Source organism: Parus major, chromosome 3, assembly GCF_001522545.3.
Source record: "Parus major isolate Abel chromosome 3, Parus_major1.1, whole genome shotgun sequence".
NCBI lineage: Eukaryota > Metazoa > Chordata > Aves > Passeriformes > Paridae > Parus > Parus major.
In genome coordinates this window covers 100725211-101001749 of record NC_031770.1, presented here as the reverse complement: position 1 = coordinate 101001749, position 276539 = coordinate 100725211, and the positions used below count along the sequence as shown (strand labels likewise).

The following is a 276539-nucleotide window of genomic DNA, read 5'->3' as shown; positions in this document are numbered from 1 at the left end:
AAGCTTTCACACAAGCCCAGCATTCTACCAACTAAAAGGAGAGCCTGAGAAATTACCTGCTTTATTTCCATTAGAACTGTGCTTGGTTAAACATGGTCACCATATTTTTTATGTCTTTAATAGTTTGGCTGACACTTAACCAACCTGCTTCCACCTCCTATTCCGCCTTGGAAACAAGAAACCTCCATGTCCACAGACAAAATAGCCAAAATTAAGGCAGAGACAGTGAGGAAACAAAGAGTTCAGAGGCTGAGCAATTTTTCAACTTCTGCTCTGCAGATCCATGGGTTACGGAGAAGAAAAGAAACTCACTGCCCATTATTCCCATCTAGATCTTCTGAAGTTCCTGTAAAAAACTGACTAGCTACAGAAAGAAAAGGAATGTTGCAGCCAGTTTCCTCTCATTATACTCTCCCATCTAAATAACCTGCCTTGCTGATAACCTGCAGATCTTTCTGCAGGTAACCTGTAGGTTAAAAATAGGTAAACACAGTACTCCTGAGTCATGATCCCAACTCCCTGCCAATCCCTAAATTTCTAACAGCTAATAAAAATGTAAGTAGAAAAAGAAAAAGCTTATTTTTCTCAAAGAAAACCTTGTTGACAGAGACAAATAAAAATACTGGAGATCCTCTAGTGACATCTGTTTATGTCATGTTGACTCCTGGGGTTTGGTGGCTCAGGGCGAAACACTCCATGTGCCACCTTCAACAGAATTGCATTAAATTTTTCAGGGCCAGGAGGCAGACAAGATGTCCATCCAGACCTGGGTGTTGGGCATTATTTCTGTGTCAAACAGTTCCACCATAATATTGAGAATCTATTAAATATTCTTATATTGCTTTAGATTTTATCTGCTAAATGTCTAGAGATGATGGCTTTGGGTATGCAAACATGCATTGTCATCAGAGACAGGTATGCAATATTTGGTTTATAAAGTCATAAAAGCATTCACTAAAATAGAAAGAAAAAAATGCTCCTCTTCTTGCTAACATTTGGCTTATTGCTAACAATGAACAGTATAGAAAGATAACCTTGAAATGGACAATACCATCTGCAGACCCTGAAAACAAGTAAGGATAAGAATTTGTTCCCCATGAAAGCAATGACATCTCAGTATTTTTCCTTTTTTTCCATCTTCAAAATGTTTTGGCAAATTGCACATTCCCTGCTGTATCTTCTGCTGTCATCTCTTTTTCCTTGAAATTCTGTGCCAAACATGCCTCTGATGTACTGTACTTTTCAGTTTTTTAATGTGCATCATGAAGAGATAATGAAATTATTTCTTCCTGTTCACTTTTCTTCTGAAAAGAGTGCATCAGCTCAATAATTTTGTTCTTTTTTCACTCCAATATTATTTGTGCTCAACCTTGTCTTACTTTCACACCAACTACTCTGCAGTGCTGATTTTTAAACTCAGCTTCAAAGTTATAGTGCAAAAAGATGATGATCCTTGAGACAAAAGGGGTCAGTCTCTACAGCTTAGACAGTGTCTCTCCAGAATATTTTTTTCAAATTTTCAGGGCAAGAGAATATCTTCACACCAGTTTAGGTGTACAGATGAGAAACCAAAAGAGGTTTCTGTAACTCCAATGTCAAACCCTGATGCTGCAAAATAATTTTGCACATCACTAAACTGTATACATGTGAAGAAGCCTTGCAGAGATTGCCTAATTGTGTTTGTAAAATCAGTCTTTAACATAGATGTAGTAAAGTGAGAAAGAAGTACAAGTCAGAATCACAGAAAAGTTGAGGTCAGAAGGGGCTTCTGGAGATTGCTTTGTCTGATGTCCATGCTCAAAGCCAGCTGATCTCCTGCAAGGTTGGTTGTTTAATCTCCCAGATGGAGACTGCACTACCTTGCTGAGCAGTCTCAGCAGTTGCAGTATCTGACCACTTACAGAAAAAAGAGATTAAATAGAATTTTGTATATTTCAAAAGCCTTGAAGTCTGTCTCCAAGTCTTTATACCTTTCCATCAGGTATTTTGTACACATTGATAAGATCCCCCTGAGCATTCTGTTCTCCAAGCTGAACAGTCCCAGCACTGTCTCCTCATATGACAGAGGCTCCATCCCTTCACCACCTTTGTGTTTCTGCAATGCTGTCTCCAATAAGGCCATGTGTGTCTCGTCATCAGGGGCCCAGAACTGCAAGAGTCCAGATGTGTCTCACCAGTTTAGAGCACAGGGGAAAGATTGTCTGCCTTGATTTGCTCCCCTCATTCAGTTCACAGTGCTGCTGGCAGCACAGAGTGCTTCAAGAGCACATAATTGGCTCACACTCATCTTGTTGTCCACCAGAACCTCAAGGTCCTTCTTTGCAGACCTGCTTTCCAGGGAGGCAGTCCCTAGTCTAACATGGTGCATGGAGTTCTTTTCATTTCCCTCTCTTGAACTCGTTGAGTCTCTTGTCAGCGTGTTTCTCAAGCCTGCCTGATGGCAGCCCGCCCTTTTGGATATATCAAGCATTCCTCCAAGTTTTATATCAAATACAAATGATAAGCTCTGTCCCCATCATCCAGCTCCATAATAAAGATGTTTAGCAGCATTGTTCCCAGTATCCTGTCTCAGGGCAGTTGTATGCCTGCATGTATCTGTTCATACATATGCATATTTAAAATTCATATTGAAACACAAAAAGGTGCCGAAAAGATACAAGGCAACTCTATGTATCTCATCTTAGAAATCACTTTATGTGGACTGTCCTGATAAGAAGGACAGGATGCTCAGGAAATCTTCACCTCTGCCTTGGATAGATGGAATAGACAGGCACCATTCCAGGGACAAGCTTCCAATGGATGATTTCCACAAAGTCACAGTTGTGTCACACAGTCATAACTTTGAGCAGAACACAGTGCCTTTGAATTCAAGAACTAGCATCTTTTCCCTTTTTGAAAGCAGCACAACTGATGTTACAGCATGGGCCTTTTCCTGGAAGCAGGAGCAACAGTCCTCATGTGGTTCCTCAGTGGGAAGGGAACTTCACTTCCCCAGCAGACAGCCTTGTAGCACCAGTGCAGCTAAGTGTGGTCTTGTTATTTGTAGGTGGAACTAAACAACTGCATTCTAACTTGAATCCTGTTCTTAAGGTAAGGATGTTTTGATCTTAAGAATATTTACAATCACAGAAGAGATTTTCTCAGAAATTGAATTTAATATTAAAATAATCAGGGTAAAGGAAAAAGAAAATTGAAAAGGGGCTTTAGTTAACTAAATCATCTTTACTTAGAGCCCTTCCAAACTGAGTCAAATGGAACCTTAAAGCATGAAATAAATGTGTCTGTACATAGTTTCAAACACCATAATTTTTAGTTCAACAGAGTAATTTCTGGAAGTCTCTCTAACACATCCATAATCTAAAACATATCTGCTTATAGTATATGTGTTATGTAAAGGGGAAGACAGAAAAGGAAAGGGTTAAACAGGGAGTATTGTGTGCCACAAGCAAATGCAGAATAAAGAGAGAAAGTGTGGAAGGAGGTGCAGAAAGACAAGTCTGTGTCTGTCAAAACATGAGAATCAGAAATGATTAGAGTCCAAATTACAAGTCTGTCTGTCATGAAGCATGATAGATTTAAAATACAGGAGAAGGCAAATGACAGATAAAGAACAAGCTGGAAAAACTGTTGCCAAAAAAGAAATATCACAGAACAGTAGCCTGACACAGCCAATCAAATTAAGAGAGCTCTTCTTGATGGAAAATTGCTTATTGTAAATGAAGGTAAATAACTGTCTAGAGGAGCAACAGACAATGGAACTTAATGAACACTCTGAACATCACTATTTACTGTGTGAATCATTAACACTGAATCCATAGCCAACTAGATTGGGAAGAAGTTCAGAAATTGTCTGAAATGTTCTGTGCACCTGGACAAAAATTCATTTGACACAGCATAGTCCATTCATGTCTGTGAAAGACAGATTTTTTTCTGTTAATGCTCCTGAATATAGCATAATTAGCTAATATTCTTTCAATAAAATAAAATATAGGATAAATATTTTATAAGATGGGATATCCTAGAAGTTAATTTTCAGTGTGACTGGAAAGGATTCTTTCTACATATTCATATTTTATTTATGGCCTGCCTTAGAAAGCACTCAACTTGTCTTTCCTCCAGGTTTATATGTAAAATAATATTGGCTTTACAAATAAGTTTGTGGAACAAATACAGAAAAATGAGGCTGAATGTCAAAACTCTATTTCCAATTTAGACTTCCCAAACTGTCAGAATATTTGTTATTTTCCTTAAAACCTCAGCTGTTAAAAGAAAGTAAAAGAATTAAAACTTTTATTTAAAAAAGTGATTAGGCACTTTAGAGTGTGAATTGGCTGGAATTAAGAAATAAGCAACACATATTACTCAGAAAACAAAAAGAGAGGAAAAATGCAATATTAATTTAAAAACATATGTAAAAAAATAAAACCCAACAAAAGAAAAAGCAGAAAACACCAAACAAAATCAACCTTAAATGATTTTTTTTGGGGCAACTCTATTATTTTCTAAATGTCAAATTTTAATTCGGCAACACTTGACATAAAGGGCACTTCAGCAACCAGGGAGTAGGTAGAAGTTATTGCTTAAATTTTAAAGAAATATGAGTTACCTCATAAATTTGAATTTTTTCTCCAGCTTAGAATCTGAATTTGGAGGTTTCCAGATCATAGCTTTTGCTTTGCACTCACCTCTAATTTGTGTTGAAGCATAAATAAGACTGAGTGGGAGAGAGGGGTCACAGGGAAGCAAACCCACTGGGTACAATGACAAGTTTTCTATGATCTGTTTTGCTCATCAGTCAACAGCTATCTTGTGTACATATAGATTGTTGAGAAGAGGTAACAAGGTCACTCCTTGGGAACATGATGAAGAAGCTTTTAGGCAATGTGTTTAAGTGTACTTTTTCTTGCAACCTCCCTCGCCCCTGAATGTGACTGGGTGTCCAACTTTAAACCCCAAAGGATGTGTTTCTGTTCTACCTGAACTACCTGAAGTGCTGAGTATCCTTCAGAGACAGAGCTTCCAGCATTTATGTCATTTTGCTAAGTCTTTTCTACATTTGTAGCTGACAATCTGTACATAATAATATTTTTTGAGGTTATATCATAGAGTAAGCAATAAATTCCCAATCTGCCCTCAGCTAAACAAAGCTGAATAAGCCAGACTGCTTTTGCACTTACTGAAAATTAGAACAATTCAAGAGTAGCCCTATTTATCTTCATTAGTAATGGCTTTCCTCTGTCCCCGTAACTAGTTCTTCTCTAAAGCACTGGAAGAGCTGGTATCTCTAGCAGATGATTTTAAAGTTATACAGATAGTTATCTCATATTTACACACAGTATAAAATGCAATACTTGTGCCTAGAATGGCTTCAACATGCCAATCTGTAACACCTTGCACATAAGGAAATCCTTTAACAATGGAATGAAGTCCAAACTAAACAGAGCGGAATTGTTTTGAAGGATGGTTCATTTCCTACTTCTGGCTTTTTACTGTTGATTATTTAGGCACTCATTTCACTTTATAAATGGAAACTGAATCATAGTTTACCACTGGAAAATTATTGGAAATCAGAGTCCATTTGAGTCCCAGACACAGCTATTTCCTCTCTGAACAGGAAGACTATGCTCAAATGGTCCTTTTGGGAGCTCTGAATGATAAAAAACCTGTTTCTAGCCTCCTTCAAAAAGGTCTGCACAGTGTTTTCATACTTCACTTTGGAAAAAAAGTCAGGATGTTCCTCTTCAAACATGGATGCTAGAGCAGGAAAAAGGAATATACATTCTCTACTTATCTAGACATCATAAAGTCTGTTTGCAAACCTGGAATAAGGAATAAACCTGGAATAAGATAGACCCCCTAGCTTCTAGCTTCCCTCTTTATAAATCATCATTCTTTACCTATTTTCATATATATATACAAAAGAAGACTGGAAATTGCAAGTCCATGATCGTAGACACCTGTTAGAGTATTTTTGTAAAAAATTTATTGTAATATGCAATTCCTTTCAGATCATTTAAAAATTCTGAAAATTTCCAAACAATGGAAGCACTCCACCCTTTCCCTCTGTCATTAGCGTCTGTCCTTCTCTAAGAGATGAATCAAGTAGGAGAATTTTGAATTTTGTCTTAAATAAAGGTGCAGGATATTTGTGATAAATTCTAAAGACTGTGGAGAAATATTTTAAGATTCATCCAAATCTGGTAATCCCAGTGAGTCTAAGAAAGAGGCAATGGGGTTGGGTTGGGAATGCTGTGGTTCCTGATGGGATGGAGAAGGCAGTTACCAGCCATTTCACAATTGCTGCAGAGCTGCAGCTCAGACCATTCAAAACCCAGCCATGGGTCATATGCACAGAGAAGTTGTTTTCTGTCATGAGGCATGTGATCAAATAACCATCTGTGTGTCCCAGATGCCTACAGTTGTCTTGACTCCTTATGAGTGGAGAAACATGGGCACTTCTTATAACACAATTTAGTTCTTCTTCAATTAGATAACCTGAATGTTCAACTGAACCACATTTTAAAAATACTTCTTTTTTCTTTTTTTTTTCCTATACAGGGAGTATAGGTTGACTGGCTTAGACATAAACACGCACACTGAAGATCACTGTAGTTTTTGTCTACTTTAATGACAAATACTTGTCACAATACTCCAGAAACCCTTTCACAAATATTGAATAGGATAAAGTGCTCTCTCAGGTCCTTTCATTCCCAGCCAGCTGGTTCCAGCCTGCACTGTTTCAGGGGCTACTCTATCCCAGATGTGAGATTTTGCAGTTACCTTGGTTGAACTTCATGAGGTTCATGTCATCCCATTTCTCCAGCTTCTGAGGTCCCTCTGAACTGCAGCACTACTCAGCAGAACACCAACTGCTCCTCCCACACCGCTGATCTTGTCGAGGGTGCACTGCATTCCATCACCCATGTCACCAGGGAGAATGTTAAAATGGTCTCAGTATTGACCCCTGGGGAAACTGAATACCACTGGGGCTTCATGGCACTTAACAAAAAAGCATTTGAGGCTGGCCATCCAGGTAGTTTTCTGTGTACTCACAAGTCCAAACACACAGATTGTATCTTGCCCTCTTAGAAATGGAAAAGTCCCTGTTGGTCTCCTATCAGCCGCAGAGCCATCTGTCTCTTTAGAGAAGCCAGTTCTGGCTGTTCCAGTCTTCTTCTGCCTCCCATGCCTGGTCACGGCTCCCAGGAGTTCATGCTTCATTGTATCTCATCATCTCCCCTGCCCAGCTCCAGCCTTGGGCATTGGACATCCCCAGCCAGGGCTGGGGACAGACTAGGACATGTGCTTGTGGGTGGACCAGGCTCGGAGGACCTGTGGGCAGGCAGGGCTGGGCCTTGAAGAGCTGGAGACCAGCCCTGTTGTGTCATTGCTGAGCCAGGGGCTGGTGGCCAGAGTAGGCTCCTGGCCTCTGAGCAAGGTGGAAGGAACCTCTGAGGGGTGGTGGATGAGAGATATCTGCACAGGCTTCAAGAAAGGGAGCAAATCATGGCCAGGAGAGAAAACTACAGCTTTATAAGGCCATAGGGGAATGAAGATTACCATTTTCAGTGCTTCTCAGGACAGAAGGCTGGGTATACTTTGCAGATCCAAGTATTATCTATGTTAAGCCACCCTGCCATGCAGTACTTGTCCATTCATCTGGTCCTGCTGCAGCAGATCCCTCCACAGTCTGGATGGTCACAGAGGAGAGCCACAGTGAGAGCTGGTATGCTGCTCATCAGTGCTCACCTGCCCCCAAACAGCTGTCTAGGCTGCCATCACACTTTCCACACTTGCACACACCTTGGGAAGAAAAGCAAATCATTGTCGTTTCCACATCATTTTTCATTCTATTTTCTACTTATAATGCATTTCTGTAGATCAGGTATAAAGAAGCCTCTGTCAACAGTTTCCACAACATTATTCTGACAAGCACCTCAAACTAAGCAATCTGAGCAGCCATTGGCCTGATTTCCTGACCTTTATGCTTCCAAGAAAGGCTTTACATTCCTGTATGGCCAGTAGAATTCACTGCCTGGTGTAGAAATAATGGCTTTGATTAAGAGATACCAGAATGCCACAAGAATTAATAAAAAAATGCCTATACCTCATATGCCCTCAGGATAAGGCAAGAAAAATAGCTAGAAAAGAGGTCTTTAACAAGAATGATAAACCCTCTAAAGGGAGCATTGCAGCCATTGATAAAACAGAATCAGACATAATGTATATGCTATTGTCAACACAAGTTTGGTCCTCTGCATTACTGTGCAGGTTTCATACCAGAGTTAAGTTTCTTCTTAGTAGCTGGTGTGGGTTTATGTTTTGGATTTGTCATGAAACCTGTGTTGATAACACAGGAATTTTTAATTACTGTGCAGGGCTCACATGCATCAAGGCCTTCTCTGCTCCCCACCCCACCAGAGAGGAGGCTGGGGTGCCCAAGGAGTTGAGAAAGGACACAGCCAGGACAAAAACCCCAGCTGACCCAATGGATATTCCATAACATGTGGTGTCAAGCTCAGCATGTAGAGCTGGGGCAAGAGGGGGGAAGGGGGCAAGTGCAGAGGGATAAAATTTGTCTGCCCAAGTCACTGTTAAACATGAAGACTCTTCATTCCAGTGTGCTGGTTTTGCTCTACCTATAACTGTCTTTATCTCTCCCCATGAGTTTTCTTACTTTTACCCTTCAGATTCTCTCTGCCATTCCATCAGGGAAAGAGTGAGCATCTGTGTGGGACTGATCTATCTACTACTAGAGTTAAACCACCACAATTACTAATATCCTGTATTTCCACACCTTCAGCATCATGTTCAGAGATCCTGAGTGACATGGGATACTTGTTATAACATGTGCAGAAGCACTTTTATCATCTCCTTCCTCCACACCTCCAGTGTAGGAATTTGTTGTCAAATATCAAGGGGATTAGTTTCAAACGTCAAAAGCAGATGTGAAGTTATGAGCAAAGCTTTTTTTTTCTTTTTTTTAGGACATATATAAACCTGCATTTCAAAGACCTTAGATAAAGAAATATGAATCAGTTCAGACCATTCCTGTTTTGCAAAGCTGTTTAATATTCCAGACTGCTGGTCTGCAGGCGTCCAAATGGAATGCTAATTATCCACTTTCTTCCCCAGCTAAAAGCTTCACTGAGACTGACAGAAGGAAAGGCACTAGACTGTTGAACAACAATACCATGCTTTCAGTGAGAAAGACAACTATAAAATGTTTCCTGCAGCCTAATTCTTCTAGCATCAGCTGATCCTTTACTAGTCCCTACTTGACACCAGTTAATCTCTCCTCTACAGCTTACTCTTCCCCAGGGCTTTAGCTGTTATTCCTTTACTTTATGCTGGATTTAAAATGGAGGTTGGGAAGAACACATTGAGTCTCAAACGCAGCAGACTAATACATTAAAATTCCTCCTAATCTGATGAGATGTCTTTCATTCCAGTCTTCCCTTGCCCAGCAAAGGTATTTCCAAGATTGCTAGTTACCTGGAAGGTCTCCATCTTCTTTTCCTTAAATAATCCAGCTAAAATGCACAGGGAAGTTCACCCTGTAATGGCAAAGTTCACACATCTCAAACCAAAGTGACAGCAAGGGAACATAATGCATAATTCTTACTGTGCTTCCCCACCAAGAATATTTAGACTAGATTTTTGGAAGGCCAGAATATTTAGCCAAGGTTTGTCAGGACGGATAATATTACATGATACATTTGGAAATAGTCAAACTTTGAACTTCCCATATTCATAATGTATATGCATGAAAGGTTTCCTTATTCTCTAGAAAAAACATGTTAAATCTTTTGACAATTTCAATTCATTTCCCTTGGACCTTGGTAATCAAAATATATTTTTAGTATGGTTTTTGTTAATAGCTATCAATATCAACATCCTGAAAGAACACTTTTATTACATATATTATATATTAATGCCCTTGAATAACATCCAGCTTAACATATATAACAGCCTATTCATAATGACATTTTTTCTATAAAATGCTGACTTCTTTCAGACATTGAGTACAGATCAGACATTAAATATATATTCCAGGATTTATTAATAAGCTTTGTATTTGATGCTTTTGCAGATCAGTCTGTAATTAAATCAAGCACAAGTTAATAGCTCAAAGATATCTCTAATCACTGGAAAGGCAAGTTATCATAGCTCATCCTCTAAGTGATAAGTACATGAAGTAGACTCCTAGCCAGAGTATGGACCTATTGTCAGTGTTTCCCCTCTCCGGAAAAGTTAAGGATTAATTTGAAATTACCCTTTTACATCAGCGTCACTTATAAATACCGAGGCTGCAGCTTCAAGAATTGCAACACTGATACAACAGCTTGTTCTGTGAAAGCTTCTGTCTTCCTTTTTCCTCTTCTACCAGGTCCTGGCCACACACCCCTGTTTGGTTCCAATTCTCAGCTGAGAGAAGTCACCAACCTATAAAAGCCCAAAAAAAAATTCCAGAAAAAGATGGATAATTTTCTATTGGACTGTGAAATAGAGCAGTTTATGTAAGAGTTCAAAAAGTATCTTGGCCAATACAAAGGAGGACATAGGGTTATGATTCCTGGAGCAAGGAAAAAGGTAAAAAACTTCTGAGATGGAGAAGGGAATGACAGACCTGGTCTTTTGGAAAGTATACTCCATTAGGGCCACACAAGTGCCCGTGAAAACACAGGCTGAGCTTACACAGGGAAAAGTGGTTCCTCTCGGAGACTAAATCAGGCAGTTCTCTGAAGTCCAGTGTCTCTTTTCATGTTTTATTTATGTTTTCTTCTAAATTTGCATCTCTACTGAATAGGCACAGGAGAAAAGGTCTGGAGTGACCCTGGTAGAATCCAGAGCACATCCTCCTTGTCGCCCTCATCCTCACAGTTGTACAGCTCATTTCAATCTCGAGTATTTTTCTGCTTGAGTGCCTTCACTCTTCTCTTCTGAATCTTTCTGAACTCTCTGGTTCCATCAGCTGTCTGAGTTCCTAAGTACAGCAGAGGCACCCACTGATCAAAGTTTTTAAATAATCTTTCCCATACGCAGTCTACAATGCAACATAAGCATCCGTAAGGCACCTCCTCCTACCAACATTCCCACTTTCTTCCAAGTCTTTGTACTTTCAGACCCAAAGGTCTTTTTCCTCATTTGCACAGATTCAGCTCTGCTGATTCTGAAAAATAAAAATATTATTTACACTTCATTTGTATGTGCTCAGTATGAAGAATTGGAACAACAGCTGAAAACCATGTTTTGTTTCGTGGCCAATATGGCACGTGTAAAGCTTGTGGAGCAGCAGCTGAAAGCCTGTGTTTTTGGTTTTGGGACCAATTTGACATCTTTTAGCAATTTTTTTGGGCAGCAATTCAGAAGACTCTGATACTTCCCCCTCCCCAGACACCAATCTGGTATCTTTCTATCTAAGTTTTTTGACACCTTTTGTCTGTGGAAATCAATAAACAAAGTCTGAAAATAATTTTCTTTGCAAAAATAAACTGTTACGGAAATTTCTAGTATCATTTTTGGCCAATGTATGACTTTAAATCCAGGGTTTTGACTTTTCCTTGCCCATGTTATTTTATATAAATTATACTTTATCTTAAAAATTTAATTAATTTTTCTTTTGAAACATGAATCTTAAGATGGATATGTTCCAGGCACATATTTAAGTGAATAATTAGAAAAATTTTACTATAGAATTCGAAGGTTGTTGGGGCTTTTGAAAATTTTTTATAAGGCCTCAGGTATTTTTTACGTACCAGTTCTCTTTAATGTAGTTTTTATAAACCTGCTATTCATAAAAGGTGACAAACAACTACCTTATACCAGGAGTTCACTGTGAATTTAAAGCTAGTGCTTCTCATTATAATTCTCCAAGCATTTTTGGTCTCCCAGCCACGTGTAAGAGATTGGTTGTATTGCACCTTCCATTTCTAAAAGCCTTTGTCCAACAAGGAATCTAACTCTAGGGTAAGAGATATCACATGTACTTTTGCTAGCCAGGGACAGAGCTGAAAATAAGTTTAATTTTACATGGATATCAATCAGTGCTTCATATCATGATAATAATACTTCATTTTATTTGATGTATCCTATACTAAAACATAACTGAGAAGGTTGCAGGTATGATTTGAAATATTTTGCTTCCCCTAGCTTTAAGTTATTGACATGTCCTCTTCTGCATAGCTGCTCTTTGTTCTGTTTAACTGAATATCCTAAATAAAAAACTGAAAAAGAAAGGAAAATTCTTTCCAGGATTGACACTTTGCTGACAAACTTAATTTACTTCAATATAACATATTTGTGTTAAAGTAGATTTTAGACTTCATTTTTGAAAGATAATGTAAAATCCATCTTCCTGGAAAAAAAGGCCATTCCACCATCTCAAATATCTGGCAGTAGGGTACTGCAGGAAGAGCATGGACTATTATTACATTAATTTAGTTCCTACATTCATTATTTGCTATGATTATACAGAATTCTTTATAACATGTAAACATGTGATTTCCCCAGTCCAAGAAGGTTGTCCAGAAGTATCTTTGGTAAGTCTCTTGTTGAGTCTCTTGTTGTAGCACCATTTTTAGATACTGGTTACACCAATAAGTGAAATCAAATATAAGGGATATCCTGAGATAGTGTTGAATTTTGGCCTTATGAAAAAATAAATAATGCTTGAGAATGTGGTAAATGCAGAAGATACAGGAAAAAAAAATAGCAAACATCTCATTATAGTATAAGTGTTCTCTTTCTGCTTCTTCTGTGAATGTGCACAGGGTACACACTGGCACTTGTTCTTTTCCCCTTATGAGTTAAACTTTCTATCAGGTTTGAACAAATTTTACTGTTTCTGGTATGGCTCCTGAGCAAACTCCTGTGAAGCAGTAAACACAATGGCATCCCAGAGTTTGTTACCTCTCTGACAACATCTAAATTTTCTGTGCTAACTCTGAGATAGATATCAAGATCTACTTTCAAGATAAATTATTTAATTTCCTTTCATAAAACTGTTTTGGAGGCAAGATACATGAGCTGCTTTGAAAAAGGGGTTGTTTTTCTTTCCAGAGAGTTTTCACATCAACAGATCAGCCCCTGACATCTCAGGTTAAGCTATCTCAGCATAATCACTGATACTATAGGTTCGCAGAAAGCAAAAGGAGCACTGTGAAAGTTTCAGGTCAAATATTAATCTATCTGACAGGAGCATGTCTGGGAAATTTCATCTTTGGCATTCCAGTGATGCCTAAGTCCTTCCCACCTGCTGGAATGGCACTGATTTCCAAATTATAAGGTAATTTACAATTTAAAATTTGCATTTAAAAGTCTGTTTGAAGAGGTTTTATTTGTCTCTTGTAACTCTGTAAGCTTACTAGTGAGCAAGGGCTGGAAACTGAGATTTTTTTTTTACTGTTTCTTACTTTTTCCTGCTTCAGAGAAAAGCTACGTCTCAGATGCAAACTTCTAAAGTCCATAAAAGATACCATTTCTCTGTTCTGTGACTGGGAATGGATAGCACTCATTTAATTTATGTACATGGCATTTTTTTCTACGTTGGAGTAAAAAAACGACAACAATAGCTTTACTGTTCCAAAAAGCAGTTCCTTTTTAACAAAAAAATCAGGCAGAATTAGGAATATTAATACTGTGTTGCATAACAGATGCATTATGTCAAATGAGTAAAATACTTCTGCTCTGAAAAACTTTCCATGCAAAGAACACTTTAAGAATTTTTTTACTTGTTTTACTTCTGTACAATTCAAGGTAAGATTATATTATTTTTATTGTTATTTTAATTTTTATTATTTAATTGCTTCAGCTCAAAAGGATAGGTATGGTCAGCTTACAAAGCTGAAATATGTGATGGGAAGAGAAAAGATAATTTTCCTGAAACACAGAAATCCAGAGCAGATGGAGATCTCATGAACACAGTATCAGACATTTCAATAATGGTTCAATAATTCAATTCAAAAATTCAGTAATGGAAAAATGGATCAGCTACGATTGGTTCTTACAAGCATAATGGAACAGGTCTTATTCCCATGCTCCATACTCACAGATGTATGTGCAGTCCTCTGTATCGCCCTTTCAGTCTGTTTTCTATATTATCTCATCATCTTACAAGAACATTGAAAAATATATCTCCAGAATATTAGTCAGTGTAAGTTCTAATATGTGTGAAATCAATATGTAGGAAAGTCTTTGCTTAAGATATTTTTGCAAAATTCAGTTTAGAATTATTTCTTATTTAATTCATTTTACAATCTTTGAAATGCCACAGCTTTTTTGTATAAATATCCTCAATTGTTCTTCATAATTCCCAAACTTCCTCTCATTTACTTGTAACTCCATGGTACAAACTGATGATGAATTATTTGATAGTCATCACACAACATGCCATTATTAACAAAAGAACTATTCTGATCTGCTGCACCCATTTTATGTTAGTGTAAATCTGTAAACTTCAGGAAAGTTACAGAACTCATTTATGCATGAGGCCTGATCTCTTTCACCTAAATTGATTAGGAGACACCTAATTGATTAGGAGCTAATACCCTCTTACTTGATGTACTTATACATATAAACCTATATATTACTAAAAGCTCAGTTGAGCAGATATGTCAGCTGTGTTGTGTGCAAGGGCAGTCGATTTTAGTGTTAAACTAAGGATAGAATCAATTGTGGAAATAATTTGTATAAATCACATTGAATTTATCCAAGATTTCTTATTAAACATTGGCTTCAGAAGAACTGTTTCTAAAACAATATTTTATGCACTGTTCTGGAGGAAATTATGGGACTCTTCAGAAGACCAATTTGAGTAAACCCTGCCTGTTGAGAAAAATGAGATATCCTAAAAGTAAGAATTTTCTCCACTAGCTTAAAATATAAACTGGAGACTTCATCTATGCCTCAGGTAGTCATTCTCTTAGAGCTTGTCATTAGAGGGATGTAAGGGCAAGACTCACCTGGTCTAGTTTATACTGAAATTAAATGCATTAAGTGTGCCAATTTTTTTTCCCAGTAACTATGAAGGGAGTAAGGATTACTAGCTGACACATAAATATCTACATCCTAGATATCTAAAACTAGTTGCTATGTCTCCCACACTACAGATCTCAAAGAATTACCCTTGTACTCAAGCAACAAAAAGAACCCAATTTTCAGTTATTTCTAAAATTAGGGGGGAAATCATATCTACACATAGTATTTGAAACTATAATGGAAGAACAGTTAGAAGAATTGAATGTGAACAAAGCTGGACAGACAGAGAAAGAAGCACTGGTTAAAAATTTGGGATAAAATGAGATTTGTAACAAAATTTGTCAAGGCTCTATTCTGTCCCTGATTTCATTCATTTTATATAAAAACAAACTGTGCACATGATTAAGAGACTAACAGGGCCTCTCTGTGAAAACCACACTGTACTGCAGGTTCTTCATGACACAGCAAAGAGGAAATCTGTGTCACATGGGCCAACTCTGTTATCTAAGGCACTTCCATCACTGAGAACAGCAGTAAAGTCCAGGAGCTGGATTTGATGATCCTTGTCAGTCCCTTCCAGGTCCAGATATTCCGAGTTAATGCATCCATCACCGCTGTCTTTTCTATTAGTCACCTCAGAAGGACCAGAGAAGAACAAGTAGGGGATGTAATTTAATCATCACAAGTTACATTCTAAATAGAATTTTCTATAAAATAAGTCTTCATCATCTTGAAATAGCAGAAGGCAAGAAAGACCTGAATATCCTTATTCTGTCAAATAGTGTCATGTGACTCTAAGCAGCAAAAATAATCCTAGTATGCTTCAGGCAAAGTGATAGAAATAGAGACATGTTGATGCCATTATATAAGGTGCTAGAAAATTCTCCTCTGAAATACTGGATCCAGTCCATGTTCAAAGACTGTGAATTTAAACTAGAACAAACCTGGAGAATAACCTCAATACAGATCTGTAAAATAAAAGTGGAGATAATATATATGAAATATCATAAATATCTGTAAGCACACATGGTGAAAACCACCAGAGAGGAAAAAAAAAGCTATTAGGTTAATAGGTACTGTTGGCACAGTAGCAAAATGGTGTAAAGCAGTAATGAATCCTTAAACTGCAAGTTAGGAAATTTCTAATACCAGGAACAGCTTTCAACCAGAAGCAGGAGGGTGAGAAATCTTAGCCAATTTTATAATGAGTCTTGCAGCATTTATAAACAGGTTTCAGTTGCCTACAACAACAGGGAGCAGGGCTTTATGACCCACTAGGTTTTTCCAGCCTTATGCCCAAAGATGCAAAAGGCACTGCTAAAAGAAATTCTGCTTGTTCATTTAAATGGGAAGTTTTCACAAAACTTTTATAGGTATGAACACTGGTAATATGTTTACTTTCATGGTGTTAAATGACTACACTCCTTGGTCACTGTTGTTTTGACAACCTCTTATTATACTTTAACATTATTTTTAATTATACCAGTAAAATTAGTTGTTTTCATTTATAGTTGGGCTATATGTGGCTTGGGTGTCAGTGTTCTTCTTATTATTCATATATGTATTCATAATAAGACAAAAGAGAAAGGAGATAAGATTATGTTGTTGGTTTGGTTTTTTGGTTTTATTTTTGCTTGCCTTTTGGCTCTTCCTACGTTGCTGTTTGTTGAAATACGGTTTTATTCACTGCATGATAATGTTTCACCTTTGTTCCTGCGAAAAGGAACAAAGCCCTCCAAAACTGATAAACTACATTTGTAAGTATTAAACATCTGTAGTATGCCATGTAATTCATTCTGTGTGTTTTGCTTAAGGCAATTTTTGTCAACATCATTTTGCTTATTTATGTTTAATGAAGAATGAAGTTAATTTTTATTAAAATTGATAATATCAGGAAACTCATGTAGGTTATTTATTACTATAGAAGTCATTTTAACAGCCTCTTCAAAAAAACATAAGTAAAAATCCTTTAATTGCTACTGTCAATATGTTTTCCAGGTCTGGTTACAGATGTTAAGAGTAATAGCCATGAAGTGTTGTTAATTTTTTCAATATTAATGAAAATAATATAATAACAACAAATTAGTAATTAGTGATATCTATTAGCACAGTCTTATTTATACCCTACCTTCCACTTTGATTTTCTCTTTGTTTTTCTTTCCAGTTGGCTTTTGTTTCCCCGCGTGTATTCCAAATTCAGTCTATGCAGACCTGGCTTCAGGTCCCAGAAATTAAATGGTGAAAAAGGGGAAATCAGTGGAACAAACATGAGTTTAATTTATATTCATCTCATTGAGGACAAGGTCCTACACAAATAATAAAATTGTTTTAGTACTGCTCTAGAAGACTGGGCTAGCACTATGGCTGGAGTTGGAGTATGGCACTAAGTAAAATCAGGATTTTAGTAAGCAGTGGTGCATACTTCTGTGTTTGAGCAGAAAAATACCACAAGCAACATCTGCTTTCTCAGATAACTCCTATCATTCTTTCTCTGAAATAATAAAGGGTATTGAAGATTTAAAAGCTGTGGAAAAAGCAAAAAGATATTAGGTCACTTGGCCCAAATCCCAGATTAAGTCAACCACTGCCCCTAGAAGAGAACCCAGAATTCCCAGCTCTCAAGGAGCCATACCAGCCTCTGGGAAGCATCATTTCTTCAGAGTTGATTTAAAGGAAAGTAACCAAGAATAAGAACCAAGATTCCAAATTCCAGAAAGAAAAACTTTTACTTTGTCTTCTAACTCTGAGGAGGTATGCTTCAATTTTTTAATGCATTTCTAATTCCAGTTCTTAGGCAGTGAATGTTATAATACTTTTGTGTTGTTTGATTTTTAGCGAATAAAAAAGGGCCCACTATTGCAAAAAGATGAGTATTTTTTCCATTACAGGATACCAAATTGCTTTGTAGCAGTGTGCTAAAGTGTACATAAAATCTGCAAGCCATCATTAAAAGTGTGTGCAGATGTGGACTACTCAAACAGGTATGCCCATAAAAAAGGTTGCCATTTACTCACGTCCAGCTGGTCATTACTGCATCTTTGGCAGAATTTATTACTCACACTTAAATTTGCTTACAGAGATGCTCACACGAGCACTTTGTATCTTCTGAAGTAAGTGAGCTGAAATATTTTGTCTAATGGATCTTGGCAGATTCAGCTCATTAGTACTTAAGCAGAACAGGCACCAGACACATATGAGCAATGACTGTATCCAGATCAGAAAGAAATAACCTGGTTGTTGTTTCCAAGCAATATTTCTTAACAACACATTGTCACAGAATTTAATTCTTCACCAAATCTGCATGACAAGTTTAGAAATTTCAGTTAGGAGGAGGCCTGAAAGAGACCTGAAGAGGCAATCTCATCCCTTTCTATCTCCATATTTCTATGTCATTCCTGACAAGTTCTCGTCCAACTTGTTTTTCAATAACCTCCAGTGATGGAAACTTCACTGCCCAGTCAATGCATTCCAGTGCTGCACTAACCTTTCTGTTAGGAGGTTTTTCCTGTCATCTGATCTAATCTCCTTTGTGCTAATTGGAAGCCCTTGTTGTAATCATAATACATTATTCATCCCTCCTGAACTGTGCACAAAATCAGACATTAGTGCTCCAGCTGACACCTTACTGGTGCCAAATACAGCAAATATTTCAGCTGAATTAGAGATAACACTCCTATTTACTTTTTTTTTTCAGAAAGGCATAGCATTCTTGACTCTTGTCCAGTTTGTGAGCCACAGTAACTCTCAGATAGTTTTGTTTAGCCAGACATTTTTCAGTTTTTACTTACAGTGAAGAATTCTCTGTGTGTCCCTTTAGAACTGTGTCTGTTTTCTCTGTGGAAGTTTTGAAAGAGTGTGATCATCTTGACCTAATGATATAGTCTGCAATGAGCCAGAGACTGGACAGGTGACATCCTTGAAACCCTCTCAACCTGAAAAATTCTACAGTTCTCTGACTTTCTGAGATAACTTTGTACTTGAATTCTATCCTACTATATACTTAAAGGTTGTCCGTCTTGTGTCATTTGCAACTTTAATAAAATGATGTTATCGTTGCTTTTTGATTATCACAAAAAACTTTGCATAGTTTTTAATCCAGGACAGACTCTTTATTCCAAAATTGTATATATTCTTACAGATTGACTATGAACCACTGCTAAAATACTCATGAAGTGTGGTAAGTGCCACGTAACAATAGTGATTCTCCCTTCCCAACACAAGTTAGACGTAAGTGTACGAGGTCTGAAGCCCTCCCAATGACACCCTATGTTATCCAGTGGCTTCTTCTTCAGGATAGATCTGAGACTTTTACCCTCTCCCAGAAGATCTAACAGAAATACCATCCAGGTCCAGGTCTTTCACTGTCCTTCCCAGAGATGTATGATAACTCACCAGTATTATTCCCAGCATTATTACAAGTTCCTACATGGACGAACATCAGCATGGAGCAGTAGCCAGTGGTGCAGATGAGCCTCAGCAAATTCTTCATACCGTCTTGGGTTAAGAGTCCTGTCAGGGTACACAGCTCACGGAATGTCAAGGCCAGTACTCACATGCATCACTTCCACCCTCTTAGGACATACCTGCTAAATAATTGTCTTTCATAGCAAAGTTACAAATTGTCTTTTGTAACTGTACCATTGTTACAGTTCTGCACTGCATCTCACAGCCTCTTGCTTCTTTGCTACTGGAATGATAAACCACACCATGCTGGTATTATGGAGGTAGGCTCTTCCTGAACTAGAGAACATCAGACTCGAACGAGCAACCAGCTGTAGTCAACTTCAAAAACTCCTTTCCTCTTTTCCACTTCCCCTGGCTTCCTATGGAGCCGTGTTTCTTCTAATTAGACCTGACAGTCAGTGATTGCAATTAAAGCCATCCAGACTGGTGTACTGCACCTCCCGTTCTCTAAATCTCCTTGTGGAAACAATGAATGGAGTCTTGTAGATTTAAACAGTAGCTTGTTTTTTTCATGACTCAGCTGCTACAGATTGATGCAAGCTCACCAGCTCCTAGGTTTCACATCAAAATGATGGTCTTGGTCCTCAAAGTGGATCATTTCTTTGCTCCTGTACCCCAGCAGCAGAGTTCTGGGAATAAGGAAGATTTCTTTCACATTTCTGGTTTGGCTGGGAGATGAAGAACTGAAAATACATCCAAGACTTCATTTCTTAACAGCTTTTACTTGATAGAACAAGTAATTAATGAATTTTCTCTCACCTCAAAGTCCCTTTCTCCAGTTTGAACATGGTCTGTAAAAACTGAAGTAATCATTTAAAGATTTTTATTTGTTTAGGTGTAAGAGTAATGAAAGACAACTCAACTATATGAATATATAGATACACAGTTGGTAAAAAATAGGAACAGTGGTGTGGTGAAAAAGGGTCAGAGGAAAAAATAAGCAGCTTTGTTACTGTGTGTAAATCCACTCCAAAGCTCCACAGACAAATTAAGAGAAGAAACATGAGTTTTTAACTGTGCCAGTGTGGCTTTGTAGCCACTGTTCAGGTGATGTCAGGGATGCCTGTGATACTGGACTAACAGAAGATGTACCAAAGGTGTATCAAAATGGCAGAATGGGTACCTCCTTGTACATGTAATTTGGTTTTTTTTCTGTTCAGACAGCTTGTATCATTCAGCAAACACTTAATTTCTGTTTCTGCCATCAAAAATATCCCCTTGAAAGATCCCTAAGACACCAAAAAGGACAATCCACTTCTCTCCTTCCTGCACTCTCGTTAGACAATTTAATCTGGAAAAGGTGATGTGATGGTTCAGTTGTCTTCTTTTCTTTGCATCTTCTTTCCATTAGCTGAAATGACTTTACAAATGACATGAGATTGTCTTCACTGAGATTTGTTTAAGAACTTGAATGTAGGAAGCAGAATTCAAAGATTATGATCTTTAAAATTTGAAGATTTAAATCTTTTGGGAATTATATAAGTACCTGTTATTACCATAAATTATAATTTGGGACATTTTGAAACAAGTGTTCTCAAGAAAATTTGTAAAACTACTCTGAAACTTAGTAAAATTCAACTATCTGTGCATGCAGAACAATGTGTTTGTTTGCTAGGGAGGAAAAAACCACAAACAACTCTTCGCACTAGAAGGTTTTAAATTCTTGTTTTTCCTCCCTTCCTTACTAAATCCTGGATCAGCCAAACCTGTATGTGGTTTTTTTTATGTTGAGTGACAGCACTGGAAACCTAACCTCATCAACATGCTGTAAATGGTTTGAATTAATTAATTTCCTCTGGAAATCTGTTGTATCCTGCATTTCACTTTAACCCCCTATGAAGAAGGCCCAACATGGAAGTATCATTTAGCAACATAAGCACAGCTCAGCGACAACTTTGTTGTTAATGAAAAATGGTTACTGTTCCACACGGAAACCCATTGATGTCCACAGGGCCAACGCTCCTGTGAGCAAACATCTGGTCTGTGTTAGATGCTAATTCCAATTCTCAGTCAATATTTTTGGACACTGCTATTGTTGGTAATTTATTGGTATTACCTGGGTGTTCTGCAAAGCTGTTTTGATGTACGTAAAGCACTTTTATTTTGTAATAATTTATTAATATTACTTCAACTTATATTGTCATGTTGTTTGGGTTTGTAAAGACACGCATCATTAATACCTACATTCTTGTTTAATCTCCCTTTGGTTCTCTTACATGTTTCCATTTGAATAACGCTATCACTGTTCGGTTGTGTGTTTTGTGCTCAAATCAGCCAAGATGTGGTAATAAAAGTATGTGTAAAGAAGACTTCTCCACATCCAAAATAACATTATGAAACTAAGCCTCAGTAATTATAGGAGTAAAGGGACTGGAGAAAGAAATATCCAGGCTGTTGAAGTTTAAATACTTGCCCACAATGCCCATATTTGGAAGGTAGTTTCATCAACAGCTGAATGCAAACTGTTGCTGATTGTTCTGATAAATTGTTTTTGAAAAATAGTAAAATACATTTTATTCTTATTTGATAGTAAGGAAGGAGCTGCCATCTACCAGGTATTTGAAAGTAAGAGTATATTGGAGCCCATGCTAGTAATATTACAAATTATAAAAGTTAATAAGAATGTTCTGCCAGTTCAAGCAATAATGAACTTAATCAGTTAAACTGAAGAATTGCACAGCTTGAGAAAAAAGGTGTCAGCATGAAGAACCTGTTAGATCAAACAGGACCCTTAGCTAGAGCAACAAGGGAAGGAAGAACTCAGATTAAGAGTAATTACACTAGTACAATTTTCCATCTGGACATTTGGATTTTAGTGGATAAAGAGGAAAAAAAGCTCATGAAGCCAGACAAGTGGAAGCAGAGAATGGGAGCAAGAGTCAGGGAGTGGGGGCCAGAGGAAATTAGGAGTGGATATAAGAAGTTAGATGAGGGGCAAAGTAAGAAACTGAACTGTGAGTGGAGGAAGGAGTGGGACCTGGCTTGAATCTCAGGTCAGGCTGGAAACCAGGTGAGAGGAGACTTCCAGACTGGGATGAGGTTAAGCAAAGACTTTGTGAGCAGAAAGCAAGAACCAGTGTACTCTGACCCTGAGAATGGCAGGACTAAAGGGATTTAAAAGAGGTGCACTAGGGAGAAATTCCTTTCCTAATTTTAGAGGGCATTACCTTGCATCTTTAGTATTTTAATGTGGGGGGATAGTGGTGAGATATGCACTCAGATATAGTTCATCAGAAGGGGGGCTGTGGTTTGAAACACATTGTTAAGCAATGAGGAGATCTTGAACATCCTCTTTTATAAAGAATCCTTGGTTGCTATGGAGGCAGTTTCAAAAGTCCTTTGTTACAATATGTGTTTTCTGCTAATAAAAAAGAAAAAAAAAAAAAGAGGTCACACATTTTTGGCTCAAAGTTGATAACCCAGAAATAAAAAATACAAAATATATTACTGAAGGGGTAGAGAATCAGAAAGTCAGGCAAAAGCATGCTGCTCATAGGGAAAAGACATTTTGTAACTAAGGAAAGAAGAGACAGGTAGGAAACAAAGAGTGTACGTTTTAAGAATAGTTTCTACTTTTTACTGGTTATCTATTTGCAGAATGAGAACAAACTTCATGGGGAGGGGAAGGGCAAGCCTGCTCTTGCAGTCAGAAAACCAGACCTCTGCAAACTAAGGAAAGCTTCAGAAAAATCCATCTATCTGTTCCAGAGGGCATCTTTCTTACACTGCTCAGAAAGATGTCTGAACAGTTTTCAAGGAAAAGGAAGCAGGCAGTTCATCCCAGAGTGTTTCTCTTTTCTTACTCCACAGTACCAAGGGACTGTGTTTAGCATTAGTCTGCAGTTCAGACACTTGTGGCTAACAGAAAAGGAGAGCAGAAGGTGTGGGCTTGCTTTTTAAACTTCTTTTTAATGAGTTAGAAAACCCTGGTTATATGTCACCAGTGAAAAATCTGCCTTGAAAGTTTTATGATGGAGCAGCTGCACTTCTTCTGGGGAGCACTGATATCAGAGAGGACCCTGCACAGTCAGCATGAGCCAGAGAGCCTCTTGCTGAAGAGCAGGGATACTAGAGCAGGGATGGCATCCTCCAAGCCAGCCAGGGCCATTTAAACTGCCTGCACTGCAGTGAGTGCCACAGCCCCTTTGTGTGTTTGCATCCGAGGCTGGGGAGGAGGGGCACACACTGCTGTGAGAGGGGCCCATGTGGGTGGACTGGGGCTGGAAAGCATATGTGAAAAGCAGATGTGGTGTATGTTCCTGAGCAGAGCAAAGTGTGACAGCAGGGGCTTGGGAAAGAAGTCTCTGTAATGACTGTGTTAAGATATTTTAATAAAGAAGTTACCTAGTGTAAATAAATCCATATGTTTTGTAATCCATAGTCCCATTCTGCTTCAGCATCTGGCAGTGTGGGGATTTAGCAGCGATAGAATTAATGGTATAGCTTCCTATGATATTTAATGGGGAGTGGAAAACAGTTAATGGCGTATTTTAAATGACAGTTTCAAGAATAGTCTTCATTAAGGAAGGCTCACAATTAAAGGAGATTATGGTTGCCAAAAGTCAGGAAGAATTAAACTAAACAAGAACAACTTGGAAGAGGGATCCACATGCATAAGTAGTTTGTCTTTATGTACTATTATAACTAGGAAGGCTCAAAACTTGTCATAGAAGTGATTTGGGGAAGAAAATATTTTGGCTAGATTTTGTTTTCCGTTCTAGAAGTACCCATTTTATCTGACTTTTATTTAGTTTTGCCAATCTTTTTCTACCCTCTTAATTCCCTTTCCCACAACCAAGAAGCAACTTTGTCAGAAAAGAGCAAGGAATGGACATGGAACAGGTGGTGTGGGGGCTTTTTGCTAGAAAATACTGACAAAAAGTGTTTCTAATTTGCTTGGTTTGCCAGTGAACTTTTCCAGGAGAAATAAATAACCAGCTATGTCCTCAGTCTCTGGATATACTAGGTCAAGTAGCTTGTACTCAGAGTTCCTGTTTGCCTCTAGTTCTAACCCTGTAAAACCACAGAATCGTAAAATGTTAAGGGGTTGGAATGGATCTTAAAGATCAGCTGAATTTTTATTTCAAGGAAACAGGGCACAGCTTCTAGAGGAGCATTATCAAGTGACTGGTTTTTTGTGGGGCTTTTTGTGTGTTTTTTCGGTTTTTTTGTTTGTTTTTTTTTTAAGTAGATAGTTCCTTAAAACACTCACTGAAGAGACCACTGGAAAGAAAACTGAAAATTACCTCTTTTAATCATTAGGAGTCTGGCCATGAATATTCAACTCTGTTCTTTTCCCCTGACTTTTTTCTTTCTCTGGAATTGTGGTCAGTACTAGTCATCATTTTCTTAAGGTTGACCATGACTTAGATTATGTGGGATGCCTCTGGGATTGTTTTGAAAATATGCAAGTTCATAAGGAGAGTGATAGTTGCCGTAATACTTCAGCACATTCAAGGAAGCCTGTGAACCCCCTTCAAAAGGGGTGGGACAATGCCAAAGGGAATTAAATAATGCTGTCCAGAAAGTTGTTTATTATTTCTGTAGTTATCTGAATGTCCTTGGTGATGAAAGTGTTCTGCAACTTTCAGTGTTTGCTCACACATCTCTGACTTTCCTAAGGGAGGAAAATATCTACAAATTCAATACAAAGTAAAAATGTGAAATAGGAACATTCATTGCTTGCTAATCATCACTATAATAACCAGGTGTGTTCTGGGGAATTACAGTTGCCTAAGGGCTGCAGAGTTGCTCAGCTATTTCCTACTGGTTTTGCCCCTTCAGGAAAAGGAGTGTCAGGACCTTCCTCTCCCCACTGGCTGGTTTGTAGGAGGGTGGGTTTATGGAAATGACAAAAGAGAGTGAAATGTTACTCTGTTTTCATAGGTTTGCTGCCAGTAGCTATCCCTAGGGGAGACCAGCATATTGGTAGTTAGAGCTTTACCACTGCAGAGACTTCTGAATTTAAAGAAAAGCGCTTGTTCTTCCCTCAGCCAGGCACCCCGGAGGCTTCGGGGGACACGAAACAAACGTGCTACATGCTGCTACAAATTTTTACATTCATGCTAGCTTGAACTTCCCCTGAAAAAAATGCGGTCCTACAAGCTTTCTAAAAAAAGCACCTTACTCCTTATTTTATTTTTAAAAAAGCACAGCTGTCCCGGCGGCAGGAGCTAGGGAGGGATGTCGGGCTCCGCTCTGCTCCTGCGGCGGGATGCGGGGCCGGGGCTCTCCCGTGTTCCCTGGGCCCGAGGGCACCCAGGAGCAGCTCCCGGATGGATCCAAGTGACACAGGATCCTCAGTGGGCTCCCCTGTTGGGAGAGCAGTGTGCCAGCACTGCCACACACCTCCCTGCTCCAACAAATCCCCTCCACTCCCTGACACACACAGACAAACCCTTTTCCAAAGCAACCAGGGAAGCACCTGCCTTTGGGATGACTCCTGGAATGAAACCTGGCCTCTCTGGTGTTTTGCTGTATACACAGTAGTCTGAAAACAGGTCTTGCTGTCAGTTTATTTATGCTTTTCTCTTTCTGCTCTTGTGAGTAGTGATGATCTCCTGATTTGGCTTCAAAGACAGTGACGAGTGGTGAGGATACATTCACCTTCTCCCAAGATGCAGAATATTGGCCAGAACTAGTCAAGTTGCCCTGATGTCCCTGGAACATTACATTCTCTCCAGTGGTTTATTTCTGTGGGAAAATTTGTGCAGCTTGTTTACACACTCAGATCAACAGACCTGGCTGGGCATTGCAATCCCTGAATCATACTGGCAAGAATGTTTCCGTGATTATTTTGCACCCCTTTGTGCCTTGGGACATGGTCCCTAAGATCATTTAGAGAGTTTAATGGGTCCCACAATCTTCTCAGGCACTGTCAGTCTCCACTTTCTGTGCCACTTTGTCATTACAGCTTTTGGTCCCATACTGCAGATCTTCAGTAACTTCATAGGGTGGTGGAGAGGGGTTTGCAGAGACATACAGAATAAGAGCTTCCTAACTAAGCCATCTCATGCATGGTTTCCTATAGTTCATAGAATTACAGAATCAAAGAATGCTTTGGGGTTGGAAAGGACAGTAAAGATCATCTAATTCCAACCCCCTTGACACAGGCATGGATGCCAATAGTTTTTATGTTTTGGCCTTGCTGACACAGATTATACTTTCCAGTCCTGGTGTAATAAAAGTAGAAAAACAGCCAGATATGGAGTATTGGTGATACCATTAATGTGGTAAAGTAGCAGACATGCTAGAGAGACACACCATACATTGTTAATGGCTTTTAAGACATTGCCACTTCAAGAGGATTCCTCTCACCTGGGATCCTCTAAAGTCACTGTTAGCTCATTCATCACTGATGACAGATGAAGCAAAAGTTGGCCATGCTCTTAATTTAATCATCTCAGTAAGATATTTGAGTAAACATTCCTCTGAATGCTGCCTCTTCCAGGCATCTAATGAACAGCCTTTCCTTCTTCCAAAAAGTTGACAAGTACACCAATGTCCTTTCTGGCCCTGCTAGGCAGAAATGAACCATGTTCCTCAAACACAGTAATTGGAGTAATACTAGACTGTCTATTATTTTTTATGTGAACAGATTTATCTGAAGAGAATGAAAAGATACTTTCCATTGCTTCTTTTTCTCACTGCAGTGGGAAAAAAGAGAGATCAAATTTACTCCTTCTGTGCTTCTGGATCTTTTGCACAAATGTATTCTCTTAGAACATTTTTACTATTATGCCCCAGGGAGGAGTGTTAGCAGAATCCAAATATTTATATGTTTATTATTCTCTGCACATGTTAATTTTCCATTAACATCAATGGAATTTAAACGTGTGCATAGGGAAGGGAAAACAAACAGTTAATCTAAGTGGTAGAAAGGGAAACATAGGGCCCCCAGAAATCCAGTTAGCTGTGGGAAGAGGGGGAAATTATTTTCCTGAATTAATTTTATCTAATAGAAATGGAAAAGACCTGATGGACTTGGATAATTTCCCTCTGCCCTCTGCAGAAAAGGGATTGTATCTATGTTTGTCTCTCCTTGTACATTATCTACTCTTGGAGACCATCAGTGACAGTGAAGCAAATTACTTCAGAGCCTTTTCACTGTCAACTAATTACCATGAGTATCAAGAAATGTTTTCCTGATGTGCAACTTTAGAAAGAGAACTGCTTCCTCAGCTTGGAAAATACATGGCAAGTTGTTTGTGTAGTTAACTGTGACAGAGAAAGCAAAGATGTAGGACTAAGTGATCACAGAATATATCAAATGGGAAAGGACCTATAAGCTTCATCAGGATGCTCCCAGAAGGAGAAGTACCTCCTTGCACATCAGCCGGTTTCAGAGTGTCCACAGTGAAGAAGTCTGAAGCATTACAAAAAATACAGCTTTGCTTTAATTTGTGTCCCTGTGAAAGGAGATCAAGAATAAAGAAGTCCATCTCATAGTGAAAGAATATATGTTGCTAAGTTCATTGTCTCCAAAAATCCCAAATAAGCAAAGAAAAAATGAGTACTGAGTCACAGCAAGTTTGGTGTTGGTGTAAGCAGTGGAACAATCAAATCTGAGATACTTAAATGTGCTTGGATCTCTTCCCTAGAGAGAAAATTAGATGACACACAGCAGTACTTTTCCCTCCCATTCCAGCCCTTCTAACATTTCAATTGGTGACCCTTGATGTCTCATTTAAACCATGGCAAAACAGTTGAGCAGCTGGAGCACTGCAGCTGTTGGTGCCTTCCCAGCACTGTATCAGTGATGCTATCAGTGCAAACAAGCAGCCAATGGGCACCAACACACAGCACTGGGAAACTGGACACGCTGATGCAGATGGCAGACTCTGGAGTGACCATGGAAAAGATACTCCTACTCACAGAAAATATTTCTTTGTCTATTAATTGTGAACGCCTTTCAGAGCAATGAATTATTCTGTCTGGAGGCAGGCATTCCCAAAAAAAGCAGAGGTGAAGGAAGTGCATATGTCACTACCTCCATCTTTGGGAGGAGTTGTATCTTTCAGAGTTCTTACTCTGCTTCAGCAGTGGTTAGTTAGTCAGGAACATATTTTGAGCTGTGGTAAAAGCGACAAGTTTTCCTCTCTGTAAATTCAGCTAAGCACAGACCTTGGAATTTTACTATTGTGCCCAGCCACTCTATTTTTCCCATTTCATTAAATTATCAGTAACAATGTTGGGGGAACTTACAGGAAATAGGTAACTGAGACATTTCTGGAACAGTGGCTGACCTATATATTCAGAGGAATAAGAAAGCTTTGATGTCAGGTTGGGAACAGAGAAGTACATTTGACTGTTTAAGCTCAGAAGGACAGATAAAGTTGAAGAAGAGCCTTGGTGAATTAATACCATTAGGGATATTCATGATGTGATAGTGACACTTTTATTAAAGGGTGAAAAGTAATGCTTTACTTTGGAAATATAATTTTCCCTGATATTTTAACTGCTCTATCTTTGGGATGATCATTATCCTTTATTCACTTCTTAAATTCTTTTTTTTTTTCCACAATGGAACCTATTGAGATTTCTATGGTATATTTCTAAATTGTTCTTGAAGGAATGAAGCAGAATATAGTCATTCAGAACAAATGAGAACTGATAATTAAGAAGAAATACTTCAGTAATTATAAGGTGGTTCAATTAAAGTAATAAAGAGGACCAGTTGTGATTGATCCATTCAAAGTCACAGTTTATTTTTACAAACTGGATTTGATTTCTGGCTAACTGGGAACAGGCAAGTGATCTCAAGGCTGCAAGAACCAGATAAAGAATCTGAAGAATAAATTACTTGCATTCAACCTTTGCTTATTTTCAAGGGAGAGTTGTTGTTAATGTAACAGCTTTGCACCAGTATTTCACTAAGATTTCAAAAGGTTTTTTATTTTTAATGGCATGTGGAGGTTTTTTTTATTTTCACTGAGTAATTTTATTGCCTATCAATCAGATTCTATGCGTAAATATATGCAGGGAAGCAAACAAAAATCTCACAAAGATGGAAGCATGAGAAGGCAAAGGAAAATAAGTCCCTGCCAGTTCTATACTTAGAGAAGAGTTACAAGTAAGACTGATGGACACAGGCAGGCTGCTGTCAGAATTACAGAGCCTGGAGTGTTGCAAAGCCTGGAGCACTGATTATCTCATTAATGACCCAACAATTTCATAGAGTTTCAATCTCATAGATTTCAAGTATTGGTTTCTACACCTAAGGAACAAGTTGAATATAAGAAACTCAGAATGACACAAACTGGGCATTACACCATCTCATTTGCTGAATTAAGGCCACAGGTCTGGATTTTCTCCCTTCTTTATATGACGACAGAAGAGTCACAGAGCTCAGAAAGGCAGTGAGAAACCTCATACACCAAGTAAGAAGCTACTTAGAATCCTCAATTTGTGAAATTGCAGCCTGCTTTGATTTCCTTAGGCCAGCTCCAAGAGACCTCTTGGTGTATCTGAATCCAAAGATTCAAATTCATAGAATCCAAAGATACCCTGCAGAAAAATACCAAGTACCATCTAAGAAAATTGATCACAGGTACAGCTTGTCTTCAGACATTCCCAGAATAGGTGTTGCTACCCAATTTTTCTGTAACAAAAAAGGTGATTGCAGTATTCAGGCCAGAGGAAGTACAAGAACCAGGATCTGTTCTTCTCTGTTTGATGGTGTTCAAATTTATAATTTTCACCTCACTAGACTGTTTCCTTCTGGAAAGAAACAGTTCTTCTAACACTTTCTTCTAACATTCTGCAACTTTCTTGGTGAAGATTGGCCATTTTCTAGGAAAGATGGTACTCTTAGCAGAGCTGGGTTTTGCCTTAGCAAAGTAAACAATCTGGAAATGAACATCTTAAGAACTGATAAAACACCATTGCTAAGATAGAGGTCAAAAAAAGAGAAAATATGTAGAAAAAACCCCACATTTTGTGCTATCACTTTCTCTTCTGAAAGAATTTCCTTTGTATTCTCTTTATCAGTGGTAATAAACCTCCCTATATATTAATGCAGAAAGATAAATATGTTTTCATGTTTTCTCATATTTTTGAGGTCATTACTACTAAACTTGTTAAAATAATTACTGAAAATTAATTGTCAATAATAGGACTAGGGGACTATACATGTAAAGGTATTTGGGGGAATTTAATTATGTGTGACTTGTGGCATTTATATTTGTCCAGTCAATAAAAGCTGATTTTTAGACATCTTTACCTGTTACTCTTTTTAACATCCATTTCTTCTTTTATTAGAGAGGGAACATGAGAAAAAGTGATCAAACTCCATCTTCAGAAGCAGTTTTGCAGGATGATTTGTCAAGCACAATGAATGGAACATTTCATTCCTTAAGTGAAAGGAATCTTAATTGATACTTGAGAGCAATTCCTTTGACAAGAAGAGCATTTACAAAGTTCTCTTACCCAGAATATTGTTCAGTTCAGTGATGCTAAATACCAGAATGTAAATTGAATGTATTTTCTGCTGGGTCTGAGAGAGTAACAATTTCTGTACCTTGGTAGATGTGTTTAAAAACAGAAACATAAAGGAAACAACAGCTTATAGAATATGTAGAAAATATGACACTTCTGGTCCTTTCTGCCTCCAGCCTCCCACCATGCTTCAGTGTCCATACAAATTATTTCAAATACACTATTTTTTCTGTCTTTGCTATATAGAACATGATAACTCCTATATTTTATAGCATATTTGTTTTTCAGATCTTTTCTCATAATGGAGTTGGTTACAGATTTGCATCTATAGCAGGATGTAAGAAAATTATCTTTATTTTAAAATTAATTTTCTTGTAATAAAAAAGCTGAAATTGACAAGTAAGCTTCAATCAGAGAAATTAAAAATGCAAGACTTTAGAAGATGTTGAGAGACCACCCAGTCCATCCTGTTTTCTTGGAAGCATAAAAGATGAAAATTATTAAAAAACCTTGCTGATTATCCCAAAATCTTTCTCATAGCAGAAGTCAACTTTGTGGTCATGTTGCTCCTACTAATTTCTTAGCATCAGGAGCTGAGTTAGCCATCTGTCCCTTTCTCTGGGGTCACTGCCATCCTTGGCAAGGTTTCAAAACCCTTGCCAAGGTTTTTCCTATTTCTTCCCTCATTGCTTCCTCTTCAGACTTAAGGATGTAATTTGTGTGGGCCTGGCAGAGCTCTATCCACTTAAAACAGCTATAATTGCCTTCCAATATTTTGCTGCCTCTGCCCTCAGGAAATTTCCTGTGGTCCTGTTTAGAATACACCGTGTCTTGCAGCAAGTCGACCTGCTGATCGCAATTCTCGTTTTCTATCTGACCCTCTGATCCTTCTCTCACACACACTTTTTGAGCATGCTCTCAGCAGAAGTTTTCCTAGCCTTCCTTTTCACTTGTCTCCCTTTTTCATCTGTCTTTGTCATCCATAAAAAGGATTTGAGGTGTTTAGTGGAATATTTCTCTTGGTTGACAGGTTTTTTGTCTCTTTCCACTGTGTCATGAAAATGTGATGCCACAGGCAGATGGATGGTGGCAATAGAATTGTTCAGCTTGCTAATCATTGCTTTCATTATGTTATTAGCACTCTTACCCACATTGGCTCTTTAATGATAAAGAAAACAGAAAAGCAAACATTTTCAGAAGTATAGATGTGTACTTGTATACCTAATTCCCACTGCTTATCATATTTTTATCCCAATATCTGTAGTTTCTTCTTTTAATATTAGATTGAGCTAGACAGAACTGGTTTAAATCATCTTAATTTTTTACACAAAATGCAATTTTAGTTGTTATTTTTAAAGACTAAAGCAAGAAAATATGTCTAAACCAAGCTATTTTATATTAAATTAATGTTCTGCAGCAGGAGACAAAGATCATTGAAATTAGATCCTCAGGTCTATAATATTGCTGCAATTTCTCATTCATATCTGCAGTGTAGAAATGCCTGGTGAATCAGGGCAAAAAGCCAGCATGGTCTACCCTTTGCTGTCTGTTTTTTCTTCAAGCACTCCTCACACACAAGAATCTTGTGTGTGAGGACAAAATGCAGTCTTGAAACACCAAAAACCTCAAGTCAGAAAAAGCTGTTTCACCTGAGAATCCTGTTCAGCTGGGAGACATTTATCTGCCACTGGAATACTGTCACCACCTGCAGTATGCTTCTGCTCAAATTTACATATTATTATACAGAAGAGTACGAAAAAGAGCTTTCTGCACTTAAAGGGATTTTAAGATCTAAAACATATTTACCCCATTTAAAATTTACAAGTTTATTACAAATGAAACTTGGGGCTAATTAGTTACAAGAGCTCAGAGTTTTCATTCTGTTGGTTGCACCAACAGCTGCCAATTAGCCTTATATAAATTACTTTTTGCTCAGTAAATTCCATTATTCTTACTTGTAGTGAAAATGCAAAGATTCTGATGCTCTCTGCATACCAATACAATCCTAGACACCTTCCTTTTCAACTGCTAAATGATATTTAACCATCCCTTCTTAACTGAGAAAAAGAAGACATTCCCATAGATGATTAAGCTACGGAGAACATCAGTCAGAACCTAATACTTAACTAAAGTTTCTGACTTTTTGCAGTCTGGGTAAAACCTCTGGGTGAAAAACCTTTTCCTGATATCCAGCCTAAGCCTTCCTTGACTCATCTTGAATCATACATGGACACAGAAGCACACTCCTGCTGAATTACACGGCATGTATGATGTAATGTTGTTATTGTTTTACATTGGGTATGTGAAAACAGATGATACCTGTCGTGGCTGGAGTAAGGGATGTTTTTAACTGTATTGCTGACACAGAATACACACACACATAAATTGTTCAACACCTCTAAAAGTTTTATTTCAAGTGTTTCACATTGTTACAGCACTTGCATATCACATACTCTTTTTTCCTTCTCTTTTTTCTTTTTACCTTCTGTTCTGAATTATGTCACATACTGGGGCCTTTGAAGTTTTGTAGTCTACAGACACATTTAAGACATGTTTGGATACATCTAATATCTTTTTATGCTCCATATCCCATTGCAGTTGAAACTCCTTTGCTTAGAATCAGTAGAGTCCTTAGCAGACCCCATGAGACTCCCTGGTGCAAGTTGGAACTGATTTGATATTAGGGTTACCTGGGGCATTTCTTTCCTTGGTTTCAAGCCTTCCTGACAGTATACACAACACTGACATTTTTTTACAGAAATGAGGACCAGGCACTTTGGAGGGGCAGGGGCAGTGCCAGGCCAGAAAGCTGCAAAGAACCCAAGCAATTTAAGCTTCCTACTCCCACTGCTTCTTTCTTGTTGCTGCACAAACATTATCCCTTGCTCGGCAACAGCAGCGAAAGAGCAGAAGGCTGTGCAGGTAGGAGGCAGAGACTGGCTACTCAAGCAAAGCCTGTCCTCATCTGCCATCTCAGCCAGTCTGTCACTGTAGGCTACTGTTTACTTTGCCTGTGATTAAATAAGCCCTGCTGATTGGGCTTAAACTACTATTCTTCCCCAATGGAAAGGCTTTGTGAAAAATGTCACCTTTCTCACTGTAGGCTTCAATGCTTAGTATTTTCTATCAGTACTTCTAAATCACTCATAAGCATTTTAAAGACCTGTGACATCAAGGACTGCTGATTCTAAAACAGGATGAGCTTTTTAATTCAAATAATGGCAAAGTCTTATAAAATGCTTATACAACCCGACTTTATTTGACTTTCATTGTCTTTTCTACACATTTATCTCAGTCTGGGTGGTTAGTTACCCTTATAGTTCAGGAAAACTGTCACTTCAGGATAAAAAATGTATTTGCAGCTCTCCTTTCTGAACACAGAGCTGTTCTGCAGCATCCTAATACATGTACAAGAATTACACTGATGCTATAAGCCCTGTTGCCAGGATACTTTTGCAAGACGTTTTTCTTTGCTTGTCAGTTGAAAATGGTGTGAAATAGCTGTTATTTAAAGTATTTCAAACTACTGTTCACCCATAATGCTTTAAGTAGCACAATAGTTAGAAAGCATGAAGTGGAACATCAAAATCTATATTTTGTTAGAACATTAGAACAATGCTTACTATTAATATTATACCTACAAGATGATTTCAAACCCCTCAGTGAGCTGAGAGAGAGGTATGACCCCCTGAAGTAAAATCTCTTTCAAAATTCCTATGCACTAATTCTGTCTCCCACCATCTGCTTTATGGGAATGCACTTTCATATAAAAATGGAGTTGAGTCTTGTACAAAGAGGAAAGAGGATTCAGCTACAAGACCCATTATGTACCACCTATTTAAGTCAGGAGTAGATACTGCAAACCAGTTTCCCAGAAAAAATACATTTTTGAACAGAATTTCAAAATTTCTGAAGCATTCTTTACACTGAGCTCTTCAGTGAGCTGCCTGGAGTCACAGTGTTCAACATCTCAGAAACTGTTTTATCATGATGAGTCTCAAAAGCTCTGGTGCTGTCTGATATTATAAGCCAAAGTATTGAGACAGAAATTATACCTATATCCCACAGGGCACAAAGTGCTCTGTGCAAGGGACATCTATAAGGGAAAGTGAGGGACATGCCCTAGACTGAACATCACTTTCCAGTGAATTGCAAAGTGATTGCAATTCAAGGAAACTTGGCTGACAACAAAGTCTGACACTTAGACAACAACAAAACCAAAAAGGGTATAATTTCTCTGCCTAATTTACCTTCAGCACATAAGAGAGCAATCCCTGCTGCATTGGTCTCTCCTCAGTCAAAGCCTTTTTTGCCCTGTAACTGCAAGAACCTGAAGACATTATATTAGGATGGGGCAAACTGTGGGTTAAGGGAGGTATTTGGCTTTGTGTAACAGCCAAGCTTCTTTACACAGCTTTAAAACATAGATGCAAATATTCTGTGTAATCTATTACTGTCATTACCTGAAAACTCACATTTGAGCACTCCAACTAACTGAAAAGGTGTGTCTTTTTCATCTCCTTGGTGGCCTCAAAAGTAAAGAAAATCACTGCACCTTTACCTTCTGTCTGATAATTAAATTCCTGTTCTGCTGGCATAAGCCAAGTGATCCCAACTCTGCTAACATGGAGTAAAAGTGATTTGGAAACTCTCTGTAAACAAGTTATCCTTTGTATACAAGAAAATCCGGGGAGCTTGTGCACACAACTGTGTGAGAGCTAATCCACAGAATGGTGCACAAAAGGTAAGAACTAAGCAAAAAGTAAACACAAGATTAAATGGAATTCTTTTCATATTAAAACAGGATACAGTGTAAGGAGATGAATTATTGAAGTAATCCTGTCATCGCAGACAATGCAGTGATACAGTTTTTAATGTAAATTCTCATCCCAAGAGTTTTAAAGATTTGTGGATGTTTGGGGGTTCTCAGTAGTATTCCCTTAGTTGTAAAACACACTATAAAAGACAGGTCCTGCCAACCTTTGTGCTCTGTTCCAGTTTGGAGCACACAGACTGGACCTCATTTCCCTCTGAACCCTGGTAACTTTCCATCAGCAGAGGATGATCCTGATTTGTGACAAAGTTGAATGTCAACTGGAGGAGGCAAAATCTGGTGAGATTATGCACAGTATATATGCAGGACTGGAAAGAGAACCCCATCCCTTCTGTTCTGACCAGGGGTGGCCCTTGACAGTGCAAGCAATCAGCAAAATTACCAAGAACACTGAGTAAAATTCCATTTCATGAGCCCTTTTGTTTTTACACAGCATTTCCTCCACGTCTGCCAGAATTTTTTGTAATGTTATATAAAGAGAGGAGTGGAAATTGGCTTTGGAAGACACCAGGCAATCATTTCTTCACTGATATTCCTATATTTCCTTTCTGCCTAACCCATCCTGGAGATGTAACCACAAAGAAATTGTGAGACCAAGACACTTATTGGTGAAAGGGGTTGTGTGCATTTACACTTTATTTAGCAAGGACAGAATTCTGTCTGTACAACACAGTGAGAGTGAATGATCCACTGCAGGAAGCATACAGTTGCCATTTTTGTCTAAGGCAAGATCATAATATTTAATGCTAGGTTACAAATAGATCTTATAGATCTTTCCTAAATCCTTGAAAATAACAGGAGCAATTAGCATTGTACCATTTGCATGTTCCAAACCCACACTTGCTTTCTTGACAGTCAGGCTCACTCTACCTTTTTTGCACAAAGGAGGAAAAAATAAATCTGCCTTGGATTCCTTGTAGTTCCAGGTGTGCTGTCCTTTTCTCCTGTGACCCATGGCTCTGGTCACATCCTCCTGTCACAGGCAGTCATGCACAGCTCCACCAATGCATGTCCAGGAGCGATCAAGGACATCTCCTCCGTCCTCTCTTGTTTTTTTCCCAATCACAACTTCCCTTACAGTCCAATGCATATTTAATTTTGCTATGATTTATTCCTACTTAGTGTGGTAAGCACACCCATTAACGCCAAAGATTTCTGTGATTGCCTATAGATCATGAACACACTTTCAGGATGCTGTCAAAATATTTCAGCATCAGACTGTCATTGCAGATAGGAAGGCTGGCATTTTTAGCTCATCTTTCTCCCTTTTTTGTCTGTGCCCCTTGTACGAGGATTCTTTCTTTCAAATTTGCTTTTCACAGGGCATATTTCAAATACTGTTTAAAGTTGTGATCTGTGGTGCAATGTTGAGCTGGGGACCAGTCACCAGTGGCATGCTCCAGGGGAAAATACTGGGGTCAATGTAGTTTAATATTCTCATTAATGATCTGGAGGGTGGGACAGAGCATTCAGACAATAGAAATCTGGGGCAAATGCCTGATACACTCTGTGTATCACTGCAGGCTGGAGAAATGGGCAAACAGGAACACGATGAAGTTTGAGAAAAAGAAATGTGAGTCCTCCGCCTGGAGAAGAATAATCATGTTCACCAAAGTGGAGACTGACTGGAGGGAAAGCAGATTTGCAGAGAAGGACCTGGGAGCCCTGGTGAACAATAAGCTGGACATGACCCAGAAATGTGCCCTTGCACCAGAACATCTTGGATTGCATGAAGTGTTACCAGCAGGTTGAGGGGGGTGATCCTTCTCCTCTGCTCCACACTGATGAGACACACCTAGAGAGCTCTGTCCAGTTCTGAGCTCCAGACAACAAGAGAATCATGAACATATTGGAGACAGTCAGTGAAAGGCCACTGAGATACTTAAGGAACTATAGCATCTCTCCAGTGAGTAAAGTCTGGGAGAGCTGGGAATGTTCAGCCTGGAGAATGAGAGCTCTGGGGAAGTGCCATTGAGGTGTATGAATACCTGATGAGGGGAGCAAGAGGAAGGAGACAGACTCTTCTCAGTGGTGCTCAGTAGAAGGACAAGCAACAGCAGAAAGGCATTGTTTATAACTAAACATTATTAAAACCATTTTTATGATGAGGGTGGTCAAGGAGTGGAACAGATTGTCAAGAGAGATTATGAAATCTTGGTTCCTGGAGGTATGCAGAAGCCAACAGCACATGGCCCTCAGCAAACTGCTCCAGCTGACCCTGATTTGAGCAGAGAGCTTGAACTTGATCTCCAGATGTCTCTTCTCATTCCAATTCTTTTTAGTCTCCTCCTACATTACCCATCATGAGGCTTTTGCTGCCCACCAGGGGCTTCAGCTAATTTCCAGTTTTCCTCTTCATCCTGCCAGGCACAGCTACCATTGAGCACCAGCAGTGTGCTCTGTAGTACAGCACCACTCAGCATTGCAGTCACAAAGATGTGTGACAGTGGTAGCAGCCCATCAAACACCGAGGCAGATCATAAAGTGGTGTCATCTTTTAATGTCTATTTTAATAGGATTATGATTAGAAATGAGGCTGGTTATTATTCATTAGTCTCCAGAGTTTCCATTCTTTTAGAAAACACATGCTTTCCAAGCAAATTATTTCCAAAATTCACCGAAACAACTTCAGCAAGTTCAGAACAACACAGCTGCAAGATCCTAATAGGGAATTGAGAGCTGTAGAAAACTGTGGAGTTAGACACACTACTATAATCCCCAGTAGTATGGAAGATCTGATTTTGTAAAGTTCCTGTAACCTATAAATTTACTTTCCTGGTTGGCTGAAGGATAAGATCTATGTAAGGTGTCAGACAGTAATCAATTTTTTTTTATTTTTTTCCTCACAGAAATGGTAATTGGCTGACCACTGTATAGGATTCTCCTCATGCAGATCCAGACACTTGTCCTTATGTGTCTGCAGCTCAGATAAACTGCTTGCACTTCAGTGGAGGTGTCTGTTCCCTTAGGTGGAGAGAAGAACAGCAGATGTGTGTGGATTTTTTTTCTTGAAAAGCAAGCTGAACCTTGCAAAGCAAAATCAGCAATTTTATTTTTAACAGAAGTCCACAAATATCACGGGATTCTGGGAAATCCCAGAATTTCTCAACCAGTAAGAAAATATCTTTATTTAAAGTATATCATAGATCGAATGACATGAAACTCTCTCTCAAAAAAGTAACATGATTAATGGAAATGTCTGATCCTTTCTCCTTGAAGTTATTAACAAAGCAAACAATGTTTGACTAATATCTAACACATGCCAGTGTTTGAAGAGTTAATTAACAAACATGGTGCAAGGAGGAATGGTACAGGATTTAATACCACTCAGGGGCACTCACAGAGAAAATAAAACAATTCTGCCTGTTTAAGGAGACTGTATGGAATACAGGCACTGCTCATATGGATTCTTATCCAAACCCCCATCAAAAATCACATTCCTTATGCATACAGGTAATTTTTCAGGAAATTAAAGTGCTGTGTTTATATATTTATGTATTTTTGTCCTGTAAGGGTTTCTATTTTGTTTCAACATAACTCTTTTCTGTAATTATCCATATTGCCCAGGTGTTTATAATAACTATATGGAGTTCAATGGAGTGTGAGGACAAAATGGTCAGGTAAACTTCATTTTACACTTTTTAAGTCCTGCTCTATCACAGTTTCAATCTTATAAGTTTTTATTTTATCCCTCCAGCTCTCTCTTCAACATATATGTGCTTCTCTCCTGCCTCTACCATCACCTTAACTTTCACATCATGACTACTGTGGTTATCCACTGGTCAGAGAATACTCACTTTGAGTCTCAACATACCCATAGCAGGGCTTTTTGATGTTTTAAAGCTGATGGTTTTATTTTTTTCCTTTCAAAATATGCACTAAACCAGACTGGTTTTGAAAAAATACTATTTTTAAAAATGTGTGCCTTTTTTATATTTCTTAATTTTTTAAAATTAAGGAAAGCTTCTGATTGACTGGGGAATAAAACCAGAACCACGGGATTTTCATTAAAAAGACATACCTTAAATTATTTAGAAAATATTTCAGAAGTGCCTTCAAATCTTGATAGATTTATGTTCAATTTAAAAAAATAAAAAAACACTCAAATATGTATTTAAAAAATCTTAATGCATCTCAACCAATTATAGCCATTTCTCCATATGGTGAAATCACCAAAATTCCTCCTAACTACTAGCAATATTTTAAAGAAAAAATTGAAATGACATTAAGAAAATTAAATTTTCTCTACTAGAAGACTGATCTAGAAAACTGTTGTAGAAAGGGACACAGACAACTGAATTGACAAAAATGCAAGACAATCACAGTGAGTGGTTAATATGCAGTAATAGAAAGGAGGAAAAAAGAGATGCAAATGCCCTTTTGTATTTTTTTATTTTTCACTTACTTTGTTTCAAATATGTTATTGCAGCCATGCCACCTGGTAAATTGTGTAATTGAGCATCAGTTTTTCTCCTGATATGACAGAAGCTGGCATATGGAAAATACTTTCCTTCCTGACTTTGAAGAGGATGGAATGGAAAGAAGCCTCATTTTAAATGATCTTTCAAATGACCTCTTGAAAGGTTTAATTCAGTCTTTACTTAAATTCATACTCACTTTTAGTTACTCTATCAGTTACACTGTCCTGGTAAATTGAAAATTCATGGGCTACTTCAGAAGAATAATGGATTCACAGTTTGGGTTGTTTGGGGTTAGGAATGGAAGTTAAAGACCATTTAATCCTATCACCTTCTGCCCTGGGCAGGGACACCTTCCACTTGACCAGGCTGCTTAAAGCCCCCTCCCACCTTGATCCTGTTAAAATGTTCATGTTTGCATATAGCAAAACTTATTTTTGTCCCTTGACTATTAATTTCCCCATGCTCTATGTCATCTATTTCACCCTTGAATATACTCTTTGTGAATGACTTCCCATGTCTGGTTTCAATAATATCTGCCACTCTTCCTATTCACAAAATTCTTAAATTATGGAAATGTAAAACATTTAGGTAACAGCTCTTATGTTTTGAGTAGGCAGTCTAGGAAATAACAGACAAACAATTAAGTCTATTAAGCTCAAAAAAATTAGCATTTCTATAAATAGTCTTCATGGAAAGTTTAAGATTCTTTTTCAATATCATACTCATTTTATTCAAGGGAAAAGTAATGTTACTTCAGATTACCTGTGTTATAAACATTATCATATAAATTAAATATGTGTTTCTACAGAGAACACATCTGACCATAACATGGAATTTAAACTGATTCCAGTAGTGCTGCTACCAAAATAATTCACTCCAGAAATGGAAGGAAATGAGTCATAATCAAAGAGGGAACTGGAAGCAAAAATTCTTCAGATCCTGTTACTGGTGCTGATATTCTGTGTCATCTTCTGGAAATTCACTGAACTGGTTTTATTAATGATAAAGCAGAGATTATGACACCTTCTTCACAGGGGAGTTGTGAGGATGCCTATGAAGTGCTCTGTATCTCCAGGAAGAAAGTCACTGCACAAGTACAAAGTATCAAAAATTTTTTATCATTTCTACAATAAACAGCTGATCTACTTGCCTATTTCTGTAGGGCAGATGATTACTCATTCCTCCTTTACAGGATATAAAGTAGCTGCCCTGTTAAACAACAGTAAAATTTAAATGTTAGAGAGGTTTTGAAGAGTATCAATATGGAAAAGGTTGGGGGAGGGAGCAGGGAGGGGACTGCCCTTGCCATCAAAGTATATCCTTTGCACATTCCTGGCACTACATCAAGGTTAAGTTAAAAGCAGCACTTGAAGGCAGTTGCATGTGGTAGATTGTACAACAAGGCTCATTAGCCAATGGTGAGTCTCATGTAAAGGTCTTTAATGTGGTACAATGGCATTTTTCAGCCTCTTTTAAAAGGGAAAAAGTTAATAATGTGAAAGTTTTATTACTTTTATTCTTTTAAAGAAGTGCCTTTTTGTAGGGAAACATTGTGGCTAGTTAGAGCAAAAGCTCAGGGAATTTCCTTCACTCTGGGAAGAACTGCAATTATACAAGGGGAAGGGACCACAGCAGTAAACTGGCAACATACCAAGGTCTTAACCCCTGAGACAGGAGGTGGAGAAATAGGTGTTAGCAGTCTTACACAAGTCCTTAAAGCATAAACATATGGTAAATCCATTACCTAAACTACAAAGAATGGAGCCTTGCTAATAAACCTATTTACTAGGTTAAATAAATACAGAAAGTGTTTAAAAAAGGCAAGCTGCGTGACATTTTAAAATCAAACATTTTTCACTTGTCAGAATTTGTTGTTGGGAGTCTGTGAAACATGATGGCCCTTCCAACCCCATGAACATACACAGTCATGTTCTGCCCACTCGGCCCCAGCTCAGCGCTCGCTGCCACCGCACGAAACCAAGAGCATTTATTTCTGAGTTCCTCTGCCACTGCCTGCACAAACACAGTTCATCACCCAACTGCCTGCTGGCACTCATGATGAACAATAAAATGTAGGTAGGATTCAAGTGTATTTACCACCTTCTTGTCCAGCCCTGTGCTCTATGGCATGTTTGATTTTATCCAGCATAAACACCAGTCTAATTCCAGAAGTCAAAATATTGAGCATGAAAAAACCACAAATCCAGTGTCTTTAGAATGGCATGCTGCCAGAAGCTTTAGCAACAGTTCCACAGATCATTTTTGCATCACCCTTAGTACAAATATGATATTAGAGAGGTCATAAAGGGTACTAAAGCTAAGGAGAACTGTGCTTTTACTGTTACTTTACTATATAATTGCCCTTCTTCAAGATGTGGGAATGGGATATTCAGGAACACATTTTAATGCCTATCATAGTGGTTTCATGGATTTGTAGCAAAGAGGTGGCATTTATCTAAAGCCAGCTGAAGTCAGTGGGCTGATTCCCTGCCCAATCCCCTCCCTTTGAAAGCAGGTGGTGTGGTCACAGGTAGGTAGGTTTACAATCAGGTGTCTCTGAGGTGGGGTGGCTGCTCAGGGGCACTTCTCTCCTGCAGAATTCTTGTGAATTTGCACTCTCATTTACCAGCCTGTGAAAGGTACTCCTTTTCTGCTGCTGGTGTGCCATGCTTGTGGTGAAATTTGTGTTGCATCAGGTCCAAACAAAGTTTCATTTCATTCAGGAAAAAAAAAAAAAGAAAAAAGAAAAAAAGGTATTAAAATTTCACATGCCTGTGGAAATTCAGTGATATTTGGTCATAAACTTGACTGAAATCCATCTAAGTGTATAGTCAAACACAAGCCACTTGTTCTCAAGCAGTGTTTATGGATAAGGAAGCAAGGTGGGAGATCTATTACTTTTTGCCATACTCTCCATCAAATCTCCCTCTGTAAATACACAGTCAAACATTAATGATGACCCTCATCTGCTTCAGGTTCATTAATGGAGATGCCTGTGCCTGCATGGAATGCCACTGACATCTAGCATGGAGCTGTAGTGCTAGCAGAGTGGAGAGTATCAGATTTAAAAGGACTGAATTCTTATAATTTAAAAATATTTCATTACAGAAGATAGGTAAAAAGCTGCATTATAAATAGAGTGCTTCAGATTGTGTGCTTGTATTTCTGGTTTGATTTGAAAAAAAACTGTCTGTATAAAGTTGCCTTTTTAACCATTAGTTATGTGATTTTAAAGACTGGCAATATAGAAATAATTCCCTTGTGGTAATTTTATGTTAGGAGTATTCTATTCTTTAACAAATGCTGAGGGAAAATTATTTGCAATAAATAATTTTGCAATAAAAACATATCAAAGAAGAAAACAATCTATATCGATTATAAAGGTCATTCTTTAACAGTGCTGTTATTTGTGATGAACTCTTATCCAGCTGCTGATGTGACATTCTGGATTAAGTGACAACATCAATATTGCACTGCACTCAAAAAACCCCAGGCAAATAGAGAAATCAAGTGTTTTAACTAATGCCATTCCAGAACCATCTAAATATTTTACACATATGAGTACACATATGAGCACTGCATACACCAGCTGGTATTGGATAAGATATTCCTCTGCATTTTATAAGTTATTTCAATACTGCAAAACAGAGAACATATTTAGATAAAACTTTGGAGCCATTTGGTACCTCAGAAAGTTTTTATTTGATTTTCTCTCCAATTTTCTCCTTTTTTTGGCAAAATTTGCCATATTTTTAGCCATCACAGATTTTTGATGAAAAAAAAATAACAAAAGCAACTTTGAAACTGGTTACAGAATAAGGCAGATCTGTGAAGGGTGATCAGTGAACATCAGGAGTTCTAAATATGCAGATGGCATAAAATCTTCTAAAATAAAATAGTTGTGCTTGGTTTTCATAAGACAATAGTAGCTAACACAATATATCAGATGTGAATCTTGCTGATACCTGTCTGGGATGGCAGCACTGTCTTTACTGTTTTCAGATGATCCTGAGCATACTTGTAGGAACTTAGGGTGCTGATGGAAAGAGCACACAACTCCTTCTTTTTATCACCTCTCCCTACAAATGTGCACGGAGTGATAGGGACCATTTGCTCATTTAAAGCTGTCGCTTTGTTAGGCACAAAAGGATGGGAACCCTCTGGCCAAACACAGACATTTGCACCTGAGTGACTCAGGTAATAAAATAGGGTGTGAATGACCCGAAGGTTAGGAAGGGATGAATTGCTTGCTGGAAATGCCTGTCTCTGTGGACTATAAAAAGAGCCAGTGTGGGTAGCCCAGAGGTACCCAGCCACATCAGGGGCTTTGAAAGGTGCTGTGGATCTTTTTCGGAGCACGGAACAGATTGGGTTTTCCTGAAGTCTTATGGAAGCCTGAGTGTTATGAGAAATGCACCTCCTCTCTCTCAGGAGGTGATCTGTCCACAGCAAATGGATGCAGCAGAATACCCTGCTTGTCTCAAATCACTTCTGAAGCAAGCAGCAGAAGTTCCACAGGGCCGGTGCTCACAGCCCAGGAAAGCCTTGCTGGAAAAAACAGCCAAGCAAAAAATAGACCTACTCGTGTGTTTAGTTTTGAGGTTGTTTGTTGGTTGTTACAACCATGCCTGAAATCGCTGGTATTACCTCTATGAGCTGAATATCCCACACAGAAGTGCTACAAAGATTTTCTTGTCCTTATGCACAGTAAGTTGGAGCCAGATGCACACTACAAGAGCTCTCTTTCAGGCTGTGAAACCTGAAAACAGTTTAGATGAGTGATATGCAAAATCCCCACATAACCACCTGGTCACACAGGAACTTGCAGTGTACATCAGGTGTTTAAATATTGCACAATAGGAAAGTATTGGATAAAAACAGAAATACCGAGGGAATGACTGGAACCTCAGAACTTTTTTCCCACAGCAAAGTAACCTTATCCTTTGCTTGCAGAGCTAGCCCACTTCTATCTTCCTCTCCTTACATACATAAGAGGTAAAAGCCAGTCATCTCAGGGCCTCAGCAAGTTCTGCTGCCACTAAGCTCATGTGAAAGGCATGCAGCTCTCCTTCCTCTGGCTGTGCTTAAAATATCTATGAAATAGCTGCTTGCACTCTAAGAGATCTTCTTGTAAGACTTACTTTGTTGTTTTTTTTTAATTTAGCCTTCGGAGATATTTAAGTCAGAGCTGCAGGTAGGCATCAAAGCTCAAGATGAAATAGCAAATTTCACAGGTATCCCTCTTTCTTGCAATTCTTGGGTGCCTTGTCAGTAATTCCACTGCCAGCAGAACAGCTGTTTCACAGGACACTGTCCAGTTTAATGTATAATGTTTAATGTTCAATAATCCAGTGCTGGATGCTCAAACCTATTTGTCTCCTCCTATTCAATGCACTTTGAACTATGGTGTCTGAGTCTGGGTGGTCAATTATACTCCTGGAGCCAGCACCCATCAGGAGTGACAGCAATAGGCAATGGCATGCCTGAAGGGATATTCTCAGGCTGATCACTCTCTAGCTCTTTTCTTTCTCAAAGGCAAAAGTTCCATCACAGGTCCTCTGTGAGGCAAACTGGGAAACAGCAGTGAGCCTAAAGCCCACACAGACAGGACTTTGAGGAACACAAGTAGGTTGAGCAAATTCCTTCTCCATTCACCCTACTGCAGTGTGTTCCAAGCCATCACTCATCCCTTGCAGGGATGGGGGCTCCCAGCAGCACAGGGGGCTGCAGGAAAACCTCTTTCTTGTTAGGATTTTATACACAGCATTCTGAGGCACTGAGATACTCAGGGGTCCAAATGTAGATATGAACCTGTCTATTCCTGGTGTCTCAACACAAGAGTGGGTGAAGGCAAAAATCACATGCCTCATGTGTGTTTGAGGTTAACCTTAAACTCTGCACTGCAGAAGGTGTTTGTTTATTTTTTCTCAGACTGTTTTCATAAGCACTTTCTAGTTGACTACCAGAGTCTCTTTTTTTCCCAGTTTCTAAGGAAAAACTCAAAGCTCTCATCTCTTTGAATGTCGTGGTTGACAAATCGCTGGAACCATCAGCCCTTGCTGCATGTAATTTTCTGGGAAAGAAAATACAGCTTTCTAGAATAAACACTTTCAAAAGGATTTTTTGTTTATGTAGTCCACATTTTTCAAAAGGAATTATGATATCCATAAATTCAAATGTAGTTGTTTGTATGTTCTGAACAGTATATTTTCATTTTCTCAAGGCACCTAGGCTGCTATATATACTCATTTACAGTGGTACACACCAGGTACTAATGAAGCAGAAATGTTAATTTATTGTGAATTTGAGCAAAATAGCACAGGCAGAAGATCAATTAGATTGATATTTCTGGTAGATTTTTGGGGGGTTAGGATTGCTTTTATCTTTTGCAGTTACATCAGTTTAAAGTCTGATTACAAAGAAAATCTACGCTCAGTTTTCCTCCTTGTTTAACGCTGTTAGGGACAGTGAGATTAATGCACAGAGTGTAAGCATCCATTCCTTTTTTTTTTTTTCAGTGAAAAAGAATATATGTAAATCATAAAGACAGCTGATGGTAAAGCAGACTGATTAGAAAATATTTTAGATACTAAAAAAAAAATAAAAATAGTAGAGCAACAGCTACAAAGCCTTATTTCCTGCATTTCTTGCAAATAAAAACCCTGTTTTCACTGGGCATTTCAGATGTGTGAGGAATGTATTATGGAATCCTTCAAACCAAGATGACAATCATGGCTGTGGTGCCAGCTGAAGACAAGGAAGCACACTCTGCCAGTCACAGGCTGTTAGAGGCACAGCCAACCTAAGGACACACAAGTTTTCCAGTGGAGGCATTGGTTTCTAATGGGCAGAATTTACTGCTCAATTACATTGTTATGCAAGAGTGGCAAAACAGATTTAGCTGTTACTTTTTCAAAACAAATATAGCTCTACATTTTACACCTTAGTCTGCTCCTGTGCTTGATTAAACATTTATAAATAGTTCCCCCCAGCCATCCTACAAATGCTTGGGGTTCAGAGACTGTATCTGGTTCACAGCACAGGCTATTGGAATGGAACTGAAACAAAATTCAAGCAGGTTCTGTAATGGAAAATGCAGAGGAACTGAGGTCAGCAGTTTGACTTCTAGGTTCATAGTTTCATTTTATTATTCAAACATGGCACCAGATTGCTTTGTAATTCAGGCAGAAGAGACCCTTGAAATCAATTTTGATTTTATAGCCTTTCTGAAAATTTGCTGAAAACCAAATCCTGCTCCTAGGAGGAACTGAATAGGTGATGTAGCAAGAACAAATCTTAAGATTCTAACTGGTATGGAAAAGAAGGTAATAACATGTACTACTCATAGTTTTCTAACAAGAAGAAATAAAGCCATTGCATCTTCATTACCTTTTTACAAATGATCATCAATCAAAATAGCAATGATCAGGATTCCAGAGAAACTGCTGTCTTCAAAAAGAGAAGTTTGTGTTGCAATTTTACCTGTTTCAGATATTAATTGATTGTGATATCCACACAGCACAAATTATTTCCCAAGGCCTAGGCTGCCTGATTTGGCAATCAATTTTTTGGTGCTTCCTTACTAGAAATTTGGAAGAATCCATTCTTAGGGGTGTTGAACAGCTGCTGTGCCTACTGATACTAGTTTATTCAATAAAGTCTTTTTTGATTCAGAAGATGAGGTTTTTGTTCCCTTTCCTCAGAAGCTGCTCAGGAGAATAAGCACCTTCTAAACTGGACATAAGTGAATCATCCCTGACTCACAGCGATTTAGCATGAATTTAGCATGAATTTTAGCTGAATTTTAGCATGAATCCTTCTCTTGCTGTTTCAGTCTGCTAAAACTGAGTCCAAGAACTGAATGTAATAAGTTTACTACCGCACAATAAATAATATACCAGAGTTTTATGGCATAAAACAGTACTACAAATAAAATTTACTCCAAGACATGGAATTTGACATTGCAAATAAATGTAGAGTAAGTTCTTTGTGCATATTGGGACCTATGTGTATTCCTTATAAAATGCCAGCAATTAAAATGAAAAGACAACATGTGTACCAGCTTGATGGGGGTTTTTCCTACTAAGTTGAATTAAAAGAAGTAGAATGTATTTGGCAAAGAAAAGTTAACCAGCTTTAGGAGACTCTGTATCCAACTGCTAATAGATGATTTGCAATTGTTTTCTTGGCATTCCAGAAAATACATAAACAGCTTTCTGTGTAGACTAAGAGTGAAAAGGGAAATGAACATAGATTACAGCAATATGTGGAAAACTACAAATTATTTTACAAAGGGGAAAACCTTGTACCTACTCTGTTATTACCAAGGCTCAACTTCCATCTACTCTGGAAAGAAGCTTTGACTCATTAAGGATCACAGGAGCTGACTCTAGAAAGATCTGATATGATTAGGGTTTGCTATTGCAGGGCTGTTAATTAAGTGGAAGGATTTTTCCACCAGAAAGATGCTGTGCTGTAAAATTCACATTTCCAAGTCCTTTCCTGATAAATGCTCCATAAAACTTTTTCTGTCTGTGTAACAAGCAGTGATAAATTCACAAGTAAGAAAAACCTACCACCTACTGTTACAAAAGGAAAGTGGGACAGAGAGAATATGGGGTGACTGATGAAAAGAAGATGGGTGGACACGGCTGATGTTCAGTGTCCTGTTCCCACTGCCAGAAGCAGAGTATGAGATCGTGTTGGTCATCAGTCTGAACAGCATGAGATTTCTTACATTCCTATGGAATATTTCAGATGTGATTGGTAGATAGCAAGGTTTAACACAGCTAGGGATCATGTCAAGGATGAATGTGCAAAGTTTAATGAGCTGTTTGTGGTACTAAGGTTATTTGTTGTTTCAGGTTTTTTATGGAGCAATCTGTGCCTACCGAAACATGCAGACTGTGTATGAAGAAGCCTGTATTTGAGATATGGAAGATTACACTACTGGACCACCAACAATTCAAAACAGAGATTAATTTTCAGTATTTCAGTCATCTGAATGGATTATTTTATCACTCCTCTACCAGCAGTTCATGATCTCAGAAAATCTGAAGAATCTGGGAAAGAGCAATGGCAAGAGCTCTTTTAGACCTACAAGGAGCAGTTGCAAGGGAAAGCTTTCTCAGCACCTTCCTCACCAGTCCTAGTTCTGCAACAAGACCCTGAAACTCTGTTAACAAGCTCATAATTGACTCATAATCTCATTGTGATATATCAGACCTAAGTGACAGTTTCTGGAAAGAGCTGGCTGTTTGAAAAGCTTTCTCCTACAAAGTAATTCAGAGCCATTAGAGGATGATTCCAGTGGTCCCCTCACAGAGTTTGAACCCATTGCTTGAACAGAAGTCACGGAAGTCGTGAAACACTCTGAAACACTCTTGAGACAGTCTGAACACTCTGAAATGAGCTCTCCAGGTCCCAACGTGTCTCCTAATGCATCCTCTGACGTAGAAAGTCACCTACACGTGGCAGGCAATAAACACCAACAGTCACATTCCTATTTCCACTTTCCCTGTTTTTTGGCATGTTCAGCATTTGAATTCCATCTCCAATAAACAACCTTCTGCTGCTCAGGGTCACGAGAAGCAATGAGGGCCTTTGCTACAAGCTCAGTACTACATTTCAACATCTTCATGTATTTTGTTCAGATGGCAGTGCAGAAATGGATGGCATCCTACTGCACTTGATCCAATGTAACCCTTAGAGATCACGGAGATGTGGAGCCCTGGGACAGCAGTGCTATTATTGTTCACTAACAGTGCTTGAGGAAATGCAAAGTACTGGGACAGAAGTACCCTTTACCTTGACATAATACTGACTTCTTTTTGTTGAAAGCCATCTTAATTTCTCATTGAAGATATTCCAAAACCTCAAATACATTAATTGATGTCAGCAACTTACATTTTCTTTTTTTTATCTTTGTTTGAGCTTTGTTACTGGGTTTGAAGAAAATACTAGGCAAAAGAAGGGTATTTTAGAAGCAGCATTTTGTGCATAGAGTGGGCTGCTTTATATTTTATAGGTGATATGCATTCCCTCTATTAGATTTATTTGGGGGATGAGAGAATAAAAATGTATTTATTTTAAAATGATCTGTGTAGAAGCCATTTTCTTTCAGCCATAGCCATACTTATAAAAAAAGTACATTTCCTAACTGTACATTTGTTCTTTCCATATGTATGAATTCCAATAAGTACATAGGGATTATATATATATATATATCACAGTCTACAAAACTCTTTTCTGCTGAAGTTAGCATACTACTAGTCTACAAAGGAACAAAAGAGTGGAACACTTCTAAATAATTATAAAAATTAATCAGTGCAAGAGGTTAATATAATTTACACTCAAACACTCAGATAAGCTAACAAAATTATGTGTTCCTACCCCAGTATCTAGACCAACCATGATTAATAGGCTTTACCCTATTAAACCAGTCCTTACCAGTTTTATCTAGTGCTTAAAATTTTAGCTTGTCTTCTACAGTGAGTATCAAATATTTTTTCTGTGATTACTCAGTTGTAGTTATTAATTGTTTATATAATTGCAATTGTAAATGGAATGCTTCACTGATTCGGTAATTAGGGAGCCTGAATTTGAAATAATTTATTAGGTCTTAATTTATGTGCTGTGAAATCTGTTAGATCATTTGCTAGTCAGTATGTTGTCTAGAATAAAGGCATTTCTACAAAGGGATTTTAGGGTGAGGGTCACCAGTATAATCAGAAACATACTCAGTCTGGCCTCCAGCTAAAGATTATATGCTTTTAAGTGTATTTCTGTTTTGCAAAATGGCCTTTTGAAGACTTAGCCATTTCAACAAAATTCCTTTTTTCTGTGTAAAAGGAGAAAAAGCAATTATTTTGCACTGTTGTTTGACTTCCCACCACCACCACCCTGTCCCCTAGATATAGATGACCCAGCTGATCAAGTGTGAGAAGTACATAGTTCTCTGCACTGACCTATCTGAACCTCTGGAATGAAATCTTCAAAGTTAGAAGCAAAAGTTGGCATGAAGACTAAGGAGGGATTTGATTAAAGATTTGGAGTTACCCACACAATAAATTGAACCAAACTAATTTTTGTCAGGTACAAAGGCACATTTATGTTTTCCACAATGTATGGAGGGAAGTGACATCAGTTGGCTTTCAGTGCTAATTTATTGTATTCATCCAGACTCTTATTATAATAGAGGATTTGTCAGCATGTTCACTATAAAAAAAACCAGCCAGGACTGGGGCTTTTTGTTGTCAAGCTCAGCTGTTACAAATGATATTTGACTGAAGCCTCAAAGCTTTCCTGCTTGTACATGACGCTCCGAAATTGAAACCTTACACTTTGAATGTCTTTAAAAGTGTACATGTAGAGGGGCTTAAGGAAAAACATGGGGCTGCTGAATATATTGCTTTGGGCAGGATTTATCTGACAAAATATATGTGTCTATACATCAATACAGACATATGCAGCTGTCTATATCATAGACTTATGTAGATGTCCATATGTAGATGTCAGTATTTCAACTAATCACAGACTCTACATAACCAAAGAAGAGAAGTGTGATTCAATTTAATCCAAAGACATCAACTATAAAGTCAGATGTCATAGGCACATCCAAGAGTACCTGTAAGAAGGGAATTAAAGGTGACCAAGTTGCAGTAATATAAAATGAAACGAATTTCACAGGAATGACCTGTGGTTTGATGCTTTGAAGGGTTTCTTTTATCCAAGGGATTACCTGTCTAGATTTTTTTCCTCCATTGTTAATGAATTTTTGTAGTGAAGGAACAAATTTTCGAGTAATCTTACATATAAATATTTTGTCTCTGGACAAAGATGTAAATTACTATAGTTGGATCTACGACCATGGTCAAGAAATGTGCATATTCAGCTTCACTATGAAAATAAATTTAAAATAAAAAACAGGCAAAAGTCTCTGAACCTGTCACTCCTCTTATATTTTTCTTTCTAACCTAACTCTTCACATAGTTACAGTCATGACGTATTGAAACTTCCTTTACTCTATAGTGTGTATTCAGCAGAAACTCCTAATGAACAACAACTCTCCATGAATATCAATGATTCAATAAACAGAAGTGATAAGCAGATTATTTTTTCTATCAGAAGTTTTTTTCTGGAGCCTGGAGAAAGCTAAAAATAAGTGGAGTGGGTTATTAGGAAAAGGAAGAAAATGCACACATTGGAAATAGAGCAGGGTAAAACACAGAGGGAGAAACACAAGTAGTAAACATATGAAGATTAATTTTAAATAGGAAACATAAAGAATATGGAAACACATTTAACTGAATTTTATTTGTGCAATCATTTAAAATTTTCCCCAGATGCAATTCAGCTTTTGGATATATTAATAGGATCTGCTGAAACCAGTGGGATAATAATGAAGGGCAGATTTTCTCTCTTAAACTAAAGGAGATGGTTGTAGTGTCAGCACAATCTGCAACCAGTGAACTTTTCTTGTCTAGGAGCTCTAAGATTAGTTCATAAAAAGAGAAGGAAAGCACAGGAAAGACATTAATAAATACAAAGACAACTGTTCCTCATTTAAGCAGATTCCAAAATCTTGCTTTATCAGAATAACTAAAGCAAACCAGAAAAAAAAATTGTATTGGGAAGCAGTTGTCAGAAATGTCCTTTAGGAGCTTGTGATTTACAGATTGATTTTATTCCATAATTTTAAAAGTAATTCCTTAAAGATTCATCACTTGTTCTTCTGCCAATACATCTCATTTAATGTTACCATCTTTAAGAACATCTAAGGAAAGTGCACATGCACAATATCAAAAGCCAAAGTAACAGTATGGACTTCCTCAGGACCAACAAAATGCTTATCAGGAGACAAAAATCATGATTATTTCTCTTACATGCTTGCTTTTATTCCCTACTTGCCTTGCTGCTTCCTGCACTGTTACCACATTACCTGGATTCCCAAGGGTTTTCTAGCTCTCAGCCAATAATCCTCGCCAAGGAGGAGGAGGAGGGAGGGAGTGTTACATTTCTGTGAGAATCTTTGCAGTTTGTTGCCACTGAGTGAATTGGAACAATTTGGCTTTGAGGAAGTGATTTATACACACACATCCATCACATATAACCTGCTCTGCTCTGTTAACTCTCTGTTTGATCTCTGGAGGGTTCAGTAGATTAGGGAGGGTCTTCACACAGAGGTTTCATTAACAGCCAATCCTTAACCTGGCATGACTCCTGTTTGTGCATTTGGATGCTTTAAAGAGGGAAGAATAGGAGGAAAAAATTGTTAATGGGGATCATTATTTACCAGCCCAGGAAACACCAATCATGCTGTTAGAGAGAATATGCTTCCCATTTCCTTGATTTTATGTTTTAGACAGTGTAGAAAACAGATCTGAGGTTTACAATTTGAACCATTCAAAAATGGTGATCACAAGATGTGAATTCTGGCAGCACAAAGTATATCAGTAACCAAAGAGCATGAATTTAATTAAATTCATTATTTAATTACATATCCAGCCATAAGCTAGAAATTTGAGCATTACAATCCAGTTTAATGAGATAGTAAATGCAGGGCAAGCAGTTGCACTTTTAAAATATTCCAGATTGATGGGTCTCTGGTTACTGTCACCTGTTTGTCTGTTCAGAGTGGGGGGAGGAATTTGATCAAGTCAAAGAGTTGTAACTATTTTTAAACAAAGTTAAAGTCAGAATCATAGAACAATATGAACTTAGAACTATTCTTTTTATTGGTGGGGAATTTTGATATATTAGCAGCACACAGTTTTGGAAAGCATCATCCAGAGTTGCAGCAGGGAGTTTCCATGTAAGCACAGTGCACTCTCTCTGCACTCTCTTAGAGAAAAGGGATATTCTGTTAATGAAGGATTAAATTTAGTGCTTTATGATATTTTTATAAACCAAATGACTGGTTTTAAACTAGCAAAGTGCTCACCATACTTGTACAGTTAACAAACTAGTGAAAGCACATGAAAATTGCTAATTTATTGTTGAACTCAAGAACATGGAAGAAAATAGGTAAGTATCAGTAATTTTTGGGAAATATGGGGAGAAAGTTGGCTGAGCAACTGTCAGGGTTTATTAGTGGCAACCATGGCAGCAAGACAAAAATTTGACAATTATTATTAATATTTATTTCAATAAAAAAATATAAAGGTTACTGTTACATTCTGTCAATTTGAATGCTTAAATATTATCTGTCATTAGTTAATAACAGTGGTCCAATATATACTGGATTCTGCTTATCCCATGGTCTATAATCCCTCCTCCACAGATGTCCAGAAAAACAGATGTGCTCTGTAACATGCCCTGATATTTAAATGATAACAGACTATTGAGTACAAAGCTTTGGAAATTTACTCTCTTTCATATTAAGGATACAATTCAAGCCTCAGTGGCATTTGGAAATGTGGTGATAACACGAGAGAGAGAGAGAGAGAGAGAGAGAGAGAGAAACTGGAGGGAAAGACTAGATTTAGAACTTCATCAATAAAAAGCAGCAACCTTAAATGTGTAAGAATTTTATTGGTAGTCTGATGCTTTTCCTGTATTTTTTCCTGTGTTTCCTTTACCTTTCTTTACCTTTCCTTTTAAGCCTTCTCAAGAAACAGTCCCATGGTCAGTTTCCCAGAATGATCAATCTGTTTCTCATGATGGTATGAACACAGCTATAGCATTATATGATCAAAATTAAGATTCTCCTAATCCAATAGAATACAGAAAATTTTGTGTCCATCACAATGTTTTTGTTAGCATTAACAATCACGTCCTTGGATATATGTTTATTATCTATATACAGGTATCCATATCCAGATATAACACAATATATCCTTATACTCTACATAATTTTGAATTTTCTTGTTTTCTATAGCGATGAATTCCACAAGGCCAACAGCAACATTTAGAATCCCCCTTCACCTTTAACTCTACAACATTCCATCACTGTTCCTCAGATTTTTCTGTCTCACATGTTCTCTGTTGTCCTGTATTACAGTTAAATCAAAGTTTGTGTACCTGGGGCTGACACTACCAGCACACTACCTGGGACAAGAAGCTTTATCTGTTAGCACTATACAGAGTTACAAGCTGCAAGCTCATTTGATTTTTGGTGAAAGTGATTTTATTCCTATGTTAGAAGACATGGGAAGAACAAGGTTGTGATCTGTGATTTCTGTATTTAATTTATATGTCTTTTACATATTTGTGGGAGATGGAATAGCATGCAAGCAGTGGAAGATTAAAATCTTAAAAAGTGGCTTTAACAGTTTTGTAAAAGGAGTGTATATTCCCATACAGGGTCTTTCCCTGGTAATATTCTTTGAGCTCATGAAAATCACTGAATATGGTATTTATTTATCAATTTATTTGTCTGCTGTACTGAAATCAAGCTTTCCATCATGATTAACATGAACAGAAGCCTTTGGAGATTTTATTGCCAGAATAAGGAATGTCTCCTCTGATCTTTCCTGTAACAAATTTTAGATCTAGCCCCTCAGGAAACAGAAAGCACATAGTAATGAAATATTGGAGATTATTTTCATTGTGAAGTTACCAAAGCTAGATATTGATTTCTGCATTTTCTGGTCATGCATTTCTGGTAAAAACATGAACCTTTTATTACATGTTTTAACGTGACATTTCATAGTGGTTTATACAAGGATTACCATCAGATGTTGAGCATTAGGATGCATTGGCTTCTTAGGTTTATCTTTAACTGAATGTGCCTCCAGTCTCAACAAAAAGGCACTGGGGTGAAATACTGAAAAGAAGCTGTTAATCCAGCTGGGCAGACATACCCAAAAGACAGAGAAATGTACTGCCACAAAGAGATAAAGGATGCACATATCTTCTCTCTGCAGCTAGGTACACTCACCATGGACTCTTGCTTTAGAAATTAAGATACAGACAGCATGCATTTTCTACAAAATAGAAACGTCTATAAAAGGTGGTGTAAGATTTTCCTTTTGTTGTTTGCCAGATGGACACCCACCTTCACCCACAGGCAGCTCACACTGCATTGAATCGGGGATTGATGCAGAGATGGAAACAATCAAGGGGAGCTGCAAACACCACAGCCCATTTCAAAAGCATTCCTTTTCCAGGCCATCAGCTGCAGCAGCAGCACAGGAAGCTTTCCCTGATTTTACCACTACTGAGCAGCAATTTGATGGTGTTTATGCATGGCAGGACCCCACCAGTGAGGAGACCCGCAGCTCTGGAGCACCAGAAGTGATGTTCAGAGAAAGCGTACAATTGACAATGGAGCTGTTCACGGCACCAGGGCTGCAAGCCCACCAAGCATCCCTCTATCATGTTTATTGCTCTTTATTCAGCTTTAAAGGGGCCTTTTTATCCTGCACAATTTAACTGATATATATGCTTTTCTGCTGTTTCTCCTATTCACCAAATGAACATCGGGTTTGACAGACATCAGTGGGTCTAAGGGTTCATGGGTTACGTTTATCTTAAAACAATGCTACAAGGCTTATCCAATGCTTCAGCACAGGCTGTCAAACATGTTTGTCTCCCCATTACACTAACTAAAGCTGTTGTGTCACTGAGCTCTGTGTCCCCTTTCAGCTTTGCTAAGGGTCCCTTATCTTATATTTTCACGGCATAATATCTGATGCTGAAACCGTACAGAGAGACAAGTCTTACATGTGGCCTCCAGGTGAGCCTGTAACACCAGAAATATAATGTTTACCTCAAATCTCACCCTCTTCCACTTGTGTCCCCTGACAATGCAGCACTACTCTTGGATATTACAGTGACTGCCATGGTGAATAGACATCAAACACAGGACCAGGGTTTTACTTGATCCTGTGAGAAAGCAAGGTGGGGAACCTGAAAACCATTATTAAAAGATTAAGACCTGCAATCAAAAAACCTCAATAGCAGTAGTGAAAATATAGAAGAATTTCCCAAATACTTTCAAAATGCATTAATGCATAAAGTTTCCCCTCCATGTTGAGTCGGTGATGACATCAAAAATAATTTCCATTTTAATAGTAACTCAGAAAGGTACTAAAAAGTAACTCCTAAACCTAGAGTTTGGAGTGTCCAAATAACTTTCTTTAAAGGTTTCAGAGACAGCTTGTGAAAGAACCCTTTGGACAATTAATGCATATTTTCTATACGTCATGAAACAATAGAGAAATTGAGGATATTTTAAAAGGGCAAATAAGACAACCTGGGTAATTGTAGGCTTGTCACACTGACATTGATCCTAAGCAAAAGAGCTGGCTTGTGCAGGACTTGATTAATAAATTAAAGGAGGAAAATGTAATTAATTCAAATCGACATGTGTTTACATCAAGTTAACCTGGTAGGTTTTATGATGAAATAACAAGTTTAGTTAAAAATAGAATCACAGAAAAATCACATTTTAGATCTCTTTATGGCATTGATTTGGCACTGCCTTATTTATCTATTCTTTTATTAAATAAGAAACTATGGTGACAAAAATGTAGCATAGCTCATATCAGTAAAATTATGTGACTGACAGGTCTCCAAACACACTGCAAATGGACAGAGATCACCAAGAATGTAGGGGGTTTTTGGATCTCCACAAGTTATTTGTATCAAAAAACAGAAAAAAAACCCCAGAGCAGTACAAGCCACCTCATAACCCAACCATAAACAAGTACTTTGATCCTAAATATGCCCACATATATAATATTACCTCTGAGAAAAATCACTGCTTCTAGGTTATAACCTCAAATGGTCCATGGAAGAAAAAAGAAAGCGAAAGCATGAGAGACAGAAGTATCAAGTTTTCAGCTTGATTCTCTGCTTTAAAGGCCAAATACCATCACTGGGCACAGAAGCAAGGGAGATTGCATTAACTCTGTGCTTGGAAATGGTGCTGCTGAATTTGGAGCACTCCTGGTCCTGGTACACAAAGAACAGCCCTGGAGACTTAGAGTTTGAGTAGAAGTCACAGGAATGATGTGAGGATTAGAAAATTTACTTCTTTGTGAGGTACTTGAGCACTCAGTAAAGTAACTTTAGTCAAAGAAATCAGATATGACCATACCATATTCCTTAGGTACTTAGGACAAAATTTCATTATAGACAGCTTTTCAATCCAGATGAAGTTTCCATTTCTATGATCTTAGGCTAGAAAGATTAGACCAGAAATTAGATAAAACTCAAAAAATTAACTTAGAAGAACTTATTGTTTATGGATTCTTTCCTCTCTGGTCTCGCCCTTAGACCAATGAACCTTTAATTCTACTCTGCACAGTTGTGCTGGGAGGTGAACATGTTCTCTCCCAAAACTAGTTTAAAACTGATTAGGTGGTGTAATCTCTTGTGACATGGGAGAAAAGGATTTTAAAGCCCATAGGCAGAACAGAGAATGTGCTTTTTATTCTTCTGTACCTCGGGTAATGCTCTAACCCATCTACAGGGCAAAAGCTATCACTGGTGATGATACCACAATTTTGATGAGAAAGGAAAGAATGTTGCTACATTTGATGTGGAACACAGTTATCTGAGAATACCCCCATCAGCCATGTTCTAAAATTATTTGCTGGCAATTTAGACAGAGAAAGCAGAAATATTTAGCTTGTAGTCCTTGAATACACACTGAACAGATTCAAGCTTCTCCCTGTCTTATTGATCCACTTTTGGTTACTTTCTGAAGGAAGACTTCAGGCTCCTGAAAACTGTGCAGTTCACTAAGGAAATTTTTTGCAGGACTGAGAAAACTTTGGACTTAATATCTGAAAAATAATTTTCAGGACATCAGGAATTCAGCTTTAAAATCAAGATGCACTTCACTGCTGTTCTAGGTCTTTTCAGAATGTCTTATGTGCCGTCATGGGTGGAAGTTGTACTTTGTAATCAATTAAAAAATGCACTTGGAAGAAAAAAACTTAATATAATAAACAAATGTTTCTTTTCATACAGATTCGAACATTGTCCTCTCTGATCATCATTATTTTCAAAAAAAAGGAGCATATAATAAAATACATGTGCATTAATACAATGATCTATAATTATTAATCTTTACATAAATATACTCATGTCCAGTAGGTAACTTCCTGTAAATCTGAAAATTTTAAATCTATATTTTCACTTTTCTCTTTTAAAAAAAATTAAATGTCACAAACAGAACTCACATGTGGTTCTTCCTACATCAGTGCAAGTTTAGACAGAGCAGACAATCCAATAACACTCAGCAGGGGTCTTGAAAATCCTGAAGAACATCATATAGACCAGAATTTCCTACCTGAGCTTCACAATTCTTTGGTTTTACATTTTAGTTAGAGCCTTAGCTTTATTTAAGCTATTTTTGATTGCATCTATAAAATATTGAAGTTTAATATATGCAGCATCATTATCTTACATTGTGAAAAGCATAAAAGCATATGAATGTAACATCTTCCTTGACACACAGGAGGATTAATGTGTATGAATTGAATTTTTCTGTGGTCTATGAACTCACATTTCATGGAAACACCAAATTTATAGATGGAGAGAATCCCTCATCCAGTTTGAACTCCATAGAAGCTTAACATAGAAACATGAGAGATGTGTGCTTCTACAATCACCTTTGCAAATTAAATTTCAAGATGGAGATCATTAGAGAATATACATATATCTCTATATGTATAGAGAATATACAAAATATGCTACAATTTTATTTAGCACATGAGAGTTTGGTATTTTCTCTCTTGCTTCAGAAAACTAAGTTGCAGTGCATGTTACAGTAAAAAGCTTTTTTTAAAACTGTTTATCAAGATAGAAAGCAATGCAAGCTAAAGGATGACCATTTTTGTCACCAGCAAATCAGTATCTTTTAGACTTGTATGACTCAAAATTTCCACGAAAAAATGTGCTGCTAAAGGCAAAAGCATTTAAAAGTTATTATCATTAGCATCTTTCAGTAAATCCTATGTATTTTTAGAAAAAAAACCAGTACATAGCCCGATTATCACACAGCCCTTTTGGGGTACCTCCATGATCCTGATGCCACCTATCTATAAGGCACAGGGGCACACAAAGACCTCTGAAAATGTGACCATCCAGACTGCTTCTCAATTTTGAAACAGATTTCTGAATAGCCATTTCTGAATTTTTCTCCAATGCTTATGTAGAAAGTCAGCTGGATTCCAATAGTCATGTTGCTCCACTGCTTTCAGCATGTCAGCAAGAGTACGGCTTTATTTGTCTACAAATCCTTAGCTAAGTGTTCCTTAGTTGATTTTGATCAAATAAAATGACATCAAAGGAATGTTGAGGCACACTAAACTATCCAAAGGCAATTTTTAAAATTTTCCATTTTGAAAACATTTGCAAGTATATATGTGCATAATTAAAACTCACATCCAGTACAACAGCAGAAAATGATGCCTAAAGAAGAGCAGGGGCTATAATTCTGTGTGAAGGTCCCTCTCACAGACAGGCTGCAATGTCATCCCAGCACACACGGGAGCAGTCAAGCATGTGATCTGTCTGGGAGACTTAGTGGCAATAAAATAGGCTGCATCCTCCCACTCTTCTTCAAGGGTGTATAAATGCTTACTTTGTTAATAAACCTCATATTCACCCCACCCTCCCAGGAGATTTTGTTTGGCATGAAGCATAATTGTTCCTGGTCAGACCCATCCAGGCTGACCTCTTGTTCCTGATGTGTCAATCTGGATACACAATAAAACACAACTTGCTCACTCTGCCCTCAACTGCTACTTCTGAACCAGAGAGCAAAGGAAAAGGAAAAGCTGGAAAGGGACTTTTTACAGAGATGTGTACTGATAGGACAAAAGAAAATGACATTAAACCAAAAGAGGGAAGGTTTAGATTACATACCAGGAAGAAATTCTTCACGGTGAAGGTGGCAAGGCACTGGCACAGGTTTCCCAAAGAAGTTGTGGATGCCCTGTCCCTGGCAGTTTTCAAGGGCAGGCTGGATGTAGCTCTGAGCAACCTGGTCTAGTGGAAGGTGTCCCTCCCCAAGGCAGGGCATTTGAACAAGATGGTTTTTAAGATCCCTTCCAACCCAAATCTTTCTATCAATATGTGAAAGTATGCAAAACAGAAAAGAAACAAATCAGTAGATCAACCTTGCAACATTTTTCTAGACCTTTACAAACTACAAACCATGCCAATCTTTGATATAAGAGAAAGTATAGACCAAAATGTTCCTGGCCTAGTCTTTGGCTGTGTGACAGGCCACTCCTCACAAGAGGGAATTTAGTGAATCTTTCAAACAGCAAAACCACACACAGAGCCAGCCAACTAACCTGCAATTTAGGTATTCCCATAGGTTCTTGTCAGTGAGCACAAGTAGTGTTATCACCTATAATTGACTAGAGGACTTCAATTATGCTGGTAAATTTAGCAATAATTACACATCTTTGCCACCATTCAGGAATTACCTCTGAGGGCATGGAATCTGTTTATACTCACTTCCAACACTTTCAGCCTTCACGTGTTTGCTCAGTTACATGGGTTCAACCAACCATAACAATCTCATTCATTACATGAAGTGCTGTTCTCCAGGAAACAGTATCTTGAACCACACCTTGGTTTCTCAAAGAAACCAGTGTATCTAAAGGACAGTTTGTTTGGCACAGAAAGAAAAGCACATTTCTTCTGACACAGCAGAACTTACAGAACAAATTAATTTTCGCTGGCATAGGAAATGGGTTTTGTGGTGGATAGAGCGGATGCTCAGAGAAATCCAGGATCATCTTAAACTTGATCCTTTCTTCATTATGCTCATTATTTCTCAACCTTCCTGTTTGTTCCTTCAAGAGAATGTTTTTGAGCCCAAGAGCTCATTCCCTTCTGGGAGAGCAGTGAGGAAAATGAGCCATTCTTGACAGGTATCAGAAGGCATCTCTTTAGGAAAGCTCTCATCGACCACAGTGGCAAAAAATAAGAATAAAGCAAATTGGGCCATGTGATTCCCTATTTTTCCCCCAGTCAAGTGTAGAATGATTTACAGTACCATTCTACTGCTGCTCCTAATTTTGGCTCATCTTAGGCCTCATGCTAACAAGAGTTCTGTGAGGAATTTTGTTCTGTTGTACCCTCCCTCCTTACCCAGATATCTTTGGTCTTCCCTTGTGCACATCCTCTAAACCACAGGTAAGGGAAACAATAACACAGCACAGATGAACCAAGAATGGGATGTCATGCAAAGGGAAGGCTGAAATGGGGTCAGTTCATAAAAAAAGACAGTGCTTATTCATGACACACAGATGGTGTAAGCACAACTCCAGGTAAAGGTTTTTCGCATCACTGTGTCAGACCAAGCCTTGGATGTGCTATCCTTGCCCACTGCTATCTTCACTCGTCAGCTTCTTTCTTGTTAAAGGAACAGATTAAATTATTAAAACTAAGGCAAATTCCTGACACTGGTCCTATAAAATTATATATATATATATAATATAAAAACTTTGCAAAATAAAACCTTATAAAGTTTTCTGTATGGCAAAGAAAACAAAGTACTTGCTTCTGACACAATTAAAAAAAACCCATTTAACAATATATCTAAGATAAGCCAAGAACACGTGTAGTAGGGGAAATTGTTTCTCATAGCAGCAGCACCTCTGGAAATTAACTCCTTCTTCCTTAAAACTTTCTTTCTCCACATCAAACACTTGATCGGAGTTCTGTGGCTCTCTTAGGAAACAACCATCTCTGCAAGACCTAATTTCTGTCTGAAGGTTAATTAGTTTAATGCAGGAAATAGTCTAGTGGAGCTGGCGATTTCTTCTTCAAATAAATGATTTAGAGGCTTGAGTTTGGTAAGTATTGCCTGAGAAATTGTGGCTGTTGGATGTGGCGCTTTGAACAAAAGATCATCACTATACAAAAGAGAAACAATAGCATTCCACAAGTTCTACCTGAGTTGGCAATTTGTTAAGTTTTTTATTAAACACTTAAAAACACTGGAATAGCCTCATTTGGGGGTGGAATTGCTTCCTGCTTACTTTTTTTACTCTCTATTTTGTTCAGTACAAACCTAATGTGAACCAGAATGTAGTTGGGGTTGGGATTTGTGAATGAGCTGCAGAGATTGACATCTTGTTGAAACACAGATGCTTCAGTGAGAGGATTTTTCATCAGGGCATGTCAAACCACATTTGAATTTGCCTTTGAAAATAGTAGTATGCAAGAGAGTAAAGAGAATTTGTATTTGCTGCATATTGATTTGCATAGTCCAGATTATCACATAGATTTAAGATTGCGAGACACTGATCTCTGAAGATCATAACCCTAAAACCACAGTGTATTTGGGCACCACAAACCTAATTACTCCAAATCACGTCACTTATGGAAACACTTATGTAGAAGATTATTTTCAAGCTGGCAATTTTGGTCTCAATCAGGATTTGATCTGCATCCCTTCTTTAATTTATGGAGCTTTCATTTCTTCCTTATCTTACCCTGATACATTTTCTCCCCAGCCCATTGTTAATTTTCAAGATCTGTAAGGTAAAAGCCAACACAGAAACAACCCTGTTGATACAGGAATAAAAGTTAACTCACTTTTCATCAAAAGGGTAACAACTTAGAGAGACAACTGGATGCACACAGGATCTAATGAGTAGAAAGGTCACTTTACTGGATGCCTTACAAAAAAAAATACAACTGTAAGGGTGTATTTCATAGGCTTGATGAAAATATTTCATATACAAACCCGTATTTCTGATTGTTTCAGTAGCCTGTGCAGTGTTTACTTGGACAGTTTCCCAGGGATTTCCTGCTTTTTTAAGGAGACCGCATCCTGAAGCACAGCATTTACATAAGTTACCTACACGATAAATGAGATAAGTAAAACACATGGAGGAAGCCTCTGATACCACAGGCATTATTCAGGAGAAAACCCCAAGTTTAATATGGAAAGATTAACAACAAACTTTTTCCTCCTTTTGATATAAAGACTACAGAAAAAATAGATATATTTACCATATACTAAGTACTATTTAGTTTCAGAAACTTGGCCTAATGCAGTCAGTAGTTAAATGCATTACCTGACAACAATGGCTGTTGGCAAAACTCCTAACCAAAGTTTGGGCTGCTGACAGAAAACTACAGATGACTTCATACTGTTTTACAATTTTAAACTGAATGTAAATTCTGTTGTCACTGTTTTAGGCCATTAGAATTACCACAAAAGATCAGTGCTTAGAGCTGAATAGACTTTTTGTACAACTTACTTCTTTTTAACCATTTCAGCCAAACACGGCTTAAACTCTTGTTGTAAGGAAGAGCAATGAAAGTTTGTTTTTTGTTTTTGGTTTTGTTTTTTTTTTCAAAAAAGGTTAAGACTCAATAAAAACCTCCCAAACCTATTACTGCATTCTGTACAGGGCTGGTTAAATCATAACTGCATATGCTGCATACTAACAATTCTCTACTTCCTATTTTGAATCACTTCATTAAAAATACCATTATTGTTCAACTGCGATAATCAAAAAACAATCACAAAAGTTTTTTAGTAGAATAGAATAGAACACATTGCTTAAAACCTAAATAACAGAGCAGCTACTCATAATACTGATACATACCAAAGAGTCAGAAATGCCACCTAAAGCAACTTGGATGTAATTTCTACTATTATTTTGTTATCCCACATTATATTTTTCATTACTCATACAATAAGTTTAACTAATTCTAACACAAGTACAGTTCTGGTTAAAAGGATGCTGGTTCCCAACAAGGCATCTGTAGAAGGATGGTTTTAATTGATACAATCCAAATCCTCTCTGAGTGTTGTGCATTGCAACAATCAACAAACAGAAGAAAGTTACCACTGGACAATTCCACAACAATTTAGTGCTCTCCAAAACCAGCGAACTGAAGAGGCAATGCAGGTCAGGAAATACAAGTACTATGACGTTTCCGTACGTCAGAATTTTAAAATTCAATTCTGTATTACACAGAGGATAGCTTGAGTTGTCTAAACACAAGCTCTTCATGCTATTTAGACAAAGTACCTGAATTTTCTGTCCAGCACTGGCAGGTCCAGCTCTCAGAAAGGAGACCAATAATTTCTGGAGTGGCAAGATTATCCTGTGACCCACAACAGTGTTAGCTCAATGTTAGCTACAATCTGAATTTCAGCAATCTGTTCTCCATGTATTAAGTTAGCTGTTTGTATTTTTAATTTTTCTGCTAAATATTAAATCAAGAACATCCCTTCAAGACAAGAGAAATTTTCTGCTATACACCCTAGGCACTCCAGTAAGCAGCAGTGCCCAGCAGTCATGGGATATGCCTCATGAATGTACCTTTATATTCTCTATAATAACAACCATTATGAAAAAGACTAATTCATTCATGTGCTGAATATCTTGAAACAGCATTTAACATATTACTGCTGCAAAGATATTATGACAATTCTTGCCAGTCTTGGCTGACATTCAGCAGATTGCTATGTCTCTTTACCTCCCTGTGGATCTGGACACATTTGTGAGTAAACAAGAGATAGAGACAAAAATCACTGCAAGAAGCAAATTTTCATAAGGAAAGTGATACAGACCCTGTTCATCATTCACTAAATGCATTAGTTACTGCAACAAGTAGCAACTCCAAAAAGTATCAACTTTTTGCTTTTAAGCAAAATCTGAAAAAAGTATTATTGTAGAAAATTCCTTACACAAGACAGGTTTTGATCTCCCTTGCCCTGTGTAAAACCTTATTTTATCAACAGGCAAGTGATAGTGTAGTTGTAGTGATAAAGGGTTTATCAAAGTGTCCCTAGCTGTTACACTTTTCCCTACCTACAAATAGAGGCGCAAGGCAGAGTGGTACACATTTCTTTGTAAAGTTCACCCTTTCAATCTTCCACACATTTTTGCTGTCTCTCACATATATCTAATGTACTTGAGATGCAGATATTTTGCTAACTGGCTTAAGCAGAAGCCCAGCTTACTGCATTATATGGATATTCACATATGGTAGTGACCACAGGCCAATTACCTCTTCAAATAGACCAGGCACATTTATTTGTATGTGTGATTCCATAAACATGAGAAGACTGAAGTACAAGTCTGTGTTGCCAGCAGCAATTTTGTCTGCTTTCACAGTAGCAAAACAGAGCCATACTTAAAGCATAAGAGACCAGCAAACTCCTCCTGCCTTTGGAGCTTGCTAAAAGGGGGCCCCAGCTCAGCAGTTTGGACACTGAGTGGCAAACACCATCTGTATCCTTTTCCCTTCCATAAAAGGAACCTTTATAGGAGTGTAAAGGAAAACAAAGAAAGATTACTACCAGTAGTTATAAATGAATAGTTAATCATCCAATAAGAATGCAAGTTCTCTCAAAGACATTGTGCTAAAGCAAATTAGTCAAAAATACAAAGCTATTGAACAAGGGTACTCCAATAAACAAGTGACAAACTCAAAACACTAAAGAAAAATATCTCCCTAAGCCAACCTTATAGCTATGATTAGAATATAACTGGGAAAAAAAAAAAAAAAAAAAGGTTAAAACTAGAATTTATATTTTGTTCACTTTATGCAGGCTAATCTTGAATTTCCCATATTCCTGCCCTTTGGTCAGAAAAGCTGAAGCACAGCAAGAATGCCTACATGGGATTTGCTTACAATTCTGAAGCAAGCAAATTGCAACCGATATTGACAGGGGCATTTATGAAAGCCTATGTTTTGGTTCTGTTTTCAGTTTGTGAGCCCTAGAAATCAGCACTGAGAAGAAAAAGAAATACAGTTTTGACATGTACAGTAGCAAGAATTAGCCTTGTAGCCAGATAAGGCGCAAGCCCTTTAAAGCAGAAGTTAGTGGATTAACAATCGGAACAGCTCACACTGCGCGTTTATTCAAGCTGCGACAAGAAGTCAGGCAGTGAAGCAAGGGCCCTTCATTGTGAGTTTGTGTTCCATGCAAACAGCTCTAACAGCTTTAAATTCTTTTTTGCTTAGGAGCTCGTTTGTTTCTAAAGAGAAAAAAATAAATAAAAATAGGGAGAATGTAATTGACCCAGTTGGAAGCAGCAGGCTGGGGTAGGAAGGGGCATACGTGAGACATGAGCACCACCGCGAGGCGGGCACGGCTCACCCCAGCAGCGCTGCACCCGCACGGAGCACACCCGCGCACCCAGGGTTAGATACCTCATTTTGGTCGGTAACTTCATTTCTACGAGATATTTATTTTTTTCCAATCACTTGGAACATTCCCATGCGATGTACAGCATCACCTGGTTCTGAAATATTTTTTTCCTTAGGTAGCTATTGACTTTTAACATGCAGTACAAACAATATGTTCATAGTTTGATTGGTGTGAAAACAAGTCAGTGCTTGGTTCAAGAGAGGCAGTTAAAGCTTTTAACTGGAATCATGGCAGTCGATCTAGATAAGGCTTATCATCATAACTAGGTGTAAAGGCACCTTCATTCCCAAATAAAAAAAACAAGAGGCAGGGAACATCAGGGAAAATGATCTGTACTTAATTTGGTGTAATTCCATTTAACTTTTATTTTATTTTGGTTTTTAAGTTTTGGGGGTTTTTTGGTTTTTTGTTACATAGCCATACTTGCGTTCTGAAAAAAAAAAAGTCAGATTTTTCAGTAAGTCCATCTTAATGGTTTAAGACAGCAGTAACTCGAAGTAATATAAAAAATCCAGACCAGATACCTCGAAACAATTGCTAGCTTATATGCCATCTGATCTACTTTTCCTCGAGATTACCAATAATGGCAGCACTCGAGATTACCAATAATGGCAGCAGAGATTTTCTGCCATTTAACACAATATACAGTTAAGTTCTTGACATCTCACATAACCTTTGAAGTCTCCCAACCAGAAACTACCATGTACCTCTTTCCTGCTACTGCATTTGAAGGTGTATCAGCAAAACCCTTCTGAAAACAAGTATACATTAGACCAGTGTAGTAATTTCAGCTCTAGCACCAAGAAAATACAAATTTTCAGTAAGAACTGGCACGCCTAGGTTATATGCCTAAAGTATTTTTCATTTTCAGCATCATTTTTTTCATCCCTTAGTCATGATTTGTAATTATTCACCAAAGTTTGGATACTCAACAGCAAATCTTGAGATATCAGCACTTTGGGAACATGCAGCAAATTTAGAATGTCACATTTCAACAAAAAGATCAATGCTACTAAAACTTTGATTCCATCTATCCACCATTTCCCTGTGATTTAAAAATACTTCCCAAGATATGTATGTCTAAACTAAATGAAACTGATGTTAATCTCAGCTTCAACTGGCAAACATGAATGATTTGATTTCTTCTGCATCTAAATGATTTCAGGCATTGCTATCAATTAATTTTGATTGACTTACAGTTGACAGATTTCATGACTTTTGTCTGACAAGACCAACAAAACATGATAAAACTTTCCTTCCCAAGTTCTAATGAAAAGCATCCCATGTAATCTCCCCTCTCCTTGGGATCAAGTAGTATCACAAATTACTGTAAATGCAATACTTTTTTTTAAATTAATGAGAAATCTGTTTTTTATTACAAATCCCTGGGTCCCTCAGTCTGCCTTCTCCAGGTAACACTACAAATAATTATTTGCTCAACCTGAGTTTAAATTGATTGTCACTGATTTTTGGAAGGGGGTGGAATGTTCTGGGAAAAGAAGACTTCACAAAGAAAGCAAAAATTTACTTGGATTTGGGGTTGTCTGGCATTCCCAATGACCTGAGATATTTGGATGACAATTTGCAGGAACTTTCTAATTAACATTTAGAAGCGTCACTAGAGAAAAAAAGCTAAAAATAAATTCTAAACCTGATAGCAGTAACTTCATCTGAATAAATTCAACCTGTCTGAAAGCAGCACAAGAGGCATTAAATACTTCAACCTATACTGCTGCATGAAAATCTTTTCCTGCAGTTTTGAAATGCTTTTCCTCCAGATTTATGAAATGCTTTGATACTCATATGGTACTTTCCTATGAATTCAAGAGTATTATAGAAATATTCATAACAATATTGCTACAATACTGTAAAATCCATTTCAGAAATTTAAGAACCATTAACTTTGAGAAGACTAGAACTACAGAATCAAAATGCAGTTTTCAGCCCAGATATAGGGGTTTAGGATAACAATAGCTTCAAATACATACTTCAAGTTTGTTTTTTTTTCTTATTTAGTATCTTAAATATAAACAGCTGTCTGAATATGAATCTATCTTCACTCAGCCCAGCATTAAAAATTTACAGTACACAATTAAATAATTTTAAATAGAAATATAAAACTCTCCTCCCGTATTTGTCTAACTACTCTTGAATTTTTGATAAATCAACACACCATGCAAAGAATGATACTGCAAAATTAATCCTCTAAAGAAAAAAAACCAAAACCATTTCATTTTTGAGTTGTTTTATTTTATTAGGAGAACAGCTAACTCAAAGTTAACAGTGTTGAACACTCTTGTTCCTCATGCAAGAAGTGTATTTAGTTTTAACTGCTTTCTAACTACTTCTACTCAGAGACAGTGTGGGATTTTTGTATTTGTAGGGCAGAGTATTTATTAACTCAAGCCTTCTTTCCAGTGTGGCACAATCAGAATGTTCTGAACAGCTGGTTAGGAAGATAGCCAAGATGCAAGAAAGATGTCTGAGCCTCCTTTTCAAGGGCAGCCAACTCTTGTACTGTAGGTGCCAGAATATCCACATGGCCTTTATAGAGTCCACCTGCCAAAAGAGACACAATCTAAATTATGTGTTCAAAGTCATTTTTCAGCAGAACTAACAATGCCCAAGCAGTAATTCACAAAGTTAATTACTTTGTTAAACAAAAAGCACAAACCAACAAAAACAGGTATGCACATACTCTTGTCACTTCCAACCCGTAGGCTGCATGCGACAAATGCAGAAGATAGCAAAGAACTAGCAGTTTTTTATAATTAATTTATTTGTAATCTATGATTTTTTTATCATCTAGTATTCTGTAGTTATACAGGAGGCAACCAGGAAACTAAACACTGTATAGCAAGGGAACTCGAGAGTAGTTAATTCTTACCACCCAGAGCTCTTTTCTGCCCATATGTAACTTTCCCATCAAAATCATCCACCGGTACTTTTATATCTGGTTCAACTTGGGCAATAGTGCAGTTCAAGTGTTCTTCAATCTCCCCCAGCAACTAAGAGGAAAAAACCCAAGAAATCTTTAAGTACTCTTATAGTCCAAGACTAGTCAAACTACTCTTCTGAACAGTCACATTTGAGTAGTTTGAACAAGAATGGTACACAGAAAACTATTTGGTCAGAGATACAGAAGACTAACACATTTTTATTAGCTCAGACTATGCAAGTTCATTTCCAATTTCAGCAGGGTTTTACCCTAACTAGAAGTCTTTATTTCATACACTATCCTACCTGTATGAATGAGGCTACTTTATAATAAAGAGCTCATAGTCCAAGCTTATTTTACCACAGATGAGGTGTATTTGCCCTTCTTAATTAGAGAAAGAAGGGAAGTATTGCTTTCTAACATACATTCACAGCTGGTATACAAATCCCTATGAAAAACCTACTTAAGTGACAAACTATTTCCAGGTTAGAGAAACAACAGCCTTAAGCAATGGTTTTCAACAAACCATTTAAACTAAAGTGTGTAACTAACACCCTCTAAATCTTAACAGATTTTGATTAGGAAGACTGTAAGGAAGCTGAAGATATGACTCCAACAGAATTAGCTGGGAGTATTAAAATAAGATTTTATAATTACACAACTTACAGAACACAGAACTTAGAGTTTTCCAATTTATTCTTTAAATGGTATCACAGGTTATGAACACCCTAAGACTAGCTTTGTACATCAACTACACAGGTCAAACAAGATCTTTATTCCTGAGTCTTTTAGAGGAATTAGGGAACATCTAAGCAAAATCCTTACCTGCATCTCATTGTACCATATGGTACAACCTCCCTCTTCCTTCAGTCTGGTGTTATAGCATCCTTTTCCACGACTACTGCATACATGATACCAAACCTAGAAATAATGGGAAACAACTTCTAAGCTTTGTGAAACAGAGTTTAATATATTTATTTCGACTAATTATAGAATGAAAAAGAATTCAGGAATCTGTTTAAGTTCTTCCATTAAGCAAGGACAAGCAAGCAGTTTTTCAATGCAGGATAACAAGGTCAGATAGCAGCTGTGGATAGAACTTCAGTAAATAGTGTCTGTTCACCTTTGCTTTGGAGTATAATTACCTTTTCTTTCTCCTTTGCCACAAGGGAGATTGCCAAACCCATCCTGAAATATTAGGGGAGAAGGAAGAGAGAAATGTGTTTCAGTAACTATTGCCAACTTGTGAAACAACAACAAAAATACCAAGAAAGCCTGGTGACTGCTCTGAACACACACCTACCTCTCAGCTCTGCCGACTCTCCCGATTCGATGAACATAGTTCTGTTTTTCATCAGGGAGTGTCACGTTGATAACTGTGTAAGATAGATACAGTCCACAGAGAACACAAGATTTTTTTTAATGTAAGAGGTAAGGTCAGAGATCAGACACCTAAAATATGATTTTGATTGCTGCAACTCCTCTCCTTAATCTATGTATATACTTTTATAGTCTATTACAACAGTTACAGGTGTAACCAGCAATACCTGCAATAAAGGCTCTCACTCTCAAACTGATTTCTCCCTGATTACTTTTTGGAAAGAATGGAAAACCAAATGAACAATTTACAAAAATGCAGAACATCATCAGATTTTTGAGAACTTACAGTTAACAACCAAATTAAATATTGCCTAATTTAAGCCTTCAACATCTACATCTCTTAAATTTATGCTACAGGTCATATATTTATTTTAACTAGTGGACAAGACTACAAATATATTGAAACTCGAGTGCAATTCAATAGCTTCATTTTAAAAAATTTTGTCTTACCATATGGAACACCGTGAATATCAATTCCTCTAGCAGCAACATCTGTGCAGATCAAGAAACGGACATCTCCTCTCTGCAAAAACAGAGTTGTAAGGAACTGTTGTGCTAAGTATAGGAAGCAAAATCCCAAGCAATGAAACCATAGTCCTCTGCACTTACTTCACCTTAAAGTGTCTCTCTACATTTAAGAACACTTCAAATAAAGCATGAATAGCTTGGTCAATTTACATCTTTGTTTCTTCCCCCAACACATAAAGCAAGCAAAAATCAACAAATGGCTTAATCAGAAGTAAACTGTAATATTTTAATAACTTTTTTCTTAAAGTAATCAAGTGCTAAAGACTTTAAAAACAGAAAGTAATTACTACAGAGTTTAAAGTTAGGTTTTTAATTTAAAATAAGCCCACTATCTTCTCATTCAAACTCACAAAGGTCATACTGATTACCAGTAGACATCCACCTACAGGAAATGTGCCTCACAATTTCAGGAAGTGGAACATAGAGCATTTGAGAGCAATTTAATTTAAATGGAGAACTAGGAACAAAACACATGAATTTGGATAACAGGAGGTGAGGAAAAAGCCTTCAAGAATCTGCTGCATCACCTTAAATCTTTCCAGATTTTGCTTTCTTTCTTGAGGTTTTCTATCACCATGCAGGCAGACACATGAGAATTGATGCCCCTTCCTATCAGGGCCTGAAAGAATTTATATGTATTAATAACATCACATTTAAGATATGACACAATCATACAGAACTGAAAAAAAATTTAATGGGTAAAGAATTTTCACAGGCATTGAAGTGGAAAAAAATACACAAGACAAGTAGTTAAACACCCTTTCTCCCTCTTCCTCAGAGCATGTGTGTAGCCATTTCTCCTTACTCCTTCCTGCTCTGAATTTCCCCATTTATTCAAATACCTGTCTTAACCTTTCTCCTCACACATCCCCTTTCACTGTTCCTGTGTTTTCTTTCACATATTCTTTTTATGTTTTTGAAAAGAACATATTCTTTTCTTCTTAGGTGTGAACATTTCTTCCCACGTCTCTTGCCCTTACCAACTATCAATTTTACTAGTGTGTTACAGCAGAGGTACCATGTATCTTCTCACTGGTTCAAATGTTGGTGCACCATGGGTTTCCAGCCATTTCAGAACTGTCTGAAACAGGTACAAGACAATTCATTGCTTTTTTTCACACAGGGCACCCCTGCAGCCGCCTGCTACAAAAAAACTCCTGAATTTTATGCCCAGTTAAGTATGTAAAAAACCTGAAGCACAATTTTATTTGTGCTGTGTCCCAGTATCAGTGATCTCTATCATACAAATTTGGTGTTCAGAAAACACAGAAGTGGGAAAAGTGAGGTAAGGTTGATATGGAACATTACCTCCGCCCTGTTGGATGAAGTACTGCTCCATATTATCACAGTCTATTTTAGTCCTGCAGAAAATAATGGCTTGGTCCATCTTGTGCTCTTTGATTGCCCGAACAGTGTATTCTCCTTTAAGAATTTTAATAGCTTCAGACCACATTTCTAAATAAAAATAAAGAAGTTATTTCACTCAAATTGCTTAAAAACATGAAGAACTTTGAAATTTATACCTTGAAGTTCTCTGGTCTTTGAGTAGACAGTTAAACTTTTATTATTAGAGCAAGCAAGCTAAACCTTCAGTTTCTACCTCTCCCCTCCATGCTCCAAAGTGATACAATACAGAAAGAACAAAACCACTCAGAAGTTCCAGGTTTCTTATACACACCAAAAAACACTTGTCCACAAATCTGCAAAGTATATATTCAAGTCTCTTTCCCATTCCCCAGTTACAGAAACACATTTCTCTTCAAGACAATGAGAATGTAGAAATAAAATTTTCGAGGAACATGACTCAAGGCCAGTGTCCACTACAATTTACCTTTACTTCAAAAAATTTACAAAAATTTCATGAACAAATTTTAGTGTTGCTCATTACCTGGAGTGTTAGCACCAGGTCTTGTATTGTCTTTTGCATGTACTTCATCAGTCTAGGAAAAACACAAACAAAAAAGCCCCCCAAGTCAGTAGTGCACTTCACAGAAAAATACTTAAATCCATTAACTTGTAACTAGGAAGAAATTAAAATTTAAAAGTAATCTTAGCATTTTGTTTTCCCACCAGCCATGTTTACCTACCCTTACCTAAAGGCAAATCTTGTGTTTAAGCACACAAAACTTACTCATAAAAAAGTGCAATAAAACTATTTATGTAGACACTGGATAGGGAACACCTTTGAACAACGTGAAGAATTAAAAACACCCAAACAAACCTGAATAAAATGATATGGTAAAATATGGTTAAATCCACATAAACAGTGGTTCCTTGTTTTTTCCCCTATGATAGGCTGAATCAGATATAAACTTAAAATCCAAAAGAAGTAAACTCATACTAACGTGACAAACAGAGTTACAAAGACAAAGAAGGATTAAGAAAACCTATTGTAACTGCATCAGATTTGCGAAGAAAAAAATATAATTCCAAGTTACTCAGAACTTGAAGACTGAAGACCTGAACATCCAACACCTTCACACATGAATAGGTGTCAGGTGAACATAGAATCTGGAGTCTCAAATGCAGTCTGATATGAAACCCTTCCTGTAAAAACTGCTCATCTCACATGGCCTGGAGACAGAACTACCTTACAGAATGATCCATCTTGGCAGGTTTATTTATTTCCTCCTGCCAAGTCAGAAAAGAGGTACGAAGAACAGTAAGGCCACAGACCATCAGCTGTGAAATGAGTAAAAAGGACAGTGTCATTATTCTCTAGTGCAAATCAGACTGTCACTCTATCAAGCTTTTCCACAGTCATGTTTGTAATAGAGCTGTTCAGAAAGAGTTTTATGACATCACTGATAAGATGCTGACTACCATGGAACAAACCATTACAGATTAAGCTGTTTCGATAGTCAGCAAAGATCCTTCCATGTTAGGCCCCTGTTCTGAAGGTTAAATAAGTAAACATGGACAAATAACCTCAATTTTCACTTACTCTGATATGATTCTTGCCGAGCCTTTCCCAGAGTTTATCAGCTTTTGGATTTACAGGCACAACTACATGGTGTACAGTTTCAGGGACAGAATCTTCTCCTTTCAAATCAACCCAGGTGGGAAAATGCATGATTTTTTCAGATAGTTTTTTCACATCAAAAGAATGCAGTGTTGCAGAGCACACAATCACCTGAGAAAAAGAGAGTCATATGGATACTACTGAAGGTAAGATCCTCCCAATCCAAAAAGGTGGGAGTAGAACTGGATGAAAGTTATGTAGTTGAACAGCATAATATAACACAAAAAAAAGAGTCTGGATTTCCTCATCATCAGTCCTAAAGCCACTCAGTTGGCAAGAGTCAGTACACAAAACAAATTGCTTAACTATTCTCTTACAAAGATCCAATAAATTAGAAGGAAGAATAAAAAACACTGAAAGCTGATGAACCAAGATTATTAACACATCAGAAATCATAATGTATGTATTCAGTCATGTTTTGCTATATTTATATCTAAATAATTCAAATTAAATTGAAAACTTCTGAACACTACACCTCAACATCTAGAATACTAAAAATGCATATCCACAGGCAATTACTGAACTCACTGAACACATGTTAGTTTTGGACAAGAGCTTTAGCAAACTCCACTTCAAAGAATCATGCTCCATGACAAATAAAAGTCAACAACTCAAAGCAGAGAATATCACATACTCAAAAAAATAGCCAAGCAAACAAAATAAACAAACAAAAAAACCACCCCACAACAAAAAAAAAAACCCAACAAACCAATCCCAAACATTCTATACCTGAAGTCTCTTTCCATCTGAGGTTATCTGAGGAATTTGACTGTGGATCCTGTTTATGAAATCTGAATAACCTTGGAGGAGAAGGCCATCCTACACGGGGATGAAATAAAAGAGGCAAAGCTGCAAATCTTCTCTCTCTTTTTTCAGTCTTTATACTTGAGTTAAATAAGCAATACACTCTGACTCTTAGAAGTTCTTGCTTTTAATTAGCTGGACAGGTCAATGCATGGTAGGGATGTTACTACTAAGGAGAAAAAGCCCAGTAAAGAGCTTCACAAGAAGCTCAGCAGATACTCCCAGCTAACACCCAAGGCATTTGAACTTTTTGAATATTCAGTTGTACTAAAACAGATCAGAGAGATGCCCTTATTTCACAGCATATTAAGTACAACATTCACTGGCTTCAAGACCTGCCAGGTTAACTAACACTTTTATTTTGTCTTTGTCTTTTGAATTCCCTGTAGTGACAGGGAAAGACTTCAGTACTTTTTAAATATAGTTTGAAATATATTTTTCTATCAGAAAAATTCCAAATAGATTTAACAGAGAAGCTGTGAGGGCAGGTGGGAAAAAAAAAGTAGGTTACTAAGGCTGAAAACAATGACAGGATTAAGCTGGAACAGTCTATAGGTATCTGTTCCACTTTATTATCAAATACTACAGAACAATCATGCCTCACTTTTTTTTGCAAATATTGTATTTTAGAACAGAATTTAAATAGCACTTAGTTCTCTACATACAGCTTCGTCCAGAACCAGGAATCTAACTTGAGATAAATTAATCTTCCCTGTTGAGACCAGGTCATCCAGCCTTCCAGGAGTTCCAACAACAATATCCACCTACGAAGTGCATAAAGAGTATGTAACTAACAAGAGGCATTAAAAGTGTTATCTAAGCTTAACATTACAAGACAATTATCAGCATAATGCTTTGTCTTCTATTAATTATAACTTCATAAAATCCTAGAATAATCTGAGTTGGAGGGGTCTCCTGAGATCATCTGGTCTCCACTCCCCACCTTCACATGCAAATCAAGGACAATTTCCAAGTTACTCTAGGTAGCTGCCTAAAACAATTTTCAGTACTGTTTTTGAAAGCGATCCTACAACCTCCTCTCTGGGCAACCTGCATTTTTGTTCTACAGTCATTTCACTAGCAGAACCTACCTCAGGGATGAAGCCTTCCATTATTTGGGAAGTGCTGTACCCCTTTTTTGCCTTCCCTGAACCCCAAGCTGTGTAATTTTGTTATCTAAAGCCAACAAACAGAATTGTTTTTAAATGGGGATAATTTTTTTTCACGGTGGACGGATACAAAGTCTATCAACTACAGAAATAACTTAAGATTTTACCAAACAGAAGGGTTCACAATCAAGAATTTATCATTCGCATGGAAGTCAAATAATCTTCCAGTTTAAGTAGGCTTAACAGAATATTTGTATTTTGGCAGCTAGAACCACTAGAATATTTATCAATAGTGATGTGTTTTCATTTCCAAAAGTGAGTCTTAAATAAAAACAAGACCCTGTGACTCTTCTCCTTACAGTATGCTTGAATCATTCCATGTACATTCCATGAGTACATTCCATGCTGCTGAAACCAGACCACTTCCTTCTACAAAGGACTGGTTTTTAGTCTAGGTTCATCTTGATAACTGCAGACTATTTTTATTCACAAATACATGGAACAGAAGTTAATAGGAAAACTGTCTTGCTGGTCAAGGACAAATGGCCAACAATTACACCTTTAAGATTTTCAGGAGTACTCATGCTTCAACAGAATTTGACCACTGTAATTTGAGTACTCTTAGTTCTTGTATTGACATGAAAGCAAAGGAACAACTGCTAGACTGGTGCAACATGAGCTTGCTATCAACTGTACATTTCCTTTTTCACATGTTTATTATTCTTATTACATCAGTTAGCACCATTAATATCCTCTAGCAAAATCATAAATTACTTGGAACCCAAATGAATAAATCATATGAAAAAAAAGACAACTTACACCTTGTTCCAGTACAGAGAGTTGATCTCTTGCAGCAACTCCACCAATAATTAGCAGTTCCCTAAAATTACATCAATATATTTGACATTTACCCATTTGTTATATTCAGAAGATATACTAAACATTTGTCTGAAGACTGATTGTTTTATTGATAGCTGACAATTAACAGCTCTGAGCAGTAACTTTAAGAACAAAATAATAGAAAAAGTTAATTTTGAAATTCATCCTTTCATACAGTGTAGTAGTGTATTGTATTTAATTCAACTGAAAGCTCTTGTACCAAACTGTATTTGAATGTGATTACTTTATCACTGTTTCATTAAACAAATTAGCAGCTTAACCAATATAATCTTATAAAAAAACGTTTCTTAAAAATAAAAAAAAAATTGTAACTTAGCTCAATGAAGTTTCTTGTGTCCTTGAAAATTAGAAATACAAATAACAGTAAACTAAATGAATCTTTCATTGTAGCTTGCCCATTCCTATTCCTTAGTTCCAGCAATTCTAGTAAATGCACTCTTATAAACAGATTGCAGTTTAGAACTGGGATATGATTAAGTTTTAGAAGCACAGTCAAAGAGACAACTTAAAAGCAAAGCAACTTATAGAGGATTCATTTTTCAGAATTGCATCTCCGTGATGACTTGTCCTGTAAACACATTAATTAAAGAGAGCAGACACTATATGCAACTACTTGATGGAGATGAAAAACAAACAAAATGAGGAGGCAGGAGATGGGGACATAGGAAAATGTTTAGGAAAGAAAGACAGTAAGCAGATAATGTTTTTAGTCAAGAAAAGCATGTGAAGTCTCATACTAGTTATCACTGATAATTAAAAAAAAAAAACAACCTACCCACGAAATTTGTTATATGAGAAAAAGGCAGTCCAGAGATAAAACACCAAAAACACCCTAAGTGGTCTAACTGTAGTTGCAAAGTCAGAAGTTCAGTTGGTAGCAGATTATTGCTGATAATAATATCAGCAGCACTGCACATATGGTTCACTTAACTACAAAGTGGAAACCTCCCCTCCACCCAATCTCCCCATGAAGTTACATCCATGGAAAATACCATAAATGCAACTACCAAATTCACTATTACCTTAACTTGGGATTATCAACGTATTTTTTGAACTGCTTCACATTGTTCAAAGTTTGTTCTGCCAGCTCTCTTGATGGTTCTACAATCAATGCTTTTGGAGCATTTGGAAGGTTCTGTGCTTGAACCACTTGTGCATTTCCTAAGTGGAAAAAAAAAATCACCATTAAGACAAACTAAATTCTTATTCTGGAATTTTTTTACAGGAAACAGATTTGGATTTTCTGTTAGTAATTAAAACCTAGTAATTCTAAATGCTCCACTGAAAGGTGATGTGATGGCTCTCTCAATTATGAATAACTTCAGAAAAATGCTCAGAACTTACAAGTGGGTGTACTGGTCACGGAGGACGACCCATTCTATTATGGGGTATAAAGACTCACACATATTTTTATGATAACTTAGCTGGACTTCTTTTACCTGATGTACTTCTAAATTCAAAATCTTGAAGACTATCAGTGGTTTAAGAGCAAGAAAATCTGGTACACTTTCAAAAAAGCACAAATATTTCTTCATAACTGCTGTATTAAAGATCTTTCGGATTGCAATTAATGGGACCAAAAGATGCTCTGTAACACAACCTGAATATAGAAACAAGAAATGTTTGTAGAAATTTAACCTACCTGAGTGCTGTGATTTTACAACACTGCTCTCAGGAGCCTTGCAAAGACCAACATAGCCATCTTTTGGTGGAAACTTGAAATCTTCTTCTCCAAAATTGAATTTCAATTCGGCATTCTAGGTTTCAATAAAGTTGTGTCATACACACAGATTCAAGAGACCACATAAAATGAGAAAACTCAATAATGAAAAAAACAGAAGAAGAAAGGAAATAGGCAAGGACTTTTCTTGTCTCATCTTATACGTTCTTCTTCCCCAAGTTGCTGGAACTAAAAGTCATCCCAAACAAACAAACAGAAAGAAGCCAATAAAAAAACCAAGGCATTGTTTTTTCCGAAGTTGTACATTTCTCTAATCACTGAAAGGTTTTGCTAAAATCTTTACTGCTTGAGAGACAGACTCAAAAAGACTAACACAGAAAGAAATAGTACTACATTACAGTAACGTTAGAGTTCAGAACAAATGAAACAGGGTATCTGATTTTCAAGCTATTTGCTTGAATCAGTCAAATGGCAGTAAACCAAAGTTTAGCACACAAAACATAGCACTGTTATTAGGAATTAGTTATCCATGCTGCTCTACCTATAAATTCAAGATTAAAATTTGGATTTAAAATTTAGCTTAAATGGTACTCAAAGCTAACACACACACATGTTTATTACTTCAGTAGTGACTACTGGAAAACCCAAGAAAACTGACTTTACATGCACAGCTGCAGTAACTGTAGGTGGCTATGCAAATTTTATACTTAAGTAGTTCATTAACAAACTCAAAAAAATTATAATTATCTTGGACATCTGTAATATTCCTATTACCTTCAGTACACAAGCTGCAAAAAGTGCTTGGTTCCTTATATGTGGTGGGATATCAAATGCAAGGCCAAGGTCCTTCCCTGAAAGTAGGGTTAGTTCAGTCAGACTCTGCAAGTGTGTGCTTTCCTCTCCCTCCACCCCCATGAAAGCATCCGAAAAAAATTCCAAAGAAAGAGAATAAAACTTACCATTTTTGGAAAATTTTATTTGTCCTTTTTCTGTGTCTAGATAACACCCAATCGTATCATGCATAGTGAATTCCTGCAAAAAAAAAAAAAAAAAGGTTTGTGAAGCTAAGACATTTGCAGTGTATTAAAAAGACTTAGTGCTAATATTCTGTCAGCTTCCAGTTTTCTTACCTCTTCCTAATAAATGCTGATTCTTGAGAAGTCAAGCAAGCTCAATTTGTTTCAGTAAGACCATTGTAAATAGAACACATTTTTATTTGACTACAAGTCTTCAGTAAACTGTCCAATTGATCCTAGATATTTAAGCATTTATTACTGCTTGAAATTTACTTCAAAAACCAAACACAATGGCAATGATACATTTAAGTCATTTATCTGGAAGTATTCTGCACTATGGAAAAGCACATTAGTCATGCAATGTAAATCTAAGCTTAGAACAGCAAACATTGCATCAAAAACCTGTATTTTTAGTATAATAAAAGACTAACTCTTGAAGACGCTATATGCATTTTATATATACTTGAATGCTTTAAGTGTCTTGAAATCTGTTAATTTTAAAGGTATTCAATAACATTTATGTATTATAAACTGCTTCTAAACAACAGCTCAAGAATCACTATTAAACAAGCGACAGTAGTCCTAAAAGTTGCAAGTTTTATGTCATTGAGTTCATTATTAGCACAAAAAGGCTTGATTTACTGCTGTAATACTAATTTATATAAATTATGCTTAACATCTCAATTCCACTGCTACACTACACAAAAAACACTACAGATATTCCTAGCAGGCATTTCAGAAGTGTACATTAAGGTAGTGGCAAACTCAACTCAAAAGAGGTAGTGCACTCCAACTGTACCTTACTAGCACTTAACAATGCATTTTGACAGATTAGAGTTGTCCAATTACTTCTATTTTAATTTCTATTAAACAGTATACGATGCCCAGACTTGGATGTTCAGTGTATACAGACAGGTTGATTTATTCAAGCTACAACTGAAATAAGTCAAGACAAGTCTCAAGAGGTCAATTAACTTTTAACCTGTGACACACAGCAAAATTTTAACTTCTAAATAGGAGTTGATATAATTGCAGTTTAACCACTATCATGTCTCAAGCTTATAACTGCTTTTGTTGAATCTTTTAATAAGCTTTTATTCAAGAATGCTTCAGTGCTCCATAGTACTTTTATCCAGTGAGCCTCCCTTAGCAGTGAGCACTATTTCAAAAGACAGTTTACTGTAACAGCATAAAACTAACATGCAAAACTGTTAATAATATCTCTGCCAAAAACAATTCAAGCTTACCTCACCATAGCTGTCAAATTGCTTGTTGTGAGATTTCTTACCAGTGCCACCAAAGCCAAAGCCAAATTTATCAGTGCCTGAAGACAAGACAATAGGCTTTTATCTTTTGGTTGACCGGTTATACCTTTTCCTCCTGGTATTAGCAACTGAAATCTCCAACACTACAGCATAAACAAGTAATACACACTGCTAACTACAGATTTCTGACCAGGATGCACCAAACTAGTACTTTTGTACCAGTAAATTTTTCAATTTTACTAGTCTCTAGTCATCTTCATCAAAAAAAAAACAAAACAAAAAACCATAAAAAGCAGAAAGTCACTGAAGACAACAAAACACTGTCACCACCAAAGACTTCCCCTTAAATGGAAGGGAAGTAAAATGGAACACGTTATCAACCTGCCAATATTGGGAACCTTCCTAAGGAGTTTATTCTCTGCAACACTAAACAGGACTCCCTCCGTTCCACGTCAATGTAAGAACTAGCTATAGGTTCTTCAGAAGGAAACTCACCCAGATCTAATGAAGCCTGCATAGTTGACCAACCAACTCTGCACAAGCCTTGGTCATGACAGGAAACTTCATAGTAGTATTTCCCTTTAAAAGAAAAAGAAAGGATCTAACACAATACCCAAATTCATTAAGGTGGTTCCGTCTTGCTACTTCCAAGTCCATAAAGATCTAACATTCCCAGTCCCGCTAAACATGTCATGAAATCCCCTACTGTGTTTGTGTGAAAAGGTTGTATGTGTACCTTTGTATGGAATGAAGAATGAGCAGGCAAAAGAGACAAAGTACACACTGAGAAGTAACGTGTGAAAGGCTCCAAAGGAGTGACATGCAAGACAGAAGAGTGCTCCTCCTGAATACACAGGAACTGATAAACTCAGGACACAGGGTTCTGCAGAATCAGTACAAGACCACCAGCATGCCCCAATACCAACACTGCTTTTGTCGCTTGAAGCACATCCAGCTGGCTGTTATGTACACACAGACAGAATTATCTGCACACCCCATGAAAGCAGACTGTTTAGGGTCTTTCTGAACATACCCCAGAACCACTGGAGCATGAGGATGACTTCTTAGTCAAACGTTAGGGTTGGCCTCTCAACTATTGCTACAACCACAGAACTGTGAAATTTTTGCATGCACACATCTATCTGTGTGAAGGCTGCAAGGAAACAACTTGAAGTACTGTGTGCATAGCCATTTCCCAACAAAACCACATTCTGATGAATATTAGTTAGGATTCTGCCTCCTTCAACTCAGTCTGCTATTGATACCTGAAGATTTTTAGCTTTCCATGTATACTTCACGTATTTGTAGCTAGTAGTGTTAAATGCCTAGATATAACTTCCTGTACTTTTCCAGCTTTCTTTCCCACAGTGAACAAACTCCTTGATGCATTCTTGAAGTTTTGTTTAGTCTTGCTTGTTAGTTTACCAAGGACATTTTATTTTGTACCACGTATCATAGACATAATAAGGTAGAGTTCTATTTTAACAGCCCAATCTTATAGAATTCTATGAATCTAATTTGGGGCATGGTTTTCCTGATATTGTGTACCTGCAGGCTTTCAAGTAAAGGTTTGCCTTTCTATTATCATTTTAACGTAGTTTGGGAAGGTTTTATTCTACTTTCAGACATCACTGTCAGGGAAAAAGTAATTTACAACACAAGGAGAACAAAACAGATATTTGTCATTTCCAAGTCTTAAGCTACTAAATTTGGTCAGATGGATAGAAAGCTTTTAATGTAACCATCTACATTAATAATGGCTGACAAGCAGGCATTTCAGCTGAAAATTTTCTAGAAGAGTACTCAAAACACATCACTTTCTATTTACCTTTAGTCACACCTCTAGTTGCTCTGCATCCATGCCATTCTTTAATCTCTCTGCTTTGACAACACAAACCATCCGATCCAATTGCTGAAAATTACAAGACGGTTTTAGTTGAAGAAATTGCCTAATTGCTTTCAAAAGAAAATTTCATGCATGCTTTCCTCTAGTTTAAAATGTTCTTAAGTGAACAACAGGACAACTCACCAAAAGCTGATCCTCTGTCATAGGGGTTCATTTGCCATTTATTGAGCACTAAGTTTGAAAGACAGTAACAAAAAAAGCATTAAATCAACAACACAAGCCTGAAAAACTCAAATTAGAAGTTCAAATTGTTTCTACAACGTTTGGCTTAATTTTGTGGAGAAATAGCTTTGTTCCAATGAAATCCATATCAGCTCAAAATGAAGGCCTACAATCTGAAGGAGGGGCACAAATGCTTAACACAAAGGTATTCTATGGAAGTTTAGATTATTCCACTAAGGAGAACACAGATTAAGTTACTTAAAAATGCAACTGAAAACAATGAAGACTTTTATAAAATAAGGCAGTTTCAAACAATCACAATCAAATTCAGATAGTAAATATCCAAAACTGTATTAAGAACAACAAATTCAAAATGTGTTATTTGCGATTTCTGTTCCAAACTTACATTAAGGTTGTTTTTCAAGTGGTAAGTTAAAATGCTATTACTAAGGAGCTAAGATACATACACAAATAGAATTTGAGACTTCATTTTTCATATGCTCAGAAACATGCTGCAATAAAATCTATACATGATTTAAAAAAAACCCAGATGTCATTTCAATCAGGATTACTGAGTATATTTGCATATTCATATTATATTCTCTAAAGGAGGATTTTAACTTTTTATTTTTTTTTAAGTTGACTTTACTGTCACCAGTGTAGCACTAATTATAATGATGACAACTACTATAACATCCTCAGAGTGTTGTTTGTGTAAATACTGTTCACTTACATAAAATCCATCAATACCACAGACTGGACATAGGTATTGGCTTTACAGTTCCAAGCTAAATTATATGGACGCACAATAGACTCTCAAATACTGTGAGGATATTATCACAGTTACAATCCATTCTATACAGCTGAGTTCTGGCCCTGTGAACTTCCTGCTCAATTCAATGTTTACTAGAACAAATTGTAGCAACCCAAGATGTTGTTACTCAATTCCAAAACCTAGGCAGGTGCCAAAAGGAACACAACAGCTCTACTCAGCACAGCAGAATTGAAAAATCCTACACTGTTACCTCAGCCACACAAAAATATGTTTGAGCCTAGAAGAGCTAGAAGCTAGAACTTTCTGCTTAAGCTCACTTAAGAGGGCCAAACCAACTCCATGGTGTCATAGATGGTCTCACCTATTCCTGCAACAGAAAGATGTTTTTTAACTCCTTCTTTTAAGGTGGACAACACCACCACTTCATATCTTGCAAGGCAATAACCTAGTATGGCTTTCAGAAGAACACTGGAAAGCAAGGTGTGGATCAGCCAGCCTCAAGCTGAAAACAAGAGCACACCAGTTCTTCCCATGATTCCACCAGTAAATTTATATTCACTGTTTAATAAAACATTGAAAGATGATATTCTGTTTATATTATCGCGAATTATGGAAAAAATACTTATCTAATGGCAGGTTAACCTTACTCCTAAAAGTGACAAAATCAGCACAAGCTAGCAGAGTTTTGAATTTAAGGAGTGTGACATATAAAAACTTACCTGCCCCTCCAGTTTTAATAGTGGCTTTTCCTTTCTTGCCTTCCATTTGGTCTTTCAGTGTTTCATAAACAATCTGGATAACTGGAATGCTGAAAGCCTATAATGAAAAGTTACTTTCATTCCACAAGTTATACACTTATTTCCAGCCTTGTTTTCAGGTGCAATACCCACAGCCAGAAAGACTGAAATACATTCCTACATATATGCTGCTAAAGACTATTACCAACAATGCTTGAACACATATACACATTCTCTGCATATATGCATACACAACACCTCTCACCACTTAAAGACTTCTGCTTTCTGTTAATTTAAATTTTATTACTTACACCAGTTTTTCCACTCCCAGTTTCAGCAGCCTATAAGAAGAAAAATACAAGAGTTTAACCAGGAATGTAAGGACTCTTCTAGAATTCTATTTTGATAAACTAAGTTTATTTTTTAGGAAGTATTATTTTGGTTTATGGAATGAAGAGCACAGAGATCCATAAAAGATATGATGAACAGGGCATACTAATCTGATACTTTTGAGGTTATTGATACTGCAGCATTGGCTTAGGCAGTATCAACCATGCTCTATACAGAGCTATGTCAGGTATAAACAGTCAAAAGGAGAGTAGGTGAGATCAGACAGCCCTCATTCGTGTGGCAGTGCCTGTCAAGAAGTCAAAAAATAAAGCCTAATACCCCCAGATTTCATCTGCAAGAACAGCTGGAAACACACCAGGAACTCAAAGAGGCTTTTACCTGAAGAATATACTTTTGAATTAGGACAGGAGAGCTAGTCTAACTATGGACCCATGTGGAAAGAACAAAACTGACCACACAAGCAACAATTAAAATACACAGGATTTATATGAATAGGGTTATCCTGCAGACATACCATAAGTACATCACCACCTCCCAAGATCAATGGGATGGATTCTGCTTGGATATCTGTAGGGAGACTACAGGAAAGAACATATTAACACAAGGTAATGTTCTATGTAAGTGGAAAAATAATTTTTTACTTATATAGATATTCACAGAAACCATGGTCATCTGCAATATAAAGCAGGTAACTGCTATTCCCCCTGGTTTGCAGCAGATTCAACTGCACCTTGATAAGAGACTCCATCTCACATCACTATGCTAAACTATAAAAGAAACTTACTAACTATATATTCCTTGTCTTCCTTTCTTCACATGAGTTTTTCTTTAAAGCCACTTACGCAGCCCTTACTTATATGATTCCTGTTCAAAACCGGAAAAGGAAGTAAAAATAACTAAACATAACCAGCATTTTCAGACAACCAAAGCTAATTAATATTTATCTGAGAAGAAACACAAAGTTTGTCCATGTTGACAACATTCTGAATGACAATTCAAAACAAACTCTGAAGTTAAAACATTTTGGCCAAACAAGGAACCAAACACAAGAATAACAATTTTTTTAGAAGACTGACACACAAGCATTAAGTTTGAAAAACGTAATCACAGACCACAGTTTGGAAAACATGTACTAAACTAGCATCAATTATGTGACAGTACTTAATCCAATAACCCCATGATACATAATAAATAAACCAGAAGCACAGAGCCTTTTGTGAAACAAATGGAGCGAAGCATAAGAAGTCACGCTCTGCTTGTCCAAGTTTAAATGTTACTGCTGCAGTCACAGTTTGTGTTCAGTCTTCCACACTACACAGAAGCACATGATATGCAAAGACAGTTAAAGGAAAACACACATCTACTTTGCTTTAATGTGACAGCAGAGGAGTTTTAAGAAGCATGTCATACATTGATGAAAGGAAAATTAGCGTTTGTCACACTCCTACTTACAGCCAGTCCATTTCCTCCACTGCTTGAGCTATCTCAGGCATAACACCCATCTCTGTAAGACAAGCAAAAAAAGATCCAGCAGTGTTATTAACCTCACATTGCTCACAAGATTGCCAAGCATCAACACTTCCAGCTACAGACACAATCATGGAAAACCACACTTTTTGGCAATAGCATGTGCAGCCTTCACTCCAGCACCCACTGATAGAAAGGCTCTCCCTTCCTCACAGGCAGCTTGGAGAGGTGTCCCAGCTTAGAGCAGAATAAGTCAGGCATACACAGGGCACGGGGGCAGCTACAGACCTAGCAGCAAAAAAAACCAAGCTGGAAACAGAGCACCTCTTCAAGCACAAGGTACTTATCTTTGCACCTTTAAGGAAACTGCCTATGCAGACAACAGGGAAGACTCAATCATAAATACCCAATTTTCTCTACAGTTGAGGTGGAAACAGCAGAAAAAAAAGCTATCCCATACGGACTTTAGTTCACCAAATCTTGCCTGACCCACTTGACAGCATGTACAATAAAAAGCCAATGCTTTGATTTTTTTAAAATTACTAATTACATTTACCTTTGAAAAGCTTTTTTCCTTGGATACCCCTTCTGGAAAACTCACATCAAGGCCTAATGGCTGTACCTCAGATACAAGTTAAATATGGAGCAACATGCTTTTATGTTGATAAATAAATCCTCCATATTTAAAAAGGAAAACAAAAGAAACCTTCAGTTATTCAATACAGGCATGAGGAAAGCAGATCCTAAGCAACCCAAATGATGGCAACATACCATCAAAATAACAATTTATCTGTTGGTCGTCTCTTTGGGTACATAAGGTTACACTACAACAATTCCCTCAACTATAAACATGCACCATTCCAAGCAGAAGTTTTACACACTGGCCTCTGCACTGCCACATGCTGGGCTTCAGACACAGTGTGCATAAGCACACACACACTGAGCTGGGCTGGTGCAGATGGATGTGTGCAGCCAAAAATTATTCTTCCATTTGCTATAATACAAATGCTGTAAGAAACATGTTTCATTTGTAATGTGATTTCAGAAAGCTTCAATATTTTCAAGTGGTGGCCTTCACGCCTACAAAAGTAAGCAATCCACACGAGCAACAAAGTCAACAGCAATTAAAATCACTTCCTACTGATTGCAGGTTAGAAACAAATCCATACATAATTTTTTCCCATATACTTCCAACTCACAAAGTTTAATTCAACATAAAAATACAAGAATTTAATCAAAGAATGACACTGTGACATTCTCCTTAACTACATCCAAGTTAATCCTGCTGCATGCATCCAAACTGATCTCTAGATCTCGGGGAGAAGCTTCAGCATTTTCCCCCCACGATAAGATGCAAAAAAGTTCAGTTAAAAGGAACAAATGAAAAACCCCATATACATTAAAACTTTACATAACTCTGATCTTAGCTGGTTGCTTATTTGTACAGTATCTGCATGGGGGAGGGGACACAAGAGTGATGTTTCCTCCTTTCATAATAATCTTTTGGATTTCAGTTTACTGTTACATACAGTAATAACAAATATATAGTTTATATAATAGACATATTTTGCTAAACTGTATCACGAAGCAGAGCTTCTCTTATAAAAAGCCAGTGATTATCCATTACTATACAGAGAACAGGTACAATAAACCTCGTTACTGAAACCAGTCAGCATAAGGAACGAGGCTAACTTTTAAGCAGCCCCTTTTCTAGATCCACATGTGCAATAAAACCTGCAAAATCATTCCGATAACCACTTCCCCCAGCCTAAAGAAGCCCGAGGACACGGGGAGAGGCACCTATATCCCCCGCAGGCCTCGCAACATGCGGCCTGATGCATGGTCAGCTACCGCGGGCCAAGCTGGGACGGCGGCCCGAGGAGCTCCCCCTGGCACTGCAGGGAACCCGGGAGCCGGAGGGCAGAGGCTCCCTTAGGGCCGAGACCCCGCGACCCCCGCGCCACGTACCCGAGAACGCCGCCATCTTGGCCCCGGGAGCACCGCGAACGGCGCAGAGCGCATGCGCGAGCCCCGGCCGCCGCTTTATGGGGCCGGGTGGGCGCAGGAGCCGCCGCTTTATGGGGCCGGGTGGGCGCAGGAGCCGCCTCGCCGCGCGTTCCGCCCCGGCCCGGGGTCGGCCCCCGGGTACTGATGACCAAAAGCACCCCAGAGACAAACGCACCAGATATGTTAAACAGACCCTAACAGGGATACTTTATGCCCCAGTTTTTACAGAAGTTTCCCTGAATTCTGCACCGTCTTGTTCTAGGGTAACTTCTAGTGGGATTAAACACGAGAAACTTGGGGGTTTTGTAAAAAATAAAATGAGATTGCAAGTGCAGAAATGCAGCCTAGACAGTTACATCACTGGGAGCCAATGGTGCATGTCTGCTAAGTGGAAGGCACAGTATGAACTACCGCCTACTGCTTTCCATTGTGAAACAGCTTCAATCTTTGCAAAGGCAGCATGACATAGAGACATCTCTGGCTCAAAGGCCAAAAAAACAAGCACCTCTGACAATGTAGTTCTCTTGATTACTGTGTTGCAATTTGAGTACTGGTTTTGTCCTGGTGGTTTGTTTCAAGATCTTTTTTAAACTTGCTGAGCCCTACTGGCTGTTAACTTATGCTCTAGAAACTGGTGTCATGCAGAGAAAAATACAGCAGTGTATTTTATAACCTTCATACCAGGTTGTTTGCATTGCAATGGTTTCTCATGTATTAATAATTCCTTTGGGAGTATCTTCCTTTGATGTGCTTCTTTTCTTTCAGTATTATTTACTATATCTGTCAATCATTATTTTGCTTGCTTTCAGAGAAATAACAGAACTAGAGATTCTTTAAAGGCAGATATGAATAATGTACAGATTCAACCATGACTCTAAGGGAACCTGTTTGTAGTCAGACCTTGATATCAATACATAGTGCTGCTTGTTGGTGTGAACATGGAGTGTAATTTACTGTACATCGCCCACAATTCTTTGGAACTTACAAACACAGTATTATACTATTTACTATTGCTTTACAAGCTACATTGTCAAATATAGCTAAAAAATACACGAACAGTAAAATGACATTTTTTTCTCAGTAGTTTTTTCTTCTTAATTTTTTTCCCAAGTATCCATCAGAGCTTTTATATTGCCCTGAATGCCTAGTTTCAGAATTTCAATTTTTTTAACCTAATTCTAGGCTGCACAGTTGCCTACAAGAGCTTACTAAACACAAGTGAAAATTAGACTGCAGGAGCAGAAGTGTCAGGATGTGAAGCAATTTTATTTCTTTTTTACAAATGCTTTATAAAGTTGCAGGAAACAGGCTGAAAAATCATTTTTTTTAATAATTATTTCACAGAACCAATTAGGTTGGGAAAGACCTCTGAGATCATTGAGTTTAACCTGTGAGGGAACACCACCTTGTCAACCAGACCATGGCACTGAGTGCCATGTCCGGTCTTCCCTTAAACAACTCCAAGGACGGTGGTTCCACCAACTCTGTGGGCAGCCCATTTCAATGTTTAACAACTCTTTTTGTGAAAAAATCCTTCCTGGTGTCCAACCTGAATCTCCGCTGGCACTGCTTACGACTGTCTTCTCATTCTATTGCCAGTTGCCTGTGAGAAGATTGACCCAACCTGGCGACAGCCTCCCTTCAGGTGGTTGTAGGGAGTGAGAAGATCTCCCCTGAGCCTCCTTTTCTCCAGGACAAACATCCCAGGCTCTCTGAGCTGCTCCTCATCAGACTTGTGCCCCAGACCCTTCCCCTGCTCCCTGCCCTTCTCTGGACATGCTCTATGTCCTTCCTGAGGTGAGGGGCCCACAACTTACAAACAAGCTCATTTTACCTGCTTGAGAGCTGAACGCTAGGAACTCAGACTCGTCGGACTGAAATACTTAGAAGTCCTATGTAGCAACATTAAAGTTGAAAGAACAAATTGCGAGAAATCCACCTTTTGCTTTTCCCCCCATTTTTGCCCCTATTCGGTAAAGGCTCAATCCCCAGCCCGAGGTCTCTCCTGCACCGGGCGCTCTCTGTCCCGAACGCCCGCACGCTCCGGGCCGGCGCCGCACGAGTTAAAGGCGGAGCCGTTTGGCCCCCGCCGGGCGCCGTCGCCGTGGCGGCGCGGGGAGGGCGGGACGGCCCGGCATGGCCGCCGCCGGCGGGGACAGCGAAGGGGAGCCCCGGCAGCGCGGCATGGCCGGCTCCGGAGAGCAGGCGGAGGACGGGGAGGAGAACATCCTGTACGACTTGCTGGTTAACACCGAGTGGCCTCCGGAGACGGAGGTGCAGGTGCGTGTGGCCGCGGCACGGCCGCGGGCGGGGGAGGGGACCGGCCACGTTGGCGCGGGCGGGGATGAGCTGGTGCCTCCAGGGAGGCTCAGAGGGATGCCCGCGCTGTTCCTGGCAGGCACGGGGGGTGTCCGTACGGCCATTGTCCCCTTGTGCCTTCGTGTCACTTAATTCCCCACCTGGCTTGTGCCGCCTGGGATGCTCTGAAGTGTTTCTTGCTTATTGAACAATGTATATCGGGTTTTACTGTGGAGCTGACACAAGCGAAGCTGTGGTGAATGAAGTCCGTGTCTCATCTCCAGAAACTGCTGTACTGAGAGCGGTGAATCTGGCCTGGTGAAAATAAGACCTTTTATGATGAAAATGAGATCCTCTCTCTGGACTCCTATATTAGTATAGTTGTGTCTGTATTTGCAGGAGTGGGGTAAAAGGCAAAAGTATTTCACTTTATGTCCGTAACACGCACAAATGGATGCCAGCGCTTAAGAAATCAGAAAACACTGTTCTTGTTCTCGCACTGCCGGATTTTAGTTATTTCTAGCTGTTCTTCTTCCCGGGTTATTGGAAAAGCTGAGAAGCTCTTTCATCTTTCCTTTTTCATGTTTTCCTTTGCAGTATGCTGAGCTTGCTGCCTCTTATGTCTGCTCTTGTCTGACTTGGATGTAAAAGGTGCAAGCAATGTGGTTTTATTTCTTTCTGGTAGTGGCTTTTAAGTCCACTGAAGTTTTTAATGTATTTCCCACTGAAAGTTGTTAATGAGAGCATTTTAGCAAAGTTTTACACTTAATGAAAACGACTGTACAAAAAAGATGTAAAAACATCACAAGGAAGAATGTACCTATTAAAAATTACTAGAGCCATGATCAAGAAAATAGATTTTTATTTATCAGAAGGATATTTTTGTTGTTGCTCTTGATCTGTAAATCCTCAGTTGCAGCAACAGGTAGGGGTGTTTGGAAAATAAAATTGCAGTGTTGCCAGTTACTGACTTAATAGGCTAATTGTATAGATGAATGGATAGTTGCACCTATTTAAATTTAACTGTGTTTTGAGAAATAGTAAATAGTCTTTGTTTTTAGTAACATATGGAAACAATTTTCCTACTGCAAACCGGGAGGAGGACTTAGGCATGATGACTCAAGACTGGTTCTTCTATAGCCATGTTAAGGGGGCACATTTCTGACAAGTGTCTTTTCTGCTGTCATTAGTGTTAAAGTTGTGTGCGGTAAGTTGATTAAAGAACTGATTAGTTTGAGAAACAATCGTATTGTTTCATATCCTTTTGTTAAGAGGTCCCTCTAGTACCCCTGTAGGTACCAAGGGAGCTGTGGATAATATGTCAGTGAGGTGATACTTACCTTTAGTGGCAGCACATGAGGATGCCAGTTTAAACTGACTACAGTCACTACAGTCTGAGGGTCCTCATCTGCCCTGGTAGTCAGAATTTCTAAGCATCGTTGAATTCTGCTTGTCACCTTAAGTAGATGGTGCTGGTTATTTTAAACTTGGTATCTATTTCTTGCCTATTTATTTTTAAGATAATACCTGTTTTCAGTAGTAGAAGTTGGAAGGTTTGAAAATACTATGCTGTATAGTTTGCTTGGATTTACATTCTTCTCGGAAACTGTCAGTACTCAAGGGCACTTCTGATAGTTTTTTTACCATTGTAGTGGGACATTGATTTTACACTGACAATCACAGGCAAAGAGATTATTTTGTCTGTATGAGTCAGTTTTTGCCTTAAGGTGCCTTAACAGTGATATTACTTAGGTGATTGTGACTTTCCCTTTGGAACATCTGTCTCTTTTAATCCTATTTTTTTCACACTTTTCAGAAAAAAATTGCACCCTACTTTCTTGTAGAATTGAATTTTTTGGAATAAGTGAGGTAAGGAATGGTAGAAAGGGTGAATACTGCACTGGGAAACAAAATTAAATGTTTTCTTATAGACTACAAAGCTAAGCTTTCACAGGTCTTTATGGACTTTATTTTTCTGTTATTTGAGATGATTAATTTTTAATTGCAGAGTACTAGAACTTACAGCTCTAGCTATTGGAAGATGAGTCTTGTGATGAAGATGTAAAATAATGTTAAATTCAAGACATTGATAAAAATGGCATGGATCTCTTATACTGAATGCCCAAATTTGCTTTTAGTTCTTGTCAGAATTGTGATTGTACTGAACTGTACATTGTACTGTCATTGTTCACCTGTACTGAACTTTCCAGTAAGATTTTTTGTGGGAAAAAGAGGAGGGGCAGGACAGTTACAGAAGTTATTTGTGAAGGAAACACACAAGGAACTGACTGTGCCAGAGAGGAGAGTGGTGTGGAAATCAAGCAATCTGTATTCAGGATAGTGATGCCATTGTATATAGTGCACTGTTGGAGAATGCTGAAATACATAATGAGAATAAAAGGAATGACTGAGCAGTAGATCCATGAAAATAGTGAATGAGGCAGTAGTTGTGGACAAGGTTGCAAGCGAGGACTTGTGAAATGATTTATGGAAGTATGGGCAGATTGAACTCTCGTCTTCAATTTACTTTCCAAAATGTATCATCTGTTATTGTGTTCTTGGTTTTTTTTCATTACAGTCTAATGCTTTGAGATTTCCCCAACACCCACCAGCTCCTGTTCCCCCAGTAAGCTTGCAGGGTGTGCAAAAAAATCCGAAACTAAGTGGGTGTCTTGTCAGCAAGAAAGTTATTTAGATTTTATTTCTGGACTGCTGTAGGGAAGGAAAAGTTGAAGTTGTTTCCCAAGAATGAATGAATTTAAAAAGAAATTCAGCATATCTGGTAACCACTGCTTTTGCTGAAATGATAAGAATGAATATATTATAAAAAGTAAAGTTCAGGTCTTCAGGATATACTAGTAAATCAGTTTTGTGATGAGTTTAAGATGTATGGAATAAGAGCTGTAGTTCAGGCTCAGGAGCAGACACCTAAAATATTAAAAAAATTCTAAAGAGATATAAGCAATTTTAGGAAATGTTTTTTACTGGGAACTTCCTCATAATCCAAAAACTTTTAACAAGCTCTGCTTTTAAGGTCCCTAGGAAATTGCAGTTCTCCCTGAGGTACTAGGGTAGCAATAAGAAATAATTTATGCTCTCACTTATTTTACTGTAATGCCTTGTTATTTCCTGGCTGATCAACCTGAATGTGGAATGTTATCTATTAGTACAGCTGTGTTTGCTTCTTACATGCTGTGAGATGACAGCCTGGTTATTTGAAAGACTGTTTATGGATTGCAAACTTTGCCTAGAAAACTAATCTTCAATAATTTAAATTTGGGGGCCCAAATATTATTTTTTAAACATAGACGTATTCCAAAATGTTGATAAATTTGTATGTCTTTCAGTGCTTACTGTTTTGTAACTTGGTGAGGTCTGAATATTTCAGTTAAAGAGAAATGTGCTCTATGTATTTTATATTGAATGGAAGAGAAAATTCAGTCATTGCCTACTCTAATTAATGCTCAGTATGTTATGCTCTATGTTTCTTAAAGATATAAGCATGATTGCTTAGTTTGAGGATTTGTTTCTGGATCTTTCCTTATTAGTTATCCTTGTTCTCTTCTCAGTATTATATCTTTTTTCTGTTTCTTACTGACAAATACTTTTATCTCCTCTTATAGATAGGAATACACATCCTGAGTTGTTTTATATTCCTTTTTTCTGTGTTTGGAGAGTGCTTGCATTTGTATAATGACTGTAGTTGCTCCTTCTGCCTTAAGTAGAGCAGGCCAGGTGGAAATGTTATGTAAGATGGTATGGAGTAGGGGTGGTTATCTGAGTGGCCATGTTACATAGTGCAAATTGATGTAAAAAGAGTTGGATTTTTTTCAGAAATTGTTTGGTTTTCTTGATGTTTCTGAAAATTTAATGAACAATCTTTATGTAGCTTAGCACTTTAGATATTAGCATAATATGTTGCATGTGAAGTGTTTTGACTGCTGGGCACTGCAGATCGTTGTGGCATTTATTTGACATAAAAAGAATGATTTATAATAACTTACAGGAGAACATAATCAGAAGTCAATGTCTTTTGTTACTACCCAAAGATTGAGGCAAAGATGGATCAATAGACAATCTGTAGCGCATTTTGTTTATTGCATCTTGGCATTTAAATTATTTGGCGTTATAGCCTGTTCTAGCTTATGCAGTTAAAATAGACATTATATGAAGTAGTGAGTAATAGTAAATACATAAAGAAATTGTAGCTGACTTAAGTTTAATCAGTGAATGTATGTATGAATATTGTATTTAGGTTAAAATGTGTGACATGCTGTCTGATGATTTTTATCATAATTGCAGCCAAGAGGCAACAGAAAACATGGTGCATCATTTATCATCACTAGAGCAATTGCAGGTAAATATGACTTGTTCTCACATTCATGACTTCTAGCACTGTGTGGATTACATGTAAGTTTTACAATTTCTGCCCTTTATAGAGTGACTAATATAATGGGGATAGGGTGTAAGATGTGTTCTCAGGAAGATGTTTTCTGGTTGTGAACATGTTCATGTTATTTTTATGTCAATTTTGGAAGCGTTCTTGTCTCAATTAGTTTGTTGGGACAAATTAATAAACCATACGTCTAAGAAGTTAACAAGCTTTGTGTTTTGCAAACTGTACTTAAGCCTTTTTTTTCCCCCCTCTCTGAACATCTCTTGCACTGGGCTGTTTGCTAGTTAGCTCTATGAGGGAGTTTTACATCCCGATGATATTACTTTGTATAAACCAAGTGTTGAATGACAGTAACTGAACTGGATTTTCATCCTGTAGGAGTTTCTCTTAGAATTCTAAAAAGTGCGCAGTGATTTTTTATTTTGTTTGTTTGGTTTTCTTCATTTGTTTTTGATTTGCTGTTTGGATTTACTCTTACATAAGAATTCCTTGGCCAAGTAATAGAGGGTTTTTGCCTCAATACCTTTTTCTTTACTGAGCATTTGAGATTCCCCTGCAGTAAGCTGGAGGGTGTTTTAAGACTGAGATAGAGATGTAATTTTTACCTTCTCCCATTGTAGGTCCTGCATTGCTTTTGCTTCGGTACATCTGGTACAGGTAGGTTTTATGAGAGTACTGCTTAATTTTCCAATTTGCTAATATTTTTATAGCTTTTTGATTTGATGGAAAGTAATTCTTAATGGGAGTAAAACTGAACACTTGTTTAGAATATTGTCCAAGCAATGCTTAGATTGGCCTCTTTTCATAAATTGAGTTGTAGCTGCTTAAGTTGCATCTGAAGCCTGAACAGAAAAAGACCGGTATATACTAGTTTGACTTCGTGCATTTATCAGAAGTTGAAGTAACCTTGCAGTTGGAACAGGTTTTTCCAAACACCTATCTGTCCTCTCTACTCCCAGCTGAGACAGTGCAAGGGAAGCTGTTGTCGGGTTTTTCTTAAGCGTCAGTGACAGATATGATGGTGTGACATGGTTTGCTTCCTTTGGAGTAATAATTTTAATTTTTTTTTCTTTGACAATTCAGACTCATACAAAAAGCTTGATAACTTCTTGAGCAGCACTCATGCCATTTATAAATTTAAGCTTTGATTCAAAAAGTCATTAAATGGTCCCAGAAATATATTGGGGTAAATACAATATTTTTGGAAAATTTCAGTGCTGTGGTTATACCACTGAGCAGGTTTGAAGGTACCAGTTATCCCTTTTAAAAGATAATATGTTGGTTTTGAGTTATATGGAAAGAGATATTAATATGACTTCCTGTGAAACAGTACTGTACTTGAATTTGTCAGGGAATGCTCTTTTCCCTGTTACTGGTGTTCTACTTTATTTTTGTGCATGTATTCCTCCCCCCAGCCCTTTTCTTGTGAGGGGGTGATTTTATTGGCACCATACTGTCATGCAAGTCTAGTTGAAGGGATTCAGTTGTAGACAGAATTCACTTACTTTTCTTCACTCCCATCAGTAGTCATATTTAAGAGCTAGTTTCAAGCTTTTATAATTTTTTCTAGTTGCTGTTTTCATGTATTTGATGAAAGAGTTTTGAAGGGAGCTTGGGAAACCTCTAGTTTAAAGTCCCACTAAAAGCAGAAATCTGAATTCCAGCTGGTTCCTTGCGGCTCTGTCCAGCTAGGTCTTGGAAAGATTAAAGGATGGAGAACCCAGACTCTCTGGTCAGCCTGTTCAAGTGCCTGACTGCCTTCATGGTGAAAAAATCTCTTAATGTCAGCTTGGACCCTCCTCGGTTTTGGAATTACAGATACATTTAGGTTGGAAAGAACCTTTACAGTCATTGAGTCCAACTGTTACCCCAGCATTCCTAAGTATTCCAAAGGCTTTGATCATAGTTTCTTGTGTTTCTGCCATGCACCTCTGTTGCTCCCATCTTCCTGGTAATCTCCTAGGTATCAGTCAGAATGGTGCTGTTTTGTTATCCTGAAACCTTCCCTTCTTCAGGCTAAACAAGTACAATTCCCACTGTATCTGATTCATTGTAGGGCAAGTCATTCAGTCCCCTGATCATCTTGGTACCCACCCTGTTTACTGGTGTTCTGGTTTTAATGGGTGTCCCAAAACTGGCTGGTGACCAGCATATAAAGAGTGATAAATAAATTATCAGTTCCCTTAATATGCAGTTTCGTTCTGTTAGTAAAAATAAGGCTGTTGTTCGCCTTTGTCGTTGGCAGGGTGCAGTGTTGATTCATGTTCAGTCACAAGCCCTCTCAGGTAATTGATGGTTGCCTTGAAGCTGAGTTGTCTGGCATGTGTATATCAGGTACTGCATTTGTTCACTGTGTGTTCTGATTCAGCCTAATGGATTTGGTATTTCAGCCCTGCAAAGTTTTCTCTGCCTGCTGGACTGGTTCGTCTGGTTAGTAAGCAGATCAACTGGCACCTCGTACTCGCAAGGTAACCAGCTCCCATGCTTTGCCATTTCTGACAGGAGTGAATGTATTAATGCTTCCTCTGCTTCCCCCCACCATCCTCACTGATAGCTGTGCTGAGTTGGTATTGTGCTAAAGATGTGTTATTCTTTCTGGCCAAGAGAAATACTCTGGGCTGTCACAGGTGGCCTCAGTGTGCTACCTAGGGGCTTCCACCTGCTTCCCTTCAGTTAGTTCACCTCTCACTCAGGGCTGAATGTCTGTCTAGCTTTTGAGGCAAAGTGGCTTGCAGGGCAATCATTTTCAAATTCAAGTCCTGAATGTGGTTCATTAAAGACTTACGACTTGGCAGGATATATAATTTTAAAAGAAGCAATTTATATTTGTGTAAAGTGAATGCATACCCTCAAGACTTGTCTGCTGTTGCATACACAGAGAAGTGGGAATTCCAGGGCTGTTCAGGAGGAATTTTGGCAACTTCAGTGAGATTAGTGGCTTTTAAAAGTAAGTGCAAATATGCACAAAAAAAAAAGGTTCAGTGACATGATTACATGAAGGTAGTAGGGGAGGTTTTAGTTTGTTGTATGCAAAGACACATTACTTACTGAGTTATGATAGTTGTTTATACCAGATAAAACAATACATAGTTTTGCACATTGCTGTTTAAAAGTACCTGTAATCAACATCTGTCTCTGACTTCCCATGCAGTGGGATTTTAAACATTATGTTTTCTTGGTGCTGCTGGAAAAGAGTGGCAGATAGTTTTCTGTGAAATGAATATCATAGCATGGATATTTTATTTTTAATAAAAACTGATGTTTCCCATTTTATATATTTTTTAATATTTGTGAATGAGGCAATTTATATCTAACCATGGAGAAAAGCACCTAGGACTCTGATGCACGTTCTGTAAGGAGTGGACTTTACATGAACTTTCACATCTGTGTTTTCTTTCAGCAATGGTAAATTGTTGGCAGTTGTTCAAGACCAATGTGTAGAAATCAGGTAACCTGGCATTATCTTTTACTTCAGCTGTGGAGTTCTGAGAAAGTGTCTCTGGTCATTTGCTAGCAATATGTTTAAATATTTTTTTTTTGTTTGTTTTGCAATGTTAAATATTGTGAAATTTATCCATAGAATGATCATAAAAGCAGAAGCCTTCTGTTTCTTTTTAGTTCTCAGCAATCCCCCTTTTAAAAAAAAAACCAAAACCAACATAAACCGTCCTTGACCCGCCCTCCCCCAATTATAATAGACGTGTTTATATATCTGTATCTCTCTCTTTGTTTTCAAGATGCAAAAGAAAAACAATCAAGATCCTAAAAAATACTCAGCACAAATTACAGTCTTTCTAAACTTTGCCTTTCTGCCCCCTCTAGAAATTCTCCCCTAATAAATGGGACAAGGAGCTGATATCTAGTGTTCTTCTCTGTGGAGTAGCTGGCATGTATAATACTTCACCTTATTTTACAAGTGGTGTGGATTGCCGTAGAGACTGATGCTTTCCCTTTTCTTGTGCTCTCTTAACAGCAAGCTCTCCTTTACCAGTTCAAGAGCACATTTAGCTGTAGAACAGATCTTGATTGAGTGTGTTTACTTGCTTCACAAAAATCCATTTGCTAGAAGGTCAGACCTTCCATTTATATGTAAAAGAAGCAAGTGTATGAAAATTGTTCAATCAAAAGTGGTGTGAGCACCATAAACGTCAGCTTAAAGACTATAAAATAAATCTTGTGTTTCAACTGTATTAATGTAACTATATTCTTGCATTGTTTCTAAAATTGTAACCTAGAGAATACTGACTAGGTTTTTTTTTTTCCTAAAGTTATATGAAGCACTAAAATGATGCTGTCCTATTTCGTACGGCATTACAAATAAATGAGGGATGTTGCTATTTATACAGTTGGAGGAGAGCCTCTAAAATACTATTTTAGTTACTGTAGCTGCCTAAGGGTGAAAGGTACTATCTGCTTTTTTGAACAAGTAGAGGCATGCAGGCCTTTGAATTGTGCACTTGGAATATTTTTCTAGTGTTCTATTGCAGAAAATTGAATAATGGGATTTTTCATATCTAAATTCATATGAATCTTTTTTTTGCAGGTCTGCAAAGGATGACTTTGTATCCATAGTTGGAAAATGTCAAGGTATGGCAACCTCTTCATCATTACTTAGTGTCATCATTGTTTGTTATTCATACATTGCTAAATGGTGGTGTTGGTTTACTTTAACAATAGTGATATAATCTGTTAAAATCATTGGAAAGAATCTCCTAATAGTTTTGCTTTGTGACTAGCTCTGTTACTCTCCCTCTGCCACTTCTCTCCTTGATGATTAATACATGAAACCTGAATCTGATAGTTAGAATTAATGCCTCTGGGAGACAATATGGGGTTTTTCTTTTTTACCCTCCTCTGAGATATGCTTGTTATGCTGGTAGGGCCCCCTGCAATTTTTTTTTTTTTCATGCAATTGCCTTTTTGTTCTATTTAAAGGATTATATTTATTTTTTGCTTTTATCAACAATTTTATTTGTTTTTCATAGTGCCAAAGGATCCTAACCCTCAGTGGAGGAGAGTGGCATGGAGTCATGATTGTACATTACTTGCTTATGCTGAAAGCAGTGGAACAGTCAGAGTGTTTGACCTGATGGGTAGTGAGCTTTTGGTCATTTCACCGGTATGTGCTCTCTTGGGTTAAATACAAATATAGTAGAACTTTTTTTTAAGGATCATGCATAATTTCCACTCTTTGACCTTTTTCAAATCATGGCTTGTTATAAATGAATACTGTGCAGAAATGGACCATAAAAAGTTCCAGTGTAATACATCCATCATACAATTAACAAAAGTCATGTGCAGCCCTTAAAACAGCACAAACATTTTACATCTATTTTGGAATTGTGGTAGATCTGTAGGTGCATCAGATAATGAAACTATGGAATCACCACAATTTGTAGTAATAGATTATAAATCTGCATTTTATATGCAGAGTCAAATTTAAAATCAATAAATATTGCTTACTTTGCTTGGTACAGTATTAGATTATTGCTGTTGACAGGCCACACATATTATATTTTCTATTTTATGTGTTCAGAGGGTGTATTGAACAGGTCTGTGAAGGTGGCTCGAGTGTATTTCCTCAATAGATTGTCTTTGCAAACTTTATAGTAAAAATATTTCTTTAAAATCAAGATAAAAGAAAATGTATTTAATTTTTAATACAAATGATGATAACTTTCTAGTTCTTTCAGTAACAAAGACATTTTTGTAAAATCCCCTTTCTCTCCCAATGCCTGCCTCCATTTTTGGGTAAAGACAGCAAGTTTTCCAGGTGATCTGAGTTACGCTATTGCTGGTTTGATCTTTCTGGAATACAAAGCAAGTGCCCAGTGGTCAGCTGAACTCCTTGTTGTTAATTATCGTGGAGAACTGAGAAGTTACCTGGTAAGGTAAGAATAAATTTTGACTTGCTTTGAGAAGGCACAGTGAACTTCAAAGGAATTCTTTCTACTCTTTAAAGAAAATAAATCTGAACTAATGCATATATTTTTTTTTCCCCTGCATACTTAGTGTTGGAACAAATCAAAGCTTTCAAGAAAGTCATAGTTTCAGTTTTAGTAGCCACTACACCCATGGGATAACAACTGTCATTTATCATCCTGGTCACAGGTAAGCATTCTGTTTGTGGTTTACAGTGTAAGCTGTCTGGCTTTGGAATGTAAGTGATGAACAAAACATGGCAAAATAAACATTGAAGTGAGTGGGATAGGGAGGGGGAGAAAAATCTATCCTAAAATTGCATCAGTAATAACAAGTCATGTCTCTTTCTACTATAAAAGAGGTGCTATGAAGTTCATCTCACTTGACTTTCACTATTCCATTGGTAAAATTATGTCCTTTTGTGTTTGTGTACCTTGTGTAAGCACCATGCATATTTTAGAATGTCAGGAATAGCTTTAAAAGAAGCTTCTGAATGTGATGAAAGAGGGGTAAAGGCTGAAGTATAAGTTTAGGTGTTGGGTGTTTGGTTTTGTGTGTTTTTTTTTGGGTTTTTTTTGGTTTTTTTTTCCCTCTCTATCTGGAGTTGATTGCTGGACTTGTTGGCCAGCCCATTTTCCATACTGTTATGACTGGACCTGACAGGCTTTGGTATTTGAAGTTGTCTTGTGATGTGTTTTCTTTATCAATAACCTGTTTGGTACAGAAACGGGACTTGAAATGACTGCCTGCCTGCTCTAGAACCCAGTGTAGTTGGAATAGGTCCTGGTTAGCCTATTATTTACCATAAAAATGTGTCTTCTTTTTTAATATCAATTCGTTGCAAGATTAAACTCAGCAACTCTGATTCTCTCTCCCTTCAATTGTAGGAACTAAACTTTGTTCTAGATATTTTTCTTCAATTAGATTTGCTAGGATTGAATCTTCCAGTGTTATATCACTGTATTGTTTTAAATAGAAATTAGGCTTGGCTGTAGAATACCAGAAGAAACTCAATGTTGAAAGAACTTGTTCTCATTCTTCAGTGTTAAGTAAGCTGTCATATCTATCTTAGGAAAAAAATTATTATTAATGAGATATAATGTTCTTATAGTTTATTTTGAGAGATTAATTTTGTGTATGGCTTTTTCTTTCCACCTAATTAATATTTAGTGATTTCACATAATTAATACTCAGTATACTAAATTTACAGTTTTTAGGTAATAGTTGTGGGTTATGGAGCTTTGGTAGCACTACATGACCAGACAACAGAACCAACTCATTGCTTCCTTTGATCAGACCAGGGTTAATGGTGGTTGTATTTCCTGCTATGTGCAGCTAGTTGAGTGGCTTAGTAAAGCTGAAAGGTTGAAAAGTTGAAAGTATAAAAATTGACATGTGAAAGAAACAAAATTGGATGGAAAACAAAAGAACCAGTGTTTTGCCCCTGTTGGAGGAAAGTTTTCTTGTTTTGAATTGAGTCTGTGGTAGAAAGCTTGTAAATTTGGAATTGGAGAAATCTAAATTTATATGTAGAGTCTCTTGCTGAAATTTCCTTGTTACCTGAAAAAATCCTAGAAGGGCTTGAACTCAACTACTTCAAAGCTGTGCATTAAAGAAAATGATTGATACACGCTGAACTTTTAATTTTCAGTAACGTGAACTGTGATCACATAACACGAGTTAAACTTTGTCATTTTGTGCTTTCTTGCATTTCATTTAATCTCAGATGATGAAATTATGTCCCTTCACTGCTTGTAAGGCTTGACTTACTGCATTACTGTATTACTATGAATTTGCCCATTATAGTGCAATAAAATAGCAGTTAAGAACTTAATTTACTTAATTTTTTCAACTAGATGTATGATAATTGCAAAGAGAATATGTCAATAGGGAATGTTTCTGAATCTGTAGGAAAACTTGAAGCAGTAGCTTTGGGAAAAAATCTAATAATGCCTTTTACTGTTTTAGAGAAGTATTATATATATATACCTTAATTTAAATACCTAATGTTGGTGTTCTCACATGATCCCACTGTCATCTGGGATAGAATTTATGGTGCATTTTAGTTAACGAAATTTAATTGTTTGCTTCAGTGTGAGATTTTTGTAAACTCAGATCCAAAGTTCAACAGCTGCTTTTGTTTTGGTATCTTAATCTGGAGCTGAATGTCTTATTTCTGGGTTATCTGCAATTGCTATAGAAAATATTTGATATTAAAGGCTAAAGTTTGCAATGAAGGGCTTGCGATGAAGGAGTTAAAGGGTTTTAGATTTATTTAATTTTTTTTGTATCAAAATTGCTAAGTAAGGAAGAGCATGTGGAGTTTTGCTTGGATGCCTCAGCTGAGCTTGTTCTTGAGACCAGCGTTACACTGGTTATCTTCAATTCAACTTTGTACAAACCTGTGGAGTGGTGTGCAATTGAGGTACTGCAAGAGCAGCCTGTTTGAGACTGGAGGAACTCTTGGAGATCATCCAGTCCTTTCCCTTTTACCTCAGGGTCAGTTGGAGCAGGTTGCTTGGAGCCATGTCACTGCAGTCCAAGACCTGCACATCTGTGTCAAGGTCTCTAAGGTGCTGGAGACTGAGCCTGGCAGCACATCACTGTGATTGTTTAGGACATACAGAGACAGCTTCTGGTCATCATCTTCTGAAGAATGCTGCACTCTAGGCCAGGCATTTACACAGGTCTTTTTCTAGGACTTGTTGAAAGGGTTCCTGGCCCATTAATCAGGTGTCCAACTGGAACAAAATCTCAAAGCACCCTTTGATTAGGAACAGCTGGCAAACCTAGCTCAAAGCTTCCAGAACTTGCTAATTAGCTCTTCCTGGCAGTGACAGGCATTGTGAAGTGCCTCAAAGGCTTCCCAGGAGTTCTCTGGTATTCTCAGGAGTCCTCAGATGGTCCCAGAAGTATGTAGATGTTTAAGGATATAGAAATGAAGCCTGGAAACAGCTGCACAAACTGGTGCATGCTGGCTGTGCTCTGTGTAGAGCACCTCTGCGAGAAAAAAAAGTTAGGCTGCTTGCTTCATGATCATGTCCTCCAGGTTTTGGTAAAAGTGACTTCAGTTTTACTGCCTTAGGCTATTCTTTACACCACAGAATAGCCAAAACTCTTAAGAACTTTAAGCATCACTCTCAAGAGGGATTTTACCACTTTCTACAACCACCTTAAAGATGGTTGTAGCCAGGTGGGGGTCAGTCTCCTCTCCCAAGGAGCCAGGAGGACGTAGAAGATGACGCTTAAGCTGTGCCAGGGGAATTTTAGGTTGGACATCAGGAGGAACTTCTTCACATTAAGAGTGATTAGGCTTTAGATTGGGCTGCCCAGGGAAGTGGTACGGTCACCATCCCTTGATCTGGTCTAGTTGACATGGTAGTGTATGGTCATAGGTTGGACTTGATGATCTCAGAGGTTCTTTTCCAGCCTGATGATGCAATTCTCTCATTCATCCATGGTACAAAATCATCCAGCTGTACATTTGTGACTAGCAGGAGACGTGGCAATACTAAATAAGTTTTATTGATGTCTTAAAAAAGATTAAATGTGGAAGGAATTTTTTTTCCCTTTATTCTTTCTTTGACTTTTGCATTTATAGTTTTGGCATTCCCTGCAGCCAGAGCTGTGCTGTGTGAATGGCAGCTGCTACTGGGGGCAGAGCACTTAGGGAATGGTGCAGCCTTTGGAAAGGGATAATGGGTAGAGCTTTGAGCTCCTACAGTTGTGCCTTTTGGTAGATACTTTACCTTTTGAGGGATGATTGATTATAATGATGCTAGCAAACAAATGTAGACATTATTCTCCAAGTTTTCATCAAAGTAGTCATCAGTTAAATTTAGAAGTGCTTGTTAATAAGGTGAAAGGGCTTCAAGGGCAAATACTTTGATACAGTTTAGTGGTCATCAGCAATAATTATAAGGTTTGCCTAAAAGTTCTTAAAATGCCACCTGTGGTGTGTAGCGAAATTATTACATGCACATGTATAATTGTGGCTTTAGAAAATAGAATTGACAAACCTTAAGATGTTCAGTCCTTCAGTGAAAGAGAAGTAGCTTTTGTACCACATCTGAAAAAATGGAAATCTAATGCTTAAGCAGAATGATGAAACCTTGTCATATGCTTAAGTGGTAATTTATCATTTTTGGAAGTAAGGGGGAAACACACACTTGTGGCCAGACTTATTTTTTTTAGATGTTGGGAATTGTGAGTTACCTTGAAAGCTAGAGATGAAAATGAATAGGTATACATGCTACTAATAACAAATGTTACTTGAATAATATTGAAGTAGTTTTTGGATTTCAGGGTATTTATTCATGGAGTTTCTTGTGACTGTTAAGTGTCTTGGTATATTTAGCCTTTTGTTACTCTAAGCAAACTGCTATAGACTTAGGAAAATCAAAAAAAAGTGTGTCAGTATGTGAAATCATAATATATCTTTATATATTTTACAGACTTCTACTTGTAGGAGGCTGTGAAACAGATGAAGATGGAGTATCTAAAGCAGCTGGTTGTGGGATATCTGCTTGGAGAATTCTGTCAGGCTCTCCCCATTACAAACAGGTCACTAGTTACGAAGATGATGTTAGAACAGTAAGTATGTGTCCTCATTTTACTGGATGAATATTGTCACTGGAAGCTCAATAAGTATCTCTTTATGAAAGATGAATTTAGTGTGATGTTTTGCTATTTTTTAAGCTATGATCTGTATATCTAAACAGTTCTTTTTCCCACAGCATCTGACTGTTTTTGCTTTTTCTGTAGTATAATTTGAACTTTAAGTTCTTAATTGTCACTTGTGGTTTTAAAACCAAAAACAAGAAGAAAGAAATCTGTAAATTTCCAAGCTACAATAATTCTTTTCTCTCGGTTGTACATTGGGATACGTTACCTATCTTTGTTGGAAAAAAATCAGTTTGTTCTTCTATTACTTCAGAACAAAAGGCAGCACACCTGAAATAAATGTTTCAGTTTCATTCTGTCTCTTATTTGTTTTGCTTCTATTAGAAGTAAATGTTTGATTTGGTAACAACTTGTTATACTGAAATCAATTTACAATATACCAGGATAAATTCCAGTGTTTACTCTTATATAGGCGTTGCTTAGTATTTCAAGTAAGTTGTTAATTTAATTGCAAATGAGTAGTGACATGTTATATACCCACTGAAGTGGACAGAATTATACAAACAGGATTTTATTATGTTTCCATTATTTTAAAGTAGGCAGTCTTATTGAAGTTTAAAAATAGTAACATCATAGAATATGCCACAGTTGGAGGAGACCTACAAAAAGTATTGACTCCAACTCCTGGCACTGCACAAGACACGCTGAGTCACATCATGTGCCCAAGAGTACTGTCCTGCCTGTTCCAGTGCCCAATCACCCCCTGGGTGAAGAAGCTTTTTCCAGATATCCAGCCTAAACCCCACCCTGGTTCAACTTCAGGCCATTCCCTTGGGTCCTGTCCATGGTCACCACTCAGCAGAAATCAGTGTCTGCCCCTCCTTTCCCTCTCATGATGAAGTTGTAACTGCAGTGAGGTCTCTCCTCACTCTACAGGCTGAACAGGCCAAATGACCTCAGCTCCTTCCTTCAAGGCCCTTCACCATCCTCATGGCCTTCTTTGGACACTCTAATGGCTTAATCTCTTTCATGTATTGTAGCACTGCTGACTCATTCAACTCACAAGTCCCTTTTCCCAGTGCTGCTCTCATTCCCCACTCTGTGCACACAGCCAGGGTTGCCCCAGATACACAGTTTGTCACTTGGCCTTGTTAAACTTCGTATGGTTGGTGATTGCCCATCTCTGTTTTGTCAAGGTCTTTCTGCAGAGCCTTTAAAGAATCTTTCAGAGTTGTTTAAATGTTTTAATTATTACTTAATTTTTGGTGCATGAAACAGTGTATGAGATTGTTTGTTTTTCATTGTGTGATTTGTTTCTGTTCTTACAGGCACAGAGAAGAGGATTATTAAGGATTATGAATTTAAGATTTTACAGCAAGCGAGGAACAGAACAGGTATTAAGATCTAGGTCTACCTCAGCAATGTATTTTACTAACATAACTGTCCATTAATGACTACTGAGAGACTGACTGAAAGTAGGTTTTAATTTATGCAACTTAGGAATTAACATTCTATTAAATGAATTGAAAAGCTTTAGCATTAAGTGGAGTAGCTTGCCACTTATTTGACTTTGTTAAAGATCCAGTTAGTTCATTTATTGAAGCTCGAATCACTGGGTTTCAGGAACAGGTCTAGAGATGCAAAGTTAAGTATTAAATGTAAACCCTTATTCAAAAGAGAAGGTATAAGAAGCCACCTAATTATTTGTTTATGAATGTGATAATTAGATCATGTTGGATGTGTTATATATTCTACAAGAAGAATGTAGATTGTGGTGATGTTTCTCAAATATATACCCAGGAGATAAAGAATGAGAACAAAATACAGCTTTCTGCACTACACCTATCCCACTAGAAAACAACAAAAAATCATCAACCCACAGTTTTCATGCCATGTGGGGAAGAAAAAATGGATGGATTCAAACTATTTATTCATGGCTCAAATAGGACAGACACAAGGACTTTATTTTTACAGTCTGAGATTGTATGGAAACATTTTGCTAAGTAGCTTCAGTAATTTATTACAGGTCATCCCATCCAGGGATGGATGTGAACCTAATGAAACTGATGATCAGAATCAACTTATTCTTAAAAAACTCTGGGTATGGAGCTTGTTTTCTCCTCTGCCCTGAATGAATGTTAAATCTTGAACATCGTGCTGAGGTGTAGGTGTGTGCTTTCTGCATTTCTAAAGTGTTGTACAGTGCTTACAGCTTTCTTCTACATGCCTTAGGAACTTCCCATGCAGTACTGACCTCCTTTTCTAATCTTATCTGTTCATCCTGTGTAGCCTTGGTTTGATTCCTTTTTCTATCCCACTTCTCCATCTTGTAAAAAAGTTTGTTTTCCCTTCTTTTGCTTTACAAAGAAAGAACAGTAAAGAATCTGTCTACCACCTTCACTCTGTGTCCTCCTGAGAGAAAAAAATGCCTGATCTGAGTTGGAAATGACCTTAATAGATTTTTGGGATGTTTTGGGTGACTGGTTAAAAGAAGTTGCTGGTTTGATTGGAAAGAGAAAACAAATCTTTCTGAGTCTTTCTTAAGGGTGGAACAGGGAGATTTTATTTCCTTTACTGAAAATGCTAAAGGTAAAGCTTACTTAAGCTTTTTTTGCTGAAAAAAGCAACTATATATAACTACTGCATGTAGCTATATTAAACTTCAGCTTCATCGTACTTGCTAGTACTAAATTAATGAAGAAATGTGGAAACTTGATTCATCCTTGAATGTTTGATCACTTTTCAATGATCATGGCTTAAATATGTAAGGTATAGTTTGTATTCTTCGTGTGAAATTAATGCCAGGGTTAAAATATGACAGACACAGCAGATAAAGGACTTGTATAGTAGAACTGGCTATACTGGGATTTTATTCTAAGTGTTAAGTGAAACTTAAAAAATGTGTAGTGCCAGCCTGCTGAGTTTCTCAACATTTTGTTTTGCTGGCAAGCTGTTTATGGAGGCAGCATTGCCTGCTTTGGCAAAGGACTGATTAATTTTTATAGATAACAAGGCTTGGGTTATAAATTTGAGTGTGTAAATGGCCACCCAATATGTAAGTCTCACAGCCAGCGAATTATTACCAACAGCTGAGTAAACATTTACCTCCTTTCAAGATCTGTAATGTTCAGTTCACTCTTCAGTTATCTGAATGGCTTACATATTTTAGCTCTGTCTTTCTAGGTCCTTTAACAGTCTTGTTCTTTGTCCTTTGTGCATGCAGATTTACTTGTAAAGAGAGCATTTCCATTAGAAGCCATGTACAATTCCTGGACAAACTACAGTTGAAAGTGCAGTACTCTAGCTACCTAAGAATATAGTCAGAGAATATTAATTTTTTCTAATATAAATATTTCTTAATGGGTTTAAAAAAAACCCTTAATGCTCTCCTTTTCAATTAAAAACAGATTTTAGGCATGGATTTAAGGAGTGCTCTCGACAGCTGCAAACCACTCTGCAACAGTAAACAGATTTCTTACTTGTCATTGCTTCTGTAACATACCTAGAGCTTTAAAAAGCCTAAGAAATAAAAATGATAATAAAAAAAAAACCCTGAGTCCAAACAAACACACTGACCTGAAAATAATACTTTTATCTTCAAATAATACCTACCAGTAATGTTCTGTAGAAAAGTTATTAAAACTTCTTAATTGATGGACGTCAGGTAAGCTTTCTGTGCTTCATTTATGTTGGGGTATTTTCTGAGAGGGGAGGTGCTTGCTTAAAAATGGGTTAGCTGCAAAGTTAGACAATTTTAACTGCAAATCCTTATTAAATTTTTTTTTAAATGAAATAACAAAATGGAATTTTATGTACAATGGAGTTTTTGGGAATCTGCATCCTGCTGTTTTTCGGGGAAAACAAGACACTTTAAAACTGAATGGTGTTTCTGAAAACGTACAATTTTGTTGGGAGAGGGGTGAATAAATGTAAAATGTATTTTCAGAAATCGTCATTCATTGCCAGTGGCACTAAATTTGACTTTAAAATTTAAGTGTGCAATTAGAGTGTCTTGTGGAAATAGTGTAGAGATCCAATTGTAAATGTGCAAGATTTCATGAATCCTTAAGAAGGTATTTTGTTAGAAGTATATTTTTGCCTCTTAAGGTATCCAGAGCTGAAGGAAAACTTAATCCAGGAGAATTTTTGTAGCCTTGATGAATTTAATTTGCAAATATTGAATTACTTTATCTGTATGGACTTAATCTGATATTCCCTATGTTACTTCTTGGTCTGTTGTCACTTAAGACGCTCTTGGGTTCTGATTCAGTGTCCTGAAATGAACAATGTGATCCCCCTAGATTTCTTAATTTCTGTATTTCTTGTATCCTTTTTTTTTCCTTCAGTTTAAGAATTTGATTTGTAATAATGCCACCCAGAAGTCTGCTCCTAGGGAGGAAAGCTGTACTAAGCTGTGGTTTAGTAATAGTCTTCCTTGGGTGGACCAGGGAGTCAGGATAGTAGAAAGTGAGGCTGCTGAATTTTCCTTCCGTGCAGTTTTCTGTTCAAGTGGCTCTACATTGCTGTCAGGGTGTTCTCTAAGGAATGCTGCACTTCCAGGTTTTATTTGCCATATAATAATGTGATACAGAAGTTTACATTCCTAAGGATTTGTTCATGCTAAGGTAATGTTCTTCCTTGATGCAGGTTGTTTTTACTCTTCCATGCCACAACTGATATTTTACCTCTTCTTTTTAGAATAAGGGGTTTTCTGTTTGCTTTTAATTTAAGGCTTGTTAACTTTTCAGAGTGGAAGATTGTACAATTTTTTTTGTTTCCCTAAAATAGGAAAAAATATATTTGGAGGAATATTTTGGGAAAATATATAAAATAGGAAAAAAAAATATTTGGGAATATTTTGGGAAAAAATAAACGTTTGTTTGTTTATTTGCTTGGGTGTCATGTTTGGCAGGATGGAGTTTTCAAGATGAATCTTTCTCCTGATGGAGCTCTTTTGGCAGCTATTCATTTCTCAGGAAAACTGACAATCTGGTCTATTCCATCTCTCAGACAACAAGGAGAATGGGACCAAACTGCTCAGGTAAGAAGAATGTGTATGTTTAAAAACTTGAAGTATATATCTTACTCTTCTGAAAGTGTGTTTTTGTAGGAGATGAGAGGAGTTTGGATAAGGGTGTGCTAGCTACATGCTAACTTCCCAGTCAGCTCCATGTTTGTCAAGAGCCCTATGCTTTTATAATAATCTTTCTGTGTTATCCCCATAAACTGTAAACCTGAAACAATTACATTACAATGAATTTTTCATGAGGCATTTTGGTGCCAAGCAGGTAACACTGTTAGAATTAGACTACTATACCATTAGACTGAAATGCTGTTACAGAAGAACAGGCTGACATGGGTAAATTTGTTTCAGTGGTTGAAACCAAATTCTGCTGGATGTCTTAACGTATTCTATTCCTCCTTCAAAATTTAACATACCTGGTTCCAGATGATGCTCTAGAATATTTTCTTAATCAGTTTGCTATTAAGTTTAATGCTTTCTACAGGAATTGTTTGCAAAACTAAGTAGGGGAACTTGGATTAAGAATTACTCAGACACTGACAAACTTTTATGTGACTTGGATGAATTTAAATGCTGGGAATTTAAAGCTAATTAATTTTCAAAGAAAAAAATAAGACTGTGTTTTAATAGAAAATACATTCTGAAAAGTGAAAAATCTGAAACGATGCACACTGGTATGTGAAGTGTTCTGATCTTCCTCCCATTAATTTCTTGACTAATAGACAAAGAAAGTCTTTTCACTTGAAGTACTGTGTGTTATGTTCCAAACCTATGAGACATAAACCAGTATTAGTTCCAAACAGGGTAAACAAATGGGATCGAAATGTAATTTCAAGCTTATTTAGAAAAGCATTTTTAAACAGCAACCAAAACAAACAAATAAAACCTCAAAGAAATTCTGCTCTAGTGTTGGGCTAAGTGTTGTGTGTCTATATATGCATATCTTATGCATATCTATCTATATTTATAATATACACTTTAGACAAATTTTGCTCAAGGATGTTTACAATGAGTTGTACTTCTTTCTTTTTAGCAATAATGAATATGTATTCTGAAGGAGCATTTGGGACTTTATAGTTCAGTGAGGGTGATATAAAGGAATATTTAGTGCTTGATTGTTCTCAGAATTTTTTTTATAGGTCAAACTGGTGTCCAAGTATAATGTGTATTTTCATAATATGTGTGAAATTAACTAAGAGTGGCCTCATATTTACTTTTAAGTAGTATACTCTCCTCTTCCTACTGAAAAATGAAGTCTAAAGAACACCTTCTGCTTGACCCACATGTGCTTTAGTTATTTTGGCTTCCTGTGCTTCCACTGCGTTGCACTCGGGGACAGGGTTTCTGTCACTGCTAAATCAGGTTTCAAACAACAGCACTGCAACATAATTCTAAACCTTGCAGTGCATCAGTTAATAATACTTTTATTAACTTTTCTTGCACTAGTCTTGAAAAAGGGGCTTTATGATTCTGAAAATAGCTGGGGAAAATACTTACACAGCTGTGCTAGACTGTCACAAGACCACTACACAGACTCCTTCGGAGATTATTTTTTGTGCCTGTAGTCCTATGTATAGACATGAAAAGCAAACACTTGGCTTTTGATTGCTGGAGAACCTCTATTTCAGAGAACTTTAGAGTATGATTACTGTTTAAAGCTAGTCAGACCACGACTTATGGTTTTGTTTTGTTTTTTGAATTGTCTGTAGAAAGGTACAATGGAACTGCAACAGTTGTATGTTTATCCTTTACAACAGTTTGAATTTATAGTTTGAAAAATGAGTGGGTCAGCAACAGAGTAAATAAACAGATTCTGTGTTACAAAGATTTACTTGCATATAATTTTTTTTCTATTTTGTTTAGCCAGGCTATGATGAGCTTAACCCAGACTGGAGACTTTCTAGTGAAAAAAGAAAGAAAATAAAAGGTATGCAGTACAGTTAGATCGTTATTTTATATCACTGTGTAGTTAAAAATAGTAATGCAAATATATGAAGACTGAAATGGCTTAATTAAACCTCACTCAGGTTGCCAAAATTGCATGATTTGAATTTGTAGCATGGCAGAGCTAAATGAGTGTCATAATAGGTTTTTTTTTTCAGATTCTCTCAGGAATGCTTTTATAGCCATAAAGAAGTTGATATTTCAGTTAGCATAGGATTTCATCTTCCAGTGAATGTCTAATAAATCTTGAAACCTACTGTAATCTAAACATATCAGTTTAAAATTCTAAAAACAATTCCAAAACAAATTTCCTCTGACTGGATTTACCTCATCACTCTCTATTGTTTTCAGGCCAATCTGTGCAGCCACTTAGCCCCTGGTTATTATGGCTGTTTCAAGAGTGCAGAGATGAATAGCTATTCCATGATCCATTTGCTGCTGCTTGTACACATCTATATTGTGTATATATTACTAAACTAATATTAAATATTATTAAGATTCCTGTTTTTTGCATAATTTTTCTTGGTGATTCTGTTTTTTGATTAATTCACCTGACCTTTGTAGGTAGGCTGCTGATTAAGCATTGTTAAAAAGAATAATCTGACCTGTTTCTTAGCTGTTGGGGAAAGGTTGTTTTCATGAGAGGAGTGGAAAGTGATGTGTGGGGAGCAAAATGAGCCTGCTCTCTGGTGAGCATTTTATCCCAACACCCAGTTACCATAATCAAGACAGTGACGAGAAATGCCACAGCTTCCATCCTCAGTCTTAGAGACTTTTTTGTTTATTTGTTTTTTTAGTTTGATATTCCTAACAATGTCCTTTTGAAATATGTTGGTATGTTTGCTTGTCTTCAAAAGAAGTGTAGCCTTTTCTGATTTTCATGAGTATTAGGTTTGTTATCATGTTGAAGATGGCTTGATAGGTAATGAAGTAGATCTTTATCAAAGATCAAAAATCTGTCACATTTTGTGCAAGTGAATCAGTTTATGCTGAATTTTTTCCAAATAATTTATATTTGTAATTAGGTGATTTTTTTTGTTTTTAACAGCTTTATTTAATATAAAAATGATTTAGTAAAACCATTGATTTAAAATATAAAATTGATATAAAATATATACTTAGTGAAGCAGGGTTGCAAATAGACAGTAAATATCTGTTAGATTAGACTGTATTTCTTCATAAAGGAAGTCTTTTCTGTTCGTACCTGCGATTTAACATTATATTTCTGTATATGGCACTTTTTTATTTTAGATAAAGAATCCTATTACCCATTGATAGATGTAAATTGGTGGGCAGATAATTCTGTCATCCTTGCTCGCTGCTCTGGTGCACTGACTGTGTCATCAGTCAAGACATTAAGAAACCTGCTGGGAAAGGCGTGTGAATGGTTTGAGAGCTCTCCTCAGGTCACTTCGGCTCACGACGGAGGATTTCTAAGTCTGGAGGTGAGGAATGTGCACGAGCAGGTGTCCTTCTGGAATGCAGTGTAACAATTTGATTTTTTATATGTGATCCTAAGTTAGGGGGGCTGAAATAGAAGATACTACTACTAATAGGAAAAGTGATTCTGCTTCCTTTTCTGTAGATAGGCATTGCAGGGAGATTCTGAATTTGCTGCAGCTTAACTGTTCCAAGAAAAACTTGATAAAATAAATAGATAACTTGTGGAGAGTAGAAGCAAAGCCTCCTGGAAGGCTGAGTCTCAATGAGAGCAAACTTGCAATAGAAAAGGATTTGTGTTGACAGTAACCTTGCCCTATATGTCAGTGCAGCTGAAGAACACTGCAGCCATACCTCTTCCACTTGGAAGTACATGGCTCATAAAGAAAGTGTGAACACATTTCAGTTAGACATGAGGAAGAAGATGAAGGCAGAGACATGTAAAATCTGCATATAAAAGCCACATTTTTTTGTTTATTTTTAGTAGGATTCCAGAAGGGAGTAGAATATAATAAGGTTAATCAGTAATTTTCTTTGAAATGGAGAAAATTACTCTCTTCTAAAGCTTATATGGAAATAGATCTTAAACATCTTAATCAAGAGTTTAACATTAGAATCAGAAAATCTCAGTACACACCAAATCTTGGTAGCATATGTTTTTGGAAAGTTGTGTTATTCTGGAAATAATATATGCAGCCAGTGACTGGCACACTATAGCCTAAGGATATAGTCTGAGATTGTGTTGAACAGAAGACCTTGCTTTGAATAGCTGAGAGTTGAAAACACTCCTCTATGCTGCAGTGAGCTCTAGAAGAGCATAGGAAGGTGTCTCCACTGTTCTGCCCCATCTTGAGTGGTGCAGGGGGTGCAGTGTAAAGGCAGGTTATTAACAAGCCTTCACTTTGGTGGCTGAGGGATGAAGCCCCAGATCCAGAAGATGCGTGCAGTCAGAGTTTGTGGAACAGGTTAAGCAAACTGAGAAACAAAGGTTTTAAAGGAGAGAGGCAGGAAGGATGTTGATTCTGACATTTGAAGTCCTGGAAGTGGAGATGTACTCAGTTCTTACTAAAGTAGTTTAGGTGTACTAGGTGGATGCTTCTTGTTGATGTTTTCTGTGCAGTGTGAGGTGAAACTTGTCCCAAAAAGACTTCGCTTGGACAGCAGGCCTGGTGATGAAGATGAGGGAGAAGATGACTCAGACTCAGATGATGAAACTTCTGCTAAGGACAGATACTTCAGCTACCTAAAGCAAGGACTGTACTTTGTGACAGAAATGGAACGATTCGCTCCTCCACGGAAACGACCGCGTACTATTACAAAGAATTTTCGCCTTGTCAGCTTAAGATCCACAACTCCAGAGGAACTGTACCAGAGAAAAGTAAGTGTAGATGGAAATATAACATTTCTCTTAATCACCTTTATTTAGAAGGAGCTTTTTAATTCCTGCTGTTCTGACAAAAGGACTTAGGCACATATTTCTGACAGTCTCTTAACTCTCAGTGTGCTGTGTCACCTGATCAAAGGGATCCTTTTTTTTAAACTAGCATTATAATAACTGAAATGAGATGATGTTTTCCCTGGGAGACACTGTGCATCATTGGCTTGGCTAGACTTGAACATGTACTCATGTGTTTGCATGTAGTGAAACACTCTGCAAATATATTGAATGAAATCAGTTTAATTTGTTGGCCCAGTAGTGGGTTAACTTAGAGTCTTCTGTGAATGTTTTGCATGTTTTTTCAGATATATGTACAGATTAGGCCTCTGACTCATTCTTCCCAAACAGATTGTGCTTGGTTTTTAGGGCTTTTGATCAGACTGCTTTGTCTTAAGCCATTCTAGTTATTCTGTTGGTCAACAAGCCCACTCTGTAACTACTGTAGTTCCCAGGGAATGCTGATGTCAAACTAAATAAGATGCATAGCTAATATGATGTTACCTAAATAACGTCTTCCTTTCATATGAAGGGAAAATCTCTGATTTTCTAGAGGTGTCCATTATGTCTGAATCTTACTTGTATCTTGAACCAGTCTCTTTCCTGCCTGCTTATGCATACTCAGTAATTATCCCTCTGCCTCTTTAAACTCACAGAATGAACAGTTCATTGTTCAGTATGGAAATCAAATGACTTCAGTTTTAATATGTTTGCTTTTTAGATTGATAATGAAGAATATGGGGAAGCTTTGTCTTTAGCTCAAACGTATGGCCTTGATTCTGATCTTGTGTACCAAAGACAGTGGAGGAAGTCAGCTGTTAATGTTGCTTCAATTCAAGACTACTTGGTGCGTTTGTGTTTTGTGATTTTTTTTTTGGTTTTTTTTAGGCTTTCTTATCAGACTGACTGTGTTATCTTTACAGAAATGGAATTCTTAATTGTATTCTAATTTATGCAATGTAAATTGGTGGCATTTTGAAGAATTGTCCTGCAAATTCTATTTCATGTCATGTGTAAGACAACAATTTAACTGAAGGCCTGATCTAGAAACCTTGGCAGTTAATGAAATTTCTTTTGGAATATCTTCTAACTTCTGTTAATAGTAACACACTTCCTGTGTGTAATCTCTTCCCCCACATGCAGCAGTAGATTATTGCCTGGCAAATGGAGAATAACAATTGGAAATATCAACTGTTTAAACTTCCAGTTATTACAGAAAATAAATTGGGAAGGTGAAGTTGGTACCAGTAGCTATATCACAAAGTTTGAGTAACAAAATTTACAGAGAACTCTGTGAACTGTAACTGAGCTTTTCAGTAGAATTGACATGGGAGATTTTTGTCTTGGAAGAAAGACTTCTAAGTCAGCAGAAAAATGGTGTTGAAGTTGTACAACCTTATGGCTGTGGTAAAGTATTAGTAATAGAAACCTACTATTAGTATAGAATAGGAATATAAAGTTTAGTATTAGTCTAGTTGACATAGTATTAATAATATAGGTATATTAGTATATATATAGAGTAGTATAGATAGGTATGTTAGTCCAGGCTAAAATATTACAAGAGATCAAGATAAATGTAATTATTTTTTTTTTCAAGTCAGATATTGACTGAGTGTCAAAATTTAGCCTTTCTCTATGTGATCTGTAATTTCAACCAAAGATCAGCAGTTAAGGCAAATGTGTTTTGTACTTCTGCTGCTTTTTCTGTCACAGAATCTTACTGGCAGATGAAGAAGATACTGTTGAAAATGATTCTAGTGCTATTGTACTATATATACACTTGGTTTATAAAACACATATTTTTCCCCCAAACCAGCACATTTTATTTAGTGTAAAAAGGAGTGATGTTAATTAGAAAAGGCAAATAACTTCTGTTCCAGTTCTTGTGGAAGTTCTGCTAAATCATTTGGTATTTCTGTGCCCTTTTCTGCCACACATACTCTGAAGGAATTGTATTTATTGTGCTCTCATCTCTTTTGTTGGTTTGCATTGTCAGTCACCAGAGGAGCTTGACATTTTCTTAAGTGGAAGAAATATGTCAGGAAACTTAAACATAATCTCTGGTTCCATTGCTTTGGATTGGACCATGTAACATGGTGTCTATGCTCTTGTTCTTGGACAGAGCAAAATCAAGAAACGTGCATGGGTTCTTCATGAGTGCTTGGAAAGAGTTCCAGAAAATGCAGATGCTGCTAAGAAGCTGCTTCAGTATGGTTTGAAAGGCACGGACTTGGAGGCTCTTGTGGCCATAGGAAAAGGAGAAGATGGTGGCAGGTTTGGGAAGAGTATTTTTTTATTTTCTTTTTAAAGAATGGTATATGAAGTATTTTATAGTGATTTGGTAAAAATTTTTTCTTATCAACTGCTAGTGAAAATATTGAGAAGCTTTGGCAAGACATAAAGGTAGGTCATGCTTTGACTCAGACTATTCTGTAGATGTCCACCTATACCTATAAATTTTCCTCTGTATGTACAAAAAATACAGTGTTCATTGCAAATATAAGCCCTGTAATTTCTTCATCAGAGGGAATTTATGATGTCAGTATTTTACTAGGAGACTCTTCTTCTCTTGATGCTTTTCAAAGCTGCAATTAACCCTATAAATGTATTTTGTTACATGTCTTAATTGTATTGATCAAGCAGAAGCAAGACACACTAGAGACAATTCTCCTCAGTGTTCAGTTTCTGGTGGTAGACAGAGGCTGTTCTTTCTTTGTGCAGTCCTCTCTTACCATTGCATACTGTCGAGCTGCTGCCAATCCCACTGCTGGCTATGGAATTTAGAAACTTAACCAGTTTGGTTTGGTTTTGTTTTAGGGAGTGGAAACAAGAGTTGATGTCTCTTGTTGACTTGGGAAGAATCCCTGCTTGTTTGTAACACAAAAATTCAATATTTTTTTATAAATATCCAGATTTTTAGTCAAAACATACACAAAATGCTGTTTTAATATGTCTCTTAAAATATCAGTTCACTTTTTTTTTCCTTTGTTCATTGTTTACATTGTTGATTTTGTCTTCCAGATTTATCTTACCAGGGGAAGTGGACATTGAAATTCCCTATGAAGACTTTCTGCCACCAGATGAAGAAATGGATACTAGAAAGGAAAAAGAGGCCAAGAAGCGTCAAGAACTGCTATTATCAGTAAACTTCTCAAAGTAAATGAAATGCTTGGCCATGTTTTATTCAGAATTTAAGGTTTATAATAGCTACACAGTTGCAAAAACATAATTAATTACTCTTCTATATATTATTCCTATGAGAAAAGTGGTTTAAGTTATCATTGACATTATATTTTGTCCAAGTTCTTAGTTTACTTTATTTATTGCCATATCCCAGGGCACAAAGTCATTAAAATGTGTAATCTTTGTATTCATATGCACATGATATAAAATATTGATGGCAAATGTGAAAATCCCTGTTCTGAACACAGGCTGACACTGGAACAGAAGGAGCTCTGCCGTAGCAGGCTGAAGCTGTTAACTTACCTTGATCGCCTTGAGACCTATGAGGTGAGTTCGTCTGAGTTCTCACACCAAAGCTATTCCTGCAACTTCAGCATCATATAATCTTATCCTTTTTTGTTATTTATTGTGGTATTAATGTTTATGGCCTTGCTGAAAGGCTACAGTCTGTCACTGTTTTCTGTTCAAGTGACTGTTTCTTCTGTTCACTGTTTCAAAAGGATGGCTTCTAGTCTTGAGAGGTGCAGTTGGGCAAAAGCCTGCTTTGAACATCCTGTGTCTGCAGGGAGCTGAATTATGCAATTACATGGGATGTGGAGCTCAGGCAGGATTGCTGTGATTTCTCTGTCAGTCAAATTGGCAAGTTCTGTGCAGTTTCTCTAACAGATCTTTTTCTTCTTGAGCTTACCAGTGTGAAAGTTTTTGGAATGTCAGACTGTATTTCGCTAAGTTTTTAAATTTTAAATTTGCAGTTCGCAATGCACACCACTCCCATTTTGGCTTTTACCATGTCTATGTAACTAATGATGTCTAAGCCTTAATTAAAATAAGGCAGAAAATTGTCTTAGCTTATCAACCAAAAATGCATCTGGTTTTTTCATACAGAAACAAAAAACCCAGCATACTTTTCAGCATATATCTCATACTTACTCATCCTAGGATGGAAAGATGTGTAGACTTTCTGATGCTTTTGTAAATCTTGTATAAAAAGCAGTCTTTTTTTTTTTTTAAAGGAAATCCTTGGAGGGCCTCATGCAGCTGAGCAGCATTATGATGGAGAATTCTTTAAGAAGTTCAGAAATCAGAATATCGTACTTTCAGCAAGAACTTACGCTCGGGTATTAATATTTATGTTGCTAGAATGCAGTGTCGTTTTGGTGTTGCTCTTTGCACTAAAATGCTTTTTCCTCCTCCCTTTGAACTTGCTTGCATCTCAGTGGAAATTTAAGAGGTGGTGTCTTTGTTTGATTTTAAATATTAAATGCTGTGACCCTGACCTTATCTTCTTTGTTGCTAAAGAAAATATAAAAATGAACTATTCGTTGTATGACCTAAGCTTTCTTGCTCATTTTCAGTCAAAATCAATCTTAAGCTCTGCAACTTACTGTTCTGTTCTTTAGGAAAGCAACGTCAGAGCTCTGGAAATTTTGTTCACTTTCCATGGATCAGCTTTACTTCCACACAGACAGGCGATTCTCTCCAATTTTCCAGAGACTACCTCACCACATGAGTATGCTTTGCTGTTACCTGAAGCTTGGTAAGGATGCATCAGTAGATACTAGCTCAAAGAGAGATGATTTTTAGATTAAATTATAAATTTAGATTATGAGTTAGTTTCCATGTATGGCAGTCTGCCATTGGTTATTATCTGGAATTGAGAGCATGTTTGTCCATATGGGTCTTGACTTGACCAGTCATCATTTTCTGCTTTACTTGGTGCCATTTGTGGAATCCTTTTGGTCGTTAACAGGAAAGTAGGGATTTTACAGATTCTTTACTCTGTTACATAGCTAAGAGGGAACATGGACTTTTCTGACCTGCAGCTGCCCAGATTTTCACATAGTACAGGTCTTAAATTGGTTTGTGGTAATAGCCAGTGTTAGGAAATGCATATTACAAGAGTTCAGGTCTCTGGAAGCAAATACATTTTTCTGGATTTGTTTTGTGAAGTCATTTAACACTTAAGCAGTCAGTAACTTCAGAATCATTAATTTTCTTGATACTGATTCTTGTTCAACTTGGTAAGGTAGCATTATGAAAAGCTTTAAGTACAGACTTTCCTACTGTTTAATTTCAGCATAAAAAGTTAATTTACTGTAAATTTCACCTAAATTTTTGTAAGAGAGTCTTCCTTGAACATCATAATTATGTCCTGTATATTAATTAGAAGAATTTTTTGCTTTTAGAGTGTTTCTTTTAGACACTTCAATTATTAAATTAGTTTTGAAGCATACTGTTCAGTGCTCATAATGAGATGGACAGATTTTATTATTTGGTATTTTACAATAGGACTTTGAAGTCTTACTTGAGAGGGAAACATTTTGGAGGAGCTAATGGAAATTTTTTTTTGTAGTCTTCCATTATTATAGTTAAGCTTTTCACCTCAAGGTTTTACTAGTCCCATTTGGGCAATTCTCCTTTTAAAATAGGGTTTTTCAATTAATCAAGTTATTCTCCTGAAACTTTTCCTAACTTAAAATACCAGTTTTGTCATCTCTGAAGAAAAAGAGCTGTCTTTATTTCATGATAGCTAATGCTTCCCTTTTTATTTGTTGGTAGTATTGGGAATACATTTAGTGATTTAAGGTGTGAAAACACCTGTATTATCCTTTTCTATAAGGTAGAAGTTAGGACCATGGAGAGATATTATTGGAGTGTTTACAAAATAGGTAAAACGTATTCCAGTTTTTCCCTTTTGTTAAGGTTTAGAACGTGAGAAACACAGAAGAATGGTCATCTTAAAAGTGGCTCTGATCTATTGTTGGTCATAAATAGGCTCCTCATGTTTCTGAAGGATTATTTGTTCCTGGTTTTGGTTTTTATTTTATATTGTTGTTTGGTTTGTTTACAAAACTGACTTACGTGCCAAGTGGCAAGATGACAGCTAAAATACAGCATTTCACTAGTGATCTAGTAGTAAAGATGTGAAGTTATGGGGTAAGAACTTAGTTTTGTCTGCTATTGAAAAGTATATATTTTTAATCTTTATTCTCATAGCAGACAGAACTTTCCAGTGCTAGGAGTAGGTATGTGCAGGTTCACACTTTATATCCCCCAGATATAAATATATGCAGATATATATTCTGCAGATACATGCAGAATAGACAATACTGTGTGTCTTTTGAAGTTTTTGTCTTTGGACAACTACAAAATGAGGATGAGATCAACCTCTATATACACAAATCCCATATACTTATAAAAACAAAAAAATACACTGTATATTTTACATAACCTTTTTCTAAAACCGTTTCTCTGTTACAAAACTGATTGCTCACATAATACCATTAAATATACTCCCTAAAATATATTTTATTAATGTAAATAAATTAAATATGTACTGATGACATTATCTATTAATAGAGAATAACATGGTAATGAAGGAGATTTAAGTTGTATAAAGTAAAATTTTCTTCCTATTTTAAGGAGCCTTCTGGCAATTTTTATTTCATGTGAATCAAAGAGAATTGAAGTTGTTAGTCATTTTCTTTGAGTTTATTGTCCTTTTAGTCTGGCATTTGTTTTTTAAGGAGTTTATTAGTATGGATAAAATTACTGACATTATGTAGATATGTTGTTATTGTTATGAAATATGTAAATAAGTGATAAGTGTGCTGTCTAGTTTTCTTCGTATTAGAAGACAGTAAGTAATTTGCTGTAAATGAACAGATTGAGCAAGATTATGATAAAATTTATTCATTCCCACAGAACATTAAAAAGTTGTAAGTAGTGCCTGTAATTAATATGCTTCTGAACAAAAGAAAAACATTACAAAATTATAAACCCCGTTGTTGTAATTGGTAGAAAAAATATTGCAGCATTACTACATAGTCTCTTTAGCTTCTGTAGCTTCTAGACAAGCGTTTCAGGACAAGTGAGAGTGAATCAATCTGTGTTGATGAACTTTTAATTTAGGCAAATAGATTTGAATCAGGAAATGACTGGTTTTCCTTTTGAAATTTCCCACAGTTGCAGTTGGGAAATAAGGTGTAGCCTTCAGAAGGTGGTTTTTTGTTTTTTTTTCCTTTCAGTTACAAAGAAGGCTGCTTTCTTGTGATTTCTTTTAGATCCTTGTTTTCTCTGACAATTCTTGGTTGCAATGTCTGTAGCAGCCGATTTCAACAGGCTATTTGGTTGCTGTGCTGCGTGTGATGAGACCACTGACAGAGATCAGCTGATGGCACTGCCTGTTTAAGAGTGCAGCCTGATCCAGTGGCCTTGCTTAAAGAACACCTTCTTGATATGCCTTTGTTGCTCAGTTTCCTGCAGCCCAGACCCCCTGCTGATCAGAAACTATTTTGGTGGAGGTGTCTTCTATGTCTTCCTACATGGTTGTGTGTAGGATGAAACCCTGTTTTGAATTTACAGTATTGTGTCTGTGTACATGGCGAACTTAGAACAGTGAGGGGGTTGATTCCCAGCTGGAGCTCTGTGAGGTGATGCTTATCCCTGTGGGAATTCACTGCATTGCTCTATGCTCACTTAGTTCTTCCATCTCTAGGGGAATCTGGCAGAGGTAAAACATGAGGTTGTACAGCAGGTGCTGCCTTGTTAGTGCATGGAGCAGGTGAGGTGGCTAAATAGGCACCTCCATCTACAGCCAGGGTAAGAACATTGAAACAGTTGCTAGCTGTGCACCACCACCAATGGGAATACACATACAAGTTCTATATATGAAGAATTTCCTAACCTTTAAGAAATGTTTTTGTAAAGGTTGTCTTATAACTGTTCATCTGCATCCTCCAGTTCAACTGCTGATAGTAAATTCTAAGTACCTACTGAAAGAAAAGCTCCTTTGTTTAGTGCATTCTATAGGCATAAAGCAGGTGTTTTTCTTGTACATGGACATGTTATTTACATTAAGATGGCATTTAAAGGGCATTATCACAAAAATTTGAGATCTTGTCAGTCAAGGAAGGCATAACAGAAGGCATAACAAAAAAAGAAAAAAAGTTGGTTTCTTTTTCCCTTTTGTGACAGGTTATTAGGTAATACATATTTTTTTCCTGTATCTCCTTGTAATAAGTCTCAAATGGTAGATATCCTTTTGTTTCTCATTTTTGGCACATATTTTATAGCTTAGCATATTTTGGGGTAACTCAGAACAGTTCAGAAGTTCTCTTTCTAAGCAGGGAATTTATTCATATTATTTCTCAGCTTTTATAATGGTGGCTCCTGTGTCTTTGCTTTCTCTTATTGGGATTCATGCACCTTCTCGAAGATCCATCAGAAGCACAGACTGTGTCTGTTAGGACAACTTGAATGAAGGTGGTAGGAGTTTAGGTACTCAGAGGAGCTGATAGCTCTTTTTAATCTCTGTTTTAATAGCTGTAGCTAGTGTTCTTAATCTGTAGTTAAGACTGTTGCCCTGAGGTTTTTAAATGTGATCCAGGAAAATAGTGTTTTACCACCATTATAAATACATAACCAGAGTATTTTTCCATTTTTTAAAGTTTCTTATCCTTTGCACTAGGCTTAACTGCTGTATTGTAACATTACTGCTCACATTTTCAACTCACACAAGTCTGAAACTTCAAATGTATGGTTCCCTCAGCAGCCATAAGTCTGCTATATAGCACATTATGCTATAGTAAAAATCTTCCCCTTAAGACAGCAACTTTTTATATGTTGCTGTGTTTTTGCTTCTTAACTTTATCAAACACTGGTGTTCAGTTGTGACATAAACTGAATTTTTATTGGAGAATTGTGGATGAACTCCATTTGCCTGATGGACTGGGATGGGAATGTGGAAGTATCTCCTAAAAACTTAGTGAAGGTTTTAAAACCTGAAGATTTCCATGTAGTTGACTTTCATCTATGAATAAGTACTGCTAAGAGTTCATAAGCAGTAACTTTGTCTTTCCATAATGATACCTTCTCCTGAATTAGGCTTTTGGTTATTGCCTGTGGCACTGCAGTTTCAATAAAGCTCTTAGAGCTTCATCTCTTCCTTTCCTTATGTGTGCATGTAAGTAGTTTTGATAACAGAATGTCTGCAGAACTGTCTAATATATAGTCCCCTCTTTTTCATACTATTTTTTTTTCTTGTAAAGCTGAACTGCCTTTGTTTTTAGTGTAATTCAGTGGTGTTCACATTAAAAGAATTAATCCCATGGTGAGTTCTGGTTTTGAATTTGCTTGAATTCCTTTGTATAGTGCTACAGTGAAAATAATAAGGGCGTATATTTTTTCCTTGCACTAACAGAAAGAAAAAAACAGTTCAGAGGAAGAAATGTAATTAATATTATTTCAAGGATGTATTAGGTAGAAAAAAATAGCAGATCTTACCTTCTACTATAAAGTAGAAAAAATAATTTTGGAGAAAAAGATTAACTTGTCATGATGACACTCATGCTCTTGTCTCGATTGACTTCTGGTAGGAGCAGGGAATGTTCTTGTCCATGTGAAAAATAGAGCAGTGGTTTGGAGGAGGAGAGACTGTTCTGCAAACTGCTTGTGTGCAAATCTGTGATAACAGTAGGAATAGCTCATTATAGCCAGGAGGCTGCTGCAGACAGTGAGCTGGTGAAAGTATCACAAATGTTGGTTGTGAGGAGTTTTTGAAGAAGAGATTGAGACTTGAAGCCATGGGGGAGATGTGGAGAACACGAACTTCCAGGGAGGATGGAGGGAAGTTTCACAGAACCTGCTGGAGCTGAGCTGTCATTCAGCTGAGAGAGATGAGTGTGTTCAGCATGGAGAAGGTTTTAGACAGACCTGCAGCGGCCTTCATGTAACTGCCTGTAGCATGTGAAGTGAACTGTGGCTGTGCTGCTTATCCACAGAACACTGACAGAATTTGTATTTCTGTCTAGTTAATGCTGGATCTGCCCTGACTTCATACACCATGTGTGTCTTTTGCCTGGAGAGTTCTGAACTGGAGTTTGGCTTGCCTTGTCCAATCTTCTAATGAAGTGTACTGCTGCCGTTATCTGTTTGTTGTTCATTTACAGGGTTTAGAATAAAATTTCTCCCAGGAACATTCATTATGCTTTATAAATGTACACTTCTGAAGTAGTATTTTCATGATTTGGTGGCAGATGGCTTTGATCTTGGAGTTCAGCTTTGTCTTTAAAATAGCTTTCACAAAATCAAAATGGGCTATTTCCTCACAATTTTAATTGTGTATCTGAAGAAAAAAACCCTCAGTGAGCTTCTGAATTGTGCTTGTGTTATGTTAGTTGGCTTTTCTGATGTTTAGATTATTCATTCTAGGTTGTTTAGGAGGGAACAAAGTTTCCCTCTCCCCAGATTTTATTAGATGTTAACCATATCATTAAAACATAGCTTGATTTGTTTATATGAAATCAGTTATAACTTTGTCCTCTGGTGGCAGAGCTGCTTCAAAAGAGCTGTCATTGCAGTGTGCCCAGCAGGGATTCTGAAGGTTAGTTAACTGGTGGCCAAAAGCAGTGGGATACCTTTCCCACAGGTTTATGCAGATCAGGTTTCCCAGAATGCATGATGTTTTAGGCAGCAGCTGTACTTCAGTCTTGATAAATTTGTCACGTCCTATGGATATTTATGGAAAATGAAGCATTTCTCTCTCTGCTCACCACTTCTGTATCCTGTACTATATTGAACAATTGGAAACCTAAAAATACATGTAATCAGATCTGTAGCTGCATTTACTAATTCACTGTTCAGGTACTATAATGAAAGAAAAGAATGTTTGCATGCAATATGAACAATGCAATACATATCACAGCTGTGTGAAACTATATACATGGGATGCATTTCTTATATTTCATCCTCAGCTGTGGAATAACTCAGACATAACAAAACTGTTTCAGAGACATAAGAATTGCAGAGAAACAGAAAGTGGTGTTGATTTCCCCATTGCTATCTGAGAAGATACAGACTTGGGACAAAAGAGTTTCTAAATTCAACTAAAAGAGACTATTTAAATTATTTTATGTATGTAACACACAAGCTTCCATGTGAGGAATTAATGTTGCTAAAGGACACGAAATGATTCATAGGAATACCTTTCAGCATTAGAACAGGAAAGAACCAACCTTCATTCTCTGACTCTAGTATTTATAGATTCCAAGCAATGACCAGGGATTGGATTATTAAGTTACCACCTTCCCAAGCACACTGGTCATGTGAAACGTCCATCAAAAGACGTTTCTTAGAAGGAATGTGACAAACAACTTATGTTTATAGAACTTTTATGGGAAAATAACTAAAACTAAGAAAACATTACCAGAAGACTTTAGTTTTCAGGATGACATTAATGAGTGTTTCTAACAATATTTTTCAGACAGGGAGACATGATTAAAAAAGACAAAGCAAAGCTTAATCTACTTCCAAAATGCCCCAAACCTACTTCTAAAAGCATCAATGTCTTTCACCAGAAATACACTGTTTCATAAACGTGTTGGGGCAAATTGTACTTCACATTCAATGTGGATGAGTTTACAAGGGAAAGTGTTTAAAGAAAAAGTATTCTGGATATTCAACTTGAGGAGTCCTGGAGACAGGCCTGTTTTATTAAATGCTTAAAAGGGGGGGAAAAATCAAACCCCAGTTGGTATTTGTAATGGAGAGAATTGGAGTCTGACCTTAAAACTGAGTTAGACCTTGCTCTTTTGAAAGCCTGTCCTTGGAGAGAAAAAGAATCTGCAGGTTTCAATAAATGGCAGTTGGGTAGGATACAGAAACCACAATAGCATGGACTTCTTTTGTCAAAGAAAAGAATGGGGAGAATTGCCAAGCCAATGTAAACACTAGAGTGAAAAGAGCAATACAGGAAAAGTCAGCTCCTTTTGAAGAAATAGAGTTGAATACCTTCATAATCAGTCACTTTACTGGATTCCAATCATATTTATTCTACTGTTGAAAAGAAAAGAGAGAAGGGTAAAGGGTGGGGGAGAAGCAGTGGCTCAGGAAAAAAACCCAAAAACCTCGAAGCCATGCTAATATTTGCATACAGTTATACTATGGCACAGTTGATAGTTTCTTCAGTTGGAAAAGAAAGCCACCTGCCTTAGTGACTACAGTGATCTGTCGATGGCTGTGTCTGGAATTCCAAGTGCACAGGAACGCAGACTTAACCTGCACTTGTCTCTGACCTCTGTGGGATTTCACTTGCAAGAGCAAAGCTGCAGAGTTGTGTAGTACAAGGAGAGTGAACTCTGGATCCAGTAGCACGGTGTACACTGTATATACAACAGGCTGTTTGTGCATACTGAATTCAGCACTTCAGCCCACCTAGATCTCCGTCTGCTGTGCAGGGCATGTATGGATGTGCCTCCATTCAGCTGGATTTGCTGTACAGGTGTTGTAAACAAAAGCATGGTAGAAAAATGGGAGTTCTGCTTCTCTTCAGATATGTGTTCAAGTCTGTATCTCATCTGCATGTTTTCGAATTTTCAGACTGCAGTGGTATTTTGACACCTGAAGTCTTTCTCAACTGACTTGCTTCCATCTTAACAACTACTTTTCCAGAGTTTTGTTGCTCCGTCTCTGCATGAGTCACTGAAATTACTGACAGTAGAAACCTGAGGAAAAAAATAGTCTGTGCTAAAGCATAAGTATCAGTTAAGGACAAACCTTGTGATAAATATTGAGATAAATACAGTGTTGTAATCTTTGCCTTTATAAAGGGCTTAGGTGAGGGATGTCTTATCCTTTGCTTGTGTCAAGACTGGTTTATTCCATTCCTTGTATTTGATTTCAAATTCAAAAGTTTTTATTAACTCTTCAGAATAAGGATAGATAGTAAGGACAGTTGGATACAGTCATGTAGAGGGAAAGAGGGAGTTAGATATTTTATTAGTGTTGTTGAGAACATGAATGGAGTTAGGAGTCAGCTCTGAGTGCTGTGGGTTTGGCTAGGGTTTTTTTGTGTGAGTATTTCAAGCTCACCAAGAAACTTACTTCTTAATAGTGACTTTAGATAAATGCTGATTTCTACTAGGATGAAAAATACTGCAGCTGTTTTTGGTGGTGTTTTCTTCAAGCATTTAGAGAAGGTGGTTTCTGAATTCTGCTTGACTCTTGGTAAGAATTTAAAAATCTAAAATTCCTCTCTCAACTTATTCCAGTGGTGAACCTGAATACTTTTAAAGGGGCAAATGGACCCAGAGCAGAAAATACTTTAAAAAGTATTTTCCATGGCTTATCCATACACCTGACAAAATATTTAACTTTTTCTGCAGCGAGAAGGGAAAAAAGATAGAGATGGACATTTTGCAGTCAAGATTACACTGCATGACGATTCTTTCCCACAAAATGAAAAATCTTTTCCTCTTTAGTGTTTCACAGTGAGTTCTCTCAATAAGCTTTTCTGATAGACTTCTGAAGTATGCTTTTAGCACTTCTGGAATTTAGGTGTCTGGACAGCTGTAGGTTTCACTGCTAAAGAACCCTGTGCTGAAACATGAGATTGATCTTGGTAGATTTGTCAGAAGGCAAATGGCCAACAGTAGTTTTCAGGAGAGGAAAAAAGGTACAGGCAAGCACACTGCAGCATTTGCTTCAAGTTTCTCAAGTGAGAAATAACATACATCTCTTATATGGCTCAAATATCAGCTAGATGTAGTAAACTTGCATGAGAATTTATTCCAGGATTCATTCTGTTTTTGAACCCAAATACATGGTGGTTTATCTTCTGTGCCATGCAGCAGGTAGTTAGCAGCATAGTTAAATATTGTGTAAAGCAGTATCTTCTGTTTATTATAAATGAGTCCCACTCTTATCAGTATTTACAATATTTTAGGAAGTAAGAACAGTGAAATACCATTTCCTATTTAACTGAAATGATAACGTGAACAATCTTGGTATATTGTTTCTTTCTTCTAGGATTCTTCAATCTGCTCTGGCATTTAGAAAAGAGACATCATACACTTCTTGCCTCTAGTCACTCATATTGCTTGTCTCTGTACTTTTCACCTTTATTTTTATTGTACCCTTTTGAGAAAACAGGCAGAGGCAGAGTTGCACATTACTTTGTCACTTGATGGATTTTGGAGTTGCAGGGAGAGGGGGAAGGAAAGCAACTTTCACAGAGGGCCAAGACTGGGAACTTGAATTGAGTGAGATATTTCTTAACCATTACGTTTTTTAAGCAGTAGACTTTCAGCTTCAGTTGACATTATAAACCTGTGATGTCAGGGTAATTATTTTTAATGTAGTCTGCATGTAATTCATGACTTCTGCTGTTTGGAAAGGATTCCATTTTAAAGTCTATTTTAAAAAAATAAATATTTGAAGCAGTTGGGATTTAAGGGCAAACCCAAGTGGCTTTTGTGTTATAGGGATAGGGAAGAAAGTATCAATTTTTAGATGGGAAGAGGGAAATGCAAATTATTTTCTGAAAGTAGTTAGGTATATCGGGTGACTTCATGTCTGCAAAAAGAAACATCTGCTAGGAACTGTTGACTTTAGGCTGGAGTAAGTAATGCTTGCATAAAAATTAAACTTTTTAGTCTCTAATAATTGTTTATCAGAGTCAGTAACTCAACTATGTTAAGAATAATTGGAGGCTAGAAACATGTCATTTGTATTGATGCATAAGTCAGTTAAAAATAGGCAATTATTTCTAACTTTAATTGCAAATCTTTAGTGCTACTGAATCTGTAAAGAAATGACTTCTTAATTGTAACTGTATGTCCTGGCTGTAACTTCATCATATCCATAGCAAGTATGCTGGATATGACAGCAAAACTATGAGGAATGTGTTCAGTGTGGTACTTGGCAGTACGGGCTTGAGTAACTTTTTTCTTTTCATTACATTTTTTTTTTCTCTTCCAATCTCATATGGAGGTGTCATAGCATTAGGATTGTGTTGTGTGCATTTTGAGATGTCTTGGTTCCTTGTCATCAGATCTCATTCATGCAGGGGTGGTTTTAAATTTGCATCCTAAACATCTGTAGTTGTTTATTTGTAGTAATTTTATCTTTTAATGATTTGTTAATCCAAAGAGGAGAATGCTGAAGTTTAAATTTCCATTAAATATGTGCACCTCTTTCCTTACTATTTTGCAAGACTTCTTTCTCTCAAAAACAACGAAAGCAACCACTGCAGAAGCAGCCAAACCAAAGAAAATTTCCATAAAGTTTCTTTTGGGCTTCTGAGATAGGAAGATTTATTCAGGTGGGAAGCTCTTAAGAGAGTCATGAAAGAGCAGGTAACTACTGGGAGCAAGACTTTGCTTTCAGAGTAAATACAGTAAGTGACATCTGCTGCAGTTTTCCTAAGAGGTCTTGCTGTAATTATTTACTTACTCTATGTCTCCCCTATTGCTCCACTGTCAGGTAAATACATCAGAGACTCTTGTAAAAGCCTGATTATAAAAGAGAGGGGTAGGGGCAGAGTTTGTGTTCTCTTTAGTAGAATAATGGAATAGTTTATGTTATAGTTATGTTGGAAAAGACCCCTAAGTCCAGCTTCAAATCTAACACTGCCAAATTGACCTCTGAACCATGTCCTTTAGTGCCACACCTCCACGTCTTTTAAATACCTTCCAGGGATGGAGACTCAGCCAAGAGGTGAGAGAAATTGATAGAGAGGATCAGACCTTGTTTAACAGGTTCCTTGGTACTCTTTGGGCTGTTCTTAGTGGAGCTGTGGGAAGGAATGAGACTGAGGGAAGGGCAGGTTCTAGTGCATGTTCTTTGCATTCTAATTCTTCAGCCTCTGAAACTGCACAGGCCCTCAGGCTGCTTTTACAGCTTCTGTTGCCAGCTGGTCCTTGCCAACAACTGAGTATCTTCTTACCCCAGTAGTTTATGAAAAAAATTGTTATTTTGTTGTTTTACTAATAAGGAAGTAATTTCAAATGGGCCTGTAGGACTTGACAACGTCAAATAATTTTAACAAAGTGCATTTCAAATTTTGGAGACAGAATAATAGTTAAGACATTAGTATGTGACCTGATGTTGGAGGAAAAAGCTATCTGTAATGGGAAATTGGACTTACCTGAAAATCTTAATGTTATTCTATCATAGTAGTTCTGCTACAGTTTTTCAGACATCTGAAACAGCTGCTGAAATTAAACCCTTGTCTGTCCTTTGCTGTATAAAAGCTCCTTTTTTTTTTCCATTAAGAAGGTATGTTAATATTAAAAAACCCCAACTAATTCCTCCCAAAAGAGCAACATCGACAAAAAACTCCCCAAACCCGGCCAGCCAACTGAAAAACCAAACAAGCCCTCTGTCAAATGAAAACAGGAGTCTCCTCAAACCCTTCATGTTTGATTAGTTTGAGACCCTCATGCCAGACCAGTCTGTCAGTGTACCATTATGAGGACTCTTCAGTCAGTATTTCTAGAGAGAGAAATGTGGAGAGCATTGTAGGAGACGCTTCCTGGGGACGGTCAGAGACACGGCAAAGACCTCTATAATCGAGTTAGGTGTTAGAAGTTTATTTCAGGGCGTGGGGTAGAGAGAGAGAGAGAGCCTGCTATGAGCCAACAGAGAGAGCTCAAGGCGGGCTCAGGGAGAACAATACAAAAGAGGGTAAGATACGAATACATGAGTTTAAGACTTTAGATTTCTACGAAAGAGAGTTACAGAACATAACAGAAGTGAGAGAGCCGGAAAAAGAGATAAAGGAGAGCAGGAAAGAGCAGCAAGAGAACGTAGTAAGAGAAACAAGAGAAAACAAAAGAACTAAGAGTTAAGAGAGACCAAGAGTTACTAAGAGAGACTAAGAGTTAAGAGAGACCAAGAGAGACCAAGAGTTACCAAGAGAGCGAACTCTCTTTTACAATTACTTATATAATCTATACATACGAATATTCTATTCTTTCACTGACCAATCTTTCTAAGTATACTAATACAGTAACATTTGTGTGCAACCTATAGAAATCACTATTTTTGCATATTTTTAGTTATCTCGGGGTCCTTCAGACCTTTCCTTATAAGGCTGGGATGAGGGGTCTCAGCTTGGTTTTATTGCAGGAAAGAATGTGTTCTGGCATACCAGCCCGGTTTCTTTGAATTATTCAAACCGTGCTATCATTTGTATTTCTTCCTTAGCCTTTCTGGCTACAAAGTCATATTTATAATTTCTATCTAATTCTACCTTCCCAACAGAGCATTTCTGTGGCAGAGACCCCTCCTGGGTCTCCACATCTTTATTCAAGTTTGTTCCTCCCACTGTCAGTGGCTGCTAGCCCCTTGGAAGGACTCGGGCTTACAGTTTATGGAATAACACTCTTTATTAATAAAATTGCGACAGGTTAAGGTTCAAGGATTGCTGGTAATAGTATCTGACTGCAAAAATGTATTCAAAGTAATACTTTACTTACATAATATAACAAGCTATACTCCCTAACAAAAGTTAGCTGGAGATACTCATTCAGTGTGTGTGGAACATGATTCTTACCCAATGGACATCCCTGTGGGGGAGAAGATAGGTTCAGCCCATCACCTGATCCTGGAAGTTACGATGGAGTCTTTCCTGAATTCTCCCCATTCTTAACTTTTATATTATTTCTTTACATTTAAGTGAAGAAATTAATATACAAGTATGTACTTTTAAACCTAATTCACTGAGGGTTTGGAGGTACCATGGAGACAGGGAACGTTGGTATAGTATCTGATACAAGTTTGGGATGGGAATATGCACCAGTCCTAGTGTTTTTGCCACGGTTGATGATTCAACAGCAAGACATCTTCCTTTATCTCCTTTGGCTTTTAACTGTTCTGCGATTTACCAGCTAAAAAGTACTGCTGAATTCCCTCCTCTGCAAGGATTTCAGCACCTCCTGGCCATGGTGTCTCAGCTCTGCTCCACCCTTCATTTAGTCCCCCTTGGGACGTATTGTGTGGAGGAAGTCAGACACACTGACCTCATTCCATGCAGGGAGGAGCAATTGCAATTTTCCTCTATAATTTCAATGCTGTTACAGCTGTGTCCATAACTTTCCACTTTAATTTTACCCCCTGTCTTTACCCTGCCTTCACAACCCCCTGCTTCCCCAAACAAAATAACCAAGTAACCAGCGTCCCCTTGAAATGTCTTCTTAAGCCTATTGAAAAATGAATGGGAAAAATTTGCTAAGAGATGAAATTGTCTTAGACAATTTTTGTTCTGCTTTCTTTTCTGTTGAATGCAGAAAAGGAGAGCATTATCAATTGAAATATCAAGTCCTGCTTGTATTATCTTGATTTAATATTCTGGAAGAAAGTATTAATCACACTTTGGCTTTTCTGGTATATGGCATTTCAGCTGAAAAAGAAAATTTTTTCACTACAAAGTGGGCCTTCCATAATAAAATTCTCATGTATGGTATTTGAAATATTACTGTATTAATTCAGTTTGTGAAGTCACTTTAAAACATTAAATTATTGATAAATAATGTTATTTAAGATTCAAAGAACTACAGCACCCCTTATCCCCAAAATGTGTGGTATGGGCTCATGATGAATCTTCCAAAAATAAAAAAGTGGCTTTATTGCTGTTTACACCACAAATGTTAGTTTGGAGTTTTCTTTATGAATTTCTCTTTAATGATATTACTACATAATTATAATTAGATATAATACATAATTATTTATATATTATTTTATAATTATAATATATAAATAATAAAGACGGCCATAGAGTACGTTGTTCAGGTGAGCTAGAATTGAAAGCAGATGTTGCTATAGCTCTGATACAGGAATTAGCAGTTTTCCTATCCTTATCCCTTCATTTGCTTGACTTTTATAATCTGCAAACCTATCTCTGCCATTTTCTGGCTGGATTACTACAGAACATATAATATGGAGGGTTGGAATGACTATGTTAAAACACAAGGTATTGTTTGCTAATGCACAGGGGAAGGAAAAAAAAGACTGACCAGCCTTCTGAGTGAGATGTGTATGGGACAGGGCAGTCTATGAACATGCCTTATTTTGTTCAGTGAGTTTAATGGCTGTTGCTAATTGAGATGGAGTTGCTGATTTTTAGCTTATTGTTTCAACTCTTACTATATTGTGAAATTGATTTGTTGGCTGTGTTTATTTTTAAGCAACTGAGTTCCAATGCTGCTTTTCAAGGGATGACAAGATTGTGTCAGTTGTTAGTTTATAAATAGGGATTGTCTGTGGTATTGCTGTTGCTGTTTATTTTCAGGGTCAGGAGAAAATGAATTAAATTTAAACCAGCTTATTTTTCTGGTATGCTGCAACTCTAATGTCTCTACTTTGTACATGGTTTGTTTCTTATTTCTACAAGTGCCAGAACCTATAAAGTTCTTCTTTTCCTCACTGGTTTCTGTTCTGCATAGCTTCACATGTTTTTCTAGTGTTATATGCTGCATACACAGCTAGCCTTCTACACCAAGGCATAACTAATCATTCTAGTAATAATCCATGATGTTCTTAACCTGCAACTTAAACAGGTTTTTATTTGTTCAGCCTCGGTATTTACAGGATGTTTCACTGGAGAAGTTTGTAGTAAGAAACTCATATTAAAATTGAGAAAATCAGCACAGCAGGGCATATGTAGTTTCAGTATGAGGATTTGTACTAAAATTTGAACAACTGTAATTTTTTCCAAGTTGTGAATATCAGAGGTTTTTACTTATTTCAGTCTTTTGTGACGGTATATGAAGTCCGAATACTTAGTGTGAAATGGTAACAACTCTGAAAGCATATAATGAGTTTTTTCCTTTGTTTAAAGCATGGTCGGTAAGAAAAATCTATGAATCTTTTTTATTTACCCTTTAATGGCATGGGTAGAAAATAGGTTTGTATGGATAACATACAGGCAAAACCACACTTGTAAAGCTGCACTAAGAAGTAATGAATCTGAAATAATTGATACTATAATTGACTGACATGCTCATTATGAATTCACTGAAATATTTTGTATGCTTTGTATTCTGTTAATTGACTACCATAACAAATTAAAAAGACATAAAGTTACGTAAAGCTTCTCTTTTTTGTCATATTAGCTACAAGAAAGGGACATTGAAAATTCTTCCTTGGAATGAGCAGAAACATCGTGAAGAAGATTGGTGTGAAAAACCGGAATGCAGGTAAGTATATATAAAAGCAAAAATATAAAGAATTTATTTACTAATTCTTAAAATGTGGTAATAGGCTCAGTAAGATTCACTTTGTACACACTAACTTGTGTTTTCAGCTTTCTTGGGGAGATTGAGCAAATGGAAAGCAGAAATTGTGCAAACCTGGATCTTCAGTAGAGAGCGTTCTTTCTTTCATGATCTGTCAAATGTTTGAAATCTCTTATTAGTTCAGTAGAGAGGATTCTTTCTTTCATGATCTATCTCCTGTTCAAAATCTCTTAGTAGTTCCTCTGCTGACAAAATCTAACACTCACTGTGGTAGGCTGATTGTATAATTTTCTTTCTGAAGTTTTAGGAAAAAGACTGATGTTAAAAAAAATACCAGGAAACAAATATATACTTAAACATATACTTATCTTTTTCTAAAGGATGGTTATTGAACCAACTTTGCAAGATGAAGGCCAGTTTCTGTATGAAATACAACCTGAGTTACTGAAGTACAGGACTACTGACCTTTCTGTAGATCTTGCCACTGATTGGTATTTGAGCAGAGCAAAGGAAATTGAAGAATATGCAATGCAGGTGAGAATAGCAGTGATGAAATTATGATGGCTGAGCAGCCTTCTTCAACAGAATCCTTAACAGTCTTAATGCATATTAATAGGACACTTTTCACTGTAGTGTACACTCTGTCTCAACTTCATTATGGCTTTGGAAGTACTTGTTTTTTCTTTCGCAGTGTACTTAGGCTTGCTCTAAAGTTTACTCAGCCATATAATTAATCCATAGAAATGAATAAGGAAGCCAGTAGATTCTGTTTCATGTGGTTTGCTATAGCAGACAGTAGCTCTTTTATAATCCATGAAAAGTGTTTACCATTGCATTTTATGTTTGTAACTAAGGGAGGGAAAGTTGTGCACAGCATGTTAGGAGTGTCACAGGCTACTGTATTATGTGTATTGATATGTGCCAGTCACACGTGTCACTGTCATGCCAAGAAATAGTACTGTCACAATTTCTTCCTGGCAGTTTTATTGTGTGTCTGTTGGACTACCATGCAGCTTATTTCTGCTTGATTTTCTTTATATCTTAGAAGTGTTTGAAACTCTGAGTCAAAGATAAGCACTGCACGTAAGAAGAGAGCTCATCATTCATGTGCTCTGGTATTTTATTGCTTCTCAAGCCAATTTAGCTGCATGAGAAGGAGGGTGACTGGAAGTATCACTATAGATTAGTTCTGATGAGTGAGTTCTTCTATTCTACGAGCTTGCACTCCTCCAGGGCTCTTTTTAATCATACTTGCTTGTGATCTTAACAACCAATCGGTAGTTATGGAAATAAAAGCAGCTTCCAAGGATGAGTTAAATTACATAACATAGAAATTAAGTTGCATCCTGCTCTTCAAGACTTATGTCTGCCTTGCTGAATATTTACAGCCAGTATTGTGTTCTTTGAAATCAAAACAGAATCTTTCATATAAAGGTAGTTGCAGACACTAGGGACTGTCATTGGTTTTTGTGACAGAATATGCAACTAATAAAATTATTAAATCACAGTCAGCTAGAAAAGTCATATTGCATATCAGTTACCTAATTGGCTTGTTTTAAAGCAGTCCTTCATATTCCATATACTGAGATGTGCTGTGTGTGTCATCTCCAGAAGGACTAATATTATCTATACGTGTGTCTATACAATGCATCTTGGTTAAGAACATATAATTATATCATCCCCTAAGATTAAGCGTTTTATGTGCTCTTCAAAAGGCTGAGAAGGGCAATGGATTTATCAATACAGTCCAGGAAAACTTGTAGGAACTTGCTAGTAAGCAACAGGGGAATAAAAAAGATGCACAGACAGGACACAGATTGAAGTTGGTGTTTGGCAAACATTTGTACAGCAGTGTTTTTAGTGTTTTTTTAATTATTTTTAGGTTGACTGTGCTCTGTCCCTAGTTCGTCTTGGCATGGAGAGGAGCATTCCTGGTCTGCAGGTGCTTTGTGACAATCTGATCACTCTTGAGACAGTGGTTTATGAGACTGATGGTGATCGAACTTTGACTTTGAAGGAACTTTTAGAGATGAAAGACATTGAGAAGCTGAGACTGTTGATGAAGAATGTAAGTATTTTGAATAAATCAATAAGTATACCTTGAAATCCAGTAACTCAGGTTACCCTGGATCCTATATAAAGACAGTGTTATTTTTCTGATGAACCTCCATCTTTAATTCAACAAAAATTCTACGTTTTTACTGTTCCTTTTGTTTTTGTTGTTGTGGTAGGGTTTATTTCTTTTTCTTTCTTTGAAACAAAAGCTAAATTTGGTCAGTTTTCTCAAAGACCCTCTTTATCCCTGGCTGAGGACTCAGTGTTAATAAATCTTAGTTTGAAAGCTGTGAATTGCCTTTTCATTAGCCTTTTTTTAAGGATCTTCAGTGTAGCTCTTGATGATGCTGCAGATACAACAATATTGAATGTGTTCCTTGGATTTTTTTGGTGTCTTTAAATGTTGTCTGGCAATTTTAGTATTTGCCTCTCTACCAGATGTGTGTTTTTGTCTCTGTATTGAGCTTGAGCATGGCATTTCAGAGTAGAGAAAGATCTCTTGGAAGGGCTGAAAAATAGCTACAGATGGAACAGGAACCTTAAATTCAGTTGAAGAACACATAAGCACCTGAGGAGAATAGGAAAATACTCAGAAATGAAATTTAATTTTTTTGTTTTGGGAGGGTGGGTGGGTTTGTTTGTTTTTGGATTTATATAGCCACTCATCACTTGTTTTTCTGTCTTCCATTCTTGCTGAAATACTGAAAGTAATGCTAGTCCGACATGCTTGCATGGTCCTTTACTCATTCTGAAACTGCAGGAGGAAGACAGGCTTTCCTCACGTAATAGGATTTACTCCTGTTCTGCTCAGTTTCCCCAAGCCTTTGAGCAGCAGAAAGATTGTTTCAGTGCTTCATGATGTAGTGATCTGTTTGTGATAGGCGAAGATAACTGTTTCAGTTATATTGATCAAAAAAGGTTCTTTTTTTTTTTTGCTTTTCCTGCTTGTTTAGGACAATGAAGCTGAACCTGTTCTTAGATTTCCTCTCTGTAACTCTTTGTGATTTCCAGTCCTCAGATGAAAAATACGTGAAGAATGTTTATCAGTGGATGATCCCTTTTCTCCACCGCTGTGAAAACCAGTCCCCCGGTCTTGCAAATGCCCTTTTTAAAGAATATTTAGTAACACTGGCAAAGGAGGACTTGACTCTACCTCTGAAGATTTTTCAGAATTCAAAACCTGCTGTAAGTAAAGAGCTCTGTTAACTCTACTGGTTTCTTTGGAAATTCTTGTTCTGAAGAGATTAATTCAGAAATAGAGTTAGTTCATCTAAGTCAGATCATCCTTCTGATCTTTCTTGTTTTCTTGGACCCAGGATTTGTTACGTTTTAGGAAACATTAACGAAAAAGTTTTTTACCACAAATTATAATGCAGCTAAACTCTCCTTGATGAGACTGTCAAATTAATGTAATGATTCTAGCCTAGTAGAATAAAAATTATTGAATGGATTCCTCTTTGGAGTAATTTCCTGGTGACAGTTTAAAATAAATTCCTGACATATTTCCTTTATAAAAAGTGGAAGTGAAAGAGTTTAATGATATCCCTGTTTTTTCTTGAGGAATTTTACTAGGAGTAGATTTCAAGTTACTTCCCCCTCTCCTGCCTTCCACAGCAAATGTAGAGAATAAAGTGGGGGCCATTAGGATTGAGGTGAGAGTTCAATGAGTAAGGGTTGAAGTTGCTTCCTGTGTGTGTTTCATGATGCTTCTATGGCGTAAATAATTATTGCAGAGCACACAGGCACATATTTGCATGCTGTTGAATGTTCTGAGTGTACAGACAGAAATCAACCAGCAAAGCACAACCACAGCTCTTTTATGTATGTTGGTACTGTTGTACTTACTAAATACGTCTGACAAATGTTTTCAGCAGTTGCCTTGCTCTGTCCTGCACCCTTTCCACTTCTCAAAATCAGAAAGGATATAATGGCATACCCCTGTTCTTTCAAGTGTCTGCACTGCAGAAAACTAGCCAAGATAGGTTTTGGGTTGTGACTTTACCAGGTTGTTAGCAAGAGACAGTCTAATGGCACCTGAAGACAACTTAGTTATTTGGAGTACACATTTTTTTATATTCAAAAGAAAGTTAAATGTTGAATTAGAAACAAGAAATAAAAATCACTGTACTTTCTTTTTTTTATTAGTGTCAGCAAAAAATTATTCCTGATCAGGACCAGCTTATGATTACGGCGCTGGAGTGTATTTATAGCTGTGAGCGAGATGACCAGCTCTCTCTCTGCTACGATATTTTGGAATGCCTTCCACAAAGAGGATATGGGTAAAAATTTTCAGCTGGTTATTTGGGAATATTTTAGAAATATTAAATATAGTTGTGAATTAATGCTTTAAAAAGGCTTGTTAAGTTACTAAGGGCAGACAGAGTTACTGGGATATTCTATTCACCTCTGAGCTGCTGTGACTGTAATTTGTATATCTGTGTATTTCTGCTGTGTAAATCCTCTAGCAGTTAATGCAGTAAAACAAGAGTTAAAGGAGCAGCCCAGACCAAGGCTTCTGTATTGTTTCTTAGACTTTTATAATCTGATGAATTGAGACCAAGTGTTAGTGCTGTCTTACTGGTTTTGTTATAATAGTGGCATCTTGCACTTAACTTAAAAGCAGCAATATGTCCTGTGAGAGAGGGAAGATAGAAAACCTTTTGAGGGACAAGTAATGCTCAAGAAAGTGAAAACTTGAAGAGGAGATATCCTGTGATCTGTGAGGTGCAAACTATTCTTCCAGTATCTTTTACATGAAGGAAGGAGAGAGCCTGAGAAAAGTCTAAGGAAGAAGGATAACCTCTGCTCTTGGGAAACTGAAGGACCTTCTAATTTTTAACTGTCTTTAAAGCAAGAAGCCCAACAATTTTAGTATTTCCAAGTAAACATACATTTGATTTTAATCAAGGAGTGTGTCAGACTGCTTATCTTCACATCTATGTAATATGAATTATGAGAGGAAATTTTAAGGAGTATATATGTGTATGTATATGTTTAATTGCGTGATATCATTGCAGGCCTGAAACAGATAAAACTAACACTCTTCATGATGAAGTAGATGAACTGGAACAAATTCTAAGGTATTTAATTTCGCTAAAATAAATAGTGTATTTTTACAGAAATCACATAGGCATAGCCAAAAAGTTTTTATGGTAAGAAGCCAGCAAAAATATTTCTTTTAAATGCTGTCAGCAAGATTATTTGTATAATTTTTATATTCAGAACACAGAAATTTTGAATGGTTTTATGTATTTGAGTATTATAAATCTCTAAAGATATTTTTCTTGGAATAAAACATTGAGGCTTTGTGGTTGTTTTTTTTTCTGTTTTCTTTGGGTTTTTTTTTGTAGGGGGCTTTGTTGGAGATTTGTTTGATTGGGGATTTTTTGTTTTGTTTGTCTTGTTTTTGGTGGGGCTTTTTGGGGGAGGGGGAAAGAGGGTTAACCTGAGGAATTTATTTTGATCTTGATACTCTATAATGCTTTTAGTGATCAATGATTAAATCTGTGAAGGTATGTCATCAAGTATTGGTGGTATGTGTTTACCCTACTGTATTATTAATATACATATGTTTAAAAAAATGTAGATAATATTTAAAAAAATGTAGGTAATGTTACTCTGGCTAATCTGTACGGTAAGAGATTTTATGGAGGCTGTTCACATTTGCAGTGCATATTTTGAGAGAGCTGTAAGAGTTGTGTTGCTGCAGCAGTAGGTGTACAGTTGTGCAGGATTCCAAAACGCTGCCTGTGTTTGCAGTGTGTCGGAGCTGCTGGAGAAGCACGGCCTGCAGAAGCCGGTTTCCTTTGTCAAGGACACCAAGGACAATGCAGAGGAGGCACGGAAGCTGATGATTAGGCTGACAAGACACACAGGTCGCAAGTTAGTATTCCAGGGGGAGTGGGGGAGAAGAGGGGAAGGGCAGTGAGGTAACAGAGCCCGCCTGCCTGCTTTATGGCAGCAGGGAGCTGTGCTGTTCACCCTGAAGACAGTGTACATAAACACTTTTGTTGAACTGATGATTAATGTCATTAGTGTTTCCACAGTCAAAAATCTTTGCCTGCTTTCAAACCTGCTTTGAAAACCTGTTTTTTATGTTCATATTCAAGTAAACAAGCTTAAAATGCATACTGGCTGCAAAATACTGCAGGATGATGAACTGTGAAAGTTAACATATTGTAAAAGAGATCCTTTAAGACCTATTAAATTTTATTGAGAGTGTAGGATTTATGAAATAATTCTTTGGGTTTTTTTGTGTGTTTTCTTGGAACCCTTGTAATTGGGTAATTTATTGATTTTAGGTATTGATTTTACCACTTACAGTCCCAGTATAATATTTCAATTTTTCTAGTTTAACTCATCTTTCATTTAACTAATCTTTCAACTGCATATAAATTATTAAATAGCTCTTGGTATAAGCAGATAAAAATTTTGAATACTGGGAGAACCAGCCATAATTGTGGGTGATTTTTCTTTCTTATTTGAAGCAAATATACACAACAGTTTATCCATGATGGTAGAGTGGTATTTATATTTTTAGTAGTCTGAAAGCTTTTTAAGACTTTTAGAAACCTCTCTTTAGCAATATCAAGACAATACCTCTGTAGGAAAAATGTTGATTTTTCCACTTGTGTTGGAGACTCTTTGTTTTGCCACAGTAAAAGCTAATGCCACATGAGAAAATCACTATTAGCTAGAACTAGCTCATGTCATTTAAAAAAGTATTTTTTTTTTTAATCTGAAAGGTTCAAGATAATGCCAAGAAACCTTCATAGTGTTTTTCCTAGTAAAAGTTGTGGTAGAGCAAAAGAAGTCGAAGTTTTGTGTATAAATAGAGATCCATAGATCCAGAGGGTCAAGAGTCTGAATACACTTAATTTTAAGAAACAAAATAAAGTTGCAGCTTTATTCTCTTGTGATTGCATGCCATTGATTAGTCCTTTGAGATTGCCTACAATGAACAGCGTTTTAATGATCCTCAGTTGCTGTTACAGACTTGGTTTTGCCCTGCAGTTCCCAGATCAGCAGGAAGATAGCATTTCCAGCTTCCTGAAGTACTATAGAAAACTATCAAAACCTACTTGGGGATCTTGAGAAAGACTGCTTAAATCCCTGTCTTATCCCACAGAAAAAGCACTTTGGGTACTGCATTGTTGTCAAACCTTTTTATCAGACAGACACTGTTTTAATATTAATTAATATTAAAAGTCTGTCTTTGAATCACTTCCAGTTAAAAACCTAATTAAATATTGAAATAGCATTTGAGAAAACTCATATTTTTGGTGATGGAAATCTACTGCTTTTCTTTAAAGTTGTTGGAGAAGAGAATATTTAATTTTAAAAAATATTTGTAGGCAACCATCTGTTGGCGAGACACAGTGGAAGGAATTGCTCCAGGATATGTTGGACATGCAGCAGAAAGTGTATAGGTGCTTACATTCAGATACTTGCTATGAGGTGAGTTCTGTCTTCTTACTGACTTCGCTCCCAACTAAGCTACACATTCTTATTTCATATTGTTCACAGGTGTAAATACATTTTTCTGTGTTGTTACTTGGTTGTTTACTGCTTTTTTTTTTTTACAGTATTTTATTTAAGTAAAAAATTCCTGGTGTTTATTCGTTTTATCTAAAGCTTTTCTAATAAATACCCTGTAAAGCTATCATTAAAATTCAACTTTTTAGAAATTGAGTCAGTTTTGTGAGATTTTCTTACGTAGACACTGTCAAATGTGTTTAGCAATAAACACTCCAGACTAATGAAAATAAAATGTTATCTTCACTCAAGCATTTCTTAAACATGGAGTTCTGGTTTGATAATATTATCCAAGATCATTGTAGGATTATGGACATTCTACTGCTTGCAATTGGAGTAAAATTATGTGAGATGAGAAATCTGATTTCATTGAAGGTAAAAAACCCTTTGCATGTGCATAAAGTCCAAACCCATGTCATTAGTATTTACAAAAGATAGGTGTTACACAGATGTGGCATTTGCTGTAACATATATTGTTTATTTACATTTTCACTTCAGTGTACTGCAATTTAATATAGATGCATTACTATGTCCCCTGTAATTAGTGTTTATATCTAATATAAATTATATTAGAATTATAAGCAGGTTTTATTGCAGTTTACAGAATTGCTTGTGGCTTCCCCTCTGATTAGCTCTTATGAGAAGTTTTAAGAGCAAATTAGAAAAAAAAGGAAAAAGACAATGCTATTCAACTTGCGAGAAATATCACTCTGTAGTTGTACAGCTAGAAAATCTGCAATGTGTTTAATAGTCATGGTTTTGTGTTATGCTGCAACTTGGTATACTTGAAATATTTTTTAAGTGCATATTAAGAAATTGTAATACTAGAGCACTCTGCAAATAAGGAATTTGCTTTACTCAGATCTTAATGTAAGTTTTCTGTTATTTTTTTAAACTCTGAACTATTTGATTAAAAAAGAAACACGACAAGGTTTTGGAAAGAATTATGTAGGAGTGCTAAAAATGCTTTGAAGTGTAGTGCTGTCATATACAACATACTTTGATAACTTCAAAGTTGATAAATTGATGAGGCAGTAAGTATTTGCAATCCGCTGTGAGGTTTGGATGTTTCTTAGCATGATGCTTACTCTCTTCTTCTATGCACAGTGAATTCTAATTGTCCTCTTGACTTCATAAATTTTGAGAGAGGTAATTGTGCTGTGTGTGATTTTAGAGGAGGAAGGGTCAGCTCTGATACTTTGCATCTCTTGCTGTTCCTTGAGGGGTTAATATGTTGTGAAATGGAAAATGATCTAACTCTGTGATGTTCTTTAAGAAGCGCTGAGCTGTTTTCCTTTCAAGAGAATGAGATGGTTTGGAAAGGTTCTTCCTATAAAAGAAATATCTTGAAATAAAATATGATTGGATAGAGTGCTAAATAATCTCATTTATGTCTTCTTTCCCATGAAAGGTTGGACCAGATGATCTTTTGAGATCCCTTCTGACCTGGGCTCTTCTATGATTCATTGATCCTCTTGAATTTGTTATGAACTTTTAAACCTTTCTTAAAGGCCATATTGTTGCAGCTGTGATATTTCTGAAATGATTAATTTTTTATTAGGACAGTAATGACTGCACTTAAAAAAAAAAAAAGGCAAATTATTTTTGTAAGGAGATTATTTTGTATGTCTTAAATTGGGCAAAACTTTTACCTTGAAATTGATTAGGTGTTTTGTGGCAGATGCAGCATTGTATGAGTTTGCATTCTTTGAAGGTAGTCTTGATTGAAATTTAAAGAACATCTTACATACTCAGTTCCAAATATTTTTAGTTACTTTAGGTATACAAAATTTTTCTCCTATGTTGTTGATTTTAAGGTCTTAATACTGAACTGCCATTTCAGATTCTTACAGTGTATTAACACCTCAGAATGTAGGTATATTTTGGTGTCTTAAGTCATACTGTAAAAAGACAATTAATATGCTTTTTTTAAAACTTTCAGTAAATAGAAACTAGCTACTAGTTAATTTTAGCTTTACTTAAGTGCATTGTAGAAATAATTCCCTTGGTAGCAGTTAGATTTTCTGCTTGGACTGAATATATTCTTTTGGTTTCAGACATCCATGTATTCAAAGGGGTTAATGCCATATAATGCAGATAAGTGTATTTAAAGCTGCTGCTCATGCAGGTTATTAAATTACTGTTCTTTCTTTTAGATATTCACCGAAAGTCTTTTATGCTCAAGCAGTATAGACAATATCCACCTGGCTGGACAAATGATGCATTGCAGTGTTTGGTCAGTGGATCTCCCAAGTTCATCAAAAGGGAAGCCACAGTACCGAGTCAGCTATGAGAGAAGCATTGAACTAGTTTTGGCTGCTGGTAGAGAATATTTCAATTCTTCAGCAAGTTTGACTGACAGCTGTATGGAATTGGCCAGGTACATTTACAGCTATCATATATATAAATACAACTGGTTTAATGTTGTCACTGCATTTATTTGTTAGTATTTCCCCCCTCCCCCCCCTTTCTATTGAGAATCTTTTTCATAAGCAGACTCTGGAAATACAGAGTAGTGTTGCTTTTAATGTGAGGAGTTTAAAGACCCTTTTAATGCATAAGGGTTCTGTGACCAGCTTTTCTCTTAGGGTTTTATGGTGATATTTCAAAATATGTGGTTTATAGCTCAAATACTTGCTCTGAAAATGTGACTGTGTGTTTATTCTGTTTAGTGATATGTTTTGGTCCTCCTGATTTACCATCAATCATTTGTTTCATGGTGACGTAACTCGAGTTTCTCAGAGTGATTACCATGTGTAGGTCTCCTAGTAGCCTTCATGTATATGTTGGTTTATGTAGAATATCTTCACAGAATCACCAGGTTGGAAGAGACCTTCAAGATCATCAAGTCCAACCCAGCCCTAACACCTCAACTAAACCATGCCACTGAGTGCCACATCTAGTCTGTTTTTAAACACATCCAGGGATGATGACTTTGCCATCTCCCTGGGCAGACAATTTCATCTTCTCTTTTGCTCCTTTATTCGACTCCTATTTTAATCTTCACCCTGAAATATTTGTCAATGTGCCTGAAAAATCTGATGTGGTCAGATATGATGTTCAGGTAACATACAGTTTCGGTTTTAATTTAAAATGTGTATTCTTAATTAACATGTGGAGAAAAAATATGACAGACTGGACAAATCAAATACTTTGCTGATTTAATGTGTATGGTGAATTAAGCCATTTAAAATCACTGAGATAAGTTGCCACCTGGACAAGCTCAAGATGTGAAGCTCATAAGGCTCGTGAGTTTCAGCAAGACCAAGTGCTGTGCTACATCTGGATTGGGCCAACCCCCAGTATCTCTCCAGGCTGGGGGATGAACAGATCCAGAGCAGCCCTGCTGAGAAGGACCTGGGGGTGCTGTGGATGAGAGGCTGGACATGACCCAGTCATGTGCCCTTGCAGCCCAGAAAGCCAAATGTGCCCTGGGCTGCACCCAAAGCAGCGTGGGCAGCAGGTGAGGGAGGGGATTCTGCCCCTCTGCTCTGCCCTGGTGAGACCCCACCTGCAGGGCTGCATCCAGCCCTGGGGTCCCAGCACAGGAAGGACATGGACCTGCTGGAGTGAGTCCAGAGGGATGAAGCATCTCTCGTGTGAGGAAGGTCTGATGGATTTGGGATTGATCAGCCTGGACAAGAGAAGGCTCTGGGATGTCCTCAGTGTGTACTTCCAGTACTGCAGCACCTGAAGGGAGCCTGTAAGAAAGAGAAGAACTTTTTACAAGGGCATATAGTGGGACCTAGGGAAATGGTTTCAAACTGGAGGAGAGTAGGTTTAGATTAGATGTTTTTAAAAAAAAAACCCTATACTGTGAGGGTGGTGAGGTGCTGGAACAGGTTGTTCCCAGAAATTGTGGCTGCCCCATCCCGGGAAGTGTTTCAAGGCCAGGCTAGATGAAGCTCTTGAGCAATGTGGTCTAGTGGGAGGTGTCCCTGCCTTTGCCAGGGGATTTGGATCTAGGTGATGTGTAAGGTCTCTTCCAACCTATGGCCATTCTATGATTCTGTGATTTTGCATGTTGATTTTCTTTGTTGAATGTATATTAGTAAAACTACATATGAATACACTGTACCAGAATGCAGCTTGTATTTTAAAAAAAATATCTAAAACTTATTACAATAATATTCTAATGATTTTAAAAACATTTTTAGAATAATGTTCTCTTAATAATTGCATGCATGAATTCATCTTCAGAGGAATTTAGTGTGGTTTTTTTGGTTTATTTACCGTACCTAGTTGAGGAAACTGAATTTGTGACAATGACTCTAAATGTTATACTTCCAGTCAAGTTTTTACAGTATTTTGCTTTTATCTTCTATTATATGGCAATAACAGAACAGAATAGTGGTAGGAGAAATATTTCCCAAAATTATTATGTATTAAAGTACATACACCTTCAGTGTCATCTATTAAATTAATTGCAGATTTAAGCTCAGGAGGGTTTAGGTGATGTGCATATAGCAACCAGTTGAAGGCAATGCAAAACCAGAAATTTGTTATGATATTTAGCCGTCTCTAAGATACAGACTGTGCCAAACACCTCCCATGTGTAATACAAAAATAGTGAGTATTCTGACATTTCATAAGCACAGTGAATTGCTGCTGGTGGTTTGTTTTGTTTTACTCACTGGTAAACTTTTCCCATAAGTTTTATTTTGAATGTTTTCATCAAACTTCAGAAAAATGTGTTTCATTCTCATTTAGGTGCTGTCTACAACTTATTGAAGACAGTCCGAGTGCTGTTCAGGAGGAGTTGGACCTCATTCGTGCTCTGGGTTATCTGGAAGAGTTTGGTGTGAAAATATTACCACTGCAAGGTACTGAATAATCTTATTCTTCATATGACTACTTGAATCACAGGCATAAATGTGCATGAGAAATAGTTACTGTTTACGTAAGTGTGATGTGATTAAACTAAAGAGCCCATATACTGCCTCCAGGCAGTTTACAGACACATGGAAAAAGTAATTTTTTTAGCTTGTGAGGTAAGAACAATAGTTGTGTATGGTATTTTTTTTTTTTTTTTTTACTTTTATCAGGACTTTAAAGTGGAGAATCAAGTATATGAAACTCCTGGTGACTTGAACAGAAATTGAGCTCATCTTTTATTTGCCAAATAATCTGCACTTCTGTGTGCTTTAAAATAACAGGTAGGAGAGAGGTACTTCATGCAGAGGCACAGTTTTCATGTCTCCACTGGGTTTTCATTGTGAGGTATATAAAACCCAATGACAGTGGAAGTGAACTTTTACAAGGTCTTTCTTCTGATGACATGCTGAAAACTAAATCTTTCAGAGCTCTGAGTCCAGTGGAACAGAAAGTTGTTGGGCAGAAGTTGGAAAGACATTACAATTATGTACAATGAAATTGCATGAACACTACTCATGGAACTGCCTGAGACAAGCACTGAGCCATGAGATGTGCTGATGATAGTGTTTTTACTTCTGGCATTGTGTATAGAAATATTAGAATTTATGGCACTCTCTTCTGGTGCTTTCCACTTCATGGAAAATGAAGTAGATGTTCTCAGCGGCTATTGTTACTTTACTTTGGTGTTCTCTTTTTGTTCTCTTTTTTTCCAAGTATTTGTTCAAGTGAATTGATGCTCCAAGTGTTGTATTCAGAAATCTTAAAGTTTCTGGGCTGAGAATGTCTGATTTCTAGATCTTGCAGTACTGGCCTGTTGATTTCGAAAGTAAAATTATTTTTCAGTCCATTTGTTCAGGCTGCAAAAAAGTGCATGTATTTTCCTCAACTTTCTTTGATGTGGACATGGAGGTATCACTTTAAAAAAGCAGTGACATTTAAAAAAAGCATTAACAGTATGTGTAATACAACTGATCTAGATTAATTAGAATGTGTGAAATCATGCATGTAATTTCATTAATGATTCTGATTATCCTTGTCTCAGTATCTTTCATGTAAGTCAGATTAATCTAATAAGATTAAAATGATGTTTTCAAGTTTTAATGAAAGCCTTTAAATGATCTGTTATTTTGATAGAATGTCATTAAAATAGCACTAAGGATCAGCTGTTCCCACAGCACTACTCTTTTAGCAATAGACTTTTATTTGCAGTTCTGTGTTTAATTTTCTGCAGATTTCCCCCCACTCCTCTTTTCAACAAACTTAATAGTTTAAGTTTATGAACTACCATTATGCTATATTGTAATAAAATCTGGTTTTGAGGACTCCTTGCTAAAATAAAATGTGAAGTCAAGTCCATTTTTAAGTGTTTGACCCATGGTATTATATCAGATTACTTTTAGTTACATTATGTATGAAAAATTCCTGCTTAAATAATTAGTGACTGAAAACATTTTATTGTTATATACTAATAAATGCCTGTGATAGAATTTTAAAAGTGAAACTAAAAATGTGACCTTTTCCTGCTCTTCAGTTCTTACTCATTTTAGTCTAATTCCCAGAATTAATAGTTTTCATTATATTAATACGTCTTTTCTCTTACTGAGAGGTCTGATATCCTGTTTTAAGCCAAATATGCTAATGCAGAGTTTATCCCCATGCAGCCATTCACTCTTACTCAGTGTTAAGTGGAATAATCTGCATGCTGTTGCTCTGTGTTCTGAAAACTTGCATAGTATGAAAGCATTGCCTTTTAAAACAGCAGCCTGAAGTTAGCCACCCATTAACTAGCTAAATAGAACATTGGAATCAGTTCATGATATTAAATTACGCAGTTAAAACAATTGTTTAATTCTTGGTAAAATCTATTTTGAAATAGATTACAGTACTAATTATCAGCTGCTCAGGATATGGTTGACAGAACCTGGTGATTTGCAGACTATGCTTCCACTTCCTCAGGAAATTTTAAAGTAAATTAAAGCAGAAGCATTTGCTGATGACAGATCTCAGATACATCTGTGATGTATCTTGTCTGTGCTAAATAAATGAAATTTAGTTACAACTAAATTTTCTAAAGAAAAGTTAAAAGACTGCTAGCTGTGTTAGAAGTCTTATGGGATTTTCTTGCAAAAATTAGAATTAAAAAATATTGAACGAAGGTATATCAGTTAATTTTACACATTTAAGAAGAATGAATGTGAAAATATGAAACAAAAGAGTTTTCATTCAGGTCAGTTTTCCTCCTTTTGCTCCCTTCACAGCCTGACTTGCTAATGATTTGAGCTGGATATCCTGTGGTGTTATTTTAACTTTCTGTTTATAGGTGTAATTGAGGATCTGCATGCAAGCAGCTTTGAGCTGGTTTTCAGATTGTGTTTGCATTCTTTTATATTCCCCAGCAGTCCTTCTGTCCTGTGTTGTTTAAGCAGGAGCACAGCAGTCAAGTTCATTTGTACAGTCTCTAAACCAGTTCTGCTTTCAACAGTGCGTTTGTGTTCCGATCGACTCAGTCTCATCAAGGACTGTCTGGCTCAGATGTCAACAAACTATAAACAGCCTGCCAAGCTCCTGGGACTGGCAAACCTGCTAAGGGTTGCAGGTAAGCTGTGTTAGTAAGACACTGAGCTGCAGTGCAGTGAGCATTTATGTTATGCTTTAGGACATTTAAGTTCATTGTCAGAATATGCATTCAAAGATACCACTAAAACATGACCTGGAAGAGCAGTCATTGGGGAGGTATGAGGCATTTCACATGGGTCGAATATTTCATCTGTAAAACAGCTGAAATGGTCAGTTGCTATGTTCTGCTAATACCTGAAATAAAAATATGCCCTGTCCAGTCTAGAGTTGGAGTAAAGGCTGATTTCAGATTGGAGGAGTTGTGGCTGAGAATATCTTGTTTTACAGTTAATTTGTAGTATTCAAATTACTGTGAGTGTTATTACCTCTGTCAGCTAAGGTAGCCTGATGGCTATATAATGGTTGCATTTAAGGTACAGGGGGAAAAATCATCTGTAAATCATGAATTTCAGCTGTTAGACTTCAGTCTATGCTGCATGTATGTCCTTTGGGCACTAAAAATAATGCATTAAGTTGAGTATTCATTTGAGAAGCTGAGCATCTTCAAAAATGGAATCCTGAGGATATTTGGGGGTTTTTTTTACAGGTTTTTTTAATAGCCTACTTAAAATATCTGCCTTTTGATTTTTTTTCATTTTTAAAAAATACTTAATCAATGCAGCTGTAAACACAATACTGCTGTATTTTTATGATGTAGAAATAAAATACAGAAATATAAAATACTTATATTTTATGCAGCATAGTGTATAAAATCAATGCATTCCAGCTTTGTTGCTGAACATGCCTGGCTAATTCTTTTCTCCCTCTCTATTTGTGAAATCATTTAAGATATTTTTCTTACATTTTCAGGATGCTTAGTACTGGCAATTTTTTGCATAGTATTATAAATAGAGGGGGAGATACTCAAGACAGTTGTGTGAGGTTGAGAACAGTGGTGTGGAAATCAGGCTCTTGACCTCCCAAGATACCTTGGTCCTAAGGGAAGTAGTCACAGGACACATCCTTACTCTGGTCAGCACAGTGCTGCTACATGAAAGGTGGAAGAGGGCATGGGATGTACTGTGTTGGGTAGCTGGATCCAGTCTACATATTTCATACGTAATCCATCAAAAAATATGAATGGTAGTTGTAACTTCTTTTTCTTTGTTTATAAGGCTTTTTGGAGGAAAAAGAAGTCTCCCTTACTGGCTCATAAGACAGGATTACTGTACAGCTCTTTCCTTCTCTGTTTTGTTTCACCCACATCAAGTTAAAATCTGTGAATTTTTCTTAATATTTTGGGTTCTTTTGGCTAATGCTACTGATTTTTGTTTCACCTTCTTTATGAATCTAAGGCATTCTCTTTGTGTGAAAGAAGGGAAACCAAGATCCAGAGAGATTCTAAAAAGCTTTGTCCAGTAGTGTTACCCTTAGTCTTAGCCATAGGATTTACAGTGCCCTGGTAAGTTCTTTGCAAAGGGATCAAACTTGTGGCTCCCATCTCCAGACTTTAGGGAGTTTGTATAGAGTTCATTGATACAGTACTAGTGTATAATCAGTGTGCTAGTGTTATAATCACAGTGACACTTCCTGAGTCACCACCAAAAAGAGATTTAAGAGATATTTAAAGCCAGATAATGAAATGCCCCCCCAGTTCCTCCATGCACTTACCAGGCTAGAGAAAAACACAAGATGAATGTGTGAGGTGGTTAATTTTTAAACAGGTGAATGATTTAAAAACTCCTACTTACTCTACTGGTGGCATATTTGTCTTGTGACTGTTGGGCTCTCTGAATTCAGTGGTTAACCTTGGGAGTAATGCTGATGGTTGCTCTTATGGTAAGTAGGGAATTTTAGCAGTAAAATTATATTTCAAGAGTGAGTCTTGGTAAGGAATACAATACTTGGACACTTTTCTCTTATGCTAAATATACAAGTAACTTGGGCACTTTCAAACTAATCTTTCACTTATAGAATAACATTTATTTATCTGAAAGGAAAATACACAAGATAACATTTTCAGTAGTGAATTTCTGTGGTGGGGGATGTGATGTGGTGTTTTTTAAAGTTTGTTTTACGTAAGTAGTTTTAAGCTTTTGTGATTAAAAAACATTTCACTGTCACTGAAGGATGACTAGTTGTATGCTTATATTGGAAAGCTATTATCTCTAGAGAACATTCATTTATGAGTAAGATACGGATTTGGTATGAGAATGCTGTAGTTGTGAATTTTATCTAAACTTAATTGTTGTAGGAGTTGGTCTATTGAAAACGGATTTATTTAATTTTAAGGAACTCAGTATTTTTAAAATGTTCTTGTTTGCTTGTTTTTCTGTATTTGGAAGCTGTAAACAGCATACCACTGTTACTGCAAATTTTTTTGTGCCTGACTATCTAGGCCATGGACAAGTATCTAGCCCATATGATAAGCAAATAGGCATTTCCTTTGTATGCCTATTGCCAAGTAGCATACAAAGGAAACATGATTGTCATCATTTCAAATCATGCACATAAATACAGTATTTTTCCAAATTATTTAAGAAAGGCTGTAGAGTGTTACTTTTAGGTCTTCTGTGTACCTGTGCTGAGTGGTAGAATAGGTAACTTTGCACTGAATTTAAAGAGTCTTACCATTAGAATAGCTAGGTTATTGGCTTTGAAAACAGATTTTAAGTGTAATGCTGGTGTAGCCTTAATCACAGTCTGTAATGAGGAGTGCTGTGTAATTTGATGGTAGAGATTAAGAACATAAATTGAAATCAGACATGTAGAAATGGTATTTATGTACCTGTGAACTTGTAATTTAACTTACCGAGTTACAATTAATTATTAATATTATTAATACTATATTTAATATGATGAAGAGTTATATTAGGACTTGGTAGCCCTATTGTGAGATAACAAACATTACTATAATTCCATAACTAAGTTTATAGACAAAAAGGCAGATGATGCATACAGATTCTAAAATTTTTGAATTAGTATATTTTATTTTAATATTAGGAAAGGAAAACCTTCCCTGCAGTTTTCCTACAGATAGTCTTTATTTGCAGGTGTAAAACTGCTGGGAAGGGGTACAGTGATTTCTAACAGCTTACAATGAAAACAAATGGTTTTATTGAGATATTTTGGGATGGGTCTGGATATCGAAAAAGGAGATTGAACTTTATGGACTTAATGAAGAGTTATATAAAATGCTGCCAGAAGAAAGATTGGATTTTTGTTCTTAATTGGTTTTCACTGCTTACACAATTACCCTGATCTGTAAGCCATCTTTGCTGTGTAAGAAATTCTGATTTTGTCCTCTGGAACATACTTATTAGTTTATTGGTTGTGCATGTTTGAAGTTGTGGTACCTTCTGTTTCAAATCCACTTTGAAGAGTGTTGTGTTGTCTGCTCAGTGGAGGAATTTGTTTTAGTATTTTCCCCTCTTTGCCTCCCCTGCCACTTCACCCTGTATAATTACAGATAGGGAAAGATCTGCTTGCTACATTTGTCCATGTCTATGGACATTTTTTGTGTGTGTCTATATATAAAGCATATGCTATGTTTTATTGTATGCAATAGCCTATAAAATCCTAAGAACATACATATTTTAATTAAAATTTTAAAATAATGCATTTGTTGTGGATGCAAGGGTAGATTGCACAGAGTAATTATTAAGGGGCTTTGTGAACTATGTACTCTGAATACAGTTTGCTTAGAGAGCAGCAATGAAAGTGAGTAAGAGAATTTATATTCATACTTATCAAAGTTAAAATCTTGCTTAGGTAATGATATATCAGCCAGCTCCTTAATTGCTTTTAAGTATTTGATTAATTACAGTGAACTCTACTTAAGCCTCATGTCTACCTCTGTAAAGTAAGCCCACAACTGTTATCTTAATTTCACAGATGGGTAAAGTAAGTGAGGGAGAATGTGCTCAGCATGACAGCCAGAAAATCAGCACATGCTCAGGGAGCTGAAGCTGCCCTGTGTCTTGCAATCCTCACTTAATTCATGCTCTTTGTTAAGAATGGGTGTAAAAATTCACTTAATGCAATTACTTGAGTAGATGTGTGCAAAAATAAAAGTAGGAAAAAAAACTTCTGTATCAGAAATCTGTAGCATCTTCTCTACTCTTACAGTATATCAAAAAGATCTGCTGAGTGTTGGTCATTATTTCCTTTGTCAGGCTCTTTGGAAATGTTTCCATTATTCTCTTTTCTCACAACTTTCTATGAGAATTTATTTAATTTTAATATCAGTAAGTGAATGTAGTAGCTTTAAACTTTGCTCAGATTCCTTAAAGCTTATTTTTTAAATCCATCTTCTTAACACTGACTTTCTTCATTTGGAATTAACCATGTAGATGGCTTCTAATCTCCTAGATCTTCTAGGTGACATTGAAATTCTGAAGTGTATGTACAAAGCTGATATCATTTGACTTCTAAGTTTTAATGGTCTGATTTCATTCAGGATAATGTTATTTTATCCACTCACAAAATAGCATGCATCTTACCCATGCATTACCCAAGGTATATCAATAAGCTTTTTTCTTTATATAATCCAGATTGGATCCAAGCTTTTAAAAAGTATTTGAATATCCTTTATTTCTCAGGAAAAAAATTCAATTTTTTCTGAGCTTGCATGTTTTTTCCTCATTATTTTTATTAGAACCCCTAACACTTTCCAGTTTCTGGATTTGATTTGAGTCTGTACATCAGGTGTTAGAGGCTTGAAGCAGAATTAGTATGTTATATAATCAGGTCACCATTTGAAGAATTTTGTTACTCCTATCTTGGTTTTAAGTCACAGATAGCTGTCAAAGTGGCAAGGGAGACAGTTTAGAATTCAAAACTTTTCCTTTTATAAGACTTAATTATTAAAATGCCATCAAATGATGTGTTAAAAAGATGAAGCAGTGAATTTTTCTATGTCTGAATAGAAGACAACGACTAAACTGCAGCAGTGAGCATTATCAGTCACTGCATGGTTAGTAAAAGGTGTGTGAAAAAGGGCTTCACTCAGGGATTCACTGAGTAACACTGGAGCCAGTTTGTTCTGGCCACAGCAGTGAATGCCAAGGCATCACAAGTGTCAGTGAGTGGAGATATGATGAGCAGGTATAGCCATGAACTGGAAGGAAAGTTATCTTTATCTTGTCTTCTTGTGCTTTTGTAAAATGTGCAGAGGTGTATCCTGCTGCACCAAAAGTCTTTGGCTGGAACACTGGGGATGGGGGACTTGATAGCATACAGCTGCTCAAGCATTCCTTGGTCCAAATGCTCTTCCTTTCTTTCTTGCAAACCCACTGATTTTTACGTGGGCATAAATAGCAGTGATTATTTTGTCTGAAATCTCAGGAGGAACAGTTTGATTGTTTCTCTTGACTTTCGTGTCTGCTGCTTAGTCAGATCTCTGTGTAAGAAGTCGAGCTGTCAGGGTGAAGTGGCCATCAGGAGGTGTGTGGCAAGTATGTGTCCCTTGCTTAGAGAAATGGCAGTTCACATTTAGCTTGTGAGGACAGAAGCACATCTTTGGCATCTATAATTGCTTTTGCCCTAATGAGAAGTTCCCAGGTTCCAGAGGGCAAAATTTTGCAACAGGAGAGCCTTGAATGTGATTAATTTGCAACTTGGAATGCTGGCAGTATATTGAGTAGGAGACAGGAAGATAAAATGATGGGAAGCCAACCTGTTCTCCCAGCTGAGTTAGTCGTGATGTGCGGGGATTAGGGGAGGCTTGATTGAGTTCAGTAATTAGGGTACTTCACTTGCTTGAATGTCATTGTAGTGCAACTGCTACAGCTTTCTTTTTGAGAAAGCTTTAAAATTTGCTTTGTCTGTGGTGATGGATCTGCAAAGTGGAGCTAAAAATAACAGCTATGCAATTTAAGAACATGTACTCTTTAAATGGTTTTGGAAACTGGATCTGTTTAACCTTCTGAAATATTTGCATTTCACAAATTGTAGTAATACAGTTTCATAAACCAGTGCCCTTTTCAAATGACTGTAACAACACTGGCTGCATAAAATTGCTTTTAATAATAGAGGAGAAGCATGAGCAAGAAGCTTCCATTTAAAAAAAATCTGCTTGTTTTTATTCTAAAAATTCTTTCCTAAATTAATAGGGTATTTTTCCTGTGTATGGTTTGTCACCTTCTCATACAGTGCATGGACAGACATAGTATTTTGAGCAAAAGATTGGACAAGCTACGGCCAGCAAATTGTTCATTCTAAATTGAAAAAAGCTTAAAAAAAACATAGATGACTAGTGAAGGTATAAATGTTATTTGTATTGACTGTAACTGGCTTTGGAAAGTAGATGAGCTGTCTCATTAGATTTTCATCTGTGAATGCTGATGTATTAAAATTGAGGTCAGGACATTTTTCTACAAAGTTTCATTAGTATCTAAAGTGGAACTTTAGATTCCTAACTAGTGGAAGAGGCTTTGTCCAGAAGGTCTGGTGACTGAGACAGATGTATGGTGTGGAAAAATTAGTTTCAGTTCTACTCACTCAATTTATGAGGTTAGGGATTTTTAAATGCTTACATTTTCTACATCTCATGCCATTTGGAGCCATGAAGTGGCAGTTTAAAATGGGTCTTTATATATTATAAGAAAACAAACATTTCAATTTTTTTCTTCTATTACAGTACATAGGCTATTTTTTTCAGTGTCAGGATTTTGATTTGTATATCACTTAGCTTAAATATCGGTTTTGATCTATGCTTTGGCCATCACATAAATTCAGTTTTCAAAACCTTTTTCTTAACCTTGACATAACATGCTAATTGGCTTGGGGTTTTTTACAAGCTATGGTGCCAATGTTTTTTTTAAAATACTATTTTTATTGTTCCCTTCAGGAAAAAGCAGATAATATTATTTCTGTTTCAGTTTCAAGAGCGGCTTTTCATGTTGTGGTATATAGTTAATTCTTAAGAAATAAAGCAGCAAGCTTAAGTTGACCATTAATTCCAATCAACTAATAAAAAGTTTGATTTTTTTCTTATAGGAGATGATCAGATGGAGAGAAAAGGTCAAGTTTTAATCCTTTTAGTGGAACAGGCTCTCAGTTTCCAGGACTACAAAGCAGCTAGTATGCATTGCCAGGAGCTCATGGCCACAGGTGAAGTGAATAAACAGGGGATGCATGAGGTGATGGTGGTGGAAATCTGAGTTCTGACTTCTGTCTTTCTGTGAGGTGTGGTATTTCAGACTGTTCCATTTGGTTAGAATAGCAGTTACATCTCATTAGTGCAAGTGCACTGACATTGAATAGAGGCACATAAAGCAAATACTGCTTGGAATAAGTGTGTACTGAACTATTGGATGTGTAACCTCAGGGAGCTTTTCTGTATGCCTCTGGGAATCACATTTTCTACTTCTTTCTATACTGTAGCCCTCTCAGACAGGTAAAACCATGTGACTGCAGCTAGCAGGAAAATACAGCTCTTTTAGAAGCCTACCTTTCTATCAACTCTTGAGATATTTTTATATTTGTTCTGTTTATATGATTTGTGTATGTGACCGTATGAGTGGAGGTAAATGAAATACATTTGTCAAAATACTAAGGAGGATGGGATTTGTTTCTTTGGGCCTTTTTTTCCTCTTTGAGAATGAGGGGGGGAAAAATCAGGATTTATTGAGATTTTTTTAATATATCAAGTGATATATTTTATACTTTGTTTTTTACAGCTACTCCAGTAAAATGTTCAGTATCATGCTCTAAAATAAATTATTATTTTCTTATTGTAATATGTAGAAATATACGATATAAGCTTACAGGTGGCTATTTTATTGTTATCTACAATATTTTAAAGATCAGTCTTTTATGTATTTGGTCAATCTAAAATTGAGCTCCATCTCTGTTTTATAAAAAGAGCCTTTATGGTTCCTTTCACAGAGGATGCTAAGCCTTGACAGGAATACCACATACCCTCCTTTGTCTCATCCAATAATAATTGGGCAGCATCCTCCTTTCACTTATGATAGGAAGTGTGTTTTGTGTTCCCTTGTAGGTTACTCCAAAAGCTGGGAGGTGTGCAGTCAGCTTGGGCAATCCGAGGGCTTCCAGGACCTGGGGATGCGCCAGGAGCTCATGGCCTTTGCTCTGACACACTGTCCCCCCAGTGCCATAGAGGCACTGCTGGCAGTCAGCAGCTCATTGCAAACCCAGGTACCTCTTTCTGGGGCTTCTTTCATCAAACTTCAATGCCTGCTAAAGTAAAAGGGACGTGGGCTCATTTTCAAGTTTATTCCCTTAATTTCTACCTTCCAGTATATTTATATTTGTTCTACTCCACTCTTCTACTTTCATGGTTATTTTTCAGCAAATGAGGTCTCTTTCTAAGCAGTTTTGTGTGATGAGTTGGTTTCACAAGTAGAAGTGCAGTTATATTCTCTAATACTTTTAATTTGTTAATTGATGGCCTGATTCAAACATTTTATTTGCAAATTTAACTGATGATATTTTAAAATATTTTTGTTATTTATACTTTGTAATGCAACTTGATTAAATGCCCACACAAATATCTATTAAGGGTTTATTCTATGGTCGTTATGATCATTACCCGATATACAATGAAATTATTTTCTCAGAGATTTCAGTGATGTAATGGTTTTAACAACTACAAGAGGTTTTGTGCCTGAACAATTTTTGTTAGCTCTGCAATGACTGACTTGATAGAATCACATCTCAGGTGTTGAGCTGATCGCATTATATATGTAAGAACACATAATTGTGGTATTTAAATACAACTTATGTCAAGGTGACATAGCAAAAGTTTTATTTGAAACTGAAGGGCAGTAATTTAGATTGTCAAAATGTTAAATTTTTGTTCACTGTAATTGTGGCCTGGCCTACATACTAGGACTTGTTTGAGTTCATAATTGTCTTAGTTGTCTAAGAGTCCACAATGTTCTTAGATTTATAATTGTGTAGTAGAAACATCTTAGAGGTCTTTGGATACAGAATGTGAGAACATGGAAGAAGGGAATCATAACTACAGCACATGTGCAGCTTGGTTGACAGCTGCAAGTGTGTAGCCTTTTCCTTAAAAAATCCCCTGAATAGCAGTGTCTATGAGAATACAGGCAACACATGAAGATGGAATTTCAGTGCAGAACTTGTGCTCACAAAGCCTCTGTCCTGTGGAACACCTGTCTTTGTGGAGTTGCCCAGTGCCCAGTCTCAGTTCAGATTGTGGATGTTTTCATGACATTTCTTTACCCTACATTGTACAGCATGGAACATAAAATTAAAAAAAAATAAAAAATTAAAAATTCTTAGATTATGGGAAAAATAGTGCACAAAATTCATGGAGAAGGGAAGGTAATTTTGTCTAGAGACTACAGCAGTGAGATGATGTCAGAGATGCTGTGGTTTCTTTGCATCTTCTCCTGCACTCTTTTCTTTCATGGAAGCCTTTACATCACAGTTTCTTGGGTTTCCCACAAAATCAGTCATAAATCTTCCAGTGTCTTATTTGGCTGGCAAGAGATAATACTTATTTCATGTTTATAGATTCTTTATGAGGCTGTGAATTACCAGTTTCTTCCTTCTGAAGGAGGTGAGAATTCAAATATCTCTGGGCCTTCTTTGTTGATCAGTAAAGATACAGAGGTAAGTTTTAATGTGAATTTTAAATTACTTTGTTCTACATTACTCTGAAGAACCAAATTTGAGTCTTTAGCAACATCTGTCTGCTTACTAGATAAAATGAGCAACATTAGACATTTACTAGTTTCTGTTGTTAGGTTAAGTTCGAAGTTTTGCTTATGTATTTATGCTTGGTTCTGATTTTTAGTGGCTTCTTCCTACACAGTGTTAGCACCATTGAAAAAAAAATTATAAACTCAGAGGCAGGAAATGTGCAACAAAACTTAAGTTTAAGTAGACATTTATATATATATATTTTAATCTGTCCCAGTTGCAAAACAAAATATTTTAAACCTGAAATGCATATTTAACCAAAAAGTGCTTTGAATTTAACTTTTTTCCCCTTAGTTCTGTGCATCACAAAGTTTATGATTTGTTATTTTGTAATGTTCATATATTGCATGTGAAATTGGTTTTATGTGTAAGATCAGAAGGAATATTGAGTGTTCCACAGGCAGGACAACAGGAAACAAGTCTTCTATTTTTCTTTCTGCTTTTATGTCTATTATTTTATGTCTGTATCTGTATAATTTCAAGTACTTTTCTCCCTTTAAAGATGTAATTATTTACCTATTTATAAAAACAGGAATGTTTTTCACACTCTTTGAAGTGGAAAATTCTATATTTAATTTATTCTTTTTTTCTATTTAATCAAATAAGTGAGAAATAAATAAATCTAGGGGTGAGGAGAGGTGGTTAGAAACCTTAAAGAAATAAAAGAAAGAAGAGGCGAAAAGGGGGTGATGAAAGAGGGAAGCAAAGAAAGAACGTTCATGTTGCATAGGGTGACTTTTTGAGCAATTGTGATTTTCAGCCTCCATGGAGAATATGTCCATATTTTGTGTGTGGTTTTTATGTATCTACATGTGTGTATGTGTATGTAAATATATATGTGCATGAATATGTAGACATACATGTACACATATGCATTTGCATATATATGAAATTAATGGCAGGAAAGTAAAATAGCACTGTAAGTAGTATTTAGAGGAAGAGGGCCAAACATTTGGTGTCTGCCAGAATCATCAATATTAAGAACAGGTCTGCTTCCCTGGAACAAATGCTTTTTATTTTCTGGAAATCTGTAGATGCATCTCTCTGAGTGGGAGGTTAAGTAGATGTTAATAAAATTGATATGGGTGTGGATGCATATGTTTACAATATTTTAATGTCTATAAAAATTTGTCATGCATCACCTTTCATGTGCTGTAGTATTATATTGTGGCAGAACAATTAGGCATGCATATAAATGATTAAGAAATTTATTCAAAGGTTTATCAGAGTTGAGTAAACTCACTAATTAACTTCGCTATCATTTCAGTTTGCATATTGGAAGCAATTTTCATTATGCTGGAGAATTGACATTCAAAAATTTCTCCAACATAGCTTTCATTCCCCCTCCTTCTTAGTTGTGGTTGATTGTCTCTTTAGAATTGGAAGTAGGTAGACCTGGCAAGTTTATATGTTGCTGCACTGAGGTGTATTTTCTTTTTGTTTAATATGGCTCCTTGGCATGTTGTGTTCAGACTGTTACACTAGGAAATGAAGTTCTATATATTTGCTAATTCTTTCTTTTTGTTCTCTCCCAGTTGACTTAATAGGGATTTATAGCTTTTTTCATTTCTTGGAATGACACAGGAGGAACCATAGCCAAAAATTTACTCACTGTATAACTTATCCTTTGTTACAGACATCTGCAGTGTTAGAAAAGCAATATATTCAATAACTCAGTTTCTCTGACCTCACTGAATCCCATAACTGCAATCCATGTAGTTACACTTCATCTAATTCCTTGTGCTTCACCGTCATTGTCACAGAATTTTAGTTTCTTTAAAGAAAAAAAAAAAACCAAACTGGAAGACTTTTCTTGTATTCCTTTCATTTTCACTTACATCCTGATTAGTTTACAGAATCCTTATTTGAGGAAATTGAAAAATGTTGTTCTTCCTCACTTACTGATACCTTTTCAAATTGGTGCTCTAAGTTTTCTTATCTTAACTTGATTAAGGTCTGGCATACATGTGTTTGGGCATCACTTTTTCTATTGCATTCAAAATGCCGATCTGTAAGTATATCAGTTTTGCTTTTTAAACCTTTAGTGACCTTATTCTATCCCTCTTACTTTCATCTAGCATTGAATTATTAGTCTCCATTACTATGCCTTTATGCCAGCCAGCATCACCAGCTGGTTATACTTCTTCATCAGTTTTTTCTTGGTGAACTCTTCCCTAGAAATTTCTAATAAAATTTCATTTTTATTAAATTTTTCCTCTAATTTTTTCCCCTAAAACTCATAGAAATGTTGATAGGAGCTGGCTGTATGTATACATACACTGCTTAGAAATAGTTCATTTAAAGTTGCTGTCATGTTGGCTTCAGCATAACTTTTGTCCAAATTTTTGGTGGTCCTACTCTAAAAGAAATTCATGAATGCTGAGATAAAAGATGCGCGTCACTATTCTATAGGAGCTAATGCATTTGCACAAGCTTTGTGTCAGCTTGTCACTGTTGTTTGAACTCCTGGAATCCATTTGAGAAGTTATTTTTTGGAAGCTGTCATGATTCCAGTGTACCAGATTGTTTTTAAGCAAAATGTTAAGTTTCACCAATCCCCATTCTTTTTACTCCCTCATCCTTTTTACTTGTGTGTGCTACAAAATGCCTACACAACTAATCTTGTGCTTCTCAACCAAAATATCTTGGTGAGAAGATTATGGTCTTGATTAAGGAAAAGCCTTTCAGAATATTAATGATAAAATATTAAATTCAAATGAAATGCTTAGTCATGAGATGCTGTGTTGTGTGTAAGCACAAAACAATATTAATCAGTTGCCTTGTAAGTGAGCTGTGACTTTGTTAAATCTGCATAATACTTAAAATATGTTTACATCTGTTATAAATCATTATTTTTTACATATCTGAATATGAAAGCATAATTACTGTAAAGTGGCACATCAACCCAAGAGAAATTAAGTTTAAAGTTTTTTGAAAATGAACTCTATAGAAAAGCAGATGTATTTTCTAGAGGAGAATATGTTCAAATTACAAGAATGATTTTCTTAAAGGCTTCTTAAGGAAAAGAAAATTTCTGATTAACAGAGCATTAGTGCCTTTGCTTTTCCAGTTCTCCCAAACACTATATCTGGGAAAAGACAGGATCTCTTAGAACATTTGTTTACATTAAATTGGTAGGTCATACATTTTTATCACAGTTTGTTAGAAATTATTAGAGAATCATGATCAGTCATCCTCTTGTCCTTTAGCTGCTGCCCCAAAATGTCGAGTCCTCTGTCAGACCTGCAGATGTTAAAGCAGCTGTCTTAATTACTGCTGTATATCTCAGGCAGTCATCAAAGGCTGTGTTTCAGCAGCTGAATCAAATGCATTGTGTCTGCTTAAGGCTGGGTTACTTCTTTGTTTCCAGTGATGTTATGGCCCTAATAAGAGCCTGAACATTCAGTAACTCCTGAATATTAGTGTTGTCATCTTGAGCTGAATCTTTTCCATAGTCTCTCATTTAGGGTCTGGTTGTTTCATCATTGCAGAACTGGAGTTTTCACTTTGACTGGTACATAGCTGAAACAGACATTGAAAAAAAAATACAAAATCCCCAATATAAAACCCTCCAAGGCACAAAAATGTAGATTCTACATGAATGTAGAATGCTCAAAAATGCAGATTCTACATTAATACTTACGTAAGAGACTATTTTAAATTGCTGTTTGGCAATGGAAGTACCAAAAAGGGAAAAGGAAGACCTAATGTGCGATGCTCTGTTTTTGAACAGATTGTTCTACGTCATTTCATTTCCTTCATAGTCTCGACATATAATGATTCTTGACATATAAAAGTGTATGCAGTGTATAGTTTTTGCCTGTTTTAATCCTTGCACTTTGATTAATTGTCATTAAAGACCAAAACCAGTCCTAAAATCTGTGCTGCTGTTCTAGTTTATTGCTATCTTTTGTGTGGCTTGTCACAAAAACAATTGGCTTTGTTATTTGTCCTCCCGTTAGACTGTCTGGAGTTATATAAGCGTATGTGGGAGCAAAGGTATATGTATATAAATATATACTGTATATATGTATAAAAATATTTTAGCTGTTATTTTAGAGCAACTTGATAATTCAGAATTCAGTTGTCTTTTTTATACCATTTAGATTCAAGCAGATTTTCAATCTGCTAATTTGGCTGCTATTTAATAAGTTGTTCTTGCTTTATTATTTTGATTTTAATCAGAAGTGCTTACTTTATAAAGGATGTCAGGAAGAATTAATAGAAGAAAATAATTTCCCCCAAACACCTCTCAGAACCCCCAAACTGTAACTTCTCCCTAAAGATACAATAGAACTATACAATTAACGTTGCTTTCTTGAGATGAGTTCTCCAACCTTATTTAACTTCTTCTGTGAGAGATTGATTTGGGATAGCAAAAAGTTGTAACCTGGCTCCAGGTACAGAGTAAAATGGCTTTCTCAGGAAACAGAATTTCTGTTTGTGCTGAAAAAACTATAATTATTTGTAAGAGTTGAAATTATTTTAAAACAAAAGTTAGTAGAGTTTATCCAATAGCAGTAGTGCCATAAGCATTCACACCCACATACAAGTTAGCTCATTAATTTTCACACTGCTGAAGGAGGTTGATTTAAAGAAGTTGTTTTGCTCAAATGTAGTTGACAGCTTGGATGGGATTTCTTTTTTCTCATTCTGTTTTGGTTTGGTTTAGTTTTAGTTTATTTTCTCTCCATGAAAATTCAGCTAGGTGTTTTGCAGCATCTACTTGAAAATGGTGGCAGAGAGGAATTAATATTAGTATGTAACATTTAAAATAAATTATAAAAAGCTGTCTTACTAAGTACTTAAAGTGGTTTCTTTAAAATACACATGAACAAGAAATTCTCACCCTAGGCCACCAGACCTAGGATTTTCAGTCGGTTTTAATTTTTCAGAGCAGCAAAAATTCTGACAGGTTGCACTTGGCATGCACTTTCTTCATCTGGTGAAGTAAGAGCCGAAATTCTCAGTTTAGCCAGTTGGTTCAGTAATGGTATATCTGTGAAATACACAGTATGATTTCAGAAAAGATTAAAACAAATGCTGAAGGACTTAAGATGAACCTTCTACTTAAATGGTCAGCTTGAGGCAGTAACTTACTGTACATTATAGTAAAAGGTACTAAAAATAAGGTTTTCTACATGAAATTCCACCTTATTGAAGCTGATACATTTTTCCTCTGAGATTACAGCGGGATGTATTTCTCTTTAGCATAACTTGGCATCCTTTGGCTCTCATATTTAAATTTTGTCATGAATTAATAAGTTGTAAAATAATACTTTCCATGCAGTTATACAGATGGAATTTTTCAATATACTTCAGTGTATGGGGAAAATAATAGTAGAGTTGTTTGGGATAAACATATGGCAGTTAAAGTTTGCTATATGGAGGAAAACACTTGTTTTTTATTGCAAAAACAGTGTGTTTATCTTAGTACACTAATTATATGTTTATGACTAATATGCACGCATTGTAAAGCATGCAATTAACACCAGCCTTTGAGAGCTGGAACAGCACAGATCAGACAACATGGGTATTATTGAAATGCTTTAGATGAGGAAGAGCTGGTACAGAGAGCACCATTTGTCTCTACTTTAAAGAATGGAGTTATGTGTGAGTTCATACTAAGTTAAGGTATATGTCCATGTATTGAAGAAGCAGTTTTTGACTGAGAAGAGGTTGGGGTTCTTGTAGTCTTTCAGACTGGCTGTTCTCAGTGTTTTGTGTGCCAGCTGCAGAATTTCAAAGCTTGATGATAATTTATCACTTGGTCTAGAGATGTATATTTGCATCTCTACCAATTTCCCCTATTAGGAATTCAACTTAATTAATGCTACTTCTGTAAAAATACAAAACTGTCTCTACTATCAGCTTTCTTGAATTACCAAAGATTAAGTTTGTATACTCGATATTGCATCTTGCCAGAGCTTATCTGTCCCTGTCACTTGGGCCTGTGACAGGACTGGGTCACACCCCAGGAGCAGGATGACCTGAGGTGTGATTAGAGCACTTGCTCTACGGCTTTTTGGCTGTCAGTCTGCACTCTGAGGAGGCAAGGATGAGAGGGAAGTCTTTTGCATGGGATAACAGAGGATTTATTGCTCTGGGGAATACTGGGGGCAAAAGACAGAAAATGCAAGTGTGCAACAGCTGAAATATGGAGGTGGTTCAAAGGGAGGGTACAAAGCATCAGCTGATCAGAGATATCCTGGGGAGGGTAAAAGGCAGGGTTCACAAAATCATCATCCAGTGAGGGAGGTAATGGGGGAAAGTTGGGTCACATGGACTAATCAAGCATGGAAGTTTAGGGGATTTTCAAAGTGGAGTTCCAAGCATGTGGTGGGCCTAAGACACAGACTCAGGGTAGATTGACAGCGTGGGGTGGGAGGGTCTCAGTTGGACCAAACCATCAACTTACGTAATAACAGAGCATACCATTAACAAGAAACACACTGCAATAACTCCATCTTCTGATTTGTAGAAAGGTGATTATTTTAGTGGAAAAGTGGAACTAATAATAAATTAGTTCATTTATGCAGAACATTGTCATTATAAACTTTGGAATTAAAACCAGTTCTGTCTGTGGAAACAAGGGGTGATAAATGAGTAAGGGGCTAAATGTTCTACTGATCACACCGCTAAAACTCCTAAATCACTTTTAGTTTGTCTTTATTTTTGGCAGCTGCTATCTGAATTAATGATAATTCAAATGTATTTTTAATATAGTGTGCCTGAACTCTTAATGCATTTGTTTGGCTTTAGGGCATTAACCTAATTATAGCCAGAGTCTAACCCTTGCATTGTGTGTTGGATATGTCACAGGGTGAAACTGATGTCTCCTCTGGCCAGTCTGCCGATTTGTTGTACTGGACGACATCCAAAACCATGAAGGTGTTGTCCAACACAACTCTGACTACCAAAGCCATGCTGCATGCTGTCAGTGATGGGCAGTGGTGGAAGAGATCATTAACTTATCTGCGGCCATTACATGTAAGGGATTGCTGATGTGGCTCCAAATGTTTACACAGTTGTGATACATTAATGTGAAAACTCAGCTCCTTTGTGGGACCTGATAACTGAAGGCCTCAAGTCAGTAAATGAACTAAAGACATCACAGAACTCTTTGAAATCCCAGTGAAGGAAGGGGTCTAAAGCTGTTTTCTAGTCTGTTCTGTCTTCTTACCATAGAGTTAGAAACCCTAATTGAAATTTGGTGGAACTCTAAAACTTTGCGGAAACAAAGGAGAGTAAATCCCACTCTTTAGATACTGTCATCTTGTATTCAAAGCTGTTCCTTTTCAGTTTGTCTTTTCTACTTACTCTGTTTCAGTGAATTTTCTATGTTTATGATACTGTTTTTTTCTGATGCTGCTTTTGAACATGATTCTCTTTCCTTTTTTAAGAATACTGGACTTCATTCAGAACTGGTTTATGTAAGATGACTCTTTTACTACTCTCCACTGAATTCAATGATCTTTTCATTTACAGTTGTTTCCCTTCTGCAGTGTTTACAGAACTTTTATGAGCTTTTTTACAACTAGGCTCAACTATACTTATTTTTCCCAGGGCCAAGAATTTGGAGGTGTATTAAAAAGTGGGCCTGGAGAAAATGCTTCTGTGGAAAAGCAAGGCTGTCATCCATTTTATGAATCTCTAATTGATGATCCATATGTTGCAGAAGTAAGTTACAGTTGCAGAACTCTGCAGTTTTTGTTGAGATCTTATAATCAAGTAAAAGTACAGAGTTTTTGATTATATGTGTGACTTGAAATTCTATGCCATAGTAGGAAAAAATGCTGAATTTAACAAAGGAGAGCAAATGGAGGAACTGAGGTAGGCAATAGCATGTGATGCAAGTGATCCAAATGGTAATGCAGGTGTGGAGTGCATGTGTCAGTTGTCTTTTTACTTCCAGTCTGAAGTCAGCTATGGAACATACCAGAACAATTCCTTGCAAAGCTTTGCTGAGGTGTTGCTGAGAACAGGGAAACTTGCAGAAACAAAGAGTGAAGGAAAAGACCTACTTCCAACTACAGAAGGTATGGACATATTGCATATATTCACTCCATGTATAGTAAATACAGAAGTGTCTGTGGGTGGGTTTAAGTGTGGAGAATTGCACAGAGTGATCTGAAGTATTGTTTGGGTGTTCTGAATGAATTGTGATCTGGTTCAACAGCTCTTGTTGATAAGAAGTCTTGTTAGAAGTACCTCCAGTTTTCAAAGGAATTGGTGATTTCAAGAGGAGTTGCTCAGCAAAGACTAGAAAAATGTCAGAAGTATTACTGGGGGCTAGCAATCATAGGAGGAATTGAAGGTTTTGTGAATATTACCATGTGCAAGCCAGTGTGAGTTATTTCTCTGTATGCCTGCATATTCAGTTGGTCAGATTCTGTGCCACTGTGTATCCAGGTTTCAGTATTGCAGGTTCATTGTAGTATTTTATTTGCCAATTAATGCTTAACTACAGCTTCTGGAATCATCAGAACTTTTTGTCTTCTTCCAAAATGTCTACATGTTAGAGGTTATATTTAATACTTTCTTAACTGAAGCAATTTCTCTTTTTAAAAAAAGACAAATGACAAAAAACCACCTGTGGTTGTTTACCTTTCCTTTTGGATGTCTCCTGCTGGTTTAAGAAATTAACTGTTTAAATATTTACACGCTAGTGTCTTTTGAAGGAAGATATGTGTATTATGCTTGACTTGTGGTAAATTCTATAATGAAAAATGAGCATATTAAATCATTTGCTTTATGAGAAGTTTCAAGACAGATTTTCTTCATAAGCCACACATTTACTTAAACTGTTTCATGAAAACCAGCGTATTTGTCTTACAAGTGTATGATTCAGTAGTTTGAGATATGTGGTATTTGTGCAGATAACCTGTGTAATTCTAATAGAACAACATTGTGAATCAGAAAATGTTAGCAGCAGCTTGTATAAATTGGGTGTGTGCATGTTTTGTTCTTTACATGCTGTCTTAATGCAGAAAAATCCTTTAAAATCAGTACTTAAAAATCTTACTTGTTACATGCTGAATGTCCATAGGCTTTTAGCTTTAATTCCTGTGTCTTAAAGGGCAGGGGGGAAGGATTAAAAAGTATTTATTGCTTTATTAGGAAAATTATTTAATTGGCAGATCTGTGGTAATAGTTCCTGCTCAAACTTGAGTAATTGGAACTGATTATTTACAATTCAGTGGCTGCTTTTGAGATGGAAATTTCAGTGCTGGAGACTTGCTTGAAGAAGAAAAGAAATTTTAGATTTTAACTTCAGTTTTTGAGAAAATGTCTCCTTCCTCTTAAGTGCACAGCTTAATGTTTTTGCCATTTAATGCTTCTCTTCCACCACTTTTATTCTATAGTCAGAGTTTTACTTAGGAATCCCTCCAGCTGTGCTCTGAAACAGAGTTCTTTGTTTTCTTCTGGAAAAATGGTGTGTTTTATTCTGGACTGCTGTGTACTACACCTTTTGGTAGCCAGTGAACTGTTCTTACACATAAGTGTAACATAGCTTTCTGTAAATAATTGGATTAATAATTTGCTATTTGTGATGTGTAGCTCTGGATTAATAGTATTGGATCCCACCTGTTCTCCTTTCTTAAAGCTTTGCTTTGTCAATTCTCATGAAAGTCTTTATAATGAGTTAACATGTTCAGGATTTTGCAGCTTGAAAATGTGCATGTTGATAGCACACTGCTGAAGTTTAAGAAACCACACAGATATGAATCCCACTTATTACTCTGCATTTTTATAATTTTCTGACTTCCTGTATGTTTTTTGGAGGATTTTGCCATACAAAACTTGAATGCTAATATGAGATGTCAGCTACTGTGCTGGTCTAGTAACTGCAAGCATAGCAGATTTCAGTTGATTTTTCTGACAATTTTGAGTCCCAGCTGTTTGCTTCTAGCTGTCTTCTAGGGACAGCTACAGCAGCAGGTTTCAGCTCCATCAAAAGAATTGAAGAACCTGGAGGGAGATACAGTTTAGCAAAGAAATCTTCATTGTACTTGGCACCTTGTCTTGGGAGACCTTGGAGAAGGCATTAGTCTGTTTACTATGACAGTGCCATGTGCAGTGTGAGAGACTGGCTAAGCACTTTTCCCACAGACAGTGTGCATCATTGTTGAGTTAGAATGGTTTGGGTTGGAATAAACTTTAAAAATCCTCTCGTTTCAGCCCTGCCATGGGCAGGGATGCCTTCCACCAGACCACGTTACTCAGAGCCCCATTCAGTCTGGCTTTGAAAACCTCTGTAATAAAACTCAAGATATTTTTCAGCTTTTGTGGATTTGGTAGTGTTACAAGCCTTGGACCTTGACTTTTCTTGTTCTTGCTATCTGGATGTAGGTGATAAACTGAGTATTTGCAAGTGAAATGGTAACACTCATCTCGCTGGGTCCCGTAAAGCACTCCTTCCTCAGCTGTGGGCTGATAGTGCACCCAGACTTGTTGGGCTGAGGCTGTGTTGTGCATCTCTGTTTAATTGGGGTTTTCATTCTCTATAGGCCTTAGGGATTGGTCAGGGGGTTGAAGATGTGATTTGAAATGATGGCTGTATGTCCTTGTAACCAGATTAAACTCAGAGTAATCTCAAGACAGTTGGGCATACCTATTAATCCTCTGGGGTTTTAGAGCAAATAATACCTTAATGTTCCCCATGATTTTATATTTATTTGTACATATGGCTGTTTTACTGCAGTATATACTTCTGAGTTTATTAAGATTTCATAATGGACTAAATGAAAAATTGAGGACTCAAAGCAGTTTTTGCATTTTTTTCAGAGGAAAATCCATGGTACATGAAATGAAACTTTCTAGGTATTGAGAAATTCCAGTTTTCACAAATAAACCATTTTTTCAATACTTAGCCTCTCAAACAAGCTTGTGGCATAAAGACCTGCAGAGGAAATGAAAATATTTGTAAAATAAAAATATTTTTGTGTTTTCCTGAGAAAGTTGTGCTTGTGGGACAGTAGGGGGAGACAGCAGCATTGGCATTTTGCTTGTCACTGCCTGCTCTTCCTGGTTTGCCAACCCTGTAATGTCTAATCCCTCTGGCAAATTCCAGATTTGGCAATTGTCTGAAATGACATTAGGTTTCTGTAAATTTTGTGAAGATACATGACAAGACAGACTGTCATCCTGCTAATATCTGGAGCCTGTGATTTGAATTCAGCCCTGTTATACTGTAGAGGATTCTTGTAGGGCTTCACTGGGGGGCAGAAAGCTATATGAAATTATTTGTTTAGATGTGGATATGTAAAGTGGACATCTAAGTATGGATACATAAAACTCTCTCATGAACACACTAGCATGCAGAAAAATTCTTGAATCAGTACAGAGGAATTTTTTTTTCCTCAGAAGTTATGAGAGTAGAGGCAGTTCTTTCTTCTTAGGTGTGTTCTGGCACTTGGGATGCCATTGTGTCACTCTTGATGCAAAACTGTGATGAAAATCATTGTTTTCTGACCCTGTATTGGTGCTGCATTCTTTGTAATTATTGTCCTAATGGTGAAGATCAGTTTTTGCAAGTGTGCCAATTGTCATGTTGAGGATGTTAATTTGGAAGAGAACCCATAGTTTATTGTGTATTCAAGAGGCTTTACTAACATGAATTCTCCAAAGACAGGGAAAAGAGAGCAAAGCTGAAATTCTTCCTTCCCTTATCTTTTTTATTTTTCTGTTTAACTAGAGGTGGTTGTTGTACTTGTCATTAGAGGAGGAACCAGCAATCTTCATCAAGATTTTAATATTAGATATTTCTAGAGTTCTTTCTGTCTTTGCTTGGACAGCATACAGGTTATTTAGAGTGTTGCAGAAACAATCTGTCAGCAGCAAGAAGCTGTCTGAAGCACAGTAAAAGCCATCTGAAGCATAAAGGATAGGTGCTGTTGGATAGGCTTATGTGGCAGCCTCTGTGATGACTTGTCACATGGAAATTTAGTGTTTGTATCTGGCTGAGGGCCAGCATGTAAATCCACTTCAGGCTGATGGCAAATTAATGATAATCTGAAAATTGTAATTGGTCATTCAAGCCTTTTGTAAGTCATTCTTTGGAACAAAGAATTCACTGGGGGAGTGTGTGTAAAGTAATTGGGTTTTTACCAGAATGCCCCTGAGAGAATTGTTTTTTCCGTGTTGAGAATGACTTTTTACAGCAGAAAGCCTGTTTTGATATTCGTACATTACATAATGTGGAAATACAGGTGTTTGAGACTTCCTGGAAATAAACAAGGAGTTAAGTTGTTAGAAGATAGCTTCTTCCTATTGAAATAATATTGTTATTGATAACATTAGCAATAATTGTAATCTACAATTATGGAAACAACAATCCCTCCTCAAGTTTGATATTTACAATATAGTAAAAGCAGGTGGTTTTTGTGTCACTTTTACCAGAAGTATATGTGTTAATAATCAGAATACTTATCCTTTGATGAATTTATTTCAGTTGCTGTAGTACTGATAATTTGTTGTCAGTATTTCGCAGAACCTTGTTTTGGTGTTTCTTATGACACTTGTGGCTTTTTGTTTCTATTTTTAATTAAGGCATAATTTTTCTATATGGTTTATTTTGTTCAGTGATAAGGGAATTTGAGCTCAGGCTTGAAGAGAAGACGTTTTGTACCATTCCTCTTCTTGGTATCTTCAAACCCTTACAGCATTACATTATTTCCTTGATATTGCAAGCAAAATATTTAGTTCTTGGAAATCAGTACAGGTGGCTTTGTTTAGCATCTGTTGCTGCATAATCTCATTCTGGTTTGGTTAATGCATCAAACACTTTGCCTGGAAGTTAAGGTGAAGCTGTGCTGCAGTTTAATTATACATTATCTCTTTCTGGATTGTGCTGATAAGTGTTTAATTAAGTGTGTCTGGAGTGCTTCAAGCTAGTGTCTAATAAAATATAGTTGCCATGAAAACATTTCATTTGCTAGCTCTCAAGGCCAAATGGTCAGTAATCCAAACTTTGTGTCTGCTCCCTCTGTGTTGCAGTTCTGCTACAGCTGGCAAGTGATGCTTTACCAAAGGATGCAGCCTTGTCTCTTGCCTACCTCCTTGCATTACCACAGGTATGTTGATAGGGGCTTTGTATTGCCAGGCAAGTTTGCCAGGAAAGACTATTCATAACATTCAGAATTATATTAGAAAATTTGATTTCCTTAAGATTTTAAAATCTTAAGTGTTTGAATTCATTTTAATACACATTTTTACAGACTGGGCTGGTGCATATAAAGGAAACTAAACAAATGCCATTGGCTGGTCCATTGAGCATGGCACTGGTGAAAAGACACATTTTCTTACTTAAAATAGAAGCTGGGCCACCAGACTGACAATTCTAATTCAGAAATGTGGATAATAACCTTGTGGTATAGAAGCAGGAGTAGTGTAGTTGGAAAAACATTTTGGTCAGTGATTGTGCAAGGAGAGAAAACTACCATAATGTAGAATTATCTTTATGTGTGTGGGTTACTGATTTACATCTGTGCCAGAAAATCATAGTCAGAGCTATTTCTAAATGACAGCAAGTAGCTTTTTAGAAAGTTTGTACACTTAATGTTGTATGCTTGCTAATTCTTTCATGCAAATTAATGCTTTCTTTCTTCTAGGTAGTAGATGCCAACAAATGCTTTGAAAAGCAATTACATTCTGCATTATCTCTCCAGCTGGCAAGTTATTACTATAGCCTGCAGATCTATGCTCGTTTGGCACCATGTTTCAAGGACAAATGCCACCCTCTCTACAGGGTTAGTACTCTTTTCTTTTTAAAGCCACATTCATTAATGTTCAGCATAAAAGCTATTCTATAAAGCCAGTACATGAGTTAAGCCTGTTAAGGAGCTGATCTGACTTACACTGTGAGCAGCCTGTTGGGTTACGCATAATTATTCTTCTACAGTGCTGTAAACAAACAAGTACTTCACAATATGTGGAAGAATTTTTGAAGCACATCATCAAGTGTCATTTTTAGGTAACAGCACTATCAGTCTTCAATGTAGCTTATAGGCATTGAGCAGTAATGAGTATAACCTATTCTGTTACCTTGCAATCCTATGTACAAGGCAATGTAGTACTTCCCAGGAAAAGTGAAGAGTCAATTTCAACAAGAACAGTGCTTTTTAGAAAGTTTCCATGGCCTCCCCTAAGGTGTGTTGGATTGTATTTCAGTTTATGTGTGGTGTTTTGAAAATTCATCCCCATTCATTAAGGATTTTTTTTATTTCCTTTGATGAGTTTCTGGTTTTGGAATGGTGCTACTTTTCCCATTCTCCATTGCCAGTGGTTAAAGCAGTTTGATGGTGAAGTCTGTACTAAATGGAAGAGGTAACATACAAAAGTTTAATAGGGCACCAGTTGTCATTCTTACTGAGGTACCTGCATAAAAACTCTCATTTGCTCCAAGAGAGCGTTTCTGAATTTATACCAGCTCTTTCTTTCTGTTCAGAAACTCTCTGGGCCGTTTGGGTTTCAGCATGTCGCTAAACTGCAGCTAAAGGAACACTTCTGGTCACAAGTTTTCTGAAAATGAAGTAATCACCACTGTGGCATGAGAGAATTGGTTCTTTCTGTGTTAAGAATGACTCCTGATTTACAGCAGAAAGCCTGTTTTAATATTCTCCCAATTCTGCAATTAGGAAGCCTTTCATCTTCCTGCTGAGATGTTCATTTTACTGTCTTCTGCTTAGATGCTAAATGAAAATGTAGACCACAACTGTAGGGCTTGCAAAATATATTAGTTGTGAAGAATTAAGTCATGTCTGTTAAAAAGCTTTCTTTGGGCCTGTACATTTTCCTGCTGCAAGACAACTTGTATGAAAAAATGTTTGTGGGTTTTTGTGATTTTTTTTTTTGTTTGTTTATTTTACTTTAGCTTTTTTAAGCAGTCCTATTTTACAGGAAGACCTAAGAAACCTTTGGAAAGCATAAGTTATAAGAATGAGGACAGAGATGTTAGAACTATCTGTACTCCCATTGTCATTTATTAAGGAAAGTCTTAGCAGTGGCACCATGTAGTTTTTCTCATAACTGTGATTTGATCTTTGGCTGATCTTTAGTTCCATCTTGGTAAAATGCTGTATGTGACTGTGATAAATACTGGATTTCAAGTTGTTTGCTAGAAAGAGTAGGTTCTATGTTTAATCTACTTTTAAACAATGGCTTTTGAAAACAATTATATAAGAAGATTGAGTGAAGAGCACAGCAAAAAACGGAAAAAACCCACCAAAACTCTAGTAAAAAACAACATTGGCAAATACTAATTTATAATTCATTATTACTAATTCCAAGAGTATTGAGTGAAGGAATGTCATTGAAATAGAAAACAAGAAATAGAAACAGATACTTTTCACCAAAATAAATGCAATTTTTTTTTTTCCAAAAACCCAAACCAAAACCCTAGACTTAAATGGCTAATTTATATGGTGAATCAGATGTCTGTTTAAATTTACATCTTAAATGCTGGTAGTAAAGAATGGGTCCACCTGCAGATTGGTTTCATCAATACCATTCTGTCCATGGGAATAGATGTAGCCATGGGTTTTGAGAGTTATTTTTGTGTTCCCTAAGAGTTCTGTGGGAGGAAAAGAAAATGGAACTCAAACTTTTATGAACATGTTACACTCAGCTGGAGGTGTCATTCCATAGTAGATTGTTTTCCTACTCGTGTCACTGGAGGCTTGTATCACCTTTATCTCGTGGCTCTTTGTGAAAGGAGAAGTGCACCCCTAGGTCCTTTACCTGCCTCAAAGCTGTACATCATTCTTAGAAGGTATGTGAGTGCATTTTTGTGGGTGAAGGTGTATAGCCAATCCTTGTTTTCCCCCATTCTCACTCTTTACATGGTCAGTAATGATGTAAATTGGACACTTCAGCTACATGCTCAGAAGGTGAATCCTCAAGATCATAGAGCATTTATTTCTGTCTACTAGCATCTGAGTCACAGTAGCTGTGATTTTTCTAGTCCAGTGAATCAAGTATACAGTTGGAAAACTATCTGAATTTAAAGGAAACCATATAGTGGAAAAGTCTGCACAGCCTGGATTTCTCATTTTAAAATGACATTGTTTGAAAAGAGTTCATAAGTACCTGTGGCAGAACAGGAGAAATGTTGGTAGAATGGAAATGTCAGAGCATAATGTTACAAAGATAATGGGGAACAGGAGGAGAGCTCCTCTTCCATTGGTTAGGATATACTTTCAGGACTTGCTAGTTAGTCTAGAAAGATATTTTGAAGGAATGATTGGGTCCGTTGTATGAAGGCTTGTTTATTTTTTTGTTTGGTTGTGATGTGAAATACTGACGGCTAATACCTATGCATCAAACCAGAATCATAAATTGTCAGAAAGTCTCACTACCATTTTTTGTGATGTTGATGCCCAAAAGGAGATATTCTTGATAATTTCAGTTCTTGGTGAAATTATTCCTTCACTTTAAGAACAAATAAAGGGATTTGGCTGTAAAATATTGCTTAAATTTTGTGCCCAAGACAATTTCAAATTTTAGTTGTTATGTTAACATAAACATAACAGTCACAGTTTAAGGCGTCTGAGCTATATTACTTTCATGTCCTGAGGATTGTGTTAAAGGAGCACTCCAGCCTAAGAAAACTGCAGATAAAGGTCAGAACAACAGAACAAAATCTCCAGAAATGGACTGTGTGTGGAATGTACTGGTATGAGAAGACTAATTACCCTTTGAGGACCTATATTTATTTTTGGTTTAGGTGTGTAACAGGATGGGATTGACTTTTCATTGCAGCCCCTGTGGTACTGTGCTTTTGCATTTGTGGCTAGAAGGATTGGTAATGTGCCTGATTTGGGTCTTGCTGAACCTTGCTTGCACAGCATCAAGGCTGTTGCCCCACTACCACTCTGATTCACCTTTCACTAATTCCCAGTCTTGATGAACAAGAAGAAAGGCTGTACAACTGATCAAGAGTTTTGTTGGGTAATTCTTTTTCTTAGCAGCTTATCTCCTTATTTGTCCTATCCTGGTTATCTTATAGTTGATCAGAATAAATTATTTACTCTAGAAGGGAATGAAAATACTTAATTATCTTGAGGTTAATTAAAATGTTACATTCCTGTCCTCATGCTAATACTCTCTTATTCCTGTCCTCATGCTAATACTCTGTTGCTGAGGTGTTTCTCTTGTTTTGAAGATGATTGTTTTCCTGACCTCAGCTGAGGGGGCAAGCTTTTTCTTGGAGCATCAAATAACAGCCTCAACAAATACTGCTAAGTTGCATAGGGGAACAAGAATTTTGCACTCAATAGCAGATGAGGAAGGTTGCTGTTAGGAGAAAATTATTAGTTTTTTTGTTTTCTTCCCTTACATGTTACTTTTCATTCAAGAAGGTGATTTTGATTCCTGTCCTTTTGTGCATTGCAACTGATGATATGTTGAACTGGTAAGCTCTGAGATTCTCCTTAATGATGTTTCTCTTGTTTCATTGCCTGGAATTGGTGAAGAAGCTGGGAGTTCAGCTCCACACAGTTAAATAGCCTGATATGTATTTAGCCACTATATGACAGGGCACTTTTATACACTGAACTTGTGCTCTGTGCACTTAATCTACTTCCCTTTTCTGTTGCTTGCTGCTTTGGAAGGTCTCTATCAACATCTCTAAGAGGCAGAATTAGGTCAAAAGGGGAGTGCTCTGAACTTGGGATGAAATGTGTAGAAATTTCTGTTGGTCTGTCAGGATTTCATTCTGCTGGCTTGACCTGGCTCCCAAGATGTTTTGTTGCTTGCTTGTATGAGGTTGGTATAAATTATAAATATGAATCCAGAGAACTAAAACTCCCAGCAATGGTCCATATGCTACAGCTTTATGTAATATTCCAAATACAGGATGTTGAAAATAAAGACTTAATTTGAAATTGAAATAAATATTATATAAGAAGGCTGCATACAGGAAAAAGGCAGGGAGGCAGATCTGCTGCATCTGATAACAGATGTATTACTCACACTACATGAGGACTTAATGGCTTTAGCCTGGCACCCTAGTGCAGCTAAAGATTGAGTCTCTCCATGTGAGGTAATCTCTAAAAATCTCTTACTGGAATGCTCATTAAATGGTTGCATGTTGGTTTTCATATCCCGTCACATTCCTAAATTATGACTTCAGCTTACTAGAGATAATATACACATTTTTAATCTCAACTTGGATTTATGTACATGATGTTTTTTACATCATGTACATAACTAACATACAAAACTGACAAACTGGGTCACACAGTCTTGTTTTGTTTTGTCTGGACATTCAGCTTTCCATTCATAAATTCAATGGATAGCTGCAGATGGTAAAATGGTAGTGCACTTTATTTTTGGCCTATGATGGACTTAAAACTTGGGGTTTTTGAGTCCTGATTCAAGCCCTCATCTTCAGCCTCTCTTTCTGTTTTATTTGTGACGCTGAAAACTAACAAGTTGCATTTGGCAGTATAATTTTCCCCTGTTCTTTCACTGTTAGAAATTTCTGTTGTATGTTCTACATCAAGTTAACTTCCTTTGCTGGTCTTTGGGTTGCTCCACTTCTCTTTCATGCTGCTGTTTTGCCTAATACTTCTTATTATTTCATATCCTACACTGCTTGCTTACACATGTTCAGGTACTGGTACTCATTAACACTTGGTGGGTGAATCTGTTTAATTTGAGGTATGCTTTTTTCCAGCTCCAATGCATACCTGATAGTTAGTTAGAAAAGCAAAACTGGACGAAATGAGTGTATAATTACTTGAATTTATGTTTTGCTATTCTCTCTACCATTGGTCTTCCTTCATGTGTGTAGAGTCCATGATGGAGAGGAAAACCAGGGAAAAGGAGGGCAGTGGAAGAAGGCACCATGAATAGGACTTCAAGGCAGACTAACAGCTGATTTGGGGAGAATTCAAAACTCTAGTATCATTCCCTAGATCATCAGTAGGGGATTCTGTATAAAAGTGATCTCAAAACTTGCCTCTGCAGGACTTGACTTTCCTCTCTGAAAAGTGATCTCCGGGCTTCTATCTCCTGTTTCACCAGACTTCAGTTAGTGAAAGAACAATTCTTCCAATCCATTAATAAGTTAAGCTTTCTGGCTAGACTTCAGTGTGAAAACTTGTGAAAGTATTTTGCAAGATTTCTGTGTATTTGATTCCCTTTGTCTGTGTGCTCTTTGATAGCCTCATAGCCCTCCAGCCAGTGAACAGAGCCCATGCTGATCTTTTCCCATCAATCTCTTCATGCTCAGTGGCCTTACTATTTATTATATAATTTGCTGTCTTACTGGGGATGGACGTTTGACTTGCTGGGCTACAATCCCTATGAAGATCCCTTTTACATCTTATTTTTTTCAAATGGAATTTGTACTCTGGCATGTTATTTTTACAAATGTTTGTTGATGCACCTTGGCCTGCCATTTAACATTTTAACATTTAACACATTTGTGTTCTTTCAGAGGTATGAATGCCAGCTGGTCATGGTGTGCAAGCACATAACTGACACCTTCCAGATTCATCTAACTCACGTGCTCCTCTGAGCTCTCTCCCCACACCTTCAGCAGTGAGGGCTGACACAAAAATCCCATGATTTCTACTGCTATGGACATACCCATGAGTGCTTCTTCCACACCTTTTCTCTGTGGGATCCTGCCACTTCCGTTGCTGGCTTCCTGATTTTGTGCACTTTTCAGAACTTTTTCTATCAGCTTTACTATTGTTTATAATACAATGTTCCTGATGCTTTTTTAGGACTTATAATTTCCTTTCTAGGTTGTCATATTTTGTGAGTTTTCCTCATTGATTTGCTTATTGTTTAGTGCTGTCTCAACACATAATCACATATTTTGTAAATTTATGAATATCTAAGCTAACAGAAATTGAGAACTACTAAACTGTGGTGTGTTGAAAGGCTTACAGCTCAAGTAAGCTCTCCTGAAGTACCAGCCATTGTGGCTAGTTTTGAACATGTGGTATGAAACCTGAAAAACTAATACAGCAATTAGGGACATTGAAGCGAGATTCTGACAAGTAGTTCCTTTTGTTTGTGATATGTTTGATATAGATAAGCCAGTGTTTCACAGATCTTCATCTTTCTTTGTTAAGCACAAAGCATGACAAAGTGTTGCCATTCTTAGTTGGGACCAAATAATATGTAGGTGACACAGAAAACACCTATTGTTAAATAGTTGTTGCGCTCATTCCCCTGTTTCGTTTCTTCAAGATAAAGTGTACTTATGAAATGTGTTGCTTAGTCTTGCTTATTTCTGTTTTTCAAGGGTCATATGAGCTATTCTGTCAAATCCTACTTCTGAAAGCAGAGCAAGTTGTTCTTTAGACAGCTGTTCAGAAATTTTCTTTTAGAAAAGAGGATCTTCAAACCAGCCTTTCATTTCAGCAGAGGGTTGAGGTTTAGCTTGCCCATGTTTCTCTGGAGACAGTTGTGATTTTTCATGCAAGGGAGATAGCTGTGATAAGTGATAATGCTTTTCCTTCTTGTGAAGGGTTTTGTTCCTGTCTGGGAAACAGTACAAAGGTGACCAACAGCTTTTTGAAGCAGTCTTACCCATGCCAAGCGGCTTTATATTCTCTTTTACATTCCTTTTCCAAACTTCTGTACCTGTTTTCTCCAGTCAGTGAGCAATATGGATTTTGCAGGCAGCCTGCTTGAAATTTGCTAATCATCTAATAACAAAGAATATTTTAGCAAAATTGTACTTATATGGGTTGGCAATATAGGTTACTTTTCAACTGCTGAAGTTCCATCAAGTGTGAGAGTAGGCTTCTCCATCCCTTTTTGTTTTTTAGTTGACTCCTTACTGGTGGGTTTGTTGGTTGGTTGTGTTAGTTGGATTTGGTTGGTTTGTTTGGGTTGGTGGTTGTTTTTTTCTTTTTATCTTGGAGAATTGAGGCTAAATGCTAGATTTTAAATGCTAGCCTATGTATTTAGCTGAGGAAGCTACTAATGAAAATATACATCCCAATAACGTAAGGTGGTCACTCAGAAACCTGAACTTCTCAGAAGTGCTAGCAGTGCTCTTGGGTTAGGATAAAAGATGTCTGACTACTGGCAGTTAAATAGCTGTCAGGGAAGAGGAAGTTAAGTGTTTTTGAAGCTCATGGGATATCTAGGTTTCAGCCTTTAAATTAGAAGATACAGAAATACTGGCATGTATCCAGTCGAGTAATTGTGCAAATTAAAAAGAAACAGTATTGTACTTAAACTGAAATTGCATAATACTGCAGTAAAGTTTTACAGCAAGAGTGTATGCTTGTCCCAGAGTCTGTGTATGCTTGTCCCAGAGTCTGTATATGACTACAGTTGCTACCATATAGGTCAAGATTAGAGAGATCTTCTGAAAGAATAGCCAGTGGCATCATTTATTTAAAAAGAAAGCACAATGATTTTTATTTTTTTTAGACAAAAGGGAGATAGACAGAACGTTAGGATAATTAACAAAAATATGGCACTTATTTATTGAGCATAATGCTAACTGCAAATGGAAATGAATTATATGCTATGATTTTAGTAGGCACTTCACTCAAAACCATGCAGTAATTTTCTATTTTCAGAGATATTCTTTCCGTTGACATGTTAACCTTTTATATGTGTTATTTTCACTAAAAGAGCTGTCAGATGAAATGATGAGACTTTTCTACCTAAACCTGACTTATCAATCAGAAAATCTGTAAGAGAACACAAGGTTGGAAAAAACCTATGAAAACATTTAGTCCTGGGTCAAATTATTCCTCGTTTTTGTTGGAATGGTTGATAGAAATCAAAGCAAAGAAATGTTTTTCTGAGGAGAAACTCAACATGAGCCGGTGACATGTTCTCACAGCTGAGAAAACCAGTTGTGTCCTGGCTGCATCAAAAGCAGCGTGGGCAGCAGGGCAAGGAGGTGATTCTGCCCCTTCACTCTTGTGGGACCCTACCTGCAGTGCTGCATCAAGCCCTGGGGCCCACAGCCTCAAAATGGACATGGACCTGTTGAAAAAGGTCTGGAGGAAGCCACAGAGAAGCTCAGAGGGCTGGAGCACCTCTTTTACAAGGAGAGTTTGAGAGGATTGAGGTCGTTCAGCCTGGAGAAGAGAGGGATCTGTAGCGACCTCATGGCTCCTTCCAGTACCTGAAGGGGCTACAAGAGAGGGACTCTTTGCAAGGGCATGCAGTGACTGGGCAAGGTAGAATGGCTGTAAACTGAAAAGAGGGCAGGTTTAGATCAGGTTTAAACTGAAAGAGAGGGTAGGTTTAGATTAGATATGAAGACGAACTTCTTCAATGTGAGGGTGGTGAGGCACTGGAACAGGTTGCCTAGAAAAGCTGTGGATGCCCCATCCCTGGAAGTCTTCAAAGCCAGTTTGGATGGGGTTCTGAACAGCCTGGTTTAGTTTAAGCTGTCTCTGCCCATGGCCAGGGGCTTGGAACAAGATGATCTCTGAGGTTCCTTCCGACCCAAACCATTCTGTGATTCTGTGAAAACAGATCACTAGAGCAATTTGTTCAACTCTTCAAACACAATTCACTTAACTATAGAAACAATTGCCTGGACAATATTTCCAGTTACTTTTGTTTTATTACTGAACACCAGCTTCTTGCATTTTTTTTTATTTTTTTTTAAATTCCTGCAGCAGTGCTGTAATCCAGGAGTAGCTTTTTTTTTTTTATGCAGTTATACATCTGGAATGAAAGTGTAAAACATTCAGTCCTTGGAATAAAAGAGACATCTGCATGAAATCTGTGGGTAAAGGTAGGAAGAGAGGCTAGGGAATTTTAAGTCCACAGCTGCATTCCTGGATCTACATAATCCAGATACAAATTTTTGAATACAGTAGGAAATATCTTGTTTGCAGTACTATGTACCATACTGTGGTCAGAAACATTTTTTAAGTGTATGGACAGGCTTTAAAACCATTATACTCAAATATAGCTGAGATATTAGAGTATGTTACAAAATCTTCTGATAGATGGTTTAAGATATTAAATCTAAAATAGAATATTTTTTTAATGGCTAATTATGTAAGTCTTACAGGTTTAATAATAGATGATCAGCAAATTTCAAGCAGGCTGCCTGCAAAATCCATGTTGCTCACTGGCTGGTGAAAACAGGTACAGAAGTTTGGAAAAGGAATGTAAAAGAGAATATAAAGCATTTGGCTAGGGTAAGACGGCTTCAAAAAGCTGTTGGTCACCTTTGATTGTCTACTTCATTTTCTAAATAAGTTTTTACAACTTGATGCATCTTGTAGCTTACAGAAGGTATTCTGGTAGGTATTATTTTATATTGACCTGGTGTGGTTTCACTGGTGAATGATGAGCTCTGCTGCTTCCTATACCCATTTGAAAAATGGTTGTGAAAGCTGATCCTGAACAAAACTGTTGTCACACAATACATGTAGCTGTAGCAGTGGAAGTGCAATAGTGTCGAGGTGTCCTCGCAGTTGAGTGATGTGACAGTAAAGGTTTATTTCTGAGATGTTCTGGTCTTCCATTTTAAGCATACATTTTATGTTTTGCTTTGGGGGCAGATCAGATGTGAGACAGCTGTGATACAGGAGGTTGGCCACCCTAAATTCATGTGGTGGTGTATCTAAGTTGAAGTACTCTTGATTCACAGTGTAGCAACTTCAACTTCCAAGTTGAAGACAAGTGTCATTAATTTAATTAATGAAAGAAGCTGTCCTGTGGAGAGATGGAGTATATTTCCTTAGTGAACAGGCACGTTCAGGATTTTAGTTCCTGAGTGAACTGTTTCATTCCTGTAAATCTTTTATCCTGCTTCAGTATGTGAGGAAAATTATTGTCTTATGTGCTTCACTTCATTCTTTTTTTTCTTGCCTTCCCTTCCATCAGATTTGTAGCACGTTGAATCTCTTGCAGCAGGGACTGTGGCAGTTGCAACAAGTTGCTACAGCTCTCATTTCTGAATTATAAATGTGTTTTAGAGGTGAGGTTTGTTTCCTAGCTGCACTGGTAATGGGCAGCAATTGCAGAGGTGGGGAAATGGGCCAAGTACAAGTGTGTCTGCAGCAGGAATGTTACACCCTGCTCCCTGGTCACCCTTTCTCATGTGCTGTCATCTCCTTGTTTTGCTAACCATGAGGATTTTGCTTGGTGTATGTGACTCTCTGGAGCATGATTTCTTTCTTAAGATTGCTTAAAATGGTGTAAAACAAGCGAGATGTTACAGGGATCTGGGCACAAGGGAACATGTCCTCTGCCTCCCTCTTTGGATTTCTGTGGCTGACCACAGTGTCAGCTTTTGACCATTGCCAAATGACTGCAGTCCAAAAGGTGATGGAAGTGCTTTGCAACCTCAGTCCAGAAAGGTCCAGAGTCACTTTTGTCTTTGAGCTGATTATGAACAGATTGGCCTCTGCTGATCGAAACAGTTTTTCTGCTCAGTTTTTCTGCTTATTTCTGTATTGCAGGCTGTAGATTATTTACATTAAAAACAGAATCAAAAGAATAATATGTTTTCAAGAACAATTGGATGGATTCTTGGTCTTAAAAGAAGTAAGCAAGCCAAACAGCCTTACAGTGATCTAATACTACGTCAGTGATAAAGTATTCACAGTAGAATGTTTTATTTTATATTTTTTTTATTTTATTACTCTTTTCTTATTAGTATTGCCATAGTTGTAAAATTATTGCCACTTCCTGAGCAGGAGAGGAACAGCATTACAGCTTACACATTTTTTTGTTTTGTTTATTTGTTTCTGATGTGTAGACTATAAATGACTGAATTAAGTCTTAAATAAATTGGAAGAGGAAAAAGACATACCAACTTGCCAGGAAAAAAGCCCCAAAAATTGAAGATTAATTCAGGAATAAGAATGAAGGCATTCCAAAATCAAAATCTCCTATTTACTCTTAAAACCAGTGTTGCCTTTATACTATTACAGTGGCACATACATTGAAGGGCTTCACCGATGTCACTTCCAGAGGGTGGTCAAAAAAGAACTGCTTTAAAACATTTATTCAGATGGACCCTGAATTCCTGCTGGGGCTTATTGGTAATGACCACTGGGGCAACAGGGGTGGAAACCTGACCTGTGCTGAGTAAATCACATCTAATAGCATGAAATTACATTAATGTTATGCTAAAGTGATGTGTGCTCTTTCTTTTCCCTCCATTTTGTTTTTTTCTTAATTCCTGAGTAAGGTCTGTGTCCACACAAATATTAGCCCAAGTAAAATGCATTGGCAGGGGGTTCCTGAGGGATTTCCCCTGGAAGTGCTGAGGAGGCTTCTGAGTTAAGGGTGCAATATATTTGGGTCAGCTCTGGTGGCTTCTCTTGAAACTTACCATATGTTAACAGTGTATACACATAAAATAACCTTCCTGCATGATTACCAGAGAGAAAGATCTTTTTCAAACATCTGTCTAGAAGTACTGGAGAAGATAATCTGGTAAATCGGGGAGTTGGACACCTAAGCACAATTTTTAACTGGCCAAAGGACTCAAAAACCAACGGAGAACTGTGTAGCAGCTGTTGGGGGGTGTTGGTATGGTTTTTGACAGGTGATGTTAGAAAGGGAACAAGTTGAATATGGCATCTTATTGGTCTTACTTGTCAAAATTAATTTGTATTCACACAAATTGCTGTCTGATACAATTTGAAGAAAGTCCAAGAATTTATAAACTCCGTGAATGCTGCAGTAAGATTCAGACATTGCTGATTTTGCTGATTTTCTTCATGGCCAGGTACTGTTACTAGCTAGTTGTTATGTTTTTTTCAGTTTAAATTTGTTAAAACATTTTTTGAAAGCTGACGATACAGCTGTAGTGACTTCTCTCACTGTTCATTAGAACAAACATGTCTAATTGATTAGGTATCTAATGGATATAGAAATAATTTTGGTTTTCTTCTAAAATATATGTATTAATAAAATGTAGAGATGTAAAAAAACTAATACTTAAAATGATGAAATACAAGTTCTCTGCATCTTGATACCAAACAGAAGACTGTCAAGAGTTCTCTAAACTAATTTTGGATTCATATGCTGCAATAGTTTGGGCTGTAGGTTTTTTTAAGAGGTAAGAGGATATCACTTGATTGAAAGATTTCTGGTGGTGAAGAAAATAAGACAATCTCTGGCAACTACTTTCAGTAAAAAAAACTTCAGTTGCATTTTCTTAATTTAAATGTATAATTTTTATCTTCTAGATTGAAGAGTTTGCATTTTATTTTGCCGTTTATATGTGTGGGTATATATCCATGGGTATTCACATAGCATTGGATTCTTTTATTCTAAACTTGACACTGGTAAGACCAATAGACCCCAAGACATTATTTCCAAATAAAGTCCTTGGGACCATAAACAGGTAGCATGGAAGCTTACACACAGGTGCTTTTACAGAAATATAACAAATGAGGCCTTAATGGAGAGAGGGGAAATCTAACAAAAGAGAGCAAATTTACTCCTATAGGTTGTCAAAGGAACCTGCCTTTCTCAGTGGACTGGAGGTTTTAGGCAGTTATGTTAAACGTTTCATTCTCTTGCTCTGACTTTCCCTGTCTCCATGCTCTGTTTTCTAGTGGATCACATAGAATGAGATACCAGGGTACATAATAAGCTGTGGATGGGTTTCCAGCTGATATAATTGTGTTGTAGAGGCACTGCTCTGCTTGCCTGTCTCTTTTTGTGAGGTTTTATTATTCTAGTACCAATCTCCTAAGCAGCCTTGAAAGAAATACTGCTGTTGTTTATAAAACCAATGAGTTTGCAGTGTTTGGAGGGCTTCAGAAGTGTATTGTGGAGTGGAAAAAGGATGCCCTGTAGCATTTAATGTGACTTGGTGAGCAGCCTGTCAATTAAGAGTTGAAAAAAAATCAATTTAGAATGACCAGCAAGTCACGGAGAAAAATACAGCACGCCTCAAGGTTTAAACTCTTGGTGCATGTTTTATCCAGCTGTGTGCTCTAGTCAATCTTCACAAGTTTATCTTCTAATGTAGCAGAATAATCCTGTAGTAGAAAACCAAAGTATATTGCTCTGGTACACTCAGGATTTCTGAGAACACAGCAGTTACAACAGCTGTTTCTCTTAGGAAATATTTCAACTACACTGGAATCCCAAGGTATTTTTTGGTAGCTCTTTTGGAAGTATTCTTTCCTCAGTGGATGCCACACAGAAGTCACAGTGCTTCTATTTGGCACTGAGCTGCTGGTGCCCTCATTTTTATTGGAAGAGAGAAATCAAAGTATTGAGTAAGCCAGGAGTTTACGTATTACACAGAGCTCTGTTCAAGTGGATGTGCCTAGGCATAGCCACTGTCCAGATCTCAAAATGATTTGGAACACTCCACAGTATATGCATTCATTTTTCATGCTTTGTGTTCTAAATTGTAGCTTTGCTATGAGGGTTTTTGACTACAGAAGTTAATTGTTTATAATTGATACACTTGGTGTGTAATTTCTAACACAGAAAAGTAAGTCTTATTTGTGATTAATGTAGTTTGGAAACTAAGGTTGCTGTGGTCCATAGATGAGCATTATTTAATTCTTTGAAGCTTCAAGGTGTAGGCAATGCATCATGCAATTTGTGGATCCTGCAGTACCTCTTCAGAAGTGCTCAACCCCTAATAGCTATTCCTCTTTTCAGTTCTGTGTAATAGATGGGTATCAGAAATTCAGTAACTTTTCTTAGACTTCAGTGTTTGACCAGTCATTTGACTAGTTCAGTGTAAAGAAAATGAGGAATTCAGAAAGAAATAAATTCAGTCACAGTGAAACACTTTTTACTATTAATTTGGTAAGTTTGGTTGTATTTTTTAATACTTGTATCATATGGAGTAGTCTAAAACATTCCGCAGAGATAATATCAGAGCAAATAGGCCTTACAGAAAATTTTAAATTCTATTTACTTAAAATTTCTCAGAAATGGAAACAAATCTCCTAGTTCCAAACACAGGGATCAGTTATATATTGATAATTTTTTGTTCAGCATTAACAGGGATTTGTTTTTTTTATTTTGTTGTCAATTATTTTTGCAGGCTGATCCAAAAGAGCTGATTCAGATGGTCACAAAGCATGTTACTCAGTATGCCCATGCAGACTGGCCTGAAGAAATCACCACTTTGATAAATCTGCTGCATTACTACAATGAAAGACTGCTTGACTTCACTCAAGCTCAGACTCTGCAAGGACTTGGTAAAGGAGTGGATGTGCAGAGATTTACAGCTGATGCACAGTACAAGAGAGAAACAATACTAGGATTGGCAGAGTAAGTAATGTCTCTTAGGTTTGTTTTCTCTATTTTAGAATGGAATAGCTTTAAGCTTTAAATTAGGAGAGTAAATTGAAAGTACTGCTGACCTTTAGAGAGCTAATTTACTTGCTTTGGAGATTTACACTGTAATGCTACTACAGTTGGAGCTTTTTCTATGTAACTGCTCTACTTAAATGAAATGTTGCTCAAATAAATGTATTTATAATTGGATCTATAATTCTTCATTTACTAACTGCCAATATTAAAGTTAATAAGGGATTAATGAAAGCAGAGCATAGGTGAAGGTTTGTCTCTTTCATCTCCTGTAAATCTGTCCTAGCAATCTATTAGGGTATGCCCATGCATCAAAGTTTGGAATGAACTATAGTTTAAAAAAAAAGAAAAGTTATTAAACTCTATGTTATTCTTAATAATTTAGTTAGAACTACTGTATATCACTATATTTTTTTTTCTTGTAGTCATTTGGAAGTACTTCACTCCATATGTTCTGATATTTAGCATGCTTTTATCTCACCTTTCAGAAATCCAGAATAGAAAAATAGAAAGATATAGGATAGTACTTTTAATTTAAAAAAAACCCCACTCTAGTTAATATCTGCATGCAGGTACTTCAAGCTGTGAGCAAGTTGTGACTTATGTTTTAGGGACAGTCACAGCTGAATAGTTGACAGACTGTCAAAGGAAGAGTTCTCTGCCATAAGAAGCTTTAAATATAATCTCAGATTTTAAACTGATGTTTTCATAAAGCTTTTGAAGAGCATATTTAAATATTTTCAGTTTTCCATGTGTGTGGAAACTCATAGCTACAGTTCCAATAGAAATTTGTTACTAAACGGAATTGCTATACTGGAGTAGTTGTATAAAGTCAGGTTTTGAACACTAAGCTGATGCTTTACATCTGTGAAATCTGTACCTGCACAGATTTTTTCACTGGATTCATAAAAATGGCTTGTAATCATCTGTTAATGTTTCCATTAGAATTACCTGCTTCATATATATTGTTATTAAGCACATATATCTAGTGTGTCACTAGGTTACATCTCAATGACTACCTACAATACAAGCAGTCTTCTGTTATTACAGATACTTACTTTGATTATAGCAGGGTTAGTTATGTTGTCACCCAAGAGTTCATAGATACTGTCTCTTGTAAAATAAAGTAAATATGAGGAGAAAGTTCCTTACAATAAGTAGAGGTAGAAACATAATATGAAAGGGTTAGAAGAAGTGTGTGAATGAGAGTGGCACTTCCATATTGGGCAGTTGCAAAGATCCAGTTAATTACTTGTTCAGCTTGCAATTTCTTGCTTTAATCTTCTCAGTGGAGTCTTAATCTGCATTTTCTAATGAAAAAGATGCACAAATTCAATGTAGTTGTGTAGTATATTTGTTCTTATGTTTTAATTAAGTGCCTCATGTTTTTTAATCTTTTATGAAGTGCTGTTTGAAGGAACAACACCTGGAAAAGATTGCATCTTATTTACAAAACAGCTTTGTACTAGAAGGAGCAATTTGCTAAAACTACCTAACCAGTAGTTGTCTGTTCTTACCTTCTGTATTTGGTATATATCTTTGGGGGCTGTTGTTTATTGGGTTTGCACCAGTCTTGGTGAAACAACACCAAAATCCATTCAAAGTGTGCCTCTGCTGGAGCCTTCAGTGAGGATTCCTTTGGGCTCACAGTGACATGCAGTCAGGGCTGGGCAAGAAAAGGGGTGTGTAAAAGTAAATTAAAAGATTCTTTGCAAGGTAATGGACTTTTTTTTTCCCCAGCTTTTCATTGTGCAACAGCTGCTTATTTTTGTTGTTATCTTGACAATGAATAAATTGATTGTACTGTTCTTCATTTATATGGTATCATTTCCTTAAACCACCATTGCCTTAGGCTGCTGCTGCCTGCCACTCTTAGACAGGAAGGGAGGATTGTGGAATAGCTTCTAAAGTTCCAGGAGGAATGGATCCCACTGGTTCCAGGAGCCACTCCTTTTTTGTATGATTGACTGGATTATTTTGCAACTAAAGCATTCATACCATCTTCCTCTTTCACTCAATCATAGAATGGCTGAGCTTGGAAGGGGCCTCTGGAGATCATCTTGCCCAACCTCCCTGCTCAGGCAGATCCACTCAAGTATTCACATTAAATACATTTGAAACTTGTTCATGATAGGCCTGTTAGGAAATAATTTCACTTAGATTGTGTTTTGTTTGGAATTATCCTGAATAGAAAAGATGCAACCCAAGCAAAGTAAAACTAAAAATCCCAGCATTTGCCTTAATAGTATTGCTTCTATGCCAGCCTAGGAACCAGCTGTCTCTATTTGAACCATACTAGGCTGGATTAGTAAAGATTAGTATGACATTAACTATAGCCTTTCATATATTACCATATTCTCTATCTATTGTTGTGTCAAACGGATTAGGCACTAACAGAAAAGCAGTTTTAAATATCTTAGGACAGAGTGAGCTGAACATCTACACACCTTTTAGTGTACAAATACTAGGAGTGTTTCTGTCTGTGAATTACTAGGAAGAGCTTTTGAGGATTTATACACCAGTTGTGCTAAAACAATGTAGGTGCTGCAGCTAAATCAAATAAATGCTAACGGTGTCAAGTTACATACTTCATCACTTTGTAATTTAAATTAAATTAAAGCTGAGGTTTTTGCCTTTTGCACAGGGTTGAGTAGAAGTTGCCATTGAGAACCAGTGTTTGTGGAGTAGGTTCCTATCTTGGAAATAACTCTGTAGTTATATTCTTGTATTTTTTTTTTTCCCAAATGGAGCACCAAGTATAAGTAAATGCAGGAAGACACACTTAATGTGTTTTTATTTTAAAATTTTTGCTGTGTTCTTTTTTTATGAAAAAAAAACAATAAAAACAAATAATTAGTTTTCTAATGTAAGGTTTTTTTTTCATGTTATGTCTCATAGAGCTTAACATAACTTTTCCTTATTTTCTCTCATGTCTGTCCTCTACCAGGACACTTGAAGAAAATGTCTATAAAATTGCTGTTTCTTTGGCTCAGCGATACAGTGTTCCACTTTGGGAAGTTTACATGACCCATCTGGAATTTTTATTCACTGACAGTGGGTAAGTTTTCTCCTCTGCAAATGCACATACAATTCTGTTACATAGAAATAAATGGTAATTTATGACAGAATTGCATTATATTAGGGGTGGAGTTTGGGTTGTGTGTTCCTTTGTCTTGTGTTGGGATAGTATGGGAATTTTTGTCTTTTCCACGTAATGCTTCTGCAGTCAGCCTTGAAAACTGGTGTTGCAGCCAAGGTTACAAGTCCGTATATGTCTTACTGTTCTTCAGAGTATTCCAGGACTTTTGTTTCAGTGTTCAGATTTCCACAACTTTGAAAGTTTAGTTCTCTCTTCCAGTACCAACTTATCCTGTAGTTACTCTTACAGTCCCTGTAATATATCCTGAAATCTGATAGTTTCTCAATCTTTTTGCTTTTTGCTCTTTATAGATATCCTACATAATAGAGGAAATAAATACATTTGAGCTCCCTATTCATATCACACATCTCTTCATTTCAGTTTCAGTTTTTGATAGAAGCACACTCCTTCTGTTAACTATGTTTTACTGAAACTGTTCTAGCCTACAAGATTATAGCCAACCAAACCTGGAGCTGCTGTGGTATAAGGGAAGGGGTGCTTGTAGTCTCTATTCCAAGGTGGCTTCAGGGCCTTTATTTTTTAGTTAATTTATTTTAACTTCTTACATCATGTCAGGCAATTTTTTCCTACTGAAAGAAGAATAAACCCATTTGATGGAAGACCAAGCTACTTGCCTGAATAGCACGTGCAGATGACAGTGATGTAGAACTCCCTGTGTAATGCAGCAGCTCTTACCTACTGTTCTGACAGACATGATCAAACTAATTTGGTTTGTTTCAAGTGTTAAATTCTTAAACCACCTTTAGCTTGCAGCAGTGTTTATACCTCTCTTAACATTAACTATTAATTAAAAAGCATTAAAACATTGTATAAAATATGAGGGATAAAAAACAAAGCCTGGTGAATTGTCTGGAGAAGATGAAGTAATGTTCTGAGGTTTTCTTCACTTACTCCAGAAAACAGAAGTCATACCCTCTAAATTTTGATGCTGGTAAATTATTTACTGCTTTAAACAAAACAGTCAGGATATAAATGTGGCAGCACTGGGGTGAAAGAGTCAGCTGTCTTCTCTGTGACTAGGATATTATCTAAGGTGTTTTGAAACAGTTTTCAATCGTTTTCTTTGTTCTTGTCCTCCTTGAGTTAGTATTCATAGAATTCTAAAATCACAGAAGTACAGAGTAACCATATTTTCCCTAGTTAAAATCAAAAGAAGTTTTAAAAGTTGATGTATAATAGCATAATATGCTGCTGAGCATGTTTTCATTGTATTGTAATCTCATTTTAAAAATGATTGACAGCAAATGATCATTACAGTATATTTGAGTCTTGGGATTATGGCATTAATAATACATGTTTCATTATGCATTCGTTCTGAACTGAAATGAAGTTTATTCTAAGACTTAATCTCTTTAACCAAATATGCAGTATTTCTATAAGCCACATTACATAGGGAGAAGCTCAGAAGAGCTTCAGTTTGTATTAACATAGTTTGTATTAACTATTTCTTTGATTACTGATGACAAAGAATTATGACTTTTTTGTGGAATATGAGTCTGAAAATTGTTCAGAATGGCATTTTATAAAAATTAAATGGAAATTCAGTTACTTCTTTTGAGGAATCAGATCACATTTGATTATCAAAGCTCTATAAAATGCAACTTACTATATCAGCAACGTGAAATTTTGTTTGTCTATCACAGAACCTCTTGTTCTGGAACAACTGGAACACCATAAACTCTTCCTATCCATAATCAGCCCTGCCCTAAAAACACACTGCAAACATCTGCCAATCTTGTTCATACAATTTAATAATATAATTTAATTTAATTAAGGTTGTGTTTGTGGTATTTGCTGTAACAAAATAATCTTAAAAAATAAACTGAGACATTTTACTTGGATGTTAAAGAGAAACAGTATATATATTTGGGGAGGGAAATGATGAAATTCTAATTTAATCAGTTTTAAAGGTAAAGGAGAATCAAATGGTATTAGAAGACATCAGATTTCCAAATGAAATGTACTATCTAATGTGCCATATGATTGAACTCTGGGGGGGACTTGAGGTAGGAATCGTCTGTAGGTTACTTCCTTCCTCAGATTTAGGTAAAACTTTCAGTTGAGAAAGATATAAACTTAAGATGGTATGTACTCATTTTTCTCCCAGCTAAGGGAAAAAGGAGTGATTATCTTTTCTGTAGTCAGCTGGAGGTGTCTGAATTCATGCTGTGAAAGAGCTAATGTATTCTTTTCTAAAGATTCAGGAAAGAATTTCCTGAAGCAGTGAGACTGACTGAGGTCAACCCAAGGCTTACTGATATTTTCATAAGCTTTCATGGATGACAGTTTGAGAAACAACTTGTTAAACTGTCAAAGTCTTGGTAAACTTTCCTAAATGTGAATATTAGTGCCAAATAGATTAATTGCTGGGCAAGAACCAATTTTCAGTGATAATATCTCTCAAGGTGTGCACAGGTACTCATCAGCTACAGAAACAGAATATAATGGATTGGGAAAGCTTCTAACTGGGCAGTAGGATCTTCGAGCAGGATTCAGCCACAAGTGGTTGGTTCTTTTGTTTAATAAAGTCTTCCTTTACACTGGATGTATTTTTCCTTTTAGATATAGCTATACTCACAGATATAAAATTCTGCTTTGAATTCCACTTCAGTATTCATAGTCCTTAATCTGCATGTCCAAGCTAACAGGTAACTGGACTGGGAAATAAAAGAGTTGCTTAGCTTTTGTTTATAGAGCGTACAGTTATCTAAATGTTTGTGAGACCCTAAAGAGAGGAAAGGATTGTCCTGTCTCCCAGGTGTACAGTTGCATGAGTCTTTCATGGCACGTCCAGGCCTTTAAGCAAAAGTTATTTCTAAACACAGGTTATCAACACTGGAAATTGAAGAAAGAGCACAAAGTCTTGGTCTATTTGAGGTTTTGAAAACCAGCCCTGAAACCTTTCATGAACACATGGCTAAATATGTTTACCCAAGTATTGAAGGCCAAGATCACCAGCGTTTGCTTTACTATTTTACGCTCCTGGAAAACTGTGGCTGCTCAGAAGTTGTGAACCACACTCTTAAACCTGAAACTCACATCCGACTCCTGAAAAAATTCAAAGCAGTTGCACCAGGTAGGAGAGTACCTTTTTGTTTTCTTTATAACTGTATTTATTTTTTTGTTATGTAAGTATTGGCATGATTATACTTAGCTAGTTTGTTTTCAAGGTAATAGCTTTTTTCTGTGAGCAAAGGAGATGAATAAAATTAATATAGACATAAGTTTCTTCTCTTTGTTTTACTGGAAATTTATTTGATCACAGCAAGAAAAAACTAGTTAAGAACAGGTTTCTGTCAGTGATGCAAGTAAAATTATTGGCGATATTTCATAATGAAATTTTTAATGAAAAATAGCAAGTTCCTAGAGTATCATTTCTAACACTACAAGTTTAACATGAATATTCTCAAAGGACTTCAGAAAGTTTACCTTTCAAGAGTCTGAATTACAGAACATATTAGGGACTTTGTGCATTTTGTGTTTGTTCATCTGAAAGAGGATAATTCTTTGTTACATTTTCCACTTGCTGATGCCTTCTGCTTCCCCAGAATTACAGCACTGTCTGTAGCCCTACATTTTGAGAAAATTACTGTAAAATACACTGCTGCTAAAGACTCTGAAGTTTTGACTACTACTTTCAATTTGCTTGTTAGTTGGGTACTGTCTTGAATTTTCATGACATAACTCCAAATCCAGTTTCACAATGAAAAATACACACTGTATGTCATTACCTCCTGTGAGGATGAATTAATTGAGCAATATTGGAACCTAATGTGTATTGGACACTAACTGTGCTGCAGAGTTTGAAAAGATGGTGCATATGAATTCATGCATTGCAGGAAGGAAAAAGTCAATAATTTTTTTTGGAGAGAAGGGATAACCTTTAGTTCTTATTGACATTATTCAGCACTCAAGTCCTGTGATGCCTCAGGCTTTGTGATGCTTGCCCAAGAAAATTCTGCCAGGCAATTACTGTTTACCTTCGAAGCTATTAAAAAAAAAGACAAAGATGTCCAAGGACCATATATCAGACATAAATTAGTCAGTTTGTGTGGTAAAAAATTAAAATTTGTATTATACCCGCAGTCAAAATTCTCAGTGTTCAGCATAGTTTAGAGACAGGAGTTAAGGAGCAACAGCTGAGTATTTACAGAGGTTGCAGGCCCAAAGTATATGAACAAGAACATGACAATAGAAATCAGTTATCTTAGAAATTATATACAAGAAAAATATAATAGTATCATTGCTAGAAATATTTCTGTTGTTGGTAAATTAATTTGTAAGGAGGTTCTTCCTCTAGGAAGCACAGAAACATGAGTTTTGAGTAGAGAAATATTGATGTAAATGGATCTGCATGTTCTATCTCTAGCTGACCTTATTTAGTTTACTAATGGTTAGTGCCTTGCAACTTTTGCTAATTGGTAAGGACCAGTTATTACATGATCAGAATGCATAATTTAAATTAATGAAGACTTATGCCTTGACTTGCATGAGTTTTCCTACGGTTTACATTTAAGTTCTAGCATGATTCTGTATACTATATATACGTTCTCGGTTCTTTGAGAAACTGCTTTTTTGGGTTGTATCATAGAATCACAGACTGATTGAGGGTTGGAAAGGACCTTAGAGATCAGCCAGTTCCAATGTTCCATGTTCCTGCCATGGTCAGGGACACCTTCCACTAGACCAGGTTGCTTAGAGCCTCACCCAACCTGGCCTTGAGCACTTTCTGCAATGGAGCATCCACAGTGTCTCTGGGAAGCCTGTGCCAGTGCCTCACCACCCTCACAGTGAAAGATTTCTTCCATGTATCTAGTCTAAATCTAAATTAATTATCTAATCTAAATCTACCCCCTTTGAGTCTGAACCCATTCCCCCTTGTTGGAGTAATATATAATATTAAAATCTGTACCATGGACTGAGAAATTTCACGTGCACTGGGATATCAGCAAATCTACGTCTGTCAGTACATGTGTTTGTAAGAGGGTATGGGCTAGAGTCTTTTTGCTTATGCAGATGCTAGTGTATTCATTGTTTTACATGTAATTGTGGAGTGTTAGAAGATTTAATTATGAATAACTTTTACCTCTTTCTCCTTCCGTTGCTAGGTCTTAATTACAAAAAACTAACAGATGAAAATGAAAACCCTCTGGAAACACTGGAGCCCACCCTTACAAGTCAAAATATCTTATCTATTTCCAAACTGGCTCCCAAAATTCCTAAAAAAGATGGCAGCATGCTGTCACAAAGCTCTGTTTATGCTGTGTGGTTACAAAAACTTTTCTGGAATGGTGATCACCATCTCATTAAAAAAATACCAGAAACCGTGGATGAGTGGCTACATGCATATGATATGTGTTCAAAATACTTTGATAGACTTGATCCAGATGACATTGTTACTTTCATTGATGAAATTACTTTTTCTTCCAAAGCTGTCACAAAGGTAAGCAGATATTTTAAAAGAATTTTAGTCCTCAGGTGAAGCATATAGTATATGAGTTCAATACAGTATCAAGAACAAAGTCTCAGTAAATGTTACAGTTTCCATTTTGCTGTATTTAAAGATAAATATGTAAACCTACCTTGCTCTGCCTACTTTTTCTTTTTATGACTGCCACTATGAAAAGAAGGGATTTTTATTCAGTTATGGGAGTTAGATCTGTGGATATGAGAGTTTTGATAGAACCCCAAAGTCCCTGTGTGCTCATTCAGCAGAGAATAAGATACTGTGTATTTCATAGAGTGGTTTGGGTTGGAAGAGACCTTAAAAACATCTAATTGCAACCTTCCTGCCGTGGAGGGTTTGTGCATTTCTTCCATATATCTAATCTATTATAAAACTGCCCTGTTTCATTAAAGCCATTCCTCTTGTCCTATCACTACATGCCGTTTGGAAACTCTTGTGCAGCCTCCTTTAGGTGCTTGAGGGCTGGTCTAGCATCTTCCCCAGAGCCTTCTCCTTTCTGAATAACCCCAGCTCTCTGTGTGTCCTCCTAGGAAAGGTGCTCCATTCCTCTGAGCATCTTTGTGGCCTCTTCTGGGCTCAGTCAGTCTCGCTGTCCCTGTCTTTGTCATAGATGTTAAACAGTGCCAGTCACAATACCAACTTCTGAGGAGTGCCACTTGTCATTGCTCTCCATTTGGACTTAGCTCTTAATGCAACTCCTTGTATGCAGCCAACCCAGCCAATTCTTTATCCTCCAAGTGGTCTATCTGTCATATCCATCTCTCCAGTTTGTATGTCATGTGGAACAGTGTCAAATACTTTGCAGCAGTCCAGGTAGATGATGCCAGTTGCAGTTCCTCTTTCTTCATCCACCAGTTCTGTAACCCTGTCAGAGAAGTCCTCCAGATTTGTCAGGCACGATACGCCCTTAGTGAAGCCATGCTGGCTGTCACCAGCCATCTTTGGATTTTCTCTGCCATACCTTAGTTTCCAAGAGGATCTGCACCATGATCTTGCCAGGTGCCAAGGTGAAGCTAACCAGCCTACAGGTACCTAGGTCATCCTTTTTTTAGAAATGGGAGCTGTTTCCCCTTCTCCAGTCAGTGGGAATTTCACCAGATTGCCACAACTTCTCAAATGGATGGACAGTGGCCTAGCAAATTCATTTACCAGCTCCCTCAGAATCCACAGAAGTATCTCATAAGGACCCAGGACTTGTACACCTTCAGGTTCCTTAGATGGTCTTGAGCACAATCTTTTTCTGCAGGGTGATTTTCTTCACTCTGCCAGTCCCTGCATTTGCTTTCTGCAACTTGGGTAGCATGGCTGGAACACTTGCTGGTGAAGACTGATGCAGAACTGTTATTGAGTGACTGTTATTTTCTTTGTCTCAGGTAACCATGTCTGTTATTTCCTTCCAGAGAGGACTCACATTTTCCCTAGTCTTTCTTCTATCACCAGAGGCTTTTCTTTTAGTGCTTGGTGTCCCTGGCAAGATTTAGTTCTAACAGTGTTTTAGCTTTCCTAACTTGATCCCTGGCTGCTGGGACAATTCCTCTGTATGCCTCACAGGGTACCTGTCCTTGCTTCCACCCTCTGTAGGCTTTCATTTTGGTGTTTAAATTTTTTCCAAGTGCTCCTTGTGCATCTCTGCAGGCCTCCTAGAGTTTTTTTTCCTGGTGACATCTTTGTTGGGACACATTGTCCCTGCTCTTGGAGGATGCTATCCTTCAATATCAGCCAGCCTTTCTGGATCTCTCTTTGCTTTATCCCATAGTACTCTACCAGGCAAATCCCTGAAGTCCAGAGTAGTGAATTTTCTGTGCACTCTCCTCATTGCACTATTGCAGTCTTTGTGGCTGTTGCAGCCCAGGCTGCTCTTGAATATCACATTCCCCACCCCAGTCCTTCTTTGTTGATGAAAACAAGTTCCAGCACAGCACCTCTCCTAGTTGGTTCCTGTATGACTTGGAGAAGGATGTTGTCATCAATGCATTCCAGGAACTTCCTGGATTGCCTGTGTCTTGTTGGGTTGTTACTCCACTAGTTACTGGGGTGGTTGTATTTATTTACTTGTGCTCATCCTAAAATTCATTGCGCCACAAGCTTGTGTTTAGTACCAGGCTTTTGTATTCAGAGTAAGATGTTCCACAGAGAAAGTATTCTGGCCTAATGCATGTGGTTTCTAAGCATTGTAATAATGTAAATTATAAACTATTGTAATCTCCATCTGGCTGAAAACCTGGTTTTGAAATAATGCACTTTGATGTGTGTAACATATATTACCAGATGTGGAGTTTCTTTTTGCCCAGTGAAATCTACTTGCAAGGATATTTCTAGCATAAAGTTTCACCCATGCTTTCTTACATAGCTTTACTGTGACGCACAAAAAAGAAATGAGATTTCTTAGGTTTTACCTTATTAAAAGATCAAGAGATGTCTTCACTAACTTTATCTGAAATGAAAAGGCAATAAAGCATCCAGGGGTTTTTTCTATCTTTATTTTGGTTTGTGACAATTTTTCTGAGGCATTTATACACCATATTTAATGAGGTGTATTTCAGTTTGTTCCCTCTCTGAATGCTATTTTAATGTTCCCACAATATCAGGTTTACTAGAACCCATCTAACCTCTGTCTGTATCAGAATTTGGTGAAAAAAAAATGCTAGCTGGGATAATAAGAAACTTTGTCAGCACAGAATTTGTGCTGTGATCTGACTGTCATGGTAGACCAGCACATTTTATCACTATTGTGTCAGCTGTCTCTGAAGCCTTTTTAGCAGAACTACTGTCTTGACTTAGGTGTTTTGATCCCTTTTATCTCATAAAGGTACTTTTTCATGCTTACGAACAATGATTCAGACTCATCCTGAGATCTTAATTGCCAGATTTGACTCTGAACTGAGGTAGCAAGGGCATGGCTTGTCTGATGAAATACTGGCTTTAAATATAGTCGCTGCAGCTGACTACTTAATACTCTTGCTGTTAATGTTTCTTGAGCACTTCCAAGTTATTTCTCATTTTTTCCAGATGAATGGTGCAGGGAGAGAGTGGATATCCTCCACTGTGTGTCTGTTTTAGAACACATTTTTTATTTTTCTTTGTTTCTTTTCAGGCTTCTAATACATTTTCTCTACTCTCTTGAGAGTAGGGAGTAGAAATAGCATGAAAGAAACACTTAAGGCAAGATGATTGTGGTTTGTGGTCAGGCAGAATTTCGTAGTAGAGATCTGTTAGCTTTTTTGGCCAGGAAAGATGCTCAAGAGGTGCTTGAAACAGTTGGTCAAATCATCTAATGTGCCATGCACTGGGTTTGGTATTGAAACAGCTGTTTAACCAGCTTGCAACTAGTTTTGCCTCAGGATCCTGTTCAGTTCTCAAGCAGAATTGTACAATGAGAAATTATCATTATAGACCCTGGAAACTTATCTCTGAGGTCTCTTTTCTCTACCTTCCATCTGAAAATTGCTTCATACTTAAAAGCAGCCTTTTGGTTTGAACCAGTTACTTAAATTTTATGTGTTTTGAGGCTACCGTGGTCATGTGCTCACTCTCTAATTCAGTACTTTCTTCCAGCCTAGTTCTGTGGCCAAATACTTTACTGTATCAATTTCCTATTCCCACAACAGATGCATATTTAGGTATTTCATGGAAGTGTTCATACTTAGTCAAAATGCAAAAAAAAACATGGTCGTTATGAAATAATCTGTACTGTCACTGAGACAACTGTGCTTCCTCTCATGGAGGAAATTTGAGGGAGCTTACTATGAGATAGTGCAGTAGGGTTTTTAGGAGTGATGAGAGGTGAATTTTTTGTCAAAAAAACCCTCAAATGTTGCATTCTCTCTCACGTCTCTCCCACTCCTTCAAAATGTCAGAAGAGGAAGGTGGAAAGGAGAGAAGGGAGAATATTCCATAATGATAAGATGCACTCCACTGTTATTCTTGTGGAATAGTATCTCCATTGAAAAACCCCTTTTGGTCAGAAACAATGGAGAAAAGTCTTGAGTGTTAAGGGGTAATGGGACATTGATTACATAGCAGTGTAGGCTACATGAGTTCAGCTTCAGAGATAGCATTGCTGTTGTCACTCTGTGGGAACTTAGCAGACAGCAATCAGAATGTCTCCTGCTGTTCCAGTGTGTCAGTAAGGAGCTGCAGTGGTGGACCAGCAAAGCAATAGGCAGCTGCTTCTATTTGTGTGCCACTTGGATATGGAAAAAAAACTGGGAGCAGAATGTGTAATTGTGCAAAAGGGAATGAAAACACAGGGGTTTAGTGCTGGCTTCTGCAACTCCGTGTTCTTTCTGACAAAGACAGTAATGTGATGGGCTTTTACAAGGGGCCCTTTAATTCACCCGTTCCCTTCCAAAAACTCTTTTTTTAGTTTTCTTATGAATTGGGCCAGCAGTGACTGACTGAGCAGTGCTTGACTGGACAGAGGGATTGATAGAATGTCTAAATTGGAGAAATGAATGAGGAGGTTGCATTTATGAAAAGGCAGCTAACATCGTTATACTCACTATAGTTCAGGATGTGACGGTTTTAGGTACTTCTAGCTCTAAGAGGCCAGAGATTCTTTTCTCCCATGTTTCTTAAAATCAGTAGAAAGGAGTTACCATCTGGAAGATGAGATTCAGGTCCCAGGTCTTAAGGGTTCATGAAGTGGTGACATTGTGTGATAGGAACTGTGTGAGCAGAGATGCATCATAGTGGGACTTCAGTAAACCATAGAACTAAAGTAACATGGTTAATGTAGTTGAAGAAGGTCAAGATTGATGCAGTATTTTTTGTGTGTATGGTAAATGAAACAGGCAAGGACATTACTGCTTTGTCAGTGCCTTCCTCACACATTGAAGGACTGAAGTACTGATCCCTTAACCACAGAAGCTCACTGCTGCTAGCAGTTGAGAAGATTCCTGCTTCTGGTGCTTCTACTCAGATATGCTTTTAGTGCTATAACTATTTAAGTTTTTCTGACTAAATAATAAATTATTTGATCTCTGTAATGTTAAGAATAGGCTGTTTGCGTCTGTGGAACAGATTTCTTTCTAAATGGGAGATATTCCAAATATTCATTGGAATGACTGCTTATATTTTTGCACGCATTTTGAATCTGTCATCTTTTTTTCTAGCAGCTCTTTGCTTTTAAATAATACTGATGTCATAGTTTCTTAATTATAGCAATGATCATATCAACTTCTTATTGTGATGATTTCCCATTTGTTCCTGTTTCTGTGATCTTTGCAAAGCATTTAAGATAGGGGATTTTTTAAAAAAGTTGTTCATTGCTATCATTGCTAGCATTTTGGTCATTGTGCACGAGTGTTGGTTATGTCTTTGAAGAACCATCTGTTTCAGAGCTCATAGGTCATTGTCCTGATGGTTCTTTGATTAACAGTACCCTGGGAAAAAAGCTAGCAACAACAAAAACACAACTGAAAACAATCCTTTTTAATCACTGTTTTCATTATTGAACACTCACTGCAAATGGAGATTGGCACAATATATGTTGTTTAGGAAGAAAAGGCTACAGCTTTAGATAGGAAAAGCAAAATAAAAAGCAGTGGTGTCATCAGTCAAGTCTTTTGTAGAGAAAGAGAAGCTGAAAGCTTCCTTACATAGGTACTCCCAGGTACTCCCTTGCAACCTTCCATGGGCTGAGCCACATTCTTTCGGACTACAGCTGATGGTTTTTGTTTAACATTCCACCTTTTCTAAATTCTTTCCCAAATTCTGATATAAAATGTTTAGAAGAACTTCTCTTGCAGCAAAATGTTGACTTACTTCCTCTGAGTCAGCAATACTCTTTTGATCATTTTTTCCCCTTTTTGCTTCCTCAAGCAGGAATACAATGTCCTCATTTTGACCACATACCAGACAGGTCAGGAATGGGAACCTGTTACAACTGGATGTTGACCTGCATCGACTTGATTTTAAAGACACTAAATTCTGTTTAAAATAACTGTATAAAAAAAGATTAGTTTAAAAAAAAAAGCCCAGAATATTGTTCACTGTCTTTTGTCTGGCTTATTGACTTAATGCTGTATAATACACCAAGGAAAAAGACAGGGCATGACATTCACTGAAGGTGTACAAGAAATGTTCTTATATAGTGTGACAGCATTCAGATGTTACTTTTTGAAATTACTTGGCTTCATTTTATCACTTTTTATCACTGTGCTCCATTCAAGTCGGTTTGCCTTGCCTGACCTTGTTTTTTTTTTTTGTTCAGGGATATTGGCAGTACTTCTTTTTCTAGTTTCAGTGCAAGGTACTTTCTTGTGCCTTTCATTTATATAGTTACTTTAATTAAATCTGCTTCAAGAGTGCATAATAGGAAACTTCACTAATATATTTTCTTTAACTGGTTCCTTACATATTTTTAACTTTCTCCAGATGTATTTTATAGGGTCTGATAGGAATGAAGGTAACTTTCATATAGCAGCCTTAATGGGGCTGTGCTTTGGATTGTGACTGAAGCAGTGTTGATACCACACTAGGATTTTGACTTGCTGCGTGCTGCTTGTACATTGTCGAGGTTTAATTTTTACCTCAGCCCTGAGTAGGCTGCAGGAAAGCAAAAAGTGGTTAAGGGACAACCAGGACAACTGACCAGAGGTGTGCTCAGTGACATATAATGTCGTGCTCAGTGGTAGCAAACAAAGAGTTAGGTAAGATTAGAGGGATGGAGCACCTCTCTTGTGAGGAAAGACTGAGACAACTGGGATTCTTTAGCCTGCAAAAGAGAAGGCTTTGGGGTGAGCTAATTGTGGCCTTCCAGTACCTGAAGGGCGCCTAAAAGAAAGATGGAGGCAGACAAGAGCATGTACTAACAGGACAAGGAGGAGTGAATGGCTTCAAACTGGAGAGTAGGTTTAAATTAGACATTAGGAAAAATGGTTGCCCAGCTGTGGATGCCCCATCCCTGGAAGTGTTCAAGGCCAGGCTGGGTGGGGCTTTCAGTCTGGTCTAGTGGAAGGTGTCCCTGTCCAAGGCAAGGGCGTTGGACCTAGGTGATCTCTAAGATCCCTTCCAACCCAGGCCAGTCTGTGATCTGGCAGCAGATACAGGAACTGTGCCCAGCTGTTCTATGTGAACATGAATGAAAACACATATGAGGAAAATGAAAACATTTTTCATTATGAGGGTGGGTGAGCACTGGTACAAGTTGCACAGAGGGGTTGTTGAGTCGTCCCACATGGGAGATACTCAAGAGCCACCCGAACATGGTTCTTGGCCACTAGGTCTAGGTGGCTCTATTTAAGCAGATACCCTTTGGAGGCCCCTTCCAGCTTTTGTGTGTTTCAGTGTTGCTGGGATCCCAGGTTCCTGTGCCATTAAAAGGAGTGGAGCTGCTTCCATAATCTCACACTTGCATGTTAATCACCGACAGTAAGAGTAGCAGGGTCAGCATCTTCACATACAAGTAAATGTTACTTTTACTATTCTTTATTAAGAAGTACTTATATACTCTGAGGAGAATAGGCTTATGAGACGAGGTTTTACCCTGAGGAGTAAAATCTGTTGAGGTGAAATAGTATGTGATGTTCTTTGGTTTGAAAAGAGATTTTTAGGATTTTTTTATTACACATTATAGACTATAGATTTAAAAATCTTCTTAAACTGTAAAAGCTTTTTAAATATAAAACTTCACTTCACATGCAAACAAAGCATGAACTAGCCCCAAAGCTACATTTTTATCACTGGCTGTGATACCAAATCTCATTACTGCAACTGACTAGAAGTACAGAGGAGAGCTATTCATGGTTTGGAATAAAGTAACCAGAGAAGTGATATGTTCACATGCTGAATTTTGGCACTACGCAAATCTGAATGCAAAATTAAAGCAGGCTTGAGAAAAGCCTGAATTTTCCTTCTTTTTTTTTTTTTTTTTTTTAAGTCTGAATACTTTATTCTGATTGTGCTTATGGCAAAATGACTTCTAAACTGGCAGTATGTTGACACTGTTCTCTAGGATATATGTTAGATGGAATACTTAAATTGTTTGCCTTTTACATCTCTCTTAATTGCATTTTGAACATTAGAATGTACACCAGAAGAGGAAAAAATGAAATACGTAGCTGTTTTCTTCTTTTATCATGTTTACAAAATGATATATAAATCCAGCTGTAGTTGTTAGATTTTAATATGATGTGGAGAATATGAATTTTTCCTTGCTTAGAGTAACACCTGATATTGAGGCCTTGTTCACAGTAACAAAATTACTTTGAGTGGGAATGGAACTCTGTTGCATTTGAAACTGTATAGTAAAATTCCCTTTGTATTGTGTTAAAACTGGCAAACTTTCTTAGCTGTAATAATAATGCATTCATTTTGCTTTCGTCCATAAAAAAATATCTATTAGATCATGAGTGTGGTTCACACTAATACACAGCACACTAAAGCACAAAAATACAGGAGTAAATTCTAGGTCTTTAACTTGTGACTTTTTATCTAGGTGAGAGGCGGGGGAAGCATGTAAATTGTAAAACTTTCCACTAAAAGATCCTTATCAAACCTTTTATGGCTTTGCAAGTAGCTAGTTTAATTCATGATGTAAACATCTCTTGGACTTTGTATGAATAATGCTGTAGCAGTTTATTTGCCCTCTTCAGTGATAATTCCTCTTATTTCCTATTCACTGTGTCATGCAAATTAAAGAATTTTTTTTTCATTTCTTGTGTATTTCAACTTGGAAGTTAAATTTGCTTATGTCTTTGTTCAGTATTCCAGTCACTAAAACACCTGATGGTAAAAGTCCCTAATGCTTTGGGTTTAGAGTTCAGGCAGGGGACATTCCCATCCATTAGAAAGTATATTGCAAGCACTGTTAAAACGGTACTTGCAGTTACAAATGAACAAATCATACATGAATGTCTAAAATCATACATTAGACTTTGTTTTGGACTTTGAGCTGAAGCTGTGTCTTTCCTGAAACAGCAAAGTTAGACTTTGTTTCAGTTTAATGCCTAGATACAGCTAGTTGTACAGGTCTTTTAAAGTACTGTATAGTTACTGTTATTTTCTATAACTTGGGCTTTAAATAGATTGATTTAAAAATTCTCAGTCATTCTGGGGCTCTTGCTTATGGTTATGGTCTTAGAGATATATTTTAAATAGCAGTCTAAACATGGCAGAACTAACCTTAAGTGAATTATCAGTCAGCCTTGTAAAATGTTTCTCAGATATCTCTCAATGAAGAGTTAGATTATAAGGTGTCAGTCTACAAAAAATAAAATATTAGGAAAAGAACTTAATATGGTTTAAAATGAACATGAATTAGTAAAAAGATCAGTAAAAGGAAGGACAGCAGAAGAAAGTATTGGAATACTGATCATTTTTTTAATGAATGACATGTTAGAAACAAAGTTGTTCCCTATTAAATACTTCATTTAGTTTTATGCTGTGTTGTGGGGCCACCTGACCTCTTGGCAATGCTGTAATACAAATATTAGTATACAGGTAATGAATGAATAAATAATTGAGCAATCTTTTTCAGCTGCCAGTTGAAGTCAGAATAGAAGTGACTAGGAGAGCTATTAAGGCAGTCAAACATCTTTCGGAGAAATCAAGAAAAAAAACTTCAGATCATGATATGAAAGATGCTGAAAACCCATCTGCTGCTTATGAAGAAACTCTGAATCATTTGCAGCAATCTCTTGCTCATCTGGAAACACTCACTCACAGTTTTATCACTTACTTGAAAAGCAGCGAACAGGTAATGATTACTGATCAAGTACTTGCTTTGAGTATTACCATTGACTAGTAGCAATAGACATCAATCTTCTGCCATATTTTATTAATGTTTTCTACCTTTGCTTTTGTTGACCTGGGGTTTGAAAATTTGAAAGTTCCATCAATCTTTTCTTTTTCTCAGTATGTGTTAATTCCTAACAGAAAGGAAGACTAATACAGCCCTGTAAATAAGTAGTACACTGATTAGTGTTCCAAAAACTATCTGTTCACAGGATACACTACAGAAGTATGGCTATTTATATGATCTGTCAAGGTCGGAGAAGGAAAAAATCCATGAGCAAGCAGTAACTATGTGTATAGACGGTCAGCCCCTGGACATGGTGCAGCAGTTGTTACAGGTGGCTGTTGGAGATCTGGGCTTTTCTCCCCAGGATATTGTCCAATGTGCTATTAAAAAAATTGTAGGTATATTAAGGTAAGCACGCTTCCTCAATTAAGCACAAAAATATTTCTTCTGGATTTTTGAAGGGGTTTTTTTATGGATGGTTGAGTTGGTGTGTTAGTTTGTTATGGTTTTTGGTTGGTTGGTTTGTTTTGTTATTTGCAGTGAATACTTGTTTGCTTTTAATGCCTGGATTTTGCAGTAACATGAGAGTTCTTTGATTATGTTTCTGTTTACCGATAATTTCATATTTAGTTATATTTTTACGAGTTGGGGAAGTCTGAACAATTTGAACAAAGTAAGAGCTTATCCTGTTCTTAAAGTTTTAAGAACAGTGTTTTGTTTTTAACCAGTGTTAAAAAGCACTGGTGCTTTTTAGTTAAAAGCATTGGCTTTACAGCATTGTTCCATTATGTGTATGTGCCCTTGTGAATTTTTGTAACATTTACAACTGCACATAATTCTTCCCTCTTAAACAGAGTTAAAAGGCATGTTTACTGGAAATGGTAACTCATGCAGGCATTTGGGCAGCAGAGGCCTAGTAATAGCTTCTGCACAACAGTGTGTCCTATCAGAAGTTGTACAATTTCCATCTTTGGAAAGCCTTTCTGAGCCTTTTCTGGGAGCTGGGGGTTTTTTGTGCTGGTTGGTTTGGTTCATTAGAAATATTTTATTCCCCCTCATTTTTTTAAGGGAGTGCAGGGAAGCAGGGGAGGATAATTTTATATCATCCATTATAAATTGAACAGTTCCTTCTCATTTAACTATTCATACAAAACTCTCTTCTGAAGTATTTCTGTTTTAAAGAGATACATGCAACAAGTATGAAAGAGTGTTCTGCTGTTAGATGTCTCGTAAACACTGTTTAGCACTTCTAAGACCAGTTTAGAGAGATACAACTTTGAGAATTTATCCTGTTGTTCTGCATGCAGAAAAATTATATGGGCAGGATGATCTGAATGCACACACCAGGAATTGGAAAACGAGTCTAGCATGGAAAATTTTCTATGTCTCTACTTTTTCTTCAGCATGTATATATTACAGCAGATTGAAGTGCCACAGATGAAAAGAAGGCAGCCTGTCAAATTGTTTGCAGTCCTCTTTGGCAGAAAATTGATTTCTCCTGTCACTCAGTTTAAGAGTGTTCACAGCATCCTCAATGATGATAGAGCTTTTGCACAGCAACATAAGTAATACAGTCTTTCTTCTCTGGGTTTGTCCATTTGAAGAATAATTTAGCTTTAGGTAATAACTGTCCTGCTGTTCCTGACTAGCAATATGATGTATCTGGATACAAAGCTCACAAAGTCCAGTTATTTTGACTATAATGAGTCTCATTAACATGCAGAGTATGAGAAACCTATCAAAATTCTCCTTTCTACTCTGCTTCTTATCAACACTTTTCTGTGAACTGAATTACTTGTTCTTTATATGCATTGCAAGGCTGGAATGACTGTAAGTTGATTTAACGTTCGGGGACAGTGATCATCCCAAGTAACTCCTATGCAGCCCTTCACTGGAAAGAGGGGAATGACTGTCTCATCGAGAAAACTGTAGTGGCAAAGATGGGCAGATGAGTTTGAAGTTTCAATTGAACTTGTTTGGTGTGTGATGTGACCTAATGTGGTCAGTAGAAATATTCCTCTCCCACTCAGCTGTTTTTTTGTGAAGGGAAGGATAATTTCATATCATTATGAACTATGGAAAGCTTGTCTACTGCAATGATAAAGAGCATGAAGTGAAAACCTAGCATAAAAGAGAAAATACTTAAGATAACATCCTCCCTATGATGCAGTTCAGAAAGGGTTAATATTAGAAAGCAATAAATATAATCTAAATACAGGGAGAAATTAAAAGAAATATTGTTGCTTGGTATCTCTTAAGCCTGCTGGAATTCATGTTGTTTCTGTGAGTAAAATTGGATTCACCTCTGTCCTATTCTCAGGTGTTCACTTTCAAGATACTATACAAATTACAACATTTTGTTCAATACTTGTATTTCTGCAATTAAAGAAGTGGTCTTGCCAGTGTAGCTTGGAAAAGCAAACTTTTACTCAATAAATGCAACATATGTTACACAGTGGTTGTTTTATACATTAGTTTTGAAAGAGATTGTGTTGGAAAATTCCTTCTTTGACAATTAACCTTCAAAGTAGCCAACAAAGGTTGTAAGGCTGTAACAGTGAACTTGGATTTTCTCTAGCTGTGGTGACAAGGAATATAATTAAGGTATTGCAAACACAAGTGAAAGAGGCCTGTATGGATATGAAAAATTACGGTACTGTCAGTGATCTGTCTGAAAATTAAGCAACAGTCAACCACTTATGTGACTGAAAATACACATCCTTTCTTTCAGTTGCATTAACTACAACCATCCTTCAAACACTGTAAAATATCTTTTGTTATTAGCATATATAGTCATTCTTGCAGAAGAACCTTTTAGAAAGTAAAGTCTTCATGAAAGCTTAAGTTACTTTTTGGCTTCATTTTATAGCAGTGTATGATATGACATGCTTAACAACTTTGATACCGTCTCAGAAACAGATTTTTTGTTAAATATAACATAGTTATTTGCCTAATTGAAGATTCTGTGATTTATAAATTTGTAAATCATTAAATTACAGTTTTAAGAGCAGTATTGGCCTCCAGTTATTTTAATTACTTTTGTCTCAACTTTGTAGTTCTGGCACCCAAAATTCAAAATATAAACTCTTGCACTGGTATCTGTAAAAGCTCTCTAGCAGAGCATATATTCATACTTTACTTGGCTTATGTATTGTATTATCCTTGTTTGCTTGTAGAAACAGCTATTATAAATAAAAACCAGTTGCCTCTTTCTTCAGTAGAAACTATGAACTTGTGGAAAGCAAAAGTTATTAATATTATTAATAATATTATTAATATTTTAGCAACAATGGTTGCCAGATTAGCCTTACCTAAGACTCCATTTAATCCTTGCTGAAGATCACTCGCATGATGGATGGGAAACGTTCCATGATCCCTGACTGCAGGCATGTCTGTGGTTCGTCAGTCAGGAGAGACACTTTGTTTGTTGAAGACTTTATGGTCCCCTTCACCTGCTGCCCCTAGAGTTCTTCTCTTTGATGTCCACAGAGATACAGTGTTTCAGGGAATTTTGAAGCATTCATTAGGCAGTGAGAAGGAAAGCTTTGGTGAATTTTTGAGTTCCTTATTTAATGCCCAGTGTTCTCTGAAATCCAGCTTTATTAGAAAGAATAGCGACATTAACAGGAAGAAAAAGTCAGATTTTTTATTACCTTATCTTATTTGAGCAGGGGTCATACAGAGTAATTTTGTATATAATGATTTTATGGTATTTTAGATGGCAGTGATGGTTTGCCATTAAAACATTTTTCCCCAGCTTTGAATGATCACACCCATCAGTATGTTATTTCCTTCTTTTCCTCATATTTAAATATGACAAAGCATGATCAGAAGGAGGAAAATAATGCTGGAGTATTTTCAATGAATACAGTAATTAGGTTAAAAAATTTAGATTAAGTTAATTCATTCTTCCAGGCGTTCTTTGTACTTTATTCTGTTTGCGGAATGTGATTAAATATACATCACTTTTTCTGACACTGAACTGAAATCAAAATAAGCCTTTATCTGTGTAATTACACCAAGCTCATACCTAGGAGTTTTGAGGTGAGCATTGAATCATGTTCTGTTGTTTAAAACATTGATAAAATAGCATATAATTTGTGTGGAAGACTAATCCTTCATTAATTATATTTGTTTCTGTTAGTAGCTGCTTATTTTTAATCATTAATTATTAAGAAAAGAACAAGGCAGCAATCTGTGGAAACTTGACGGGATTATTTATCTCATGAGCTGTCATCTCTTTTTAGTTCTTCTAACCTCTAGGCAGTAAAGGCAGTACTAAGCTTAACAAATTGCAAGCTTTCAATCTTACTAGATTTTTTTTAAATATTTCCTTATTCTAGATAACTGTAGCTTACTGTTTAGATTAACCTTTCTCCTTTCCTTGTGCTTAGTAAAAAACATTTATCTGTGTCTGACAAACTTGAAGCTTCCTGTAAATGTTCATACATCTTTTGTTCTTGAAAATAGGCTTTCCAGATGTATTGTCAGAAACAGTGATATTTTTGTTTGCAGAAATGCCCATTAACTTCTGCAGATACATTTCTTTTGACCTCTTTTGGGTTGTGTTTGTTTGTTTGGGGGATTTTTTGTTTGTTTTAGGGTTTTTTTGAGGAGCTCAGAGCATGCTTGTGACAGGAGCTAATAACTCATTTCTGATTGGAGAGGTGAAGGTTTTTTGAAGAGAAAAGGGCTAGGACTATCCGGAACTGATCTCTAAATTGAGCTGTCCTTTGATATGATGGTTGTTCATGTACACTAAACATATGTAAGTGCAAGTAGAGCAGTAAGAACTCGCTTTCTGTACACTCTACAATCATATAATACTTTGGGTTGGAAGGAACTTTTATTATCTTGGGCAACGCCCCCTACAATGAGCAGGAACATCTTCACCTAGATCAGGGTACTCAGAGCCTGTCCAGTCTGGCCATGAATGTTTCCAGCAAAGGGGCATCCACCACATCTCCTGACAATCTCTTGCAGTATCTCACCAGCCTCAGTGTTAAAAATTCCTCTGTCACCATTTTTCTTATAATCCCCTTTGAAGTACTGATGGGCTGCAAACGTCCTCTTTGTTTCTGTTTAAATACTCATTCTCTTCTTAGCATGCAAGTTTTTTAAGTATTCCAGTTGTCTTTTGATGTGCCTTGTTAATGCCCTTTGTAGATGTGTGTTCATTACAAACTTAATTGGAAAAAAGGCACAAAAAAATGGAAAGTTTAAATCTGGCCTGTAAACAAATCACTAGCAAAGTGGCTTATAAAAAGAGCATTAATGAAGTGTCTTGTATCTGTCTTCACTCCAGGGACAAAAATTTTTCTGGCTTTTTGTTTTTAAAGGAAATTGCAACCATCTCCTAATGCACATAGCCAGTTGCATAAAATGATTATTTGAGTACTGGTCTGCTTTTTTACCATTACCACACTTCTGCCATATGGTGTGTTTTGGTTTTTTTTTTTTTTCTTTTTCCTAAACAGAGTGTTCAGTTCCTTTATGTCTCCTTTCTGAGAAAATACACTTTTCTTTTTTTTTTTCTTCTGAGAATGAATTTTTTTTTTGTGTTTTGGTAAAAGTGGATTTTATCTTTTGACATACCACATCTCTGAGAATTTAAAACCCTGAATATTTCTATTCTGTACTATAAATTATAGTTTGGTTGTTTCCAAGTATTCTGAAGTTGTTTAGAAAAATATCTAGATTTAAGCTTCACTCTTAAAGTTATTTAGTTACCATATGCTAATACTGGTACTAAGAACAGCTTTTCTATCAGTCATATGTACAGTATCTTTTGAGAAAAAGACTAGTGTCAACAGTCTTCCACTCCTATTTCAAACTTTAGGAATACAATATAATAATAATATAAAATGGGTATGCTAAATTTTCATTATGCAACAAATCATCATGCATCTGTTCCGAATAAAGTCCTATTGATTTTTAATCCACTGTTGTTCACTGGAGTGCTGGCCACTTACTAAGATAAAAATATGAACAATGAAAATTCTGAATGCAAGAAGGCATTTAAGATTATAAAGATTAAGGTCTCTAAAATATATATATATATTATATATAGGATATGTATAATTTATAGGAAACATATCTTGCTGATGCAGTAAATGACAAAATTGTAAATAGTCTCTCTTTACAAAAAATATTTTGCAATATCACGGTAATTTTTGAATGTTACTATCAGCTGTGTAGCATGTGTTTGCTATTGGTAAGAGCAGATCTAGGAAGAGGCTGACATTTTTAGTAGCAGAAGAGCTTTGATATGATGATGAACGGTAGGGAAAATGCACTTTTTCTCTGTGTTTTTTTGAATCATCTGCAGTCAGATAACTTGATAACTATTTGCCTTTTTTTCGCTTTCTTTAATGCAGCTTTGACAAACCTAAGACAGGCAAAGCTGTCTTTCCAATTCATCCAGGCATCATTTCTGCAGCAGTGGTTTCCGTGGGGAGAAAACCCACGTGTGTTCTCTCAGCACTGAGTCTGTTTAATGGAAATCTTAGCTGAAAGTGTACTTTCCTACAAAGGGGCTTTGGGCTGGTTGTTTGTTTGTTTGCTTGACCCAATTTTTACAACCTTTTAACCTCCAGAAGAAAACTGTATTTTTAATTGAAACATCTGATAGGAGTGATGGACATTTTTCTATTCCACACATACACGGAGGCTGCTGTTCCATGATGGCTTGACCCCAGAGAAATCAGCAGATAGGATGCTACTGACTCAGGTTACATTTGAGCTCATTTAAGCCAACAGTGATACTGCAAAAAGATTCAGACAGAAAAGATAGTGACATTTATGTATAACTTTGTCTGGTTAGTTCATATTGATCTTTAAGATAGCTAGATTACGAGTGAATATTCTGCTAGCCTAAATAATCTGTGTTAGAAGCATTAAACTTCAACTATGCATTTCCTTTCAAGCTTCATTTAAAAGTTTTAGTATTTTTTCCCCACTCTTTCTTGTTGCTTTTTGCATTACTCTGACATAAAAATAAAGGTACTAGTTAAGAAGCAAAACTGGAAAATTCTTATTGAACAATTGATATAAATCATACAGGTGCATGAGATAAAATATTAAGAACAATTTTAATGGTAACTTTGTCTTCCCTTAACAGTGGAAATGGTGACTCATCTACAACAGAGAAAGATCCACTTGGAGTCCTTGAAGGTATAATTTCTGCAGTGCATGCAAGCGTTGAAAAAGGGTAAGAGCTTCCTCTATGGATTCTTTGGGTAAGACTTTGAAAGATGCTTCTCATGAAGGATTTGAAGGTGCAATACTGAATATGGATGATTTTTCTTTGTGGATATATATAATGGGTATGCACTTAATTTTCTAAGACTTTATTCTGGAATGGGCTATCATTTTTCGTATTCAAAATCTGAATCCTGAAAGAAACCTTTACTTGATCATGTGGAAGAAAGCACTGAACCTAAAATTTAGATAACTTTGTATTATAGTGAAATGAGAAAACAGCTTTTCATCTGTGACTACTGCAGATTGTGTATCTAACATAAATGTGTAACTGTTTTATTTTCAATTTAGTTCATAAATTGCAAATAATAATGATTCACTTTCAGATACCTGAATTTAGATATCTAAGTTTGTCCATATTTATAAGGTATAGTGCAGAAACAATTTCCCAAGTGCTGTACGATGCTTTACCACATTGTTTCTCCTCTTTTGGGAATATCCTTACTTTTGATCATATAATGCCCTGTATGTCTCACCGACATTTTGCATTTCACTCCCTGTAAACACAAGGAAGGAACAAACAAACAAAAAAAACCAAACAGCTTTTTTTCTTCCCTAGATGTACAAACGAAGAAATTATGTATAATAATGACAATAAAATCTTACTCTTTCTGGTAGCCACACAAAAAGTTATACTATTTTTTGAGGCTTCTTCAATGAAATTAAATTAGTTGAATGTTGGATACTGAAGTAGATTGATGTAAAAATTTGCAGTAAATACAGTGTGCAGTATTGTAAGATATACAATGGATGAGTCGATGCCTGTTTTGAGATGCAGTTTCTGGAGTCTTTTATTTGTATACTTCATCAACATTTAACTGCTGAAACAATAAGCTGGAGTGAACATAATTATGATTGCAAGAGATTGTTTATATTCCTTGAAATACTTATTACCTTAAAACTCAGCTAATCAATTTACAAAACAGAAATATTTCCTCAGGAAAACATATATGAGCATCAAGTGCAAGCTCTACAAACTCTTCAAATATTCCAGCAAGTTCCTTTAGTTCCCAGACTTCCAGTTTACAGTTTGAATGCCACCTGTTCAGCAAAGGCATGTCTAATTCAGCTGGAGTTCTGGGCTAACAGCATCATTCAGACAATATAAAGCCTAAGTAAAATTGAAATCCTTGTAATATGAAAACCTCAGATGTCAATGTTTATTATTTCATAGCTGCAAGACAGGTTAACTTGATATTTCTGTCTCGTATTACTTTCCCATCTGTCTTGTTAAGACAAATAAGGAAACATTAGTTACAAATCACACTCTACCAGGAGTCACTTGCTTGGCTTCTTTTTTTTAATAAAAAAGTTTGCTTGAGTTTAAAATATTACTGAAAGTTAAAACAGTATTTACTGATTCGGTACTTGTTAGTCTATAGCCTCCAAGGGACATCACAGATTATTCTGTCTCCAGTTGTGAACTGGTTGGTCAGTTCATGGTGCTCTGTGAACTGGGAATGCTTCCACACAGTTAGAATGCACTTGATGTAATTTCACTTTCTAAATCAAATTATATACTTAAAGAGTTTTTATAATTAACAAAGCCTGACCCCAAAGTTTAGCGGTTTTAACAGTTCTCTTTTTTTCTTTCTAAGGATTTTGGGCATTTTGCAATCATTATCATGCTAAGAACTTAGAATGATAAAACTGGTTAGAGATGGTATAGTAAAAAAAGAGATAGGGCTAGAGCTGCAACTGGGAGAAAATAAATCTGTGTGTGTGGAATGGAAAGAAAGGGCTTGTAAAGGAAGAAAAAAAGAGTGTAGGATGACAGTGTGAATAAGCATTCAGAGATAAAAATGTCACACTAAAAATGCAAGTATTTAAGCTGGTTTTCCATGAAGTCAGATAGTATGGTAGTACAGGAATCAGTGAGGCCCAGGCACCATGAAAAGACTTGGATTTCCAGATGCTGAAACCCAGCACCATTGTATGGTACCAGGGTAGTTTGTGGAAGAATATGGAAGTGTACAGGTGGATTCCTATGGTATTACATGGTTATTTGAAGTCCAGAAAAAGTTCTTACACCATCAGCTCCTGATTTAAAAGGACTGGTTTCTCTGACATGGTTTGATCTTCCATTTCCTGGTGTTACATATTTCTTACATACTGAGTGTGCTTGTTAAGTTTAAAAATGCATGTAATATTTTCATTAGGATTATTTCCTGAAACTGTTTAACACAGTATTGTTTCATTACAGGGAGAAAATAGTTTCTTCAGATGACCTCCTGGAGTGGTTGAGACCTTTCTGTGGTGACGACTCCCTAGCAGTGAAGCCTCGCATCCGGGTATTGCAAATTCTGGAGCAAGCCTTCCATCTCAGTGATGAGGATAGCAAGCTACTTGTGTACTTCAGGACACAAGCTGTTCTCAGAGCTTGCTGGCCTGAAACAAAGGTATTAACACTGATTGCTGCAAATTACAGCATTAGACTACTTTTATGTGAGAATTACATAATGAATCACTGTATATAGTTGTGATGCATCCTGCTGTCTGGAAACTAATCCTACTGTCCTTTTTGAATCAAGTTTCTGATACATTCTGATTCTTTGAAAAACAAAGTTATATAAAGGTAAGTGACTTCTCTGATGTTTGTTTAGGATCAGGAGTACATACTACTGAACTTGATTGAACACTAGTGATTTTCTTCCATGTTAAACATTGATGTTTTTGTAACTTTCTTTTCTGACCATTTTTTTTTCTGTCAATTTTGCTTCCCTCTTTATCTTCCACTTGGTGTCACATTTTATTCAGAATTAGAATGATAATTGCTGGCCACTGTCCTTTTTTTCTTATGCCTTTAAATATTACTGCATGAATATGTAGCAGTTTTGAAATCATGTGAATAGCTCTTGCTGCATGTAAAATTCTTCAGAAGCAGTTACTTTTTGTTCATTTTCTAAGTGCCTCCCCCCATGCCAAGATCTTACAGAACAAAAATAGAATATTTCTAATAGTTCCCAAAAAAATCTATGAACAAACCCACTTTATATTCATATAAAACAAAAGCAATATCTCAGTTTTGACTTGCTGTGCTAGATTCATCCAAGGGAACAATCCTAATAAAAATCTTAAAAGGAAAAGAAAGTACTTATCTCTTGGTTTCTTTGGAAATGACTTTTTCTTTCCTATTTACAGTAATACCAGCATTTAACTCCTCAACTGCTATTCAGGTGTCTGTGATTGGATTCTTGATCTTCAGTTCAGTCCTTTGTTAGCAGTTGTGTTGCCTGTGACCTGCTTTCCAATTCAAAATCAGTTCCAATTATAAAACATTCAACTAGAGTATGTCTTAAGAAAAAAGCTAGAGGTAGATAATAGCTTTCGGCCATGTTTGTAGAAGACAGAAAAATAACCTGTATTTGACAGAAGCCTTATGAGACTCATTACACTTGTGATTTTACCTTAAATATTTATAAAAAATTATTTTCTCCCATAATCTAGTAAGTCAGAATGTATACGACTTTGCAAAAGGAAAAACCCATCCGTTTAGTCACAAAACCAAATTTTAGGACTTACTTGAATGCATTTCATATTCTCCTGGCTCATGTGTAGCTCACTGCCCACCAGAAGCCCCAGGGCCCCCTCAGCAGAGCTGAGACAGCCACAGCTGTGCTGTCCCCACCTGTGCTGTTCAGGTGCAGCACAGCTGCTAAACCTTGTGCAAATTTTGCTGGCTCAGTCTTCCAGCCTGCTCAGGCCTCTCCATATAATCAGTTACTTCCTGTTTCCTGAAGGGATTTTTAGAATTCTCCTCATTTCCAGCAGGAAAATGTGGTTTTCTTTTTTGAGGGAAGTTTGTACTGACTGAGCAACAGTTCATCTGCTCATAACAGGTTGCTGATCACTTCAGTGCTTTACAGTTTTGCTGATGAGTAAGCAAGTAGTACTAGACATGTAATAAAGCTTGAATAATTCACTAGATAAGATCAAACCTTTCAGAGATAACTATGAAAAATATTTAAGCAGCACCGAAATACTCATTTCTCTGTATATACTATTTATTATTTGGCTAAGTGTAGAAATAGCTTTCAGGCTTAACAATAATAAGTGAAAGAGGTGTTTAAATGTACATACATAAAAATCATTGTTTATGCACCCCAATTTCTGCTACAGAGTGCAGTTGTAAGAATCCTGTTGGAATATATTAAAACTATTCTCGTTTTCATGTCAGCTCAAGCTCAGTGTGGTTGATAAGAACCCTTTCTTCAAATATTTTGTGCTAGGTAACTGATGTGTTGTTTAGACACAAGAGTCATGTTGGTTTGTCCTTTACATTCCTGTCACTGAAATTCAAATGTCCAAGAAAACAAATAAGTGGTCTTAAGTAAGCAGACTATTTATTTTGCATTTTTTTTCCTCTTGTAGTCAGCTGATGTCAAATAGCTAACTGATACTAGAAAAGCAAGTGATGGCCTTGTTTGAAATCTTATTAAGTTTGCATATTTTGTGAATTAACAGACAAGGATAATATCATCATAAAACAGCAGATTGAAAACTAGATGTTTCCCAGTCCTTCAGGTGTGTTAGTGGAACAAGAACCCTGCAGAAGTCAGTTCTTACATGACTGCTGAAAAGCAGGGAGAGATTTCCATATGAGCTTTGGCAGAGCATTGTAGTTGCAGTTTTCTTGTGCAAGTTCACACTTCTGGGGCAAAGACCTTTAAAAACAATCCTGTTTTACAGAAAGGAGTATTGAAGGACAGCTTAAAAGTTTAATCAGATTGCTGAGTAATTGTGGATGAAGAAGTAGACAGGAGGAATTGCATCTTTCAAATTATGTCAGTCTGCCCACCTTGTCTGTAGACATCACTTTCTCTGGTATCACTAGATGTTTATTAATCTGGTCATCCTTTCTCATCCAGCAAAATAATTGAAAAAAAAAACAAACCAAAACACATTTAAAATAAGTGTGGGGGGGAAGGGGCTATGGATTAAATGCTGGTTTTAGATTTTACAGGGATGTGTTTAATGGTTGTTGGTTTTCAGGATTTTTTAATGAACTTTAAATTACAAATAGGGAAAAAATTGTATTCATTATCTTGCTTCCAGATTGTTGTATTACTTGCTTGGTATTTCTTACATGCTTTTAGGGGATCCCTCTTTTCCTATACCATTCCTTGGCACATAAAGGGACAGCAGATATTATAAAGTATGGTTGTGGATTTATATTTAATAAAGATAATTTTAATGATATTGCAGTGTTCAATTACCAGAAAACGTGTGAAAGCCACCCTCAGTGTGTCTACTAATCCTCTTAGACAGACTTTGCATACATCAAGGAGGGACTTAATATTTAATTATGCTCTAGGTGCTGTAAGTAGTGGTCCCACAAATCAATGTGCTGGGAAACAGGCCAGCTCTTACAAAATTAAAAATGTACTTTATGGAAGCAGCTACCTATCAAACACTCAGAAACACAGTGATTTCCAGTTCTCTAATGATTAGTTAACAAAATTAAAAATTCAGGGGTCCTCATTTTTCAAAGGCTTGAGAAGCTTTAATTCACATTCCAGTAGCATCCCACGCTATGGAGGAGGAGGAGGAATGCCTTGTTTTAATCCCCTTGATGAATTTTATCTGAGCTCTTCAGGTTCTGCAATTTTCTAGTTAACTGGTGCATGAAAAATATGGGTCAAAATACTGACTTCTTATATATTAAAAAATGTTGGAGTGGGAAGAAAGACATAGTTTAGAATGTTGGTATCAAAATTTATCTTTATTCATCTTAGATGGGAAATCCATTTCCTTTCAAATAATAAATATAATATAGTCTGTAATAACTCAGTAGTGTCTAACAAGCCTAAAGTGTCAGCTAACAGGTTATGTGTGTTTTTGTGTGTGTGTACTTAGCTGTTCAGATCAGTGAGCAGTTACAAGGCACAGGTTACAGAAATGAGTTAGGGCTTGCCCCAGGAAGTTACAGTGGCACTAGCAAAGCTTCTGTAGGTAAAGCAAGGCTTACTTTAAGATGCGAAGTTACTCATTGTGAAGCTTCTACAAGACACACCTTTTCTTAAAAGGATTGTTTCATTATTATGCAAATGCAAAATGTAATTACTACTTGCATGCCACTTAAATGCAAATAGCTTTGTCATTTAGAGAAGGTAATCTCATTTAGCCTTCCTCCTCATATTGTTATATTATGTTTTTTTCATGATCTTTGGGTATAGAGAGCTGCTGAGGGCTAAATGTTTTTGAAAATTGGGAGGGATGTCTATTAAGGATTTAAAATTGTAACTTTGGGCACTTCTCATATTTTTTTCTTTTCTAAAGTTTAGCTTTGAAAAATTGACAAATTAATTGGTGGTATGTGTGTGGGATGTGCAGAATACATTTTCCTTCCTTCCTGCCTATATGGCAGTTAATGTATGGCATGTGCAAACTTGTGTCTCAGCAACCTTAGTAATGTCTGCATTGACTTTCTGAGAACTTGGGGTGGCTGTCAAGACTCCATTGCTGCTCTGTTCCTCTTTTCCCTGTTATTATTTCCATGGTGTTTCTTTGTACTAGTTAAGAATGGTCTCAATGGGAATGTCCATGTCCACTGATTTTCAGCTTTTTCCCATTTCCTCTTCTCATGTCAGAGATTTAAACATGAGAAGTCATTTTGCTGAAGCCATTTATCAGGTAAGAGTGACCTGTATTTAGCTTGATCTGACAAAATGCAAGTGAAGGAGCTGTATCTGTTTCATCTTTAGTTGTCTTTTATTTGTGAAAAATGCTTAATTAGAAGAAAGATTTATGTTCCTATCAGCTCTGAGTAAATTTGTTATGATGTTGTTTATAATTCTAGAGACATTGTTTCTCTGCTGGTAATGCATAAAAATTAAGCTTAAGAAATTTAATTTAAGTTTTAATTAATATTTTAAAACACTAATTTCCATTCCTTGAAGATGCAATTTATCCATATGAAAACATGTGATTTTTTTTTCAAGGAACATAAATTGTAGTGTGTATGATTAATTAAATACTTCTAGATGCAAATGAAATATTTTCCATTAACTACACAAGTATAGCAGATAAGACAAAGTGGAGAGAAAAGCAGTGTAGTGTGAGTGCACACAAGTTTTGAATTGAGCCCTGGGCACTGCAGTGCTCTGTGACCAGTAGCAGTTGCTTCAGAGGAAGATAAGAATGCTCTGGAGTGGATTCATGGGGGATCATTCACTTTCTCTAGTAATCCTTTGTAATGAAGGTATAAGTTCAGATTGGTTGCAGCAGTGTGTACTCAGTTTTGATCCCAGATTCAGAAAAATTAAGGGCTTATTAGCAATATCATCAGACTTCTGTTATTACATTTCAGAGAAATCAGTGGATAAACTGTGATTGAGCCTTGGGTATCTCTTGCTAAATTTTCAGCATTAGTACACACTGTGCATCACCAAGCACTAAACATGCTGAAACTTTGTGAAGGAGAGATACCATCCAGAGGGACCTGGACAAGCTCAAAAAGTGGGCCCATGGGATTCTCATGAGGTTCAACAAGACCAAGTGCTGGTGCTGCACCTGGACTGGAGCAACCCCTGGTATCACTCCAGGCTGGGGGATGAACAGAGCCAGAGCAGCCCTGCTGAGAAGGACCTGGGGGTGCTGTGGATGAGAGGCTGGACATGACCCAGTCATGTGCCCTTGCAGCCTGGAGAGCCAAATGTGCCCTGGGCTGCACCCAAAGCAGCGTGGGCAGCAGGTGAGGGAGGGGATTCTGCCCCTCTGCTCTGCCCTGCTGAGACCCCACCTGCAGGGCTGCATCCAGCCCTGGGGTCCCAGCACAGGAAGGCCATGGACCTGCTGGAGTGAGTCCAGAGGAGGCCACCAAGATGATGAGAGGGATGGAGCACCTCTCTTTGTGAGGAAAGGCTGAGAGAATTGGGATTGTTCAGCCTGGAAAAGAGAAGGCTTTGGAGTGACCTAAATGTGGTCTTTCTGAAATGAGCCACCAAATTAGATGGAGAAGGACTTTTTACAAGAGGCTGAAGTGACAGGACAAGGGGGAATGGCTTCAAACTGGAAGAGAGTAGGTTTAAACTAGGTAGTAGAAAAAAATCTTTACTGTGAAGGTGGTGAGGCACTGGAACAGGTTGCCTATAGTAGTTGTGGACACTCCATCCCTGGGAGTGTTTCAAGGCTGGGTTGGAAGGGAGTTTTACCAACCTGGTCTAGTGGAAGGTATCCCTGCCCATGGCAGGGGTGTTGGAACTGGATGATCTCTAAGGTCCCTTGCAATCCAAACCATTCTGTGTTTCTATGACTTAACCTTTTTATGTGATTTGTTATATGCTGTGGCTTTTTAGGATACTAAAATCAAAAAAAACCCCAAATTCTCTATTCACTACACTTTTTCCCTTGTTCTGTTGCTTACTCTCAGTAACCAATCCCAGTCACACCACTTCCACAGCCTTTTCTCTCTGTAGGTATCCTCTGCTCTGTCTCAGAGCCCACTGTGATGTGTAGTGTAACTCCTGAGAAGTGAATGTGCTGTCCTTGTGGAAATTAACAGTCCATGGTTTTGCATCCCAGCATTTTGATTGCTCGACTTCATCCATACATCAACCAGAGGTCTCTGAATTTCATTCAGTGAGGCTCAGGTTACTGTTTTGACTTGATTAGGCTAATTTAACATATTTTAAAATGCAGTAGTTTTACTATTGTTACATTTTATTTGTCATCGTATACGTATCCTAGACTTTTTTTTTTTAGTCCATTGGTGGTTTCTTTTGACATAAACTAGCCTTGACAATCATTTGTCTGCATTTTTGTCTGTTCAATGCTTGCAGTCTCCCCAAAACAATTTATATAGACAAGGAAGTATCCATAAACCCATGAGAAATTCTGCTTTTTTAGCTTTACTATTTGGTCATAAACTGGGGATTTTTTTGTTTACATTTTTTGGGTTTTTTTCCTCTTAGTAGATCAAGTTCTTCAGTGGTTTCTAGTCAGGAATATTGTTTGAAGCCCTTTGAAAATATATGTAAATTGTAAAACTAGTTTTTAGGCATTATTGTGTTAGTATCTTAAATGAGTATTTTTTTAGTAATAACTGTGACAGTAGATGCTGTCCTTTTTTCCAAACAGTTTTCTTATTCTATCAGCCATCATGCTAGTTGACAGTTCTTATTTAGAGGTCTTCAAACTCTGCATCATCTGAGGGGCCTCACTCAGGTATTCTTAAAATTGTTCTTATTTTTTAGTAGTTTGTGATACTTTGTGTTGATTGAGAGAATGAGGAGTTCTTTTTCCACATTGCTGCTATTGTTACCCAGGGACCCATCTATAAAGACTGTGGCTGCTAGGACATCAACTACACCAAATCAAATAGAAAGCCACCAACTGCAGTGCTTCTGTAACGCCATTTGGTGTGACAGGTGCATGATGCTGCCTACCCTATTTGGATTATTTTTATGGCTGCAACAGAGCTATTCACTTACTTCAGTTTTTACAGCTTAAATAATTTTGTGATAACTATCCACCTGGTATTTTAATTGCTCCTGGCCTAGGTCATAAATATGGATAAACAAGGAATTTTTCATGAAAAATACACATTTCCTTTTTTTAACTGAAAAGAGTAATACTGAAATATTATTTCAAATTGGAGTCAACATCAACAACCTCTCGTTCCTGTAAGACAGTATCTTTAGTGTGAGCCTTTGTTTTCAGAAATATATCTTTGACTTTGCTAGTCTTGCCTTTCTGCAGGATGGTATTTTGGCAGTACTAATTTTGACAACGTTTCATTTACATGTAAACAGCTTTTAAAAAATTTTGCTTTATTAGCAAGAATTGCAGACTTTGGTTATCAAGACAGCAGTGATACATAGGGGTAAATACTGAGGATGCACTGCTGCTTGATGGCAGTAATGATTAGAAGGGTAAATTAAAAACCACTTGTGTATGGAGTGGAAATGGCTGATGCTGAGTTAACAGCTCAAAAAAATATTTAAATATTAAAATCTTGTCATTTCTAGGCCATATCTTCCAGTGCTGTGTGCTCTATGTTAGATTATTTATATAATACATAAATTCTGAATTACATAATAGTGGTTAGTAGTTGGTGCATACACAGAAGATTACTCATGTTTGTGAACCCCTCATGTTGCATAGGTGTTAATTTTAACCATACAGCATCCAAATTTTTACATATTAACATCAGTATACAATTTAAATAACATATGTTAGTCCTGTTTCTTTCAGTTCCAGCTAGCCAAGTATAGGAGTCTTTCAAATGCATCTTGGTTTTTTTTTTTTCATTATTTGCTCTTATTCTCCCTACCAATATCTATGTACAGTCCTCAGAGGTTTTCTCTGTGCTGAAAAGTATTTGCAGATTAGGACATAGTCTCCTGCAGAATACAAATGAATGGATTTTATTTTCTGCACGAGTTATTCATTTTTATGCATTAGGCAACACATTTTGTGTTTATTGAATCTATATGCATTTCTTAGTGAGCTGCATATGAAGCAGATAAGCAGTTAAACAATATATAAATCACTTCTGAAAAAAAAAAGTTCTTGGGTATTTCTGTAAGAGCTCAACATGTGGCTGAGCCTCAGTTTGATTCATCACCAGTAGGCTTCTTGTTGATTTTTTTTTTTTAACTTGAATCCCATAACTTGCTTATCTTGTACACGGGCTTTAATTTGAGCAGGATTTTACCTGTGCTATTATGTGCATCTCTTTAGTTTCTGAATGCAGCAGGCATGCATATGTGCTCAGAATTTAATACTAGTTTTAATATGTGAAGCCCAGCTCTTGGGAAAGTGCAAGAAAGCCTGATGTCAGAGTTTTTCTTGCTCTGAGATATAAGGCACGAGTTGTAAACACTGAGTTTACTCATGCAAAACCCTTGACTTCAATTTTAATTTTGAATTGATTGCTCTAAGATTGTAGTTTTGGTAGCAGATACTTCCTTTTGGTCCATTAGATGGTGTTTGTGTCTTCCATTTCCAAGTCAGAGCAGCCCCTGATCAGTAAGTCCAACTCTGTGGGCACAGAACACCCCCAAGAGTCACACCCTGTGTCTGAGAGCATTGTTCAAACACTTCTTGAACTCTGTCAGGCTGGTGCTGTGACCACTTTATTTTTTGTTTGTTTTGGTGTGTTGTTTTTAAGTGACTATTCCTTAATGAAACTATTGCTTTGCACTAACTGGGATAACTCCATAAGCATAGTTTCAAAAAAGCTGCTTTCAAGCAAGGGAATTAAATCTGCAGCAAACTGGATCATATTTTAGCTGTTGTGTATTTTCATTAAACAAGAGCTAAATCCTGTTAATATACAGGAGCATTTTGTGAAGCCAGTGGAACTGTTTTTTAAAAGTTGCCATCTCTCAACTATGACTTAATACCACATAAGTTTCCATTTACCAAAATGGGCTGAAATTAGAGTTAGCAAAATGTGAACTAGGATAGATGGAGAGAGTAAGATCAAAATGGCCTATTTAAAGCTGGCAGGTTCCTTTGCCCTTGACTTTCTCCATGCTGTGTGCCCTTGCCCATGTGCTGGTGAACCAGTGGCTAAATGATAGGGTGGTTTGTCCTTCCAAGCCTTTTACTATTCTCCCCAGCCTGACCTTGTGTCCTGGAGGATTTTCACCTCAATCACAATTTACAAATTGTTTAATTTGGATTTTTTTTTAAAGAAACCCTAGTTTAGATATAATGGGATGCCAGTAGTGTGTTGCTGAGTATAGCACTTTAAAAAGGGTTTACTGTTGCTCTGGCATATGAAGATCTTAAATAAGATGTTTAATATGTGCTTGTGGTTTTGCATTGTTTCACAAGTATAATGTGTCTAACATCAAGGCTGATAGGATTCCTAGCATCTTGAAACAGTTTGAAGAGAATGAAATAAATAGCCTTTAGAAGCTCCTAATCTTACATGTACAGAGTCTGTAGCTCTGCAATTTCAGGAACAGTTGTGAAGTGTTGCAGATTGTGTTTGGGGTTTTTGGACAGATTTTTGATGTTTGTGTTCTTATGACCTTAAAATTTCTATTTAACTTGCAATTTTATATGTCCTTTGTAACAAGTGTTGAACTTTGCAGCCTTGTTCTGGAGGTAGGTTTCAGTAACTCATATTTGTGCAGACTTTCAGTAGCTCAGCAGAAGAGAAATGACAGATTCACAGCCTGACCTGCAAAGTGGAAATACTTTCTTCAGTGACCAATCCTACTGGCCTATTGTATAGGAAGGGCAGTATTTTCTTTGCTGGTTTGCTTAATTAGATTGTAGACTCCTTGGGGCAAGGCTGTTTCATTTTTGAGCCATGAACAGCACACCAGGATGGCAATTACAGGAATGCAGTCAAATTGCTACCAATCCTTTTAGTCATTGTTTATAAACAATAGTCTAATGTCTAATGACTGGAAGAAAATTTTAGCATCAGCGTTCCTATCTCAAATCTGAATAAAATCTTTGATGTCACATCTGCCTATTATTTTGAGATGCAGCACAGATGAATTCTCTACCACTGCAGTTTGGGCAGGGGCATGGGGAGACACATAAAACCAGTGCATTTTATAAGGAAGTTCTGACAAATTGCAAGTCTGTTGTAGCAATAAGGGACCAGTCAAATGCCTGCTGAGTGTTTCTGTATTCAATGCCATATTAATTCAAATTTATGCTGCAATGTCGAACATGAACACATTTTGAAATGTTTAAATTTACCATCTGGTAGATGTAATAAAATTTATTTTATAATCATGTAAAATAGTAAGTTTTTGGTTGCATTCCTTGGTAACAGCAAACTTTTCTGCTTTTAGTACAGGGAGTTGATTTTAAGTATGGATATTGCTTTTCTCAATAAACAAGCAATTACAGTGAAGGAAAGTATTTTTCTGGTTTCATTTATAAACATCCTTATCATTTATTTCCTTTGTAGACAGCAATATCTGTTGATGAAAGCTGTGGCTTTGTCACACTAACATAGAGTAAAAATGGAATTTGCAGAATAGATAGCAGTGAGCAGAGGGAGGTCGAGGTCTGTCTGCATTAGTTTTCCTGCTTACCATTCTCATACAAAAATAGCATTTTTCTTTTATCTCAGAGGTAGGAGAGGGTTGAATTGGCTGGATCTTTTTATTGGCATTTCCTTTTTTTTTTTTCAAACAAAAGGCACTCTCATCAGCCAAGTCAGTCAGTACCAGATTGTCAAATTAAATGACTTTAGCAATAAAGCATTTACAAGTCTATCAGATGTGTCTTTCCTGTAGAATCAGGAGGCCCTTACATTAATGGATATCTATAACTTAAGGACGCAATTCAGATAAAGTAACATTCCACAGTTGCTGTAAATACTGTTTTTAAGCTAACTTTTATTACAGGAGTGAGATAATGTACTAAACTAAACCACTGGTTCTGTGGTCTGCCATGCTAAAGGCTTTTTTTTATCAGTCATATATGACTTCCACAGTTTTGATTTAACTTTATCATTCTTCACTGTATCATCTTACAGTTTTTGTGAAACAGTATGTTTCCAGAAGCTACATAACTAATTTGTGAGGCAACTTTTCATATTTGGATTCCTTCATCCATGTTACATGTGATGAGTATGAAGCAATAACAAATCTGTAGAACAACATGATGAGTCAAAACTTTGTGCATTGAAAGTCAATAAACTGAGTGCCTTCAACATTTTGGGCATCTAATAGGATCTAATCTGTGAGGAGAGAGTCTAAAATCATTTAAGTTAAGTCTGAAAGATTTGATCATAAGGCAGAAAAGTTGGATGTATTTGAGGAGAAATTTTAAGTGCACAGAGTTTTTAATTCAGCACTGAATCAATCTCTCATGGGCTATGAGAAGCTCATGCTGTTTGTGTAGCCAGTATTTTGCTTTGTGAATTTCCTGTACGATTTTTTGAAGGAACATTAACGTATGCAGATGTTTGTATATTCTTGATTCTGAACATATGTAGTCCCTCAGTAATGAAATTGTGTGTTTTAACAGTTTAACATAAGGTTTGGCTTTACTTAATTTGTATTTTGTTTTATAATCTATCATGAGTATAATTTCTACAATTAATTCCCCTAATTGACTTTCCCATTGTGGTAAATATTTGTGCAGCCTTTTAATGAGAAACATGATGCCAACTGTGTTCTACTGCCAAAGAGACTGCCTGAAACTGAGGAGAATCAAGGCAGAACTGAGCAAATCTGTTGTTAAAACTGGAAGCCCTTGCTTTCCTTTTCCTCGCTTTTGTTGTTTTGTGGTTTGTTTGATTTTTTTTTCCACTTGTTTTTCATATTTCTTTGAGGTCATCTGAAGTTCATGCCTGGCTTTGAGCCTCATTATTCTGTTTATTGACAGGTTCTTTACAGGCACTTGTGTTTAGATGGCTCTGAGCAGTTCATGGGGGTTATCTTTGCATGGTTAACCTCAGAGTGGTTTAGAAAGATGTTTTGATTTTTTTTTTTTAAAAAAAAGGAAGGGGAAGCAGAATGATATTAACCCTCTGTTACAACAATCAGAGACATCAGAATAGATCATCTAAAATTGGTACAAGGAGAGTGTTCAATTAAAAGTGGATTTTTTTTGATCTGTTATTACAATAAAACAAGAGGCTTAACTGCAGCAGCTCATCTCAGCCAGCTTTCACTTTGTAAAGGTGAAATTTCTACCTTTTTACACAGAGCATGCTCTGTTTCTGCTGCACGAGGTGTCTGCTTCCTCACTGCTCTCTCGGACTTAGCGAAGACTAATACAGAGCAAAACTTAAGTTCTCTCTGTGTGTTGTATATAGATCAATCTGTCTAGACATATGTATATGTATACATACACACACACAGCAAATATAAATTAAAATCTCATTCCTATGTGCTGTTTCAAGGTATTGCTTCCTTCTAGCAAGGAGCTATCACAGAAATCTCATTTCACATTAAATGGAAATGACATGCATCTAAAATGCCATATAAAGAGTGAATTTTCACTAGTCTTCTTAAAAACCACAAATCATTAACACTGCAGAAAGTTCACTTTATTACTCTTAGTGAGAAACAGGTGATTTGAAAAAAGCCATTATAGAGTGAAATGCTGCAGAAATGCTCTCTATGTTTGAGAACAGGAAGGTAATTCCTGTGAATGACTAGAGATTAATTACTGTGTGTTATGTCATGAGTAATCATGTTGCAAGGATCCAGCTGCCCAAAACAAAATTATGGTGCTAGAATAATTAACATTAAAATATGTAAACCGAAGTCTATAAAGATGCATTATTAGGCAGAATTATTGGAATTCAGTTCATGTTGAATGAAAGGATGTCTGATCTACTCTCTACTACTCGTATGGGACCTTCTCTGGCAGCTTTTCTCATGTATTGATGTTGTCTTTGCCATTTATTACCATTTTTATGTCTATCATTAGAAAGATCTTAACATTTAGTCTGTGTTTTGAAGTAACGTGCAGTTTGTGCAGATCTACTAAAATGTACTCAGTGGACCATGCAGAATGGCATGCACTTGGTTTCAATATATAAGGAGCTAGTTTTCTGAGAAAGGGGTTTGGGGATGGGTAAGCAGTGTGAGAGCTTCTATTGTCTAGCTAGTACTTACTTTGCTAAGATGGTAAACATTTTGGAACCTTAGCTGTTAATGTCTTCTGTCTCTTTTTTCCTTTCTTGTTTATCTCTGTTCTCTTTTCAGCCTTGTCATTTCAGTATCTAGTATTATATATTATATGTATCAAGTATATCTATTACAGGTGGGTAACTGATGTCTGCTATGTGACATTTGCAGTAAAGAAAAGTAGTTCAAGTGCCCAGATCTAGGAAACATTTTTTTCTCTGTCTGAAGTGTTTTAGTGTATGGTGCTTTCAGATATACTCTGGAGACAGAAGCAAACAGTTTTTCAACACTAAATATTTTAAAGTCACAGATTATGTAGGCAACTCAATAAATGCATCAGTAATGTTTGTTTTCCAGCCTCTTTTGAAAATATGCCCTTGATGTATCAGAGCCACTTTGAAGAGATTGGATGCGATCTTTAATCTTTCAGAGTAGCTGTAGAACTAAGGAAAACTTTGTCCATGTTTGATGTCTTAGAACTATTTGGGCTGAAACAGAAAAGTTAACATTTAATGCTGTGTATCTTCAGCAGAATTATAAGATGAAACTGAAGTGTTTGATGTTCTGGGAGTTTGTGGACTCTGGAAAAAAAAATCAGTGTTAGAATGTGTTAATAATACCGAGGGAGCTACTTTGTTATTGTAACAAAGAATTGTTAAACTCCAAAAACTTGTGTATGTCAGGTTAACCTCGAATTGCTATTCTATTTGTGAAAGCCCTCCTGGTGTGATACCCAAACTTTTAAACAGAAGTTACTTCTCATTTGGCAGCAAGTTGGTTCTTATTTACAGCAACCTTCCTTCGACTGTCAGACCTTTTACCTTGCACATTTTTACCATGAAACTGCAGGCAGTAATTATTTTTAAAAGAACCTGTCATCAACTGGAGTGAATTCAAGTCCAGGCAAAAGCTGCAGGTTTTCAACAGAGATAGGCACTTGTCCCAAGACAGAATTGTCTGGGAGCTGATAGGACAGTGGAGCTTTGTTTTTCTTGGATTCAAACACCTGTGCAGAGAAATACTGTATTACTTGTTAGTAGATGTCCTTTGCTGTGTAGATTAATTGAGAAACCTCTTTCAAGGCTCTTTTCTAGGTGAGAAAAGATGAGGTGCTATAAATCCAGATCAAACTATTGAATTTTCATGGGTGAGGGAGTTGTACATATTAGGAAAGCACTGGGCATAGCCATTCTTTGAAAATATATGTGTGTATATATGTCTATACATTGAGAAAAAAAAAAATTACAGAAATTTTAGTTGTTTGAAGAAGACATATCTGATCCTCTGAACTAATCAAAGAATATGCTTGTGTGGGATTACATTGTTCTAGGAATGTGCACCTAAGTCATTCCACATCATCTGTGTTCTCCCATCTTATTTGCATGTAGTTGAAAATGGTAAATAAGAAAATGGATTTCTGGGAAAATTATGTTCACTGTGTTTCCTGCATTGTTTTGGAACAGTGATGTTCTTCCCAGATAGTTTGTTGATTGCTTTTAAATTTTTAAATCATTGATTTCTGGGGGGGAAAAACAAAAACAAACAAGTGGTTTAGTTAGTTTGTTTGGTTTTTGTCTCCTTCAGGTAGAGATAACAGATATAGAAAATGAAGAAAAAAGATACCATTTGTTCCTGGGACTTCTGGAGTCCAGTCAGAGTCTGTCTGAATTTCAGCACTTGGTCTTGCTGCTTCAGGCTTGGCCGCCAATGGACAGGAGCAATGGGTGAGTGTTTCTTCAAACAACCATGTAATAAAAGAGTTCAAAGTCTTCTTGCTTGATATAATGTTGTTTTCAGTCAAATAATTTAATTGTGACTGGTAGGAGTGTGTTCTTTGAAAAAGGTCCTATTGGGGGAATAAATGGTTGGTTTAGAGCAGAGTTAAATAAATCATTTTCCTGTAAAACCTGTATGTACACATATGTATCTGTGTCATGGAGGAGGGCAGAAGAGTGTTTTATTGCCTGAACTCTTGAACAGGAGAGTGTTCTATCTACTTAAATTTCAAACTACGTATTTTGCTCTTGTTTTTAGCAGTATAAACAGAGTCCATAAAAAAAGAACAGAAAGTTCTGACTGTTCTCTGTATTCAAAGTTACACTTTGCAGAAAGGCCTTTGAAAGGTGATGTTCAGATGGATGTGGCAGACAGTCCTCCAGGAGGTCTGGGAGAGTAATGGTACCACAAAATGGCACTTCTCTTGTCTAGATCCACTACCAATTACTTCTCTCTCTGAATAAAGAATCCAAACCAATTTAGGATTAAAATAACTATAAGACTTCAGAATTGCACCCATCAAAGTTGATATTAACTGGAAGTAGTAATTTGGAACATCCAGACTATGTTATATTTTATCAGTTCTTTGGGTTTTGTCTTTGACTTTCTGAATACATTTGAAAGTAAAAAATTTAGCTGTTGTATTCTGTAACTGCTAATCACTTTTAAGATACAAGGATTCAAATAAACTCATGTGGAGAAGCAAGGGTCACATATCTTTCAGAGAGCAGTAATACTAATACATTTTTGGCTAGCCATGTCTGACAGTACTTAGATTAGAGTCATTGGATGGTGTTTATTTTGAATTACTTTTGGATAACCTTAAAATAGGTTGTGATCAATACAATCTGTTTTAAATTGGGGACTACATTTACAAAGACATAACATAACAAAGTGTTTATGTGCTTTGATTTTTCAGGAAAGTTAAGGCTTATCTTTTTCTGAAAAGTAACTATCTTATGCATGTGTAGAGAACTGGTGGGTTACAAGGAAATCTGTAGTGGTTTTTCACATTCAAGCATGCAGTTTATTTGGAATTTCTGGATAAGCATTGACCTAAATTCTTTACTGAGAGGTTTAAAAGCCAAAAATTCTTGAGTACATTAAGAATTACAAGGACTGCTGTGAGATCTGTCACAAATGCATTTCAGAAAGAAAAACTTTCATTTTAAGTTTTGCTTTTGATTGTAATTGAAAAATGGATCCCTAACATTGTGGGGGAACTTTAAAACTTTTTTTCATCTACACATTACCTTAAACAAAAAACCAAAATTTAAAGAATAAAAGGTCAATTTTAAAGGAAATGCTGCTGCAATTTGCAAAATCCTTTTTATTTGTATTGAACAGAAAGACTAAAGAGTTCTGTGAAAGGAGAACCCTTCTTGTATATGGGCAGTTCTTGTCTACTGGTCAGTTACAGAGGACATAAAAAATTACAAAATTGTATCTCCCTCTTGGTATTATATTCCTTCAGTCTGACTTCCTAAAGTGAAGAATAAAAAAAAAAAAAAAAAAAGATGCTGTCACAACTGTGGATCAAATTTCTTTGACTTCTGCGATCTTGGAAGTGAAAATTTCTGCAAATACTTAGGTCACCTGTATTATAACTCTTTTAGAGTCTGAAGTTGTTACTCTGGCTCCTAGGCAATTACATAGTCACAATTCTTTCCTCTTCTCCTTCATTCCATAATTCCACAGCATTCAGCTATGCTGAGCACCCTAGGGGTTTATGTATGTGTATATGTGTTCCTGGAAAAGTCTATCTTTAGGATGCTTGGGAATAAAACATGGAAGTGTTTTGGTATTTTCAACAATTTCATTTCAAAGCAAGTTGTATTAACAAATTTTTGAGCCAAGAGGAAAACATCAAGAAGTTAAAACTAAATGCATTGGTGTGTTTGTTTACTCTTTACTTTTTTTTTTCCTCCTTCAGAAGGTCATTATCGCTTTTTGTTTACAGCCAATGTAATGAACCTTACAGGAACTGGGGAATTTAAGTGTGAGTCATGTGAATACTTAGAACTTAGGTTTTCAATCTAGTAATAAATGTCTAATACTTACAATTGAATAAAAAGCTGGAAAACACAATTTACATTCTGTAAAGGTTTTAAAGGAAGGAGAAATAAAAGAACTAAGGTTTGAGGGGGTTTTTGGTAGGCTTTTAATTTTTGTAACCTCTGTGGTAGTAAGTCCATACTTAATGTATTTTTTGAGTTCTTGTTTTCTAAAACATTCCAGTTAAGATAATACTTATTATCACAAGTATGATTCTCTTCTTGTCATTATATGCCATTTTTACTGTGAGGGAAACAGAGATGTAGCTTGGTTATTTCAGTCAGCACTCAAAGCTGTACACTTCTTAAAATTTTATTTTCATACCCATGTTATGCATGCATGCTTTTCCACCCAGATGGCTCATAGGCAGATGTCATTTTAAACATTTCATAAAGGTGTTTCTTAAAAAAATTATTGATAGTACCTGAAGCTCTACAGTCCTTTGGAACTTGCTGCCTACATTCAAAAGGCATTTTTTATATTTATTATAAATATTGAAAAGATGCTTTGGAACTGAAATAACCCTGGTGTTTGAGACCCAGTACTTTAGTTCACTTTTTAAATCTTAATCCCAGATTTTCTGCTTTTGGCTTTGGGAAAAAAAAAATTAAGGTGTTTCTGCTGTGATTTAGAAGTAATACTTTTTTTCATTATGAGAAATAATTTTTTATAAGCACAGCTGAACTGAAGTAAAATTCAAGAGAGAAGAAAACCGAATTCTGCCTGTAGGTGTCAGATTCTGGTAACTTAATTTTGGTTTTAATTAGAGATAGCAGATAGTTGTTAATAGTGCACAGGAGCATTTGAAATAGTTACAAGGAATTGTGATGAGAAAAGCTTTATGTATATAAACTATATAATCTGATACTTTACTTAAATAAATTTGCATATGGCAAGCCTTGATGGCCTTGCATCTTTCTGGTTTGTTTGGTTTTTGTTGTTGTTTTTGGTTTTTTTTGTAGTGTGATTTTTGTTTCCTTTTTCTGATGGAAAATTCTTAGATTTTCTTAATGTACTCTGGGGGCAGCAGCTGTAGAAATGGAAATGCATTTTGGCTCTGTGTCTGTACAGGAGAAATGGCTCACAGTGCAGGACCTATCCCTTTAACCAGTGACAAGGTGGAGTTGCAGGGATTTTTTTCCTTCTCCTGCCCTTACTGGGGATTCACAGACAGACTGCCTCGTGTTCTGTTTGTTGAATAGTCTGGTGTCTTGGGGTTGGACCCATCACGTTGAGAGAAGAGGAGTGGAGGAACTCTGCTGTTGGCAGCCAGACTTCTGACAGCTCTGTGCTCAGTGCCTGTGACTGATGGAAAGGCTCAATTAAGTTGTCAGAAGGAAGAAAGACAATGACTTCTATTTAATTTACATTCAAAATTGCCCACTCCTAGCTTCTCTGTCTGGTTTTCATGTCGGACTGTAATGACAGCTGCATGTGGAGCTGCTTTCACTTGTTTACACTGTGTACTTTTAAAAGTGGACAATGAGCAGAAGATACCTTTTATGTATGAAATAGTAGATACTTGTGGTTGTTTGCTCCAGAGCTGTCAGACACTTGGTGTGTCAATTCAACAGACTCTTAACAGACTCCATTTACAGTTATATTAATGTGTTGCTTTAATAATTGCTGCAAAATAATAACTTTGAAAAGCAGAGTTTTGACAGTACTTTGCTGCTTCTTCTTCTTTCACATGTACTAAATGAGTATCTTAATTTTCACTAAATTGTAATACCACTGCCACTTTTGGTCCTGCTGTGAGAGTTGTTTTTTTGTTCTTGTTTTTGTTTTTTTAAGCTAAAGTGGAAAGTTTAGCATGTCTTTGGGATGCTGATTACTGACCAGAGAAATTGATGGGGTGATTTTTAAAATGCCTCTTGTGCCTTCTTAAGTTTATATGCAGATAAACATAGACATTGTGTTATTGTGACTTAATACAATCATTATATACGCTGTAATTGCACATGATTTTAGCCCACTGTAGGTGGGAATTGCATCAACTTAATTTACATTAGAAGAATGGCAGTGTAGATGTGTTCTAGTGTTGTGCTTTGTGCTATCAGTTAAAAGTGGCTTGTTACCCATTTCTGTCACTGCATCCACTCCTAGTCAGTATATCTATTTCTAACAAAAGTATCCAGATATCTCCATGATCTACCAAATAATGGCTACAAAAAAAACCAACTTCACAGCAAACACTGCCTTTGCCATCCTGCATGATGAAATTTACTTGTATACACTGTCTCCCATCTGTTTGTCTGACTGTAATGGTAACATAGCATGAGGTTTCATGTGGAATTAAAAGAACATTTTAAATGTGTAAAACAAATGTAACCCTATCCGTATCTACTAGCAGAATTCAGATGCTTGTAATTTTACTTTCTTACCCTTTTTGGATGGGCTGTGGAGAAAAGTTTATTTTTGTTTGTACTCACTGGACCTGAAAATTAAAATGTGAATCTGACTATATATTTTCCTCTCAGAAGCAAGAGGAAACTTGAGAAACAGAATCTGTTAAAATGTGATCAAAGCAAACAAAATTAGGAATGCTGGATTCCTGTCACCCCTCCCTTGATACCACTCTCCTTGGGAAATCAGCTGGTGTAAAGCCAGGAGAAGATCCTGTGCTATTCCAGTTTGATCAGTCTATCTGGTGTACAGTTCCTCAGGGTTTGTAATAAGCATGTCATAATTCCAAGTAATTTAAAATTCTTTATTGCATTGGAAGAGCGATGGCATTATGGAGAGTAACTTGTCTCAAAACTTTCATCTTTCTTTCATGAGGTTGTACTTTTAAGTCACACATGAGAAACAACCTACAGAAGATGGTATATGTATATTTATATTCTATATACATCTCTTTTTTGACTGGGCAGATCATGCACAGATGATAATCCCTGGGTGAAACTGGGGACTTCTATGCTGCAGAGGTGCCCACCTGAGGAAAAGGAGAACACAGGAAATGAAATTTTGAAAATCTGCCGTTCTTTGTATGAGACAAAGCACATGCTCCCTGCCAAGGTAAGTTTTAACTTTGGGTATCATGTTTATGAGCTCTGTTTCAAGGTCCCAGCTACAAGTAAGATGTTGCCATACTGGATCAAGTGCAGTGGGGATCTAACAGAGAGGCTGAGATCTGGGTTCAGTCTGTCCTGAGGAGATGACTATGGGAGATCATGTCTTTAAGTAGTCCAATAAGGAAACAAGGAGAGGAATTAGAGTCAGACTCTTTTCAGATATGCTCAGTTAAAGGACAAGAGGCAATAGAGATGTGTTACATCATCAAAAGCTCTCATTGTATTGAATTTTTCATCTTTAAAGTTGTGAAACATTAGAACAGTTAGATGCCTAGAAGAGATATGGGGAATCTATCTTTTTAGGTATTTAGAACTTGACCGGATTATGTCACAGGCAGTTTGATATTGTTGGACTTGTTTTGAGTTGGAGGCTGGTTGGATTAGCTGATCTTTTAAAGTCTGTTCCAGTATAAATTATTCTTTAATGTATTTGTAGAAAAGCTTTAATAATCTGTTATCATTTAAATCAGTGTTGCAAAAACTGTTACTTAAATTATCAGTAATTCTCTTACTAATAAATGCATAAAGATGTAGTGAGGAACCCCTGAAAAACATGGTGATTGGAAAAAACCTTAATATACAAGTAATTTCTAAGTAGTGACTATGATTCTCTAACATGTCTTTCCTGTCTGTGCATACTTCAATACAAACATCTCTTATGTATAAAATTATTAAAGTGTTTTGTATGTAAACACTATATATTAATGAAGACAGACTGGAGAAGTTCTTAATAAACTTCACACAATTTCAGAGTAGTCATGCATATTTTTAGTAGGCTGATAAATCTCTTGTTATCTTTATTCAGTCACTGTCTTTATAGAAAACAGCTGATGTTAGGAAGAGAAGCAGAATAAAAACAACATATTATGTTTAAAATACAGACAGGTGGGTGTGTGGGTTTTTGTTTGTTGTTTGTTTTTTTTCCCCTAGCCCAACACACTGATCTGAATAAAATTCAGAAAACTATGTAAAACATGATTCCAGAAGGTGGCAGTAAGCTGAAGTGATAAGTGCATTTATAAATTTATTCATCCCACCAAAACTCTTTGGTGGAAGGCAGGTCTGTGTATCCCTGGGAGTGGTATAATTATATGCAGCTTTTCTTTGTAAGGTGCTGAAATGATGCATTGTAGCTTGTAAACTCACGATCATATCCGATGGGAGTAGCTGAACTTTGTCAAAGTAGAATGTTCTGCCTCACCTTGGTGATCCAGGGAGACAAATCCCTCTGAGTGTCACTGTCATACAGCAGTCAGTTCACCAAGAGTTCTGCTCAAGAAGGGTCATCCATTTCTCTTAGTTGAGTAAACCTTTCCACGATCTCCATGACAAGTCAAGTTTACATACAGTTTTGGTATTGGTAGACAGCTTTGGTTGGAGATTCTTTCCTTTCTTTTTTTTTTTTTAATGGTACAGCATGTTGAAAGAGCCCATCACATAAAGTATGACTATACAGGTAAGGATATGAAGTTACTTTGATCTTCAAGGTTTATACAGGCTTACTGATGTAGAATGCTGTGCAGTAACAAGGAGTTGCACTAAAATGTGTAGCTGTACAGTTACCTTCAAACACAGGCTGCATTCCTCTAAGTCACTACCTGGGAAGAGCAGAAATGACATGCATGAATTTAAGTAGTTTATTTGTATGTATAGCTACAGTACTTAAGTGCTCAAATGACAGATTTGCAGTTGTGTGGCTGAATAAGATGAAAATGTGATCACAGACAATTAACCTGTTTAGGTGATTTCACATTTCAGTAAATCCACTTGATTAAGATGACAAATTTGGAATGATGGAATTCTAAAAACTGAAACCAGTTAACTGTCATGAAAAACATTTGCTATTCAAGTTCTCTCCCATAGTAACCTTGCTAAGTGCAAAGGTTGTAATGGAAAGCGCATGTTACTTCAAAGTCATGTGGTCTAGAAGAGCCATCTTTGGATATAGTCATGAAGGATTGAACTCATTTTTTTTTCATTCTATATCCTACTGGTCCATCTAGTTTTTTAAGCCAAGTACTTTTTTAATGTCTTTTGGATAGTTACATAGCTTTAATCTTTGTATCTGTGTCTGTGGTTTCTTTGGAAGGCTATTTTTGTGGGGTTTTTTGTTTGTTTAGGGTTTTAATTTGCATCATTCAGTGGATAGATAGCTCCATTCCTTTTAGCAAAAGAAAGCATTGTTTTGGTTTTTTTTTTTGCCTGGAAGACACATGCTTGGATTGTCCAATATCTGCTCTGCCTGATTAAATCTCTTTAGAAAGGGATAAATCCTTCTCCCCTTGGTAATTGTTAAAAATGTGACTTCTCTGAATATCTACGTTCTTCTCTCAGCCCATGGGTCATGTGTCAGTTAACATGGGAGAATGAATCTAGTCCCTTATCTGTAATCACCCTGGGCTCCTAGTGGCTATGAGATATCTCCTAGAATAACACAGCAGACAGTTGGTCTCCTTTTTTCCTAATTGTTGTAGCAAGTTTTTCCTGGGGTTTATATATGATTTTAGATTGTGTGATTTTGTTCATACACAGTTGTGTCTGCTCATTCTCTTCAGATAATGTTGAATTTAAATGCTGCTTTTCAGTCTGTTTTTAGCCTCTTCAGACATAATGCTGTTTGTATTCATTATCCAGCCCTTCAAGTCATCCATGAAAATACTGAATAATACTGGACCCAAAACAGACTCCTGTGGCATATGGTTTATTTGCCATGCTGATGTCACAGTGAACCACTGACAGATGTGTAACTAGATAGAAGACAAAAGTTGTCTTACAAAAGTTTCAACTAAATCATGGTAATTCGATTTTGAATTGGGCCTTCCCTCTACCCTCTCACAGGTTACATCAAACCCCCTCTAAGCAGAGCCTCTCATGGCAGGCAGCAGACACTTGAATGCTTTCAAGCGTTCACTGCAGACCAGAAACCCACTTACGTTGCTCTGAGAAGTGCTGTGGCTAATGACTTCCTTCCTGAGCTTGGGTTTTTAATTCCTGTCCAAAGCAGCCCTGCAGACATCTGTGGCAGTGATACAAGTTGATACTTGCACTATTTGGACAGTCTTTAGTGGCTGGCGTGCTGACCATTTGCTTTCTGTGGAAAAAGAAATGCAGTAGTTGGAATGTGTATTTCTTCTTCAAAAGAGATTATGGCTTCTTCTGTACTCGGGCATGGTAGTTAAGACTGAGTATATCTGCTGGACATGCTACTATCAGGCAGAAAGTTATTCAACTTGTCCATCTGGTTTTGAGAGGGAAATGTTACCAAGCGTGATAAAATTGCTGTTTGGCTCAGATTATGTATTTTATGACTCAGAATTTGTTTTCTGAATATAAGTCACATCTCTTGCTATGAATACGCATTTTCAAAAGAAGACGTGCAGAGTTTCCATTCAGTAAATTTGCTGGATTGGCAGGTATGCATCTCAAAAGAAATCCAGTGGAATATGAAACTACCAGAAGTTTAATAAGCATTTGAATGATCACATAAAGCTTAATGTATTTAGTCATCTTACTCCTTGATCCATGTCATACCATTCACAGCAAGCATGCCCATGCCGCTAAATTGGGTGGAGCTGTTGACTCCCTCAGGGATAGAGAGGCCCTGCAGAGGGACCTGGACCAGTCACAGGGATGGGCAATCACCAACTGCATGGGGTTAAAAAAGGGAATGTTCTGGATTCTGTACCTGGGGCAACCCTGGATTTACAGACAGACTGGGGAATGAGAGGCTGGAGAGCAGCCCCACAGAAAGGGACCTGGGGGTCCTTGGGGCCGATGGCAAGTTGAACAGGAGCCAGCAGTGCCCTGGCAGCCAGGAGGATCAACCCAGCCCTGGGGACATCAGCCCCAGCATCACCAGTCGGGCCAGGGAGGGGATTGTCCTGCTCTGCTCTGGGCTGGGGCAGTTTTGGGTGCCACAATACAAGACATTAAACTGTTAGAGAGTGTCCAAGGGAGGCCATGAGGATGATGAAGGGCCCTGAGGGGAAGCCATGTGAGGAGCGGCTGAGGTCATTTGGTCTGTTCAGCCTGGAGGAGACTGAGGGGAGACCTCACTGCAGTTACAACCTCATTGCGATGGGAAAAGCAGGGGCAGGCACTGATCTCTGCTCTGTGGTGACAGTGACAGGATCTGAGGGAATGGCCTGAAGTTGTGTCAGGTAGGTTTAGGTTAGATATTAGGAAAAGGTTCTTCCCCGAGAGGATGTTTGGCACTGGGACAAGGCTCTGCAGGGCAGTGGTCACAGCAGCAAGTAGAGTTTGCAAAGCATTTGTCCAGTGCTCTCAGGTACATGGTGTGACTCCTGGGGATGGTCCTGGGCAGGGATGCAAGTTGGACTCGATGATCCTTGTGGGTCTCTTGTGGGACTCACCATATTGTGTGAGTCTCAGCATTGACCATCAGTAGCATTACTGAATACAAGTATAAAGGGAGAAGTCTGAATAAGAGACCAAGGCTTGCCTTAGTGACTCAGAGCTTAGTGTGATGGAATATATTCTTCTAGGCTGTTTTTCTTTAAGGGGTAAATTTAGAAAAGACTGAGCAAGTACAGCCCGGCAGCTCCTTGTCCCAGGCAAAGACAGGTGTCTGTGCAGTACATCACATTTGGAGTATTTAATGTTTCCTCATCTTCAAATAATATTTAGGCTTTTAGGCTCACAGCTGCTGAAACTATGCTACTAAATATGTGGATCATCTTAGTTATTAAATTGTTACAGTTATCATTAAAGTTCAAAACACACAAAAAAAATATGACTTACATTCTCTCAGTTTAGTATTTAGCTGATGTGCTCCTTTGACAATTGCTCTCAAATTGTTGGAGTGAAACAGAGAGAAGCTCTTAAAAGATGGATACCATTTTCAGTGTAACTACCATACAATATCCAGAGTCCCTAGTGTAAAGTGCCTTGGAAAATGTTCCATCTTGGATGGGCCTCGTTGGGAAGTGGTTGTGACAAGCAACCTAAATTCTCAGAAATGACAGAAAGGGAAAGGGAAATTATGATTTGATTTATAATAGAATTTGTAGGTTGAAATACTTTTTGATGCATAAATGAAGAAAATGAACAACATTGAGGAAAATAGCTTGCATATGGGACATGTTGTTTGGTTGTTTAACTAAGGGACAATGTAAAGGTCTGGAAGTGCACAGTAGATTTGTTGAGGGATGCTTTTGTTTTTATTTTAGAAGGTATTTTCTGGCCAGTTTTGTCTTGAAATTGTGTGATGCTAAATTTATACTGTATTATCAAATATAGGAAACCAGATGAATGACAGAAAGTTAATTTGCTAAACTCTAATTGTGTATAAAATATTGTATAAAATTTTGAAGCTTTTTGCAACAGAAGCAACTGAAGCATTGTTGAAGTCTGGTATGTACTGTTATTTCTGCTTTATTTTGTTCTACTTTTCTGATTGCATTATTGAGTTACAGAATTGTCAGAGGTGTCTGTCAACATTTCTTCCTTTGTTTTGCAGTATTTCAGTAAGCACAAATATATTAGTCCCACAGAGAGCTGTCATTGCTCTGTTATTTTTTCAGTAAAGCTCCTGGTTGTAATGGTGATTCAGTACCTGCCTTGTCTAACAAATGTTGCATTTTAACCAGTATTCCACATTTTTAAAATTTGTTCTTTCAAGTTTCCAAGGAGGTGTTTCCAACAGGGAATTCATTTGTTATGGAAGTGTGGTTTTCATTTTGCATTTGACATAAAATTTTCATAAATTTTATTGTGAATGATGATGTTAGTATCTTCAGAGATCATGCTGAGAGAATTTGCTTTTTATTTCAGTGTATAAAAGAATTATGTTTGCTGCTGCTTAACCAGTCCCTCCTGCTGCCATCCCTGAAACTGCTGGTAGAAAGCAAAGACCAAGACCTTCACGCTGTGGCACTGGAGCAGATAACAGCTGTTGCTAAGGTAGGAACAGTTGAATGAACCACCTTTCAGAGGCTGAGATAATAAGTTAGCTCTTTCATCTTCATGTAGTAAGCAGAGATTACTGAGACACTTAGCATTATTAAGGTTTTCCACAGCTATTGTGTCCACGGTGACCATTAACACAGGGCTGGTACGAGCTTTTATACATACTCGAGGTGATTAAGCCTCATAGCACTTCCTTTAAATTACTCAGTATGCTGTTTTAAGTCAGTGTGGTGGAACAGAAACTATTCTGATATATGAAGTAGATTGTTACCTCTGTGTTCATATTCCCTTGCTTTGGGGTTTTTTAAGTGATAATAGTATATCAGATGACTTGACTTGTTTCTGACAAATGTGGTATCTGTTTATATACACTTAGAGAGCTCTTAGGTCACCGTTTTTGTTTTGATGGTATCTTTGGGGGCTTTCATGCCATTCTAAACAAACTTGATTCCATACTGTAGCAAAGTTTCTGTAGAAGAAGCCTAAATACTGTTTTTAATTTGGACAAGAACTGAAAGACATTAATGCATGTTTGTCAACTGCTATATAACACTACATTACGGCCTTTTCCCTCTGTATTGCTTTTCAGCAAATAAGAAGGAACACCTAAAAAGAGGAAAGTTAGTCTCCTAGGCAAAAACATTATATCATATATATTTTGTCTTTTAGCTGAAAACTTAGCTGAGTTTAAAATTTTTTGAAGCTCTGAACTTGTGCATGTGCAACCCAACTTCCTTGGGTTTTATATTACCTGTGGTCTGAAGTCTAACATTCTGTTGCAAAAGAGAAGGAACCAGTTTTCTCTGACCTATTCATGGAAGAGAATGGCTTTTTCCTCTGACTGAATTAACTGCACTGATAATTTTCAGAATTACAATACTTAGGTAGGAAAACTTCGTCTTCAGTATTTCCTAATTCTGCACCATATCTTAGGGAGCTTTTGGTTGTGTATACGATACAAAATAATAATAATTTGTTATATTTTCCATGTGGTACTACACAATGAAACTACCCACATGAAAACAAATGAAACAATGTGTCCTGTTAAATAAATATTCCCCTTTTAAATATAAAAGCTTTAAAAATGTGATTTGTAGGAATTTAGATTGAAATTATAACTGCCTTCTAGGGATACCCTCTATACTGGTTGCCACAGAGTTTTCAGGTTCTTTGGTTGTAACAAAATGTACAACCAGTACATAAGAATAAATCCTATCCCCTACTTTTACACCATTCTCTCTTACCTAGGAAAGATATTCTCCATCTTGCTCTTCCCAGAATTCTCCCTTAAGTCTCTCTTCCTCATGAACTGTGTTTTTCTTTCTTATGCATGTTTTATTCTGGAAGCTTTCTCTTTTAGCATCCTTTGAAAAGTTTGAGAAATGATCCATCTCCCTTCCAGTACTGGTGAAGCCAGAGAAGCAATGGATCTGGAAGCATAGGCTCCATTTCACATATTGCTGATTTTCTTTCCAAAGGACTTCATTACCAAAATGGAAGAAGCACCAGCTTTTTTAACATGTTCTCTATGAAGATTTGAAACAGTAGAATGGAAGGTAGCAGGACATATTAATATGTAACTTATATGTGCTTCTACCAAAATTCTAATGGCATTGTTTGCACCCAGTTTGAATTTTGTTTGCTACTTGAGTTTGGTATCTAAGCTAAGAACACACAGGTATTCCTGTTCCCTTTTTTTTATACCAATAAACAAAAAAAGTTCTGTTTTTTACAAAATAATTGCAGAAATATTAACCACCAAAACAATAGTACATTGTTTTCTTCTACCACCTGCAATTTTAGATTTTATTTCTACAAAGCAAGGCTTTTTGGTAACTTTTAAATAAGATTATCTCATTGAAAGCAAGCACAGATATGATAATCTGATATATGCATGCACTTTCTCATCTCTGTGTTCTTGTTAGCCTTTTAAAATTGACTTTTTTGTTAACAGATGAAAGCTGCTGTATAAGTGACTAATTCTGAAGCTTGTCAGCAGGAATAAGTGTTCGAGTACATTTTATTTAAATTTTTAAAGTGTAGTGCTGTGAGGTAGCACTTTCTGAATGGTTACTAATTGTGTTGCTCTTTAAACTGGCCATTTCTTCCTAGTGTGCTCCAGCCTTCAGTTTCCTACACTCTAGGCTGATTACATTATATTGGAGTTTCAGGGCCAGGAACCTTATTAACTTCTTGATAGTATAAAGCACTTTTTATACCTGTGCATGCCCGAAATAATATTGTTTTGGCTTTCTTATACAGAAGTTAGACTGATAAGCTGTTTCTAATTTTTCCTTTTAAGTTCAATATTAATTAAAGTTCTGTAAGAGTGCTGAATAACCTAGAATTTTCAAAGCAGTTAGCTTTGGTCTAATGTTTTACTTTAAGTCAATGAAGATTAAACTGTTGACTTTATTACATCAGGCATAGAGCTTAGCCAGTATCTTGAATATGACAGTGTTAGAAAAGCAGCAAGTATAGAAGAGTGCTGTGCTAAATGTAAAAGCTGTTCTTATATTGTGTAAGAAATACCTCTTACTCCTTGTTTTATATGCATCTCTTATGATTACATTATTTGCCGTTGTACTGAAAGTGCATATAGTTCTGTTGTTCATTCAGTATAATTTTCTATGCCTACTTTTTGCTTTTTAAAAAACAGTATTCAGACTGTTAATGCTTTTTGTTAAATTCTGAATTAATTTTTCATAGGAAGGCCATTTCTGCTTACATTAAACAGGAAACAGACAAATAACATCTGGCAGAGGGGAATCATAGCTATTGATTCCCTGATCCAGTGCTAACACAGCTCACAAACATGGCTGCAAGAAAAATACAGCACTTGCTTGCTGATAGGATGTATTAGTTAGCCATTTGTTGTGTGTTGCTGACAGCTTTATGGATGCTTACAGTTAAGGATGATGCTGAAGTGCTGATACTAGAAATTGTACAGCTTTTGCCCGTAATAAACCAGCCAAGTTTTTGTGTAAGCTTTTTGGAAATTGCAGACCCCTCTTTTTATTGTATGTCTTTTAATGAACTGCCACTTGTGTTTTCTGAGTAACAGAAATAACTGTTCTTCCCCTATGTTGTGTACTGTGTGAGTAATTTAAAAAAACAGTTTACCTAAATAACCCTATTACTGCCAATAGAGCCCTTAAAAGTCAGATGGGTTTTGAGAGGGATTTCAGCATTATCTTTCATAGATGAAAACTGATTTTTATACATCTGAGAGAACAAGTAAATATTCTATTGCCTGTTGGAACCCATAATGTTAAAACAGCTAACAAGTGGGGGCTTAATATAAGCAGTACAAATACTTGTTCAATCCATACTTTTATAGAAACTGGAACAAGAAAAATGTTGTAGTCTGAAAAAATACCTTGGCTCCATTTACATGTTATAATTACAGTGATGAAGTACTGAATCTACCTTTATAACATGTTGTACTGAAAAATGTACTAAGAGAAATCACAAATTTTTGTGTGGAATAATGGAATTTCTGCTGTTCTCTAGTGTATAGCATTTATGGCTACTCACTTAATGGGTGTTAATCTTTAAAAGAAATAGGTAAATTATAAACTAATGGTGATTATGATAAAATACCTTTCTCTAGTTTATTTTCCCAGGATTTATTATGTCACTGGTTTCTTTTCCCCTTATTTATTTCTTCTATAGATACATACTCCAGGAAGGAATAAAACAGAAAGCCTATTTATCTCATATAGTATTGGAAAAGGGAATACTCTGGGAAACAGCAGTTTCAGTTCTTTACTGCTGTTAGGTCATCAGTAGCTCTTACCTTTCATAACTTGAGGATTTTCTATTGCAGAAGTTATTGGTGATATATTATATATTGCCTGTTGGTAATACCAGAACCTCTGGATACCTGCACAAATAGTGCTGATGGGGAATTGATCTAGTTCCAAACCCTGCGTGGGCAGGGACACCTTCCTCTAGACCAGGCTGCTCAAAGCCCGTCCTGGCCTTGAACATTTCCAGGTTTGGGGCATCCACAACTTTTCTGGACAAACTGTTCCAACCTCACAGTGAAGAATTTCTCCCTAATATCCAATCAAAACCATTTAAAAGTAAGAAGGTTGGTTTAGATCGGATATTTCCTCTTGTCCTATTACTCCATGCTCTCATAAAACATCCCTCTCCAGCTCTCTTGTAGCGAAAGGCTGTTTGTTGTATGATCTCCCTGGAGCCTTTTCTTCTCCAGGCTGAAAACACCAACTCTATCAGCTGGTCTTCATAGGAGAGATGCCCCAGCCCTCCTGAGATTGTCTTCATGACCTTCTCTAGACCCATTCAAACAAGTCTATGTCTTTGTTGTGCTGGAGGCCCCACACTGGACACAGTACCCCCAAGTGCTCTCGTAAGAGCAAAGGTACCACTTGAATGCCTACACTTCAATGTTTGAAAGCAGGTATTAGCCAGTACTTAAATAGGAAATCCAGCAGTTCTCCGTAATGTAATTATCCCCATCAGATCTTTTGCTTGTAACCGTGGACATTGTGTGTGGGCATCATGCTAAATCTACACTGTCAAATTCTGCTGAAGGAAAGGTGGATATGAAAAATGAAAGCTGCTCCCATTTAAACCTTCCAGATTTTACTCAAATGAAAAATTTATCAGCCTTAGCATGGAGTTCTAGATCGGCATAATGATTTTTCTCTAACATATGCACTCTGATTCTGCCATTATTGTGGGTCAAGTTGACTCAGACAATATGGAAAATGGTTGGGTGTTAATTTGAAGGTACCTACACCTCTGAGACCTGCTTAAACTGCAGTCAGCTGCATTCCATATCACTGGAACAGTGATTCTGGTATTAGCAATAGCCTTAGTTTTATGGCCTAGCTAGGGTCTTAGGATAGCAAGGGCTGTGCATCTGCGGCAGATCAGAAGTAAGATCTTGAATTAGCTGTCTGCCCAGAAAAAACAGATGTTTTTAAAACTCAGATAGTAAGGTTGTTTTTTACTTGCTGACTTTTACTGTCTTAGACTCAAGAGTGATTTTGAAAATGAAAATGTTTAGGAGTTTGTATCTACTGTAGACTAATATTTTGTATGTATGGCAACCAAAAATAACTTTTACACATTAAAAAATATTAATGGAAATCAAATTTTGATTTCATCGAAACCATCCTGGCTCAAACAGATGGAAGAATTACAAGTCTAGTAAGGAGTAAGAATAGGGCAGATATGTACAGGCTCATTATCTGAAATATTACTTTCCAAACTTTTGGTTATATATAGCTGTATGTATCTGCTAAGTAATTGCCAGTGGTTTTCTTTCTTGGTTTTGTGCTGTTTAAGGAGAAACTTGGATGAGCTTTTACATTCTGCAGTATTGTTTAACAGAGGATTCAAAAGTGAAAAAACCTATATATTTTTTTATTTTCTTGTAATCTGATCCCACTAGATTAATTTGATGCTTCATATTTTTTTACTTTAGTAATATTTTTTTTAATTAGGCCTTTTATAATTTTAGTGGTGTCTCTATCTGCCCCATACCCTCTAAGCAATCTCTTTTTTAGACTGGAGAGTCACAGTTTTGCTGAGCAATTTCCTGCATAAAAAACTCACTATATTCTCTATGGTGTATTTTTTTAAAAATAAATGCTTTGTGTGTTTGTCTTTTGTATTCTTTTAGTAGATTTTTTTTTTAATTAAAGGCTTGTTGTTCTGATTTAAAATTAATTTTAAATAAATGTAGTCTCAAGCTACATTTACACTGATTTAATTTTAAGAAATCTTACAGTTTTATTTAAACAGAGCTGATCAGTGTATAAGTTGTCTTAATTAAGGTTTCTAAACATGTATCAATTCAGTGACAATCTGTGTAGGCTGTTATTTTTATTTAAACTAATGACTAGAAATGGGCAATTGATACCAAACAAATTGGCATGATTTGGAGCTGTAAAACTGATAGTCAATTGAACTTGCCTATTTTTAAAAGCAATTCTCATTAAACCTTGGTTTCTCTGTGTTCTTTCCACACCTGCTGGACTCTGCATAGATTGACTGAAGAATGGTGGAACAGACCATTAACTGGCCAGTGGCCTTAACTGCATTAAATGCATTCACAGGGTCTGGTTGCCATCATGTGTCTCTGTCCAGTTGCCTGGAGACAACTGAATTACAAAAGTTCCTTACCAGGTCTTCAGACAGTTTGCAAGAAAATGGGAAATGTTAATTTCGTCTGTTTGGGCCTAAGGATGAGCTGTGGGGCACAACCCAGGAGCCTTTTTGTGAGCTGTTTTGTTATGTGTGAAACCAAATTAATCTTATTTCTTCTTGAGTGCAGACAGGTTTCTCTGCTTGTGTGTTGCATGGGCATCTTCATCCCTGTAGTACAGCTTAGGTGGTAAATGGTTTATGCTAGGAAGGGTCTTCTTTCAGATTTGTCTTTCTCAATTTTGTAGATTTTTGGTATATGGAATCACACTAATCTATATAGCACTTTTCCTTTCATGAATAGTAGCCTGAAAACATTTAAATTAAACCTTGCATTTGCTGTCAGTCTCACTACTGTAATTACTATTTGCATTTTATGTTCACAAAATCAAACAGCGAAGCCCTGTGTAAAGTTCCATCTTACAAGTTAAGAACAGAGCACACAGAGCTTCGAGGCAGGAGAGAATATCCCTTCAGTCCCATTTCAGAAGAGATGGCAGCTGTTTGGATAATGGCTTATTGTGCTGCATGGTGTGCTGCAAGATGCCAACACTAGAAATTTTGGAATCAGAATTGTTTAGGTTAGAAAATACTTAAGAAGTCTCACCAAGTCCAGCTGTTAACCCAGCACTGCAAAGTCCTCTCTAAACCAAGTCTCAGCCACTTCCTGGACAGCTTGTTCCAATGCTTGACAACTCTTTCCATAAAGAAATTATTTCCTAATACCCAGTCTAAACGTCCCCTGGCACAGCCTGAGGATGCTTCCTCCTGTCCTGTCATGGACATGTTAATTAGGAGGGTAGGCCGACCTCCTGTAGCCTCCTTTCAGGCAGTTGTAGAGAGCAATAATGTTTCTCCTGAGCCTCCTTTTCTCCAGAATAAACACTCCCGGATTCCTCAGCAGCTCCTCATACGACTCAGTCTTTCGACCCTTCCCCAGCCCATTGCCCTTCTCTGGCACCTCAGTGTCTTTCTTGCAAGTGTGAAGCCCAGAACTGGACACAGGATTTGAGGTGCAGCCTCACCAGTGCCGAATGAAAACTGATCATCATCTAGCCCTCCTTTGGTCCTTTTTTATCCTAGAACCACCGAATAGTTTGGGTTGGAAGGGACCTTAGAGATCATCTTGTTCCAGTCCCTCTGCCATGGACAGGGACACCTTCCACTAGGTCAGGTAGCTCAAAGCCCCATCCAGCCTGACCTTGAAACACTCCCAGGAATGGAACACCTATAGCTTCTCTGGACAGTCTGTGTCAGTGCCTCGCCAACCTCACAGTAAAGAATTTATTACTAATGCCTAATCTAAACCTGTCCTTTTACAGTTTCATCATTCATCCTTGTCCTGTAACCCCATGTCCTTGTAAAAACTCCCTCTCCAGCTCTCTTGTAGCCACTTTTAGGTGCTGGAAGGTGCTGTGAGGTGTCTCTGGGGCCTTAATGTCTCCAGACTTAGTGTCTCCCTCTGTCTTCATAAGAGAGGTGCTCCAGCCCTCTGATCATCCTGATGGCCTCCTCTGCACTCTACTGAAAATGCCCATGTCTTTGTGCTGGGGATCTCAGAGCTGAATGCAGCACTCCAGGTTGGGAGAGCAGAGGGACAGAAACCTCTCCCATGCTGCCCACACAGCATGGGATGCAGCGTAGGATATGATTTCTGGGGTGGATAGGCTTTCTGGGATGTGAGAGCACATGGATGGGTCATGTTGAAATTCTAGTCCACCATCCCCAAGTGCTTCTCCTCAGGGCTGCACTCAATCCATTCTCTGCTCAGCCTGTACTTTTGCTTGGGATTGCACCAACCCAGATGCAGGTCCTTGCACTGGGACTCGCTGAACTTCATGAAGATTTCTCAGGGCCACATCTTAAGCTTGTCAGGGTCCCTCTGCGGGGGGGTCCCTTCCCTTTTTTGGTTATATGTAGTTGTTCAATTGTGCTTTGTTAAGTGGTAAGTTAACACAGCACTGTATTTCAAAGAACCCAGGAAGAACATAACGAAATTAACCAAAATAGAATTTAAAGTATTTTATAGTGTTATTTGTAAAGCAACAGACAAGATTCTCAAGAGAATATTATGCTTTCATATATCAAGTAACCAGATTTTTTTGAGGCATCCAGGGTGTCTCTCAGAGGTAGCAGCTCTGTGTTTCACATCTTTTAATATGTTATATTCTTTTGAAAATCTCATCCTTGCTGTGGGTGCTGATTGAGTCTGTGAATGTCACCTGTCATATTAACATGTAAAATGTAATGTAATATATTAATATAAAGTGACCAAAATTTAATATACTCTGCTCTGACCTTCCTCAGAGTGTCATTCTTGATATGGAGCTAAATGGTGTGATCTGTGCTGCACTGGTACTGAAAACCTGTGAAAAGTCTATAAAGCTGGTGGTGTAATCCCAGGCTGTTAAGCATTCTTATTCCTTAACTTTGTGCAGGTCAAATATTTATATTAATGTGGTAGACTGTTAAAGACATACTTTTACATATTCTGACATATGCAAAGCATTTATCCCTGTGGTTAATCCGTGGGGAATACACCTCTTACTTTGAAGGTCACTCTGTCCAGTCAGAACCGTGTGACATGTTCTGGCTGATGGCTCTATCTGGTAATTAATTTTTAATTACTTTGAATTTTTCTTTCTTTGTAGGTTGATGATTCCACTTGTGATGCTGAAATACTTTCCTTGCTCCTCAACGCCAAGTTGGTGGTGCAGTGCATGTCCACTGCCTTCTGCCCACGCCTTATTGCCCACCTCCTGGCTAACCAGGGACAGGGAGGCTGGAATGTGGAGGAAATTGCACAACAGCTCAAGGAAGCAGGGTTCAGTGCAGAGGCCGGCTCCCTCCTGATGGCTCATCGAGGCACCCACCCTGCACTCAGGACTTTCACTACTGCCCTCCAGGCTGTTCAGCACTGGATCTGAAAATGCTGGATTTATGCATTTGTCTGCATTTTTGCTGGAGATCTTACACAAAAGGGAGAAATTGTTGATCTTGTAAAGTAGCAAAGTGAGTTATTACCTACATTTCATAGAAAACACACAGCACACAGTAAATTCCCATATACTTCTAATTGTTCCAAAAAACTATTGGTGCAGACTGTATCATTCTGTTATATGATTAGCAAAGCATTGAATCTGATCATCCTTGCAGATCAAAGTTAAATGGGTACATTCAGTTACATATAAATGAAACATTAGTAAGGTGGCAGGTTATATACTATTTGTCATAATTTCTGTAAGTAATTTACTCTTGTCATAATGTAAAACTAATGTAAAAATATAATTATAAAGATATATATGGAGCAGAAAAGGTCACAAGAGTGATTTTTGAGAATTTAAAAACCTTAAAATTCAGTATTGTGCAATGTTATCACAGCTTTTGTTTGCAATAAATAAAATATTTTGCATTTAATGTACTGTCTCTTCTTTCAGCCTTTAGACAGATGAATATTTTCTTTCTTCAGCCCCTTTTGCTGAAATTCCTGTCTCTCCTTAATGGTGTTTATTCATGAGAACAAGCTAAAGTCTAAGAGATATTTTTCTGCACTGTTTGGGAAGCCCCATCTCAAATCCTGAACTTTTGTTGATACCTTTTGTGAATGTACTTTCAAAGTATTTACTTATATTTTTCCTGAGTTCTGAAAAATTGCATAAATGTATCTGTTTGCAAAATCATAGAATATGCTGATTTGGAAGGGACCCATGAGCATTGAGTCCAATGCCTGGCCCTGTGCAGCACCATCCCCAGGAATCACACCATGTGCCAGTGTTGTCCAAAAGCTCCGTGAGCTCTGTCAGGCTGGTGCTGTGGCCACTGCCCTGGGAAGCCTGTTCAGTGCCCAGCCACCCTCTGGGGGAAGAACCTTTTCCTGATATCCAGCCTAAACCTAACTTCAGGCCATTCCCTCAGGTCCTGTCCCTGTCACCACAGAGCAGAGATCAGTGCCTGCCCCTCCTCTCCCCATCACAAGGAAGCTGTAACTGCAGTGAGGTCTCCCCTCAGTCTTCTCCAGGCTGAACAGACCAAGTGACCTCAGCCACTCCTCACACGGCTTCCCCTCAAGGCCCTTCACCATTGTGGCCTCCTTTGGACACTCTGAAGCAGTTTAATGTCTTTCCTTACACTGTGGCACCCAAAACTGTCCCAGCACTGGAGCTGAGGCTGTCCCAGCCCAGAGCAGAGCAGGAGAATCCCCTCCCTGGCCCGACTGGTGGTGCTGGGGCTGATGCCCCCCAGGGCTGGGTTGATCCTCCTGGCTGCCAGGGCACTGCTGGCTCCTGTTCAACTTGCCATCGGCCCCAAGGACCCCCAGGTCCCTTTCTGTGGGGCTGCTCTCCAGCCTCTCATTCCCCAGTCTGTCTGTAAATCCAGGGTTGCCCTGTGCCAGGTGCAGAATCCATCAATTTTCCTTGTTGAACTTCAGATGGTTGGTGACTGCCCATCCCTCTTGAGTTGTCAAGATCTGTGCCTTCAAGGGAATCAGCAGCTCCTCCCAGTTTTGTATCATCTGTGAGCTTGCCCAGTATCCCTTCCAATCTTTCATCCAGGTCAAATATGAAGAGGTTGAAGAGCACGGGGCTGAGGATGGAGCCCTGTGGAACCCCACTAGTGATAGGTGACCAGTCACTGTCACCTTTGTGACTGACAGATGAGCCAGTTGCTTACCCTTCACATGCTGTGTTTATCCAGGTGGGTATTTTGTCCAGAAGGATCCTGTAGAGATCTCCTGTAGGAGAGACAGTACCAAAAACTTCACTGAAATCCAAAAAGATTATAATGCTTATCCTTTCATCAACTAGGTGGGTTACCCTGTCATTAAAGGAAATTGGGTTGGATAAGCAGGACTTTGCTCTCATGAAGCCATGCTGTCTGTGAGCAGTGACTGCATGGGCTTTTAGATGTTCCCAAATATTTCCCAGAATAAGGTCCATAACTTTACCAGGCATGGATTCCAAGTGTCTTTCTGTCTTATTAAGACAATTTTCTAAAATTGTTTTCAGAGGTTTTTTAACAAGGGTGCTGTCTGTTTATTACACTTCTTTACCCAAAGGGTTTGATGTTTTGTGTTTATAGACACTTCTTAAAATTAGTCTGTAATCTTTTGCCTAATCTTGTGTTCTAATTTTGATGTAATAATGTACAGAAATAATATATGCTGTAAGATCCAGAGGACATGATACACATTGGAATCAATCTCTAGGGTAATGTAATGTAACCAGCATAAGGCAGGATGCCAGTGTGGCTGGAGTAGGTTGCTCCAGACTACATTCAGTTGGGTCTGGAGAACCTCCAAGGATGACTGTGTTGGCTGTTCCCATGTTGAAAAGTTTCTTGTTTGTCCTCTTGGGATCTCCTTTGTTTTATCAGCTTTTACTGACTCTGAAAATGGCTCAGATGTCAGCCTTACTTTCCCCATTGCACAGGATTTGTAATGAGACTTTAGGCAATACTTTAATTCTTCAGATGGTTAATTTATCTTTTGTGTTTGCTAGTCCCAGCTGTCCTTCAGTGTTTATAGAAGGTTATATCATCCATGGCTTAGCATACGTTCCAGATTCCAATTTCTACCATTCAGCTATATTGCTGTAATTCTGTTCTCTTACGTTAGCAGTCCCAAGAGCTCAGACTAGTAAAGCAAGTATATTGGAATTGCAGAGGAAAGAAAGGAAAGATTTAAAAAAGGTAATATAAGTGGCAATCAGTAGATGTGGACAAACAACATGTACACCTCCAGCAAGAAAAACTTGATTTATTTTATAGAAGATATTTCAATACTTCACAGTGAAGCATTTTGGTCTGCAGGCTTTGTTTTCAGGTTGGTAAATCCAGTGCTAGATTTTCTGACCATTCTCATTCAAGATCATGAGAAGTTTGTGTTTAGTGTCACTCTAAAACTGAGCTGTAGATAAACCTCTAATGAGTGTTATTGATCTCCTGTCCATTTTCTGTTTTGCTGACATTACAAATCCATGATAAACGTTTTCCTTGCAGCCTGGATTATTCTTGATTTATTTTGTATTCAAAACTTTCACCTGTAAGAAGAAGTATTACTTCAGTATATATATCCAAAATGAACAGCCTATGTTAGTGTATGTTTCAAAGAAAATTTAAGGAAGGAAGAGGCACATACCAAGGACCTGTATCTCAGTGCCAGCCTTTTAGTATCTTCTGCATTGTAGAGTAACCTTTAATACTCTGGGACTGAGCGAGATACACTAGCAGGTGCTATTGAGTTGGGCTTGGATTTTGGTTTTTGTTTTCTTTTGTTCTTTTTAAAGGTTAAGAAACTCACCTTGGTCTTACTTTTAGCCAGGGTATTGTTACACTGAACACTGAACAGTTCAGTTCTGTCAGTTTATTTGATTTGCAGTTGGGATTTGCTCATAATACAGCATAAGCGGATTTTTTTTTTTTTAAACCTCAAACAATTCCACGTTCTGGAGATATTTCTGCTCCCAAAAGCACGCAAATAAAGAGTTGAGTTGTGTCTCCAAGAGCAGTGCTTCCTAGGGCAATTAATCCTCTTTTGTCTGAAAGACACTGATAGCGTTTGGATCTTTAAGGAGCTTTTAGCTGCTTGGGAGGCAGAGCAAAGCAGCAAAATATATTACCTTTCTTTTGAATAATTAGAACCAGAGATTAGGGAAGAAAGATCATAACTCAGAATTCCTTTTTCTGCTGTAAATACAAAGTACAGCCAGTGTGATATTGCAGTACATGCAGAGTACACACTTCTATTTATAAACAAAACAATACAATTCAGTGAGTAGGGTGGCTACGTATGATTTGGATGTTTTCCTTGCATAATGATAGTTTTTGTGATTTACACACTGATTTTGTGTGACATCCTGCATGGTGAGAAGATGCTTTGAAAGTGGCCATCTGGTGCCAGAGTAAGCCCATTCCCAGCACAGGAAGGACATGGACCTGTTGAAGAGAGTCCAGAGGAGGTCACAGAGATGATCAGGAGGCTGGAGCACCTGTCCCATGAGGACAGGCTGAGAGCTGGGGTGGGTGGTTCAGCCTGGAGAACAGAAGGCTTCAGGGACACCTCAGAACACCTTCCAGTACTTAAAGAAATACGTGGATAAGGTTTTTAGTAGGGTCTGTTGTGACAGGACAGAGGATGATAATTTACAAGAGGGTCAATTTAGATCAGGAAAGATGATTTTTACAGCAAGGATGAATAAACACTGGCACAGGTTGCCCGGAGAGTTGGTAGCTGTCCCATCCCTGGAAACATTCAGGGTCAGGTTGGATGGGGCTCTGATATCTGCCTAAAAATATCTCTGCTCATTGATGACTGTCAAAGATCCCATGCAAACCAAACTATTCTATGAATATGGATACCTGCATCATAGGGGTAAGAATTCCTACACTTGCAAAAACACAATAATTTTTTTGTATTTTTAGTGTATTTTTTGAGACATGGAAGGCAGAAGCAGAGCCGTGCCTTGTATCAAATGTTGCAGACACACCAAAAGTTCTAGTGGCCTACAAATGTTTCTCAATTTGATTATTTAACTTACAGAGCACTTGAGATAGTGTTTGCATAGGATTATTTCGTTTGACACTGAGCTCCCTTTCCACAGTGGCAGAGGTAATCTGAAATTGCTCTGTTTGTTACAGTTCATTTATGATTATATTTCTCTTGTGCATCTGTGGTGGTAAAAGTGCCCTCTCCTCCTTGGGCCACACTGTGATCTCAGAAATGCTCATTAGGCCTCAGCCTTGATGAGCAGCAGCTGGCTCAGCTCGTCTTGAGTGTATCAGAAACACTCTGCTCCCTGGAACTTGCACTGGCTGATGAACTCCTGGATTTAATGAACTGCCTTAGAAACTTGTTTTTCCTGCCTCAATAACATCCCAAATTGAACAACATTTTGTTGTTGAGCTTTCAAAGAAAGTTACTGACCCAAATTGTGGTCAGGATGGGAAATTACTGACTAAGGCTCACTTCTTTTGTGACCATGGTCCCAAATGAGACCCACTGAGCTCTCCTGGACTGCAGTGGGCTGTTACAGCATCTCCCTCTGAGTGAGACACCACTGTGAGCCACAGAACTCTCAAGTTTACTTGGAGGACTGCTGCCAGAAGCTGCCAGAGCCTGGGGTGATACCCCAACTCCTCAGGGATCAACCCTTCACCCAACAAGAAGATCCAAAGGTGCCCAATGCAATACTTCCCTGAAATTATGGGGAACTTTTCACAGGGACATATATACTTTGTACATACTCATTTAACTCTGTGTGTATGAGTATGAACACATCAAAGTCTTCTGAATATTTCTTTAATTCTTCCACACATTAGATTCATAAGTAAATTATGTCTATTAGTGAATTACCATTGTGCTATGGTAAATTCCAAAAGAATCTTTCATTCAATTGTTTAAATTAAGCTATTGATTAAGTGCTATTAAGTTTAAGTGCTGTTAAAAATTTTAGAACTAAACCCTTGGTGACATGTGGGGCTAAGTTTGGCAAGGGTGCCCACTCTGGACCTTGTGACTCAGTGGGAGTTATCACCCAGACAGTGTTCCATGAAGACTTTCAACATATTTTCATCAAGCCATAGTTCTCACAAACTTGTCTTCATTAACCCCCTCTGATCTCTGAGGTCCTGCTGGAATGTTCTGATAAATTCCTATACCCTTAATGCAACAGCACTTTGATGCCTTTATAATTAGTCCCCTTTTGTATACATGGAAAATAGTAAACCTGAATCTCTTTTGCAGCTGCCTTCACTTGAAAACAGCCAGCTCATTTTGCTGTAGATGAGGCACACGATAAAAGCAGAATTATAAAGGTCCTCTGGATGGTCAGAAACAGGCTCTTTCCTTTAGCTTGGCTAAAACATCCGCTGATGTCGTTCTATTCTCCAAAAGAGCTCAGTGCCTTAAACCTTTTGTTTGTCCTCAGCAATGCTCTGTTGCACTGGGTGGAGATGGAGTATTGAGTTTTGTGAGTGAACGAGCATCCCATTGTAGTGTAGGAAGATTTTAGCAATAAAAGGACAGAGCCTCATCTTTCCATAGTTCATAGCAAAGTTGGGGTTTAACTACAACTTTCAATAGGTAATAATGACAGCTTAAACTTTGTAAAAAATAAATCTCTCTCCCAGCCTTTCTTTCTACCATGACAATCAGAAACATGAAAATGTTATTTACTTTGATTTCTTCTAATAGTGAAAAATTTCATCTGTCATTCTTCTTCACTTGCTTTGAGACTGGCTAACAAAGGGAATGGCTTGGTGCTCATGCTAATGACTCTACTGTTGAACAAAGCAGGCTATTTTATCATGTTAATTGAACCTCCATGGGATACACTAAGCTGTGCAAACAGAAGATAAAGTCTGACATTACGTCCAGCTCAATCATAGCTGGATCTGAAAACCTGGTCAGCATTTCTACCTAAAAATAGAGACTCTGCTTTCTGAAGCTGCCTGGGAGCAGATGGAAGAGAACCTGACAGCATCCCTGTTGCAGAGCCATGTCATTTCCATATCCCAGCTTTCTGTACCACTTCTCAGTACCAGATACATGACAGTCAGTGGAAATTTTTGGTGTATGTTGTGGGTTGACCCTGGCTGGGTGGCAGGTGCCCACCACAGCTGCTCTGTCACTGCCCTCCTCAGCTGTGCAGGGAGAGAAAATAGGAAAAGGCTCTTGGGTCAAGACAAGGGCAGGGAGAGATCACCCTTCATTGACTATCACAAGCAAAACAGACTCCACTTGAGGAAATCAGATCAATTTATTGCAAATCAGACCAGAATAGGGTAATGGGAAATAGAAACCAAATATTAAAACACCTTCCACCCACCTCTCCCCTCTTCCCATGCTGAGTTTCACTCCTGATTTTCTCTCCTTCCTCATCCGTGGTGGTGCAGGGGAATGAAGAAAGTGAAAATTCATTGTAAATAAAATTTAACATAAAGAATGTGATTACCACTGAAACTGAATTTTCTGCTCAACATGTGTTCCTCTTGCTCTGACATCAACATCTTCTGCCACACTGTGCTGGCACACTGAATGTCTCTGAATGTCCTCCTAAGCTTCCTGTACTTTCAGGGCTCAGTAATGGGAAAACCAACTCCACACAGAGCTGTGATTTATAGTCAAATGGCCTTTATAATCCAGGTACAAAGACATTCACAACAGCCTTTTTCCTTGACAATCTTTATCTGCCTAATGTGCATGTAAAATAATCATTCTAATGAGCAAAACAGATCTATGCTGTTCACAATAAAAAAAAAGAAAAGTAATGCTTGAGAACAAATAAACAGAAGGAGTTTAGACTAAATGGAAGAACAATAAAGAATGCAAGCTGTGAATGAAACAGGGGGGTGATTTTAATTATTCTGATAGTACCATCTGCACTGGCTCTGGCTAGAGAGGAACAAGGACACAAACGTAACTTTCAAGAATATGTATGTATCTGAATTTAAATTTCAGTAATATGTATGTGAATACATGCAGTATCCTATATAATCTTGAAAAGGGAATGGAAGTGCAATTTAAGATCCAGTCCTGGGATGTTTATTTTGTGACCTTTTTCATTCAATTAAACATTTGAAGACTATTTTGTCGAAGTGATGATTTAAGTGTTGCACTGGTGAGGTCACACCGCAAGTCCTGTGACCAGTGCTGGGCCCCTCCAGATCTTTCTGGAGGTGCTGGAGTGTGTCCACAGAAGGAGAATGTGACAGGTCTAGAGAGCGACTTCTGAGCAGTGGCTGAGGGATCTGGGGGTGTTTAGCCTGGAGAAAAGGAGGATCAGGGGAGAAAACCGCGTGATCTCCCTACAACAACCTGGAAGGAGGTTGTAGCCAGGTGGGGGTTGGTCTTTTCCACCAATCCACAAGCAACAGGACAAGAGGGCAGGGACTCAAGCTGCAGCAGGAGAGGTTCAGATTTGACATCAGGAAAAAATCTCTTCACTGAAATGTGGTTAAGCTTTGGAATGGGCTGCCCAGGGAGTTGGTGGAGTTACCATCCCTGGGAGTGTTCGAGAAATGACTGAAAGTTGCACTTAAGGCTATGGTCTAGTTGCCCTGGTGATGATGGTCTGTTGGACTTGATGATTTTGGAGGTCTTTTCCAACCTAAATTATTCTGTGATTCTGTTATTTCTGATAAAGACATCACAGAGAAAAGTAGAGTGAAAACAATTCTTGGTAATTTTGGACTTTGGATCTATAAAATAACACACCTGTTCTGTAACAAAAATATTCGTAAGGTATGATTTTTTTCAGTCTTTGACACTTTCTTAGACTGTTCAAAATTTATGGAAGTGAGTGGATGAAAAAATAGAAGTGATTGTGAGATAATTCTTTCCATATGAAGTAACTTCAGTTTGAGATGGTTCAAGATTCAAGATATTTAAAGTTATAAGTTTTGGGTTATTGTTATCTTCATATTCCAGTATAATCTATATCTCTTCAATTATTTGATAGGTCTCCATAGGAACAAAACACCTAGGTAAGTGTTTAAGTGCTGTGGTTGCTTTTTTATTGAGCCTAATAATGGAGAAACACCTGGAATGACCACTCCAAGCAGTTCAGCTTAATTGTGGGATTTTAAAACATCTACAACATTCAGGAGTCAGAGGGTCTTGGTCTAGAGAGGAATGACAGTATTATATCTTGCTCATAGAAATGAGCCATGAGCAAAGGTAAATGAATAAAGGGGACTACAAGCTACCATTTGTAATTAGAGGTCTAGGTCTTTTAATTACTTGTTGATTCCTTCAGGTTATTTTGCTTTTAGATGGCAGTGTTTATTATGATAGTATTCCCAGGATGCCCCAGTAAAGACTCATACTGAGACAGCTCTGCACCTACATGCAACAGAATATTTACATTATGTGTTAGAAATCATGTGCTCAGAGAAAGCAAACAGTGAAGGCATCATGGCAATGATCTTTGTACAGATTCTGCTCAGCATCTGCTTGGCTTTGCCAACATGAACCTTACCAGGTTGAAGATGTCTTTTTGGTTTTGTCCACCAAATTGGATTTGTTTCTTTCACCACCTTATCCAAGGATTCTTAGTTTGAACTGAAGTTTGGTCTTATATCAGGGAGAAATATATTGACTAGGAAGGATATGCTGCCTCTGGTTAATGTCAGCATTCTGTTTATGCCCTGGATCTGGGCAATCTGGCTCTCTATTTCTTTCAGAGGAAATGAAGGAATATCAGTGACAGCTTTAAGAACATCTCTATCTATTTAGAAAAGAACAGGAAGTTATTTTGGAACTTTTTTAGTGATTTTCAGGAGGACATGTGAAAAACAGGATATTTCTTCAGATTTCATTATGTATCAAACAATGTTTTAGGAGCCAAAACAGAAAGATACTTGATTTTGATTCATAAGGTTAGTTTACTGAAGTCTTGGTACAGCCATCAGCTTTCTGAAGCCAGAGGACTGCTTTTCTTAACATTCCATAATCATATTTATGTATCAAATTGTCAGCAGTGAAAAAAGATAGGGTAAAGCAAGTAACTTTTGCACTTAGAATTTTACTAGCTACAGCAGCATTTGAACACATTTATAATTAATTCCATGAGATACCACTAAAATACTTTTCAGTTGCCTACATGAGACCTCTAAAAATAGTTGGTATTTTGATAACTTCTCTGTATTCTGCTTTAAATGTGGTGAATTATTATTGACTTTAAAAGCTGGGTTTTCTGTCCTGTAAGCTGAAAAGTCAGAGAAGTAAGGAAAGAGAGTACAGGTCATGTTTATGCCAGTGTCTTAATTTTAGCTTTATCAAAGAGCACTGCCTTATACACACAGCAAACAGTGAGCAGCTGCAGCTCCATCTCTTAAATTTCAGGCCTGAAATGCGGGGAGCATCTTTGAAAGTGTTTCCCTGCTCACTCAGTTTCTCACTGATCTCAGTGTATCTAACAAGTACTGGAAAGCCCCAAGGTCTCCAGGACTATTAACAGTGGAATAAAACAGGGAGCAAAATCATCTCTCTGTGTTAAATTCCCTGCTATTGCTGTGACTGAAGCACTGGCAATGTTCTGCATATTTCATTTGTTTTTCACAGCATTTTGTGACATTTGAGATTTTCAGCAAGGATTTCATGCTGTTCTGTGCTGTTGAGAATTTCCACTGACAGCACAGAGTAAATGGTCTTTCTGATCTGATCTATTGTCCCATGGATGTAATGTGTCCCAAGAGAAAACCAATTGGTAATAACAGCTAAAATTAGTTGGGAAGATCTTCTTTCATTACCATATTACTTATTGCAGCTGCTAGTTTCAGCTTCTGGTTTTGATTACAGTTCAAAAATTAAGGATTGCATCCACAGGTGAACAGAAATCAGCAAGCTGGATTTTGTAATCCTACAGCTGCTCTACACTCCACCAGATCAAATTTCAAACCTGTAAAGACTAAACCAGAGGAATATTGTAACTGTGGGCAAAAGAGTGGAATAATTCCTGGCATTCCTAGATTAAGCTTGAACAACACAACTCCCTGTGTTTACAGAGCTGCCACTGAAGATCACTGAGAAGTGTCTCACAGCCACACATGGGAAGGGGTGGTTGACAGCCAACATCTCAAAGCCCTGCTTTACTGATGAGTTTGGCTTAACACTAGGCCTGAGAGTTCTCCCCTCGATTAAGAGCTAGTATTTAGCACTGCTGTGGAAAAGAGCTTTCTGGGGGTGTTTGATGTCAAGGGTGTTAGCTTTCAGTGCTGGGAGCTGGCAGCTTTTCCAGCTCTGAAGAGCTGTGGATCAGTTTGCATTGCTGTATACGTTTGTAACTTTGACCTTATGGGATGAAATTGTCCTTCCTGTTCTTTGCAGCTACTGACTTGCACGTGAGCTATAAAAAGTGAACTGTGATGCTGATGAAGGAGGGCTTTTGTTTGCTGCTTCTCTTGAAATATGCCAAGATTTTTCCTTATTGGCCTGGAGAATTTTAGCAGCTGTTACGACTGCTGTGGCCACTGAGAGAGTGATGTACGGTCACAGCTTCTGGCATTACCAAAAATTAGACAGCCTGAAGTAAGCTAATGTCTGTGTATCAAAACTGTGACAGTAATTTTATGAACATTTTTTTGGTAGTCACTTTTTAAAACATCCTCTGAGGAGTAGTTTAATTGTAGACACTAGCAAAGAGGATATGTATCTTCAAGACTGACTGAACCAACAAAAATTCAAATTGTCTTCTCTCTTTCCAGTGACTCTCTAGGGTATCTTATCAATGAAATTTTTATTGACTTCTCAAATTACATTACCAGTGTAATTTTATAAATTGGATGCTATTTATGTATTCAGCTTCTAATTTGTAGAGTTTATGAGTGAGAAGAAGGTGGTTTTCCAGAGGCGTCCAGAAACTTTTGTTGCTTGTCCATCCTGTTCCTCTCTTTTAGAGCAGCCACTAGGAAATACACACTCATTCAGATCATGGATGCGTCTTCCAGAGATGCACCAGAAGAAAGAGCAGGTCTTTTGGCTTGTCTTTCTATTGAACAAATGGAAAAAATTTGCTCTTTTTAGAGCTATTCCAGACATTTGTGATGGAAAATCAAATGAAAGAATGTAGCCTTACTTTCCTGTTAGAGTTTCTTGCAGACAAGCTTAGATTTTTCCTTTATTTTAGATTTTCCAGATATTCAAGTACCTATTTTTATATGAGTTTTACTCTCCAGATTGCTTACCACAACTTGTTATTTTTGTGAGCTTCTAGGAATTTTATTTAATGTTCATTTGGCTAAGAGGATTTTAAAGCCCAATACACACCATTGTTTCACTCCTGGAATACTTAGCTAAAGCTCTTTTAGTTTTTGGTGCTGGAAGTGCATTAGAATCTGTGTTATGTAAATTCCATAGGTATCCCTGTGTCTGACAGCAGAAATCTCTTTTACAGATGTTTAGAATGAGACGATCTTCAGACCCCAGGGTTATGAATTCATGGCTTGTATCCTAAAATGTGTTTGTGAGTAGTTTATGGCTCGTCCTGGGAGGGCACTGTGAAATAATCCATCTGCCAATAACCAGATGATGTTGCACAGATGTGTTAGGTCTCTACTTTGATTTAGCAATGATTTCTCTGGCCTGGAACTAACACCATATGGTGCTTCTTATTAACCTGTTGGAAGGAACAGGGCTTGCCCAAACTTCTGTCTGTAGCTGCCAGCAAAAAGATGGGTGAAAGCTCTTACTCATGAAAGGGTGGATGTAGTATCAGCTGTTCCTGTGGCTAGGCTGACTTTAACAAAACATTGGTGTGACATCTGCATCCCCACCTAGATCTGGTGATTCCTGGGACTCTGAATCTCCAGGTCCGAATGGTCCTAGGCAGGAACAGGTTGACTGACAAAAGATTTCTTCTCTGAAATTTTCCATCTGGGTTTATTGGACAGAGGATCAGCCCATACTATAGGTTTAGTTTTTTAATTTAGGGCTATTAATGTGGCTTCTTGGCTAATGTCCTTCCGAGTTTTGCCCCACAATATTTTGATTAGGCAGTTTCTAACCTGGTTGGTTTCCCAAAATGCAAACAGAAAGGACACCCTGTGTCAGCATGTGCCCCATTGGAAAATATTATAAAGTCCTTTAAAATATTATTAAGCCAAAATAGTTGGGGTTTTTTGTTTGTTTTTTTTTTTTTTTTTTAATCCCCTACCAATTCTTGTCTTATATATACCAGATACAAAAGCTTATTCCTTACAGGGAATAATTTTATGTAGGGGAGATTTCTTATAAAACCTTAATATCGAACATACAAGCCCATATTGTCATCCTGTCACTTTTCTGTACTATAGAATGTACACTTGTCCTGTGGGCAGGGAGTTTCCTGGGGTTTTGCCTTGCTTTCAGATGTGTGCATTTCCATTCCTGTAATCCTGTTAAGCTGTCCTACCTTCCCACCCCATATTCATCATCCCTCTAGAAACCCTAGCCCAATTCATAATACTAAGCCTTGGATTTGTTTTTTTTTGCAAAATTTAATATCTTAAAAAAATTCTAGCTCAGCCTAAGTTTTGTCAAGTATCACTTTATCCTTGAGTATGATCTCTATCCTGAACTGTAAGATGCATCTGTCTTTTCTAGTTGAGCCTTTTCCGTACTCTTGACTTGGAGATATTATTTTCTCTGACTTCAAATTCATGTTTTCATGGATATTCTGGTATTTTATTTGACATAACAGTGCATAAATGTGCATTAACTACACATAAATGTGTGGTTAAGGTAATGAAATCTGCTATCTAGAATGAAAAACCTTGAAAAAAACAATGCCCTTGATAAGTCAGAAGGAAGTGGCTGTATCTACTACCACTCTGCTGCTGTGCTATTTTCAATGTTAACATCAGAACTCTAAGTCTGGTGCATTTAGCAAATAGCTAATTTGCCCTTAAAGTCTGTCATTTTAAAAATAGCACTCCCAGCCTCTTGTAAGCAAGCAATTGCAAATATATAGTACAAATAAATTCCCTGCAGATCCTTTTTCATCCCAGTCATTAACCAAAGGGAAACCAGGTCAAACATCTTCACCAGTAAGAAAGCCACCTCAGGGACAGCAGACAGGAGCTGAGCTCTGCCCTGGTGGGTATTTACCTTGTCACTCTGTTTCGAGCAGTGGTGTGACAATAACAGAGGCCAAATTAAAAGCTGTGCTAGGTACTTTCCATGCTTAATTACTCATAGTACTTAACTGGCATCATGTTGAAAAGCTTTGTTTTGTTTAATTTTCCTAAAACTGTAGTAGAAAAACATCCCTTTCTCCAATTAACTGTTTGCATATTGGTGAATACCTCAATTTTGCCTCCTTCATTATTATGAATTTTATATTTTGAAAGGCTTTTTAAAACACTGCCTTTAGTTTCAACAAATATAATTCTTTGATTTTTCTTTCTTCATTTTTTTTCACGTTACTTTTGGAACACTTCCTTTGGTTTCTCCTTGAGTTGCCAAATTTTATTTGAATTGCTGTACCATAGTTATGATCTTGTCAATACTTTGCAGAATGGAACAGCTACTTTTCATGGCCTTCATGAAATACTTCTCTACCTTCATTAGAGAATTACTTTTGCTGTGTACTCATGCTCTCAACTCATTTTATTTGTGGTTTATTGTAGCCTCAGCTATGATTCTGCAGTGGTTCTGCTGTGTAAACAGTCTTATTTTTATATTTACTACTTTAATTCTTCTTTCTCAGGTGTACCATTTTTTTGGTTAAATTTCATGGCATTTCTTTGATAAGGGGCTGTAGCCATGTCCTTGAGTATCTTTAAGGTGTTTTCAGCATCCACAAATCGTTTTTGTGTTCAACTGTATCACTACAGAAAATCCAGAATATAATTCAAAACCTATGACAAATCTCCTGTTTCATCTCCCATTCCAGGCTAAAAGTAACTATTAATAACTACCCTATGAACATGTTGTTTTCTTATTATTGTCACTTGGTTGTGCAAGCAGTTAATATTAACTTTGCCTAAACCATACATCCTTAATTTTCCTATGTAAATACCAATATCTAGCTTCTAAGTTAAAATTCTTCCCCCTAGCCTGATAGCCCTGTGTTTGTGTGGCAATTTGTTGGTGGCTGGGGGTGCCCACAGGGGTGCCTTCTGTGAGAAGCAGCCCCATGTCCAGCAGAGCCAATGGCACCCAGCTCGGAGATTCACCCAGCCCTGCCAAGGCTGAGCCCATCAGCAGTCGTGGTAACACCTCTGGGATAACAGAGGTCAGGGAAAACAGTGATGGAGCAGAAGAAATTGTGTTCAGAGAAGAGAGGAGGGAGAATATATGAGTGGAGTGAGCCCACAGACACCAAGGTCAGTGCAGAAGGAGGGGCAGGAGATGTTCCAGGTGCCAGTGGAGATTCCCCTGCATGCCATGGAGCAGCCCATGGTGAGGCAGCTGTGTCCCTGCAGCCCAGGGACGTCCATGGGGAAGCAGAGATCCACATGCAGCTCATGGTGGACCCACATGAGAACAGGTAGATGTCTGAAAGGGGCTGTGACCTCATGGGAAGTCTGCACTGGAGAAGGCTCCTGGCTGGAGCAGCTTTAGCGGGCTCCTGGTCAAGCCAAAGTCAACTCATCTCACCCTGTTACGAAGTAAATTTCATTACTGTGGTATCATGTTCTTTAGAAAATACATTTTTATATTTATTCTCATGTTAATATAGTGACCTAGCTAAAATAATTGTTTCAAATTATTTCCACTTTCAGATATCAGTGTTTAATCCTCAATTTCCTAGTGACTGATGTATTTTTATTTCTTTTTGTCTAAAGGTAAGTACCTTTTTACACTGGAATGTATCTTACCTTCCTTGAGCTCTTGCATGAAACCATTAATGCTTTGGAGGTTGTTTGGCATGTTTCTGGCATTTATTCAGGTGATAATGATAGTTATCTGTGTATCTGCTAACTGCATCATTTTTAGCAGTTTCAGTTATTCAGTCTGGGCAATACAAACACTGACTTTACTGACCTCTATTTCTCCTTAAATCTGTCTCCATTGATATCTCGGTATGAAGTTGTGTCAGGGGAGGTTTAGGTTGGATATCAGGAAAAGGTTCTTCCCCCAGAGGGTGGCTGGGCACTGAACAGGCTCCCCAGGGCAGTGGTCACAGCACCAGCCTGACAGAGCTCAAGGAGCTCTTGGATGATGCTCTCAGGCACAGGGTGTGACTCGTGCAGAGCCAGGAGCTGGACTTTAATGGTCCTTGCTGGTTCTTCAAATTCAGGATGTTCTATGATACTGTGATCCCTTCCTGATAAACACAGTCATAAAACCCTTGTTTAGATTTTCTGCTGAGGTTATATCTGTTCTGAACACTTCTTTTACACCTTGATCATCTGATAACCCTAGAGACACTCTTGTCAGGCTTTCTACTTTCATGAACTAGCAGTTTCTATTTGTTTTTATGCCTTTAACAACGTTTTCCTCAATTTCTTTTACTTACCTTAATTTTTCTTCGAGTTCTGTTCTCTTTATTTGGACATGACTCCAAAGACCATCTTATTTCTAGCAGCTTCTCTAATTTCATGCTTCATCCCTGTGGACAGTCTAGTCTTAGTTTGTGTTTCAGGAATGGCTGGTTGTATTTTCAGCTATTAGGATGACATACTTAAACCATTTCTGTCATAGCTCCAAATTTGGTATCTTCTGGATTTCATGTGTTTATCTGAAAAAAGTTTTTTTTCCCCAATTTTATTTTTATGTGATGTCTCTTTTGAGATAAACCACTTCATTAAAGCTTTGGGGGAGAAGACATTGCATTTGTTTAACATGCTGAGTAAGTGAATGAATATATGAAAACCAAGTATACTGCCTAATATAGCTGTGGTTTGGTTTTGGTGGGGTTTTTTTGGTTTTTTTGTTTTTTCTTTGTTTTTGTTTTTTTTTGTTCTTGTTTTGTTTAGTTGTTGGGGTTTTACTGGTTTGTTTTTTGATTGTTTGTTGTGGTTTTTTTGTTTTTTTTGGTTTTTTTTGTGTGTTTTGTTTTGTTTTTAAGTTTCCTGCTCTCTTTGCTCAAGTCTGGTCAAAGAATTTTGCTGTTTGAGTCTTGACATCCTCTGTTCTATTCTGTATTTGAAGGTACACAGGTCTTATGACTTTTATTATGACTAATTTGTCATTTTTCCACTATGATTTCACCTTCTGTCTGCTTTTCCACTAAGTGGTGAATGCAGGGGGTGACATCAAGGAGTTCTTTAGTGTTCTGTGTAGCAACTTGCACATTGCCTCCAGAACCTCTCTCTTGCTGTTCTCTGGATTATGGCACATCACTGTACCATAGCTGTTGTCCCTGGATTTGCTGTTAAGGTGCTGTTTAAAACAGCACATCGTTTCCATCCAGTCAGAGAAGTCACCAGGAGGCTTTCTAGCATCAAAACTCCTGTCACTGATGGTCTTGGTGACTGAACCCCTCACCTTTCCTTGCTCTGTGAAGGGCAGCATGTGGCCATTGTGTGGAGGAGCCATCACCGCAGATGGGGCTGGGGACATCGTGGTCTTCTGGGACTTCTGCACCATGAGTATTGTGAGCCTGCAATGAAATCACTCCATGGCATCTCCAGACAGCACTCCTCCTTTTGCTCATAAGCTCTACAAAAAGGAAGCTGCATAGACAAATGAAATCTTGATAAAAATGTTATTGATAACGTGTCCTATAGAGCCACTTGAGAGAGAGAAACCAATTAAAATCTTGGTTGGTTCAGTAAATCACAGAGCTGCACATCCCCCTCACTGTGGAGGAACTTTAGTGTGCCAGTAGTCCTCAGACAGGCAAGGTGAACATGAGGAACATCAGCTCCACTGATTCACTGACGTGAATGTGAATTAAGTGCTCAGCCTGTTCAGGAGCTGAGCAAATCCCACCAGCTACAGTACAGGGACTCTAAATACCTTTGAAAATCAGATCCATCAGATTTGCAATGTGCTGTACATAGATGAATGAGCTGTTATTTTGGGAAAGGCTGGTGCATGAGTTATATGAGTGGGAGACTTGATGTACAAAGGATTTTTGGCATAAGAGAACTAGAACTATGTTAGGCAATCCAGGAGGTCCTGATTCCCACATCAATTTCTGAACTGTTCTTCTCTTCTGTTGCTTTTTCTAAACACAGTGACCTGTAATAGATTTTATTTCTGTTTCAGTGCCCTCTGGTGTTTGTATTTTTTGTTTTTTGTTTAGTTCTGATTTCTTCTTCCCTTTTCTGGCACACTTATGCACTGAGATGTCTTTCAGCTCAGTCCCTTTGTCCCCTGCACTGTTCTTTCTGACAGGTCCCATTTAACAATACTAGTCTGTCCTTCTCTCTAAAGTGTTTGCAATGTCCTTGGTTTACATTATTTATTTCTCTCTGTCTTCTTTTCATTTCTTCCTTATTTTTTTTTTATAAACTCCAGAAATCTGGGGTTTATTATTCCTTGGACCATGCACCTGCAGTGGTTTCCATGGCAACATGATTCTGCAGCCCCCAGCTGTTTCATTCCTCATTCTTATTAGCGGTTTGCTGGATGCTGTAAAAATGCTGTGGGTTTGGACAGACAACCTTGCAGCTGAGAGCACGAGCATTTAATTACTTTGAAACTACTTGTCTGGTTGTAAGTCCAGTCACTTTACCTGGGCTGAAACACAAGTCAGCTATGACTATTTCACAATCTCACCTCATTAGTTGTGCTTCCTTGTAATCTTTGCATACCTACTTTATGCTTAAGTTGATAGCTCATACTCAATCCAATTATTTCTTATGATCTAAGCACGTTCAGATTGCTCTCCTTTTTCCTATGTCTTTCAGGAAACCTGAAAAATAACTGCATTCCTTTAAATGAAATGTTTAAAAAGCTTACTGTAGACAAGCAGAAGCTGGGCTGTCAAACCTCCTAAGTACTGTCACAAAAATGCCTCCATCATGTCCCTGAAAGTAAAGTCCTTATTACTTTGTGATGGGGTCTTGAGCAGAGATTATATTGAAAGAATATAATGATCTTTCCATCTGCAAATCTGTCTTAGTTTTATGCCTCTCATCACAGTGGAATTTGAATGTATAATGAAGAGAAATGATGGGTGAGGATTCAAGGAGAAAATCAATCTTATTTTACTTAGGTCTTACCTAGCATCTACTAATAAATGTGTAGTGAATTAACACCTGTTGTATTATTGCCAGTAAAAGTGGTGTTATCTTAAGGAGGCTGTCTTCATATTTGTTTTATTATTCCCACAGAACAAAATGCAAAATATATACCATGAAAAAATATAAATAACCTATTCTGTTTTTTTTGTAACTGAACCTAATAAAATTATATATATATATATATAATAATGGGTTAAACAAAGACAAAAAAACCCAATTTGAAATACAGTAACATGAAAGATATGCTTTAGCTAAAAGAGGAATACTTTTGACAGTCAAACAAGAAGGAAAAAAACCCTCACACATTGAACCCCTTATGTGAGACTTTGAACAAAGTTATAAGAGAAAGCAACAGAGATGAACTGTCTGTGAAAATGGGAATTTTAAGATGGCCAAGTAGAAGTTTTTTTGAAATCCAGACAGATGCTGGATAAAGCCAACTAGCTGAGCCACATTTGTATCTGGTTCATGAAATACAAATTTATTGAAATAAAAACATAATTGAAAGGTGTTATTTTGATAGCTCTTTCAAAAAAGTATTCACCATAGTTTAAAAGTTAATGTAATCTTTATTTTTAAACTACTTCACTGAAAATTATTTTGGCTGCTTTTATATCAACATTAAATGGTAAGAATTATTCAAGTGTGATATCATCAATGAAATAAATGACTTTATTGCATTTTGTTATTTTTTTTTCCTTTAGAATTTCTCTTATGTTTAGCTCCGCATAATTATTTGAAATAGACCAGAAATTCAGTGTCCTGATTTTAGATATATTTATGAAATTGTAGATTTTAATTTTTTTCTTCTAAATTGTTAAATAGATCAATTTATTTTGTATTTTACATGAAGAAATTATATTTTATGTACTCTAAAGAAAAAAAAAACTAGAGGAGAAACTGGAGGATCAATTGCACTCCTAATGTGAAGGGAAGAATATAGTAAAATCCTAGGTACTTTCCAGTTAGCTTTTCTCTACATGTTGGAATAATGATATGATTTTGAATGAAGGACTGTTTCCATCCTCTTTCTTAGTTTTCATTAAGCAAATAGGAAAAAAAGGCACTGCTCTCTTCTAACTCCAGCCTGGGATGAAGCTGGGTTCTCCTGTCATGTGGCCTGGTGACCTGTAAAAAGATTCAGCCCTTCAAGCACAGAATAACTGAGGGATCTCATGAGTTTGGGGGTGTATTCTCACCCCACAGACTGTTCTGTAGTCATGCCTCTTCAAGTGAATTCTTGTGTATGTGTTGGAGTCTGGAATACAGAGTGTGTGCTCTTGTTTCTGATACTTGTTATAAGATCCAGAAAAACACTGAATTTCATATAATATGAAATTCATGAGCATGTTTTCATGGTGATACATGAGAACAAATGTTAAAGTTAGATGGAAAAAGCTAAAAGTGTAAATGTGTAGATTAGAAAGTTTTTTTTAATCACTGGGTGAAAAAGTTAGTTTAGAGAACAGGAGACAAGATGGAGGATTTAGGGTGTTGTCCCTTGTCCCTTCTTCTTTCTTCTTCATGTTCTTCTCCTAGAGGTTTTTGGGTAGTAGTAAGTGATTGGACAGAGAATGCCACAGTGCATCACAGAGGTGATGGGTCATTGGGTCATTAAGAAAAATAATATACGTGTCTATTGTTAATTGGGTAAAAATAGGTACAAAGATAAAAGAACTGTGTATTTTGGGGCTATTTTGTGCATCAGACACGAAGTGTGCCACAAGGCCTTGTTGTACCATCAGAAGAAAGAAATGTGCCAGATTGCAAAGATTAACCTTGTGTAGCCAGCCTGGAGAGACCTGTTAAGTTTTGTGATCACCTGTTAATAAACACCAGAAACAAGATTCTAACAAGCTCAGGAGTTTTCTTCGAATCATAAGAACTGAGATAAGCAGGGCTCCCCACGAGGGAGGATTCCAAAAGAATTCAGTCTAAAAGAGGCTGAGAAATCCAAGAATAAAAAGAAAAATACAGAAGAGATAGAGCAGAAACAGAGAAGCAGAAAAATGATTTTTTAGAGAAAAGTTACAGTATGTCTCTGTTCTGAACAAGTGTTAATGCAGATATCCTATGAACCTTGTAGTGGAGGGGAGTTAAAAAAATCCCTGAAAACTGTCTACTGAATATGGGCAATATAGGAGTTTTACAGTTCTTGGGTATGCAGCAGATATTCAATTGATTGGAAGTCTTTATTCTGTGTTTTGTAGATGTACATATGTACACAGTTACTGTAGAACTGGTGGCCAACAAGCACAGGTCAGAGTTTCTGTGCAGTGCTGAGAGACATGCGCTGCCCTCCATGAGCCTGCAGTGACCCTGGAGGGAGGTTCCCCTGCACAGCTGAGTGTCTCGGTAGGTTTAGTGTTTGTCCTGAGTATATGGGTCAGGATGGTAGAATCATGGAATAGTTTGGGTAGGAGGGAACTTTAGAAGGTCACCTAGTCCAAGTCTTCTGCAGTAAGCAAGGACATCTTCAACTAGGTCAGGTCACTCAGAGCCCTGTCCAGCCTGACCTTGAACACTTCCTGGGATGGGGCATCCATCACTTCCTGGACAACCTGTGCCAGTGTCTCACCCCCTCACAGTAAAAAACATATTCCTTTTATCTGATCCATACCTACCCTCCTTCAGTTTAAAACAATATACCCCTTGTCTTGTCACTACAGACTCTATTCAAATAAAACCTTTCATATCAGCCCTCTCTAACTACTGAAGGGCTGCTGCAGCCAGGGCTGAGGACATGAGCACAACAAAGCTCAGAGCTCTGCAGCCAACAATGGTGTTCAGGGCCCCAGGAAGAGTGATCACAGGCAGGGCAGCAAAAGACTGAATTTAAGCCTGGATCTTAAAATTTTCCCAGGTCTGCACTGCTATTCTGTGAACTTTGGTTTGAATGAAAAGTCAGAGCTGTATGCTGTTCTAAATAAATGGAGCTATCTGCTTTTTGAGTCATTATTTAATCACTGAAATTAATTTTGTTTTCAGAAAGATGCAGTGTGTGGTTTGGGCTAAAAAAAAATCTGCTTCCATTCACTAAAACTTCTTCTGCTTCAACATCTTATTTTTTTTCCTAAGGATTGCCCAGTAGAGTGGACACAAGATCTGGATGAGTAATTAATTAATTATTCTAAAATTAATTCTAATTCTTGCTTTATAAAGGAGAAGTTCTGCAGGTTTTAATATATTGCTCTATTTCAGCCCCTGCAAACTCAGAACAGTATAGCTGGAATGTATTGAAAACCATTTAGTTAATGATTTGGAACATTTTTCAGACCAAAATGAACTTCCTAATTGTGGAACGTGGTGATTTATGTATATGTTCCTATGTGGAGTACAATGGCTTATCTATCTGTACAAGTCCACACACTATGATAGATACAGGATTCAAAAGTTAAGTACTTGAAAGAAAAATAAATGTTACCTGTATTGAATATCCGTATTTTCAGACACAAAATCCATAAACATTAGATTATATTATGGAGGTAGGGAGGGTGGGAATGCCATTTAATTTTGTTTAATTTTTTTTTTCCTTGTCTGCCAGGAGTCACAGCAGACAGAGAAAATGAGTGTGGATTAACCATCCACAAACACTACCTTGACCCAGCTGCCCCTGCAATTTCAGCACACTTTTTGTGACTGAACTCCCTCTTCCAGGTAGCAGATAGAATTTTTGTGGCAAAGAAGTCACAGTTCAGCATTTGGCTTCTTACTGCTGAATTTTTCTTGATGAATGAAAAAGAATCCTGTCTATGGCACTTGCAGAATTCAGACCATCTGATAGGAGTGTGAGAAATAATAGTTTTAAGCTGACAAGGTAGGCTATGAAATAGTCAAGCTTCTACTTTATGTGAACATCTACTGATTTTTTTTTTTTCTTAAACGTGTATAGTATTAAAAATGTCACAAGAAGTATTTGGATTCTGACATGAGAACAGCTATTGTTAGAGATGAGAGCAGCTAAGAAAGGCCACTGGCATCTTCTGTGATATTTGTGACTGTCTTATGCAACCGTGTCTTGTGCCTGCACTCTGGATTTGCCTGCAAAATTTGCCTACAAAAGTTTTCTGTGGTTTTTTTTTTTGTTTTGTTTTGTTTGTTTTGTTTTTTATGATGGTGCTGTAAGTGTCCCCTGCTGTGTGCACAGAGGATCACACTCACTTGCCAAGGGGAGAATGATGCTGTGTATCCGATGTGCTCTCTTCACACAGTAAGGAGATGTCGCGTGGCCAGCGTGGTGATGGGTCTTGTCACAGGCAGACCAAGACAGCAAATCACACTGACACTAAAACAGAAATCCCCAAGTGCTCACTGAGCACTAAGGAATAGGTGCCATAAGCATGATGTGCAAGGAACAAAAGTAATTACAAGTTAACTGGTTTAACTGGTTTGGTGAAACAGAAAGGAGATGCTGGGTAGCATGGTGAGAGGCTGCCAGCAGTGCCTGCAGTGCTGGGGGTGAGGGGAAAATAACTTCAGCTGGCCACAGCTGACTGTCACCTTGAAATAACACTCCATCCTTTGTCTCCCTTCTGCCTGACACCTCAGCACAATGGGTAGCTTGGCTTTGTGCTCCTTTGATTCTAAAACACTTTCAAAAGCTTCTCCTGCGGCTGCCAACATTAACGAAGAGAGTTGCTGTGCAGTGAACATCCATGCTCATGCATGCTGTCCAGGCAGAAACGAGATTTCCTTGACTTAGCACTCTTTTAAACCTCTCCCCAGTCTTGGCTGAAACAAAAGTTTATTTGTATTCACACAAACCTTTTCAGACTTACGGGGACAAGTCACCTGTCCCAATAGATAAGAGCACTGCATTGAGCAGGTGACACTTGATTCCAGACTTGATGAGGATTAGATTTATAAAAGTGTGCGCTGTCTTGACAGGATTGTGTTTAAAACCAGAGCTTTTAATATCTGAGACTAGACCCTGCCTGTCACCAAGCACAGGGCACTGCCCCATGGAGGGAATAACCTGACTCAGCTCTCTGAATACAGAGCTAGCAGCTATGTTTCTCATCAGATTGCTGTGGCTGTGATTTACATGAATTCGGACAGGTTGTTAGAGAAGTCAAGAATGGTCATGAGAAACGTGTTTGGTTTAACAAACTAGTTAGAAGTGCTGATTCTTCTGGAAAGAAAGTTCCTTTATATTGTCCATTGAACACCTAGTGAGATTTG

General features: G+C 37.2%; 2 protein-coding genes across 2 annotated transcripts; one reads left to right on the top strand and one right to left on the bottom strand.

Annotated features, from left to right (window-relative positions):
- Positions 1-69459: 69459 nt before the first annotated feature.
- DDX1 (DEAD-box helicase 1) lies at positions 69460-89320 on the bottom strand. Its single transcript, XM_015621283.2, has 26 exons — positions 89241-89320; positions 87258-87309; positions 86320-86383; positions 85766-85795; positions 85437-85533; positions 83904-83951; positions 83703-83786; positions 82370-82453; positions 81857-81933; positions 80553-80625; positions 80368-80444; positions 79555-79669; positions 78935-79073; positions 77832-77892; positions 76569-76667; positions 75829-75918; positions 75022-75210; positions 73966-74017; positions 73386-73532; positions 72605-72696; positions 72000-72072; positions 71473-71545; positions 71315-71357; positions 70995-71090; positions 70119-70239; positions 69460-69790 (listed from the first exon to the last, which is right to left on the bottom strand). Exons 1-26 carry the CDS (start codon positions 89254-89256, stop codon positions 69660-69662), a joined length of 2223 nt encoding a protein of 740 aa, XP_015476769.1. The 5' UTR covers positions 89257-89320; the 3' UTR covers positions 69460-69659.
- Positions 89321-91391: 2071 nt separating this feature from the next.
- Positions 91392-253160, top strand: NBAS (NBAS subunit of NRZ tethering complex). The gene is made up of 52 exons (XM_015621281.1): positions 91392-91559; positions 95880-95934; positions 96594-96630; positions 98364-98441; positions 99374-99421; positions 100517-100560; positions 100959-101092; positions 101731-101864; positions 101986-102084; positions 106350-106488; positions 107847-107912; positions 111431-111559; positions 113405-113468; positions 114737-114930; positions 116046-116303; positions 117082-117207; positions 118483-118634; positions 119382-119516; positions 119792-119870; positions 120557-120661; positions 120944-121080; positions 136436-136519; positions 136939-137092; positions 138441-138626; positions 139625-139798; positions 140759-140892; positions 141631-141693; positions 142373-142495; positions 143968-144070; positions 146305-146528; positions 148859-148971; positions 151506-151619; positions 158579-158692; positions 159585-159742; positions 161090-161188; positions 168101-168268; positions 168845-168958; positions 169194-169317; positions 174278-174354; positions 174892-175029; positions 189264-189493; positions 192480-192590; positions 195518-195768; positions 197801-198135; positions 207641-207859; positions 208110-208312; positions 215025-215114; positions 217368-217563; positions 232312-232451; positions 237432-237576; positions 243426-243554; positions 252395-253160. Exons 1-52 carry the CDS (start codon positions 91416-91418, stop codon positions 252668-252670), a joined length of 7146 nt encoding a protein of 2381 aa, XP_015476767.1. The 5' UTR covers positions 91392-91415; the 3' UTR covers positions 252671-253160.
- The last annotated feature ends 23379 nt before the right edge of the window (positions 253161-276539 follow it).

Coding starts and splice junctions, on each gene's coding strand:
- DDX1 (XM_015621283.2), bottom strand. Junction 83,787..83,903: donor TGACAGAGGATCAGCTTTTG/GTGAGTTGTCCT, acceptor TGTAATTTTCAG/CAATTGGATCGGATGGTTTG. Junction 79,074..79,554: donor TGTAAAATCACAGCACTCAG/GTAGGTTAAATT, acceptor TTTTCCACTTAG/GAAATGCACAAGTGGTTCAA.
- NBAS (XM_015621281.1), top strand. CDS start 91,416: ATGGCCGCCGCCGGCGGGGACAGCGAAGGGGAGCCCCGGCAGCGCGGC. Junction 101,865..101,985: donor CTGAGAAGTTACCTGGTAAG/GTAAGAATAAAT, acceptor CTGCATACTTAG/TGTTGGAACAAATCAAAGCT. Junction 207,860..208,109: donor ACTTGAAAAGCAGCGAACAG/GTAATGATTACT, acceptor ATCTGTTCACAG/GATACACTACAGAAGTATGG.